We start from the raw sequence: 276322 nt of genomic DNA on the forward strand, positions 1-276322 counted from the left end.
CCACACACACAGCCCCCCCCCACACACACAGCCCCCCCCCACACACACAGCCCCCCCCCACACACACAGCCCCCCCCCCACACACACAGCCCCCCCCCCACACACACAGCCCCCCCCACACACACAGCCCCCCCCCCACACACACAGCCCCCCCCCACACACACACAGCCCCCCCCCACACACACACAGCCCCCCCCCACACACACACAGCCCCCCCCCACACACACACAGCCCCCCCCCACACACACACAGCCCCCCCCCACACACACACAGCCCCCCCCCACACACACACAGCCCCCCCCCACACACACACAGCCCCCCCCCCACACACACACAGCCCCCCCCCACACACACACAGCCCCCCCCCACACACACACAGCCCCCCCCCACACACACACAGCCCCCCCCCACACACACACAGCCCCCCCCCACACACACACAGCCCCCCACCCACACACACACAGCCCCCCACCCACACACACACAGCCCCACACACAGCCCCCCACACACACACACACAGCCTCACACACACACACACACACAGCCCCACACACACACACACACACACAGCCCCACACACACACACACACACACAGCCCCCCACACACACACACACACACAGCCCCACACACACACACACACACAGCCCCCCACACACACACACACACACAGCCCCCCCCACACACACACACACACAGCCCCCCCCACACACACACACACACACAGCCCCCCCCACACACACACACACACAGCCCCCCCCCACACACACACACACAGCCCCCCCACACACACACACACACAGCCCCCCCCCACACACACACACACACAGCCCCCCACACACACACACACACAGCCCCCCCCACACACACACACACACAGCCCCCCCCACACACACACACACACACAGCCCCACACACACACACACACAGCCACACACACAGCCCCACACACACAGCCCCACACACACAGCCCCACACACACAGCCCCACACACACAGCCCCACACACACAGCCCCACACACACAGCCCCACACACACAGCCCCACACACACAGCCCCACACACACACACACAGCCCCACACACACACACACAGCCCCACACACACACACACAGCCCCACACACACACACACAGCCCCACACACACACACACAGCCCCACACACACACACAGCCCCACACACACACACAGCCCCACACACACACACAGCCCCACACACACACACAGCCCCACACACACACACAGCCCCACACACACACACACAGCCCCACACACACACACACAGCCCCACACACACACACACACAGCCCCACACACACACACACAGCCCCACACACACACACACAGCCCCACACACACACACACAGCCCCACACACACACACACAGCCCCACACACACACACTCGGGCCCCCCCCCTGCGTCCCCACCCTCGGGGGCCCCCCCCCCTCGGCCCCACACACACACACACACAGCCCCACATGCGCAGCTCCCCACACACACACGCAGCCCCCCCCCCCCACACACACACACGCAGTACCGTCCCACACACGCAGCACCGTCCGCGCGGAGCCCCCCCCCCCCCCACCTTTTACTGCAACCTTTTGACAAGTTCCACATTTGCAACACCCCTGTATAGAACTCCAAGAAAAGTGTGGGGAGGGCGGGAGGTCAGTCATTTGGAGATGGTACCTGTTTAATCACTGTAAACAAAAGAAGTGTTCCCTGTTGGAAACACGTCTTTGATGTAATGTTTCTATCGGGACTTTGAGATCTCCTTCGGATAATCCGATTGTTGGATAATTGGTATTCGGATAATCAATGTTCCTCTGTACTCAGCAAATGGAATGAAAGTGACATTAACCATACTATTTTCTGAACTTCACAAAGATCCCTCAAATCGTGATCTCATTACAGTTTTGGTTCAAATACGGTCAGAAAAGCTCAATCTAGAAATGAGTTGACGAAGCCAACATAATTGGGAATCGAGGCAAAACTCTCGACTGATTGGAGTCATGCCTAGTTTAAAAGGAGATGGTTACGGGTATTTTTGAGGTCATCATTTAAACCCTGGGGTATCGGTGGAGAATCTTGTATCCAAGGCCCAATTCTGTTTGCCTTATATATTTGCTCAAAGATGTGGGTGTCACTGACTGGGGCAGCATCCATTGCCCCACTCCTAATTGTTCTGGAGAAGGTGTAATTGAGTGTCTGTCTGGTGTAGATACGTTCACAGTGCTGTTAGGGAGTGACTTCCAAAATATTATCCCAGTGACTGTGATAAATTAGCGATACAGTTCCAAGTCAGAATAGTGTGCATTTTGAATGGAACAAGGGCAGTGGTGCTCCCAGGTATCTGCTGCCCTTGTTTAGGGGGGGAAATAGTCTCCAGCATTACAGCTGGGATGTTGTCAGGTCCCAAGGCCCTTGATGTATCTGGTTTATTTGTGCATCTCTCAATTTATGATTTGATTTATTGTTGTTACATGTACCAGGATTCAGAGAAAAGTGGTGTTTTGCATGCCAGACAGGCAAATGGTGCCGTACAAAGTGCATCATGAGAAGAACAGAATGCAGTGTTAATACTGCAGAGAAGTTGGAGAGTGAGAGAGATTGACATTAACATCTGTTCAAAAGTCTGATGGCAGTGACAGAGAATCTGTTCGAACTTGTATTCAAACTTATGCCTGATGAAAGAGGATGGAAGAGAATATAACCGGGGTGAGAGGTATTTTTGATAATGGTTGCTTCCCTGAGGCAGCGGGTAGTGTAGATGGAGTCATTGGATGGAAGACCGGTTTGTGTGTTGAATTGTGATTGTTCACGGCTCTGTAGTTTCTTGTGGCCTTGGAAAGAGCAGTTGCCATACCACACTGTGATGCATCCAGATAGAGACACCACAGAAAGAATCCTATTAAAAATTGGTAAATGTCTTTTTATGGAAATGTTGAATTTCCTTAACCTCCTGAGGAAGTAGGGGCATTGTTTTTGCTTTATTAACAGTTGTTTTGATGAACGTGGACCAGGACAGACTGGTGATCATCACTCCCAGGAACTTTATGCTCTGGACCATCTCCACCTCAGCAGCATTAATACAGACAGGGGCATGCTCTCCACTCTACTTTCTGAAGTCATTGCCCAGCTGCTTCTTTGTTGGAGAGATTCTTGTCTTTACACCATGCTTCTAAGCACTCAAACTCTCTCCTACAACTCTATTTCATCATTGTTTGAGATCTGACCTACAGTGGTGTTGTCAGCAAACTGGTGAATGGAGTTGGGGTGGAATTTGGCCACAAGGTCACGGGTGTATAAGGAGTATAGTAGGGGACTGAGTCCGCAGTGTTTCGAGGCACTGGGTGTTGAGGATTATTGTCGCTTGTCCTTACTGACTGGTCTATGGGTCAGGAAGTCAAGGATCCACTTATACAGTGGAGGAGCCACGACCTAGATCTGAGTTTGGAATTATGGTGTTGAAGGCGGAGCTGTAGTCAATAAATTTAGGAGACTGCCACAGGTCTCCTTGTTATCCAGATGTTCCAGGGATGAATGTAGGGCCAAGGAGTTGGCATCTGCTGTGAACCTGTTGCACCGGTAGGCGAATTGCAAAGGATCCACGCAGTCTGATAGGCTAGAACTGATGTGAGCCATGACTATGCTCTCAAACACTTCATAATTATGGAGGACAGAGCCACTGGGTGGTAATCATTGAGGCATTTTGCATGATTTTTCTTTTGTACTGGGATGATGATGGTCATCTTGAAGCAAGTGGGGATTTCAGATCAAAGTAAGATGAAGTTAAAGATGTCCGTGAATACTCCCACTGCCTGGCCTGTACAGGATCTGAGTGTGCAGCCACGGACTCCATTCGGACCAGTCGCTTTCTGTGGGTTCACTCTTAAGAAGGCCAACGTACTGTCTGTGGTGGTGACTGTAGGCACAGGTGCTTCCAAGGCTGTTGGGACAAGTGACAATTTTACTGATCTTCTGTTCAAAGCGAACATAGAATACATGAGCTCATCGGGTAAGGATGTATTGTTGCCCACAGTTCTGTTTGACTTCACTTTGTAGCCTGTCATGTCATGTAAGCCTTGCCACAATTTGAGTGAAGTCCATTCACTCAGCACTACTGGCTGACCTCCCGTGTTTAGGGATGGAAATGTTCGTGAAGCTGTCTCCTCCCAATAATTGTCCAACACTCGACTAGACGATAAGACTGAGACAATTAATCTGATTTATTGATTGTGAGATAGACAGAAATATCAATCACGTTATGTCACTTTATTGGGATGGCATGTGTTTTTTAGGTATTTCTGGTGCTGCTCTTCCTGTACTCTTCATTGAACCACAGTAGAATGGGCAAAATGTTGAACCAAGAGGTTATTGATGTGCAATTCTGTTGGTGAGGCCTGCAGTAGCCCATGGATATCTAGCTTTTAACTGTTGGGATCATTGTAAATCTATTATTGTTTGACATGGTGGTAGTCCCACACAATATGTGGAGGTGCCCTCATTATGAAGATGTGACTTTGCCTGTGTGAAGTCACTGCTGCTAATACTATCGTGGGAGATTGGTGAGGATGAAATAGGTTTTTCCTCTTGCAATAACTGTTTTAGAATGGGTCTGTAGCCAACTTGGTCAGCTCTGATAGTGCCAAGCCATTCATGGTAATTGGACAATGAACAATCCCATCCAGAGTCTATTCTGTGTCCTTGTCTAAAAGTATTCATCCATTTGTGTTTAACACAGGACAGTGCTCGCTCATCAATTGAGAAGGGTGAGGGAGTGGTAGTCAGCAGGATCTGCTGGAACAGTCTGTGTTCTGGAGTCAAAGCTGAGGACTTCACTCCCTCTAGCTTTGTGGTACAGTAACCTGATTACATGTTGTCATTATTTGATTGTTACTGATTTAATCACCATAATATATTTTCAGTTTAGTTTTTAAACATGAACTGAATTATGAGTTTGTTTCAGTTGCCACTTTTAGCATGAGATTGAGAACTTATCTGAGAGCGAGGCAAGGTGGAGGGAAAGTATCTCTATTTGAACATTGCTAAAGAGAGACACAAAGTCATAAAGCTTATATCAGGACAGGTAAATAAACCAAAATTGAAAAGGAGGCAATATTTTCTAGGAAGAGAATGCTAATTAGTTGGCCCATAGACTATGTAGAAATGCAATAAAACTTGTCAACTGTCAATGTTTGCTGATTTACCCCCAATTAGACAGGTACACTCTGCTCAGGGTACTACCATGGCAAATACAAGTGGGGATTGGTCATCTTCATAAGTTTTTATTAAAAAGGTGTGATGTATGCATACGTTATTTTCTGTGCTGGTATAATGCTATATATCCCAAAGATTGGCAGGCCGTGACAACAGCTCGTGCTTTGACTGAATGGGCAGAATGCTTATTGTGCTCAGCTAACCCATACTTTCAGAGCTTAGTGCCTAGCACTGCTTATAGACTAAAAGTGTGTTTCACTTGCAAATGTTGCATATATTCGCCTAAAGTACCTGCTTTGTGTGGGTAATCAGATTGCTGTTCTCACGCTGTAAATTTGTTCCCTTTCTGTGTCCCAGTTCTGTTGAGTGCTAGATGACAACATGATTTTTTTGTCACCCTTTGGAATGTTGAAGTTTCTGTATTACTAAGAAATTATTCAATTTCAGTTATTAATTTATTAATTATTAATTTTGAGTAGTTTGGAGGCAAATAAGTTGAGATAACATTAGTGTTTTTCCCTCTCCAACTCTTTTAGTTCAGTTCCTCCCCTTTCTCTCCCCTCTCTGATAATTGCTACAGATTAATTGCTTCTGGCAGCTAATGCTTGATAATTGTTCTTTTTAAACTAGTAACATGTGTGATTTGGCGGTTTCAAAAAAATAAATCTGGAGGTTTATAATGGCATCTCTGAACAAAGCAGTGGGGTGGGCTGGAGGGTTTGCCTAGCATTCTAGTTGGTAAGCACAGTGAGTGAGCAATCACTGAGCACAGAATTAATCAAGAGATCCCAACTAGAAACTCCATGGCTTTCTGAATAATCTTTCAAGCTATCAAATTCCAATGTGTCAAAATTAACTTCCACAATCCCTAATTTTCTCTCTGCACCAGATCCCCATCCCCCCAAAAAAACTGTCCAACTAGAATCCTTATTGATTTCCCTAACATCAGGTACCTTCCTGCAGCATTATATACATTGAAAGTGAGGTAGTCTTCACTGTATTTCACTTTGAGTGAGTTATGTATAAAACATATCTTTACAATACAACCTGCTAGTTTACGTGCTTTGCTCTTTCACTGGACAAGGTCTTCAGCCACTGGTCAGTGGTGCCACTTCATTTACTTTACAACCTGTAGCAGAAACAGATTGCTTTCAGTCAGGTCTCATCTAACTTGTATGTTGTTTCTCTGATCCCCAGGGTTTGGTGTGGCTGAAAGACAGGGATGCTACTAGCTGTAAACTGTGTGAAAGGGAATTTTCCATCTCTACAAGGAAGGTAAATGACACATTGATAAAGTTCCGGTGGTGGAAGAGAGTGGAAGGAGTAGGCCCAACTTCAAAATTACATCAAATTACTGGATACTGGAAATCCAAAATAAAAACAAAATGTTTCATTGTACTTGTGCTGCTTCCTGTTCTTGCCCTGAACTGGAAGGTTTCATTAGGTAAAAACAATGACTGTAGATGCTGGAAACCAGATTCTGGATTAGTGGTGCTGGAAGAGCACAGCAGTTCAGGCAGCATCCAAGGAGCAGTAAAATCGACGTTTCGGGCAAAAGTCCTTCATCAGGAATCTTATTTCATACTTAAACCTCTGCTCCACATGTTCCATCTCTGACTCTTCCCTCCTCCTTTTCAATTTCTGGCAATTGCCTACCAACTCATTGACTCATTACCTTGATTTCATTTCCTAACCTTGTGAAGTTTTCAATTAATTCTGTCTTCCCTCACATCTATTCTGATGAGGAAACCTTTCATAACGACACTTTTAAGATGGTGTCTCTGTGCCTGAACTGAGGCGTTCCACTCCACCTCAATAAACGTACTCTGTTTTCCATTTCTGATTTGTGACCTTCCCAGAACCACGAGAGGATTCCCCTCACCCTCCTCTTCCCCACCCAGCCTCCTTATGCAACAGATAATCCTGTCATTTTCCTTGCCACCTTTAGTGCAATGTTACTGCCAAGTGTATCTTCCCATCAATGTTCTGAAGAGAATGCTCCTCTTGTGACACCCTTGTCCTGTCTATAAGCCCCTCTACACTCCCACCCCTCCCCATTGCTCCTTCCCATTTAAGTTTGCAATGTAATCTTTTGCCTCCTTCCTACTATATGAGACCCGTGTGAAATAATGTTATAAGTACACATTTTTCGTTTGTGTACTGTTCACTCTGGTCTCCATGGTGGAAGATCAAAGTGATGTGTAGGGCACTCCTGCTCAGTGGGAATCTGGGCTTCTGCTGACTTGTCATTTTAATCTCTGCTGTGCTCCCACTCTGATCTCCCTATCCTCCGCTTGCTCCAGTGTAGCAATAAAACTTGAAGGCATGCTAACCTTTGCCACTTAGAGCCTTCTGGACTGTGTTAAATTCAATTTTAGATTGTACTGTCCTGTCCTGTTTTCTGTTTCCCTTCTCTTTGCTTTTTTTAAAATCTCATTTCACTTTCAGACAGCAGCTATTCATTGTTATTTATACCATGTGTAGATATCTTTTGTTGCTTTACTCGTTGTATTACCACTCTTTTTGACCATGCTGCACTACCAGCTCTTCTGTAACATAATCTCTTCTGCCCTATCACACACTTCCTCCCGCATCCTTTTGTCACTGCTATTTCCAGCATTTTTGCGTCGGAGGCTGAGGGGTGACCTTATAGAGGTTTACAAAATTGAGGGGCATGTTTAGGGTAAATAGGCAAAGTCTTTCCCTGGGGTCAGGAAGTCCTAAACTAGAGGGCATAGGTTTAGGGTGAGAGGGGAAAGATATAAAAGAGACTTAAGGGCAACTTTTTCACGCAGAGTGGTATGTGTATGGAATGAGCTGCCAGAGGATTTGGTGGAGGCTGGTACAATTACAACATTTAAGAGGCATTTGGATGGGTATATGAATAGGAAGGGTTTGGAGGGATATGGGCCGGGTGCTGGCAGGTGAGACAAGATTGGGTTGGGATATCTGGTTGGCATGGATGGGTTGGACCGAAGGGTCTGTTTCCATGCTGTACATCTCTATGACTCTGAGAGCGAGGTCATTCATAAGTCATTTTCTGCTCAAAGCAGACACCTAGAATTTCCTATCCACTTTGTGACCACCAAAACATGCTGAGGCAGGAGCAATTGGACATTTCAAAACCAAACTTGATAATGTTTTGTGGGTGAAGGTATTCAGATTTAGCAAACCAAGGTGGGTTGTTGCAGTCACGATATAGTTCAGGAATGATCCAGTTTATATGCAGGCTTAGGAAATTGGATGGCTTCCTTCCTGGTCCTGTAAATAATTTCATCAAATAGTGTTGCTCTCACTTCAGACAGGATGAATTTTCAACTTTGGTCAAATGCAGTCGGGTTGATGAAACCTGTTGTGAACCAACTGCAGAAAAATACATCCCATTGAGTGAATGCACAGTGGAAATCTGTTCTTAACTTGGTACTTACCCCAAATTGAGTGTGTCCGGTGAGTGTTCAAAGGGGATTGCGTGAAAGAACCTTTGTTTTGTGTCTGATTCCATGCTGTACCTGCATTGCAAGTGTTTGTTGGGGGCAATGCAGTGTGAGTTTAGTTTCAGCTTAGAATAGAGAGCTTTACTTTGAGTTTAAAGTGGGGGGTGAGCTTTGCTCAGTTGCTGGTTGCAGGATGCCCAAAGAATGTTTGATGGGATGTGTAGTGGGAGCTTTAGTTTCAGTTTAAGAGTAGAGGAAGATTTACTTTCAAGAATAGAGAGAACTCTAACCCCATACTGTCGAGGTATGTGTTTGATGTGGAGGGAAGTTTACTCTGCATCTGGCCTTGTGCTATCGCAGTCCTGGGGGTGTTTGTTGGGAACAGTGTAGTTGTGGTTTTGCTTTACTGTAACTCATTATTGTCCCTGTCCTGGGAGTGTTTGATGGGGTCAGTGTAGAGAAAGCTTTACTTTATCCTAATCCTATACTGTACCTGTCCTGGAAGTACTTGATACAACAGTTTCCTGCATTAGCAAATTGTATTTGCTTTGAGAATAAGAAATGGCAAAAGTGCTTGTTGCCTTGTGAAGAATGCTTCCTAGATACTCAAGTCATACAATTTAAGATTAATTCGAAATTCTTGTTCAACTTTGTAGTTCAGGGACTTGTTTTAGAAATATTTGTCATGCTGCAGTTTATTCCCACTAGTGTTCCAACCTCCTTGTGTTGGCACTGCCTGAGGTTTGTGTTCTGACTTGGCACATTCCTCAGCACTTCCCTGTACCTTAAACTAAAGAAAATCAAAGAACTGTGGATGCTGCAAGTCCACTCCAAATGTAGACAGTTAGTTCCAGCAAAAGCTCGCAGCAGATTCCACTCCTGCTTTCAGTTTTCTAGCCTGAGGAATGTAACTGGAAGTTTAGGAAGTTCTACTCCAGCAATGTTGTCTCCCCATTCTCTCAAGTTCTGGAATCTGTATCGATCTTATCTGAGACTTTCTTTTGAATCCCTTCAATTGTTCCCCTCCCCACCTAAATTCTGAAACCGCCATTATCAATGTTATAAATCGATATAATTAGTAATCACTTCCCTTTCCACATGTCACATAAGAGACCCCAGCATTTCATCCATGATAGTATCTGTGATTTGTCTGACATTAGATTGGTTTTGTAAAAATATTCAACTAATTTTTGTCAAAACTGAAGTCACTTTATCTCTCGCTCCCATCATAAGCTCCACTCCCTACCAGTTGACTCCATGCAACTCTTGGAAATTGCCTGAGGTTGAATTAACATTGTCATATTTGATGCTGAGATGAACTTGCACTTTCATATGTTATAATCATCCAATACGACCACATTGCCAACTCTGTATTACATCAGCTGCTGTTGAACCCCTCATTAATGCTTTGAACTATTTCAATAGTGCCCTTCCAACTCCATCTTCTAAATTTCAGCTCAACCAAATTCTGCGATATCAGCCCTCTTCACCTAACATCTCTGATCTGGCTGACCTATTGCTCTAAAATGTAAAATTATCTTCATTTTACAATTTGAACACAGTCATATTTCCTTTTACCTCTACAATATGCTGCAGTCTTACACTAATTCTGCTTCCTTCAAATCCTGGCCTCTGATCCATTGCTAATTCCTGCCACAACCACTACTAAAAGCCCTAAATATATGAATTTCCTCCCTCAATCTCACCATCTCTGTAAATTTATATGGGTACAGCATTCAGAAAATAGAATCAGGAGTGGTCCAGTTGAACCTACCCCACCATTCTATACAGTATGGTTGATTGAACACAATCTATCCCTAAAATACTGTACCTAAACCACTGTTATCTGACCACACTTTTCGAACTGTTTGCTGCTTAATACATAAAATGTCATTTGGGATGTTTTTTCATGTTAAAGCCATCATTGAAATGTTGCTGATGAGGTGAAAGCTTTGATTTCTTAATGTATATTCAGTATGTAATTGTAACACTATTAATGTGATTTGTCTTTATCCTAACTTTAGCATCACTGCAGAAACTGTGGGGAAATCTTCTGCAACGCCTGCTCCGACAATGAGCTCCCTCTACCTTCTTCACCAAAACCTGTGCGTGTGTGTGACACCTGCCATGCATTGCTCTTACAACGATGTTCCTCCACCACGTGAACTTCCAGGCCCAACCTTGTGCTGCTAGACAGAATTTGCATTTTTAGATAACTTTTTTCCTACAAATGCCTGTCACTTCCCATCAGAAATGCTGTGCAACTAATAATAAGTAGGCAGAGCTGTTGTTTTTGTGTAAACTGTTGTAAACTGACCTGCTAAAAACAACCAAGCATTATTAATGGAACCTCTTTCACCTCTAGTGAAGTACAAACAAATACTGGATGTTCTCCTATCCATGAGAAAATTGAAATGGAGAATTATGTTGCTGTCAGTAAATAGCAACTCGTGCCAGGTCTCTCTCTTTCTCTCTCCCCCCCCCCCCCCCCCCCCGGTTGTTTCATTCAGTTTCTCACATAACCTGAGGATGGAGATGGTGGTCATATATGTTTTGAATTTTAAGGTGCTGGTGTGAGCAAGATGGAGTTGTTGGGGAACTGTACTGTATTCTCGTTTGCTCCTCTGGCTCTAATCTGTGACCTGGGGATGCTGCCTAGACACTGCAAGAGACCACCATGATGAGATGATATGTACATCTGACATATTTAATGTAATAGTTCTTCTTGGGCTTGCAATGATCAACATTCCTGTATTTGAGTTTGTTTTATAGATGGTTTAATAGTTTTATACCAGTATACTTCAAGTTATTGGGCAGTGCTGCACTCCTCCAAAACAGACTGACACTCAATTCCAAGCAGCAGTCTGCAATAATTTTCATTTAACAGAGTAATTACTGTATTTAAATCACTAATTCAGTGTTTGCTTGAGAAGTCAAACTGCCTTTCAGACTGCACTGAGGCACAGGTAATGGGGTAGAATATTTCTTAACTTCTGGATTCATTTGATTGTTTAACATCACGGTATAAGTGGAAAGTGATGTGTGTATTAATGTTGTGGCAAGTGATTTTATATTAAAATCTGCCTGTTCAAAAAAAGGGTCATGAAAAAAATACACAACACCACTAGTTTTCCAAGTACAGACTGAAGGCAAAGGTGAGTTTTTGCTGGTTGTGATCTGACCACATGACATATATAGCAAAAACCATTACTCCACTTGAACCAAGAAAGTTGAGATATGTTTGAGTAAACAGAGGCTGAGAACTTGGATTCTAATCCAATTTGTTTGCATTGACTTTGATTTTGGAATGTTAAATAATGGGCAAGAAAGAAAATGCACAGAACAGATTGTGAAGAAATCCACTAGAAAACCCTTTACAACTGTCAACTCTAAAAGCATATTAGCTAATTAACTACAATATTTGATCTGAAATCCAGCAGGAATACTGCTTTCACAACTAAACTGCTCTTCACAGGAATACGTATTAGAAATTCTCAAACCTGTGAGCAGGATAATTGATCAGTCTCCTTTAGGCTGATATCTGTGCAAGTCTCTAAAAGCAGCACTTGTTCTCCACAGCTGTGCAACTTTTTTTCTTAACTGACCCACTTTGCAATTAGAATCCATAATTGAATCATATGCTATACTGTAAAAGTATCTGGTTCTAATTACTTAGAACAGGCTTTAAAATTAAGGGGCAGTTGGGGAAAAAACCTATCATAACTAATCCTTCAATTGATATTTCATATTACCATTCAGCCTCAACCTCTAAGTTGTCATCTCTAGCCCTTCCACATTCAGATGAAATTCCTCACTCCCTGCAACCTTTCATCAATTCCTAAAATTTGTGCCAATTAAAGCTAAACCAGATTGTAAAGATTTATCATATATTCTTACTTTTCCCCCCTCTTTTTGCTAGCAGAATGGTGCAGTCAACTCAGTACGTTTGTGTTTCTTTGGTTAGGATAATGCATCATGATTCAGTGCTGGTGTGATAAAACATAGACCTTACATTCCAGTATCAAACAGCACATCACTGACTACATTTGCAAATTTTAGAACAATGTTCAACAGGGGGCATTTAAGCAATTCAGTGTGCCAAAAATTAAACTAGCAACCAATTTTAAAAAGCCAGGCTCACAACATCACTTTGTTATGCTTGCTGGCTAGATATTTAGTCCAGGAAATGTCTGTAAACAAGAGCAACATGTTCAAGTATTAGCTTTTTCGGAATTAAAGAAGATTGGTGAATTTGGCAGCAGCACACATCTTAGTTGGGTACAGTAGAAACTGCTATGCTCAAGTATTCTTGAGTTTACCTTATTAAGCAATAGGTAGGTTTTATTCTGACTAAATGTACCTTGATCAGCACCTACAAACTATAGAACCATGGCATGTGTTTTAAAACTTTTATTACACTTGAATATGAGAATTTTCTTCTTACCCTAAAAAGGAAATTGAAGTCAAAAATGAAATCTGAAGGAACATTATCACAAACAAACTATTGTGTACAGATCCCATTATAGCAACAGAGCAGGGGTATTGACTCAGAACAGTACGTCCTGCAGATTATTAAAACAAAAAGTCTACGTGGCCAGAGTTGCCTTAGGGCTGTGTACAACTACTGGTACATCCGCCAGGCTCCACTCCCACCCATGCTCCCCATTCCTCCCATGTTACTCCCCATTCCCATGCCTCCAGAGTTGCCGTAGTATCCTCCGGCACCGTTGCTGTTTCCACCGTGACGACCTAGAAAGAAGAATTAAATCATAAAGCCTTGTTTGCAATTAATCGTCTGTCAAATTATATAGAGCTGGAACAGTTGTAGAAATGAAAATTTACAACTAATATACAAAATATTAAAATTGAATATTGAGATATTGATTAACAATAGTGTGTAAGGTGACCTCTGCTTTTTAAGAATGGTTGTTGCCCATTCCAGTTGTTAAGCCAGTGGTGAATTGCCAAAGGTACACCTCCAGTTGCTGTTAGGGAGTTCTGGAATTTGACCAAACAACAGTGAAAAAGTGATCTTCAACAGTTTAATCAGCTAGTCTAGTCTAGTCTAATCTTTTGTACTGATGTGTAACTGACAATGGGAATATTTGTGGAGCCTTCTTCAGATGCTTACTGATGATTACCAATCACAACTACATGATGGGACTGCACAGCATTCTAAATCTGCCAACTTCTCTGCATTTTTATCTATTAATTCATACAATAAACCAGAAAAGGGAACACAATGGACAATCTTACAGCAGGGGATCCCCCACACACTGGGCTCACTAACAAAGAGGCAAAGGCAATTGTCTATTGGAGTCAGACTAGAACATGAATATCTACTCCCTCAATATGGATGACACTGAAATTGGTGGTACAGCAGCATTTGATTAACTGGGCAATGGGAGTAGTCGTTTCATTCAGATAAATATGAGGTGTTGCATTTTAGTAAAACAAACAAGGCCAGGACTTGCACAGTTAATGGAAGGACCCTTATCCTACCATATTATCAAAGAGAGACCTGCGGTGCAGCTATATGGCTTCTTGAAGGTGGCATCACAGTAGTCATGGTGGTGAAGATGGCATTTGGCAGGCTTGCCTTCACTGGTCAGAGCACTGAGTACAGGAGAGTTGGGATGTCATTACAGCTAAACAAGGCCACATTGAGTACTGTGTAAAATTATGGTTAAGAAACATGTTATTAAACTGGAAAGAGTGCAAAAAGATTTAAAAAGTATGTTAGAAGAGACAAAAGTTTGCGTTATAAAGGAGAGGCTGGAAAGGCTGGGACATTCCTTCCCCTTCTTCCTCCACTTCAAAAAAAAGACTGAGGGGTGACCTTACAGATATTTGTAAAATCATAAGGTGAACAGCCAGTCTTTTCCTCAGGGTAAGGAAGTCCAAAGCTAGGAGGGCATAGGTTTAAAATGAGGGAAAAAATTTAAAAGGGATCCAAGGGAGAAATTTTTCATGCAGAGAGTGGTGCATATACAGAATGAGCTGCCACAGGAAGTGGTCGAGCCGGGTACACAACATTTAAGAGACATTTGGGTAAGATAGATTTAGAGGGGATATGAGCCAAACACAGCAAGTGGGAATAGTCCAATTTAGGAAACCTGGTCAGCATTGATGGGTTGGGCCAATGGGCCTGTATCCGTGCTCTATAAGTAGAGTTTACAAAACCGGCTCGACCACTCATTTCAGCCATAGTTGGAGGATGAGAGAGAAAAACTTGTTTGCAGCATAAGAGTATCCAATGGCAGTTAATTACATTATGAACACATCAAGTTGAAATAATAGACTGCAACTTTCCTTACCATAAGAGCCCATATTGCTCTGACCACCGTAACCAGCATAACCGGACATTCCATGGTTCCCTGAGGTCCCATAGCCTCCCTGGTTCCCTGCAGAAGACAAGAGGCCTTTAGGTTTATGCATGGACATTTTCTTTCTAAAAAAAGTCAGACAGACCAGGCTTGAAATTCAACTCACCCATTGCATGGCCTCCATAGTTACTGCCATAACCACCAGATCCTCCTCCAGCAGTGGAGTTTAAAAACAGCTCAATGTATCGATGCTCTGAAACAGGATCAGCATCTTAAATTATAGCTTTGATCAGGAAGGTTCCCCTCAACAGTTTTCAGTAGGTAAAACATCCTGTAAGCTACCTAAACCACACAGCATTTTCCCATGTACTTTTTCAGGCATTTAAAATATCCATTAGACTTAATGTTAATTTTGAAGATACAGCAATGTAGTTAGTGGACCAGTAATCTAGAGATTAAATCCCATTCCTTAATTTTGAAAATTTAAATTAAACTGAATAAATATCTAGTATCAATGAAGAACACCGAAGTGTTGACTTAGAAATTCACCTGGTTTATAAAACCCTTTTAAAAGAAGAAAACCATATGAAGGGGACCTATATGCTGCTCCAGAGCTACCATAATGCAGTTTTTCTGAACAATCCTTTGGAATAACCTAGAAATGATTCATAGCTCCTAGAAATTTAGTACAGTTTCAAGTCCAGTGACCTTTCTCCAGAACCGTTCTGAAGCAGGTGAGGTGCGGGAAGACTGGAGGTTGGCTACCTGGAGCCAATATTTAAGAAAGGTGGTAAAGAGAAGCCAGGGAACTATAGACCAGTGAGCCTAATGTCAGTGGTGGGCAAGTTGTTGGAGGGAATCCTGAGGGACAGGATGCACATGTAATTGGAAAGGCAAGGACTGATTAGGGATAATCAACATGACTGTGCGTGGGAAATAGTGTGTCTCAAATTTGATTGAGTTTTTTGAAGTAACAAGAAAATTGATGAGAGTAGAGCAGTGGACATGATCTATATGGGCCTGACAAGGTTCCCCATGGGAGACTGGCAAGGTTAGATCTCATGGAATATAGGGAGAACTTGCCATTTGGATACAGAACTGGCTCAAAGGTAGAAGACAGAGGGTGGTGATGGAGGCTTGTTTTTCAGACTGGAGGCCTGTGACCAGTGGAGTGCCAGAAGGATCAGTTCTGGGCCCACTACTTTTTGTCATTTATATAAATGATTTGGATGTGAGCTTAAGAGGTATAGTTGGTAAGTTTGCAGATGACACCAGAATTGGACAGCGAAGGAGGTTACCTCAGATTGCAACAGGATCTTGATCAGATGGGCCAAATTGGCTGAGAAGTGGCAGATGGAGTTTAATTCAGATAAATGCAAGGTGCTATATTTTGGGAAGGTAAATCTTAATAGGACTTATACACTTAATGGTAAAGTCCTGGGGAGTGGTGCTGAACAAAGTGACCTTGGAGCACACATTCTTAGCTCCTTGAAAGTAGAATCACAGTAGATAAGATAGTGAAAATGGCATTTGGTAAGCTTTCCTTTATTGGTCAGAGTATCTAGACCCACCAGCCAGCATCAGGCCCATATTCGTTCAAACCCTTCTTATTCATATACCCATCCAAATGTCTTTTAAATGTTGCAATTGCACTAGCTTCCACCACTACCTCTGGCAGCTCATTCCATACACATACCACCCTCTGCATGAAAAAGTTGCCCTTTAGGTCTCTTTTACATCGTTCCCCCTCACCCTAAACCTTTCCCTCTAGTTCTGGACTCCCCCACCCGAGTCCTGGGTAGATAGGATAGTGAAGGTGGCATTTGGTATGCTTTCCTTTAATCAGAGTATTGAGTACAGGAGTTGGGAGGTCGTGTTGCAGCTGTACAGGACACTGCACACAATATTCCAACCGTGACCTAACCAATTCTGGTCTCCTTCCTGCCTGAAAGATGTTGTGAAACTAGAAAGGGTTCAGAAAAGATTTACAAGGATGTTGCCAGGATTGGAGGATTTGAGCTATAGGGAGAGGATGATTAGGCTAGAGCTGTTTTCCCTGGAGCGTCAGGAGGCTGAGGGGTGACCTTAGAGGTTTATAAAAACATGAGGGGCATGGATAGGATAAATAGACAAAAAGTCTTTTCCCTGGGGTCAGGGAGCCTAGAACTAGAGGGCATAGGTTTAGGGTGAGAGGGGAAGATATGAGAGACGTATGGGGCAACTTTTTCACACAGAGGGTGGTACATGTATACAGAGGAAGTGGTAGAGGCTAGTACAATTGCAACATTTAAAAGGCATCTTTATGTGTATATGAATAGAAAGGGTTTGGAGGTATATAGGCCCGGGTGCTGGCAGAGTTGGACCGAAGGGTCTGTTTCTATGCTGTATACCTCTGACCCTAAGTGCCATTGGTCATGAAACATTTACTCTGCTTTCTCTCCACAGGTGCTGCCAGACTTGCTGAGTTTCTCCAGCAGGTTTTATTTGTTTCACATCTTCAGGTCTTTACTATATAGATTAGAACACAAATTAATTTACAGTGGGAGCCAGAACATTTCATGATTTGGCACTGGATTCACTTCCAGATGCATGAGTTTGGTAGTGGTTATGAAATGCAAAAAAATCTTCAGTTTGATTAAACCATTTCAATTCCAGGCAACCTTCCTGCCTGAGTCTCCCCGGTTTCTAGCTAGCTGGTCATATTGTTATAATTGTTCTGGAAGAATTTCTCCTTCAAATCTTCAACAGGTACTTATTCTATAATACCTGGGAGGCCATTACTCTCACACAAGATCAGATATTATCATCAACAGCTATGCACACCTAGCACAAGAGCACCCACACTTGTCTATTGGATCCCAGATAGTACATATCCCTTGGCTACACCTGCAACTAAGAAATGGAAGACAATTCTGGATCCCTCGATGGAACAAAGAAAACCAAATTCAGCAGAAACAGTGAGAAAGCCTAGAAACTTCTTCCATGCAATTCAGCTACCCAAAATCTCAACGGTTGCAGATGACAGCATTAATGCTACAAACTTACGCATGTGAGCTTTATCCTTAGACATTGCTGCGACTGCATCCTCATGTGTTGCAAACTCAACATCGGCCTCCCCTGTAGCTCGACCATCACTTCCATATTCCAGGTGGATACGTAGAGGATTCAGGGGAGAAAAGAACTACAAGAGGAACAAGATGGCAAAATTACTCCACTGGTTTCAACTGAAGTAAAAGATATTTTAATAAGTGCAAAAGATAAGAAACACAGTCATGCAGTTTACAAATAGCTGTGATTTATCACTGAGAACTTACATGAGCAACATCATCTTCTCTTGCCCGGAATGGCAGACCCCGCATGTGTACAAAATGTCCACTCATATAGCCTGAGCTGGCATCTCCAGCTCCTCCATATCCATGGTTACTCATACCTTTCAAAACAACACAGATTTATAGACCTTTAAATCTATAAACAATAGATAAATACCTACACAGCAGCAAAACAAAGTAGGATAAACAGTCTATAGTCGAACAGTAGACAACTCAATGGGTAAATGGCCTAATTCTGCTCCTATATCTTACGGTCTTCTAGATACCAAAAGCCCAACCAAACAGGCAGGTGTTCAATGCACAACTCCAAGGAGTGGTCTCAGTAATAAGAGCTGATGCATGATAAAAAATAACTGACACAAAAGGACTGAGTAACAAAATCCAAAAATGGGCTGAGTTTTCCAAATATTTAATTGGAGGTAATTGCTGCTCATCCAAAACTTCCATTAGACAATTCTGTAAATTTAGCAGTGTAGGAGTCAAGAGATATGGTGACATACAGCCAGATATCAGCAAAGTACATGGGAATACTCAAGCTAAATTCCACTTCAAACATCCCTGAGACTACAGGGAGAGGGGACAGTTGCATTGAGAACACAGCCAGAGAGGCAGGAATAAGTTCAAACAAGAACAGGCATTGTTGGGAGAAACTCAGCAGGTCTGGCAGCATAAGAGTCACTGGTCTCAAAATGCTAACTCTGCTTTCTTTCCACAGATGCTGCCAGACTGGAGTTTCCCCAACAATTTGTTTTTGTTTCAGATTTCCAGCATCTGCAGTCTTTTTCTTTTAGTAACAGTAAGAAGCTGAAGATGGGACAATGGTTGCACAAATCTATGGTGGAGAGCCAAAGGCTAAATAGTAAGTGAACTGGCGACAGGTAGTTTCAGGGCTGAATACATTAGGATGAAATGTGATAGAGAGAAAAAAAAAAAATCAGTAGTCCACTGATGAGCCTTGCAAGCCTACATGAGATGACAAAGTCTAGAGGATTCTGTGAATATGGGTTCGAGCAAGGAATTTCATGAAAGCTAAGATTTATAGAGGATAAGCAGAAAATGAGCTTGAGTAAGCAAACATGATAAATTGAGATGGGGGTTGAAATCACCAAGGATGAGTTGCTGAGCTCAGAGGCTGAGGGAGGAAAACATAAGTTACGTCAGGGAGAAACATATGAAATATGCATGCAACTCTGCACCACATTTTATGCCAACACCACTAGAAAACCTGCCTCACATCACTACTACACTCATTATCTCCCCCCATTAGTTGAGTTTGCCCCTTCATCTCTAAAAATACTCACATACCTCTGCCACCTCTCATTGCCCCAGGACAATCGTAGTCATCACTGCCATAGCCGTAGTTATCATATCCATTGTAATCGTCATACCCACCATACCCTGCAAAGAAACCATTAAAACTAGTCATTCACACACTGCTCATAGAATTCAATTCTGTGATCAGTTAATTGAAAAACATCTCTAAATGGCAAATATAACAAATTCAAATATAAAAAGATATCTTTTGGGAGAAACTGGAAGTTCTTCATTGCCTTTGATGTATTTTGGAAAACTAATGTGGCCAGAAAAGGAAGCTGAACCAGCTGGTTCAGAAAGGAATTTGGAAGAGAAAAACTTACGGGAGAATAGCACAGCTGTAGGATGGATTGTATCCTTTACCACTGTTTTGAAAGAACAATGGGTTCCTTCTATGCTACATAATTCTACAATCTGTAGGTTGCATATGCCATAGTCCCACCATGATCCCAACTCACCTACATCACATAGCCTCAACTTTTACATTTGTTTTATGTGGTGGATACAGAAGTATTTAAATCTTTACTTCTTCCAATTATTAATGTAAAAGAAAACAGTTGCTTAAATCAATCATTCTCAAGTTGCAAAGAAGTTTAAAGAGGACTCTAGACTTTGCAGTGAAATCATCTGAATGAGAAAAACAAAGGTATATCCAAAAGGTAGGTTTAGTAGCTGTGAAATGAAATGTAGACATGAGGAGTAGACTGTATGATTCGAGCCCAGTCAGGTTTCAGCACCCCTCAACACCAAAACTTCAAGAATTTTAGTGGAAATCTCATTTATTCCATTTTAATGGAAATTCTTTTTGAATGTTGGCCTGAGAGACACAAAAATAAAATTCACAGGCCTTCCGAGTTACAATACTTCCAGTGCTGCCGAAAGAATTTTAATGTCAGAAACTTGACATTCAGAATAAATATAGCACGAATATATGATTGCCAGAATGGAAGTTTGTGTAATCGGATTGATTAATCTTGAAGAGGCATCTACTTAGCCATTTTCTTATCTCTGATTTCTGTATTCTCCAACTCAGTTCTGTTACTAGTGGTTAATTCTGATCCAGGGTGTGCCTTACTAATACACAAAGGGCCTCTAAGCAAGAATTTCATAACCATCGTTTTAGACAAAAGTAAATCAACTTTAAAGAGTTTCAACCAGCAGAGGTATATATGCACAAACATACAACAGATATCATAGATATTCCAATTACATTAAGCAGCACAAATGCCCATTTAACCAATACTTACCACCACCATATCCTCCAGCACTACGTCGCATTCGGTCATAAACACCCCCTCGCTGGGGACCAGCGCCGAAATAGCCACCTCGCCCCATTGGCCGGTCATAGGGACCTGGTCTCTGTCCCATCAGCCTCTTTGGTGGATCATAGTACGCTCTGACCTCACCTCTGCTGCTTTTAAAGATCTCAATATACCTACACCACAAATGAGGACTGATTAATATTCAGGACAAAAACTTGTTAAAAAAAGATTTGGACAGCAATTAAGAAACAATGTAAAATATTTAATATTAGATTACTTTACAACAATCTAGCAGTTTCTAGTGCACACCAACACTACACAATTTAACAATTATTCCTACATATGCTTTATTTTAATAATGGACTTCTTAATACAAGCATACTGTTTAAAATCAAACAATTACTATTTTGATAGATTAACATTTACACCATTCTTCTGTTAAGTAATTTCCTCAAAGCTTGGAGACCAACAATAGATTGGGTTCAAATGCACGAAAACATGGCTTAGCAAAACACAATCGCAACCGTTGTAGTTACAATAAAGCATTATGGATCATCTTGGGCATTCACTGATCTGCAGCTTGAAAAATAGAAGGGAGCTCCAGGTAATGCCTGGGAGTGAAACTGGAGAGGGACACACTCAGCAAAGTCAACCAAAGGTTGCAGTGACAGTAAAGGAAGGGACATTGTTAGGCAGCAAAACATACAGTACAGTAACAAGAAGGTGCTGAGCACAAAGTTACATAAGTGACCAAGCATCGTGCTGGCAATGATGGCAGGGCGTCAGGGGTGGGGGTGGTGAAATTTTTACTGCCAATGCACAATTTTTAAAAACAGCTCAACCACCTCAGCCATACAAGATTTACACAGCACTCCAAATATGACTTTTACTAGGATACAAAAATCACAAGCCACCTAGAATTTGAGGCAGCTGTGAGTCTTAAAAATAGGCAAAACATTTAATCATTTTGCTGAATGTTTTTTGATAAACCAATTTACTTGAATTTATTCATCACATATCACTACTTTAATTGGCACAACTCAAATCAAGCTACATGTGTAGCTTTTACCAAGGAAACTTAGGATAATAGAACAGCTCTATAAAGACCATCTTTCATTTGTGTATGAACATTGTTCTTAACTGAGTGCAAGATCAGTGTGTAGTCCCAGCCTCATTGTCATATACCAGCACCCAGCGTTTAAACTTGACTTTAAGATGAATAACCAACCCGTCCGTCCATCCCCACCTGTGCCCTATTCTTTCCTTGTGTTTCCCCAGTGCTTTTTCTGCTATCTCCTTTGAAGCAAACTGCACGAAGGCCTCCCCTGTGCTTCTCCCCTGGTAGTCCATCGGCAAAGTTATCCCATTTGGCACGATTTCCAACCCTTTAACCCAAGGACAAAATAACCCCATCAAGGGGAACAATATTAAATGATGCACAATTCCCAACAATATCTACAAATATATAAAAGATTAAAAGCCCAGTTACCAACAGATAAATGTAAAATGCTTATGATCTACATGTAAAACTTCAAGACAGTTTAAAACAACTTTATGTTAGTGACCCAACTTGCATACTGATTTCTCAGTGTTCAACTTCTACATAATTAAAGAATAAATTTCAGCTTTAAAATTCATTTGAATTACAACTCAAAACTGGACTGCTCTGGTACACGCAGTAAATGTTGGAAACAAACATTTTTGAAATCCAACTATATCAGCTGAATAAGTATTATATACAAGTCAGAATGGAGACATTCTGCTGTCTGAAGTTATATTAGGTACATATCACAAACATAAAGACAGTACTGTTGTTGCTTTAGACTTTTAACTAGAACCAATATTAACTCCAGTATAATTTGCAGTTTCCGTTAATGTTGCTAAGACTTTAAATTTACATTACAAACACACTTTAAAGTATCAGCAGTTAAACATTTCAGATGACAAGGTTGAAAGCATTTACCCACTAGAAATTTTAACAAAATAAAAGTTTATCTAATTAGATGAATGAATGAAAAATACCTGTGAAAAACTGAACAATTTCCTCTTTGCTGCAGCCAAATGGAAGCCCGCGAAGTCGTACTGTACCATCGTTGGAAGTATCAGTATGGGTGGTACCGCTATGTTTCAGAACCCAATCCATCTCACTGCCATTAGATTTGAAAACTATGGGGAAAACAGTACACTTCAGTGTTTCGCAAGGTTTATCCACAATGTGACCCCATTTCAAGCCCTGAAAACCATCAGGGATGACTCAAAAGATGGGAGAAGAGTAGGAGTTGACACTGGCTGTCTTGATGCTTATATCTCCACTTAGACTGGTTCACTGAGGAAGGGTACATTTGCTTTAGAAGGAACAAAGAAAAATGACTGGATCCCATCTGTTAAACAGCAATTAAAGATTGTACTACCTAACGCTTCAATGGATAAAGCAATGCTTCCCAAACTTTTTCCAACAGTTGGGGTTCCTGCTGCCTATTTTGGGAAGCGATGGGAGAAATGATGATTTGAGTCAAATATTCTTACAACAGATAGAATGTAGAACTGTACAGCACAAGAATGGTATGCTGAACACGACACCAAACTAAAATAATCCCTTCTGCCTGCTCTTGGTTCAGATCCTTCCACATTCTTCATGTGCTCGCTCTTAAACACCCCTGTTGTATCTGCCAATCACCAGCACCCCTGGCAGCACATTCCACACTCCCACCACTCTCCCCCCGAAATGCAAAACTCCCAGTTTCAGGCATTTCAACTCTTGGGGGGGGGGGGGGGGGGCGGAATTCTGACCATCAACGATGCATCTCAATTTTACTGATCATCAAGACTCCCCTCAGTCTCCACCACTCAAGAGAAAACCTAGATTTTCTAGACCTTCCTTATAGTTTATCCCTCTAATCCAGGCATTATCCTGGTTAACCAGTTCTGCACCCTCACCAAAATCTCCACATCCTTCTTTTAATGTGGTGACCAGAAATGAATGCAGTACACTTAAGTGCAACCTAACCAAAGTCTTCTAAAGCTATAATGTGACATCCTAACTCTTGTACTCAATTCCCCAACTAATGAAGGCAAGCATGCCATATGCCGCCTTCACCACCCTATCAACTTGCCTGGCCACTTTCAGGCAGCTATGAACATCAACATGGCTCCACCATAACCTCCTTGCTCTTTTATTCAATGCCTTGACTAATATGCAAGAATTCCACATATCTTATATACTGGTTACCTTCAAAAAACAATGGTGTCCACACCAAGGTCTCTGATAGGACCCTGGGAAGTGCGGACTACCATTCAAAGCAGCTTCCTTACCTATTAGTCCTCCCAAAATGTATCATCTCAAACTTTCAGCATTAAATTCCATTTCAGGTCATCTGAGCAGCCTGTCTATATCTTCCTGTAATAAAGTTATTCTCCCCACTATTTAACATGCCAATTTTCACTGGAAACACTGATCATATTTCCTGCACACCTCTCTATTTCAATATTGTTTACAGTTTTGGTCTCCTTACTGAGGAAGGGTGGTTTTGCTGTAGAGGAGTGAAGCAAATGTTTACTAGGCCGATTGCTGGGATAACGGGACTAACATACAAGAAGAGGTTGCATCTGGTAAGACTGTATTTGCTGGATTTGAGAATGAGGGAGATCTCATAGAAACAAAGTTCTGACAAGACTAGACAGGGTAGATGCAGAAAGGATGTTTCCAGTGGTGGAAGAGTCCAGAACCAGGAGTCACAGTCTGAGGATAAAGAGTTTAGCATGGAGCACTAACAGGAGTTAGAATAATAGACTGGATGGACTGGGACATTTTTCCGCAGGAGTGTAAGAGGTTGGTAAGTAACCTCAAAAGGTTTATAAAAGGTCATGAGGGGTATAGATTAAGGTGAATGGCAGATGTCTTTTCCTCTGAATTCAAAGCTAGGGGTACATTTTTAAGGGGAAGGAGAAAGATTTAAAAAAAAAACAGAACTTCTTTTATAAAGACTGTTTGGAACAAACTATCAGAAGAAGTGTGAATGCAGGTACAATTAGAAGTTTAAAGTAACATTTCAATAAATATATAAATAGGAAAGGTTTGGTGGAATATGGACCAAAAGAGTAATCTCAACTAGAAACATTGGCTTGCTTTCTTTTCATGGATGCTGCCTGACCTGCTATGACCTCCAGCACGTTTTGTTTCCAGCAGATCCTTACATTTGCAGTAATCTGCTCTCAGACTTGAGTAATACTGCGGTCAAAGTATCATTATTGCTGAGGCATAACAGACCGACTGATGAAAGTTAGCTTTAGCATGTTACTGCCTGTCTCATATTAATACCTGGACCAGAACTATCTAAATAGTCACCTCAATGAATTTTGGATGGCAACCTAGGGTTTACAATGCCAGGTTAGTCCCTAGCACAATCCCAAGGTGGTTTGCCTTGGAGAACCATCGCCAAAGCAATCTTGAAAGAAACATTAGGATTTTTTTGTAGCCATTTCCATTACTTTTCCATATAGTTTCAGGAAAGAAAAATGAATTGTAGCCCAAATATCCTAACAAAAAGACAAACCCTGACAAGAAAATATAATCACTGCAATTCTGATAGGCTCATTTAGAAACTGGAAAATAAATCTTTGACTCACCCAAAGCTATAAATAGACAAATATTTAGGGAGAAATGTATATTCAGAAAAATTCAGTTAAGAAATAAATCCCAAACAATTCAGAAGTGAGACTGGAGAACACCTTTGAGAAAAGAATACTCTCGTTTCCAACGTCAAGGATCACTCCAACCCTCCACAGACCTCCTGTTTATTTCTTTTGCTTTTCCCCACTGTTGCCAGATTTCCTGAATAAAACCTGTAGCAAATTCCAGTTCTGATGAAAGACTACAAACTTAAAACATTAACAGTATCCCTCTTTCTAGATGCTGCCTGACCAGCTGAACATTTCTAGTATGGTCTGCATTGGCAACAGCCTCAATAATGTATGCACAAGTGTCTGATCTGGAAGCAACAAACAATAGCTTTCAACTTATTGGCTCAATACCAGGTTTAGCAATCCATTTGTTAGGCTGCATATCTGGTTCTTCATTACCTTCCAATGACTAGTATCACGTCCTCATAACAGAATCTACTGCACATTTCCAAGTGAGATACAACTTTAAATGGTGCACAACATAACAAAACATTGTGTTTGGGATTAGTTGTTCAACCTAAGTAGGGGAGGCAGGGACAGATGTGATTACATAGCCAGCAAGATACATCTAAAAACTAGGTAAGCAGACACTTCTTGAAGATGGATTCCGAGAATGGCGATATTGCCTTCAGTGATGAGCGAGTCTTCTGTCCCTCCAACTTTAGCTGTTACCTGGTGTGCATTACTTCCGTTAGTAGCAACTTACTGGAATGTGCAGAAGCTCCAGCACAAGCAGCACACTGACCCATTATTCAGATACAAATTTGATCTTGTTGCACCGGAAAACTATTCAGTGTTGAGAGATAATTACTGACCTTCAATATATCTGTGGCCCATATACTTCCGATCTTTTGCCAAAGCCTTTTTGAAATCTTCAGCATTAGTCAGATGCACATATGCTTCACCACTTGGACGGCCCTCTTTGGAAGTGGTAAACTGCACTCCGTTCACACCATTTCGAATATCACACTCTACAACAAAAGAGCACAAAGCATGTAATAGTGCAAACGTGCAGTGCCTTCAGTAGCAACTGAAATCAGTCTCATCACTTGAGATGATTACCTGAAAAGAACCGCGTCACTTCTTCTGGTGTACATGACCACGGCAGGCCACGGACTCTGACAACGTAATCCTCTTCTTTTGTGGGAATCTCAGGCTCTTTCTCTGCAATTACAAACATTGAATAGCACATACCCGAAGGCTGAGATCAAACAATACAATTTATCACAAATTAAGTCAATACCTACCTTCAACTGCTGGCTCCAAGTTGGTAAAGATTTCTGCGAAATAAACATGTTTGATTAATTCTGATGAGATGTAAAACTTAACGAACAAATTATTTGAGCTCCAGATCTTTAACATTTTGTATCAGGCCTTAAATACCTTTATTAGGGGATCAGCAAATTATTTAATGAAGATACACTTTCAGTGTCTTAATCATTAAAGTTGCAATAAGATAGGTTACTGTCTCTGCACAACAAGCACACCCAGAGCACTCCAGCAAATCTGATCCTGGTTTCAAATGGCAAATGTGACTGATCTGAATTTCAAACAGAAAGAGCACTCTTCCAAGTATGCTCAGCTCAACTGTAGGCTTTAAATTCTCTGAAGACCTCAAATTGCACAGCAGGACAGTGAGCACATAGTCGAGTGTAGTGCTGGAAAAGCACAGCAGGTCAATCAGCATCCGATAAGAAAGAAATATCACATTTCAGGCATAAGCCTTTCATCAGGAATGAAGCTTACGGGCCGGGGTCTGAGGGATAAACGGGAGGAGTAGATGAAGGTATGGGTGAAAGTCATAGGTTGAAGAGGAGGGTGAAGTGGATAGGTGGGAAGCAAGCTGGACACGTAGGACAGGTCAAGGGGGCAGTGCCAAGTTGAAGGCTTGGGAATGGGATAAGATGGGTAGAGGTTTCCCAGAGATGCTCTCTGAAATGATCTGCAAGTTGGCATCCTGTCTCCCCAATGCAAAGACATCAGGTGCACCTGCACCAACCAACCCACCACCCCCTTGGCTGAACACTTCAACTCCCCCCTCCCATTCCACCAAGGATATGTAGATCCTGCACCTCCTCCCTGTCCAAATCCTAACCATACAACACCTGGAAGAACACCTCATCTTCTGCCTCAGGACTCTCCAACCACACAGAATCAAGGTGGATTTCACCAATTTCCTCATTTCCTCCACTATCCCTGTCCCAAGTCTCTGACTTGGCACCACCCTCTTGACCTGTCCATCTTGTTTCCAATCTAGCCACTCCACCCTTCCAGACCTATCACTTTCACCCCCACCTTCATCTACCTATCACATTCCGAACTACCCACGTGTCTCAACCCCACGACTCATTCCTGATGTCCGAAATGTCGATTCTCCTGCTCCTCGGATTATAATTCTGAGCGGGTTTATTAACTATCCATGTAGCAAAGACAAATTTCTACGAATAAGCTACATATTTGAATAAAATTCTCCTGCCCTTCGGATGCTGCCTGACCTGCTGTGCTTTTCCAGCACCACACTCTCGACTCTGATCTCCAGTCGTTACTTTCTCCTCGAGCATATATAATATTCCAGCGCAGTCCCAAGGCAGCGTTATCCTACCAAGAGATAGTTGGGGGGAGGGTCAGTGCCAGTGCGGATCAGCGATCCCGCAATTTTATTTCTCCTTCTGTGTAGTTCTCCGAAGTCCGCGGGCGCTCGGACCGGTTGAAGGTGCCGATACTTATTTTTCAAACCGCAAGTGATCCCGGGTTACAGATATCTCAGAGTAGGGGGAGGAAGAAACTAGTGCTGAGGACACGCATGCACACAGGCCTCGGCCTGGCTGAGGGCCCGCTCTCCCCTCCTCCCCATCCCCCACCCTACCACCAGCATCCCCGCTCTCCCTTCCCATCCCATCCCATCTCCTCTCCACCCCACCCCACCCCACCCCCAACACTCCTTCCCTCCCCCAAAACATCAAACACATCCCAAAGACTCGTTTGGCCGCGAACCCAGGACGCTCACAAACCGGAAGAAAAGCCCGGGGAACAAGGCCCGGAGCCGCACTCATCTCCAGCACTGAAAACATCTCGGTGCTGACTACCGTCCTCCTGTGCCATCGTATTGAATTGTTCCGACTTGAGTACTCAGAACACAAACAAAATACGTTGACACCACCAATATCCCTCCGACAACCACACCCAGCGACACAACAAAATGGCGCTAGCTCCTACCCGCCGACTACCGAGTTTCGCGAGAATTTACCTACAAAGCACTGCGGCCAGCCGTTTGTCACTCATTGGTCAAGAGTCTGCCAATTCCTTTAATGTCGCATGATCATTGGTTTACAGTTTGTCAATCATCCGCGGGTATACCTAGGACATTGGCTCAAAACCCGCTGGCCCCGAGCGCTTTGCTATCCTCATCGGGGATTGGTTAAAAGCTTGTCAATCAAGCTTGTCCTGCCCCCTGGTGAACTGGGGATGCTAAAGAAATTTCTAGAAATATTCGGCAGGCGTGGAAGTATCTGTGGAGAAAGTGAAACAGAATTTATGGTTTAGAGTGCCGATCTTTTGTTTTAGATGTAGTAGATTTTAAACAAGTTTGGACGCCAAAATAGGGGGAAAGGGAGAGGAGAACAAAATGGAAGATGAGAGAGTGAATTGGAGGAATGGGTGGTAGTTAAAGCTTACGCTGATGGTTATCTTTGAGCTAACTAATCTCAGTTTTCTTTTCTCCTCTTTTGAATAGTGGAGTTAATTTGGTAACTTTCCCAGATATATAAATAGAAACTGTGGTAAAAGGGTTGAGGTTAATGAAGAACTAAATGTACAAAGGTAGAGGGTATACCTGAGGAGGTACCTATCTTTACTGATGAAGATGTTGCCCAAATCATAGTGAAAGAGTTGAAATAGGCTAAAACGTGATAAAACACCAAGATTGGATGATATATGTGGTTCTGTGTTAGCACTGGTGCTTCACATCACCAGAAACCTGAGTTTGATATCATCCTTGGGTGACTGTCTATGTGGCTTTCCTCTGGGTGCACCAGTTTCCTCCTACAGTCTAGAGATGTGCAGTTAGGTGGAATGGCCATGCTTAATTGCCCACAGTGTTCAGGGATGTGCAGTTTAGGTTGATTAGTCATGGTAAATCTGGGTTACAGGGATATGGCAGAGGGGTGAGTCTGGGTGGGATGCTCTTTGAAGGGAGTCAAGAGTGTGGTGCTGGAAAAGCGCAGCATCTGAGGAGCTGGAAAATTGACATTTTGGGCAAAAGGCCTTTTGGCATGAGGCTGGGAGCCTAGGGGGTGGAGAGATTAATGGGATGGGGAGGGGAAAGATAGCTAAGAGTGCAATAGGTGTATGGAAGTGGGAGTAAAGGTGATAGGTCTGATGGGAGGGTGGGAGAGACAGGTGGGAAGGAAGGTGGATAGATGGGACAGGTCATGAGGATGGTGCTGAGCTGGAAGGTAAGATGGGGGGAGGGGAACTGAGGAAACTGGTGAAATCCACATTGCCATGGGGTTGGAGGGCCCTAAGGTGGAAGATGAGGTGTTCTTCCTTCAGGTATTGAATGGTAAGGGGAGGTGATGGAGGAGGCCCAGGACCTGCATGTCCTCAGCTCTTTGGAGGGGTTGCTGTGGGCTGAATGGCCTGCTTCCATCAAACATTGCTATCATCCAATCCATTATGACAGTGGACAGTGGGGACCCAGTAAGATCTAGTGTACTAGAGTTCCAAAAGGCATTCGACGAGGTGCTACATAAAAAAAGCTGCTGCATAAGATAAAGATGCAGAGTATAAGGGGCAATGTATTAGCATAAACAGAGAATTGCTTAACTAACAGAAAGCAAAGGGTGGGGATAAATGAGGGCTTTTCTACTTGGTAATCAATGACTACTGCAATTATTCACAATTTACATAGATGATTTTGAGTTGGGGACCATGTGTAGTGATTCAAAGTTTGCGGATGACACTAAGATGAGTGTCCAGAGGTCTATGAAACTTTGCAGAGGGAAATAGTTTAAGTGAGTGGGCAAAGGTCTGGCAAATGGAGTACAATGTTAATAAATGCAAAGTCATCCATTTTGGTAGGACTGTTACTTGAATGGTTTAAAAAGAAATTACAGCATGCTGCTGTGCAGAGGGACAGCATGAATCAGAAAAGGTTGGTCTGCAGTTGAAACAGTTAATTTAGAAGGCAAATGGGCAGGATCCAAAATGGCAGGGACCGGAGAGGACTGCTTTGCTGAGCTCTGCATCTCAGTTCAGGCAAAATAGCATTCTCACCTCTTCCCCTTAAACCATTTCTATGATAATTTGATCTTTTAAATCTATATATCCTATATAATTTCTTTTATAAAGTTGCTTTTATTAAAAAACAATGACTAAAGGTAAAGGCTGCAAGAAGTCCCAGCACTCGGGACACTAACCTGAGAAGTCAGATACCTCCATGGCCGCAGCTGTAGCTCCCTCCAGTAGTCCCTCAGAGTCGTTCTCTTACCAGTTTGCAAAGCAGTGAAAGATGATCAAGGCGTCGATCAAAGAGGAGTTCCGCACCAGACTGGATCCGGTCGTGACCAGTCTGCAGAAACAGGAGGAGCAGCTGGAAGGCCTAGGTGAAGAACAGAAGAAGTTGAAAGGAGGCCTGCGGCTTCGGTGACCAAGATTTAATTCTGTAAAAGAAAGAATTTGAATACTGAGGAAACAGGTACTTATAGAGCAGGTCGATGACCTCTAAACAGAGACAGGAGGAAGAACGTCCGTGTTGTTGGGCTGCCGGAGGGTGAAGAAAGTGACCAGCTAGCGAGCTTCTTCGAAAGCTGGCTGCCTTGATTCCTGGCCCTATTGGCTATGTCTGACCAGGTAAAAGTTGAAAGGGCCCATTGAGTTGGTATGCACAGACCCAGCTTGGAACAGCGCCCTCACTTAGTCCTAGTGCGGCTAGGAGATCCTAGTCCTAGAGATAAAATTATGGAAAGCTCCAGAATAAAGGGAAAAGATCCACAGGCCTTAATCAACCAAGATTCTAAGATTATATTCTTTCAGGACTTCTCTGCAGCTGTAATCCAGAAAAGGAAGACCTTTGATGAAGCCAAGAGAAGACTGAGGGACCTTGGCATCCAGTATTCCCTAAGGCACTGTCTGGTGCTTTGCTTTACGTTCTGCACATGGGTCTGCACGTTCTTTTGACTCCCCAGATAAAGTAAACTTTTTGGACACAATAAAATAGATTGGATAACTGAGAGGACGTGGTGAATACTGTATCTTTTTTTCCCCTAATCCTCACTTCATTGTTTGTTTGCAAGGGAGTTGCTGAACCTTATTTTTATATTAATTGATAATGTATTTTTGGGGATGGGTAGAGTGTTTACTTTAAATTTCCTTGTTAAGATAATTATCTCCTTTTTCCTGGCCTGAGTCTGGGATGCAGCTCAAGCTGGAAGGAAACATAACTTTAAATTAAGGGGGGGTAGGTATAGGACAGATGTTAGGGGTAGGTTCTTTACTCAGCGAGTCGTGAGTTCATGGAATGCCCTGCCAGTAGCAGTGGTGGACTCTCCCTCTTTATGGGCATTTAAGCGGGCATTGGATAGGCATATGGAGGATAGTGGGCTAGTGTAGGTTAGGTGGGCTTGGATCGGCGCAACATCGAGGGCCGAAGGGCCTGTACTGCGCTGTATTGTTCTATGTTCTATGAAGTACAAAGGTGTTTTTGAGATATGTAAGTATCCCTGTGGGCAGGGGGTGGAGCTCATTGTTAAGTGTTTTGTATTTGGTTTAAGTTGGCTTTTTGTAGATGTAGCTATTAGGATGTTAGACGTAGTGGTTTTAGTTTATGTATTTTTTAAGTTTTGTGAACTTTCTTTGGTCAGCAGCTGATAAGTCAGGTTTTTCCTTTTTGGAGATTGAATAATGTTACAAGGGACTATGGCTAATTCTGACCTTAAAATGGTGTATCTGGAATGTTAGAGGGATCCCTTTACCAATTAAAAGGAGAAAGGTATTTTCCAGTCTCCGAAAGGAGAGGGTGGACATTGCCTTTCTGCAGGAGACTTATCTCAATAATGAACATTTGAAATTGCAGCAGAATGGATTTGATCGGGGATATTTCTCTTCCTTTAATACTAGGAGCAGGAGAGTGGCCATACTCCTCAGGAAGAATCTTCCTTCTAAGTTGCTGGAACAGATTAAAGATGAGTATGGGCGATTTGTCATTCTTAAGATCTCAATACATGGAGAAGAGTATGGCATCCTGAATGTGTATTGTTCCCCCCGGCGCACCCTGTTAGATTTCTGATAGACACATTCTCTAACCTGATGGCTCTTACACTGCGGCAGCTTATTATAGGGGGAGACTTTAATTGCCTTATGGACCCCGTGGTGGTAAGAATGCCTCGAGGCCCCTCTACACATTCTCCACAGTCTAAACAGGTGATGGAGTTGATGTGCGGAATTCAGATTGATGGACATTTGGAGGCATCTCCACCCCACGGGTAGGGACTTTACGTTCTTTTCTAATCCACATAAATGTCGTACCAGGATTGATCTTTTTCTAACCCCTGCATTATCCTTGGATTTGGGAACATCCTGTGTAATTGGAAATATCACTATTTCGGATCATGTGGCGTCTATTTAGAGACTGAGGTTAAGGGCAGTGTGGTAGGCTGTCAACGTTGGCGAATGGATCCCTTTATTCTTATGGATAGTAAGTTCACTGAATATTTTGTTAACGAATTCAAGGTATTTTTATTCATTAATTTGGACATGGCTAGTAACCCGTCCATTCTTTGGGAGACTGCTAAGGCCTATGCCGGGGGATAATCATTTCTTACTCTGCTAGTCGGAAACAACAGAAGTGAGACCAACAACGCCTGCTTGAGGTGCAGTCAAAGACTGTTGAGAAGGTGTATTTTGATAAGTCACCATTGGTTAAGCTGCAGTGGGTCCACCTTGAACTCTGCTTACACAGACAGCAAGGAATGAACTCTCCTTTGCTAGATAGTGACTGTTTGAACATGGTGACAAGCTGGGCAGGTACGTAGCATATCTTCCTAGGAGCAGGAAGGCATCCCAATCCCACACCTCAATCAGGGATGGGAATGGGATAGTCACTTGTGACTCTAAAAATCACTGCAGCATTTTGGAAATTCTATTTTGAGCTGTACCAGTCTGGGCATTATGAGGATGGTTGGGCTAAGATGGAGTCTTTCTTTAAGAACTTGGATCTTCCAAGAATCACTCCTGAACAAGTATCCTTTTTTAACCCCCTTTAAAAGTACAGGAGGCTGTGAGACAGATGCACAATGGGAAGCATCTGGCCCTGATGGTCTCTCCAGTGAGTTCTATAAGAAATTTATAAGTACATTGTCAGGACCATTGTTGGACATGTATAATGACTTGTTCAGCCATGATTATGTCTCACCATCCCTGGGAGAGGCTAATATTTCTCTCATTCTTAAGAAGGGGAAGACTCCAGAGGAATGTGCCTCTTATAGGCCCATATCAGTTCTGAACTCTTGATTTCAAAATTCTGTCCAAGGCTTTCGCGTTAAGTTTGGAAACTGTGCTGTCTTCCATTGCTAATGATGTCAGGAACTTGCTGAATATGATTCAAGCTTGTCAGTAACATCAGGTTCAGGGATTAGTGGTCTCCTTAGACGCAGAAAAAGCATTTGATTTGGTCGAGTGGCCTTTTTACATCCTTGAACGAATTGGATTAGTGGAATTTTTAATTAAGTGGGTGAGGGTCCTTTATGCTGATACTCTGGCAGTGGCTCTCACCAATGATGTAATTTTGATATTTGTAGAGGCAGTTGGCAATGGCCCTTTTGCCATTCCTTTCCATATCAGTGATTGAGCCGCTAGCAGCAGCGATCCGTAGGGATCCTAATATAGTTGCCCAAAAGTAGGATCTAAGTTGCATAACATCTCGTTATATGCAGATGTTCCGGTTTTTCTGTCAAATCCAAAGATTTCTGTGTTCCATTTTATACAATGCATCAACTCATTTGGCTCCTTTTCGGGCTACAAGATTAATTTCTCAAAATTGGAGGCTATGCCTATGTGGAGTCTTAGGAGAATATCTGAAGTGGAGATTTAAAGGTTTAAAGGTCAGAGGAGGGTTTTTCTTATGTAGGCATCTTTATTACTCCTGTCTTTGACCGGTTGTTTAAGGCCAATTTTGCCCACTTGCTTGACAGGATTAAGCAAGGTTTTCAGCAATGGGAAGCACTTCCAATAAGAGCAAGTCAGGACTGCAGAAGTTGGTGATCAGAGTTGAGTGGGGTGCTGGAAAAGCACAGCAGGTCAGGGAGCAGGTGTATCGACGTTTTGGGCAAGTGCCCTTCATCAGGAAAGCTTAAATCAGCGCTTCCAATATCCTGACTAGGCCAGGTATCTCATCAAAATGAATGTTTTCCCCTGTTTGCTCTATTCTATATGAATACTCCCTTTGATTTTCCCAAGGCAAATATTCCAGAGACTTATTGGATGGTTTAGTTCTTTTACTTGGCGCTGTAGGCAACCTCTTATCATGTTGTCTAAACTACGGTTGTCTCATGGTTTGGAGAGGGGAGTGGATTTCCTGGATATTAGAAAATACCAATTAAAGTTTCTTCTATCGTTTATTAGGATTGGGCCTGTAAAGACCCGGCGTCGATGTGGAGGAATATTGAGGCCTCCCCAGCAAAATGTGCGCTCATCAGCATTTTATTCATAAATAAAATGAAGATAGTCATGGAATATTGCCATAATCCAATTGTTTTTAATACTGTTAAGGCAAGGAGGATCATGTGGCAGAGGGAGGGTAATATGTCCAAAACGTCATTTCTTAACCTGGCATGTTTGCTATAGTGCTTTGAACCGGGGTGATGGACCCTGGATTAAGTTCTTGGCAGCTGGGAATCTCTTGTTTGGGCAGTTTATTTCAAGGTGAAAAAATGATGTCCTTTGACCAAACTATTCGTAAATGTGGTCTAGTTAGCAAAAACCTTGCTGCTTTTTTCAGAAAGGGACCATGCTTTTGTCTAACCCCTGCAGATCTATGATGGAGAAGAGGGTACTTTATGCTAAAAGTACTCTCTCTATTGGTATGCTTTATCATATGCTGGGGGGAGATCCTTCAGAAGATGTTGAGCGGCTTTGCAGGTTTTGGGAGAGGAATTAGAGGTTGAGATTTCTGTGGAGGCATGGGAGACATTTTACAGGAATGGGAGGAATATTTCGATTTGTAATCAGACCCACTGCCATGCAGCTAAAGATTTTGCATAGGGTCCATCTGGCCCCAGACCAGCTCTCAAAGTTTAAGGTGGGAGCATCCCCCTTTTTGTCTTCAGTGTAAGATTAAACATTGGAACTCTCACTTATTGTTTATGGTCCTGCCACAGGCTGCATACATATTGGAGTTCTGTGGCAGGATTGAAGAGGGTCTTGAGGGCCAGCATTAAGATGGACCTTATCTCTCTGCTCATGGGGGGAAAAAAGACTTTGTAATATCCTTACTTTTTGCGCGAGGAAAAATATTTTAATGTGTTGTGTTTCTGAAGCCTACTCTTGCTCTTTGTTTTTAGGTTAATCCTTCTGGAAATAGGTGGTAATAGAGGATTGGAGAGTTTCAAATTTTCACCTTTGTTTCAAAATGGGTTTAAGGATTAAGCCCATTGACTACAGGTCAGTCAGCAGAGGTGAAAGCAATGGTTTTGGACAAAATTAATAGCGATGTTGACAAATAGGGTCTACCTAAGAAAACCCATCCTGTCCTGTCAAATGCTGTTTAACTAACTTGCTTGAGTTTTTTGATTAGTAACATGGTGTGTAGTGTGGATAACATTGTAAATGATGGACATCCAAGAGGCATTTGATATAGTTTAGATTAGATTAGATTACTTACAGTGTGGAAACAGGCCCTTCGGGCCAACAAGTCCACACCGCCCCGCTGAAGCGCAACCCACCCATACATTTACCCCTTACCTAACACTACGGGCAATTTAGCATGGCCAATTCACCTGACCTGCACATCTTTGGACTGTGGGAGGAAACCGGAGCACCCGGAGGAAACCCACGCAGACACGGGGAGAACGTGCAAACTCCACACAGTCAATCGCCTGAGGCGGGAATTGAACCCGGGTCTCTGGCGCTGTGAGGCAGCAGTGCTAGCCACCGTGCCGCCCACAGAGTGGGCCCACATAGTGCTATGTACTAAGCTTTTAGCCAAATTACAACTCATTTAATAAAAGAGCCAATAGCAGAATGGATACAAAACTGCTGCGTGACAAACAGCAGAATAGTTGTAAGCAATGTTTTGGATTAGGGAATGGTATGAATGGGATTTCCAGGTGGTTAGTGTTCAGACCTCTGCTTTTTTTTTGGTCTTGGGTGTACAAAATTTGCCGATAGCCGAAACTTGGAAATATTGTGAAATTTCAGGAGGAAAGTTCAAGCGATGGTACACAGTTTAGGATGGATGGGCAAGTAGCAGATGAAAATTAGTACAGGGTTGCTTTCAACAAAAATAACATGGTAATCAGTTATTGTGAGGTCACTAATTTACCCTGCTTATGGTTGGGAAAAGGATGCTATAGAGTCATAGAGATGTACAGCATGGAAGCAGACCCTTCGGTCCAAGCTGACCAGATATCCCAACCCAATCGAGTCCCACCTGCCAGGACCCGGCCCATATCCCTCCAAACCCTTCCTATTCATATACCCATCCAAATGCCTCTTAAATGTTGCAATTGTACCAGCCACCACCACATCCTCTGGCAGCTCATTCCATACACGTACCACCCTCTGCATGAAAAAGTTGCCCCTTAGGTCTCTTTTATATCTTTCCCCTCTCACCCTAAACCTCTATGCCCTCTAGTTCTGGACTCCCCCAACCCAGGGAAAAGACTTTGCCTATTTATCCTATCCATGCCCCTCATAATTTTGTAAACCTCTGTAAGGTCACCCCTCAGCCTCTGACGCTCCAGGGAAAACACACCCAGCTTGTTCAGCCTCTCCCTGTAGCTCAGATCCTTCAACCCTGGCATCATCCTTGTAAATCTTTTCTGAACCCTTTCAAGTTTCACAACATCTTTCTGATGGAAGAAGACGAGAATTGCATGCAATATTCCAACAGTGGCCTAACCAATGTCCTGTACAGCCGTAACATGACCTCCCAATTCCTGTACTCAATACTCTGACCAATAAAGGAAAGCATACCAAACGCCGCCTTCACTATCCTATCTACCTGCGACTCCACTTTCAAGGAGCTATGAACCTGCACTCCAAGGTGTCTTTGTTCAGCAACACTCCCTAGGACCTTACCATTAAGTGTATAAGTCCTGCTAAGATTTGCTTTCCCAAAATGCAGCACCTCGTATTTATCTGAATTAAACTCCATCTGCCACTTCTCAGCCCATTGGCCCATCTGGTCCAGATCCTGTTGTAATCTGAGGTAACCCTCTTCGCTGTCCACTACACCTCCAATTTTGGTGTAATCTGCATTCTTACTAACTGTACCTCTTATGCTCGCATCCAAATCATTTATGTAAATGACAAAACGTAGAGGACCCAGCACCGATCCTTGTGGCACTCCACTGGTCACAGGCCTCCAGTCTGAAAAACAACCCTCCACCACCACCCTCTGTCTTCTACCTTTGAGCCAGTTCTGTATCCAAATTGCTAGTTCTCCCTATATTCCATGAGATCTAACCTTGCTAATCAGTCTCCCATGGGGAACCTTGTCGAACGCCTTACTGAAGTCCATATAGATCACATCTACTGCTCTGCCCTCATCAATCTTCTTTGTTACTTCTTCAAAAAACTCAATCAAGTTTGTGAGACATGATTTCCCACGCACAAAGCCATGTTGACTATCCCCAATCAGTCCTTGCCTTTCCAAATACATGTACATCCTGTCCCTCAGGATTCCCTCCAACAACTTGCCCACCACTGAGGTCAGGCTCAATGGTTCCCTGGCTTGTCTTTACCACCCTTCTTAAACAGTGGCACCATGTTTGCCAACCTCCAGTCTTCCAGCACCTCACCTGTGACTATCGATGATACAAATATCTCAGCAAGAGGCCCAGCAATCACTTCTCCAGCTTCCCACAGACTTCTCGGGCACACCTGATCAGGTCCTGGGGATTTATCCACTTTTAACCGTTTCAAGACATCCAGCACTTCCTCCTCTGTAATATGGACATTTTGCAAGATGTCACCATCTATTTCCCTACAGTCTATATCTTCCATATCCTTTTCCACAGTAAATACTAATGCAAAATACTCATTTAGTATCTCCCCCATTTTCTGTGGCTCCACACAAAGGCTGCCTTGCTGATCTTTGAGGGGACCTATTCTCTCCCTCGTTACCCTTTTGTCCTTGATATATTTGTAAAAACCCTTTGGATTCTCCTTAATTCTATTTGCCAAAGCTGTCTCATGTCCCCTTTTTGCCCTCCTGATTTCCCTCTTAAGTATACTCCTACTTCCTTTATACTCTTCTAAGGATTCACTCGTTCTATCTTGTCTATACCTAACATTGCTTCCTTCTTTTTCCTAACCTAACTCTCAATTTCTTTAGTCATCTAGCATTCCCTATACCTACCAGCCTTTCCTTTCACCCTGACAAGAATATACTTTCTTTGGATTCTTGTTATCTCATTCCTGAAGGCTTCCTATTTTCCAGCCGTCCTTTTATCTGCGAACATCTGCCTCCAATCAGCTTTCGAAAGTTCTTGCCTAATACCGTCAAAATTGGCCTTGCTCCAATTTAGAACTTCAACTTTTAGATCTGGTCTATCTTTTCCATCACTATTTTAAAACGAATAGAATTATGGTCGCTGGCCCCAAAGTGCTCCCCCACTGACACCTCAGTTACCTGCCCTGCCTTATTTCCCAAGAATAGGTCAAATTTTGCACCTTCTCTAGTAGGTACATCCACGTACTGATTCAGAAAATTGTCTTGTACACACTTAGGAAATTCCTCTCCATCTGAACTCCGTGCTGAAGGGCGGCACGGTGGCACAAGGGCGGCACGGTGGCACAGTGGTTAGCACTGCTGCCTCACAGCGCCGGAGACCTGGGTTCAATTCCCGCCTCAGGTGACTGACTGTGTGGAGTTTGCACGTTCTCCCCGTGTCTGCGTGGGTTTCCTCCGGGTGCTCCGGTTTCCTCCCACAGACCAAAGATATGCAGGTCAGGTGAATTGGCCATGCTAAATTGCCCGTAGTGTTAGGTAAGGGGTAAATGTAGGGGTATGGGTGGGTTGCGCTTCGGCGGGTCGGTATGGACTTGTTGGGCCGAAGGGCCTGTTTCCACACTGTAGTCTAATCTAATCTAATCTAATCTGAACCTTTAACACTATGGCAGTCCCAGTCGATGTTTGGAAAGTTAAAATCCCTTACCATAACTACCCTATTATTCTTACAGATAGCTGTGATCTCCTTACAAGTTTGTTTCTCAATTTCCCTCTGACTATTAGGGAGTCTATAATACAATCCCAATAAGGTGATCATCCCTTTCTTATTTCTCAGTTCCACCCAAATAACTTCCCTGGATGTATTTCCAGGAATATTCTCCCTCAGCACAGCTGTAATGCTATCCCTTATCAAAAATGCCACTCCCCCTCCTCTCTTGCCTCCCTTTCTATCCTTCTGTAGCATTTGTATCCTGGAACATTAAGCTGCCAGTCCTGCCCATCCCTAGGCCATGTTTCTGTAATTGCTATGATATCCCAGTCCCATGTTCCTAACCATGCCCTGAGTTCATCTGCCTTCCCTGTTAGGCCCCTTGCATTGAAATAAATGCAGTTTAATTTATTAGTCCTACCTTGTCCCTGCCTGCCCTGACTGTTTGTCTCACTTCTGAAAACCTTTCCCCTTGCTCATCACCTCTTGGTTGACCACAGTATGATGTGCATTAAAAGTACAAATAACAGGAACAGGACTAGGCTGTTCAGTCCTCAAATCTGTTCCAACATTCACTGAGATAGAGATGTACAAAATAGGAGTAGGCCATTTGAGCCTATTCTGCTATTCAGTATGATCATGGTTGATCATCCCAACTCAGTACCTTGTTCCCACTTTCTCTCCATACCTTTTGATCCCTTTAGCCCTAAGAATGTTTTCAAGAGAATTAGAAACATTCAATATTTTGGCCTTAACTACTTTCCATAGCAGAGAATTCCACAGGCTCACTACTGTCTGGGTGAAGACATTTCTCCTCATTAAAGTCCCAAATGGTTTAATGTATACCTTTAGACCGATTGGAGGCTAAAGCATCCACTCTCAACACTATTTTCCTCCACTATCCAGATATCCTTTTAGGTGTGTAGAAATCTGTTAATCTCTGTCTTGAACATAGCCGACAACTGAGCCACGACAGCCCTCTGGAGTGGTGAATTCCAAAGATTTACCACTTGTGCATGAAAGAATTCCTGCTTATCTCTGTCGTAAATGGCTTACTTCTTATTCTGACACTGTCCCTGGTTCTAGATGCCTCAGTCAGGGGAAATATCTTTCCTGCTCTACCCTGTTGATACCTGGAAGAATCCTGTAAATTTGAATTAAATTCTTCAAAACTCTAGAGAATAAAGGTCCAGGCTCACAGCACCAGGACCCTGAGTTTGATACCACCCTCAGGCGACTGTCTATGTGGGTTTCCTCTGGGTTTTCTCCTACAGTCCAGAGATGTGCTAGTTAGGTGGATTAGCTGTGGTAAATGTGGGTTACAGGGGTATGGTAGGGAGGTGAGTCTGGGTAGGATGCTCTTTGGAGGGGTTGATGTGGACTTGATGGGCCGAATGGCCTGCTTTCACACAGGAGTTCTATGAAACTGAGGCTATTTAATTTTTCCTCCATTACCAGGAATTAGTTTGATTAACCTTTGTTTCACCCACTGTATGGCAAGCTTATCTTTCCTCTGATAAGAATACCAAAGTTGCACATAGTATCTTACATATAGTCTCACCAAGTTAATGTATTGCAGTAAGACATCTTTACTCAAATCCTCTTGTGATAAAGCCTACATACTGTTTACCTTAATTGTGTGTGAAACCAGCACATTTACTTTCAGTGACCAATGAAGAAGGACACTTTTTCAAGAATAGGTCGTCTTCAAGATTGATGTTTTCCAGTCTGTAAGAAAGTAATTTGTAATTAGGTTTTCCAAAGTGGATAATCAGGTCACATTTCTACACATAGATACTTCAAGGAGATTTCAAGAGACTATGCACCTCCCCACAACTCATTCGCATCCAGTTCCACGTCACCTGCAAACTTTGAAATATTACATTTAATCCCCACATCCAAAACATTGATCTAGGTTGTATATAGCCACAACCCAAGCACTGATCCTCGAAGCTTAATCGCAGCTTGTCAACCCAAAAATAACTCATATAATTCTACTGTCACTTTTCTGACCATTGCTCAGTTCTCAGTCTTTGCTAATGTATTTCCCTAAATCCAATATTTACTGACCTCTTGTGTGGGATCCTACTGAAAGTATTTAGAAAACATAAATGCATCACATTCACTAGTTGTTCCTTCTCTGTATGATAGTTATATTTTCAGAAAACTAATGGATTTGACAAGCAGGACATCCCTTCATAATTTCATGTTGATGCTTCCGTGTTTTGGGGGGTGTACTTACCAGAGGTAAGCCATAGGGTACAGGTCTCTGGCACAGACACTGTTCCTGTTGCTCAGAAGGGAAGTGGAGGGAGAGAAGCAGAACATTAGTGATTGGGGACTCTATAGTTAGGGGGACAGATATGTTCTGTGGGAACAAGAGAGGCTCAGTGTTGGTGTGGCCAGATGCCAGGGTTCATGATGATTTTGATCGTGTTTTCAGGATCCTTAAGTGGGAGGGGGAGCAGCCACCAGTCATGGTCCACATAGGTAACAATGACATAGGTAGGAAAAAGGAAGGGGATTTAAGGCAGACATTCATGGAGCTAGAGTGGAAGCTTAGAGCTAGAACAAAGAGTTGTTATCTCTGGTTTGTTCTGTGCCACATGCTAGCGAGGCGAGTAATAGGGAGAGAGAGGAGTTAAACATGTGGCGACAGGGATGATGCAAGAGAGAGAGATTTCGATATCTGGATAATTGGGGCTCATTCTGGGGTAGGTGGGACCTCTACAAACAGGATGGTCTGCACCTGAACCAGAGGGGTACCAGTGCAAACCCTAACCACCTTACCGTACATCAAAGAAGTTTCAGAAATGACAGCCAGACTACTAAGACCCCAGAATCCTAGTAGCACACAAACCCACCAACACTCAAACAAAAACTAACAAACTTAAAAGACCCAGTATAACCTATGGACAAAACCAGCATCATCTACAAAATTCCATACAAGGACTGTCACAAACACTATGTAGGACAAACAGGAAAGTTAGCCACCAGGATACACGAACACCAGCTAGCCACAAAAAGACACTACCCTCTCTCCCTCGTAGCCCTACACACAGATGAAAAAAAACCACCATTTCGAATGGGACAACACATCTATCCTGGGACAGGCGAAGCAAAGACATGCCAGAGAATTCCTAGAGGCCTGGCACTCCAACCACAATGCCATAAACAAACACATAGATCTAGATGCCATCTATCAACCCGTCAGAAAATGACATCACCAGGAACCCTATCCAGGAGAAAGATATAAATAGAAAGCAGGAGACAACAGCTTCGCTTCACTTGGAGGTCGCCACTGATGATGTTACCTAGCCAGGTAATGAAACGTCTGGATATCAAACCTACAGCTCAGCGAGCAAACCTACACCCTAAAGGGGTACCAACACCCTAAAGGGGATGGGGGGGTAGTTTACTAATGCTGTTCGGGAGGGTTTAAAATAATTCAGTAGGGGGGTGGGAACCTAAATTGTAGCTCTAGTGTCCAGGAGGTTGAGTGTAGTGAGGTCAGAAATAAGGTTTCAAGGTCGCAGGAGTGCTATAGCAAGCAGAAAGGTAGTTTGAAGTGTGTCTACTTCAGTGCCAGAGCATCCGAAATAGGGTGGGTGAACTTGCAGCGTGGGTTGGTAACTGAGTCTTTGATGTTGTGGCTATTTCGGAGACATTGGTAGAGCAGGGACAGGAATGGTTGTTGCAGATTCCGGGGTTTAGATGTTTCAGTAAGAACAGGGAAGGTGGTAAAAGAGGGGGAGGTGTGATATTGTTCTTCAAGGACAGTATTATGGTGGCACAAAGGACGTTTGAGTATACATCTGCTGAGGTAGTATGGATTGAGGTTAGAAACAGGAAAGGAGAGGTCACCTTGTTGGGAGTTTTCTGTAGGCTTCTGAATAGTTCCAGTGATGTGGCGGAAAGGATAGCAAAGATGATTCTGGATAGGAGTGATAGTAACAGAGTAGTTGTTATGAGAGACCTGAACTTTTCTAATGACTCTAAATATATTGTTCGAGTACTTTAGACTGGTCAATTTTTGTCCAAAATGTGCAGGATGGTTTCCTGACACAGTGTGTAGACAGGCCAACAAGGGCAAGGCTACATTGGATTTGGTACTGGGTAATGAACCAGGCCAGATTTGGAGGTAGGTGAGCACTTAGTGATAGTGACTACAATTCAGTTATGTTTACTTTAGCAATCAAAAGGGATAGGTATATACCGCAGGACAAGAGTTATAGCTGGGGGAAAAGCAATTATGATGTGATGAGGCAGGATTTAGGATGCATAGGATGAGGAAGGTAATGACGGGGTGGGCACGATTAAAATGTGGAGCTTATTCAAGGAACAGCTACTGCATGTACTTTACAAGTATGTACCTGTCAGGCATGGAATAAGTGGTCAAGCGAGGGAGACATGGTTTACTTAAAAGGTGAATCTCTTGTAAAGAGGAAGAAGAAGACATATGTAAGGATGAGAGGTGAAGGCTCAGTTAGGGTACTTGAGAGTTACAAGTTAGCCAGGAAGGAGACACACAAAAAAAAAACTCAGAAGAGCCAGGGGGGGACATGAGAAGTCATTGGCAGCTAGGATCAAGGAAAACCCTAAAGCTTTCTGTAGGTATATCAGGAATAAAAGCTTGACTAGAGTAAGATTCAGGCCAATCAAGGACAGTAGTGGGAAGATATGTGTGGAGTCCGAGGAGATAGGAGAAGAGCTAAATGAATATTTTTCGTTAGTACTCCCACTGGAAAAAGACATTTTTGTCGAGAATACTCAGGTACAGGCTACTAGACTTGACGGGATTGATGTTCACAAAGAGAAAAGTCCCCTGGGCCGGATGGGATTTATCCTAGGATTCTCTAGGAAGCCAGGGAGGAGATTGCAGAGCTTTTGGCTTTGATCTTTATGTCATCATTGTCTACAGGAATAGTGCCAGAATACTCGAGGATAGCAAATATTGCCCCCATGTCCAAGAAGAAGAGTAGAGACAGCCCTAGTAAGTACAGACGAGTGAACCTTCCTTCAGTTTTGGGTAAAGTGTTGGAAAAGGTTATAAGAGAGAGGATTTATAACCATTTAGAAATAAGTTGATTAGGGATAGTCAACACGGTTTTGTGAAGGATAGGTCATGTCTCACAAACCTTATTGAGTTCTTTTAGAAGGTGACCAAACGGATAAAACGAGGGTAAAACGATTGATGTGGTGTATGTGGATTTCAGGAAGTCATTTGATCAGATTCCCCATGGTAGGCTATTGCACAAAATACAGTGGCATGGGATTGAGGGTGATTTGGCAGTTTGGATTAGAAATTGGCTAGCTGAAAGAAGACAAGAGGGTGATGGATGAAGGGAAATGTTCATCCTGGCGTTCGGTTACTAATGGTCTGTTCCGCAAGGATCTGTTTTGGGGCCACTGCTGTTTGTCATTTTTATAAATGATCTGGATAAGGGTGTAAAAAGATGGGTTAATAAATTTGCGGATGACACTAAAGTCGGTAGAGTTGTGGATAGTGCGGAAGGATGTTGCAGGTTACAGGGGAATATAGATAAGCTGCAGAGCTGGGCTGAGAGGTGGCAAATGGAGTTTAATGCAGGAAAGTGTGAGATGATTCACTTTGGAAGGAGCAACAGGAATAAAGAGTACTGGGTAATGGTAAGATTCTTGGCAGTGTAGATGAGCAAAGAAATTTTGGTGTCCATGTGCATAGATCCCTGAAAGTTGCTACCCAGGTTGATAGGGTTGTTGAGAAGGCATACTGTATGCTGGCTTTTTTTGGTAGAGGTATTGAGATTTGGAGCCATGAGGTCATGTTATAGCTGTACAAAACTCTGGTGCAGCTGTACTTGGGGTACTGCATACTGTTCTGGTCACCACATTTTAAGAAGGATGTGGATGCTTTGGAAAGGGTTCGGAGGAGATTTAGTAGAATGTTGCCTGATATGGAGGGTAGGTCTGATGAGGAAAGGCTGAGGGACTTGAGGCTGTCTTTGTTAGAGAGAAGGTGGTTGAGAGGTGACTTAATTAAGACATATAAGATAATCAGAGGGTTAAATAGGACCCATGCTGCCAGGAGGACCAATTCTACCATAGAACATCCCAGATGGCCTCCTTCAAGGACCGTAAGTTCCCCTCTCACGTGGTCGACGAGGCCCTCCAGTGCATCTCTTCCATTTCCCGCACCTCTATCCTTTCTTTACTCAGAGTAGTAGGGGTGTCTAATGCTCTGCCAGCAACAGTAGTAGACTCACTAACTTTAAGGGCATTTACATGGTCATTGGATAAATGTATGGATGAAAATGGAATATTTTAGGTTGGATGGGCTTCAGATTGGTTCACAGCTTGGTGTAACATTGAGGGCTGAAGGGCCTTTGATGTGCTATAATATTCTGTTCTATTTACTGGATAGTGTGTGTTGAAGAGCTGTATTTTTGTTGTCATCTATATGTTAGCCATTACTTGTCTACTACCATACCTTTTAACTTTGTCAATTTTTGTCAGTTTATAGTAACTCTTTCGTAAAGGGTCCTTTACAAGAGAAATGTTAATTAGCTGAAAATGTGTTGCTGGAAAAGCGCAGCAGGTCAGGCAGCATAATGTTAATTAGCCTTTGATTGGCTAACTAATAGAAGATAGAGGTTACCATGTCAACTCTCTAACTAGTGGAATGCTGTAGAGATCAGTGCCGGCTCACAATCTTTTACAATATGTATTCATGACTTGGATGGCGAAAGTGACTGTAGTGATACCAAGTTTCAGGATGGTAAGTGGTGAGGATGAAACAAAGGGTCTACACAGGGGAATGGACAGGTTAAGCAAGTGAGCAAAAACTTGACAAACAGGATATGATGTGGTAACATTTGAAGTTATCCACTATGTAGGATGAAGTGAAGAGTTGAACATTATTAAAATGGAAAAAAACTGGAGAAAGCTATGGCATGGAGGGATTTTGGAATCCTTGACCATGAATCACAAGGTTAGTATACAAGTTGAGCAGATGATAGGGAATGCAAGTAGAAAGTTAGCCTTTAATTCAAAGGAATGGTGTATAAAAATAGTGTAGTCTTGCTAAAACTATAAAAGGCACTCGTCAGACCACAGCTAAAACAGTTTTTGACTCCTTAGCCAAGGAAAGGAGTGGTTAGCACTGCTGCCTCACAGCGCCGGAGACCCGGGTTCAATTCCCGCCTCAGGTGACTGACTGATTGTGTGGAGTTTGCACGTTCTCCCTGTGTCTGCGTGGGTTTCCTCCGGGTGCTCTGGTTTCCTCCCACAGTCCAAAGATGTGCAGGTCAGGTGAATTGGCCATACTAAATTGCCCGTAGTGTTAGGTAAGGGGTAAATGTAGGGGTATGGGTGGGTTGCGCTTCGTCGGGGCGGTGTGGACTTGTTGGGCCGAAGGGCCTGTTTCCACACTGTAAGTAATCTAATCTAATACTGGCATTGGAGGCTGTCCAGAGAAGATTCATTAGGTTGATACCAGATATTTGGGCGGCACGGTGGCACAGTGGTTAGCACTGCTGCCTTACAGCGCCAGAGACCCGGGTTCAATTCCCGCCTCAGGCAACTGACTGTGTGGAGTTTGCACATTCTCCCCGTGTCTGCGTGGGTTTCCTCCGGGTGCTCCGGTTTCCTCCCACAGTCCAAAGATGTGCAGGTTAGGTGAATTGGCCATGCTAAATTGCCCATAGTGTTAGGTAAGGGGTAAATGTAGGGGTGGGTGGTGGGTCGGTGTGGACTTGTTGGGCCAAAGGGCCTGTTTCCACACTGTAATGTAATCTAATCTAAATATGGAGGGACTGTCAGTTTAGATCATAGAATCCTTACAGTGTGTAAACAGGCCATTTGGCCCAACTAGTCCACACCAACCCTCCAAAGAGTAACCCACCCAGACCCATTCCCCTACCCAATTACTGTACATTTAGGAGAAAGTGAGGTCTGCAGATGCTGGAGATCAGAGATGGAAATGTGTTGCTGGAAAAGCGCAGCAGGTCAGGCAGCATCCAGGGAACAGGAGAATCGACGTTTCGGGCATAAGCCCTTCTTCCTGAAGAAGGGCTTATGCCCGAAACGTCGATTCTCCTGTTCCCTGGATGCTGCCTGACCTGTTACGCTTTTCCAGCAACACATTTCCTACACATCCCTGAGCACTATGGGCAATTGAGGCAGGGCCAAGTCACCTAACCTGTTAATCATTTTGGATTGTGGGAGGCAACCAGAGCACCCGGAGGAAACCCATGCAGACACTGTGAGAATGGGCAAACCCCACACTGACAGTCGCCCAAGGCTGGAGTAGAACCTGGGTCTCTGGCATTGTGAAGCAGAAATGAACTGATTGAAGGTACCAATGCTTAGGGAATTGACAGGGTAAATGCAGACAGATTGTTTCCCCTTGTGGGAGAATATAAGACCAGAGGGCATATTTCTCAAAATAAGAAGTCTCACATTTAAGACAGGTGAGGAGAAATTTCTTCTAAGAGTATTGAATCTGTGGAATTTATGACTGTGTAGACTGTCAAGGCTGGGTCATTAATTATATATCAGGACTGAGACAGACATTTTTTTTATCACTAGTTTTTAGTTTCATATTTAGTTACAATTGAGAAGGTGATGATGAGCTTGTTTGCTAACCATATGACGGGGCCCTATAATGTGCTGTTCAAATTTGCCAACTTCAGCTCTTGAACATGCAAATAACTAGTAAAAACAATTGAAGTGTACAAAACATTCTCAGTAAGACAAAAGTAGTGGCACAAATGGTGATAATGTTTCAGATCTAATCACCATTATGGGAGAATGTTTACAAGTTAAACAAGGTTGACAAAAGAACAATAGTAAGAAAGGATCTTGGCTCAGATCAGGACGTAGAATTGGTATGGTTGGAGATTAGGAATAGTACAGTTAGAAGACACTGGTAGGTCTGGTATTGGGTGCAGTTTATCACCCTGCTGTCGAAAATGAAAAAGGATTTTATAAAAAGGAGTTACAGCAGGTGACATCTTACAAGCTATATGTTGTAAGGCACATTTTAGCAAGCATGAACCTTGTTTCTACCTTCTATTAGTTAGCTAATTCTCTATTCATATAATTAATGGTTGTTATACTACCAATTAACATGCTATCTTCAACAACATGGGCTCTAATTTAGTAACTGTAATTCCTTCTCAAATGCCTTCTGAAAATGTATATTTATTACATCCATGCAACCTCTTTGTCATAGTAGATCAGGAAGAGTTGTATTTTTAGAAGACCGCTACTCAACAATGTGGGGCTTAGTTGGATGGTTTGTGATGCAGAATGATGCCAACAGCACCGGTTCAGTTCCTGTATAGCTGAAGTCACTGTGATTTTCCTACATTTTCACAGCCCCCCGCCCCCGCCCCGATACAGCTGAGGTTCATTAAACTAAATCATTCATGTGGCTTTCATCTGGACTCTTTCCAAGGTCGTCATGTCAAAAGACCAGATCTACAATAAGATTTTGGATACAATTTGATCAGCAACCTGTAAACTGTCAAAATGATGGTTGTTGATTCACGCTGAATGGTTTCATTAATTTAATCTTCAGTTACAATTTCTTCACCAAGTTTCTTGTTTCCTATAAATAAATATATATTTTATCAGTTAGGAGATGTGAGCCAGTATTTATAGTCCACGCATAGTTGCCTTTCATAAAGTGATAGTGAGCTGCTGCATTGAACTACTATGGTCCGTTTACTGTGGGCAGGATTTTGAGTCAACAATGTTGAAGCAGTGGCAATATATTTCTATTCAGGACAGTGATTGGCTTGGAGAGGAACTTGTGGTTGGTGGTGTTTATCTATCTTGTACGCTTGTCCTTCTAAATGGTACTGGTCTTGGATATTGAAGGTGTTGTCTGAGGAATGTCTGTGAACTTCTGCAGTGCATTTTGTAGATGATACATGCTGCTGTGATTGTCCGGCAGTAGCAGAGGGGATGGATGAGTAATATGGTGCCGCTCGAGCAAGCTGCTTTGTTCTCAATGAAGTTGAGCTTCTTGAGAGTTGTTGGAGCAGCACTCATCCAGACAAGTTAAGGGGTTTTCCATCACATTCATGACTTATAATCTGTTGATTGTGGAGAGGCTTTGGGGAACCAAGCAGTAAAGTATACAGGATTCCTAGCCTGTGCCATACTCTTATAGTCAGAGTATTTATATAACTAGTCCAATTCAATTTCTGGTTAATGGTAACCCCTAAGATTTGATCAGAGTGTGGGGAGAAAGTGGGAGCAGGGTACTGAGAACTGATCAATCACGATCATACTGAATGGCAGATCAAGCTCAAAGGCAGTGTTGAGCCTACTTGCGGAACGTTTCAGAGAACACCTCTGGGACACCCGGACCAACCAACCCAACCACCCCGTGGCTCAACACTTCAACTCCCCCTCCCACTCCATCAAGGACATGTAGGTCCTTGGACTCCTCCATCGCCAGACCATAGCAACATGACGGCTGGAGGAAGAGCGCATCATCTTCCGCCTAGGAACCCTCCAACCACAAGGGATAAACTCAGATTTCTCCAGTTTCCTCATTTCCCCTCTTTCCCCCCCCCCCCCCCCCCCCCCCCACCTTGTCTCAGTCCCAGCCCTTGAACTCAGCACCACCTTCCTAACCTGCAATCTTCTTCCTGACCTCTCCGCCCCCATCCCACCCCACTCCGGCCTATCACCCTCACCTTAACCTCCTTCCACCTATCGCATTTCCAACGCCCCTCCTTCCTACCTTTTATCTTAGCCTGCTTGGCTATTCCTGAAGAAGGGCTCATGCCCAAAACGTTGATTCTCCTGCTCCTTGGATGCTGCCTGACCTACTGCACTTTTCCAGCAACACATTTTCAGCTATGCCATTTAATGTCAAGGGAAGGTTCTCTCATCTTTGATAAGGTCATTGCCTGGCATTTGATGGCATGAATGTTTCTTGCTACTTGTTGGTCCAAGCCTGCATGCTGCATTTGAACATGGTTAAAAATCACACAACACCAGGTTATTGTCCAACAGGTTTAATTGGAAGCATTAGCTTTCGGAGCGCCACTCCTTCATCAGGTGGTTGTGGAGAACACAATTGTAAGACACAGAATTTATAGCAAACGTTTACAGTGTGATGTAACTGAAATTATACATTGGAAAATACCTTGATTGTTGAGTGCCTCACCTGTTAGAATGACCATGATAGTTTCACTTCTTTCATGTGTAAACTTTTTTAAAAAGTTACATTCTCAGGTTAACTGTAACAATTGTTAAGGAGAAAGTGAGGACTGCAGATGCTGGAGATCAGAGCTGAAAATGTGTTGCTGGAAAAGCGCAGCAGGTCAGGCAGCATCCAAGGAACAGGAGAATCGACGTTTCGGGCAAAGCCTTTTAACAGTTGTCAGCCCAGATAAAATATTAAGATGTTGAAGGTGTTTGCCCCCTGTGTTCTCTGTCTGTGCCATAATGTTTAGATTGTTAATTCAGTTTTTAGATTAGAATCAGAGTCTTACATAAATGCATGCAGTTTTTGAGCAAAGTACAACGTAACTCTGCAAGTAAAAATTCACCCCAAAAACGTGTGTGTGTGTGCGTGCGCGCGCATGTGGGTTTTTGTGTCTGTGTCTGGGGTGGGGGGGGTTGTGAGTGTCTGTGAGAGAGATGTGTGCATGTGTGATAGTGTAAAGGGGTCGAAGTCTGTGAGTGTGTGCGTGTGTGTGTCTCTGTCGGTCTGGGTTGAGGGGTTGTGAGCATTTGAACATGGACTGTTTCAGTATCCAGAATGTGAGGAGTCTGAATGATACTGAACATTATGCAAACATCAACAGACATCCCCAGTTCTGATCTTTTGATGAAGCAGTTGAATATTGTTGGGTCTAGAACACCACTCTCATGAATTCCTGCAGAACTAGAGAGGCAAAAGTCTAGTGGCATTATCACTGAACTGTGAATCCAGAGGCCAAGGTACTCTACTGGTGATGCGAGTTCAAATCAGAGCACTGCCGCTGGTGGAATTTGAATTCAATAAATATCATCTGGTTTTTGAGACCCTTCGGGAAAAGGAGAGGGCGGATCCTATCGAGCGGTTCCGTGAGCAGACTGTCAAAGCCATTTGGCAGAATTCCTCATCGCCAGAACTTTCCAACAAGCACCAAGACATGGTTTGGCTGGTGGTGAGAAGGGTTCTGTCTGTGAGATCCTTTATGCACGCCCAGACTCTCAGCCGCACCACACACTGCCCTCGAAGCGGCTGCGGGGGGGGGAGGAGACTGTCACACACCTCCTTCTGGAATGTGCCTACGCAGAAGTCTGGAGAGGAATGCAGTGATGTTTGTCGAGGTTCGTCCCGAGCAGCGCCGTGACGCGGGACTCCGTACAGTACGGCCTGTTCACCGGAACACACGCCGAGACAAACATCAACTGTGCCTGGAGGATCATCAACTCGGTGAAGGACGCTCTCTGGGCGGTCCGAAACCTGTTGATCTTCCAGCTGAAGGAGTTGACCCCGACCGAATGTTGCAGACTGGCACATTCCAAGGTTTTGAGGGACGCGCTGAAGCTTGGGGCAGCTGCCGCCAAGGCGCGGTGGGGAAAGACCACCGTGTAACATCTGCCTGCCTAAAGAAGAACAGGGGGCACATGCAGTCATTTGGGCTCTGCTGACGCCTCAGCTAAAAATGTAATCGTACCGACCTGTAAATAGGAATGATTACTCTGTTTCGGTATGCAAACAAATAGAATGTTTACATATGTATGGCATGTCCAACTGTACAGACCATTAAAATATTTTGTGAATAAAGTATATTTTTGAAATAAAAAATTAAAAAAAACATCTGTTTTTTAAAGAGACAATGATGACCATGAAGATGGAAAAACCCAGCGTGCGTAGACTTTGCGGTATCTACTGTCTTCTGCCATTTCTTGATATCATGTAGAGTGAATCTAATTGGATGAAGACTGGAGTCCGTGATGTTGGGGATCTCTGGAGGATGCTGAAATCATCCATTTCTGCAGTTGTGGCTGAAAATTGATCTATTGTCACGTGTACCAAAGTACAGTGAAGAGTTTTGGTTATGAGCAGTACAGGCAGGTAATCGTAATAGAGGACGTACAGATCAAAGGTTGTGAAAAGACTTAAAAGCATTCGGGTTACGTTGCGCTAGGTGTGCACTAGGTGAGATCAGTGTTAGCAAGATCAGCATTATTTGAGGCAAGAGAGTCCATTCATCAGTCTAATAACAACCAGGAAGAAACTGTTCCTGAACCTGCTGGTGGGTGTGTTCAGGCTTCTGTATCTTCTGCCTGACAGAAGCAATTGTAGGAGATCATTACCAGGGAGCAATGGGTCTTTGATGATGTTTTAGATTAGATTCCCTACAGTATGGAAACCAGCCCTTTGGCCCAACAAGTCCACACCGACCCTCTGAAGAGTGACCCACCCAGACCCATTTCCCTCTGATTAACACTATGGGCAATTTAGCATGTCCAATTCACCTGACCTGCACATCTTTGGACTGTGGAAGGAAACCGGAGAAAGCCCGTGCAGACACGGAGAGAATGTGCAAACTCCACACAGACAGTTCCTGACGCTGGGATCGAACCTGGGACACATAACAACACCTGGTTATAGTCCAACAGGTTTAATTGAAATCCCACAAACTTTCAGAGTGCACCTACTTCATCAGGTGCAGTGAGACAGCAGGGTACACAGACACAAGGTTAATAAGCAGAGAGATCAAAGATCATACTTGTGTGAGTGGAATGTCAGCTCGTACATCTCTGCAGGTGACCAAGACCGTGTGTGGCATAGTGGGTGGCACAGTGGTTAGCACTGCTGCTTCACAGCGCCTGAGACCTGGGTTCAATTCCCGCCTCAGGCGACTCTCTGTGTGGAGTTTGCACATTCTCCCCGTGTCTGCGTGGGTTTCCTCCGGGTGCTTCGGTTTCCTCCCACAGTCCAAAAATGTGCAGGTCAGGTGAATTGGCTATGCTAAATTGCCCGTAGTGTTAGGTGAATGGGTCTGGGTGGGTTACGCTTCGGCGGGTCGGTGTGGACTTGTTGGGCCAAAGGGCCTGTTTCCACACTGTAAGTAATCTAATCTAATCTAAAAGACTGTTAGATGGTATGTAAAGTGTTCATAAAATCCATATCAATGTTGTGCTGTCATGACAATCAGGCAGAGCAATAGGAATATACAAAAGGTGAGATTTCAGGTCAGGCACTGAATTGTAGGTGTGAGGCTTTGTTCAGAACCTGTCTGAGTTTTAACCTAGAATCAGGCTGGTTTTATTCTAAAAGCTGAAATTTCTAAGATGCCACATTGACTGGCTGTGACTATAAGTTGTGTGGTTTTTTAAAAACAAAATAGAATGGATCTACAAAAGGTATCTCCTTAAACTGAAGCTCCTCTGCTCAGATCTGGGTGTGGAATAATAAGAATGAACAAAATCAGGAACCAGAAAATCAGGGGGTCAGTTAAAATTGTGTGAATAGCAAATAAAGTAGCAGAGAAGAAAATGATCTGGTCACCTGTTGCAGAAGACAGCTGGGAAGGAGATGACAATGAAGGCTTAAGATTTGTTTTGATATATTGTAGTCACATGTACCTAAGGACACCGAAAAGTTCTGTTTTGGAGCAGTACAAACAGATCATAGCAAACAAGGACATACAGATAATAGGGTGTTTTGACAAAGCGTGGCATACAAGGTTAATGCTGCACACGAGGTGCACAAAATAAGATCAACATTTGAAGTTAGGTGGATTCAGCAGTCTAATACAAAAGGGAAGAAGCAGTTCTTCAATCTTTTGTGTGTGTTTCAGTATCTTCTGCCTGACTGAAGAGGTTGGAAGAGAGCATTACTGGGGTGGAAGGGATCTTTGATATTGGCAGCCTTCCCACAGCAACAAGAAGTGTAAATGTACCTGGAAGAATGTGATTATGAGAGACTTAAATACATTTCAATTAAGGAACTGAGGATTGTGACGATCCCAAATAAAACAGGAAAAGACAGAAGAACATTCAGTATAATCCAGAATGGGTATAGTGGAAACTGAGGAACATTTTAAAAATTCCATATCCATTTCAATCTCTGATACATTATTCATCTAATTAACCTCATTTCCACCAGTAATTTTGTTTCTCTTACATGCTGTGTGGTTAGGTGGCCATTCAGCCCATTGTGCATTTTTAATATGAATTATAATTATAATCTGAATTATAATTTTTAATGCATTTTTACTGCTTATACAGCAATCTATGACTATTGTACTGTTTTACAGAACATGGTGTTCCAATTGTTGCTCCATTCAGTCCACAGACCAAGGATTATAGCAACATTTTCAATAAATCATCAAAATCAATATGGAATTTTTAAAATGTTCCTCAATTCAAGGGTCAGTGCCCAGAAGTTCAAAAGTTAGTCAGTTTTAGAGTTAATTAGAGAGCAGACTACAGGAAAAGTGTCCTTTTGCACTATGCTGCTGAAAAGGTGGCTGGAGATCACTGATTTTCTGTTGTTAGGGTTCAGGCAGAATTCCCAAGATCTGCTTATAGTTCCATGCAGTTATAACACAGAAACATCCTGGAAGTCAGTAAGTGTAGCTAAATATAGGTGTTCAGACTCAGAAAAGGTCTTAGGAGCTGTTAGGGCAAAGAAGAAGTCTGCAAGCTCTAGAAATGTTGGTAGAGGGTGAGGAAAGGCCTTGAGCATTATTTGCTTGGTGCAGTTGAGAAACATTAGAGCTCAGAAATTCAGCAGTTGTATCAGCTTGATAAAGTTATTACTTTTTAATATAGCTACGGAAAAGTCTTCCATAACAGTTGAAGTTCTTAAGTGAAATAAGGGATTTTCAATGATATGATACACTGCAGGTAAAGGAATGACTGTCAAGTGGCAGGTTTTCAAAAGTATGATAACGAGTTTGAGGCATTATGTTCTTGTTAGAGTGAAAAGTAAGGCTGGTAAGATTAGTAATCAAGGGATAAAAATATTAAAGGTCTAGCCAAGAAGAAAAAAAGAATCATAGATATAGACAACTGGGATCAAATGAAGCTCTTGAAGTGTATAAAGAGTGTGAGGGCATTCTTAAGAGGGAAATCAGGATGGCAAAGAGGGGATATATGATAGCCTTATCAGATAAAGTTAAGAATAATCCAAAGAGATTCTGCAAGTACATTAAGAGCAACTAATGAGAGAATAAGGCACCTTAGAGATCAACAAGATTGTCATACAGCACGGAAACAGACCCTTCGGTCCAACCAGTTAATCCCAAACTAAATTAGTCCCATTTGCCTGTGCTGGCCCATATCCCTCCAAACTTTTCCTAAATAGACTTATCCAAATATCATCTTAAAGTTTGTAATTGTGCCCACACCTTCACTTTCTCTGAAAGTTCATTCCACATGCAAATTTTAAAAAAAGCCCCCAGTTCTTTTATAAAATCTCTCTCCTCTCACCTTAGATTAGATTAGATTAGATTACTTACAGTGTGGAAACAGGCCCTTCGGCCCAACAAGTCCACACCGACCCGCCGAAGCGTAACCCACCCATACCCCTACATTTACCCCTTACCTGACACTACGGGCAATTTAACATGGCCAATTCACCTGACCTGCACATCTTTGGACTGTGGGAGGAAACCGGAGCTCCCGGAGGAAACCCACGCAGACACGGGGAGAATGTGCAAACTCCACACAGTCAGTCGCCTGAGGCGGGAATTGAACCCGGGTCTCTGACGCTGCGAGGCAGCAGTGCTAACCACTGTACCACCGTGCCGCCCGTCACCACCGTGCCACCCGTACCACCGTGCCGCACGTAATGAGCCCCCAGTCTTGAAATCCCCCATCCTAGGGAAAAGACAACTACCATTAACTCTATTTATAGCCCTCATTATTTTATATACTTCAAGATGTCTCCTCTCAACCTTGTATGCTCCAATGAAAGAAAGTCCCAGCCTTTCTTTAAAACTCAAACCTGAACCTCAGAAGATGGGAGAGATATTAAATGAATATTTTGTGTCAGTTTTTAGTGTGAAGAAAGAAATGGAGACTGGAGAACTCAGGGAAATAAATAATGATGTTTTGAAAACAGTTCACAGTACAGAAGAGTAAGCACAGGAGACTTCTTAGAAAACCAAGGTGGGTAAATCTACGGGACCAGATCAAGTGCATCTAAGGATGTTGTGGGGCCTCGAGCTGAAATATTTGTTTCATCAATAACCACAGTTGAGGTGCTGGAGAGTGACTAATGTTGAGTCCACTTTTGTTCCTCATTTATATAAATGATTTGGATGAGAATATGTAAGACCAAAATTCTCCCCGTATCTGCGTGGTTTCCTCTGGGCGCTCCAGTTTCCTCCCACAATCCAAAAATGTGCAGGTTAGGTGAATTGGCCATGCTAAATTGCCGGTAGTGTTAGGTGAAGGGGTAAATGTAGGGGAATGGGTCTGGGTGGGTTGTGCTTCGGCGGGTCAGTGTGGACTTGTTGGGCCGAAGGGCCTGTTTCCACATTAAGTAATCTAATCTAATCCAAACTCTAGCCACCGGACACCTGAAAGACGAACGCCTCATCTTCCGCATTGGGACCCTCCAACCACAAGGGATCAATGTAGATTTCACCAGTTTCTTTATTTCCCCTCTCCCCACCTTATCCTCAGAGCCAACCTTCCAACTCGGCACCGTCCTCTTGAACTATCTTTGCAACTTCCTTCCCATCTATCTGCTTAGAATAAAGAAAGTTTACAACCAAAAGAGAAATGCTGGAAAATCTCAGCAGGTCTGGCAGCATCTGTAAGGAGAGAAAAGAGCTGACGTTGATTCTAACTGACCCTTTGTCAAAGTTAAAAAAAAGGGAAATGGGGAGGTGTTTATACTGGGCTGATATAAGATGAGTCATGGCTCCAGAAGCAAAAGTAGCAATAAAGAGGTGATAATGACAGTGCATAGAGAGATTATAGGGAGATTAGGAGCTGTGAATGACCAAGGCTGAAGCCAGTGCTATGTGACAAAATATGAGGAGGGGGGGGGGGGGGGGGGAGATTGATGAAGCAGAGGCAAAATGGAAAACAGGGGAGAAGGGTAACAAAGGGGGAAGAGGAGAGGAAAAAGGTGATGAGAGTGGGGGGGGGGGGCAAGAGAAAGAGACAATCAAGAAATAAGAGGTACAGAACAGTGAAAAAAAAATCAAAATAATGAAATTAATAAAATTAAATTACGGAGCAGAACGAAAACAGAGGGGTCGAGATGGGATAATCAACTGAAGTTGTTGAATTCAATGTTGAGACCAGCAGGCTGTAAGAAAATTTACAGCCCAGGAACAGGCCCTTTGGCCCTCTAAGCCTGAGCCGATCCAAATGTACTGGCACCCAATTCCTAAGTATCTGTGTCCCTCTGCTCCCTACCCACTCACGCATCTGTCCAGATGCATCTTAATTGAATCTACCATGCCTGCCTCTACCACCTCTACTGGCAAAGCGTTCCAGACACCCACCACTGTCTGTGTGAAGTACATGCCATGTGTATCCCCCCCCCTTAAACTTTTCACCTCTCACCTTGAAAGCGTGTTATTGAATCCTTTACCCTGAGAAAAAGCTTGTCTCCATCCACCCTGTCTATACTCTTCATGATTTTGTAACTCTCAATCAGGTTACTCCTCAATCTCCTTTTTTTCTAATGAAAAAAAACCTAACCTACTCAACCTTTCTTCAAAGCACCTTCCATACCAGGCAACATCCTCTGCACCCTCTCCAAAGTGTCCACATCCTTTTGGTAATGTGGCGACCAGAACTGTACAGAGTGTTCTAAATGCTGCCAAACCAATGTATTGTATAATGTTAACATGACTTGCCAGCTCTTGTATTCAATATCCCGTCCAGTGAAGGCAAAGTTTCCTCATTTCCCCTCCCCCCACCTTGTCTCAGTCAAATCCATCGAACTCAGCACCGCCTTCCTAACCTGCAATCTTCTTCCTGACCTCTCCGCCCCCACCCCAGTCTGACCTATCACCCTCACCTTGACCTCTTTCCACCTATCGCATTTCTGACGCCCCTCTCCCAAGTCCCTCCTCCCTACCTTTTATCTTAGCCTGCTGGACAAACTTTCCTCATTCCTGAAGAAGGGCTTATGCCCGAAACGTCGATTCTCCTGTTCCCTGGATGCTGCCTGACCTGCTGCGCTTTTCCAGCAACACATTTGCAGCAAGTATACTATACGCCTTCTTGACCACTCTATCCATCTGTGCAGCAACCTTCAGGGTACAATGGACCTGCACTCCCAGATCTCTCTGCCCATCAACTTTTCCCAAGGCTCTTCCGTTCATTGTGTAATTCGCTCTACAAATAGTCTTGCCTAAATGCATTACCACACATTTGTCTGGATTGAACTCTATCTGCCACTTTTCCGCCCAACTCTCCAGTCTATCCTCCTGTATTCTTTGACAGTCCCCTATGCTTTCTGCTACTCCACCAGTCTTAGTGTCATCAGCAAACTTGCTGATCATACCCACAGTGCCCTCTTCCAGATCATTTATGTATATTACAAACAACAGTGGGGGACACCTGCACCAATCAACCCCACCGCCCTGTCGCCCAACATTTCAACTCCCCCTCTGCCAAGGACATGCAGGTCCTAAGCCGCCTCCACCACCGCCCCCTCACCACCCGACGCCTGGAGGAAGAATGCCTCAACTTCCGCCTCAAAACACTTCAACCCCACGGCATCAATGTGGATTTCACCAGTTTTCTCATTTCCCTTTTCCCCACCTCAGCCCAGCTCCAACCTTCCAGCTCAGCATCACCTTCATGACCTATCCTACCTGCCTATCTTCCTTTCCACCTATCCACTCCACCCTCCTCTCTGATCTATCACCTTCATCCCCAACCCTATTCACCTATTGTGCTCTATGATACCTTCCCCCACCCTCCTCTCTGACCTATCACCTCCATTCACCTATTGTACTCTATGCTACTTTTTCCCCACCTCATTTATCTCTCCACTCTGCAGGCACCGAAACTTTTGCCCGAAACGTCGATTTTCCTGCTCCTTGGATGCTGCCTGACCTGCTGCGCTTTTCGAGCACCACTCTAATCTAGACTCTGGTTTCCAGCATCTGCAGTCCTTGTTTTTACCCTGTGTAACACCATTGGTCACCTTTCTCCATTTCAAGACACTCCCTTCAACTACTACTCTGTCTCCTGTTGCTCAACCAGTTCTTTATCCACCTAGCTACACACCATGTGACTTCACCTTCTCCATTAGTCTACCATAGGGAACCTTATCAAATGCCTTACTAAAGTCCATGTATATGACATCAACAGCCTTTCCTTCATCTAACAACTTGGTCACTTCCTCAAAGAACTCTATTAAGTTGGTAAGGCACGATCTCCCCTGCACAAAACCATGTTACCTATCACTGATAAACCCATTATTTTCCGAATATAGATAGATCCTATCCCTAAGTACCCTCTCCAGCAACTTTCCCACCACTAACGTCAGTCTCACTGGTCTGTAGTTACCCAGAATATCCCTACTCCCGTTCTTGTACAGGGGGACAACATTCGTAACCCTGCAGTCCTCTGGCACCTCACCTGTATTTAAAGATGCCACAAAGATATCTGTCAGGGCCCCAACTATTTCCTCTCTTGCCTCCCTCAGCAACCTGGGATAGATCCCATCCGGTCCTGGGGATTTGTCCACCTTAATATCCTTATGTCAACGTGATCCAAAGTAAACAAATCTCTATTTCTAATCTCAACATTCATCACCTCCCGTGCCTCAGTGAAAGCAAAGTAATCATTGAGAATCTCACCCATTTTCTCAGGTTCGACATAACCTTTCTTCCTTATCCTTTAGTGGACCAATCCTTTCTCTGGTTACCTTCTTGCTTCTTATATAAGAATAAAAGGCCTTGGGATTCTCATTAGTTCTGCTTGCTAAAGTTATTTCATGACCCCATTTCGCCTGCTTGATTCCTCCTTTAAGATTGGTTTCTACTCTCCCGCTATTCCTCCAAGGCCCGTTCTGTTCTTAGCTGCCTGGACCTTATGTATGTTTTACTTTTCCTCTTGGCTAGTCGCACGATTTCTCCTGTCATCCACAGTTCACAAATCTTGCCTTTCCTATCCCTTGTTTTCAAAAGCGACATGCCTATCCGGCGCTATCTTCAACCTATGTAGCTAAGTGTAGCTAAGTGTGAGGTGATTCACTTTGGTAAGAGTAACAAAAAGATGGGGTACTGGGCTAATGGTCGGATACTTGGTAGTGTGGATGAGCAGAGGGATCTTGGTGTCCATGTACACAGATCTCTGAAAGTTGCCACCCAGGTAAATAGTGCGGTGAAGAAGGCATATGGCGTACTGGCTTTTATTGGTAGAGGAATTGAGTTCCAGAGTCCTGAGATCATGTTGCAGTTGTATAAGACTCTGGTGCGGCCGCATCTGGAGTATTGTGTGCAGTTTTGGTCGCCATACTATAGGAAGGATGTGGTGGCACTGGAACGGGTGCAGAGGAGGTTTACCAGGATGTTGCCTGGTATGGTAGGAAGATCGTATGAGGAAAGGCTGAGGCACTTGGGGTTGTTTTCATTGGAGAAAAGAAGGTTTAGGGGTGACTTGATAGAGGTGTACAAGATGATTAGGGGTTTAGATAGGGTTGACTATGAGAACCTTTTTCCACGTATGGAGTCAGCTATTGCGAGGGGGCATAACTTTAAATTAAGGGGTGGTAGGTATAGGACAGATGTTAGGGGTAGATTCTTTACTCAGTGAGTCGTGAGTTCATGGAATGCCCTGCCAGTAGCAGTGGTGGACTCTCCCTCTTTATGGGCATTTAAGCGGGCATTGGATAGGCATATGGAGGATAGTGGGCTAGTGTAGGTTAGGTGGGCTTGGATCGGCGCAACATCGAGGTCCAAAGGGCCTGTACTGCGCTGTATTCTTCGATGTTCTATCTTTGAATGCTTCCCAGATATCAAGACTTTCCTTCAAAGTAGCTGCGTCCAATCCACATTTCCCAGCTCCTGCCTAATTTTGATATTATTGACTTTGACCCAGTTTAGTATTCGTCCCTTATGACCACTCTCATCCTTGTCTACGAGTATTCTAAAACTTACAGAATTATGGTCACTATTCCCAAAGAAATACCCCACTGCAACTTCTACCACGTGGCCTGGCTCATTCTCCAACACCAGGTCCAATATGGCCCTTTCCCTCGTAAGACTTTTGACATACTGCTCTAGAAAACTTTCTTGGACGCTCCTTACAAATTCTGCCCCATCCAGACCCCTGACACTAAGTATATCCCAGTTAATGTTGGGAAAATTAAAATCTCCCATCACTACCACCCTGTTGCCTCTACATCTTTCCATAATCTGGTTACCTATTTGTTCTTCTACTTCATGCTCACTGTTGGGAGGCCTATAATACAGGAGACAGTGAGGTCTGCAGATGCTGAAGATCAGAATTGGGAGTGTGTGTTGCTGGAAAAGCACAGCAGGTCAGGCAGCATCTGAGGAGGAGGAAAACTGATGTTTCAGGCCAGAGCTCTCCATCAGGAAAGGCTCTGGCCAGAAACGTCGACTTTCCTGCTCCTCAGACGCTGCCTGACCTGCTATGCTTTTCCACCAACACACTCAGGCCTGTAATACAGCCCCACCAATGTAACTGCACCCTTCTTATTTCTCAGCTCCACCCATAACGCCTCACTGCTCAAGCCCTCCATAGTGTCCTCCTTTAGCACAGCCATTATATCATACTTGACCAGCAACACAACTCATCCCCGCTTTTACTTCCTTCTGTCCTGTCTGAGGCATCTATATCCTGGAACATTTAGCTGCCAATCATTCCCTTCCTTCAATCAAGTCGCTCTGATCGCAGTAACGTGATACTGCCAGGCATCAATCCAAGCCCTAAGTTCATCTGCCTTACCCACTATACTCCTAGTATATGCACTTCAAGCCGTCAGTTCTTTTGCGTTCATTTGCTCTCTGCCTACTCTTCCCGTTGGGATCTAGCTTTGTGATCCTTAGTGTCCAGTTTCCATCTCACTGTCTAGTAATCTTCTCTTCTGGTTCCCAGCCCCCTGCCACATTAGTTTAAAACCTCCCCAACAGCAGTAGCAAAAACTCCCCCAAGGAAATTAGTTCCAGTCTGGTTCAGGTGTAGACTGTACAATTTGTAATAGTCCCACTTTTCCCAGACCAGTCCCAATATCTCTCAAATCTGAATCCCTCCCTCCTACATCATCCCTCAAGCCACACGTTCATCCTGCCTATTTTTTCATTTCTACCCTGGCTAGCACGTGGCACTGGTAGCAATCCTGAGATCACTACCTTTGAGGTCCTCCTCTAACTTCTCTCCTAACTCCCTGAATTCTGCTTTTAGGACTCGTTTTTTACTTTATATCGTTGGTGCCTATATCGAACATAGAAAAATACAGCGCAGTACAGGCCCTTTGGCCCTCGATGTTGCGCCGATCCAAGCCCACCTAACCTACACTAATCCACTATCCTTCATATGCCTATCCAATGCCCGCTTAAATGCCCATAAAGAGGGAGAGTCCACCACTGCTACTGGCAGGGCATTCCATGAACTCACGACTCGCTGAGTAAAGAATCTACCCCTAACATCTGTCCTATACCTACCACCCCTTAATTTAAAGCTATGCCCCCTCGTAATAGCTGACTCCATACGTGGAAAAAAGGTTCTCATGGTCAACCCTATCTAAACCCCTAATCATCTTGAACACCTCTATCAAGTCACCCCTAAACCTTCTTTTCTCCAATGAAAACAACCCCAAGTGCCTCAGCCTTTCCTCATACGATCTTCCTACCATACCATCCTGGTAAACCTCCTCTGCACCCGTTCCAATGCCTCCACATCCTTCCTATAGTATGGCGACCAAAACTGCACACAATACTCCAGATGCGGCCGCACCAGAGTCTTATACAACTGCAACATGACCTCAGGACTCCGGAACTCAATTCCTCTACCAATAAAAGCCAGTACGTCATATGCCTTCTTCACCGCACTATTTACCTGGGTGGCAACTTTCAGAGATCTGTGTACATGGACACCAAGATCCCTCTGCTCATCCACACTACCAAGTATCCGACCATTAGCCCAGTACCCCATCTTTTTGTTACTCTTACCAAAGTGAATCACTTCACACTTACCTACATTGAACTCCATTTGCCACCTTTCTGCCCAGCTCTGCAGCTTATCTATATCCCGCTGTAACCTGCCACATCCTTCCTCACTGTCAATAACTCAACCGACTATCGTATCATCCCCAAACTTGCTCACCCAACCTTCTAGCCCCTCCTCCTGGTCATTTATAAAATTGACAAACAGCAATGGTCCCAAAACAGATCCTTGCGGAACACCGCTTGTAACTGCACTCCAAGATGAACCTTTACCATCAACTACTACCCTCTGATCTTCTTCCAGCCAGCCAATTCCTAATCCAAACCTCCAACTCACCCTCAATGCCATATCTCTGTATTTTTTACAATAGCCTACCATGGGGAACCTTATCAAATGCCTTACTAAAATCCATATACACCACATCTACCGCTTTACCCTCGTCTACATCCTTAGTCACCTTCTCAAAGAATTCAATAAGGTTTGTGAGGCACGACCTGCCCTTCACAAAACCATGCTGACTATCCTTGATCACATTATTCCTATCCAGATGTTCATAAATCCTATCCCTTACAATTCTCTCTAAGACTTTGCCCACAACAGAAGTGAGACTCACCGGCCTTTAGTTACTAGGGTTATCCCTACTACCCTTCTTGAACAGGGGTACCACATTTGCTATCCTCCAGTCTTCTGGCACTATTCCTGTAGACAACGAGGACATAAAAATCAAGGCCAATGGCTCTGCAATCTCCTCCCTTGCTTCCCAGAGAATCCTAGGATAAATGCCATCAGGCCCAGGGGACTTATCTATTTTCACCCTTTCCAGAATTTCCAACACTTCTTCCCTACATACCTCAAAGCCGTTCATTCTAATTAATTATGACTCAGTATTCACATCGGCAACAATGTCCTGTTCCTGAGTGAATACTGATGAAAAGTATTCATTCAGTGTCTCCCCAATCTCTTCAGCCTCCACATGCAACTTCCTTCTACTATCCTTGACTGGACCTATTCTTACTCTCGTCATTCTTTTATTCCTGACATACCTATAGAAAGCCTTAGGATTTTCCCTAATCCTACCAACTAAGGAGTTTTCATGTCCCCTCCTTGCTGTTCTTAGCTCTCTCTTCAGATCCTTCCTGGCTACCTTATAACTCTCAATCATCCCAACTGAACCTTCACGCCTCATCTTTACATAGGCTGCCCTCTTCCCTATAACAAGGGATTCCAATTCCTTATTAAACCACAGCTCCCTCACACGACCCTTTCCTCCCTGCCTGACAGGTACATACTTATCAAGGACACTCAATAGTTGCTCCTTGAACAAGCTCCACATATCAATTGCGCCCTTCCCTTGAAGCCTACTTTTCCAAGCCATGCATCCTAAGTCGTGCCTCAACGCATCATAATTTCCCTGCCCCCAGCTATAACTCTTGCCCTGCAGTGCACACTTATCCCTCTCCATCACTAGAGTAAAAGTCACCGAATTGTGGTCACTGTCCCCACCTACCTCCAATTCTAACTGGCCTGGTTCGTTACCCAGAACCAAATCCAGTATGGCCTCACCTCTTGTTGGCCTGTCTACATATTGTGTCAGGAAACCCTCCTGCACACATTGGACAAACACTGACCCATCTAACAAACTTAAGCTATAGCTTTTCCAGTCAATATCTGGAAAGTTAAAGTCCCCCATAACAACCACCCTATTACTTTCACTCTTCTCCTGAATCATCCTCGCAATCCTTTCTTCTACGTCTCTAGGACTATTAGGAGGCCTGTAGAAAACTCCTAACAGGGTGACCTCACTTTTCCTATTCCTAACCTCAGCCCAAACTACCTCAGATGGCACCAAGACAACTGGCTGTTCACCCTCCTGATCCGTGACATCCCTGACCTGAGCACCTGGAAGGCTCGTTTTCAGCCTCAGAACCGCCTACCTACTCCCCTCACAATAGAACCCCTTATGACTATGGACTTACGAGTCTTTTTCCGCCCTTCTGAACAGCAGTGCCCACCACGGTGCCGTGATCCTGGCAACTACTGCCCTCCCCTGGTAAGCCATCTCCCCCAATAGTATCCAAAACGGTATACCTGTTTTGGAGGGAGATGACCACAGGGGATACTGCCTTCCTACTCTTTTTCTGTCTTTTGGTCACCCATTCACTGTCTCCCTCAGTAATTCTAACCTGCGGTGTGACCAGTTCACTAAACGTGGTTAGCATCGCGGATGCTTCACAGTGAGTCCATCCGCAGCTCCAGAGCCATCATGCGGTCAAACAACAAGCTGGACACACTTCTTGCAAGTGTAGGAGTCAGGAATGTCAGACACATTCCTAAGCTCCCACATCAAGCAAGAGGCACATGCCACGGGTCTGAGGTCCCCTGCCATTGTGAGCCTTAGCATTATATCAACTGAAACCAAGCAATGCACTTAAATATATGAAAGAAAAGACAGGAAATTTCCCTAGATTTCTCTAGATGTACTGTGAATGTTACTTAAGCACTTAAAGACTGCAGTGGTTGAACTTTTTAGCTTTATTTCTTGACTTAATATTAAAAGGACTTTATTATGTTTGGAGTTTACTGCATCTGGTACTCCTGATTTGGTCTTTTCTATATTGGTGAGACCAAACGTAAACTAAGGGAACATTTCGCTGAACATCTCAACTGGGCCTGTCAGAGCCAGCCTGATCTCCTGGTCACCAACCATTTCAATTCCCCTTCCCACCCCCTCTCAACATGTCCAGCCTTGGCCTCCTCCATTGTTACAATGAATCAGACCAGTTTGGAGGAACAACACCTTATCTTTCATCTGGGCAGCCTACAGCCCAGAGGACTCAATATTGAGTTCTCCAATTTCAAATAACCTTTCCACCCATTGTCTGACTCCCTTTCATTCCATTTATCAACCCTTTCAGCTATCAACCATATTTATTCCTCCCATCGACCAACCTGGTCATACCGGTGTTCTTCTATCACCTCACCATTCCGTCCCTCTCCCCACTCCCTCCATTTTAACTGCAGCTCCTCTATCCCCACCTCCATTCCTGAAGTAGGGTTATATCCAGAATGATGACTTCTCCACCTCATGATGCTGCCCGACAAGCCTCCTGCTTGTCTACTACAGTTAATTATGTAAAGCCAGTTTGAATTTGTATGGTATCATGCTTTACTAATTTACTTTAGTGTTTTGAAGAGGCAGCAGAAAAGTTTGCTGAAGGACTTTGATAAACTGCCATACAATAGTCTTGTCAGAAAGGCTAACAGTCGTGGATAAAAAACATTGCAGCTACATGGATAAAGAATCGGCTTACTGACAGAAAACAGTGTAACGATTATTTTTTGGATTAGAATGTCAAAATGGTTTTTGATGAAACCATTATACAAGTGGCAGATGAAATTTAATGCAAAGTGTGACTGATTCATTTTTGTAAGAAGAACACAGAGAGATGGTATAGTTCTAAAGGCAGTGTAGTAACAGAGTGACTTCTGTGTACAGCAAACCAGCACTTGACAAACTGGCAAAAATTGTATACATGAAATACTGGAGGTTTACTCTATTATTGTGATATCCGAATAAGTGGCTGAGGGTGCGAGTGTAATGCTTTTGGAAAACTTAATAGAATAATAGATTCAGTAACTATTACTAATTAACTGTTCCAATATAATAACAGCCATAAACAAAACCTTGAGAAAAGGCAAATTCAGAAAACAGATGGTCGCACAACTCCAGCCCAGGTGGAAAAACATCAAGAGTACTCCATGTAGCAAGGAGAGATATACAACAGTAACAGACCCAGCAACAACTGCTACCGAAAAACTAAGAAACTAAAGGTTCCCCTTTTCAGTCACAAAACAAAATCAGGGTGTTTCAATGTAAAAATGAAAATGTCAGTTTTGGTTAATTTTTATAAACTTTATTGAAATTGTGCAGCTACAATTATGTATTAAAATAGGTATACATCAGGTTCAGAAGCTGGGAATTCCACAAATCGTAATCAATTCTGAACTGATCTAGGAAATCTCAACAATCTTAAATGATATAAGCAGTAGCCCAAGGTATGAGAAATAGCATTCGATCAGACCAAAAGTGCTTTGGGTGTTTCAGTGTTACAATTCCGTTTGGGTAGTGGGATGCTTGTTGGTGCAACATTTTCAGCTTGTGTCCACTTAATTTTAAATTGCGTACCTGGTAGTGATTTCAGTTTTTACTATTCCAGTCAAGTTGAAGGAATTCAAATCTATTCACAACTAACTAAACAATGAGAGAATTTCTGATTAATTAGCTCATTTTTAGAGACAAGTAGATCCACCTGAATGACAGGCATAGGTCAGACTACAGTAGCAGTGCTTATCCAGGAGGTAGGTAGAGGTTCAGTTGAGATGCAAGTATATTCCTATCATAGATATGTAACACTAAACACAGGACTACCCATTCTGGTGTACCACAGAATCTTCTACACTGCAGTGAACATACAGCTCTCCATTCCTACTCCATCCCTGCACCCAACCCCATTATATGGTAAGGATCTAATTCACCTTGTATGCCCACTAGACACAGAGGCACTGTAATAAATGAGAAACAAGATGGTTAAGTTGTGCACATTAAAGCCACAAAAAGGTAAATAGATGTTCAGTTTGGATATATATTGACTAACCTACACTGACATATATCTACACTCACTTTATAATCTCCTTTAAGCTTTGGAGTTAACAACCAAGATCCCTCCTCATCTTGGCAGTAGCCAAAAGGATGTCAGAAACATTTCAGATCTTTCAGTGTTCTTATGGGACTGAAGGGCATGTTATTATGTATTATTGCATGGTTTAAGAAATGTTGCCATGTTCCAACAATATACAGATTGGGTATTACACAAATATGATGTGATGCAGTACATACATTAATACAATTTGGGTGTTTCAGTGTTACAATTCCGTTTGGGTAGTGGGATGCTTGTTGGTGCAACATTTTCAGCTTGTGTCCACTTAATTTTAAATTGCGTACCTGGTAGTGATTTCAGTTTTTACTATTCCAGTCAAGTTGAAGGAATTCAAATCTATTCACAACTAACTAAACAATGAGAGAATTTCTGATTAATTAGTTTTGGCTCATTTTTAGAGACAAGTAGATCCACCTGAATGACAGGCATAGGTCAGACTACAGTAGCAGTGCTTATCCAGGAGGTAGGTAGAGGTTCAGTTGAGATGCAAGTATATTCCTATCATAGATATGTAACACTAAACAGCAGTTCTCCCGACATTCATATTTTTCAGGAAGACAGATGCACACACTTTGAAACAATGACAGTATGTGCTGCAGCAGGTAGGTCAATGATGTGAAGCTAGTTAAGGAAAAGTTCTGTGTTGTACAGAGATTCAAGTAGACAGAATCACCTAGCTAGGAGATGAAATCAAAACCAGAAGTTGCTGGAAAACCTCAGCAGGCCAGGCAGCATTTGTGAAGAGAAATCAGAGTTAACGTTTTGGGTACGGGGGTGACCCTTCGCCAGAACTGTAGAAAAGCAGTTTCTTCACAGATGCTGCCAGCCCTGAGGTTTCCCAGCAACTTCTGTTTCTGATTTATAGCATCTGCAGTTCTGTTTTTAACGAGGTGAAATCAGTAACCAACAATGACTAAGGTTACTTGTGCATGAAGATAGTCAATAGCTGGAAGGGTGCCCAGGCTTGTCTGCACAATTTTATACACATGCATCAACAATCCATCAAGGAGGCACTATCAGTCCAGAGCATTGTCAGTAAGATGGAGGTTTGGGGTTGTAATTTATGTCAGGAATTTCTTATTGAACGAAAACGTGGGAACTCTGCAAAAAGTAACCTCAGTCAACATTTCACATTAAGAACTACCATACTCAGACTTGTTTGGGGAAGGGGAAAGGCTGTTACTCTCAAACCCATGCACAGCACAGCCCAATACTTACGCCCATCCCTGGGACAGATCAATGTCTAGTCTCATCTGTCCCAGACAATGCAGGCATGTGGCAACTCCAATATAACACAGGTGAGGACTGGTACATTCGGAAAGGAAAAACAAAGTATAGGAAGATGCAGAAAATATTGGAGAAACAAAGTGTAAGTTATGGGTCCAGTTACACAACTCCATGAAAATGAAAATGAGCTCCTAAAAGCCACCAACATTTTATAATGTATGAATGGGACAAAGAACAAAAGGTCTGTACAAGTCAATGGTTTGACCAGTTCGAGGACAGTACAGTTTTAAATGCTGTAACACAGAAAATGTACTAAAATGATACACAATGTAGTGCAGATTCACCAGGACAACAGCAAAGATTAAAGGATAGCTAGATAGAGAGAAACAGGAGTTGTTTCCACTGGAGCAGAGAAAGACACAAACAGATATCTAGGAGATATCTGCACCTCCCATGAACAGACATAGCATTTTATTTCACGTACCAATAAATTGTATTATTTTAATAAAGCACTGTGGATACTAAGGATCTGAAACAAAAACAAATACAAATTGAAGAAACTCAGCAGGTCTGGCAGCATCTGTGGTCAGAAAACAAAGTTAACATTTCACGTCCAGTCTTTTGACTATGCCTAACATGCTAAGTTTCTCCAGAAATTTGTTTTATTTTCTATTTCTTATCTGGTTGAAATTGCTGATTAATGTTTAAGGACCCCATGAGCTAGGGAATTAAACTGCACACGGGATTACACAGACATTCTTACTGTCAGAAATAGGTGATTCCATCTCATTAGCATGAGTTATACCTCAGTTCAGTTCCTACTGCTTCATCTGTGACTTTATATACCCTTTATTCGATAAATGTATTACCACTTGTAAAGGATATCATTTGTTCAGTCTTCAAGTCATCAAGTAATTTTTGAAAAGGAGCATATTGGCACAGTGTCGATATACAGCCCACCATTATCAATTTGTGCTTGGGGCGAGTCAGTGCTACATTGAGTCTTCGCCAGTCCTTCAGTAACTCTCCAAGCTGTCAAAAGAAAATCCAGTGCAGTTATTATCATGTTTTGATGTAGCGATACCACAGAGATGCTCGCAAGTCAAGCAATTTCAGGGTTTGTGTTTCATTCCCAACTATATATTTGAATTATCAGACTAATATCTTGTTCAAATTTGTAAAGAAATCCAAAGCCACATACATTCCACTCTTCTGCTGATCATGCATCACCTTCTGTTGGGTTATATGCCCTGAGCACTTTCAAATTCTAGCCCTGGTTGCAAAAATGAAATGTTACATCAGTTTGATAGGGCAATGAAAATGAGTTTTTTTTTTTAAGTGCAACCCTTAATTCCATCCAGCAGCTAACACTGCTCAGTTTTGAATAGAGAACCAAATATGTCTTGTTGCAAATGTACAGGGCCTTGGTGAGACCACTCCTGGAATATTCTCTTTTAAAACATAGAATCTCTACAGTGTGGAAGCAGGCCATTTGGCCCATCAAGTCCACACTGACCGTCTGAACAGCATCCCAACCAGAACCACCCTACCCACTGTGCACCCTTAGCATGGCCAACCCACCTAAACTGCACATCTGTGGGAAGAAACCAGAGCACCCAGAGGAAACCCACGCAGACATGGGGAGAATGTGTGTGGAGTTTGCACAGTCGCCCAAGGGTGGAATCAAACCTGGGTCCCTGAGAAACTGAGAAACAGCAGTGCTAATAACTGAGCCACCATGCTGTTATTGGAGGATGGATGTTCTGATTAGAACATAGATCATAACAGTGCAGTACAGGTTCTTCGGCCCTTGATGTTGCGCTGCCCTGTGAAACCAATCTGAAGCCCATCTAACCTACACTATTCCATTCTTGTCCATATGCCTATCCACTGACCATTTAAATACCTGTGAAATTGGCGCGTTTACAACTGTTGCAGGAAGTGCGATCCACGCCCCTACTACTCTGTGTAAGGAAACTACCCTGACATCTGTCCTATATCTATCAGCCCTCAGTTTGAAACTGTGCCCCCTCATGGCTATCCATCATCATCCTCGGAAAAAGACTCACTGTCCACCCAATTTAACCCTCCAATCCTCTATGTCTCAATTAAGTCAACTCTCAACCTTCTAACAAAAACAGCCTCAAGTCACTGAGCCTTTCCTCATAAGACCTTCCCTCCTCACCAGGCAACATCCTAGTAAATCTCCTCTGAACCTTTTCCAAAGCTTCCACCTTCTTCCGATAATGCAGTGACCAGAACTGCACATAATACTCCAAGTGTGGCCGCACCAGAGTTTTGTACAGCTGCAACATGACCTCATGATTCCAAAACTCAATTTCACTACTAATAAAAGCTAACATACTGTTTTTGTCTTCTAAACAACCCTATCAACATTTTGCCGAGCGATACGAGGGAGGAGCAAAGGACTGCTGGGAAGTTTTTAAGTGGGTGAGCTCTAAACCCAAGTCCCTACACTGTAGGGCCAACCGCCCACCCACCTCCTCTAACCTTACTAAGAGTCTGTAAACTAGGTAAGTTTTCAGGTTTTTTTTCTTTCCCTTCCTTTGTTTAGTCCTGTGCGGGCTTTCAGCGTAGCGGGATATGGATGTTAGGGCAGTTGCATGTTCCTCCTGCAGAATGTGGCAGATGAGAGACACTTCACATGTCTCTGCCGACTACATCAGTGCGAAATACACCCAACTCCAGCTCCTCGAAAACCAAGTTAGGGAACTGGAGCTGGATGAACTACGGATCATCCAGGAGGCTGAGGGGGAAATTGAGAGGCTGTACAGGGAGGTGGTCACTCCCCAGACACAGGATAAGGACAGCTGGGTTACTGTCAGGGGGAAGAAAGGGAACAGACTGTCAGAGCAGGGATCCCCTGTGGCCGTTCCCCTCAGCAATAAGTATACCATTTTGGATACTGCTGGTGGGACAGCCTACCAGGGGAAAGCCACAGTTGTCAGGTCTCTAGCACTGAGGTTCAGAAGGGAAGGGGGGAAAATAGAAAAGCACTAGTGGTAGGGGATTCAATAGTTAGATGGATTGACAGGAGATTGTGTGGTCAGAAATGGGACTCCTGGAAGGTATGTTGCCTCCCCGGTGCCAGGGTCTGGGATGTCACTGATCAGGTTTACAAGATTCTGAAGGGGGAGGGTGAGCAGCCAGAAATCGTGGTACATATTGGCACCAATGATATAGCGAGGAAAGGTATTGAGGATCTGAAAAGTGACTACAGAGAGTTAGGTTGGAAGCTGAAGAGCAGGACATGTAGAGTAGTGATCTCAGGTTTGCTACCAGTGCCATGAGATAGTGAGATGAGGAACAGGCAGTGAGTGCAGCTTCACACGTGGCTGCGAGGCTGGTATGGGAGGGAGGGCTTCAGATACCCTGGACCATTGGGATACCTTCTGGGGAAGGTGGGATCTGTACATGAAGGACGGGTTGCACCTGAACTGTAGGGGTACAAACATCCCGGGTGGGAGATTTGCTCGTGTGAGTCGGGAGGGTTTAGGCTTGTTTGGCAGGGGGGTGGGAATCAGAACCACATGTCTGAGACGGGGACAGTTGCAGATGGGGCAGTGACAGGATGTACTGAATCTATCAGGAAGGTTTCTCACGCGTTGAAACAAAGGGATCGGTTAAAGTGTGTCTGCTTTAATGCAAGGAATGTCCAAAATAAGAGTGACAAACTTAGAGCATGGATCAGTACTTGGTGCTATGATGTTGTGGCCATAACCGAGACGTGGGTCTCAGTCTTGATGTTCCAGGGTTTAGAACGTTTAAAAAGAACAGGGAGGGTGGAAAAAGAGGAGGGGGTACAGCATTGCTAATCAGAGAGTGCATCACAGCTACAGAAATGAAGGTTGTTGAGGAAGGTTTGTATGGGTGGAAGTTAGGAACAGCAAGGGAACAGCCACAGCATTGGGGGTTTACTATAGACCACCTAATAGCAGGAGAGAGATTGAAGAACTCATAGGCGGGCAGATTCTGGAAAAAATGCAGAAGTAGCAGGGTTGTTGTTATGGGTGATTTCAACTTTCCCAAAATCGACTGGAACCTCTGAAGTGCAGATGGTTTGGATGGAGCCATTGTCAGGTGTGTTCAGGAGGGTTTCCTTACTCAGTATGTAGACAGGCCGAAGAGGGGAGAGGCCATTTTGGATTTGGTGCTCGGCAACAAGCCAGGACAGGTCACAACTGCCTCACATTTAGCATAGCCTTGGAGAGTGAAAGGAGCAGTTACCAAGGGAAGATATTTAATTGGGGAAAAGGAAATTATGATGCTATCAGACAGGAGTTGGGAAGCACACTGGGAGCAATTGTTTCACAGAAAGGGCACAGTAGACATGTGGAGACTATTTAAGCAGTTGTTGCGAGTGATGCACAAATTTGTTCCTCTGAGGCAGGTAAAAAGGATAAGATTAAAGAAACTTCGATGACGAGAACAGAGGAGCTTCTCGTCAAAAGGAAGAAGGCAGCTTAAGGAAGGTGGAGAAAGCAAGGATCTAGCACAGCTTTAGAAGATAACAGGCTTGCTAGAAAGGAGCTCAGAAATGGACTGAAGGGGCACAAAAAAGGCTTGGCAAAAAGGATTAGGGAGAACCCAAAGGCATTTTACTCATACATGAGGAATAAGAGAATGATCATGGAGAAGGTAGGGCCGATCAGGGATAGCGGAGGGAACTTGTGCATGGAGTCTGAGCAGATAGGAGAAGCCCTAAATGAGTTTTTTGCTTTGGTTTTTACCAAGGAAAGGGACCTTGTTGTGAATGAAAACTTTGAGGAGCTGGGATACAGTCCTGACCAGATCAAGATTGATGAATTTGATGTGCTGAAAACTTTGAAAAACATTAAGGTTGATAAGTCCCCAAGGCCAGACCAGATTTATCCTAGGCTGCTGCGGGAAGCAAGAAAGGAGGTTGCTAAGCCACTGGCAAGGATATTTCCCTCCTCACTCTCTACGGTAGTTGTACCGGAGGATTGGAAAGAGGTGAATGTTGTTCCTCCTTTCAAGAGGGGTAATAGGAAAATCCCTGGTAATTACAGACCAGTCAGTCTTACATCTGTGGTCAGCAAAGTTTTGGAAAGAATTCTGAGGGATAGGATTTATGAATATTTGGCAAAGCATAGTATGATTAAAGGCAGTCAGCATGGCTTTGAGAGGGGTAGGTCATGCTTCACAAATCTTTGAGGTGGTGTCAAGACAGGTCGACGAAGGTCGAGCACTGGATGTGGTGTATATGGACTTCAAGGAGAAAGTGAGGACTGCAGATGCTGGAGATCAGAGCTGAAAATGTGTTGCTGGAAAAGCGCAGCAGGTCAGGCAGCATCGAAGGAACAGGAGAATCGACGTTTCGGGCATAAGCCCTTCTTCAGGAATGAAGAGGGTGTGCCAAGCAGGCTAAGATAAAAGGTAGGGAGGAGGGACTTGGGGGAGGGGCGTTGGAAATGCGATAGGTGGAGGAAGGTCAAGGTGAGGGTGATAGGCCGGAGTGGGGTGGGGGCGGAGAGGTCAGGAAGAAGATTGCAGGTTAGGAAGGCGGTGCTGAGTTCGAGGGATTTGACTGAGACAAGGTGGGGGGAGGGGAAATGAGGAAACTGAAGAAATCTGAGTTCATCCCTTGTGGTTGGAGGGTTCCTAGGCGGAAGGTGAGGCGCTCTTCCTCCAACCATCGTGTTGCTATGGTCTGGCGATGGAGGAGTCCAAGGACCTGCATGTCCTTGGTGGAGTTGAAGTGTTGAGCCACGGGGTGGTTGGGTTGGTTGGTCCGGGTGTCCCAGAGGTGTTCTCTGAACCGTTCCGCAAGTAGGCGGCCTGTCTCCCCAATATAGAGGAGGCCACATCGGGTGCAGCGGATGCAATTGATGATGTGTGTGGAGGTGCAGGTGAATTTGTGGCGGATATGGAAGTATCCCTTGGGGCCTTGGAGGGAAGTAAGGGGGGAGGTGTGGGCGCAAGTCTTGCATTTCTTGCGGTTGCAGGGGAAGGTGCCGGGAGTGGAGGTTGGGTTGGTGGGGGCTGTGGACCTGACGAGGGAGTCACGGAGGGAGTGGTCTTTTCGGAACGCTGATAGGGGAGGGGAGGGAAATATATCCAGCCTATCACCCTCACCTTGACCTCCTTCCACCTATCGCATTTCCAACGCCCCTCCCCCAAGTCCCTCCTCCCTACCTTTTATCCTGCTGGGCACACTTTCCTCATTCCTGAAGAAGGGCTTATGCCCGAAACGTCGATTCTCCTGTTCCTTGGATGCTGCCTGGCCTGCTGCGCTTTTCCAGCAACACATTTTCAGCTCTGTATATGGACTTCAGCAAGGCATTTGATAAGGTTCCCTGTGGTAGGCTCATTCATAAAGTCAGGAAGTATGGGATACAAGGAGATTTGGCTATCTGGATTCAGAATTAGCTGGCTGACAGAAGGCAGAGAGTGGTTGTAGTTGGAAAGTATTCTGCCTGGAAGTCAGTATTGAGTGGTGTCCCACAGGGCTCTGTTCTTGGGCCTCCAATCTTTGCAGTTTTTATAACTGACTTGGATGAGGAGGTTGAGGGGTGTGTTAGTAAATTTGCAGATGACACAAAGGTTGAAGGTGTCGCTGATAGTATCGAGGGCTACTGCAGGCTGCAGCACGACAGACAGGATGCAGAGCTGGGCTGAGAAATGGCAGATGGAGGCCAACCTGGATAAATGCGAAGTGATGCATTTTGGAAGGTCGAACTTGAATGCTGAATATAGGATTAAAGACAGGATTCTTGGCAGTGTGGAGGAACAGAGGGATCTGGGTGTTCAAGTACATAGATCCCTCAAACATGCCACCCAAATGGATAGGGTTGTTAAGAAAGCATATGGTACTTTGGCTTTCATTAACAGGGGATTCGAGTTTAAGAGCCGCGAGGTTTTGCTACAGCTCTACAAGTCCCTGGTGAGACCACATTTGGAATATGGTGTCCAGTTCTCATTGCCCTACTGTAAGAAAGATACAGAGGCTTTGGAGAGGGTGCAAAGAAGGTTTACCAGGATGCTGCCTGGTCTGGAGGGCATGCCTTATGAAGAAAGGTTGACTAAGCTGGGACTTTTCTCTTTGGAGAGAAAGAGGAAGAGAGGAGGCCTGATCGAGGTGTACAAAATAATGAATGGAATAGATAGAGTCAATAGCCAGAGACGTTTCCCCAGGGCAGGATTGACTGGTACGAGGAGTCATAGTTTGAAGATACTAGGAGGAAGGTATAAAGGAGACGTCAGAGGTAGGTTCTTTACGCAGACAGTTGTGAATGCATGGAATGCATTGCCAGCTGTGGTGGTGGAAGCAGAGTCATTGGGGACATTTAAGCGACTGCTGGACATGCATATGGATAGCAGTGAGTTGAGGGGTGTGTAGGTTTAGTTATTATATTTTACATTAGGATTAAACCTTGGCACACCATCATGGGCCAAAGGGCCTGTTCTGTGCTGTACTTTTCTATGTTTTATGTTCTAACCTGGGTGGCAGCTTTGATGGATTTCTGTTATAGAGTCATAGTGATGTACAGCATGGAAACAGACCCTTCGGTCCAACCCATCCATGCCGACCAGATATCCCAATCCAATCTAGTTCCACCTGCCAGCACACGGCCCATATCCCTCCAAACCCTTCCGATTCATATACCCATCCAAATGCCTCTTAAATGTTGCAATTGTACCAGCCTCCACCACTTCCTTTGGCAGCTCATTCCATACCCGTACCACCCTCTGTGAAAAAGTTGCCCTACTTAGGTCTCTTTTATATCTTTCCCCTCTCACCTAAACCTATGCCCTTTAGTTCTGGACTCCCCAATCCTAGGGAAAAGACTTTGCCTATTTACCCTATCCATGGACACAGATCTCTCTACACTGCCAAGAATCTTACCATTAGTCCAGTACTCTGCATTCCTGTTGCTCCTTCCAAAGTGAATCACTTCACACTGTTCTGCATTAAATTGTATTTGCTACCTCTCAGCCCACCTCTGCAGCTTATATATGTCCCTCTGTAATCTACAACATCCTTCAGCACTATCCACAAGTACACTGACCTTAGCGTCGTCCACAAATTTACTAACCCATCCTTCTACGCCCTCATCTAGGTCGTTCATAAAAGTGACAAACAGATCCTTGCGGTACACCATCAGTAACTGAACTCCAGGATGAACATTTCCCATCAACACTGTCTCCTTTCAGCAGGCCAATTTCTGATCCAAACCACTAAATCGCCCTCAATCCCATGACTCCTTATTTTGTATAGTCGCCTACCATGGCGAACCTTATCAAACACTTTACTGAAATCCATATACACCACATTAATGGCTTTTCCCTCATCCACCTGTTTATACACCTTCGCAAAGAACTCAATAAGGTTTGTGAGCAACGAGCTACCCTTCGCAAAACAATGTTGACTATCCCTAATCAACTTATTCCCCTCTCGACGATTATAAATCCTCTGTCTTATAACCTTTTCCAACACTGCCCACAACCGAAGTAAGGCTCACTGGACTATAATTACCAGGGTGTCTCTTTTCCCCTTCTTGAACAAGGGAACAACATTTGCTTTTCTCCAGTCTTTTGGTACTATTCCTGTACACAATGATGACATAAAGATCAAAGCCAAAGGCTCTGCAATCTCCTCCCTGGCTTCCCGGAGAATCCTAGGATAAATCCCATCCAGACCAGTGGATTTATCTATTTTACACTTTCCAGAATTTCTAACACATCCTCTTTGTGAACCTCAATCCAATCTAGTCTAGTAGCTTTTTTCTCAGTACTCTCTTTTACAGCATTGCCTTTTTCCAGGGTTATAATGACGAAAAATATTCAATTAGCGCTTTCCCTATCTCCTCTGACTCCACCCACATCTTCCCATTACTTTCCTTGATTGGCCCTAATCTTACTTTAGCCATTAGCCTTACTATAGTTCAAGTACTTCAGGTGGGTCAGTTTTTGTTCAATGTGTGCAGAAGTGTTTTCTGACACAGTATTTAGACAGGCCAACAAGGGGCGATGCCATATTGGATTTGGTATCGGGGAATGAACCCAGCCAGGTGTTAGGTTTGGAAGTAGGTGAGCACTTGGCGATAGTGACCATATGTTTACAATAGCAATGAGCAGGGATAGGTATATACCGCAGGGAAAGAGGTATAACTGGGGGGAAAGGCAATTATGATGCGATTAAGCAAGGCTTAGGATGCATAGGATGGGGAAGAAAACTGCAGGGGATGGACACACTTAATGTGGAGCTCATTCAAGGAACAGCTTCTGCGTGTCCTTGATAAGTATATACCCATCAGGCAGGGAGGTAGTCGTCAAGAGAGGGAGCCATGGTTTACTAAAGAAGTTGAAGCTCTTGTCAAGAGGAAGAGGGCAGCTTATATAAGGATGAGGTGTGGAGGCTCAGATACGGGCTGGAGAGTTATAAGTTAGCCAGAAAAGATCTAAAGAGAGGGCTAAGAGGAGCCAGGAGGGGGCACGAGACGTTGCTGGTGGATAGGATCAAGGAAAATCCTAGATATATCAGAAATAAAAGAATGGCTAGAGTAAGATTAGGGCCAATCAAAGATAGTAGTAGAAAGTAGTGTGTGGAATCTGAGGACATAGGGGAAGTGCTTAAATGAATACTTCTCGTCAATATTCGCATTGGAAAAGGGCAATGTTAGTGAGAATATGGAGATACAGGTTACAAGATTCTTTGGGATTGAGGTTGACAAGGAGGTGGTTTTAGCAATTTTGGAAGATCTGAAAATAGATAAGACCCCTGGGCCGGATGGGACTTATCATCAGATTCTCTGGGAAGCAAGGGAGGAGATTGCAGAGTCTTTGGCTTTGATGTTTATGTTATCATTATCAACAAGGAGTAGTGCCAGAAGACCGGAGGATAGCAAATATTGTTCCCTTGTTTAAGAATGGGAGTCAGGACAGCTCTGGTATAGGCCAGTGAGCCTTACTTCGGTTGTGGGTAAGGTGGTAGAAAAGGTTGAGAGAGACAGGATTTATCATCATCTGGAAACAAATAATTTGATTAGGGATAGTCAACACGGTTTTGTGAAGAGTAGGTCGTGCCTCGCAAATCGTATTGAGTACTTCGAGAAGATGACAAAACAGGTGGTTGAAAGTAAAGTGGCTGATGTGACGCATATGGACTTCAGTAAGGCATTTGATAAGCTTCCACACAGTAGGCTATTACACAAAATACGGAGTTTCCGGATTGAAGATGATTTGCCATTTGGATCGGAAATTGGCTAGCTAAAAGAAGATAGAGGGTGGTGGTTGATGGGAAATGTTCATCTTGGAGCTCACTTACCAGTGGTGTGCCACAAGGATCTGTTTTGGGGCCCACTGCTTGCTGATGTCCTCTTGTGACCTTGAAACCTTACTGACCTCACTACTCTCAACCTCCTCTATACTCTAACTACAGTTTAGTTTCCCATCCCCTGCTGAAATATTTTTAACCCACCCGAAGAGCATCAGGTACCCCTCTGGTTCCCGTGTTCAACTTCTCTCTCTCTCTCTCTCTCCCCTATTCCTTGTCTCGCTAGCACGTGGCACGGGCAATAAACTAGAGATAATAACTCTGATAACGGAGGAAGCGCAGCCCAGTTTTACCAGGCTGATTCCCAGGATGTCAAGGCTGATCTATTGAGAGAGATTGGGTCGGTTCAGACTATTCACTGAAGTTTAGAAGAATGAATAGGGAGATCTCACAGAAACCTATAAAATCATAAGAGGACTATACAGGGTAAACACAGGAAGAATGTTCCCAATGACCAGGGAGTCCAGAACCAGGGGGTCATGGTCTAAGGATACAGTGTAGGCCATTTAGGAGGGACAAGAGGAGAAAGCGGTGAGCCTGCGCAATTTTCTCTCACAGGATACAATCAAGGCCAAAACACAATGTTTTCAAGAGGGCTAAAGAGATCAAAAGGTATGGGGTAAAAGTAAGAACAGAGTACTGAGCAGGATGATCAGAATAGTGGAGCAGGTTTGAATGGTCTATTGCTGTTCCTATTTCTCTGTCACTGTTTACATCTCCACAAATCTACTGACATTTTTTGTCATTGTCTTTTCAAAATTAACTCCCAATTACTGAGGTTTGTTTTCTTCTTCTATGTCTCCTTTCACAAAATATTAATTTACTAGCTACTGCTGCTCAAAGTCATAATGGTTTCAATGGCATTTGTTGAAGAAGATAAGCAAAAGCCATTGATAGCCAGTATCTTCTCCAACCTACCATATCTTCCTTAACTGATGGACAGGTGGGAAGGCAAGTGTCGAGGACGGCAGAGTCTGCAGAAGGACACAAGAAAGTGGGCAAAAACTAGGCAGATGGAATATAATGTGGGAGGTCATGCACTTTGGCAAAAAGATTAGAGGGACTAAATATTACTTAAATGCAGAAAGACTATAGAAAGCTAGAACAGCAGGGTTTAGTCCTGAATCAGACCATACTGTGGACAGTTTTGGATCTCTTATCCAGAGAAAGATATGAAGGCATTGGACGCAATCTGGAGAAGGTTCACTAGGCTGATACTGGTTTAGGGAGGGACCGTCTTACAAGGAGATGGTGAGTAGGTTGAGCCCATTGGAATTTGGAAGACTGGGAGTTGACCTTAACAAAATACACAGGACTCTTAAAAGGACTTGAATGGGTAGACAGGTTGTTTCTCCGTGTTGGAGAATCTAGAACAAGAGGTCATATTCCTAGAAGAAAAAAAGGGTTGGACACTTAAAGCAAAGGTGAGGCAGAACTTCTTCTCTCAAAACATGATGAACCTGTGGAATTCTTTAGTGCAGAGGGTTACCAAGCCTAGGCCATTAGGTATATTCAAAGTGGAGTCCGATTTTTAATCTGAGAGAGTCAGAGTAATACTGCATGGAAACAGGTCCAAATTGGTCCATGCTGACCATGGGCCCACTCAGCTAGTTCCAATTGCCCGCATTTGGTCCATATCCCACTAAACCCTTCCCATGCATTTACCTATCCAAATGTTTTTGGAATGTTGCTATGTACCTGCCTCAACCACTTTCTCTGGCAGCCCATTCCATATGCACACCACTCTCTGCGTGAAGAAGTTGCCCCTCAGGTCCTTCTTAAACCTTTCACCTCTCACCTTAAACCTATGCCCTGTAGTTTTCAATTCCCCAACCCTGGGAAGACGACTCCATCCTATCTATGCCCCTTATGATTTTATACACCTCAATAAGGTCACTCCTCATTCTCCTACATTTCAAGGAGTAAAGTCCTATTCCGGCTAACCTCTCCCTATAACTCAGACCTATTAGTCCTGGTAACATCCTCATAAATCTTCTTTGCACTCTTTCTAGTTTAACTCGGTATTTCCTATAACAGGGTGACCAAAACTGTACACAATAGAACCAAGGGTTACGGGAAAAAGGCAGAAAAGTGGAGTTGAAGATTATCATCAGCTTTTCTCATACTGAATAGCAGAGTATACTTGATGGGTTGGATGGCTAATTTCTGCACCTTAAATCATTACATTTTTGATTTCTTTCTCAACAATCCTGTGTTTAATCTCTCTGAACATTCTACTGTTCTCATGATGTCCAGCAGTCTCTTATGTCCCAAATATTCTTAATGGGCAAAGCAAGGACCTCAACTGTCTCATATTTCTTTGCAACTCGACATCCTGAATTACTATTTCTTAATTCACTTCATTTTCTGTTTCTCTTGTTCTGTGGGTCCTGACCATACACCTAGACTTAAAAACAGTTTTCCATAGCTGTAAGCACCTTTGTTATGATTCATCTCATCGCAGAACATCCTTTAAGATCTGGGGACAATTTCCATTCCAATATAATCAGCCTATTCAAAGTTTGGGAGAAGATTTGTAGCTCGGGTGCTCGTTGTTGTAGTTCTGTTCGCCGAGCTGGGAATTTGTGTTGCAAACGTTTCGTCCCCTGTCTAGGTGACATCCTCAGTGCTTGGGAGCCTCCTGTGAAGCGCTTCTGTGATGTTTCCTCCGGCATTTATAGTGGCCTGTCTCTGCCGCTTCCGGTTGTCAGTTCCAGCTGCCCAACCACTAGGACTCATAACAGCACACAAACCAACAGCCACTCTCAGACAACTCACCAGAACGAAGGACCCGATACCGAGCATGAGCAAAACCAATGTAGTGTACAAAAAGCCATGCAAGGACTGCACAAAACACTACATAGGACAAACAGGAAGACAGCTAACGATCCGCATCCATGAACACCAACTAGCCACGAAACGACACGACCAGCTATCCTTAGTAGCCACACACGCAGACGACAAGCAACATGAATTCGACTGGGACAACACTACCATTATAGGGCAAGCCAAACAGAGAACAGCCAGGAAATTCCTAGAAGCTTGGCACTCATCCACAAACTCCATCAACAAACACATCGACCTGGACCCAATATACCGGCCACTACAGCGGACAGCTGGAACTGACAACCGGAAGCGGCAGAGACAGGCCACTATAAATGCCGGAGGAAACATCACAGAAGCGCTTCACAGGAGGCTCCCAAGCATTGAGGATGTCACCTAGACAGGGGACGAAACGTTTGCAACAAAAATTCCCAGCTCGGCGAACAGAACCACAACAACATAATCAGCCTAATTGGAAATTGAGAGGTCACCAATCTAACCCACAATACATGGTTCAGCTCACATTCTATAATTATAATTACAAATGATTTTCATGTAGGCCTTGATTTAAGACTAGTTGGATATTAGAAATAGATTTTGCTCTCCTGGGTTACCATCCTAATGAATTATACAGTAGGCTTACAGCATTGTTTTCAATATACATTAACATATTATTTCACTTACTTTTCCCTCGCTGTTACTTCTAACAAAGGATACAATAATCACACTTTTGTCTCTCCCCTGGTACTTGTCCACCGTGTTGACTTCAACAGCACTGAAGGCCTTGTCCCGCATCAAAACAGCCGAGATAGCTTTAAGCTGTTGTCTATAAGGTGCAATAATCCCAATGTTACAGGGCTTGCAGCCAACCTATGCACAAAACAAAAGTTCAAGAGTTTGGGCCAGCCACAGAGACATGATCCATAGCTTCTTTACTGGCCATTTTACCAAACTAACAATGGCAATGAAGTTACAGAGCAATTTAGAGCATTGGGTTATTTATATAGCATGAAAACATGTAAAACGTTTTGATATCTAAACACAGGATGTTGTCGCTAGATGGGCCAGCATTTATTGCCCATCCACAAATGCCCTGGAGAAGGTGAACCACCTTCTTTAACCACAGTCCATGTAATGCAGAGATACCCATATTGCTGTTAGGGAGGGAGTTGCAGGATTTTGACCAGGTGACAGAAACAACAATCTAACTCCATAATAGGATGGTGTGAGACTTGGATGGGTACTTGCAGGTGTTGGTATTCCCTGCATCTGCTTCCTTGTCCTTCAAGATTGTCGAGTCAGGGGTTTAAAAGATGATGTTGAAGGAGCCTTGAATTACACAGTGCATCTTATAGGTGGTACACTGCCATATAAGTGGTGGAAAGACAGAACAATTGACATGGAGGATAGGATGTCAATCAAGCAGGTTGTGATGTCCTAGATGGTACTCGGCTTGAGTGAGTGTTATTGGAACTGCAATCATCATATTCGTGACTTGTGCCTTGTAGTTGGTGGACAAAAGTTTGGAGACAGAGAATGTGCTGCAGAATTCACTTTATCTGAACTGCTCTTCCAGCAAAATTATTTATACGATCAAACCAGTTCAGTTCCTGGTTAATGGACACACCAGGATATTGATGGTAAGGAATTCAGCTATAGAAATACCATTACAAATCAAGGCTCTAGTTAGATTCTCTCCTGTTGGGGGACTGTCAGTGCCTGGCACGTGTGCAGTACGATTACTTGCCCAAGCCTGGATTATCATCAGCCCAAGCCTGGATGGCTGCTCCACACGGACACAGTATCTGAGTTAAAGAGCTGAACAGCATGGAAACAGACCCTTTGGTCCAACTCATCCATGCCAACCAGATACCCTCAATTAATCTAGTCCCATTTACCAGCATTTGGCCTATATCCCTTTGCACCCTTAATATTCATATACCCACCCAGATGCCTTTTAAATGTTGCAATTGTACAAGCTTCCATCACTTCAGCTGTGAATTTCACTGCTTATTTTTCTTAGAATGCATCATTGTGAATGTTCATGAATATTGCACAATTAGCAGTGAGCATCCTCACTTCAGATGTTATGATGAAGGGAACTTGAAGATAACTAGACCCAGGGCAGTCACTACCACCTCACCTCTGGAATTCAGCTCCTTTGTCCATGTTTGAACTAAAGCTATAATAAGATGAGGAGCTGAGTAGCCCAACTGAACCTAAACAGAGTTTTGGTTACTTGGTTTCCCAAATTTTCTGGAATCTTCCAAAACCTTTGCTTTGAAGGCAGGTACTAAGTCATCATTTAAGTTCTCTGCCATTTCCTTATCCTGTAATTATTTATTTTGTCTTTGCGGATGAAGGAAGGCAAAGGCAATGTCTTTCTTTTCACATACTTATAAAAATCCTCAAAAGATTTCAACTTCCGTATTTTCTCCATGGATTTCTTGGTCATGACTTCATTTTACACCATCATCATGAAGGGCTTTTGCCCGAAACGTCGATTTCGCTGCTCGTTGGATGCTGCCTGAATTGCTGTGCTCTTTCAGCACCACTGATCCAGAATCTGGTTTCCAGCATCTGCAGTTATTGTTTTTACCCCGTTGAATTAAATAGAGGCAGGACAAACACCTCACTCAGTCATTTGATTGTTTGTTTTCTAATCGGGTTTTTTAACTATTATTTAATGTAAGGTTATGAAATATGTGAACACATTGACTGTCACTTTTGCCAAAAGTTGGTTTCAAAATTTCACATTGGCATTGATCAGTGTGAAGCATACAATTCCCTCTGAGTGAGGGACACATACCTGTAGCAGCACTTTTGTCAGACAGTACACCAGCTCAGCTTCAATCAGGTTGCTCAGTCCACATTGTTCATTTCTCTCCGGAGCTGGTACCTTGGTACAAGGCAAATATATCAGATCTCAAATTAAATAACCTGTCTTGACAACTAGTAAAAGGAAAAAGTTACCACTAACAGAGAATGTGCGTAACTGATATTCAGTGACTTTAACTTCACCGGAGCATCAAAGTCTGACACTGAGCCATATAAGCTGATGTTAGGGCAGATCAATAAAATCATGGTAAAAGCTTTTGAGGCATACAGGCAGTTCTCCTGTAACAGCTGTAGTTGTGTTCCAGCAAAACCTTATTAATACAAATAACTGGGCCTATGGAAGAAGTGGCGTTCAGGGTATAGATTAGAGTGGTGCTGGAAAAGCACAGCAGGTTAGGCAGCATCCAAGGAGCAGGAACATCGACGTTTTGGGCAAATGCCTTTCATCAGGAATAGAGGCAGGAAGCCTCAAGGGTGCAGAAATAAATGGGGAGGGTGGGGGGTGGGGGGGGTGGCTGGGGAGAAGATAGCAAAGAGTACAATAGGTGAATGGGGGTGGGGATGGAGGTGATAGGTCAGAGGGGAGGGTGGACAGGATAGGTGGGAAGGGAGATTGGCAGGTAGGACAGGTCATGAGGATGGTACTGAGCTGGAAAGTTGGAACTGAGGTAAGGTGGACGGAGGGGAATTGAGGAAACTGGTGAAGTCCACATTGATGCCCTAGGGTTGAAGTGTTCCGAGGCGGAAGATGAGGCGTTCTTCATCCAGGCGTCAAGTGGTGAGGGAGCGGCGGTGGAGGAGGCCCAGGACCTGCATGTCCCTCTGCAGAATGGGAGGGGGAGTTGAAATGTTGGGCCACGGGGCAGTTGGGTTGATTGGTGCGAGTGTCCCAGAGATGTTCCCTGAAGCGTGTTCTGTGGTGGAACTGGTCCTCCTGGGAGCAAATATGGCAGAGGCGGAGGAATTGGGAATACAGGATGGCATTTTTGCAGGAGGTGGGGTGGGAAGAGGTGTAATCCAGGTAGCTGTGGGAGCCGGTGGGTTTGTAAAAAATGTCAGTGGGAGACAGTTTGAGGCGGTTAATGTCTCAGCAGCAGTTGGAAATGAAGAGGTTGAGGGCAGATAATAGGCCAGCACGGGGTGTCCAGGAGGACCAGTCCCACCACAAAACACACCAGATGGCCTTCTTCTTTAGAGATCGCAATTTCCCTTCTCACGTGGTTGAAGACGCCCTCCAATGCATCTCATCCACATCCTGCACTTCCACCCTCAAACCCCACCCCTCCAACTGTAACAAGGACAGAACCCCCCAGTCCTCACTTTCACCCTACCAACCTTCGCAATAACCATATCATCTGCCGACATTTCCGCCACCTTCAAACAGACCCCACCACCAGGGATATATTTCCCTCCCCACCCCTTTCCGCAAAGACCATTCCCTATGACTCCCTGGTCAGGTCCACACCCTCCAACAAACCACCCTCCTGTCCTGGCACCCTCCCCTGCCACCGCAGGAATTGCAAAGCCTGCATCCACACCTCCTCCCTCACCACCATCCAAGGCCCCAAAGGAGCCAAAGTTTCACCTGCACATCCACCAATGTCATTTATTGTATCTGTTGCTCCCGATGCGGCTTCCTCTACATTGAGGAGACTGGATCCCTCCTCGCAGAGCGCTTCAGGGAACATCTCTGGGACACCCACACCAATCAACCCCACCGCTCCGTGGCCCAACATTTCAACTCCCCTTCCCACTCTGCCAAGGACATGCAGGCCTTGGGCCTCCTCCACCGCCACTCCCTCACCACTAGACGCCTGGAGGAAGAACGCCTCATCTCCTGCCTCGGAACACTTCAACCTCAGGGCATCAATGTGGACTTGACCAGTTTCCTCATTTCCCCTCCGTCCACCTTACCCCAGTTCCAATGTTCCAGCTCAGCACCATCCTCATGACCTGTCCTACCTGCCAATCTCCCTTCCCACCTATCCGCTCCACCCTCCCCTCTGACGTATCACCTCCATCCCCACCCCCATTCACCTATTGTACTCTTTACTACCTTCTCTTCTCCCCTCCCCAGCCCCACTCCCCCCCTTTATCTCTCCACCCTTGAGGCTTCCTGCCTCTATCGATGATGAAGGGCTTTTGCCCGAAACATCGATTTTCCTGCTCCTTGGATGCTGCCTGACCTGTTGTGCTTTTCCAGCACCACTCTGATCTAAACTCTGGTTTCCTGCATCTGCGGTCCTCACTTTTGCCTGGTATTCAGGGTAGACCAGCAAAACATCAATCACGATTGCTCAAAAGTCACCCAAAGATCTAACACAAAGTATAGCACAACCTGCATGAAGGTTTAAATCACATTTATCAGCAAAACAAAAGTAAATTTAAAAACATTGTTAATGTAGGGACAAAGAGTCATCATGGCACGTATGGTAGATTCTCTCATTCCTGTTAAGCAAGCAATATCACATATTCTCTCCTTACACTCAAAACACTTTATAATATCTAGCTTCTCTTCCAGTATTGTAGCCTTTGTTTTGCATTCATCACCCACAATTTTATCACCAAGATGCTGCTTGCCGCTATGCCCCTCCACATCTTTTCAAAACAAAAGGGATAATCTACCAGTAGTACATTTTACAGGAAGCTTCTCAATGTATCTCTCAGAAAGCTGCTCTTTGTACAGTACCTCTCACAGAAAGCCTCTCTGTCGGCAGCTGACATTGCCTCATGCACAGAACAGCACAAAGACTGGCACTGACATCGGTGCATAGACAGAACAAAGTGCGCGAAATGATCGCCGCTGGAATCACACTATTGCAAACAGACATAAGCATTCTCGAAAGTAACGTTCCTGAATTTCACAGTGACGTTATAAGCAAATTGCGCTGCCGGAATGAGAGTTATCCGAGAACTACCTGAACCTTAAAGGAAAATAGAGAGGTGGAAAAGGGAATGTTTAGGGCATAGATAACTAAAAACAAGGTGACAAATACCGGAGAATTAAAATTTTATTGATTAAAAGGTCAAAATGAGATAAAACAGATATTGGAGTTATGAGTTGAATAAGTTTAGGGGACTCCTCGAGGGGAGTCTGAAACGTGGAGATTAGATTAGATTACATTACAGTGTGGAAACAGGCCCTTCGGCCCAACAAGTCCACACCGACCCGCCGAAGCGCAACCCACCCATATCCCTACATGTACCCCTTACCTAACACTACGGGCAATTTAGCATGGCCAATTCACCTGACCTGCACATCTTTGGACTGTGGGAGGAAACCGGAGCACCCGGAGGAAACCCACGCAGACACGGGGAGAACGTGCAAACTCCACACAGTCAGTCGCCTGAGGCGGGAATTGAACCCTGGTCTCTGGCGCTGTGAGGCAGCAGTGCTAACCACTGTGCCATCGTGCCGCCCACGGTGAATGTGAAAATCTCGGCTTTCAACCGGAAGTCAATGTAGCTCAGTGAGCACAGGGTGATAAGAGGAACATTCTCCAAGTCAGACATGGGCAGAGTGTTTTGGGGAGCAGACCTATTCAGGGGGAGAATTAGAGTGTAGTACACCAGCCAGTCGAGTTTAGAAGTAAGACAGACGTGATTATGTGTTTCAGCTCACCTTTTCAGTGTCAAGGAAACAAACAGGTTTTAATGGATCCAGAGCATCTTGTAACCAAGTATCTTTCAGGCCGAGTACATGCAGCTCATGCCATTTCGGCAGCTGTAATGTTGCAGATGCTAGTTGTTCTGATCCACATACCAGCTTTCCTTCATATATTAACTTGTTGCTGAGTGACATAATCGTGCTGTAGGGATTTTAAAAATTGTTATACAACAACGAAATTCATTTTTAGCAAATCAAGCATTTTATTTCAAGCAACTACCTGTTCATTCTGTACTGAACATTCAGCTGAACGACTGCATCAAAATTCTGCTCCAGACGCTTAAACAAACTCTCATCCATTCCCAGAGTTCTGTCAACAGAAATACACAAAATTAGCACTGGTGCATGTGCATGAGCAAAGAGAGAGGAGAGTCCAGGTGGGGAGGTGCACCAGAGCACACAGCATGGGAGTCTTGTGACCCAAGAATGGTGATGCCGGGGAGTGAGAGGGGAGATGACGTTTCAGGATTGTAACCATTGTTGCAGAAAAGAATTAAGTTACACAATTGGCTATATTCGAAATAACACAAAATTCTCACTATAACCACATAAACAACATCCCCTATTTTTTGCGGTATTTAATATTAGAACCAGAACTCGTTGCTGGGCCTCACATTATAGTTTAAGATGACCATTTCTATAAAGTATGAGATTGGTACAAAATCTGAACATGATTGCCCAGAAGCAAATATAATTAAGTCAATACTCCTGCTAAGCTACATCTTCAATAAATAATGTGCAAGAAATGGAAAGGGACAGCAAGCACATCAAAAAATAATGACCATATGAAACAGCTACGGTTTAAAGGGAGCATTGGTTGTTGGTAGTAACCAGCATGAATGAGGAAGCAGTAACTGGCAGAAACCACATGGCTTGTTTAATTTTTTTTAAATCACAAAGTTATAATCCTGGTGACCAAGACATGCAAATTACTGAAAACATTTAAATTATTTCTTCATTGGTGAAAAAAATGGAAAATATTTATTTCACACCTTGGTTTTGGCCTGCGTCTCCTCAAGGTCACCTTTTTCTCTGTATCAGCCACAGACTTCTTTTGCACCCTTTCACTATTTGTATGTTTGTAAAGACGTCATAGAATCATAGAATCCCTATAGTGTGGAAACAGGCCATTTGGCCCAACAAGTCCACCAACCCTCTGAACAGTAACATCTCTGAACACTATGGACAATTTAGCATGGCTAATTCACCTAACCTGCACATCTTTGGATTGTGGGAGGAAACTTGAGCACCCGGAGGAAACCCACGCAGACACGTGGAGAACGTGCAAACTCTACACAGTCGCGAGGCTGGAAGTGCACCTTTTTACGCCACTTGTTAATCTTTACTCTTTGCCTCTCTTGTTCCGGATTTCAGCTGTCCTCTCAACTTAGCTTTGATACTTTGCTGCTTGAATTTTCTCCCTATTGTATTATAAATTTGAAATCAAAAGGGCCCATTTTGCCTCGTTTAAATCTCACAGGTTTAATCTTCAAGGAAGCTTCAAACTTGGATGCATTTCCTTTTGCACCCCCCTCACAGGAACCTGTCGCCTCTGTAAATCAACTATTTCCTCTTTGACAGCCTCTGAAAATCTCATTTACTGTTTTACCTAGTAATCTTTGTGCCTAACTCACTTGCATCAAATCCTCTTTCAACTTTTTGAAATTACCCCGAAACACTTAAATATCCTCACATTTTGAGTATACATGTTTAGTATTAGTACATGTACATGTAATATTATAATGATCTCTGTTCTCCTAATGCCTTCTGAATGAAACATGCTCCATTTGTCCCACTTCATTCACCAGAACTAGATCCAACATCATTTTTATCCTCACTGGGCTGGAAACTGAATAATTAACGAAAGCTCTGAGGAAGTGTCACTGGACCCAAAACTTTAACTCTGATTTCTCCCCACATTGCTAATTAGAAATGGTATAACGGCTGCAGAAAGGAAGTTTGAGGGGGATCTGCCTCTGGAGGTAGTATGGGCTGAAGTCAGAAATAGGAAAGGTGCAGTCACCTTGTTGGGTGTTTACTATAGGCCCCCCAATAGCAGCAGAGATGTGGAGAAACAGATTGGGAAACAGATTTTGGAAAGGTGCAGAAGCCACAGGGTCGTAGTCATGGGCGACTTCAACTTCCCAAATATTGATTGGAAGCTCTTTAGATCAAGTAGATTGGATGGGGCGGTGTTTGTGCAGTGTGTCCAGGAAGCTTTTCTAACGCAGTATGTAGATTGTCCAACCAGAGGGGAGGCCATATTGGATTTGGTACTCGGTAATGAACCGGGACAAGTGGTGGGCTTGTTAGTGGGTGAACATTTTGGTGATGGTGACCACAATTCTGTGACTTTCACCTTGGTTATGGAGAGAGATAGGTGCGCACAACAAGGTAGATTTTATAATTGGGGGAAGGGAAATTACGATGCTGTAAGGCAGGATTTGAGGAGCATACGTTGGGAGCATAGGCTGTCAGGGAAGGATGTGGTGGAAATGTGGAACTTTTTCAAAGAGCAGATACGACGTGTCCATGATATGTATGTACCTATCAGGCAGGAAAGAAATGGTCGTGTGAGGGAGCCTTGGTTGACGAGAGAGGTTGAATGTCTGGTAAAGAGGAAGAAGGAGGCTTACATAAGGTTGAGGAAACAGGATTCAGACAGAGCAGTGGAGGGATACAGGATAGCCAGAAGGGACCTGAAGAAAGGGATTAGGAGAGCTAAGAGAGGGCATGAAAAATCGTTGGCAGATAGGATCAAGGATAACCCCAAGGCATTTTATGCGTATGTGAGAAACCTGAGAATGACGAGAACGAGGGTAGGTCCGATCAAGGACAGTAGTGGGAGACTGTGTATTGAGTCGGAAGAGATAGGAGAGGTCTTGAACAAGTACTTCTCTTCAGTATTTACGAACGAGAGGGACCGTATTGTAGAAGAGGAGAGTGTGAAATGGACTGGTAAGCTAGAAGAGATACCTGTTAGGAAGGAAGATGTGTTGGACATTTTGAACAACTTGAGGATAGACAAGTCCCCCGGGCCTGACGGGATATATCCTAGGATTATGTGGGAAGCAAGAGAGGAAATTGCAGTACCGTTGGCAATGATCTTCTCGTCTTCACTGGCAACGGGGGTGGTACCAGGGGACTGGAGAGTAGCGAATGTTGTGCCCCTGTTCAAAAAAGGGAATAGGGGTAACCCCGGGAATTACAGGCCTGTTAGTCTTACTTCTGTGGTAGGCAAAGTAATGGAAAGGGTACTGAGGGATAGGATTTATGAGTATCTGGAAAGACACTGCTTGATTAGGGACAGCCAGCACGGATTTGTGAAGGGTAGGTCTTGCCTTACAAGTCTTATTGAATTCTTCGAGGAGGTGACCAAGCATGTGGATGAGGGAAGAGCAGTGGATGTAGTGTACATGGATTTTAGTAAGGCATTTGATAAGGTTCCCCATGGTAGGCTTATGCGGAAAGTCAGGAGGCATGGGATAGAGGGAAATTTGGCCAATTGGATAGAAAACTGGCTAACCGGTCGAAGGCAGAGAGTGGTGGTAGATGGTAAATATTCAGCCTGGAGCCCAGTTACAAGTGGAGTTCCGCAGGGATCAGTTCTGGGTCCTCTGCTGTTTGTAATTTTTATTAATGACTTAGATGAGGGAGTCGAAGGGTGGGTCAGTAAATTTGCAGATGATACGAAGATAGGTGGAGTTGTGGACAGTGAGGAGGGCTGTTGTCGGCTGCAGAGGGACTTAGATATGATGCAGAGCTGGGCTGAGGAGTGGCAGATGGAGTTCAACCCTGCCAAGTGTGAGGTTGTCCATTTTGGAAGAACAAATAAGAATGCGGAATACAGGGTTAATGGTAGGGTTCTTAGTCAGGTGGAGGAACAGAGGGATCTTGGGGTCTATGTACATAGATCTTTGAAGGTTGCCACTCAGGTGGATAGAGTTTGTAAGAAGGCCTATGGAGTATTATCGTTCATTAGCAGAGGGATTGAATTCAAGAGTCGTGAAGTGATGTTGCAGCTGTACAGGACTTTGGTTAGGCCACAGTTGGAGTACTGTGTGCAGTTCTGGTCGCCTCACTTTAGGAAAGATGTGGAAGCTTTGGAGAGGGTGCAGAGAAGATTTACCAGGATGTTGCCTGGAATGGAGAGGAAGTCGTACGAGGATAGGTTGAGAGTTCTCAGCCTTTTCTCGTTGGAACGGCGAAGGATGAGGGGTGACTTGATAGAGGTTTATAAGATGATCAGAGGAATAGATAGAGTAGACAGTCAGAAACTTTTTCCCCGGGTACAACAGAGTGTTACAAGGGGACATAAATTTAAGGTGAAGGGTGGAAGGTATAGGGGAGATGTCAGGGGTGGGTTCTTTACCCAGAGAGTGGTGGGGGCATGGAATGCGCTGCCCGTGGGAGTGGTAGAGTCGGAATCATTGGCGACCTTTAAGCGGCATTTGGATAGGTACATGGATGGGTACTTAATCTAGGTTAGAAGTTCGGCACAACATCGTGGGCCGAAGGGCCTGTTCTGTGCTGTATTGTTCTATGTTCTATGTTCTAGATGTTGCCGGACCTGCTGAGCTTTTTCCAGCAGTTGTTTTTGTTGTTGTGTTGATGAAATTTTTAATTGTGCAATTTCATGAGTTGTTTTGCCTCCTTTTGTGGTGTTTGCTCTCGTCAATGTTGCAATAATTAAGTTCCCAATTATGACCAGAATACATTTTTCTAAAATTTGCTCCTTCACCAAGACGTAGCCTATAGTTTACAAGCAATCACAAAACAGGTATTAAATATTAACCAAAGTCTGCATTAGAATAATCAAGATCATTTTTCCCAGGATTCTAAATACGAGTACCTCTCATCTTTCTTCACTGAAGTCCAATACTGCAATCTTTAATTTCTTCCTGAATTCTGTCGGCACAATTTGCAAGTTTTCCATTCCTGCTCATTTTATTATCACATCATCAACATGCCCTCTGGCAGGTATGATTAGCTCACCAACCTTATTTCCCATGTTCCTTGCATTCATTATAAACACTTCAAGTCTGCTTTGCATTTCTTACAGAAAAACTCTCTATAGTCATACTGTTGGTCTTCCTAGTCCTTGGCAAATCTACTCCAACTTTCTAGTTCCTCTCAGCACAAATTAGCATAACTCTCCCCCACAGTATTGGTTAACCTCTCCATGACAACACTAGCTTTAGCCTATTTCAGGTGCAAAACCAGAAAATGCTGGAAAATCTCAGCAGGTCAGGCAGCACCTGTGAAGAGAAAATAGAGTTAACATTTTGGGTCCAGTGACCCTTGCTCAGAACTGATTGTAGCTAGGAAAAGGTTGGTATCTATGCTGTAGATGGGATAAGAATAAATGATAGATAGCGATGGAACCCAGAGAGAAAAAGCAACAGTTGGGCAAACAATGGAATGGGTAAAGGTCAGCCTGGAAGAATCAAGAGTTGCCAATAGGGACCATTACTAGTTGACAACCATTGTTGACATGGCTATTCCGAACTTCAGCCCTAACCCTTTCTTCTCCATTCCATCAGAGTGATTTGGAGCCCCTGGTCCTCACTTACCACACCACCAGCAACCACTTCCCAATGATCGTCAGCCACCATTTCTGCTATTTCCAATAAAATGCTATGATCAGACATGTATTCCCTTCCCCTGCCTTGTCAGCCTTCCCGCAGGGACCATTCCCTTTAGGATACCCTGGTCAATGCCTCTCCACACCCCATGGCATTTACCCATGCAATCACAGAAGGTATAACACCTGCTATTAATCGCCTCCCTCTTCACCATCCAAGGCCCCAGACATCTGCCAGGTGAAGCAGCAATCTACTGCATTTCACTCAATCTAGTCTACAATATTACTGCGCACAATGTGGTCTGCTCTATTTTGGGGATACAATAGGTATACTGAGTGACCGCTTTGCACAACACATGAAGGTTGCGTCTGCAAAAATGACCCTGAGCTCCCTGTTGCTTGTCACTTCAACACAGCAGAGTGTTTTTTTTGCCAACATCTGCGTCATGCTTGCTGCGGTGCTCCAATGAAGCACAGTGTAAGCTGAAGAACTGCATCTCATTTTCTGCATGGGGATCCTGCAGTCTTTAGGACTCAATAGAGTTCAATAATTTTAGAGCCTGAACACTTTCTTCCATGTCCTTAACCCAACTCCCACACACTTTGTCATCATATGGGATGCTACCACAACCTATCTATTGTCAGCTACCAATGATCCCCATTAGCAGCACTTGATTCTCCTAGGCTGACCTTTACCCATTTCAGTGTGCCCACCTTTTGTTCGTTCTCTCTCTGAGCTCATTTTCCACCCATCTTTTACTCCCCATCTCCATCGTCAACATATATACCAACATCTTCCTAGCTACAATCAGTTCTGAAGGAAGATTTGCTGGATCCAAAATGTTAACTCTGCTTTCTCTCCACAGATGTTGCCAGACTTGCTGCATTTTCCCAGCAATTTTACTTATTTCAAGCATCCATAGATAGTCCTTTATTTTTCAGTTCAGATGCAAGAAATCTATTTTATACAGCTTCCTTCCATGAGAGGATGGTTTCTCTGCTGAATCAATTCATTGCAGACAAGTTGGCTTTTAAATGTAGCTCAGATTGCAACAAAGTTGAAGTTCATACCTGGCATCTGAGCTCTGAACAATGGGCGGCAGCTGTTGATGATCTCCAACCAATACAAACCGATCAGCAGCAAATAAAGGGCCCAGGCAGATCAGCTGGTTGATCTGGGATGCCTCATCCACAATACAGAAATCAAATCTCCTTTGACTGAATATTGGGTGTTTCATTCCCATACATGTTGTTGCAATCACCAGCTGTAACACAATGACATACCATTAAAACCAGCTCACCTCTGTATCATGAATCAGTGAGAAAAGACTTATAGGAGTCATACAGTACGGAAACAGACCCTTCTGTCTAACGTTTCCAACCAGACAGCCCAGCTGACCCAGTCCCATTTTCCAGCATTTGACCCATATCCCACTAAATTCTTCCTATTCACATACCCATCCAGATGGCGTTTAAAATGTTGTAATTGTACACACCTCCACCACTTCCTCTGGCAGCTCATTCCATACATGCACCACCCTCTACGTTAAAAAGCTACCCCTCTGATCCTTTCTAAATCTTTTCCGCTCACCTTAAACCTATGTTCTCTAGTTTTGGACTCTCCCAGCTACAAAAAAGACCTTGGCTATTCACCCTATCCATGCTTCTCATGATTTTATAAAACTTTATAAAGGTCACCCTGAAGCCTATTTAGACTCACCCTATAACTCAAACTCTTCAGTCCTGGCAACACTTGTAAATCTTTTTTGCACCCTTTCATATTTACTAACATCCTTCCTATAAAAGAGCAACAGAATTGTAAGCAACATTCAAAAAATGGCCTCACCAGTGACCTATACAGCTACAACATGATATTCCAATGCTACACTCAATACTCTGACCAATGAAGGAAAGTGTGCTAAACACCTTCTTCACCACTCTATCTACCTGCAACTCCACCTTCAAGGAATTATGCACTTGCGCTTCTAGGTCTCTTTACTCGACAACACTCCCCAGGCCTGAGCATTAACTGTATAACTTCTGCTCTGGTTTGCCTTACCAAAATGCAACACCTCACATTTATCTAAATTAAACTCTGTGGCCTACTGGCCCTTCTGATCAATGTCCTATTGTATTCAGAGATAATCTTCTTCACTGTCCACTATACTATCTATTTTAATGTCATCTGCAAACTTACTAACCATACCTCCTATACTCACATTCAAATCATTTATGTTAAGGATAAAAAACAGTGGACCCAACACCAATCCTTGTTGCACACTGCTGGTCACAGGCCTCCAGTCCAAAAAGCAACCTTCCACCACTTCTGCCACCATCTTTCAAACCAATTTTGTATCCAATTGGCTAGCCAATTCCAATTCCACAGATAGACGGCCACGTTGATCTTTAAGGAGCCCTTTTCTCTCCTAGTTTTTTTTGCCCTTAATGTACTCATACCATCTCTTTGGATTTTCTTTCACTCTTTTTTGTCAAAGATAACTGTGTTTCCTTTTTGCCCTCCTGGTTTCTCTCTTAAGTATACACCTACTGATCTTCTACTCTTCGAGGAATTTACTTAAACCGAGCTGTCTATACCTGATGTACGCCTCCTTCTTTTTCTTGACCAGAGCCTCAATTTCTCTAGTCATCCAGCATTCCTTATACCTACCAGCCTTGCTTTTCACACTAACAGGAACACACTGTCTTTGAACTCTTGTCATTTCATTTTTAAGGGCCTCCCACTTCCCATCTGTCCCTTTACCTGCGAATAACCTTTCCCTATCAACTTTTGAAAGTTCCTGTCTAGTTCTGTCTAAATTAGCCTTACTCCAATTTAGAACTTTAACTTTTGATCAGTTCTATCGTTTTCAATAACTATTTTAAAACTAATAGAACTATGATCACTTGCTCCAAAGTGCTCCTCCACTAACATGGGTCTGGGTGGGTTACTCTTCGGAGGGTCGGTGTGGACTTGTTGGGCTGAAGGGCCTGTTTCCACACTGTAGGGAATCTAATCTAATCTAAGACCTATATCATTTGCCCTGCCATATTTCCCAACAGAAGGTCAAGTATTTGCTCCATCTCTAGTACGTACACCCACATATTGAATAAGAAACTTTTATTTTACACACTTAAATTCTTCCCCGGCCAAGCCCCCAACACTATAACAGTCCCAGTCTATGTTTGGAAAGTTAAAATCCCCTACCATTACAAGCGTATTATTCTTACAGATATGAGATCTCTTTATATATTTGCTTCTCAATTTCCTACTAACTATTGGGCCCACAATACAATCCCAATTAAGTGATAATCCTTATCTTATTTCTCAGTTCCACCCATATAACTTCACTGGATGATCTCCTCCCTAAGTACAACTGTAACGTTATCCCTAACCAAAAATGCCACTAACCCTCCTGTACAATTTATACCCTGGGACATTAAGCTGCCAGTCTGTATATTGCTGAGCCACATTTCTGTTACAGCTTTGATATCCCAGTCCCCTGTTCCCAACTATGTCCTAAATTCATCTGCCTTCCCTATCAGGCTCCTTCCATTGAATTAAATGCTGTTTAATTTATCAGTCTTACCTCGTTCTCTGTCAAGCTCTTATCTACCTTGATTACTGACTAGCTCCCCTTATCAACTGTACCAGCCTCAGCCTTTTCTCTTTTCTCACTATTGCTTTTGTTCTCAACTCTCAAAACTAGTTTAAAGCCTCCTGAGTATCACCAGCAAATCTCCCCACAAGGATATTGGTCCCCTTCCAATTTAGTTGTAACTACCCTTCTTATACAGCTGAAATCCCAATGGTCCAAAAATATGAATCATTTCCCTTTGCACCAGCTCCTCAGCCACGTATTTATCTGCTCAACCCTCCTATTCTTACTCTCATTAGCACATGGCACTGGTTTTGTTTAACCGCATGGATTGATTGGTGCAGCAGTTACAGGCAATGAGGAGTTTACAAGAGCAAGGGAATGTGATGAATGGCAATTTCAGGAAAGTAGAAAAACCACAGATGCACACAGTCAGGTCGATGGTTTACCACTAGGAATGGTAGGAGAGGTAGCCAATTAGTGCAGGATATCTCCATCTCAAACAGGGTTATGTCATTTTGGATGCTGTAGTGCGGGTGACCTCTTAGAAACATGGCTGTCAGCGCTGTACTGTCCTAAGTGTGTAACTGGCTGTACTGTAATGAGGGGTATGGTCAGGTTCTAAGCGATCAATTGTAATAGGGGACTCTCTAGTCTGGGGCACAAACAGATATTTCTGTGAGACATCAGAATGCTTACAATGTCACAAACACTTATCGCACATCAAATCAAGTGGTTTGGGAGTGGCCTCAGATGCATTAGCAAATTCTCAGGGATAAAACGAAGAATTGTACTTAAATGAATGTGATAAAACTGATTTGCTAAGAGATTGCAGACAGAAGTTCAAAAGAATGAATATTTTTGCATCAGTAGTTAGTGGATAGCGATGCATTGTAGATATCTGTGTTGAGACTTTTGTACAAAACCGTACATGTGCACATTGGCATCAAATCAGGGAGAATATAAAACAGGAGGGATGTCTCAGATTACAGGACGCACATTAGGTTAGTGGAAAAAGGTGGAGGGTGGGGAAAGAAAGGATATCAGCATAATAGAGAATGCAGATAGGTACAAAATTTAAAATATGATGAAACAAAGAACCGCCGATGCCAAAAATCTGAAACAAAAACAAAGTGCTGGAGAAACTAAGCGGGTCTGGCAGCATCTATGGACAGGACAGAAAAGAAGTCAACACTGAGTCCAGTCAGGAGAAGGATCACAGAGAGAAAATTAAGTTCAAAGACAAGAAATTAGAAGGATGAGGTAAGCCAGATGTGAAATCAGAAAGCAACTTTTTGTCACACAATCGAAGAGCTGGTAACTTACTTCCTCGTGGAAATTAAAATGTTTGATCATCAGTTACAATTAAGATGCAAAATAGATATAGAATACCTACAGTGTGGAAACAGGCCCTTCGGCCTAACAAGTCCACACCGGCCCTCCAAAGAGTAACCCACTCAGACCCATTCCCCTAATTTACCCCAGACTAATGCACCTAACCTACACATTCCTAAACACTATGGACAATTTAGCATGGATTGTGGGAGGAAACCCACGCAGACAGGGAGAATATGCAAACTCCACACAGACAGACAATCACCTGAGGCAGGAATCGAACCTGGGTCCCTGGCATTGTGAGACAACAATGCCACTGAGCCATGTGCCGCCCCAATTAAGTAACAATATCAAGGCAGGTAAATGGACTAGAAGCAAAGATGGGCAATGAATTAACCAAATGGTGTCGTGACTCAGAACTGACTGGCTTTTCCGTGTTTCAAACAAACAGAGAAAGCACCAGCCTTGGTGTGATTAATCTGTCCAAGCAGACATGGCACTGGTAGCCACCAAAATAAATACATTTATGGATACTTTCAAACTTCAAACATCATTTGGATCTCATCTAACCAAACCTTGGTCACCATCCTCTCACGTTGCCTTTATGGTTACCTCCCCATATGTCCAATTCATATTCTGAATCTCTCCCCAACTCTTCTCTGCCACAGTTCCCACGATGATTTTCTAGCTCCAGCTTGAGACTGCCCTCACTCAACAATGACCATGTTCAGCTTATAGCTTTGATATGCTGCTCAGCAACTTCAGACAGCTACAGCCTTGCTGTTACTTTAAACTCAGTGATTATCATTTGTCAGACTAGGTTAGTGTCAGATATATAACAGGAGAAAGTGAGGACTGCAGATGCTGGAGATCAGAGCTGAAAATGTGTTGCTGGCAAAGCGCAGCAGGTCAGGCAGCATCCAAGGAGCAGGAGAATCGACGTTTCGGGCATGAGCCCTTCTTCAGGAAATCCTGAAGAAGGGCTCATGCCCGAAATGTCGATTCTCCTGCTCCTTGGATGCTGCCTGACCTGCTGCACTTTTCCAGCAACACATTTTCAGCTCAGATATATAACAGAAAAGGTTCAATTCATGGCATTGGCATATCCAGAAAGAGGAGAACCTTTTTATACTGAATCCAGAGGATTAAAAAAATTAGAATAGATATATTAGGAAAATTTAAACCGGGTTTCCAGAGAGAAAATCTGAGAGAAATTAAGAGGCATGGAGCTTAGTCTCAATTGGCAACAATACAGATGTGAGTAAAATTTTAGCCGACCAGATGAAGATTGAATTTTACTACTATTACTAGGTCATGAAAATATTAGTGTGACAATATGTGCTTTTAAGAGGGATTTGTCTGGTTCTCTTGAAGAGAGGTATTATAAATTTGGTTCTGAGGTGCCAGCTTCATGGAAAACTTTGGGGTTTTTTTTGGAAGTAGACAAAAGAAACATGAGGTGAGTCAGGCTCACACAGCCCAGGGTTTGGGTTTTGCCTTTCAGTTGGTAAAGCTGGGTTTTGGGGTGAAGCTGCTAAATACAGTTCCTCTCTTTCAGCTGCTAGATTCATTCTGTTGATGTTATTCCTCTGGAACTGGTGAAGATCTTTGAGGAGAAAGTGAGGTCTGCAGATGCTGGAGATCAGAGCTGAAAATGTGTTGCTGGAAAAGCGCAGCAGGTCAGGCAGCATCCAAGGAACAGGAGAATCAACGTTTCGGGCATAAGCCCTGAAGAAGTACTGGTGAAGATACCAAGTGAGGGAAATCTGTTTTGCTGAATTTTCATTTGCCAAGAATATATTTTATGGAATGCTGCTATATTGAATAGTTGATGAGTAGTAGTTAAAATATTTATTATGGGGAGGATCCAAGATGGCAGCAACCCAGCAAGTCTGAGTCTATAGTGCTCTTCCCAAGGTAAAGTGGGTCACCTACCCCCATCACACTCACCAAATCATTCATAATAGCTGTTTAATTTAATTAGTTGCTTAGTATTACATTTAAACAGTCTAATATTTAGTAAAAATGACCAAAGGGAAGTGAGCCCGCAGCTCTCAGCAAGCAGGAACCCCTCCCCCACCCTCTCCAGCTGCAGCAGAGGCGTCCACAGCCGCCCCGGGGGACTTACCTACAGTGACAAGCCTTGTGGAGATGATCTCCAAGCTGGACGCGAAGATCAACGCTTTTATCGAGGGGTCCCGAAGTCGATGGGACTCACTCTCGGCCGCGCTGCAGAAGCATGACCGAGACATTAAGGAGATTGATCGCCGAGTCGGAGGAGCGGAGCTAAAGGCCGCAACCTCCGAAACTACAGCGCAATCGGCCGTGGATCGGGTCCGGACTCTCGAACAGCGAGTCTGGACCTTAGAGAATTACATTGACGACCTCGATAATCGAGGTCGCCGAAAAATATTCATTTGCTGGGCCTTTCCGAACGGGAAGAGGAAGGCCAGCTTACAGCATTCCTCCAGCAGTGGCTGCCACAGCTTTTAAATCTGGAAGCTGGATCAGGCCAGGTAAGGGTAGAATGGGCCTACCGGGTCACAATACGCGGGCCCGGCTCGAATCAGCGCCCACGCCCGGTCGTGTTCCGGCTGCAGAGCTACAAGGAGAGGCAGATACTCCTAGAAGCCTCTAGAAATCTTGGAAAAGACCCCCAAGCTATGATCTATAAAGGATCCAAGATCATGTTATTCCAGGACTTTTCCCCAGCTCTGGTCCGAAAGAGGAAGGCATTCGACGAGGCAAAGAAGCGTTTAAGGGACTTAAATATTCAGTACTCTTTACGCTACCCAGCAACGCTACGCTTTAACCATGAAGGATCCGTGTATAACTTCGGATCGCCAGAAAAGGCTAAGGAATTCTTGGACTCTCTTAGATAAACTGTAAGACACAATGGATGTTGGTTTGCCTTTCCCCCCGCTTTGGTTTATATCCCCCCCTTTTTTTTCCTGACTTTACTGATTAATATTATCATGGGGGGTGGGGAGAGGGATTTGATTTTCTCCCCCCCCCCCTTGGGGTTGTTTTCTTTTATTATTTTATGTATATAAGAGGGATGTATGTATATATGTGTGTGTGTATATATATGTATATATATGTGTATATAAGCTGGGGGGTTTGGTTAATGTTGGTGGGGGGAGGTGGTTACCTTATTCAATTTTACCTCTGTCTTTAGGAGCGGGGTTGTTTCTCCCTTGTTATTTTGTATTAGTATATTTAATTATTATTTGTTGAGGTTGTAATTTTATAGTTAAAATGTTTATATATGGTATTAACATTACCAAATATATCCAGGTGTTGGTATGGGTGGGGGTAGGGTGCTCACTGTTAACTCGAGCTTTGTATTATATCTGAATTCTCCTCATTTTATTGAGGAGTGCCTGGGTCAAGGGTGGGGCATTGGTTGGGAGAGGATATGATGGACTTTTGGAGAGGAAGTGACACCCCCTGGGAACAAGGGGGAAAATCTCCACTTAGATACGTTTTATATTTTTTTAATTTAGAAATAGTTTTTCTATTGTATTGGTGTGAATGTATTAGAGAGGCTTTATTTTTGTAAATGTTATATGCTCTATGCTCGGGATATTCTGGATAGGGATTCCCCTCCCGAGGGGTCTCGGACTGGCCCAGATGATTATGGTTGATCAGTCGGTTAAGTGGTGCACCTGGAATGTGAAGGGGAGTAATTCGCCAGTCAAAAGGAAGAAAATATTATCAAATCTTAAGAAGGAAAGAGTTGATATAGCTCTCCTACAGGAGACATACCTGTAGGATAAAGAACACTTGAAATTACGACAGGGTGGATTTGATCAGGCCTTTTTTTCTTCTTTTAGCTCAAAAAGCAGGGGAGTTGTTATTCTTGTTCGGAAGAATTTCCTTTTCAAAATCCGAAAGCAGATAAAAGACGAATCTGGACGATATATTTTGATTAAAGCCCTCATAAATGGAGAGGAATATGGGATTTTAAATTTGTACTGCCCCCCGGCACACCCCTTTAAATTTATAACGGAAGCCTTTTCAAAATTGATGGCTTTTGGTGCCTGTCATACAATTATAGGGGGAGACTTTAATTGTATTATGGATCCGGAAATAGATAGGATTCCCAAGAGTACTGCAGGAGTATCTCCCAGATCTAGACAATTGATGGATCTGAACAAAGAATTAGGATTAGTAGATGTATGGAGATGTCTTCATCCACAGGGCAGAGATTTTTCTTTCTACTCCAATCCACATAAATGTCATACTAGTTTTTTGCCCCCTCGATTTTTTAAAATTCTATATCATCCTGTAAAATAGGTAGTATAGCAATTTCCAACCACGCTGCTGTATATATGGAAACTAAGGCAAGGAACAATGGGACATCCCCTCGGCATTGGCGTATGGACCCCTTCCTAATGAAAGATAATAAATTTGTAAAGTACTTCTCTCAAGAATTTAAAACTTTTTTAGAAAAAAATTCAGGTACAGCTAGCAACCCGTCAATGATGTGGGAGACCATCAAAGCTTACACACGAGGTTTGATCATCTCCTACTCAGTGACCCAGAAGAAACTGAAGGGAGAACAACAGCGTCTGCTTGAAGCCCGCTTAAAAGCAGCTGAAACAGCATACACTGATAGACCTTCTATTATTAAATTGCAAAGGATTACGGCTTTTAGGACAGCTCTAAACACTACGCTTACACAAACGGCTAAGAGAGAAATATTATTTGCAAAGCAAAGGTTATATGAATATGGCGACAAACCGGGTAGATACTTAGCATTTCTTGCAAAGAAAAAAAAAGGCCCCTCAGATTATTACATCTATCAAGGAAAGTACGGGTATTTTGACTAGGATCATAAAAAGATTAATGCGATCTTTAGAGAATTTTATTCTCAGTTATATAAATCGCAGGATTGTGAAGATAGGACGAGGAGGATGCAGTCATTTTTTAAAAATTTGACCTTTCCAGGCCTAACTCCGGAACAGGTATCGGTCCTAAATGCTCCTCTAACAGTCCAAGAAATACTTGATGCAATTAGGCAACTTCAGAGTGGTAAGGCACTGGGCCCAGATGGTTTTCAAGCTGAATTCTATAAAGAATTTACAGAAATATTGGCTGGTCCACTTATGGACATGTATAACTATGCATATAGTCAGGGCTGTCTCCCGCCTTCGCTGAAAGCGGCAAATATCTCTCTTATCCTTAAAAAAGGAAAGGATCCAGAAGATTGTACATCATATAGACCAATATTCCTGCAAAATGTAGATTTTAAAATCCTTTCTAAAACGTTAGCACTGAGACTAGAAAGGGTACTGCCACATATTATAAAGGAGGATCAGACGTATTAAGGGCCGTAGATCATCCAATAATATTAGAAGGGTTTTGAATATGATTCAAGCCTGCCATCAGGGAAAGATACCAGGAGTAGTAGTTTCATTAGACGCGGAAAAGGCATTTGATAGGGTTGAATGGTCATATTTGTTTTACACATTGGAAAGGTTTGGCGTTGGACAGGTGTTTACCAAATGGGTCTCAACATTGTATAGTGATCCCAAAGCAGTTGTGGTTACCAATGGATTAGGTTCGAATAGCTTCAGTGTGGGTAGGGGCTGCCGTCAGGGATGTCCCCTCTCGCCATTGTTATTTATGCTAATAATTGAACCACTAGCAGAAGCTATATGAGCTGATCCTAATAAAGCAGCCCTGAGGATTGGTACAGGTAAACATAAAATTACCCTTTATGCAGATGATGTTCTTCTATTCCTCAGTAATCCTCTGATGTCCGTACCTCGCCTAATCCAAGTTATTAATACATTTAGCGCATTCTCAGGCTATAAAATTAATTTTTCAAAATCGGAGGCTATGCCAATGGGTGGCCTTGCTATGACACCCCACTTAGTGGACGGATCCCTTTTTCCCTTTCGCTGGTCCCTGGAGGGCTTCTTATATTTAGGCATTTTTATTATTCCAGTATTTGGTCAGTTGCATAAGGCTAATTTTGTGCATTTACTGGAAAGGATAAGGCAGGACCTCCAGCGATGGGGAGACCTTCCAATTTCCTGGTTGGGTAGAATAGCACTAATCAAAATGAATGTCCTGCCCCGTCTCCTATATCCTATGAGAATGCTTCCGGTGATGCTTCCGAGGATGGCTATATGGCTGGCTGGGTTCCTTTATCTGGCATCATAGACGGCCCCTCATTAAGCTGAAGAAGCTACAGCTTCCACAGACAAGGGGAGGATTGGACATCCTAGACTTTAGGAAATATCAGTTAAGTTCCCTATTAAGTTACATAGCTGATTGGGTCTTGTCTGATCCACAATCAATCTGGTTGGACATCGAGGCCTCTCAAGTAAAATACCCACTTATTAACCTTTTATTCTCAGACAAGAGGAAAATCATTACAGATCACTGTAAAAACCCTATAATACTAAACACAATTAAGGCTTGGAATATAATGCGGCAAAATGAGGGCAATTCACATAAAACATCCCCCTATGCACCGATAGTGGGAGCATGGGGATTCCAACCGGGGTTAACAGATGCCACTTTTAAACTCTGGAGATCCAGGGGTATCTCATGTCTAGGGAACCTATTTAAGGATGGGGTCCTGATGTCTTTTGAACAGTTGCGTCAGAAATTCGGATTACCTAATGGAGACCTCTTTCGATACTTCCAAATTAGAGATTATATACAGAAGACGACTACGTTATTAGATAGTCTTTATAAATCCAATAGAGAATGTAGTGTCCTACGACCAGTGGGGGTATCTTCCGTCAGTACTATTTATCATTTACTACATGATGAAGCATCGGGAGATATGGATAATCTGCTTAAAACATGGGATCAGGATTTGGGACTAGAAATCTCTATAGAAACGTGGAATGATATTTGGGAAAACGCTAGAAGAATTACTATTTGTAACAGAACCCAGGCTATCCAGCTGAAGATACTTCATAGGGCCCATATAGCACCGGTTCGACTGGCAAAATTTAAGGCACGGTGGCACAGTGGTTAGCACTGCTGCCTCACAGCGCCAGAGACCCGAGTTCAATTCCCGACTCAGGCAACTGACTGTGTGGAGTTTGCACATTCTCCCCGTGTCTGCGTGGTTTTCCTCCGGGTGCTCCGGTTTCCTCCCACAGTCCAAAGATGTGCAGGTCAGGTGAATTGACCATGCTAAATTGCCCGTAGTGTTAGGTAAAAAGGGGTATGGATGGGTTGCGCTTCGCCGGGTCGGTGTGGACTTGTTGGGCCGAAGGGCCTGTTTCCACATTAAGTAATCTAATCTCCAATGTGTCCCAAATGCAAAATAGAGGTGGCACTCTTGTACATTGCCTATGGACCTGTCATAAGATCCGTAGATATTGGACTAAAGTAGCAAGTACCCTGACAGAAATTTTAGGAATGGAAATTAAAGTGGACCCTGTATCTCTCCTTTTGGGCTTTTCAAACTTTCCCCCCCTGGACATGTACGGGAAGAGACTATTTTCTATTCTTTCTTTCTGTGCAAGGAAAAATATTTTGGTGAACTGGGTGGCTGAGGGCCCCCCTGGACTTTCAAATTGGCACAGATTAATTATGGAATGTATTCCCCTTGACGTCCTTACAAATATGGTGCACCGAAAGACCGAATTATTTTATAAAATATGGAAGCCCTTTTTGAATTACATAAATACAGATATTTCGGCTATCCTAACAAGGGCTTTTATTTAATTGAGATTACAAACCTGGCTGGTCCGGGGCCCCTTAGGAGAGGAATCCCGCACGAATACGGGTTTTATTACATCTGATGTTAACACATTCCGAGCATGTAAGAGACTTAAATATACACTCTGGTTAGTTATAGGTTAGATTAGTAGATAGTTGAGTTTTGTTTTTTTTCTTTTTCGGTATTTTTTTTTCTTTCTTTTGTTAAATTTTGGCTATTGTATATTTGATTTAATTGTATATCAATGTTTATATTTGAGAGTTTTGTTTATTTTTGTAAACTTGTAAAAATGTTAAATTTCTAAAAAATATCTATAAAAATTTTTTATTATTTTGCTAAATATTTCAAAAGAATTAAAGTTATGCCAAATCGTTTTTTTTGTTTTGGATTTTAATTGTGGTTTAAGAATATAGTGTGTTTTACTTAAAGCTTAGTAGCTTGACTAATTGAATCACATTGAAACTCAGTGCCTTACACTTGCCTTTAAATAAAAGTTAGGGTTTAGGCTATCGCCTTAATAAGTTTTGAGGGAGTTTGGTCTCGTTGGAACAATTAATTTATAGCATTTACGATATATACAACAGCATTCAGATTTAACCAATTGCTCTGGTAACTCCAACCATTTGATTTCCAGGAAAATGCATCAAGCGCGGAAGTGTTTATTAGACAAGTTGAGACAATGAGAGAAACCAGAAGGTGGAATAGTTCTAAGTTGTATTGGTATATACGATTGCAGGAATTAAGGTAGGTAACCGGAATCAGAGAAGATGATGGGTGATCGAGAGGGGTGGAGTGATAGAACTTGACTGTGGGTACTGGGTGCAAGGCAAATGACAAAGAGCAGTATGGAGAATATGGATGACCATAGGATATGGGGGCATAAGTGACTACAGGTCAGGAGGGATGGGGGAGAAAGAGAAGGTGACTACAGGTCACGAGGAAGGGGCTGAGCCCAGTGACCACATGAGATGGGGAAGTGATTTAATTACTTCCAATACAAGTACAATAAATCCCTCTGTGTGCAAGATGGCCAGATCTGTACATAATACTCCAGAGGGGGTAAGGTCTCAGCATTGCCCTGCACAGTAGTAAACTCCATCCTGTTGCAATAAATAACATTTCAGTTCGGAGGAAAGGCCACTCGACCCGAACATTAATTCTGATTTCTTTCCACAGATGCTGCCAGAACTGCTGAGCTTTTCCAGCAATTTCTATTATTGTTTTCATTTGACTTCCTAATTGCTGTTCCTACATCTTCATTTGTGTACAAAGACACCCAGATCCTTCTGTATTGCAGCATTCTTTAATCTGCTTTCATTTAAATATTCTGCATTTCCGTTCTTCCTGCCAAAGTAGAACCCTCGATCACCACCAATACCATGAGCTGTTGTGGTTCTGTTCACCAAGCTGGGAATTTGTGTTGCAGACGTTTCGACCCCTGTCTAGGTGACATCCTCAGTGCTTGGGAGCCTCCTGTGAAGCGCTTCTGTGATGTCCCAGTCGAATTCATGTTGCTTGTCATCTGCGTGTGTGACAACACTACTATTATAGGACAAGCCAAACACAGAACAGCCAGGGAATTCCTAGAGGCATGGCACTCATCCACAGATTCAATCAATAAGCACATCGACCTGGACCCAATATACCAACCACTGCAACGGACAGCTGGAACTGACAACCGGAAGTGGCAGATTCAAACCACTATAAATGCCAGAGGAAATATCACAGAAGCGCTTCACAGGAGGCTCCCAAGCACTGAGGATGTCACCTAGACAGGGGACGAAACATCTGCAACACAAATTCCCAGCTCGGCGAACAGAACCACAACAATGATCACCCGAGCTACAAATCTTCTCACAATCTTTAAATACCATGAGCTCTTGCAGAGTGATCTTCTTTGGAAATCCAAATAATCTACATTGACTGGTTCCCTTTATCCACCATTTGTTACATCCTCAAAAGGATCCTTAACAATCTCATCAGGAAAGTGAATAACTTTGAATAAAGCAATTCAATCAGGAGTTTGCCACAGCGATATATTTTAAGGATGGTGTATAAGTGGAAGCACATTTTAGAGAAAAGGCAACAGGTCATATCCTAAGTGTTACAGGTCATAGGTTTGGATGGTGCTGTCAAAGGAGCCTTGGTAAGTTGCTGCAGTGCACACTGTAGATGTACACACTGTTGCATCTGTCTGTTAGTAGTGATGGGAGTCAATGCTGAAACTGGTGGATGGGTTATCAACCAAGAGTGTCAAACTTCTCAGATGTTGCTCGAGTTATATTCATTCTGACAAGTGGAGAGTATTCCATGACATTCCTGGCATGTGCCTTCTAGATGGTAGGCAAGCTTTGGACATATTAGAATGTGAATTCCCAGCATCTGACATGCTCTTAGACCACTCATTTATAAGGGTGGTCTAATTAAATTTCAAGTCAATGGGAGCTGAGGGCCTATTATTGTAGCATGATGCAGAGTCAGACTAAACCATAGCCTTACTTACTTCACTTTTATACAGCTCTTCCAGCTCAGTTAGGGTTTGGATGGATTTCCTTCTGCAAATATCCTCATCTGTGAATTTTCGAATGTCAGGATGGACCTTCTGGTAACGTCCCAAACGCAGGAAGCCCACCTTGAAACGAGCCAGTTTCAACAAAATGTTATCAACAGCTGAGTGAGTGTAACTAGTCAGGAGGACACTGAAACCACAGGCATGAAGGATTCTCACCTAAAAGAACAATAAAGTAACCTAAATATATCTTAAAACCAACAAAATGAACTTTACATGTTAACAGTAACAGGATACTGAACTGCAAATAATAAAATGCAAGTCTAAAGTCTCCAGAAGCTTGAATTACCCAAGGGTTCCTTTCTTTGCCTGATCAGAAGCAGACACCAGTGAATGGGCCCTGCCCTACAGACAGCTAACCCCTTAATCTAGGCAGACAGCATTGGCAATTTTCCTATAACACGATGTGCTACAATGCTGGGTACTTTCCCTTACCAGAGTACAAACAGTGGTAGTTTTGCCTGTTCCAGGCATGCCCATGATTAGCGTGTAGTCCTTGGAAAGTAGTACCCGCTTCATTGCTTGTTTCTGAGGTTTGTTCAGGCCTTTGAATGGAAGAAAATGTTAGTTTCAGTGGCTGAAGTAAAGAGTGTGGGAGCCTATTGGGGAAGGGTGAGACAAAACAAAATAGTTGGGGGTTCAGAAGGAGTGCAAGGGGGAATGTGTAAGCACATGAGGGAAGTGGATGGGATGGGAAGGGATGAGAGAGAAAGGAAGGGGAAGCATGGGGAGAGGAAAAGTAGGTGCAGGAAGGAGTGATGGGTATGATGGGGAAGGAAAAGCACGGGATTGGGAGAGGGAGCATGTATGAAGCCATAAACAAAGGTGGTGATGCAGAGGTGCAGCCACATTTATTCCAGTCTGTTAAACATGATTTATTAATCTGAATTGAAAGGCACCAGAAAAAGGTACAGTAAATACCTTGCAAAATTTTGGCCACTGTGTCCTTTGCTTCCCCTGGGAGTACAGTGCTCAGGAAGGGAATGAACCGTGGAGGCCTGAGGTCAATGATCAATTCCCGTAGTTTATCACTAAGAAAATACAGAAATGCTCATTATTTTGATAGCATATTCATTCAAGTAAATGTGTAAAGTATTAATTGGGATTTTATTACAAGATGTTCACAAGGTGTTGCTAAGCTTTATATTGAATACAAGACTTGTCCTTTTCCTGTGTTTGATGGAATCTTTGTTCTTTACGCTGTGTACATCTGACTTGGGAGTATTCGATAGGACAGAATAGAGCAGAGTTTTTGAACATTTTACATGGTGGGGAGGCAACATGTTAAGTTTACTCTCAGTGGGAACCTGTTGGAATATTTCAGAAGCTAAGATCTGGTACAATAGTAAACATGAATTTCACGAGAAAAAAAAATTCCAAAGTAATAGATCAATGATATAAATGAACAACAAACAAAAACTGCCAATAAAAAGTGCCAAGCAGCTGCATAAACGAATAAACCTTTTAGTTTTTTGCCTTTTTGGTTAGGAAGCAGAACTGGAGTGTAATACAGGGCTTGAGTCCTGATCACTCAGAATGAGTTGGGACCAAGACCAAGACCAAGCTGAGGAGTTAGGTTTAACCAATAATGACCCTGGTTCACCTCTGATGACATACCCTTCAAGCAAGCTTTGGTGGAATTCATATTTAAGTGGGTTCAGAATCCCTACTTTTAGCCAGGGATTTCCTCCTCTCCCAGCCTTTTTGTTTTGGAATGGGAGGAGAAAGGAAAGGGTGCAAGCCTGTCCCAGTCTCAAGAATTCACACATTTCCCTCCTCCCAACACATGTTCTCCAACCCATCCGCCTACACAGATGCTCTCACTCCCACACCCTCCCTCTCCCATCCACACACAATCTATTTGAAAATACTAACAGCCTTTTATGTAGTACTTTCAAACACTTCAACATCCACCACATTCCCTTCAACAACCTATTCTATCACTTCATCAAAAAACTGAATTTGTCAATCACAATTATTCACAAGTTTGTGCTGGATTTCTTAATTAATTCAAATGTCTTTGATTGCTGCCTGTTAATTGTCATTCCCCGATTGTTATTTCTGAAATAATATTTGTCACAGACTTTAAACTGACCAGCCAGTTATTACCTGGAGTGTAAGTATTTCCTTTTTTTAAGAAAACAAAAAGAATACACTATAGATATTGTTGGCTTATAACTAATCCTCCCAGTTTATCTGCCACTATCTCCCAGTTACACTGATTCTAATTCCTGCTCATCATTGTCCTCATTATCCTACTATTCAGTAGCAGCACAACTAATGTGCACCACAAAAAGGGTGCTGCCATCAAGTGAAAAAAATGTTCTGCTGATCATACAATGTGGTATATAAATTTCAATGTCAGATAGATGTCAAGTGTATAGGCCTTAGATCTCAAAGACCGGCGGACAGTTCAAACAGCACAGTTCTTCAGCTAGTCATGACAAGGTATCCAAAGAACCATACTCGCAAAACTCTCAAACTTCCAAATTTAGATATAATTCAACATTTGCTCAGTGTGTAAAGTCAACAAATTTAGGATTATCCATTCAGCTCACAATGTGGTGCAACTGTACTGGAAACTACATAGATTAATATGGAGGGCCCTATTCCTGCAGACAGGAAGAATATGTACACGCTCTGTGCCTGCTTCAACTCAACAAAATAGACAATACTATTCACTGGTTACTTAGTTAGGTAACACCTTAACTGGAGACACCTTGTCTAGTTTAAAATTTAAACAAGGCCTAGCAGTTAATTGTCAACTATCAACTGGTGCATTCTCCATGGCATTGCCCCCACCAATCAGTGTCCCCTTGCCAATCAACCAGCTCTCTCCTTTCAGGGTGAGAATGTAGATTTTTCCCTTAATCTAGTATTCTTGTGAATTCTGAGAGCAAGACAAAAAACTTTGAGAAAATGTGAATGTTTTCAGCAATACTCAAGTTTTGTAGAACTAATATGTCAGCCTTCATTATCAGGGCTAAGCCACACCACTCAAAGTCTTCTCCATTTGCCCATCTTTAAAAAAACGCCAAGTACTTGGAAACATGACTTGCAAAGACTTATGCTTCATTAATAAAGCAAAGGAACTCAACAGATGTTTATTTTTAAAAACGGCAGCCTTTGTAACTGTTTTCGGTCATATTAAAAGACTGCTTAACATACATGCCAGATCTTGCACACCTTTCAAAGTGAAAGCGTTTTGGTCATATTGCCTCTCATCATTCTTCTAGCTCACTTATGATATCCTGACAATTACCACAATCTACATTTGAGTTTCATAAAGTCTGCAAACCTTTGACGTTATAACCTACATACCCAAGTCCAGATCACATAGTTCAAAAAGAAAATGAATATTATGTTGTCTAATGCCTGCCATTTCAGTGTTTGATGATCAGATGAGAATATGTTCCATAACCTAGGGAACTGATATTGCCCTACCTGGCTGATGATGAGAATTAAAAAAATACAAAACATTCAGTTTAACATCCTCCACACCGTTACCTGACTGCAGATTGTTCCATCAGCTTTGAAAGATTCCCTAAATGAATGTGCATATTTCCAACTCCCTCATCATGATCGAGTCTGAAGATAGTTTCTAGAGGCAGCCTGGAGAGGTTCCTGCAGGGCAATGAAGAGTTCTAGTCAATGTGATATTATCAATGCAGTAATACATTCTGACTCTGGTACATTTTAAAGCACATAGTGGCAACAGTCTGGAAGTTCTCCATTTATAGAACTCTAACAAAATGATTGAAGTGTGCAAGTCATTATCTATAAAGCTATTTCATCAGATGTGATCATCACTGGCAAGATCAGCATTTACTGCCCATTTCAAGCCAATTTTCAAAAGATGGCAGGATAGTGTAGAATTTATTGCGTTCTTGGAGCTAGATTCAACCATGCAGGTGGAAAGTATTCCTTATTAGTGCCTTGTAGATCAGGGCTTCCCCAACTGTGGATCACTCCAGTGAGTCATCCTGAGCAGCAACCATCTTCCACTGTGTAAGGTATCAGTCCAAATAGGAGAGAGCTTTCCCATTAATTCCTATTGACTTGCCAGGGATCCTTGATGCCAAGGCCAGTCTCTCGCATCTCCTACAATTCCGTTGGTTCATTCATTGGCCAGAATCTCAACTGGACTTACCATTTAAATTCAGAAGCCACGACAGCAGATTATAGGCTAGGAATATGGCAACAAGTAATTCATATCTTAGCACCCCAAAGCATGCCCACAATCCACAGAGGAACCTTGATTATCCGAATGAGTCGGGCAGGCAGTATTTCACTCAGATATGATTATTCAGATAATCAATTTGACCTTAAACAAGGGAAGCCACACTGATCTAACACTGTCCTCAACCAGAGAGTTTGTTTAAATCTATAATTTTGATGAGTCTGCTGTCTAAACAAACTGATCTTTGCATTCTGCAAATTACAGGTTAAACTGAGAAGAACTAAATCCTTACCATCACATAAATATATGAAATTCCAGCATTAAACAAGGTCCCAAACAGCTTCTACAATCACAAGTGCATTTGTCAGTTGCCGCTGAACTCAGCGGCACCATAGAAAGACAGAAGCATCGCCTCGCACACCTGTTTACTTTCTCTGCCATGTTTTTCATGAATGGCCCAGCAAAGTGATGGGAATAAAGTACTTACTTTTGCAAAGGGTTGTGTAACTAACCCTTACGTTTAAAAAAATTTCAGTCGCTGTTGCTTGAGGTGCTTGTGGTTTTTGTTTTTGCCAGCGTTTTCACATGTTCTTTAGTACAGGTAATCCAAATTCACTTACTTCTTTGACGTAATGTTTTTATGGGACCTTGAGATCTTATTCAGATAATCAGATATTCGGATAATTGAGGTTCCTCTTTATAAGGCACAAGCCTCTGTTCAAGAAAGGAAATGGGGATAATCCAGGAAACCAGACTATTGAATCTCAGATCAGTGGTTGGGAAGCTAATGGAAAGTATTCATAAGGATAGCATTTATGTGAATTTGGAAAAGCATGGGTCTAATTACAGACAGTCAGCATGGTTTTGTGCAGAGCAGGTCATGCCTTACTATCTTGAATTTTTCAAGGTAGTAACAGGTGATTGATGAAGGTAGAGCAATGGATGTTGTCTACATGGATTTTGTTAAGGTTTTCGACTTGGTATTTCATGTAGGCTCATCTAGAAGATTAAGATGCACAGACTCAGAAGGCAGAGGGTAGTGGTGAAAGTGTGCTTTTCAGGCTGGAGGTCTGTGACTATTGGCGTGCAGTGGAGTTGTGGATTATGTAAAAGGGTGTCAAAGGACACAGCAGGATTTAGATCAGTTGCAGAAATGGTAGATGGAGTTTAATTAGGAAAAGTATAAAGTTAATGGCAGGACCCTGAACAGCTCTGATGTACAGAGGGATCTTGGGGTCCAAGTCTATTGTTTCCCTGAAAGGGGCCACAAAAGTACTTAGGGTGGTAAAGAAGGCATACAACATGCTTGCTTTTATTGGTCAGGGAATGGAGTTCAAGAGTCATGATGTCACGTTGTAGCTTTGAAAAACTTTGGTTAGGGAGTGTTGTGTTCAATTCTGGTCACCACATTACAGGAAGGATATGGAGGCTTTGAGAGGGTACAGAAAAGCCTTAATACCTGGATTAGAGGGTATGAGCTATGAGGAGAGGCTAAAAAACCTCAGCTTGCTTTCTCTGGAGCAGCAGAGGCTGAGGAGACCTTTGATAGATGTTTATAAACTTATGAGATGCATAGATAGGGTTAATAGTCAGAATCGCTCTCCCCCAAGATTTGAATACTAGGGCATGCATTTAAGGTGAGACGAGAAAAACCTCAAAGGAGGTGTGAGGGACAATTTTTTTAAACAAAGTAATAGGAGTCTGAAATGCTCTGAGAGGAGTGGTAGAAGCAGATACGATAGAGGTGCTTTAGGGACTTTTAGATACGCACACAAATATGTCGGCAATGGAAGAACACGGACTGAGGGCAAACAGAAGGAATCAAACTTGGTATCAAGTTTCACACAGCATAGTGGGCTGAAGGGCCCATTCCTGAGCTGTATTGTTCCATGTTCCATGCAAATCAGGAGTACGATGGAATACTCACCACTTACCTGGATAAGTGTAGCTCCAACAACACAAAAAACTTGCCACCATCATGAACAAAACAGCCTGCTTGACTGGCACCACTTCCACAAACATCCAATTGCTCCACAACCCATAAGAGCCTTACTATCTTGAATTTTTCAAGGTACCATTTACAATAAATTTGCCAAAGATCCTTCGGCAACATCTTTCACACCCAAAAGGACAAGGGCAGCACCACCACTGACAAGTTCCCCTCCAAAGCACTCTCATCCTGTCTTGGAAATACAATGGCATTCCTTCTGTGTTGTTGGGTTAAAATCGTGAAACTCCCTTGATAACAGCAACGTAGGGTACCTACAGCAACATGTATTGCATTGATTCAAGAAGGCAACTCACTAAAACCTTCTCAAGAGTAACTAGGGATGGACAACTAATGTTGGCCAGCCCGTGATACACACATCCCATGAGTGAACAAAAAGCCAGTACTGAGATCTGGAGCTCTGTCGTGTAGGGAAATTCTAAGCGAGCACATCATTATAGTGTAAAGGGCAGATGGGGAGCAACAGTTCCTAGACTGTTTTCTGAAGAATTTCCTACACCAGTATGTTGCTAACCCAATGAAAAGGAGTCACTGTCAGATCTGGTTCTTGGGAATGAAATGAGTCAGGCATCAAGACATGAACATTTAGCAGATAGCGATCTGCTTATGGAACAAAGAATGAATAAAGGTATTGAGATTCTAGTCAAGAATAAAAAAAAAATTCTATATAGACAACTGGGATCAAACAAATTTCTTGAAGAGTAGAGAGAGTTTGGAGGCATTCTTAAGACGGAAATCAGGAAGGCAAAGAGGGTACATTCTTGGCAGATAAGGTTAAAGGAGATTCTACAAACATATGAAGAGCGAGAGAGAGAGAGAGAGAGAGAGAGAGAGTAGTGTCCCTTAAAGATCAATGAGGTCATCTTTGTGTTGAACCTCAGGAAAAGGGAGAGAAAATTAAACGAATACTTCATGTCAGATTATAATTTGAAGAAAGAAATGGAGGCTGGAGACCTCCGTGAAAACAATTCACATTACAGAAGAGTAAGTGCTGGAGGTCTTAGAAAACAAAGTTAGATAAATTTCCAAAATCTGATCAAGTGTGTCCCAGAACATTGTGTGAAGTTAGGGAGGAAATTTGAGGTCCCCTATTAGAAATATCTTTTCTGTATCATCTGTAACCACAGGTGAGGTGCTGGAGGACTGGATGATGGCTAGTGCTGAGTCTTTATTTTAAAAAGGGTGTAAGTAAAAGCCTGGGAGCTACAGACCGGAGAGTCTAAAAACAGTGGTGGGTAAGTCATTGGCAGTGATTCTTAAAGATAGGATTTACATGCATTTGGAGAGACAAGGAATGATTAGGGACAGTCAGCATGGTTTTCTATGAGGAAAATAGTGTCTCACAAATGTGATTCAATTTTTTGTGGAAGTAACCAAAAGGATTGATGAGGGCAGAGCAGTAGGCTTTGTTAACTTGGAATTTAGTAAAGCCTTTGATAAGGTTCAGCATGGTTGACTAATTAGCAAAGTTAGATCACATGGGATTCAGGGTGAACTTGCCAATTGGATGCAAAATTGGTTTTACAGTAGGAGACAGAGGGTGGGGGTGGACGGTCGTTTTTCAAACTGAAGGCCTGTGACTGGCGGTGTTCCACAGGGATCAGTTGCTGGGTCCATTTTTGTTTGTCATTTATACAAATGATTTGGATGAGAATACAGCAGGCATAGTTAATAAGTTTACAGATGACACCAAAATTGGTGGTATAGTGGGTCGTGAAGGTTGCTGAGTGTAAGTTAGCGCGCTGAGCTTGAAGGTTTGTTTTCAGATGTTTCATCACCATACTACATAACATCATCAATGAGTGTCTCCGGTGAAGCGCTGCTGGTACATCCCGCCTTTCTATTCATAGGTCTTGGTTTCTTAAGGTGGGTGATGTCATTTCCGTTTCTTTTTTTTTACAAGGGAAGGTAAATAGGATCTAAATCAATGTGTTTATTGATGGAGTTCTGGTTAGAATGCCTTGCCACTAAGAATTTTCGTGTGTGTTTATTTTGCCTGTCCTAGGATGGTGTTGTCCCAGTCAAAGTGGTCTCCTCCTTTGTCTGTATGTACAGAAACTACTGATGGTTGGTCGTGTCTTTTGGTGGCCAATTGGTGTTCATATATCCTGGGGGCTAGTTTCCTGCTAATTTGTCCAGATGTAGTGGGTTTTTTTTTTAAACAGTTCTTGCATGGTATCTAACAAACGGAGCTGTATCAAGACATTATTTTAACAAGCTACATCGCAGTGCAGCATCCACGAACCACAAAAAGCAGAAGAAAAATACCTGTGCAATATTTTCAAGAAAAACGGGTACCCAATAAATACAATCCGCCGATTCCTCAGAAACAAACCCAAACAAACAGACACAATGCAACCAAAAACTACAGCCACATTATCTTACATCAAAGACATATCAGAAATGACTTCCAAACAACTCAGACTCCTTGGCATCCTGATAGCCCACAAACACTTAAATAGCGACTAATGAACCGAAAGGATCCATTAGATACCACCAGCAAAACTAACAAAAAAAAACAGAAATGACATCACCCACCTTAATACACCGAGACCTATAATGAGAGAGGCGGGACATACCACCAATACTTCACCGGATACTCTCACTAATGATGTTACCTAGTATGGTGACAAAACGTTTGAAAACAAATCTTCAAGTTCAGCTAGCTAACTTACATACTTATCATCAACCTGAGCTACAAATGTTCCCAAACATCGCTAGTGAAGAATACTATCTAAGATTACAAAGAGATCTAGCTCAATTGGCTAAAAAGTGGCAGATGGAGTTCAATTTGGATAAATTCATTAGTATCGCATTTTGGTAAAACAAACAAGGGCAGGTCTTATACAATTAACGGTCGGATCCTGGATAGTGTTGTGGAAAAGAGAGACCCAGGGTACATAATTCTTTAAAACTTGTGTCACAGGTAGGCAGCTTGGTTAAGGCAGCATTTAGCACACTTGCCATCACTGCTCAGACCTTTGGGTATAGTAACTGGAATGTCAATTTGAGGTTGTACAGAACATTGGTGAGGTCCCTTTTGGAGTACTGTATGCAGTTCTGGTCACCCTATTATAGCAAGGATATTATTAAACTGGAGAGAGTTCAGAAAAGATTTCCAAAGATGTTGCTGGGAATGGAGGGTTTGAGTTTTAAAAAATAGACTAGGAGGCTGGGACTTTTTTTGCTGAAGTGTAGGAGGTTGAGGGGTGACCTTATAGAGATTTATAAAATTATGATGGGCATAGATAAGCTGAATACAAAAATCATTCCCTAAGGTGGGGGTGTTCAAAACTAGGGGGCATACTTTTAAGGTGAGATGCAAAAGATTTAAAAGGGGCATGAAGGGCAACTTTTTCTTTAAAACACAGTAGTGGGTGGATTGAACTGACAGAGAAAGTGCAGGCACACTTACGATGGTTAAGACATTGCATAACTACATGAATCGGAAAGGTTTGGAGGGAGAGGGACTAAACACAGGCAAGGTGAGGCTCGATCAGTTTGGGAACACGGTCAGCGTGGACTAGTTGGACTAAAGGGTCTGTTTCTATGCTGTGTCACCCTCTGACTCTATCCCTTTCATCCCTCTCTCTTGGTTCTGTCTCCATCCATAGCAGGCGGCACAGTGACTCAGTGGTTAGCACTAGGGCCCAGGTTCGATTCCAGCCTCGGGCAACTGTCTGCGTGGAGTTTGTACATTCTCCCCATGTCTGCGTGGGTTTCCTGCGGGTGCTCCAGTTTCCTCTCAGTCCAAAGATGTGCAGGTCAGGTGAATTTGGCCACGTTAAATTAACGATAGTGTTACGTGCATTAGTAAGAGGGAAATGGGTCTGGGTGGGTTACTCTTCGGAGGGTCAGTGTGGACTTGTTGGGAATCTAATCTAATCTATCCAATCCATTCACCTCACCCCCACCATCCCCAATCTCATCTTCAGCATAAATACCTGGCTTTTCCTAGCTGTTATCAGTTCTCATGAGGAGTTACAGAACTAGAAACATTAACTGCTTTCTCCTCACAGATCCTGTCAGACCTGCTGCGTGTCACCAGAAATTTCTGTTTTGCTTCACATAGAGTCATACAGCATGGGAACAGATCTTTTGGTTCAACCCGTCCATGCCGACCAGATATCCCAACCCAATCTAGTCCCACCTGCCAGCACCCGGCTCATATCCCTCCAAACCCTTCCTATTCATATACCCATCCAAACGATTCTTAAATGTTGCAATTGTACCAGCCTCCACCACATCCTCTGGCAGCTCATTCCATACACGTACCACCCTCTGGGTGAAAAAGTTGCCCCTTAGGTCTCTTTTATAGCTTTCCCATCTCACCCTAAACCTCTAGTTCTGGACTCCCCGACCCCAAGGAAAAGACTTTGCCTACTTACCCTATCCATGCCCCTCCATTTTGTAAATGCCTATAAGTCACCCCTCAGCCTCCGAAGCTCCAGGGAAAACAGCCCCAGCCTGTTCAGTCTCTCCTATAGCTTAAATCCTCCAACCTTGGCAACATCCTTGTAAATCTTTTCTGAACCCTTTCAAGTTTCACAACATCTTTCCAATAGGAAGGAGATCAGAACTGCACGCAATATTCCAACAGTGGCCTAACCAATGTCCTGTACAGCCGCAACATGACCTCCGAACTCCGATACTCCGTACTCTGACCAATAAAGGAAAGCATACCAAACGCCTTCTTTACTATCCTATCTCTCTGCGACTCCACTTTCAAGCAGCTATGAACTTGCACTCCAAGGTCTCTTTGTTCAGCAACACTCCCTAGGACCTTACCATTAAGTGTATAAGTCCTGCTAAGATTTGCTTTCCCAAAATGCAGCACCTCTGAATTTATCTGAATTAAACTCCATCTGCCACTTCTCAGCCCATTGGCCCATCTGATCAAGATCCTGTTGGATTCTGAGGTAACCCTCTTTGCTGTCCACTACACCTCCAATTTTGGTATCATCTGCAAACTTACTAACTGTACCTCTTATGCTCGTATCCAAATCATTTATGTAAATGACGAAAAGTAGAGGAGCCAGCACCGATCCTTGTGGCACTCCACTGGTCACAGGTCTCCAGTCTGAAAAACAACCCTCCACCACCACCCTCTGTCTTCTACCTTTGAGCTAGTTCTGTACCCAAATGGCTAGTTCTCCCCGTATTCCATGAGATCAAACCTTGCCAATCAGTCTCCCATGGGGAACCTTGTCGAACCCCTTACTGAAGTCCATATAGATCACATCTACTGCTCTACTTCTTCAAAAAACCCAATCAAGTTTGTGAGACATGATTTCCCTCACACAAAGCCATGCTGACTATCCCAAATCAGTCCTTGCCTTTCCAAATACATGTACATCCTGTCCCTCAGGATTCCCTCCAACAACTTGCCCACCACAGAGGAGAGGCTCACCGGTCTATAGTTCCCTGGCTTGTCCTTACCACCCTTCTTAAACAATGGCACCACGTTAACCAACCTCCAGTCTTCCGGCACCTCACCTGTGACTATTGATGATACAAATATCTCAGCAAGAGGCCCAGCAATCACTTCTCTAGCTTCCCACAGAGTTCTCGGGTACACCTGATCAGGTCCAGGGGATTTAGCCACATTTACCCGTTTCAAGACATTCAGACTCTGTAATCTGGACATTTTGCAAGATGTCACCATCTATTTCCCTACGGTCTATATCTTCCATATCTTTTTCCACAATAAATACTGATGCAAATCTGCACTGGTTTGCTTTATTATATAAATATAGAGGGCCAGGAGCTCAACTTGAAGAAATGTTATGAAGTCAAAGGCATTTACTGTACCTTTAAGAAACATAGAATGCTGTTCTGAACTGAGAGCTGACAAGCACCAGTGTATGGCTGGATGAGAGTCCCACAATATACTAGAAAATTGAAAATATGTAACATTTGGCTATGAAGTGGAAATCTGAGTTTTCGTTGCTGTTTTGACAACAATTCAAACTTAACCACTTTAAATGATGCCCCAGGATGCTAAAACCTAATCGAATTTAAATGCATTGTTTTGTCAACATCAAACCAATGAGACGATCCAATGTTGGCGGGGGGGTATACAAATGCAGGCATTTTGAGAATTGGTCACCAAGCAACTGCTGTAAGGAGAGAAAAACTCCTGGAGAACTAAATGCCCATCTTGCTCTTAGAGAAATTAGGAAACACTCTATCAAAGGTACCTTTTCACATGAAACATACTCACAGTAAGAAGAAAGACGACAATCCAGGGAAATCAGCAGCCAGAAGAGTGAAGACACAGAAGACAACAGAAACTGTGTGGTCTTGAAATTAAGTTGATGTAATTTTAATAAGTGTCTTATTAGAACAGTATATTGTTAGAATTGGATGCAGATAGAAAGCAGTTAAGAGGCTTAGATTTGTGAATAGTTTTTGTTTAATCTTCACTTTTAGAGTTAGAAAATACATTTACTTTAAATAGTGGAATCTGGGAGTTCTCAGTCAGATTTTAATAGACTACGAGGCGAGGTGAGCTTTTCTGGATGTTTGGTTTAATTAACAGATAGGTTCACCTCCGTGTCATAACAAAAGCTAATATAAAAAAGTAAGAGGAAATATGAAAAGACAGTGGCAGTTAACATATATGCAAACCCATACAGACGGTCAGAATGGACACATAGGTGTCAATGAAATGTGAAGCATTTCACTTCTTACGAAGGACACGGAAAGGCAAATCAAAATGGGTCCATTTCTAAAACAGGAAGTGGGGCTTGGGTATATATATATATATACACACACAACAATCATTGAAAATGGCAGCGTAGGTTGAGAGACAGCAGTTAATAAAACACAAGGAATTCTTGGATTTATCAATAAGAATAATAACGTGCTTCTTTTCATGCTTATGTCAAATATCTTTTAAATGCTGATTCAGCCTCAACTGGAATAGTAGATTCAGTTCTGGAAACAACACTTCAGACAGGATGAGACTTCAAGAGGATCCTGAAACAATTCATAAGAATTGTTCCATGATGAGCTGGCAGTGCATGAAGATTGGAGAAATTGTGACTCTTCTCTTAGAGGTTGGAAGGAGATATAATAGGAGTATTTAATTTCATTATGGCTTGGACAGGGTTGATAGAAGGAACTGATCAAGAAGCAAAGTGTTCAGATTTGAGATAATTGCCAAAAATAAAAATAGTGATCTGAAGTAACCTTTTCCCCTCAATGGTTATGATCTGGAGTGAAGTATCTGAAAATGTGATGGAGACAGATTTAATTGTAGTTGCCAAAAGGAAACTGGATCATTATCTGACAAGGACAAATTTTCAGGCCTGCAGAGAAAAGGCAAGGTAGTGACAATGGGTGATTAGCTCCTTTGGAGGACCAATAGATGCAGTGGACCAAATGGCTGCCTCCTTCACTGTAACAATTCTCAGATTCTATAATGAAGTGGTAATTGACCAGGGTGAAGCTGCTTTTTGTGCACAAGATATACCTGGACAACTTTCCATAATGTAGCTGTTGCAACCGCAAGTCACTGGACAATTCCAGAGGCCAAATCTGGGCACATGGGCTCAAACTTAACCAATCCAAATAATTAAATCTGGAATTAAAAGCGTGTCTCCCTAACAGTGACACAACAAATATCATCAATAGTTGCAAAACAAAAATCTGATTCACTTTTAGGGAAGAAAACCTGTCACTTTTAGATGGCATGTTGCAGTGAGGACATAAGGAATCTGCAAGATGATATAGATAGGTTGAGTGAGTCATCTTAAATTTAGCAGATGGAGTTCAATGGAGGAAAGTGTGAACTTCTGCACTTTAGAAGAATCATAAATCAGACCATTATTTACATGGATAGAGACTCCCAAAAAGTGCATCACAGGAGTTTGTGAGCATTCTTGTACGTGTAACACAAAACATTAGCATGTAGGTGCAGCAAGTAATTAAGGCAGCAAATGGAATTTTGGGTTTTATTGTTGAAGGGGTTGAAGTAGATAAGTTTGTTACAAATGCACAGGTGAGGACTGGAGTTGTGTACTGTTCTGGTCCTCATAATTAAAAAGAAAAAAAAACTGGCATTAGAAGCAGTTCAAAACAGATTCACCAGATTGCTCCTGGGATGAAAGGAGGAGAAGAACAGGCAACATTTTAAATCATGTCCAGACAGGCTTGAGAGTTTGAATAGACCACTCCTGCATCCATTTCTTGTGTTATGTTCTTAACTGGTCTGGTCTGGTCTACATGTAAAATTAGATCCACAGCATTGCAATTGACAACAAACGGTCACCTGAAATAATCTCGCAAGGCAATCAGTTGCTGTCTCGAGTAGTGTTGTATTGTAGTTATATGAAGCACTATATTTTTACATTTGCTTTTCTAGTTGGTTTCTACAGACTGATTCCCTACACAAAACGACATACCATAAAATCCCAGAAGTGATAAATCCCAGTCAAAGTTCTCCTATTGGACTTCAGGTTTAGTACTTCTAACAGAATCCTGACATGAATGGATCCCTTACCGATCTAATATACATGTGATCTGGAATGAGCAGACATCAGTGACATATCCAGAAGAGACAGCAAGCAGCATTTTCTTCTGACCACTGACAACCACTCTGTCTCCAACCATTAGCGTAGTTTTCGATATTGACCCAGCTCTCCGTGTGAATTTGTGCTCATACTGTCCATCAGCAATGGTCTGGATGCAATCACTGCGCACAAGGTTAGCAACACAGCATCCCTGCAGTTCCCTATTGAAATAAAATAATCCAAGCACAAACATTAAACAATGTCAAGACAGTATACTGTTCTTCTCATACTTGGAAAATTCTCTCATAAAAAAAGACCATAAAACCATAAGACATAGGAGTGGAAGTAAGGCCATTCAGCCGATAGCGTCCGCTCCGCCATTCAATCATGGCTGATGGGCATTTCAACTCCACTTACCCACACTCTCCCCGTATCCCTTAATTCCTTGTGATTTCAAGAATTTATCAATCTCTGCTTTGTAGACATTTAATGCCCCGACCTCCACTGCTCTCCATGGCAATGGATTCCACAGGCCCACCACTCTCTGGCTGAAGAAATGTCGCCTCATTTCCATTCTAAATTGACCCCCTCGAAGGCTGTGTCCACAGGTCCTAGTCTCCCCACCTAATGGAAACAAATTCCCAGTGTCCACCCTTTCTAAGCCATGCATTATCTTGCAAGTTTCTATTAGATCTCCCCTCAACCTTCTAAACTCTAATGAATACAATCCCAGTATCCTCAGCCGTTCATCGTATGTTAGGCCTACAATTCCAGGGATCATCCGTGTGAATCTCCGCTGGACGCGCTCCAGAACTAGTATGTCCTTCCTGTGGTGTGGGGCCCAAAACTGGACACAGTATTCTAAATGGGGCCTAACCAGAGCTTTATAAAGTCTCAGTAGCATACTACTGCTTTTACATTCCAACCCTCGAAATAAATGACATTACATTTGTTTTCTTAACCACAGACTCAACCTGCAAGTCAACCTTTAGAAAATCTTGCACCAGCACTCCCAAGATCCCTTTGTAATTTGGCTTTATGAATTTTCTCACCGATTAGAAAATAGTCCACGCCTGTGTTCTTTATTCCAAAGTGCAAGACCTCCCATTTGCTCACGTTGAATTTCATCAGCCATTTCTTGGACCACTCTGCTAAACTGTCTAAATCTTTCTGCAGTTTCCCCACCTCCTCAGAACTACCTGCCTGTCCGCCTAACTTCATATCATCGGCAAACTTTGCCAGAATGCCCCCCACTCCCTTCATCCAGATCATTAATATATACAGTGAACAGCTGCGGCCCCAACACCAAACTCTGCGGGACACCACTGTTCATTAGCTGCCATTCCGAAAAAGAACCTTTTATCCCAACTCTCTGCCTTCTGTCAGACAACCAATCCTCAATCCATACCAGTAGCTCACCTCAAACACGATGGGCCCTCAACTTACTCAGCAGCCTCCCGTGAGGCACTTTATCAAAGGCCTTTTGGAAGTCTAAGTAGATAACATCCACTGGGTTTCCCTGGTCTAACCTACTTGTTACATCTTCAAAGAATTCTAACAGGTTTGGCAGGCACGACCTTCCCTTACTAAATCCATGCTGACTTGTTCTAATCTGATCCACTTCCAAGAATTTAGAAATCTCATCCTTAACAATGGATTCTAGAATTTTACTTAACTGAGGTTAGGCTAATCGGCCTATAATTTTCCATCTTTTGTCTTGATCCTTTCTTGAACAAGGAGGTTACAACAGATTTTCCAATCATCTGGGACTTCCCCTGACTCCAGTCATTTTTGAAAGATTACAACCAACGTCTCCGCTATTTCCTCAGCCACCTCCCTCAGAACTCTAGGATGTGGCCCATCCAGGCCAAGAGATTTATCAATTTTTAGACCTTTTAGCTTTTCCAGCACTGTCTCTTTTGTAATGGCTACCATACTCAACTCTGCTCCTGGACTCTCCTTAATTGATGGGATATTACTCATGTCTTCCACTGTGAAGACTGATACAAAGTATTTATTAAGTTCTTCAGCCATTTCCTTATCTCCCATCACTAGCCTTCCTGCATCAATTTGGAGTGGCCCAATTTCTACTTTTGCCTCTCATTTGTTTCTTACGTATTGAAAGGAACTTTTACTATCATTTCTAATATTACTGGCTAGCTTACCTTCATATTTGACCCTCCCCTTCCTTATTTCTCTCTTTGTCATCCTCTGTTTGTTTTTATAGTCTTCCCAATGCTCTTGGCCACTTTATAGGCTCTCTCTTTTTCTATGATACATTTCCTGACTTCATTTTGTCAGCCATGGCTGTCTAATTCCACCACCCCCCTGTCCCGGATAACCTTTCTTTTCTTTGGGATGAACCTCTGTACTGCTATTACAAAACAAATGGAGAATCTCACCCAAAGCCTTCTCAATACTGACACTCAAAACTCAAAGTTCTCATTTTCAACAATGCAACAGTTTTCTCTGGTGAGAAGAAAAATTGACCAGGGATCCTGATCAACAGCCAAATCGAATACCAGGTTCAGGGATGCTTGAATTTGGCACATTGTTCAACTGACGAATAACCATTTGGACAATACATACATCAGAGATCAATATTGAAAACATCTCCAGCAAGACGTGGTGTTTCAGTCCTGGGGACTTGACATCACTTATCTAGACACAGTACTCAGCAGTTTAAGGTGTAATCTGGATCACTGGAGTGGAGATCCACTTACTGGAACAAAGCAAACATCTGAAAGAATATGACACCTACCAAGATTCAGATAAAAAGCTAATCATTTTGAAGCGAAATGCAGTAGCTTAAACATTAAATCTTGAACATTATGATCAGGTGTAGAATATATAAAATAAAGAATATAATCAGCAACATTCTAGATCTTCAGTAAATAAATTGAGACCTAAAGATTCTCAGAAGTGGTGACCGGCAAGTCATTGAAAATTCACCATTTCTAATTATAAATAAATCAAAGAACTGCAGATGCAGGAAATCGAAACAAAACAAAATTGCTGGAAACACTCATCAGGTTTGGCAGAATCTGTGAAGAGACAGCAGAGTTAACATTTTGGGTTCAGTGATCGTTCTTCACAAGTTGAATTGAGTTCAGAACTTGAAACTGCTGAGTTTTTCTAGCAATTTCTGTTTTGGTTTCTGTTTGCAACACTGACTCTATACCAGATATGCAGTCCTAAATCAAACACAAACCACAGGAAAACCCTAATTGTTCCAAACTTTGGAATTCTGGATAAACTGAAATCTGATTTCCATAAATCCCCTCCTGCATCAGCCTGTGAAGGTCATCCACCAAGCTCCACCTCACACACCAAACACTAAAGCCATCACATCTGGCCACTAAGTTCTACACCCACCAGCAGCCCACACAAAGACACTTCACATCACAAGGTTCTTGGATATTGTGGATTCTTTCTCACCTTTCCTCTGCAGAGCGCAGCCAAATGTTTCTTAGTACTCCCTTCTTATCGACCGCTTGTGTCTCCAGAACACACAGCAAGTACCAGAGCCGGAAGTATTGCAAGTGTACAAGTTTCAAGTGCTCAGTATCTTGCTGCAGAATTGGTTTCACATCTGCAGGTACAGAATTGTCCTCCAAATCCTGCTCCACTGCCCTGTAGAAAACAGAACAGCTTAATCCATCAGAGTACAATATCCAATTTACAATCTCATCATATTCACAGAGGAATTTCTTCTCTCAGAAGTAATAAATCTGGGGAATTCTTTACCAAAGAGGGATGTGGAAGCTGGGTTAAGTACTGTATATCCAAGGCTGAGAGACAGATCTTTAAACCAGCAAGGAAATCACAGGGTAAAGGAAAACAAGGGTGGGGTTGAAGATTATCAGATCAGCCATGATCGAATTGAATGGTGGAGAGGTTCTAAAGGCCAAATGACATACTTGTGCTTCTATATTTTCTGGTCATTTCACCTTTCTGCCCTTCAGTATGCAGTTCACCTACTACATTTGAAATTTCATAGCTTTACAACATAAATTTGATTCCTTGGTGATGTGGAATCAGACATGAGCACTTCTGCTTGGGAATAAGGATACAGGAGTCAGCCTGGTTCATACCACCATAAAATTTGAATACCTAAGTCATAGATAATCAAATTAGGGAAGTGACTTTGTCGTTGAAGAACTAGCATAGGAAAGAGGGCTTCCATTTCATGGAACACTGGCACCAGGCTGGAACGATGTTTCTTTGTTACAAGAATAAGTAGGGCAATCACAGCGAATTAAAGTTAGTAAGTTTGTTGTAAGGCTAAAGCAAAAAAGGTAGTGTAAGCAACAGTTGAAGATTGAACTGAAGTGTACAGTAACAATCAGAAGTTGTGCTTTAGGCCCCACTATTACAGGAGAGAGAAATTCATTTTAAGTATTCATCTAGATGCTCCTTAAAATGTTGCAAGCATACCTGCCTCCACCTTCAGGCAGCACATTCCGCATTTCCACTAAACTTGGGGTGAAAAACGTTCACTCAGATCCCCACTAAACCACTTAGTCCAAATATTCAACTTATTCCCTCTGGTCTTAGACTCTTCTGCCATGGAGAAAAGACTCTCACAGTCTACTCTATGCTTCTCATAATTAGGTATACAGTCTGTTCTGATATTACTCTAAAAATCACAATGTCAGGTTATAGTCCAACAGGTTTATTTGGAAGTACAAGCTTTCGAAGCGTGCTCCTTCATCAGATAGCTCGTGGAGCAGGATCATAGGACACACCACTTATGACCCTGCCCCACTAGCTACCTGACGAAGGAGCAGCGCTCCAAAACCTTGTACTTCCAAATAAACCTGTTGGAATATAACCTGGAGTTGAGAGATTTTTGACTTTGTCCACCCCAGTACCTCCGCATCATGGCTGATGGTTCCGTTCTCGTGCAATCTCACGTTATAAGAAAATTGTGCAATAGCCACATCATTTAAAGGGTGTAGGTTTGCTCACTGAGCTGTAGTTTTGATATCCAGACGTTTCATTACCTGGCTCGGTAACATCATCAGTGGCGACCTCCAAGTGAAGCGAAGCTGTTGTCTCCTGCTTTCTATTTATATCTTTCTCCTGGATGGGTTTCCTGGGGTTTGTGGTGATGTCATTTCCTGTTCGTTTTCTGAGGGGTTGAAAAACTAACAGGAAATGACATCACCACAAACCCCAGGAACCCCATTCAGGAGAAAGATATAAATAGAAAGCAGGAGACAACAGCTTCGCTTCACTTGGAGTTCACCACCGATGATGTTACCGAGCCAGGTAATGAAACGTCTGGATATCAAACCTACAGCTCAGCGAGCAAACCTACACCCTAAACCTCAACCTGAGCTACAAACCTTGCGAACATCATTTAAACTAATGGGGCCAGAATCACAATTTAATCAATACAGATAAGGAAAGTTTGCATTCTACAAATAACAGTCTAAATTCCTCAATCGCATTAAAGCCAATTCGTGTTGAAGAAACACACACGATACACTAGAACCAACTGTACCTCAATCAGATTCCACTCAGCCTCCTCTGCTCCAGGAAAAACAAACCAAGCCACTATCCAGTCTCTCCTCCTAACAGACATTCCATACCAGGCAGCATCTCAGTGAATCGCCTCCGCACCCTTTCCAATCCAATCACATCCTTTCAATAGTGTGATGACCAGAAATGCACAGAATATGGCCTAACCAATGCTCTATAAAGTTGCAACAAGTCCTCCCTGCTCCTACATTATATAAGTGGTTAAGGAAGGCAAGCATCCCGTATGCCTTCACCACCCTGTCTTCATCTGTACTGACACTTTCAGGAATCTATGTACTTGACACCAAGGTCAAAGAACAAAATAGAAGAATAAAGAAAATTTACAGCCCAGGAACAGACCCTTCAGCTCTCCAAGTCTGTGCCTATCCAAATCCACTGTCTAAACCTATCGCCCATTTCCTAAGCATCTGTATCCCTCTGCTCCCCACCTACTCATGCATCTGTCCAGACGCACCTTAAATGAATCTACCGTGCCTGCCTGTACTATCTCTGCTGGCAACGCATTCCAGGCACCTGCCACCCTCTGTGTAAAGTACTTTCCATGTGTACTCCCTTCAACTTTTCTCCTCTTACCTTGAACACGTGACCTCTTGTTATTGAATCCCTCACCCTGGGAAAAAGCTTATATCTATCCACCCTGTCTATACCCTTCATGATTTTGTAAACCTCAATTAGCTCCCACACCTCCCCTCACTGTCTCCTTTTTTCTAATGTAAACAATCCTAACCTACTCAACCTCCCTTCATAGCTAGCACCTTCCATACATCCTTGTAAACCTTCTCTGCACCCTCTCCAAAGCGTCCACATCAATTTGGTAATGTGGCGACCAGAACTGTACATGCTATTCTAAATGCGCCCGAACCAAAGTCTTGTAACAATCTTAACAGGACCTGTCAGTTCTTATACTCAATACCCTGTCCGATGAAGACAAGCATACTATATGCCTTCTCGACCACTCTATCCACCTGTGCAACTACCTTCAGGGTACAATGGACCTGAACTCCCAGATCTCTCTGCCCATCAACTTTTTCCAAGGCTCTTCCATTTACTGTATAGTTCACTCTAGAATTAGACCTTCCAAAATGCATCACCTCACATTTGCCCGGGTTGAACTCCATCTGCCACTTCTCCTCCCAACTCTCCAGTCTATCTATATTCTCTTGTATTCTTCGACAGTCCCCATGCTTTCTGCTACTCCACCAGTCTTCATGTCATCTGCAAACTTGATCAGTCCACCAATGCCCTCTTCCAGATCATTTATGCATATCCCAAACAACACAGTGGCCCCAGCACTGATCCCTGTGGAACACCACTGGTCACTCTCTCCATTTCGAGAAACTCCCTTCAACTACTACTCTCTGTCTCCGGTTGCTCAACCAGTTCTTTATCCACCTAGCTAGAACACCCTGCACACTATGTGACTTCACTTTCTCCATTAACTTACCATGGGGAACACTATCAAACGCCTTACTAAAGTCCATGTATATGACATCAACAGCTCTTCCTTCATCTATCAATTTGGTCACTTCCTCAAAGAACTCTATTAAATTTGGTAAGGCACGATCTCCCCCGCACAAAACCATGTTGCCTATCACTGATAAGCCCATTATTTTCTAAATATAAATAGATCCTATCCCTCAGTACCCTCTCTAGCAACCTTCCCATCACTGACATCAGCCTCACTGGTCTGTAATTACCCGGAATATCCCTACTCCCCTTCTAGTACAGGGGACAACATTCGCAAACCTGCAGTCCTCTGGCACCTCACCTGTATTTAAGGATGCCACAAAGATATCTGCCAGGACTCCAGCTATCTCTTCTCTCGACTCCCTCAACAACCTGAGATAGATCCCATCCTGACCTGAGGATTTGTCCACCTTAATATCCGTTAGCCTACCCAACACATCTTCCCTCCTTATATCAGCGTGATCCAGAGTAAACAAACTTCTATCTCTAATCTCAACATTCATCATGTCCCTCTCCTCAGTGAACAATGATGCAAAGTACTCATTCAAAATCTCAACCATTTTCTCAGGTTCGACACACAATCTTCCTACCTTATCCATTAGTGGACCGACCCTTTCTCTAGTTACCCTCTTCCCTCTTATGTGTGAATAAAAGGTCTTGGAATTCTCCTTAATTCTACTCACTAAAGTTATTTCATGACCCCTTTTAGCCTGCTTGATTCCTCGTTTAAGAATGGTCCTACTCTCCCGATATTCCTCCAAAGCCTGTTCTGTTCTTAGCTGCCTGAACTTTATGTACACTTCCCTTTTCCTCTTGGCTAGTCTCACGATTTTTCCTGTCATCCACTGATAACGAATCTTGCCTTTCTTATCTCTTTGTTTTCAAAGGGATGTGCCTATCCTGCACTATTTTTGCACTACAAACTTACTAATTATACCTTCTTTCACATCCAAGATATTAATGTACATAACAAACAGCAAGGATCCCAGCATCAAATGTGGACTTCCCTTCAAAGTCCCTTTATTCCTCCGTACCTCTTTGGGACCTACCATTCATACAGTAAACCCTTCCCGTATTAGACCTCTCAAAATGCATCACTTCACACTTATCAGGAATAAATCCCCACCTGTCATTGCTCTGTCCAATTTATCAGCTGATCAATATCAGACTTCCACCACAGCCACGTTTTTGCACCATCTACAAACTTACTAATTATACCTTCTTTCACATCCAAGATATTAATGTACATAACAAACAGCAAGGATCCCAGCATCAATCCCTGTGGCACACTGCTGGTCACAGGCTTCCAATTAAAAAAAACCTCCACCAACAACTTGTGCCTCTCATTTGTCAGCTAATTATGGATCCAGTTTGTCAACTTGCCTCAGATCCCAAGGGCTCTGACCTTGTAGACAGCCTTCCATGTGGGACCTTGTCAAGAGCCTTACTGAAGTCCAACTAAACCACATCAACTGCACTACCCTTAACATTTTCAGTCACCCTTTCAAAAAAACTCAACTTAGTCTCACAGAATCCCCCTCCAACAAACCACTGCTGACTATCCCTGATAAATCCCTTCCCTTCCAAGTGTTGATTAATCATGCCCCTCAGAATATTTTTCCAACAATTCCCCTACCACTGATGTCTGACTAACTGGTCTGTAAACCTATTCTGCTGCCTTTCTTGAACAAAGGAACTTCCAGTCATCTGGCACTTCACCAGTGCCAAGCAAAGTATCAAATTTCTCCTCTCAGACCCCAGCAATCTCCTTTGCCTCTCATAGCAGCCTGGAAAATATTTCATCAAGCCCCAAGGATATATGTACCTTTATGTCCGTTAAAACATCCATCACCTCCTGCTACTTATTAATTTGAACATGCTTTAGAACCTTACCATCCCAAATGAAATCTCCAGCTACATTGTGATGATTAAGAATGAAATCTCAATAGTGATAAGACCATAAGACATAGGAGCGGAAGTAAGGCCATTCGGCCCATCGAGTCCACTCCGCCATTCAATCATGGCTGATGGGCATTTCAACTCCACTTACCCGCATTCTCCACGCAGCCCTTAATTCCTTGTGACATCAAGAATTTATCAATTTCTGCCCTGAAGACATTTAGCGTCCCAGCCTCCACTGCACTCTGTGGCAATGAATTCCACAGGCCCACCACTCTCTGGCTGAAGAAATGTCTCCGCATTTCTGTTCTGAATTTACCCCCTTTAATTCCTAGTCCTAGTCTCCTCACCTAACGGAAACAATTTCCTAGCGTCCACCCTCTCCAAGCCATGTATTATTATCTTGTAAGTTTCTATTAGATCTCCCCTTAATTTTCTAAACTCCAATGAATACAATCCCAGGATCCTCAGCTGTTCCTCATATGTTAGACCTACCATTCCAGGGATCATCCGTGTGAATCTCCGCTGGACACGCTCCAGTGCCAGTATGTCCTTCCTGAGGTGTGGGGACCAAAACTGGACACAGTACTCCAAATGGGGCCTATCCAGAGCTTTATAAAGTCTCAGTAGCACAACAGTGCTTTTATATTCCAACCCTCTTGAGATAACTGACAACATTGCATTCGCTTTCTTAATCACGGACTCAACCTGCATGTTTACCTTTAGAGAATCCTCAACTAGCACTCCCAGATCCCTCTGTACTTCGGCTTTACGAATTTTCTCACCGTTTAGAAAGTAATCCATGCTTCTATTCTTTTTTCCAAAGTGCAAGACCTCGCATTTGCTCACATTGAATTCCATCAGCCATTTCCTGGACCACTCCTCCAAACTGTCTAGATCCTTCTGCAGCCTCCCCGCTTCCTCAGTACTACCTGCCTGTCCACCTAACTTTGTATCATCGGCAAACTTCGCTGGAATGCCCCCAGTCCCTTCATCCAGATCATTAATATATAATGTGAACAGCTGCGGCCCCAACACTGAACCCTGCGGGACACCGCTTGTCACCGGCTGCCGTTCCGAAAAAGAACCTTTTATCCCAACTCTCTGCCTTCTGTCAGACAGCCAATCCTCAATCCATACCAGTAGCTCACCTCAAACACCATGGGCCCTCACCTTTCTCAGCAGCCTCCCGTGTGGCAGCTTATCAAAGGCCTTTTGGAAGTCTAGGTAGACCACATCCACTGGGTTTCCCCGGTCTAACCTACTTGTCACTTCTTCAAAGAACTCCAACAGGTTTGTCAGGCACGACCTCCCCTTACTAAATCCATGTTGACTTGTTCTAATCCGACCCTGCTCTTCCAAGAATTTAGAAACCTCATCCTTAATGATGGATTCTAGAATTTTACCAACAACCGAGGTTAGGCTAATTGGCCTATAATTTTCCATCTTTTGCCTTGATCCCTTCTTGAACAAGGAGGTTACAACAGCGATCTTCCAATCATCTGGGACTTTCCCTGACTCCAGTGACTTTTGAAAGATCTCAACCAACGCCTCCGCTATTTCCTCAGCCACCTCCCTCAGAACTCTGATGGATATAATATGCTCCGTTGTGAATACAGATGAGAAATATTCATTCAAAACCTCAACAACATCCTTTGGCTCCATGCACAGATAACTCCTTTGATCTCTAATACATGCATCTCTTTGCCTGGTAGTCTTCTTGCTCTTAACATACTTATAAAATGACTTGAGGTTTTCCATTAATCCTATCTGGCCATTTTTGCTCTCCTAATTGCATTTTGAAACACTTCCCTACTTACACTATATTCCTGAAGGGCCTCCCATTTTTGTCATGCTCTGTACCTAACATATGCTTGCTTCTTTTTCTTATTCAAACTCTCGATATCCATTGACATCCAGGGTTCCTTGGACATGCCGTACTTTCCGTGCACTTAGTGGTAAAAATGAATTCTCATTAATAAGGGGATATAATAATGATTAGGCATCCTGGTAACAGATGTGAAGTGGTAGCTTGTAGAATGCAGTGAATAAACATATACATAGCAAACACGGTGGTTTTAATAGGAGGATTCATACTTTCTTATAAATTTGGACAAGTAAAACATGTCAGTAAACCTGTGAATTTCTTGGCCAAATTTAAGTTCTTCTGCAACACGTCTGAGAATCAAGAGGAGGATATACCATAGTAGCTATAGTAATGATCTAGATTTAGTTCACATCATGTGAATATCTGTCATACAGTGATCTTAATACAATTAAGTTCAACAGTGTGTTTGGCGAAGACAGTTGCTGATAAGACAGACCATCTACAGTAAACTGGGCAAATGGATAAAACAGAAGCTAAGACGATAAAAAGTAGAAATTTAAGTAGGTCATTTGAATCATCAAGTTTACTCCATCATTCAATGAGATCATGGCTAATTAGATAATTCTCATCTCCCACTTTCCTACCTTATCCCCATAACCCTCAATTTCCTCACTAATAATTTAAAAATAAAATCGGACCTGACTGCTCTCGGCAGTAAAGAATCACAGATTCACTAACCTCTGAAGAAATTTCTCCTTATCTCAGTCTTAAATGGGCATTCCCTTATAATGAAATTATGTCTTAGTCTCTCCCACAATGGGAAACATGCCTCTCGGCATCCAACTTATCAAGGCGCCTAAGAATCTTGTATGATTCAGTAAGGTCATTTTGTCTGTTGAATACCTTTTTTGCATATGAAAAGCTTTCCATTCCCATAATTAAAAGGAGTAAACCTCCTATGAACTGCTTCCAAATCCAGTGTATCTATCTTACTTTGGACAAGGGGGCCAAAATGGTTCTCTGGATTCCAGGTGTGGTCCATCTGGTGCCTTGTATAGTTTTAGAAAGATTTATCCATTTTATTCAATTCTCTTTGGAATAAAGGCCAACATTCCATCTGCCTTCTCTATTACCTGCTGAACTGTATACTAATTTGTGATTTATGCATGAGGACTTCCAATCCCTCTGTCTTGCAGCTTTCTCCATTAAAAATTATTTACCTCCTTCTATTCTTCCTGCCACAGTGCATAATCATATTACCAATATTATATTTCATCTGCCAAGTTTTTGGCCGCTCACTTAAGCTATCTATTTCTCTGCTGACTCTGTCACCCTCACTGTTGCCTTCCCACTCATCCCAGTCACTGTGGCCCCAACAGTGATCAATGTGGCACTCCTCTAGTTACAGGTTGCCATCCTGGAAATCCCAATTTTGTCTTCTACTTGTTAACCAATCCATGCATGCTAATACACTACCCCTAACATCACAACATCTTATTGTTTTACGTAGTTTAATGTGCAGTGCCTGATCAAATGCCTTTTGGAAATCCAAACATGTTACTTCTAATCGTTCTTTTTTATCTATTCTGCTTTCTGCAACCTCAAAGAATTATAAAACTCTCCAATAATTTTCTCTCTGTGAAACCATGCTGACTTTGCCTATTATATTATGCATGTCTAAATGCTCCATTGACATCCTTTATAAATAGACTAACATTTTCCCAATTACAGATGTTAATTGTCCTAAAGTTATGTGTTTATTGTCTCATTTTTTCTGAACAGGGCTATTACATTGGCAGCTTTTCAATCCTCTGGGACTTCTATAGAATCTAAGGAATACTACCAGTGCATCCAATATCTGTATTTATTTCCTCCTCACCTTTTGCACTTTGAATTTTGGAATACAATTAAAGTCTTGAATCAACTCCTCTATCATTTCCCCAGCCTTCTTCTCTAAGGGATATACAAATGCGCATGCATGCACGCACACACACACACACACACACACACACACACACACACACACACACACACACACACACACACACACACACACAATATATATGCTCTTACTATCTACTTTTATCTTATTTCATAGTTTATCCTCATTTTTAAAAATAAACATTCATACTGGTTAGGCCAACATTTATTGCCCATCTCAAATTGCTAAGAGGGCAATTAACAGTCAACCACATTGTTGTAGGTCTGGAGGCACATGTAGGCAAGACCAGGTAAGGACGGCAGATTTCCTTCCATAGATTTAGTAAATCAGAAGGATTTTTATGACATTTTTATTGACTGTAAAACTTGCTCAAATCTTTGGTTACCACCAATAATTGCCACATTTTTATCCCTCTTTCAATTTGATATCATCCTTAAGTCTTTTGTTACCCACAGTTGGTTTATCCCCTTCCCAGAGTTCTTCATTGGGATATATCATTTCCAGGAGTCATTAACTATTTCTTAAACGTTTGCCATTATTCATTAATGGGATATTTTCCAAAAATTGCAAGGAATACAATCATGGAAAGGCTGAACAGGCTGGGGCTGTTTTCCCTGGAGCGTCGGAGACTGAAGAGTGACCTTCTTGAGGTTTACAAAATTATGAGGGACATGGATAGGGTAAATAGACAAAGTCTTTGCCCTGGGGGGGGGGGGGGGGGGGGGGAAGAGTCCAGAACTAGACAGCATAGGTTTAGGGTGAGAGGGGAAAGATATAAAGAGATCTAAGGGGCAACATTTTCACACAGAGGGTGGCATGGGTATGGAATGAGCTGCCAATGGAATGAGGCTGGTACAATTGCAACTTTACAAGGCATTTGGATGGGTATATGAATAGGAAGGGTTTGGTGAGGTATGGGCCGGGTGCTGGAGGTGGGACTAGATTGGGTTGGGATATCTGGTCAGCATGGACGGGTTGGACCGAAGGGTCTGTTTCCATGCTGTACATTTCTATGACTCTAAAAGAGCGAGGTGACAACATAAAACTAACAGGATAGTGAAAGTAGAGAAAAAGGTAAGACAGTAGCTAACGTGAATATTCATCATGAGAGAACGAGACTGAGGAGTTACTAATAGGGAAACACAAAAACGGCAGAAACACTATCAATATTTTGCCTCAGTTTTCATGGTGGAGGACACAAACTCCCCCAATAACAGCAATTCATGCAGAGGCTATAGAAAAGGAGGAACTTAAAACAATCACCGTCATTAGGAAAAACATTCTAAGCAAACCATTTGGATTAAAGTTCCCAGGGTCTGACGGCCTAGAGAGAGAGCAGAGAGTGGTTGCATTAATTATAAGAAACCAAATTGCCCTGTTATTTTGGAAAGATTCTAGTGAATTGGAAAAGAAATGTGACACTCAATCAAAAAGTAGGGGAGGCAGCAAGTATCGAACTATAGACTAATTAATTCAATGTCTGTCATTCGAATCCATTATTAAAGCCATAAGAGTCAGCACATTTTTAAGAAGGGCAAATCATGTTCGACTAATTGTCAAGAGTACTTTGAAGCTGAAACAGAAGATTACCTCAGAGCACAATGGGATCTTGATCAGGTGGGCCAGTGGCCTGAGGAATGGCAGATGGGAGTTTAATTTAGATAAATGTGAGGTGCTGCATTTTGGAAAAAACAAATCAGTGTAGGACTTATACACTTAATTAGAAAAGATTTGATTCCGTACAATATGGAAACAGGCCCTTGGGCCCAACAAGTCCACACCGACCCACCGAAGAGTAACCCACCCAAACCCATTCCCCCAACCTATATTTACCCTTGACTAATGCACCTAACACTATGGGCAATTGAGCATGGCCAATTCACCTAACCTGCACATCTTCGGACTGTGGGAGGAAACTGGAGCACCCGGAGGAAACCCATGTAGACACAGGGAGAATGTACAAACTCCACACAGACAGTCGCCCCAAGTGGGAATCGAACCCAGGTCCCTGGCGCTGAGAGGCAGCAGTGCTAACTACTGAGCCAACGTGCCACCCCTGATGGTAAGGACGCAGGGAGTGTTGCTGAAAATAAGAGACCTTGCAGTGCAGGTTCATAGTTCCTTGAAAGCAGAGTTGCAGGTAGATAGGATAGTGAAGGCAGCATTTGGTATGCTTTCCTTTATTGGTCAGAGCATTGAGTATAGTATGTTGGGGCTCTACAGGACATTGGTTAGGCCAATGTTGGAACATTGCGTGCAATTCTGGTCTCCTTACGATCAGAAGGATGTTGTGAAACTTGAAAGGGTTCAGAAAAGATTTGCAAGGATGTTGCCAGGATTGGAGGATTGGAGCTATAGGGAGAGTCCCAGAATTAGAGGGCATAGGTTTTGGGTGAGGGGGGAAAGACATAAAAGGGACCTATGGGGCAACTTTTTCACACAAAGGGTGGGGAGTGTATGGAATGAGCTGCCAGAGGAAGTAGTGGAGGCTGCTACAATTACAGCATTTAAAAGGTGTCTGGATGGGTAAATGAATAGGAAGGTTTCAGAGGGATATGGGTTAAACAGTGTGAAATGGGACTACATTACTTTAGGATATCTGGCTGCATAGATGAGTTGGACTGAAGGGTCTATTTCTGTGTTGTACGTCTCTATGACTGTGGAAAATGGAAGTAGATGTAGTATATTTGGATGCCCTAAAAGGTATTTGATAAGATGCAATGCAAAAGAGAAATACACAATTCAAGATCAAATGGAATTAGGGGTGATATTTTAGCTTGGATAGAGAATTGGCTAACCAACAGGAAGCGCACAGTCGGGATAAATGGGTCTTTTCCTGGATGTCAGGCTGTAACCAGTGGGGTGCAAAGGGCTTAAGTCCTTGGGGCTCCAACAATTTAAACCAAGATTAATGACTTGGACACAGGGATAGAATATACTTCGGCCAAATCTGCAGATAACATTAAATTAGGTGACCAATTAAGAAGTAATAAAGAAATTAATTAGATTTGAGGCAGTTCAGAGAATGTTCACTAATTCCAGAAATGAAAGGCTTGTCTTATGCAAAGAGACTGAGCAGTTTAGGCTGAGGTATATGAGTTGCTAAAGGAGATTGACAAAGTCGATGCACAGCAGATGTTTCCCTTTGTTAAGCAATCTAGAAAACAACTCAGGATTTTAGGTTAAGAAGTGGCAGACTTAAAACAAATGAGCAGGAATTCTCTCAAAGGGGCATTAATTTGTGGAACTCATTATCCCAGAATGCGGTGGATGACAGGACACTGAATCAATTTGAGGTGGTAGGCACATTTTTAATTATTAATGGGTTAAAAGGTTATAGAGACTGGGCACAAAAGTGGAGTTGGAGCTGAGATGAGACTGGCAGTAGTCATTTAATGGCAGAACAGGCTGAATGGACTGAATTGTATACTGCTGCTCCTAGTTCTCACATTAAAATGCATATACAAATTCCAAAGATATCATAGATCCTAATAGTCCTAGAAACGTAGAAGAAAGGATTGCGAGGATGATTCAAGAGAAGAGTGAAAGTAATAGGGTGGTTGTTATGGGGGACTTTAACTTTCCTGATTTTGATTGGGAAAGCTATAGCTTCAAGTTCGTTAGATGGGTCAGTGTTTGTCCAATGTGTGCAGGAGGGTTTCCTGACACAATATGTAGATAGGCCGACAAGAGGTGAGGCCATACTGGATTTGGTTCTGGGTAATGAACCAGGCCAGGTGTTAGAATTAGAGGTAGGTGAGCACTTTGGGGACAGTGACCACAATTCAGTGACTTTTACTCTAGTGATGGAGAGGGATAAGTGTGCACTACAGGGCAAGAGTTATAGCTGGGGGCAGGGAAATTATGATGCGGTGAGGTATGACTTAGGATGTGTGGCTTGGAAAAGTAAGCTTCAAGGCAAGGGCGTAGTTGATATGTGGAGCTTGTTCAAGGAGCAACTATTGAGTGTCCTTGATAAGTATGTACCTGTCAGGCAGGGAGGAAAGGGTCGTGTGAGGGAGCCGTGGTTTAATAAGGAATTGGAATCCCTTGTTAAATGGAAGATGAGGCGTGAAGGTTCAATTGGGGCGATTGAGAGTTATAAGGTAGCCAGGAAGGACCTGAAGAGAGAGCTAAGAGCAGCAAGGAGGGGACATGAAAGGTCCTTAGTTGGTAGGATTAGGGAAAACCCTAAGGCTTTCTATAGGTATGTCAGGAATAAAAGAATGACTAGGATAGGAATAAGTCCAGTCAAGGATAGTTGTGGGAAGTTGCGTGTGGAGGCTGAAGAGATTGGGGAGACACTGAATGAATACTTTTCGTCAGTATTCAATCAGGAACAGGACATTGTTGTCAATGTGAATACTGAGTCACAATTAAGTAGAATGGATGGCTTTGAGGTATGTAGAGAAGAGGTGTTGGAAATTCTGGAAAGGGTGAAAATAGATAAGTCCCCTGGGCCTGATGGCATTTATCCTAGGATTCTCTGGGAAGCAAGGGAGGAGATTGCAGAGCCATTGGCCTTGATTTTTATGTACTCGTTGTCTACAGGAATAGTGCCAGTAGACTGGAGGCTAGCAAATGTGGTTCCCTTGTTCAAGAAGGGGAGTAGGGATAACCCTAGTAACTATAGGCCGGTGAGTCTCCCTTCTGTTGTGGGCAAAGTCTTAGAGAGAATTGTAAGGGATAGGATTTATGAACATCTGGATAGGAATAATGTGATCAAGGATAGTCAGCATGGTTTTGTGAAGGGCAGGTCGTGCCTCACAAACCTTATTGAATTCTTTGAGAAGGTGACTAAGGAGGTGGACGAGGGGAAAGCGGTAGATGTGGTGTATATGGATTTTAGTAAGGCGTTCGATAAGGTTCCCCATGGTAGACTACTGCAAAAAATACGGAGGTATGGCATTGAGGGTGAGTTGGAGGTTTGGATTAGGAGTTGGCTGGCTGGAAGAAGACAGAGGGTAGTAGTTGATGGCAAAGGTTCATCTTGGAGTGCCGTCACTAGCGGTGTTCCGCAAGGATCTGTTTTGGGACCATTGCTGTTTGTCATTTTTATAAATCACCTGGAGGAGGGGTTAGAAGGTTGGGTGAGCAAGTTTGGGGATGATACGAAAGTCGGTTGAGTTATTGACAGTGAGGAAGGATGTGGCAGGTTACAGCGGGATATAGATAAGCTGCAGAACTGGGCAGAAAGGTGGCAAATGGAGTTCAACGTAGCTAAGTGTGAGGTGATTCACTTTGGTAGGAGTAACAGAAAGATGGGGTACTGGGCTAATGGTTGGATACTTAGTAGTGTGGATGAGCAGAGGGATCTTGGTGTCCATGTACACAGATCTTTGAAAGTTGCCACCCAGGTAAATAGTGCAGTGAAGAAGGCATATGGCGTACTGGCTTTTATTGGTAGAGGAATTGAGTTCCGGAGCCCTGAGGTCATGTTGCAGTTGTATAAGACTCTGGTGCGGCCGCATCTAGTGTGCAGTTTTGGTCACCATACTATAGGAAGGATGTGGAGGCACTGGAACGGGTGCAGAGGAGGTTTACCAGGATGTTGCCTGGTATGGTAGAAAGATCGTATGAGGAAAGGCGGAGGCACTTGGGGTTGTTTTCATTGAAGAAAAGAAGGTTTAGGGGTGACTTGATAGAGGTGTACAAGATGATTAGGGGTTTAGATAGGGTCGACAGTGAGAATCTTTTTCCACGTATGGAGTCAGCTATTACAAGGGGGCATAGCTTTAAATTAAGGGGGGGTAGGTATAGGACAGATGTTAGGGGTAGGTTCTTTACTCAGCGAGTCGTGAGTTCATGGAATGCCCTGCCAGTAGCAGTGGTGGACTCTCCCTCATTTTGGGCATTTAAGCGGGCATTGGATAGGCATATGGAGGATAGTGGGCTAGTGTAGGTTAGGTGGGCTTGCATCGGCGCAACATCGAGGGCCGAAGGGCCTGTACTGCGCTGTATTCTTCTATGTTCTATGTTCTATGAATGGGAGAAATACAGAAAACAGCACGGGATGAGAAAACAGGCAGCTGAACATGAATGCAAATAAAAATTGCAAGGGCTACCAAAAGCAAACCAATTTTTTAAAATTTTATTAGGAAAATATAGAGCAGTCAGAAGCAATGTGTACCTATTGAAAACTGTTAAAGGCAATATTATCAATGAAAATAAGGAAATGTTGAATAATTACTTTCTATTAGTATTTACAGGAGAGGTCAGTTTGTTGAACATCCCAAGAAAATTAAATTATTAATAAAAGAAAAGTGACATCACTTCACGAGCAAGACTATGGCCTAGTAGCATTATACTGGACTGTTAATCCAGGAAGTAAAGTAAAGTTCTGGGGACTCTGATTTGAATCCTGCCACAGCAGATGGTGGCATGTGAAACTGATAAAAATCTGGAATTAAATCTTCCGAGTGATGGCCATGAATTATCAAGTGTCAGAAAATTCCATTTGGTTCAATCATGTCCTTTTGAGAAGGAAACTATCATCCTTACCTGGCCTAGCCTACATGTGACTCCAGATCTACAGCAATGTGGTTGACTCACTGGGCAATTAGGGATGGGTAATAAATGCTGGCCTAGCCAGCAATAGCCACATCCCATGAATGAATAAACAAAAGTCAATGAAAGAGAAAGTAACCAATACCCAGGAGCTAAAGGTTTTCCACCCCAGGATTTAAAGGAAGCAGATAAGAACAATAAAGATGGTTGAACTATTAGTTTTCCCAAGTTCTCCAAACTCTCTAATTGATTTTTCTAGATTTGAAAGCTGCATGCCATTCTACATTTTCAGGAAGAGAAACCAGGTCATTAAAGACCAGTCAGCGTAAAAGGTGTTGGCAGGAAGTCACTAGACAGGAACGAATCTTATTTAAATTTCTGAAGAGATGACTAAAGTAGAGATTTGAGAAATGGCTAAGGATATTATTCACATGCACACTCAGTTTACATTTAATAAAGTGCCTCATGACAGATTACTCACTATTATTGACCCAGTTAAGAAATTGGCTGAGGAGACAGAGGAGGGATAATTGTCAGACCCTCTAACTGACAGGTTCCCTCCATTCCAGGTAACATCCTAGTAAATCTCCTCTGAACGCTTCCCAAAGTTTCCACATTCTTCCTATAATGCGGCGACTAGAACTGTACACAATACTCCAAGTATGGTCGCACCAGAGTTTCGCACAGCTGCACCATGACCTCATGGTTCCGAAACTCAATCCCTCTACCAATAAAAGCTAACACACTGCATGACTTCTTAACAACCTATCAACCTGGGTGGCAACTTTCAGGGATCTTTTCACCTGGACACCAAGATCTCTCTGCTCATTTCACTACCAAGAATCTTACCATTAGCCCAGTACTCTGCATTACTGATACTCCTTCCAAAACGAATCACCTCACACTTTTCCACATTAAACTCCATTTGCCACCTCTCAGTCCAGCTCTGCAGCTTATCTATGTCTCTGTGACCTACAACATCCTTCGTCATTATCCACAACTCTACCAATCTTCATGTCATCTGCAAATTTACTAATCCATCCTTCTATGCCCTCATCCAGGTCATTTACGAAAATGACAAAACAGCAGTGGCCCAAAACAGATCCTTGCTGTAAACCACTAGTAACTTAATTCCAGGATGAACATTTCCCATCAACCACCAACATCATCTTTCAGCTAGCCAATTTCTGATCCAAACCGCTAAAGCACCCTCAATCCCATGCCTCCACATTTTGTGCAATAGCCTACAATGGGGAACCTTATCAATCGCCTTACTGAAATCCATATACACCACATCAACCGCTTTATCCTCATCCACCTGTTTGGTCTCTGTTATTGGACTGTATCGGGTAATAGGTTGGAACTTTGCATCCTAGTCATGTAGCTCGGCGTGTTTGTTTCCTTTCTTTTTATGTTCTGATGTTAAAGAGCATCTGCAGCCTAATGGGAGTATGCCTTAGTAACCAAACACAACATTAACTAACTGCACAACATTAAACATACAATCAATCATGCAGGTTTCATTCTGGGATGTGACTTGTACCATAACAGACAAATTCCAAATAAATGCCAACTACAAGTTTGCTGATGACACCACCATGGCCGGATGGATAACAAACAATGATGAGTCAGAATATAGGAAGGATATACAGGGCTTGGTATCGTGATGCAATGATAACTTCTCTCTCAATGTCAGAAAAACAAAAGAACTGATCACTGACTTCAGACAGAAAGGAGGAGAACACGCTCCCCTCCCCCCCCCCCATAAGGACCCTCACCAACATCTACAGATGCACCATAGAGAGCATACTGTCCAGGTGCGTAACGGCCTGGTATGGAAACTGTTCTACGCAGGACTATAAGCACAGCCATCACAGAAGCCAACCTTCCATCCATGGAATCCACTTACACTTCTCATTGCTGCAGAAAGACTACCAACATTATTAAAGACCTATCTTATCCCGGTAATGCACTCCCATAAGCTCTTCCATAAGGCAGAAGATACAGAAGCTTGAATCATACTCGAACAGATTCAAGAACAGCTTCTTCCCTGTCGTTATTCGACTGATGAATAAACCCTGTCTAAGCACCTGTTGAACTATATGTCCTTGCTTACTATACCATACTTCTTGCAAAAAAAAAGCTTTTCACTGTACTTAAGTACACGTGACTACAATAAATCAAATCAAATAACACAGCATTACCTGTCCCAGTGACTTGACAGTCACTCAGTTTCCAGTCCTAGTGGCCAGACACTCCCTCACCGTTACCCAACCCCATGGCCAGATGCTCCCTCACCGATATCTACTTCAATGATTGGACATTCTCACCTGCTGTACAAAGCACAGTTGCGTCGCTGAGAGCAGAACCTGCAAGTCTGTTGGTCATTGATGATAGGAGGGAGTGGTGCAACCTTGGTGTCAGTATTCTTTGATTCTGGCCAAACAATGCCATTGGTTAAATAAAAGACCAGCTGGTTCCTTAACTTTAGCAGTTCTGTAATAAAATCAAAACAAAAACTGTTTTAGCAAAACAGCTGCATCCCTGACTGATTATTTCAGCCTACTGCTCTGCTCTTGGAAAGTAAAGTTCTCTCAATACTGTCCCCGTCAAACATTCTTTGGACAGAGACAGCACAGGGTTAATACAAAGTATAGCTGCCCCTTTTCAAGAGCTAGGCCATGTTCAGCATGGGATTAGACATTGATCAAACACTGACAGAACAATTATAACATAGAGTTAGATCCAGAGTAAATTTTACTCTACTTTTTAAAACTAAACATTAACGTCCTCTATACTGGCCCCATCAAACTCTCTTGGGACAGAAACAACATGGGGTTAAATACAGAGCAAAGCTCCTTCCACTCTCTAAACTAAGCAAACTGAAAATAAAGTTTCATCAACACTGTCCCCATCAAACATTCCCAGGACAGGGACAGCATGGGGTTCAACAAGACTACCATATATACTCAAGTAACGTCAATCTCATGTAAGCGTCAACCCCCATTTGTTGACCAAATAACCTGGAATTTTTCACATATCTTGTGTAAAGGTTGACCGAGTTCTTCAGAGATAACAAATCAATGTTTAAGAGTCAGTCAGCCGGCCATCATGTCCTACTCCAGCTTTCCAGTCTGCCGGTTGTTCTGCTCGGCTCCTGGTTTTTCAGTCTGCTCACTGTTGCGTTCCACCCGAGGTTTTAAGAATTACCATAATTCACATTTTTCTTTATTTGTTTACACATCAGTTGGGCTTCTGCTAATGATACGGTGTGAATTTTGACGGACATGAATTTCTGCCCCTCAAAAGTAGTATCCATGTAATAGTCAACTCCCATAAATTTAACCTTAAAAAGTAGTCAAATAAATTTGACTATTACTTGAGTATATACAGTATTCCCTCAACTCTGCTTTGACAACAGGAAGTTGAAAATAATAATAATGAAACAGTCCCTGGCTGAGGCACTGTATCAACATCAATCACAAACTAACAATTGAACAAAGGTTATAGAATGAAACAGAAACTTACAAAATTAAAATAATGTGTGTAGGGTGATGATGCACCCTAGAACCTGTAGTGCCAATGGTCTCTAAAGACTTTTACTGTGCTGCTGAGCATCGCTTGCTCCCTGTCCAGTGACACCTGAGCGCCGATGTAACTGTGAAAGAGTGGGGACAGAATCAGGAACAATGAGCCCCTCTGCAGCCTACTGCCTCGACCTGCTAATGGCCATTTTGGCTTAGCCCAGAAGCAGGGCCACAAGAAAGCCCTTCAACCTGTCCACTCCTCCTTGCACTGGGTGTCCATGCGTCAAGGAGGGTAGCACTGAAGTGCAACCAAAATTTAAGGAGGAACCCCTTTAAAATGCAAAAAGAACAGCAAACAGAAACGTTCGACATAGATGTGAAACACTTTTATCCTCCAAGCCACAAACACATGTGGTCTGACACCCGGTGAATTTACTGAACCAATGATTATATTGGTTTGCTACACATGGAACCCAGATACCTATCAGAAAGGGGGAAGACCCCTTTGTAGAGGGCCCTCCACTTGGAATCTCTGCTGTTGTAGGACAAAACATCACGTTGAGGCATAACTGAGCAGTAGCGAAGGAGAGGAAGGGGTGAGTGTGCAGCAGCAGCCAGCACAGGAAACACTTCCCTGCCATTTGAGCCCACTACTTGACAGTCTGCAGGTATTGATCTGTTCTGAGTCTGGGACGAATGTCCCACAGTCAGTAGCATAATGAAGCTGCCAGGATGAGCGCCCTGCAGTCAGCAGCACAGTGAAGATGCTAGGACGGGTGCAGTGCACAGTGAAGTGCAACGATGCTGTCAGGATTATTGTCCTGGAGCCAGCAGCACTGAAGCTGCCAGGATGACTGTCCTATAGCCAGCAGTGGGACCAACCAATCCTTTCTTACATCCTTCCCCTACTAGATTACGCAAAATGCATTGATTGGGATTAAATACCATCTGTCGATTTACCAGCTAATCAACTAATAGACAACCTAAGACCATCCTTCTCAGTATTAATGATATCAATTTTTGTGACATCTGCAAACTTTCTAAATTAAACCATCTGCATTCACATCCAATCTTTAATGTAAATAACAAACAGTAAGGATCCTAGCACAGATCCCTAGAAGAAAGCGAGAGCTGCAGATGCTGGAGATCAGAGTCGAGAATGTGGTGCTGGAAAAGCACAGCCGGTCAGGCAGCATCCGAAGAGCAGGAAAATTGACATTTTGGGCATAAGCCCATCATTCCTGATGAACAGCTTATGCCCGAAACGTCAATTCTCCTGCTCCTCGGATGCTACTTGACTGGCTGTGCTTTTCCAGTACCACACTCGCGACCCCAGCACTGATGCCTGCAGTATACCACAGGTCACAGGCTTTCAATTATGGAAACAACCCTCCGCCAACACCTGTTGCCTCCTATTTGAAATTTTGGACACAGTTTGCCAAATTACCCTGGATCCCACAGGTTTTTACATTTTGGATAAGCCTTTCATGTGGGATCTTTCAAAGGCCTTACTGAAGTCCACATCAACTGCACTACCCTCACAATACATTTAGTCACTTTTTCAAAAAACTCAAATAAACTAGTCAGACAGGATCTCTCTCTAACAAATCCATGCTGACTATCCATGACCAATCCCTACTTTTCTCAAGTGTTGATTAATGCTGTGGCTCAGAATTTCTTTTTCCAAAGATATCCCTACCACTGTGGTCTGACGAATTGGTCTTTAATTACCTGGCCTATCCCTGCTGCCCTTCTTGAACAAAGGAACTAAGTTAGCACATTAGGTACCCTCCAGTCTTCTGGCATTTCATGTGTGACTAGTGAAATATTAAGTACTGGAATCTTACCATCCCAATTCGAATTCCTGACTACAAACATGTTTTTGCTCTGTGAAAGGCATTTTACACTTATGTGAGGAATAAGAGAATGGTCAAAGAAAAAGTAAGGCCGATCAGGGATAGCATAGGGAACTTGTGTGTGGAGTCTGAGGTGGTAGGGGAAGCCCTAAATGAGTTTTTTGCTTCTGTATTTAGGAAAGAAACGAACTTTGTAATGAATGAAACCTTTGAAGAGCAGGTGTTAATGCTGGAATGGATAGAGATAGAGGAAGCTGATGTGCTGAAAATTTTGTCAAATATTAAGACTGACAAGTCACCAGACCCGGACCAGATTTGTCCTCGGCTGCTTTGGGAAACGGGAAATGCATTTGCTTCACCACTTGCGAAGATCTTTGCATCCTCGCTCTCCACTGGAGTCGTACCTGAGGACTGGAGAGAGGCAAATGTAATTCCTCTCTTCAAGAAAGGAAATAGGGAAATCCCCAGCAATTACAGACCAGTAAGTCTCACATCTGTCGCCTACAAGGTGTTAGAGAAGATTCTGAGGGATAGGATTTATGACCATCTGGAAGAGCATGGTTTGATTAAATGCAGTCAACATGGCTTTGAGAGGGTCTGGTCATGCCTCACAAACCTTATTGAGTCCTTTGAGGATATGACTAGAAAAGCTGATGAGGGTCAAGCTGTGGATGTGGTGTATATGGACTTCAGCAAGGCATTTCATAAGGTTCCCCATGGTAGGCTCATTCAGAAGGTCAGGAGGAATGGGATACAGGGGAACTTAACTGTCTGGATACAGAATTGGCTGGCCAACAGAAGACAGCGAGTGGTAGTAGAAGGAAAATATTCTGCCTGGAGGTCAGTGGTGAGTGGTGTTCCACAGGGCTCTGTTCTTGGGCTGTTTGCAATTACTGTTACAAACTGTTTGTAATTTTTATTAATGACTTAGATGAGGGGATTGAAGGATGGGTCAGCAAGTTTGCAGACGACACAAAGGTTAGAGGTGTCGTTGACAGTATAGAGGGCTGTTGTAGGCTGCAGCGGGACATTGACAGGATGCAGAGAAGGGTTGAGAGGTGGCAGATGGAGTTCAACCTGGATAAATGCGAGGTGATGCATTTTGGAAGGTCGAATTTGAAAGCTGAGTACAGGATTAAGGATAGGATTCTTGGCAGTGTGGAAGAACAGAGGGATCTTGGTGCGCAGGTAAATAGATCCCTTAAAAATGGCCACCCAAGTGGACAGGGTTGTGAAGAAAGCATATGGTGTTTTGGCTTTCATTAACAGGGGGATTGAGTTTAAGAGTCGTGAGATCTTGTTGCAGCTCTATAAAACTTTGGTTAGACCGCACTTGGAATACTGTGTCCAGTTCTGGTCACCCTATTATAGGAAAGATGTAGATGCTTTGGAGAGGGTTCAGAGGAGGTTTACCAGGATGTTGCCTGGACTGGAGGGCTTATCTTATGAAGAGAGGTTGACTGAACTCTGACATCTTTCATTAGAGAAAAGGAGGAGGAGGAGAGAGGACCTAATTGAGGTATACAAGATCATGAGAGGCATAGATAGAGTCGAGAGCCAGAGACTATTGCTCACAGCAGAAATGGCTAACACGAGGACTCATGGTTTTAAGCTGGTTAGAGGAGATGTCAGAGGGGGTTCTTTACACAGAGAGTTGAGAGAGCATGGAATGCGTTGCCAGCAGCAGTTGTGGAAGCAAGGTCACTGGGGACATTTAAGAGACTGCTGGACATGCATATGGTCACAGAAATTTGAGAGTGCATACATGAGGATCAATGGTCGGCACAAAATCGTGGATTGAAGGGCCTGTTCTATGTTCTAATACAGATGAGAAATATTCATTTAAGACTGCACCCATGTTCACTGGCTCCATGCACAGGTTGCCCCTTTGGTCTCTAATAGGTCCCACACTTTCCCTGGTAATCCTCTTATTCTTAATATAGTATACCAACTAAAAGCTTTAAGGTTTTTCTTGATCCCATCTCTGCCAAAGATATCGCAGGTCGGTATGGACTTGTTGGGCCGAAGGGCCTGTTTCCACACTGTAATGTAATGTAATGTAATCTAATCTAATTTCCTTTTTTTAAAGCAGCCTTCCACACTTTAGAAAGGCCTCCCCTGTTTTAATCCACTGCATATGACATATGCTTCCTTTGCAAAACCTCTCAATATCCCTTCACCTCCAAGGTTCCCTGGATCTGCTGCCCTTGTCGTTCACTCTTAGAGGAACATGCTGGCCCTGAATTCTTGTTATACTACTTTTAAAAGGCTCCCACTAGCAAGTAGCTGCTTCCATCTAATGTTTGCCAGATCCTGTTTAATGATATCGAAATTGGAGTTCCCCAATTTATGCCCTTAACGTCTGCATGAACCTATCCTGTAATGAAACTAACAGTTATGGTTACTATCTCCAAAATGCTTACTCACTGAAGTTTCAAACACTTGACCACTTAAATGACCACCAGAGGACAAGGTGTCATCTGCAAATTTACTATCTATATTTCCTATGTTTACATCCAAATCATTTACATATATGGCGAAAAGCAGTGGACCTAGCACCGATCCTTGTGTCATGCGACTAGTCACAGACCTCCAGTCTAAAAGGCAACTCTCCACCGCCACCCTCTGTCTTCTACTTTTGAGCCAGTTCGGAAACCAAATGGCTTGTTCTCCCTGTATTCTGTGATTTAACCTTGCTAACCAGCCTTTTGTGTATGGAATGAGCTGCCAGAGGAAGTGGTGGAGGCTATTACAGCTGCAACATTTAAAAGGCATATGGATGGGTATATGAATAGGAAGGGTTTAGAGGGATATGGGCCAAGTGCTGGCAAATGGGACTAGATTTATTTTGGATATCTGGTGGTCATGGATGGGTTGGACCAAAGGCTGTACATCTCTATGACTCTGTGACAAGCTCGAGCACTGCCCCTTCTCTAGTAGGACTAACTAAATACTGGAAAAACAACTCTCCTGGTTGCACTTCAAATATTCCACTTTGTCTGATCCTTTCACACTCAGGTAATCCCAGTGCACGCTGACAAAGTTGAAATCCCCTACAATTACAAAGCTGTTTCTCCCTCACTTTTCTCTAATTTGCTTACGTATCTGTTCCTCCATTTCTGTGACTGTTGGGAGGCCTGTAGTATAATCCCAGCGAGGTAATCAGCCATTTTTTATTTCTAAGCTCTACCGCAGATGGAGTCATTTGAAGACCCTTCTACATTATCCTCACCCGTTCCTGAAGTGATGGTTTCCTTTTACAAAATACTTCTCTTATGAACCCCCTACCTGCCTGAAACATCTTGGGGTGGCACGGTGGCTCAGTGGTTCGCACTGCTGCCTCACAGCGCCAGGGACCCAGGTTCGGTTCCCACGTTGTGCAACTGTCTATGCGACGTTTACACATTCTCCTCATATCTGCGTGGGTTTCCTCCCACAATCCAAAGATGTGCAAGTCAGGTGAATTTGCCATGCTAAATTGCCCATAGTGTTAGGTGCATTAGTCAGGGGTAAATATAGGGTGGGTTACTCTTCGGAGGGTCGGTATGGACTTGTTGAGCTGAAGGGCCTGTTTCCAAACTGTAGAGAATCTAATCTAATCTAAAATGTATCAGTAAAACCTTATAAGCCAATAAGTAGAAGAGAGGGATTAGTCTTGCTCTTGGACTTCAATAAGATCAGACATGATCGGGCCAGAGTGGACTGGGAGCCGATACTTTTAGGTAAGAGCAGTGGGACACGTTCAAGCAAACAGGGAGAGTACAGAATCAAGTATATAAGTACAGAGAGGATTAAATAAAATGAAAAGGCGAGACTTATGGCAGATACCAAGAACTCAAAATAGAAGCCATAGGGTAGTCTAGATTGTGCAAATGGAAACTTAAGGTAATTATGAAAGCAAAAATGGGCATGAAATGATAAGGGCATGTAAAATGAAGAAATTTTATAATTTATTTTCTTTTACAAGTATATTAAGGGTAAAAGGATGACCAGGGAAAGAGTAGGGCCCATTAAGGCCTACAATAATTCATGTGTGGAGTAGAAGATATAAATGAATATTGTGCATCACCGTTCACTAGTGCAAGGGGTGATCTGAGTATAGAGATCAGAGAGAAGGGCTGTGATATAATTAAAGAAATTAGCACAGATCAATAGGAGACTGAGTGGTCTGGCAAGCTTAAAATTAGATAAATACCCAGGGCTGGATGAAATGTGTCATAAACTGTTGAGTGAGACAGAGGAGGAAATAGATGGGAAGCTGACAATATTTTCAATTGCTCTCTGGCCAGTTGCTAGAGGACTGGAGGACATCCAAGGTGGTACTGCCATTCAAGAAGAGCACAAGGGAGAAACCAAGAGACAACGAGCCAGTCAGACTAACCTGAGTGATGGGGGTAACTATTGGAAGCAATTCCGAGGGACAAAATTAATCTACACTGGGAGAGGCAGGGATCAAGAACTTTTGGCATGGATTTGTTGAGGCTATTAGAGAGGTGATGAAGGGCTTTTGCCTGAAATGTTGATTTTCCTGCTCCTCGGATGCTGCCTGACCTGCTGTGCTTTTCCAGCACCACTCTAATCTTGACTCTGATCTCCAGCATCTGCAGTCCTCACTTTCGCCTTTGTTGAAGTGATGTCAACTTGGTTGAATTTTTTGAAAAGGTGACCAGGTGTTTAGATGAGGGCAGTGCATTTGATTTCTTGGACTTCAACAGGCTTTTGCTAAGGTCACACATGGGAAGCTTATAGCGAAGATAAGAGTTTGTGGGATCCAAGGAAAGTTGGCAAATTAGGTCGAGAATTGGCTGAGCTGCAGAAAGCAGATAATGGTTGATTAGTGTTTTTTGTGCCTGAATCCTGTGACCAATGAGATTTTGCAAGGACCAGTACTGGGGCCCTGCTATTTACAGTTTATATAAATTAATGTCGGAGGGTTCATCAATAGGTTGAGGGTGGTAAATGACTTAGGGAGATGGTGAGGAAAGAGATCTATCTGAGACTGGTACAGTTGAGAACAGAAGCGAGTCAAACATTCAGGGCAGGTAGGGACAAGGAAGGACTAATAAATTAAACTATATTTATTTCAATGCAAGGGGTCTAACAGGGAAGGCAGATGAACTCATGGCATGGTTTGGAACATGGGACTGGGATATCATAGCAATTACAGAAACATGGCTCAGGGATGGACAGGACTGGCAGCTTAATGTTCCAGCATACAAATGCTACAGGAAGGATAGAAAGGGAGACGAGAGAAGGGGGAGTGGAGTTTTTGATAAGGGATAGCATTACAGCTATACTGAGGGAGAATATTCCTGGAAATACATCCAGGGAAGTTGTTTGGGAGGAACTGAGAAATAAGAAAGGGATGATCACCAAGGTGCAAAACTTGACTTACTCTTGGGAAATAAGGGAGGGCAGGTGACTGAGGTGTCATTAGGGAAGCACTTTGGGGCCAGCGACTATAGTTCTACTGGTTTTAAAATAGTGCTGGAAAAGGATAGACCAGATCTAAAAGTTGAAGCTCTAAATTGGAGAAAAGCCAATTTTGACAGTATTAAGCAAGAACTTTCAAAAACTGATTGAGAGCAGATTTTCGCAGGTAAAGGGACGGCTGGAAAATGGGAAGCCTTCAGAAATGAGATAACGAGACTCTAGAGAAAATATATTCCTGTTAGGGTGAAAGGAAAGGCTGGTAGATATAGGGAATGCTGGATGGCTAAAGAAAATGAGGGTTAGGTTAATAAAAAGAAGGAAGCATATGTCACGTATAGACAGTGAATCCTTAGAAGATTATAAAGGAAGTAGGAGTATACTTAAGAGGGAAATCAGGAGGCAAAAAGGGGACATGAGATAGCTTTGGCAAATAGAATTAAGGAGAATCCAAAGGGTTTTTACAAATACATTAAGAACAAAAGAGTAACTAGGGAGAGAACAGAGCCCCTCAAAGCTAATTGGGAGCAGATATTTGCAGTTAAAGGGACAGCTGAAAAATGGGAAGCCTTCAGAAATGAGATAACGAGAGTCCAGAAGAAGTATATTCCTGCACCTCAAAGATCAGCAAGGCGGCTTTTGTGTGGAGCCGCAGAAAATGGGCGAGATACTAAATGAGTATTTCGCATCAGTATTTACTATGGAAAAGGATGTGGTAGATAAAGAATGCAGGAAAATAGATGGTGATATCTTGAAAAATGTCCATATTACAGAGGTGGTGGTGCTGGATATCTTTGTGGGATATAGGTGAATTAATGTTATTTCTGCAATTATAAGTTCTGATACAGAGTAAATGAATTCACATTAGTTTGGGATTGTTTCGGCTGAGAGCTGAATTAGCAAGAATGAGGAAATATATAATCCATTAAAAATGATATGTCAGCAGGAGACGTGATTACAAAACAATGGTAGAAATACAGGCACTAGATAAAATGCTGTGAAGAGAGGCCTGTATAAACAGTAGGTTTCCCACTTCTACAGAGACACAGGAACAAACCCTAATTAAAAGGGCTTAGTGATAAGATGCTGTGAGGGGCAGCGCAGATGGAGGGAGTAGATAATGGTAAGCAAAGGATGGGATGACGTCAAACAACCTTATGGGGGCCAGAGATAGGCATTTGTCATGGACAAGGCCGGATAAACAGAAGTCTTAAGGAAATGAGTGACGTAAGCAGAGGAGGGGGCAAACAATGAAATAAGAAAAAATATATGGGGACTCAAATTGTATAAATTTCAAGGGTTTGTTGAATTTGATGTGTATTTGTCATTGCCTTACCTGGCATTAGACATTGCAACCACTTGCAAGTGTACAAATAAACGACACTACTGTTTCAGATTTTTGGTCTCGGACTGAAATTATTGAAGTGAGTGAGCTTTTGTTTCTCACATCTTGAAACGCATAACGGTGCATAAATCCCCAGGACCTGATCAGGTGTACCCGAGAACTCTGTGGGAAGCTTGCGAAGTGATTGCTGGGCCTCTTGCCGAGATATTTGTATCACCGATAGTCACAGGTAAGGTGCTGGAAGATCAGAGGTTGCCTAACGTGGTGCCATTATTTAAGAAGGGTGGTAAGGACAAGCCAGGGAACTATAGACCAGTGAACCTGACGTCGGTGTTGGGCAAGTTGTTGGAGGGAATCCTGAGGGACAGGACATGCATGTATTTGAAAGGCGAGGACTGATTAGGGATAGTCAACATGGCTTTGTGCATGGGAAGTCATGTCTCACAAACTTGATTTGAGTTTTTTGAGGTAACGACAAAGAGGATTGATGAGGGCAGATAGGTAGATGTGATCTATATGGACTTCAGTAAGGCGTTCGTCAAGGTTCCCCATGGGAGACTGGTTAGCAAGGATAGATCCCAAGGAATACAGGGAGAACTAGCCATTTGGATACAGAACTGGCTCAAAGGTTGAATACAGAGGGCGGTGGTGGAGAGTTGTTTATCAGACTGGAGGCCTGTGACCAGCGGAGTGCCACAAGGATCGGTGCTGTGTCTACTACTTTTCATCATTTATATAAATGATTTGGATGTGAGCATAAGAGCTATAGCTAGTAAGTTTGCAGATGACACCAAAATTGAAGGTGTAGTGGACAGCGAATGAGGTTACCTCAGATTACAAAGGGATCTTGATCAGATGGGCCAATTGACTGAGAAGTGGCACTTGGAGTTTAATTTAGATAAATACGAGGTGCTGCATTTTGGGAAAGCAAATCTTAGCAGCACTTATACACTTAATGATAAGGTCCAAGGGAGTGTTGCTGAACAAAGAGACCTTGGAGTGTAGGTTCATAGATACGTGAAAGTGGAGTCGCAGGTAGATAGGATAGTGAAGGCGGCACTTGGTATGCTTTCCTTTATTGGTCAGAGTATTGAATACAGGAGTTGGGAGGTCATGTTGCAGCTGTGCAGGTCATTGGGTAGGCCACTGTTGGAATATTGCGTGCAATTCTGGTTTCCTTCCTATCGGAAAGATGTTGTGAAACTTGAAAGGATTCAGAAAAGATTTACAAGCATATTGCCAGAGTTGGAGGAGTTGAGCTATTGGGAGAGGCTGGGACTATTTTCCCTGGAGTGTCAGAGACTGGGGGGTGACCTTATAGAGGTTTACAAAATTATGAGGGGCATGGATAGGATGGGGTGGGGGAGTCCAGAACTAGAGGGCATAGGTTTAGGGTGAGAGGGCAAAGATATAAAAGTGACCTGAGGGGCAACTTTTTCACACAGAGGGTGGTACGTGAATGGAATGAGCTACTACTGGAGTAGTGGAGACTGGTACAATTGCAACAATTAAAAGCATTTGGATGGGTATATGAATAGGGAGGGTTTGGCAGGATCCTGGCCTAGTACTGTTCTATTCCAGCCTCGGGCGAACTGTCTGTGTGGAGTTTGCCATTCTCCCAGTGTCCATGCGGGTTTCCTCCCTCAGTCCAAAGATGTGCAGGGTAGGTGAATTGGCTATGCTAAGTTTCCCATAAGCACTCAGGGATGTGTAAGTTAGGTGCATCAGTCATGGGAAATGTAGGTATAGGGTAAAGGGATGGGTTTGTGTCAGATACTCTTTGGAGGGTTGTTGTGGACTTTTTGGGCCAAGTAGCCTGTTTCAACACAGTATGTATTTTATCTATAAGTGTGAGATGACACACAAGGACAGGACAAACAAGGCACGGGAATACATGACGACTGATAGGATCCTGGAAAACACCAGGAATCAGAGGGACTTTGGTGTGATTGTACACTGGTCCCTTAAGGTATTGGGGCAGATGGATAAAGTGGTTAGGAAGGCATACACTAGCATTTAAGAGCAGGGCTGTTACACTGCAGCTGTCTAAATATTGGTTGGACCACACCTCGATTGTATACAGTTCTGGAATCCACATTGTAGGAGGGATGTGATTGCACCGGAAATTTATTCGGGGAAGAGCTTTAGTTAAGAGAGAATGAAGCAGAGGACACTGAAGGGGCGTCAGGGCAGGGGGAGAGCATGATTGTAGATGTTTAAAATTCTAAGGGGCATGCATAGGAGAGACAGGAAGTAACATGCCCCCTTGGTGTAGAGATCAAATATCAAAGGCATAGATTTCTGGTAAGCAGATCAGAGGATGGTGAGATTCTGGAACACTGCCTATAACAGTGGCAGAGACAGAAACCCTCATAACGTTTTAGTAGTATTTTGATGCGCATTTGCAATGCCAAGGCATACAAGGCTGGAAGATCAGATTCAAGTAGTTAGGTGCTTGTTTTTGACTGACTCAGACTCAATGAGCTGAAGGGCATTTTTTGGTGCAGGAGACCTCTATGATTATATTACTCAATGTAAGGTGATAAAAGTACTGCAAAGGAACTAAAGTTAAGCCTTAAAAGGTTTCCAAAGACCTGGTAAGGATTTTGCATTGCAGCAGTAGTATCTGGAGGGTTATAAGGTCTACAGCATTAATTATTCTTTAAAGGAATAACTGACAAGCATAATCTAAGAAGGATTCACAGCAGTGCGGCTTACAACTGTGATATGATCCACTTGTACAATGTGGGAAGTCCAGTGTCCTCAGCAACCACATAGTTAATAGCATTTTGGAGCTCGATGAGCTGGTGAACTCGCTGTGCAGCATCCGCAATATTGCCGTGATGTGGAGTTACCAGTGTTAGACTGGGATGGATAAAGTCAGCAGTCACATGCCATCAGGTTATAACCTAACAGATCCATTCGAAATCACTGCTCCTTCATTCACCTGACTTTTAAAGATTGTTGTGCACAACTTGTTCAGTAGGATGGTCACATCACAGGTAAAGACTGAACCAGGCAGAAAAGAGACCAAGCAAAGTAGAAAAAGGCAGGTCATACAGCAGTGCCCTATGCCTGTCCCCTTCTCTGATATGTTCAGAGTTGCGGAGGGGGCAGACTTCTCAGTGGATAACTGCAGAAGTTAGGTCCGTGGTACCATGGTTGGCTCTGATGAAAGAAGAGAAAGAAGAAAGACCATGTTTTGGTAATTGGAGATCCAATAAGGGCAACTGAGACATTTCTGCTGCAAGAGAGAGACTCCAGAATGGTAGGTTGTCTCCCTGTTGCAATGGTCAAGGATGCACTGGAATGGCAGCATATTCTGAAGGGACAAGGTAAAGAACCAATGTCCGTGTACATATCCAGATATGAGGGATTTGTCCTGTGAAGAAAGATTAAGCAGTTTAGACTTATTTTTCCTGGAGTTTATATACTTTAATTAAATATCATTGTTATAAGATACTAAAGGGAATAAAGTAGACGTAGAAAAGTTGTTTCCTCACGTGGTGCATTCTAAAAGAAGGTGGTCAGAATTTTAGGATAAGGGGTAGCAGATTTAAAAGAGTTGAAGAGAAATTACTTCTTTCAAAGGGCCATGAATCTGTGGAATTCACACCCTAAGAGTGCAATGGATGCTGGATCATGGAGAAGACAGTTAAAGGGGTATGTAGAGTGGACAAGAAAGCTGAGTTGAGGTTGATAGGAGAATGGCCATGATCATATCAAATTGTGGAGCAGGGTCGATCGAGTGGCTGAATTGTTTATTCTTGTTCCTGGTTCTAATGTTTTTATATTGGTATCAATAACATTTGTTATTAAAAAGGATGAGATTCTAAAGCAGAATATAGGGAGTCAGGATATATATTAAAAAGTAAGATCTCCACGGTAATCCTGAGATTACTGTCATGAATGACACTAGCAGCATATACCATATTAATATGTGGCTGAAGAAATGGAGTAAGTGCAAGGAATTCACATTCCTGGGACATTGTGACTAGTTCTAGAGAAGGAGGGACCTGTACAAGTGGTATGGGTTATTTCTGGACTTAAACTAGAATAGCAGAGGGATAGGAATCTCAGCAAGGATACAGAAAAAGAGAGAGAAACAAAGATAGAAACCAAAGAAAAAGGCTAGAAACAAGAGGAAGGCAAAAAAAAAAATCAAGGGAGTCATTGTGCAAAAGCAGATGGAGTTCAATCTGGATAAATAAGAGGTATTACATTTTGGCACACAAAACAAGAGTAGGGCTTATTTAATTAATGGTAGGGCCTTGGATAATGTTTAAAAATGTGTTGCTGGAAAAGTGCAGCAGGTCAGGCAGCATCAAAAGAGAAGGAGAACCGATGTTTCTGGATTTCAAGAGTAGGGAGCACATTTTTAAGGTGAGATGAGAGAGATTTTAAAAAGACATGAGGAGCAAATTTCTTTTTTTACAGAGGGTGGTTCGTGCGTGGAATGAACTTCCTGAGAAAGTGGTGGATGTAGGTACGTTTAAAAGATATTTGGATAGATACATGAAAAGAAAAGGTTTGGAGGGATATGGGCCAGGAGTAGGCAGGTGGGACTAGTTTAGTTTGGGATTATGTTCAGCATGTTCGGGCGGCATGGTGATTCAGTGGGGAGCTAGCACTGCTGCCTCACAGTGCCAGGTAGCTGGTTCGCCTCCAGCCTCGAGAATTTGCACATTCTCCCCATATCTGCGTGGGTTTCCTCCCACAGTCCAAAGATGTGCTGGTTAGGTGGACTGGCCATGCTAAATTGCCCATAGTGTTCAGGGATGTGTAGGGAAATGCATTAGTCAGGGAAAATATAGAGTAATAGGGGAGGGGAATGAGTCTGAGTGGCTTACTCTTCGGAGACCTCTTGGGCCAAATGGCCCGTTTCCACACTGTAGGGATTCTATGATTCTATGGACTAGTTAGACCAAAAGGTCTGTTTCAATGTTGTATGGCTCTATGACTAACAAAGTTAAACAGACAAGTTAAAGGCTTGTGTCATTACATGCAGAGCATTCAGAATAAGGTAAATGAATCAGCACTGCAACTGGATATAAATCGTCATGATGTACTTGCAATTATGGAGACATGGCTGCAGGGTGATCAATGATGGGAACTGAACGTCCAGGGGTACTATTTTGGAAAAAACAGATAAAAAGGGAAAGGAGATGGAGTAACATTGAAAAAGGCAAATGCAATAGCTAGAAAGGATATTGGCTTGAAAAATCATGATGTGCAATCTGTGTTAAGTGGAAATAAAAAACTTCACAGGGCAGAAAGTATTGTTGGCGCTGTCTGTAAGCCCCCAAACAATAGTGGAGATGCAAGAGAAGAGTTTAAGCATAGATGAAGGGTACAACTGCAATGATGGATGACTAATTTGCATATAGACTGGACAAACCAAATTTCCAACGTAACGTGCAAGGAGATTTCCTGGATTGTATACTTTATGACTGTTTAGATCAATACATTGAGGAACCAACCAGAGAACAAGCTGTTCTGGACTGGGTACTGCGCAATGAGAAAGGATCGACTAACAACCATGTTGTGTAAAGTTCTTTGGGGAAGAGCAACCCTATGATAGAATTCTTCATTAAGATGGACAGCGAAGTAGTCAAGTCTGAAACTCGGGTCCTGAGACTAGATAAACGGAACTATGAGTCACGAATTACCAAAGGATGGATTGGAAAAACCATGCTAAAGAGACTGATGGTGGTTTGGCAATGGCTAATACTTAAAGAACATGTGTATGAATTACAACAATTATTCATTCCTGTCTGGTACAAAAATACAAGAAAATGTGGTTCAATCATGGCTTTCAAACAAATTAGGGATAGAATTAAATTCAAAGAGGAAACTTACAAAATTGCCACAAATGCATCAAGGTTGAGAGTATTTCAGAATTCAGCAGATGATAAAACATTTAAGAGACCAGTGGACAAAATTAAAGCACATGGGACAAGAGGTAACATACTGGCTGGGTTGACAATTGTTTTACAGACAGAAAACAGTGAGAACAAAATGGGTGTTTTTGAGAGTGGCAGATAATAACTTGTGTGTATTGCAAAGATCAATACTTGGGTGTCATCTATTTATGATATACATAGATGAGGGAACCAAATGCAACATTTCCAAGTTTGCTGATGACAACTTTAGAACTCTGTACTTCCAACCCTGGCATATTATTATGCATCCCTCTCCCTATCTCTGTATTTCCAACCCTGGCCTATTATTATGCATCCCTATAAATGGTTGTGAATTCAGCCATTTATTCTCTTGGTCTGGAACTTCCCGCCCAAGCTCTTCTTTTTTTTAAATCTTCGCATAAGCTTTGGTCATCACTTCCACATCAATCCCTAATTTCCCATGTTATATCTCAATGTCCAATTTTGTTTCATAATACTTCTGCACAGACTTGTGAGAAAGATGGCGGCATGGTGGCTCAGTGGTTAGCACTGCTACCTCACAGAACCAGGGTCCCAGGTTCAATTCCAGCATTGGGCAACTGTGTGTGTGGAGTTTGCACATTCTCCCTGTGTCTGCGTGGTTTTCCTCTGGGTGCCCCAGTTTCCTGCCACAGCCTAAAGACGTGCAGGTCAGGTGAATTGGCCATGCTAAATTGCCTATAGTGTTAGGTGCATTAGTCAGAGGGAAATGGGTCTGGGTGGGTTACTCTTTGGAGGGTCAGTGTGGACTGGTTGGGCTGAAGGGCCTGTTTCCACACTGTAGCAAATCTAAATAAAAATGATGCTAGGGAGGCTTCAAGGTGATTTTAAACAAGTTGAATGAGTGGGCAAACATGGCAGAAGTAATGCACTTTGATGTGGAAAACAGAAACGAAGATTATTATTTAAACGGTGATATGTTGAGAAGTATGGATGTATGAAGGGATCTAGGTGGTGCTTATGCATCAGTAAATGCAAGTAGACAAGCAGAACCAGCAAGTAATTAAAAAGGTAAATGCTATATTGGGCCTTGATTGCAAGATAATTTAAGTTCCGACATAGGGATATCTTAATGCAGTTATACAGCACCTTGGGGAGACTACATCTGGAGTATCACTTGCAATTTTGCCTTCCTATCTAAGAAAGGATATACTTGCCATTGTGGACTGCAGTGGAGGTTCAACAGACTGATGTCAGAGTTGGTGGGACTGTCCTATGGATTGGCTCAACTTGACCTATGTTCATGAAAGTTAAGAAGAATGAGAGGAGATCAGATTGAAATGGTTATAATCCTAACAGTCCTGGAAAGGGCCTGTTACCCAGCATGATTTTCCAGGTTTAGAAGTCTAGAACTGTTATACAGGGGAGATTATTGAGATTCTAAGTGAGAAAACATTTCTTCAAGGAGTAATGTGGTATTCACTACCACAGAAGACTGGAGGTCAAGTCAATGAATATAATCAGGAAGGAGATGGATTCTTTCTGGATTTCAAAAGCGTCACGGGGTTACGAGGAGAATGCAGAAATATAGCATTGAGACACATGATCGGGCACAATCATATCGAATGGTGAAGCATGCTTGAAAGGGCTGAATAACCTACAGCTGATTCTAATATCTATGTGCGCAGCACATCATATAGCTTTATATTTCCTTGTATAGTCAATGATCACTTAACAAGAAAGAAGCCCCCAGCTTTTGGCTCCTCAAGATTCTGTCCTCTGTGATATTTATTTAAAATCTACCTTATACTTTGATAACTTGATATGGAAATCAACTTTTCAAAATTGATACCATAACAGAAACAATAAAACAACAGTAAATCACATATCAAGAAAAGCAAACTATTAGACAGTTAAACAACAAATCAAAACTTAACACTTGTCAACATGAACTAAGAGATGAGATAATTTACGACTTTTTCAATCAGTTTGAATTATAGAGAAATTAATAATACATTTTCAATACTGAATAATTTAGCAATTTAGTCAAAACGTAATAAATGTACAAAGCCAGAAAAAAAATCAACAAAATTAGTTCTCATTTGAGCAGGATCAATTGTAAGGGATAAATTTAGAGGCTTCAATTTTTTATTTTGGAGTAGAACACATAGGCTTGCTCACTGAAAGCTGTGGCCTATTCCTGCTCAAACTTCACATGTAATTTATCAAATATTAAATAAGAGAAATCATGAGAGAGCAAAGAACATTGTAAATTAAAACAAGCACAACAAAGTTAGAATCACTTAGAATAATCTACCAGGCAGGACTGGAAACTGATTCTTCATAATACAGAAGGCTGTTTTGATGGAGGAGTTTGATGGGGAGATGAACCATAAAGTTTAGATTACATTACAGTGTGGAAACAGGCCCTTCGGCCCAACAAGTCCACACCGACCCGCCGAAGCGAAACCCACCCATACATTTACCCCTTGCCTAACACTACGGGCAATTTAGCATGGCCAATTCACCTGACCCTGCACATCTTTGGACTGTGGGAGGAAACCGGAGCACCCGGAGGAAACCCACGCAGACACGGGGAGAACGTGCAAACTCCACACAGTCAGTCGCCTGAGGCGGGAATTGAACCCGGGTCTCAGGCGCTGTGAGGCAGCAGTGCTAACTTGTGGGCGGCACTGTGCCACCGTGCCGCCCACAAGTTCATGAATAAAAATGTGCAGACCTTTATGACTGTGGATTTATTTCCTGAAAACATGTTTTTATGTAACCTGGTAGGATGAGTAGAGGAGATGAATATTATTTAAACATAGAAAGACAACAAAGTTGCTGCATGCAGGGATTTGGGACTCGTGTATAAATCAAGAAAGACTTGCACACAAGTTCACAGAACCATAGAATCACACAGTAAAGAGATCCTTCAGCCCATCAAATCTGTACCACCAAAAACATTCTACTTACCTACACTAGCCCCACTTTGCCAAATTGGGAAAGTTCAGCGGGCAATAGGGAAGGAAAATGGAATAGGGGCCTTTATATCAAAAGGGAATGAAGTACAATAATAGGGAAGTCTTGTTAAAACCATACAAGGCATAAGTTAGACTATACCTAGAATACTGAACAGTTTGGGCCCGTTACAGATGAGAAATGGCATCATTTTGATTGGAACAACACATCCATCCTAGGACAAGCCAAACAAAGACACGTACGAGAATTCTTAGAAGCATGGCATTCTAGAAAATATTCACTGGAATTGGTGGTAGTCTAAAGATAGTCCAATCATTCAGTTGATCCCAAGTATGACAGAAATGTTGAGGAGATTGAGCACATACTCATTGGAATTTAGGAGAATGAGGGGTGACTTTATTGAAACGTACAAAATTTCTAGGGAGCTTGATGGAGTAGATGCAGATGGTTGTTAGCAGGTTTTGAGAAGATTTGTAGCTCAGGTTGAGGTTCTGGATGTAAGTTTCCTCACTGAGCTGGAAGGTTCGTTTTCAGACATTTCGTTCCCATACTAGGTAACATCAGTGAGCCTCTGGTGAAGCACTAGTGTTAGTGACCCACTTTCTACTTGTGTGTTTAGGTTTCCTTGGGTTGGTGATGTCATTTCCTGCAGTAATGTTATTTCCTGTTCTTTTTCTCAGAGGGTGGTAAATAGGGTCCAAGTTAATGCATTTGTTGATAGCATTCCAGTTGGAATGCCATGTTTCTAGGAATTCTCGGGCATGTCTCTGTATGGCTTGTCCTAGGATGGATGTGTTGTCCCAGTCAAAGTGGTGTCCTTCCTCATCCATGTGTGAGGATACCAGTGAGTGAGTCATGTATTTTAGTGGCTAGTTGATGTTAATGTATCTTGGTGGCTAGCTTTCTGCCCGTTTGTCCAATGTAGTGTTTGTCACAGTTCTTGCAAGGTATTTTGTAAATGACATTAGTTTTACTTGTTGTCTGTACAGGGTCTTTCAAGTTCATTAGCTACTGTTTTAGTGTGTTGGTGGGCTACCATGGTGCCAAGAAATCTGAGTAGTCTGGCAGTCATTTCCGAGATACCTTTGACGTAGGGGAGTGTGGCTAGGGTTTCGGACAGGTTTTGTCTGCTTTTTGGGTTTGTTGCTGAGAAATCGGCTGACTGTGTTCATTGAGTGTCCATTCTTTTTGAATACGCTCAAACTGCTCTGCCAAACATCGAACCCAAGCTTTGGGTCCACTATGTGGATGACACCTCTGTCATCACTAAACGAAACAAATTAGAGGAAACCTTCAAGACCATCAATAATATCCTTACTGGCAAAAATTCACTGAAGAGGAGGAAAACAACAAACTGCCATTCTTAGGTGTCACAGGAGAGCAAACAGCCAATGAGGAACCTCAAACCAGTGTCCACAGGAAAACACATATGGACCAAGTACTGAACTACAGAAGCAACCATCCCAAAACCTACAAACTAAGCTGCATTAGAACATTATTTCAACAAGTTACCACACACTGCAGCACAGAGGAACTACGAAGAGCAGAGGAAAATCACCTATACGGCGTACTCAAAACGAACGGGTACCCAATGGACACAGTCTGTCGATTTCTCAGCAATAAACCAAAACAAGCAGATAAAACCCGTCCGAAAATCCTAGCCATTCTCCCCTACGTCAAAGACATCTCGGAAATGACTGCCAGACTACTCAGATCTCTTGGAACCATGGTAGCTCACAAACCCCACAAACACACTAAAACAGCAGTTAATGAACTTGAAAGACCCTATACAAATAACAAGCAAAACTAATGTCATTTACAAAATACCGTACAAGAAATTTAACAAACACTACATTGGACAAACGGGCAGAAAACTAGCCACCAGGATACATTAACATCAACTAGCCACAAAAATACATAACCCACTCTTAATAGTATCCTTACACACAGGTGAGCAAGGACACCACTTCGACTGGGACAACACATTCATCCTAAGACAAGCCAAACAGACACGCATGAGAATTCCTAGAAGCATGGCATTCCAACCGGAACTCTAACACATTGACTTAGACCCCATTTACCACCCTCTGAGAAAAAGAATAAGAAATGACATCACCAACCCAAGGAAACCTACATACATAAATAGAAAACAGGTTACTAACACCAGTGCTTCACCGGAGCCTCACTGATGATGTTACCTAGTATGGTGACGCAACATCCGAAAACTAACCTTCCAGCTCAACGAGCAAATTTACATCCAGCATAGGGTTATTTCCCATGAGAGTGTAAGACCAGAGGCATAAGGAGTCAAATATTTAAGATAGAGATGAGAAGGAATTTTTCTCCCAAGAGGGTACTAAATCTTAGGATTTCTTTCTTGTAGAGGCTGGGTTAAGTATAATCAAGGCAAAGACACACTGATTTCTAATCTGAGAATTTTATTTTACTTTTAATAAGGGAATCAACAGCTATCAGAAAAAGGCAGGAAGGTAGAGTTCAGGATGATCAGATCAGCCACGATCTCACTAAATGATGGAACAGATGCAATGGGATAAATGGCCTACTTATTTTCCTATGTTTTCTGGTGTTATATTATGGGGCTAGTTTTTTTTAAACCAGTCACTTCTAATTAGCTTTGAAGGTGGGACTCTAATGGGTAAAGAGCTTATACTCTGACTGCTGTGCTTTTCCAGCACACTTTTTGACTCTAATGGGTGTTGGGTTCCCTGGCTCAACTCTAATTATCCCTATCTGATTAGATAAGTGAAGCATGTGCATCTGTCACTACAGGGACATTGTAGCCCCATGTCAGCAAGAGACTTGCTCCCTGTGGGTTTCTCAGCACTAAATCTACATTGCATCTGTGTTTGTGCCATGATACCTAAAGACTTTTCCCTGTTAGTTTTAACTCTGCTCCAGTTGTGAGCAGAAATCTGGTATCTCACCAAGTTTAAATGAACAGAATGAATGTTTCTGGACCAAACATCCATAATTAATCACAGGAGAGCAGAACCCTCTCATCACAACCCACAATCCTGATCTCTTCCCAGCAACAGGATACTCTGTCAGTGTTTCGACACACTTTGCATCGTATCATTAATCTCTGATACTGAGGCCAAGTACACTATGCAACCATTACTCCAGAAGTCAGCAACTTTAGCAGAGATAAAATTGGGCTATTCCAGTCATTGGACACAATGCTACACCACACATCCACCCTCAGTTCTTTTCAAGTCCTTAACTATTTACACTTAATGCTTCCATTTATGACAGGCTACTATTACCTCTCATCCTCGTTTGCTGATTTTATTTATCTCCTGTCAAGGATAGTAGCTTACTTCTTCTAATTTCATGGACAGCTTGGTCAAGCAGCCAGTGGTCAGCTGGAAAAGCCATCATGGTTAAGTCCACAATGTCCCTGATCTCTACGGTTGCCTATCAAGAGCCAGGCTACTAGATGGTGATTTGAATCCCCAACTGCTCAGACCAATTCTTCCCATACAGTGAGCCTACCACAACTGAAGAATTTCCAACGGACGTAAATAATCTAGATGCTTAAAGCCCACACCAACTGGATGCCTGAGCTCTGAATGCTAGCTCCAATTACATTTGAAATAGCACACATTTAACACCTCTCAAATGCTACGGGCCCAGTTATGTTTTAGTTGAAATTCCACAATACCTCTTCTGTCCATATAATTGCCTGGTACTAGATGCATGGCACCAGTTTTGAGATACAGGAGAAATCCAGCTTCAGGATCTTCCCTGCGTTCCTGGCTCAGCAAGGTGTACAGAATTACCTGAAAGAAAGAAGTGAAAATTTACCTCTGTTTATTGATTTTCATAGTTGACAAAGCATTTTTTAAAATTCAGTCATTGGATGTGAATGTCACTGGCTGGCCTTGAGAAGGTGGTCATAAGCTGTGTGTTTCTGAACTGCTATATTCCATGTGCTGTAGGTTGACCCAACAAAGCCCAAGGGTTTGATCCAGTAACAGTGATGGAATGGCAATATATTTCCAGGTAAGGATGGTGAGTGGCTTGGAAGAAACTTACAGGTGGTGGAGTTCCCATGTATCTGCTGCCCTTGTCCTCATAGATGGAAGTGGTCATAGGTCTGAAAGATGCTGCCAAATAATCTTCAGAGAATTTCTGCAGTGCATTTTGTAGATAGCACACACTGTTGCTACTGAATGTTGGTGGTGGAGGTAATGGATGGTTGCGAATGTGGTGCCAATCATGCAGGCTGCTTTGCCCTGGATGGCATCAAGCGACTTGAAAGTTGTCACAGCTGAACCCATCCAGGCAACTGGGGAGTATGCCATCACACTCTTGACTTGTGCCTTACAGACGATGGACAAGCTTTGAAAAGACAGGTGGCGAGTTGCTCGTCACACTATTCCTGGTCTCTGACCTGCTCTTGTAAACACCATGTTTATGTGAGTTGTGTTAGTTCAGTTCTTGGTCAATGGTAACCCCCAAGGATGTTGATAGTGGAGGATTCAGAAATGTTAAGGGATGGTGGTTAGATTGTCTTTTATTGCAGATTGTCATTGTCTTGCATTCTTGCGATGCAAATGCTACTTGCCATTTTTCAGCTCAAGCCTGGATAGTATTCAGATAGTGCTAAATAAGCTTTAAATTCTCATAGTACAAATGCTTATATTTACTTCATAAACATTAAATTTCAGAAGTTTAAAGGGTGATTTTTTAAGATAAGAAGATGAACAGATAAAGCAAGAAGTAGGTTAAGAACTAGAGAGTACAGTCTAAAAGAGACATACACTTTTCAGGACCGAAAGTGGGAATTTTTTTTATTCATTCATAGGATGTTGGTGACCAGCATTTACTGCTCATCCCTAATTGCCCAGAGGGAATCGAAGAGTCAATTACATTGCTGTGAGTCTGGAGTCATGTCTAGGCCAGACCAGGTAAGGACAGCAGATCTTTTTTCCCAAAGGACATAGTGAGCCAGTTGGGTTTTCTAACAATCAGCAATGGTTTAATGACATCATTAGATTCTTAAATCCAGATTATTATTGAACTTAAATTCCATCATCTGCAGTGACAGTATTCAAACAGAGGTCCCCAGAACATTACCTGGGTCTCTGAGTTGAGCAAATATTACCACTAAGTCATCTTCTACCCTAATTTCACACAAAAGCCAGAAGAGGTTTTAAAGTTTGGCAACTGATAATCAATTAGTTGTTGATTTTAAAACTGAGATTGGTAACTCTTACCAAAAAGTATGAAGGAATACAGACAAAAGAAAGCAAGGTTAAGGGGGTATTCAATGAACAGACAAGAAAGAAGGAAAGAGAGATACAACAGCCTGTGAAGTGGCAATTCGAGTAAGATATTGGAATAATAAAGTTTAAGCATCTGCAGGGAACCATTCAGTTAACTGGACAGTTTCAGTGCTGGAAATGCTACAGTTCTAAAGTCAAAGTGACCCAAATCTCATCAGAATCCCACAGATCTCTCTGAAGTAAGATCTTGAGATAGCAATTAGTAACAAGAACCACAGTTTAGTTTTGTTCATACCTTACTAGTGGGGAACCTAATATCTCCTTTTATTTGAGGCCAGAGTGTCCAAGACAATGCCAGCAAGCTCCTGTTTCTGGGCCCATACATTATATTCTATTGCCAGTCTCCATAAACGTCTCTTTGTAGTTGCTTCCAATTAAACCTGTTGGACTATAACCTGGTGTTGTGTGATTGTTAATGGTGAATCCAAAATAATTCTTTAAGTATATTAAAGAAAAAAGAATAACTAAAGAGAGAATAGGACCTCTCAAGGTCCAAAGTGGACATGTTTGTGTCGAACCGCAGGAGATAGGAGAGGTCCTCAATGAATATTTCTCCACTGTGTCTACCATGGAAAAACACAAGATGGCATGGAGACATTCGGGGTGATATCTTGGGGTCAGTCCATATCACAGTGGAGGTGATGTTGGACATAGAATGTATGAAGGTGGATAAATCTCCTGGTCCTGACCAGTTATATCCAAGAATACTGAAAAAGGTTACAGAAGAAATTACTGATTTTATTTGCATCATCAGTAGCCACAGGTGAGGTCCCAGAAAACTGGAGGGTAGCAAATGTTGGGCCCTTATGCAAGAAGGGCTACAAATAAGAAACCTGGGATCTATAGACCAGTAAGTCTAACACTGGTTTCTCAAGTTACTTGAGAAGATTGTGAGAAAGAAAATATACATGCATTTGGAAAGACAAGGTTTGATTAGGAGTAGTCAGCATGGCCTGGTCAGCGTAGGAGATCAAACCGCACAAATTTGAGAGAGTTCTTTGATGAAGTGACCAGAAATGACTATGGCATCACGGTAGATGTAGTCTATAAGGATTTCAGCAAGGCCTTTGAATCACAGATGTACAACACAGAAACAGATCCTTCAGTCCAACTCATCCATGCTGACTAGATATTCTGAACTAATTCAGTCCCGTTTGTCAGCACTTGGCCCAAATCTCTATAAACCCTTCCTATTCATTTACCCATCCAGATGCCTTTCAAATGCTGTAATTGTACCAGCCTCCACTACTTCATCTGGCAGCCCATTCCATTCATGCACCACTCTGAGGCAAACTTGGCCCTTTGACCCTTTTTAAATTCTTCCCCCCTCACCTTAAACCTATGCCCTCTAGTTCTCAATTGCCCTACCCGAGGGAAAAAACCTTATTTATTTATCCTATCCATGCCCCACATGAACCTCCATGGTGTAATCCTTCAGCATGCAACACTCCAGGGAAAACAGCCTCAGCCAATTCAGCCTCTCCTTATGGCTCAAATCATCCAAGTCTAGCAACATCCTTGTAAATCTTTTCTGAACCCTTTCAAGTTTCACAACATCCTTCCAACAGGACGGAGACTAGAATTGCACACAGTATTCCAAAAGTGACCTAACCAATGTCATGTACAGCTGCAACAGGACCTCCCAACTCCTATACTCAATGCTCAGACCAATAAAGGAAAGCATACCAATGCCTTCTTCACTATCCTATCTACCTGCGACTCCACTTTCAAGGGGCTGTCAACATGCACTCCAAGGTCTCTTTGTTCAGCAACAGTCCCCAGGACCTTACCATTAAGTGTACAAGTCCTGCCCTGATTTGCCTTTCCAAAATGCAGCATTCACATTTATCAAAATTAAACTCCATCTGGCACCCCTCATCCCACTGGCCTATCTGGTCGAGTCAAAAAGTGTGGCACTGGAAAAATGCAGCTTGTCAGGCAGCATCCGAGGAGCAAGAGAGTTGACATTTCGAGCATAAGCTCTTCATCAGTCTTCACTTTCTCCCATTTGATCAAGATCACGTTGTACTCTGAAATAACCCTCTTCGCTGTCCATCCTACCTCCAATTTTGGTGCTATCTGCAAACTTACTAACTGTCCCTCCTAAAGAACATAGAATGTTACAGCACAATACAGGCCCTTCGGCCTTCAATGTAGCGCCGACTGCAGAACCAATCTGAAGCCTATTTATCCTACACTATTCCATTTTCATTTACATGTTTATCCAATAACCATTTAATTGCCCTTAAAGTTGGCATGTCTACTACTGTTGCAGACAGGCCATTCCACACCTCTACTACTCTAAGTAAAGAAACTACCTCTGAGATCTGTCCTATATCTATTACCCCTCAATTTAAAGCTGTGCCCTCTTGTGCGAGCCATCACCATCTGAGGAAAAAGGGTGCACAGTTTGGGCCATTCTAACCCTCTGATTATTCCTCTATGTCTCAATTAAGTCACTTCTCAACCTTCTCTCAAATGAAAACCGCCTCAAATCTCTCAGCCTTTCCTCATAAGGCCTTTCCTCCATACCATACAACATCCTAGTAAATCTCCTCTGAACCATTTCCAAAGCTTCCACGTCCTTCATATAATGCGGTGACCAGAACTATATTCAATATTCCAAGTGCAGCCACACCAGAGTTTTGAACAGCTGCAACATGACCTTGTGGTTCTGAAACTCAATCCCTCTACCAATAAAAGCTAACACACCATATACCTTCTTAACAACCCTATGAACCAGGGTGGCAACTTTCAGGGATCTATGTACAGAGGAACCTCGATTATCCGAACGAGATGAGCGGGCACTATTTTGTTCAAATAATTGATTATTCTGTTCATTGATTTCCTCTGGGCCTCAGTTTTCTGTGAAGTCTGCTCCCCTTTCAGGAGACAAAGCAGCAGCACAATGTGCGCGAGTCCCCGCCTCAACCCCATCCACTCCCACCCCCAATCCAGCCCGCTCCTTCCCCACACCCCCCTCCCCCGGCTCCCTCCCCAAACCCCAACCCAGTCTGCTCCCTCCCCACCCCTGGCTCGCTCTCGCCAAAGGACCGGTCTCCATGCTGTTGGACTCAATGGTAAGGTCATGGGGAGTCATTAAGTGCATAAATCCTGCTCCGATTTGACTTTCCAAAATGCAGCTCACATTTATCTAAATTAAACTCCACCTGCCACTCCTTGGCCTATTGGCCCAGCTGAGATCAAGATCCTGTTGTACTCTGAAATAACTCCCTTCGCTGTCCACCACTCCTCCAATTTCGGTGTCATCCATACACTTATTAAGCAGACGTCTAATGTTCACATCCAAATAATTTATATAAATGACAAAAAGCATTGCATCCAGCACCAATCCACTGGTCACAGGCTGCCAGTATGAAAAATAACACTCCTGCCAGTTCTGTACCCAAATGGCTAGACTTCCCTATATCCCATGTGATCTAACCTTGCTAACCAGTCAACACGAGGAACCTTATCGAGCACCTTACTGAAGTCCATATAGATCACATCCACTGCTCTGCCCTCATCAATACTCTTCGTTACTTCTTTAAAAATATCAATTAAGTTAGGAAGACATGATTTTCTCTGCACAAAGACATATTAACTGCTCCTAATCAGTTTTTGCCTTTCCAAATACATGCCAATCCTGTCCCTCAGGAATCCCTCCAACAACTTACAGATCACCGATGTCAGGCTCACCGGTCTATAGTTCCCTGGCAAGGGGCCCAGCAATCACTTCTCTAGCTTCCCAGAGTTCAAGGATAATCCTGATCAGGTCCCACGGATTTATCCACCTTTTTGTTTTAAGCCATCCAGCACTTCCTCCTCTGTACTCTGGAGACTTTTTTTATATGATGTTGCTATTTATTTCCCCAATTTCTAAATCTTCCACGTCCTTCTCCACACTAAACACGGATGCAAAATATTTGTGTAATACCGCCCTCATCTCCTGTGGTTTCACACAAAGGCTGTTGATCTTTGAGGGGCCTTATTCTCTCCCTAATTACCCTCTTGTCCCTTAATATATTTGTACAATCCCTTTGGATTCTCCTTAACCCTATTTGCCAAAGCTGTCTCATGTCCCCTTTTTGCCCTCTTGATTTCCCTCTTAAGTAATACTCCTGCTACCTTTATATTCCTCAAGGGATTCACTCGATCTTTGCTGTCTATACTTGACATATGCTTCCTACTTTTTCTTGACTTTAATTTCAATTTCTCTAGTCATCCAGAATTCCCTACACCTATCAGCCTTGCCCTTCATCCTAACAGGAACATAGTGCCTCCGGATTCTCGTTACCTCGTTTTTGAAGGCTTCCCATTTTCCAGCCATCTCTTTACCTGCAAACATCTGCGTTCCCCCCAAACCCCCACTCAACTTTTGAAAATTCTTACCTTCAAAATTGGCCTTCCTCCAATTTAGAACTTCAACTTTTAGATCCAGTATATCCTCTTTCATCACCATTTTAAAATTAATAGAATTGTTGGCCCCAAAGTGCTCTCCACTAACACCTCAATCACCTGCCCCGATTTATTTCCCAAGAGTGGGTCAGGTTTTGTACCTTCCCTCATAGGTACATTCACATACTAAATCAGGCAAGTTTCTTCTCCATATTTAACAAATTCCTTTCCATCCAATAATCGACTTAAAACTGAATGTATAGTTGCCAAATTTGCTCATGATTCAAGCTTGGATGGGAAGCTAAGTTATGAAGAGGACAGAAGAACATCACAAAAAGATTAAATGTGTTGGAAGCAATTCAAAGATGATTTACCAGACTAACAGCTGGTATGGATACGCAGGCTTAGGAAGAAAGATTGGACAGGCTGTGTTTATAAGAATAAGAGGCAACATGATTGAAACACACAAGATGTTAAGGGGTCTTGACAGGTTGGATGTTTCTCCTATAGGATAATCTAGAACTGGAGCTCAAAGTTTACAAATTAGGGGTCATTTATTTAAATGAAATATGAAGTTCACATTTTTGGGTCTTTGGAATTCACTTTGTGTATAGCAGAATTCTTGAATATTTTTAAGGCAGAAGTGGTGAAAGATTATTGACAGTCGGTGGGAATGTGGACTTCAGGTTACAATTAGATTTGCCATGATCTTACTGAATAATGCAGAATGGCCTGCTCATCGCTTGTATGATCATATGGAGAAACGCTCATGGGAACACAAAAGGAAATTGAAAAATAAATCATAAATATAAAGTACAAAACACAAAGTTCAATACAAAGCAAGTTAGAGCTGCAGAATAATAATATCTTTGTGCAAATGATAAATGAAGTGTGCAGAGACTAAAGGACATGCAGAACTTTTTCAAAAAAGAAAACTTTTGAGATAAGGTGTCATGCAAGAGCTTTTCAACCAAATGAAGACACACACTATACGAGGGAGCATGGCAGCATTTTGGCAAGCTGCTTAAACATGCAGAAAAGTGTGAAGTGAGAAGGCGTTCTCTCTTTCTTCCCCTCACAGAGTGACCACCTTCAGGAACCGTTCCACCAACAAGAGCAGCACCTTCAGGAACTGCATCCCACCGAGAATCAGCACCTTCAGCAGCCATTCCTCAGTGAGGGTCAGCGCTTTCAGGACCCCTTCCCTAGCAAGAGTCAGCACCTTCAGGAGCTGTTCCCCCATTGAGAATCAGCACTTTCAGCAACTATCCCCCTCCATGATACTAAGCCACATACCTGACTTCTGTGCTCCACCGAATTAGATTCTTTCCCCGTTTTAAGCTCCAAAGGCATGACTTTAGTATGTGTCCTGGATTGGCGGTGAATTTTTACAGAAGCTGTTACATCAATCTTGCCTTTTAATCCAAACCTCGGAGACCAAATATTCTCCTCAATGTCTTCAATATCAAGCACTGTGATGCCACAGATTGAAGCCAGTCTGGATGGATTTCTATCACTGGGTCTAGGAAAAATATTCAAGTAAATCACATCATGTTTTGGATTACCATCGTTCATTGGAAATCAATGAGGGTGAATCCATGAAGGAGCAGGTGTACAAAAGTTTACGCACCCAAACATGGGACAGGCATATAACACCAGCAAAGCGAGATGGTTAGGCGGTGAGGGACAAGTGGCTAAATTATTAGTAGATAGAAGAAACATGGAGAAAAACAAATTTATTTTCTAAGAAGAAAGGCATGTCAATTTTAGCTCTGTCAGTTCAAGAAAAAAGTATAAATCCCAAATTTCAAATGATTAAGGAGATGAGGGTGTTGACCTGATGAAAAGTCAACTCTGACTGACCAAGAAATTATCATCCAAAATTTGCCATTCTTGTATTTGTCCCGATTAGTGTGAGGTAAAACTCTGCAGCAACAATTCTCCATTTTAAGCAATATTTAAGTGACAATGCGAGGGTTCTGGTCACTATGGAACCGTCACAGCCAATACAGGGAATCCAGCCAGAGATAAACCAGCTAAATAGCATCTTCATCCAGCAAAATCATGGAGCTCAGTGGATCTACAGAACTGGAACCCAATCATAATTAGAAGCAATGAAATTCAAGCATTAAAAAAAAATTAAGAGCAAGTCAATAAACAGTTAAACAGACAAGATCCTGAGCAACAGGGTGAGAGTATGAATACCAAAGACCGCTTGTACGGTACGATTCTGTCTAATTTAATTTCAATTGTGCTTGCTTAATATACCAACCCCTACACACTAAGTTTAATACATGTGGAACATTACGTACAGTTTCAGTTGCATTTGCTGTATCCCGGACTGAGCAGAATTATCCATGAAATCTTGAGCCCAGGTCTCTAACGATGGGAAGTAATCACGTAATGCTTGCATCATATCTGCTTGACTCAGATTCAAACTGTACCTGCATTTCAAAAAGAGCTCAAGATCACATCAGACTAAAGATATCCCTCATGGGTCAGTGAAGGAGTTGCATGAGTAGCCCCAAGGATGAAAGAGATGCATTAATTTGTTTTTAGTTTTCTAATTGCCCTGACCCAGGGGAGGCTACTCCCACACTACTCTGACAGACAATATTAAAGCTTCACTCATTATCAAAATAAAGCCAGAATCTGCAGTGAGTGTTCAACTGCAAACAGATCATAAAGCAGTAATCATTGGACCACCAATTGCTTCAATAACAACTATGTCTGGCGATGCACGATGCTCACCAAAGCATTTGAATTACCAGATAAAACACATGTAAAGCCACTAAAACTTTCAGAAATCTGTACAGCACAAAAATCGATTATTCGGCCATTGTTTCTGTGCTTTGTTTATGCTCAAGTAGTCTAATATTCACCTGAATATCAGAAAATATTTAGAAAATATTTCTCAACCTGTCTCGATCAAATTAGAGTCCTTCAATTTGAAGCAATTAGCAAGACTAGATAGTCCAGGAAACGAACATGGACAAGAAAAAATGATAAATCAGGAAACAAGATATCTCTAACTGCAAGCACAACTATTCAAATGCGTTCCTAATCATATTCATAATTTCTGTATTGTTCAGTTTATTCAAAACTCTGCTTTGCATATCTTATCCACTGGCACCCATGTTCACTGATCTGCACAAATCTTTCTAAACCCATAATGGCTTTGATAATCACATTATGCTAACCAAAAATGTCCCCCAGAATACTCTCCTTTTTAACTCTACTTTTTCTTACATCTGCCTGTCCCCCTTCCAGTTCCTACCTAGCATTATTTCAAATACCCTACCAAAAAACTGCCATTCTAAGCATTATTCTTATACTTAATCAAAACAGTTCAAGCTATTTATTTTCTATTAGTGTCACTCATGCTTTAGTCAGCCTCTTGGGTTTTAATAGAGTTGTAGCAGTTAAAACCTGGCCTATTCTGCCGGGTTTTAAAGTCGAGCAACATGCTATGAAGATACGTTTCGATTAGTTTTGTAAACATTACATACTTAAGCAATTTTCCATATTCTTATGTAGATGCCAGTTTTGTTGCTGTACTAGTGTATCTTAGCTAGGGATCATTTAGTTCTGCTGCGTAAGTCTTCAGGACTGTTGCTGCAACATTGCATCCTGTGCCTTCAGTCATTTCTTGATCTCGTGTGGAGTCGATCATAATTGACTGAAAAACTGGCATGTGACATTTGGCGGGCAGCTCAGGAAGAGACCAAAATGGATCACCACTCTGCACTTCTGGCTGAAGATGGAAGCAATGCTTCAGCCCTCTTTTACATTTATGTCTGAGCTCTTTCATCATCAAATATCAGTGGATATTTATAAAGGGTACTCCTCCGGTTAGTTTTTAATTATCTACCACCATTCACAACTCGATGTGGGAAGACTGCAAAGCTTGAATCTGAGCTTACCTCTGTCTATCGCATGACAAAAGAAGGAGAAGGGAAACTAAGTGAAAGGTTCTTTTAACTGGAAGGGTGCGCAGAATTCAGCTTGTTCTGATATCCAGGGCTTCCTAACAATTAGGAAGGAACTGAGGTCATTTTCTTTTTCCCTCACCAAAGGGTTGACAACACTTGTAACAATTTACCTAAGGCCATAGTTGAGAATAGTTCAATACACTCGAATCCAAACTGACCTCTTGATGCATGAGCTGAAGTAGTATCCTCACCTGCTTAGCCAAGAATGGAAGCTAAGCTTCACATTTCGAGGCCCCAGATAGAGAAACTGTATCTAAGCTTACCAGTTCAAAACATTTCCACCAATATCAAAAGAAATTAGACAAACACTGCTTACATCTCTCCCAAGTACTTTTGGGAATATACTGTTTGAGAGGCGACTTCTTCCAATGCATTATGAGTAAATCTGTTGCTCATTGCCGCTTTTTGAAAGATCTCATGAACCAAAGTGCCAACCAACATCTGTTGCGTTCCCTTTTCACAGGCCTTCAAAATAAAAGCAAGGATCAAAAAATGCAGAAAGATCCGTTAATCAGAACACCACACTAGCTGGTCTGACAACACAATGAAACATTTCCTGGTTCAAACTGTGTAACTTGGAATTTGGGGATATATGGTTCCATCAATGACCTTAAAACTGATCATCAATTCCACTTTAAATTACAACAATCTGGATTGAGTTATGCTAACCATGGCAATCAAAATCACAAGACACAATGCAAGGAGAAAACAAATCTCAGAACATAGTGGAAAATTTATTGAAATAGGAATGATATCTAATGTTAAATGCCAATCATCCATTTACCAAATCAGCAAGGAGTCTGCCTTCCACTGTTTATTTGCATTTATAGTTCAGCACAAACTCCAGTCGCTGTTTTCCCTCCCTGGGGAAAACTTGCCTTTAGATATTTGCTCCAATAAACATCAGCTGATCTCTATTCTCTCCAGGGCATGTCCTGCTTCATTATTAATGATTATAATTCCTAACATGAGGGCTGGATGAATCTGAAATTAATACAAACTTGGGATAGTGGCAGAGGATTGTCAGATAGAAATTCATATTGTGATAGAAACTGTGGGACTTAAGCGTATAATTTTATTATATTTGGGATGAGTGTGGGTATTTTTGAGTAACAAATGGGATTTTCTGCATGTCTGAAGTTGATGGTGAACTTGTAATTATTTCTGTAACCATGGTAATTTATTTTGAAAACAGCTCTTACAGCCTAGTTGTAAGTAAATGGATTTGAGCACTAATGGACTTTTGTTTATTTAGATTGTTTGTGACTTAGCATGTTAAATAATGGGGCTTCAAAAAGTTTATTAGCATCTGGAATCTGTTCTTTTTAAGCTAAAGAAGAATGCCCACAACTAAGCGACTTTTAGTTTCACTTTTAATTTTGGATCATGTTTTTCAGTCCTCCTTGGAACAGGATGGCTGAATACACCAGAATTCCTGTGAAGGAAATGATAGATTTAGTGAATTCGATTACCATGGAGAGAAAGGTTGATGAGAGCACCAAGAATAAGCAATCAGCAGTTCCACTTTAAAAGTTAAAGTCACAAGACACTTAAAACTTATTGAGGTACAAGATACAGGGATACTGACGAGTAATGGGCAGCACGGTGGCACAGTGGTTAGCACTACTGCCTCACAGTGCCAGAGACCCGGGTTCAATTCCAGCAACAGGCGACTGACTGTGTGGAGTTTGCACATTCGCCCTGTGTCTGCGTGGGTTTCCTCTGGGTGCTCCGGTTTCCTCCCACAGTCCAAAAATGTGCAGGTCAGGTGAATTGGCCATGCTCAATTGCCCATAGTGTTAGGTGAAAGGGTAAATGTAGGGGAATGGGTCTGGGTGGGTTGCGCTTCGGCGGGTCAGTGTGGACTTGTTGGGCCGAAGAGCCTGTTTCCACACTGAAAGTAATCTAATCATACTTTAGGAATGGTGATTCAGAAACTATACCAAAAGTAGTTATGAGAATTGCTTTTGTTGTTAAATAGCTGATCTTATTTTCGATATATGAAGGAGGGCTGTGGGATTAATATAAAGAATAAAGAAAATTACGGCGCGGGAGGGGGGGGCGCGGGAGGGGGCGGGGGCGGGCGGGGGGGCGGAGGGCGAGGGGGGGGCAGGGCGAGGGGGGGGGCAGGGCGAGGGGGGGGGCAGGGCGAGGGGGGGGGCAGGGCGAGGGGGGGGGCAGGGCGAGGGGGGGGGCAGGGCGAGGGGGGGGGCAGGGCGAGGGGGGGGCAGGGCGAGGGGGGGGCAGGGCGAGGGGGGGGGCAGGGCGAGGGGGGGGGCAGGGCGAGGGGGGGGGCAGGGCGAGGGGGGGGCAGGGCGAGGGGGGGGCAGGGCGAGGGGGGGGCAGGGCGAGGGGGGGGCAGGGCGAGGGGGGGGCAGGGCGAGGGGGGGGCAGGGCGAGGGGGGGGCAGGGCGAGGGGGGGCAGGGCGAGGGGGGGGCAGGGCGAGGGGGGGGCAGGGCGAGGGGGGGGCAGGGCGAGGGGGGGGCAGGGCGAGGGGGGGGCAGGGCGAGGGGGGGGCAGGGCGAGGGGGGGGAGCAGGGCGAGGGGGGGCAGGGCGAGGGGGGGCAGGGCGAGGGGGGGCAGGGCGAGGGGGGGCAGGGCGAGGGGGGGCAGGGCGAGGGGGGGCAGGGCGAGGGGGGGCAGGGCGAGGGGGGGCAGGGCGAGGGGGGGCAGGGCGAGGGGGGGCAGGGCGAGGGGGGGCAGGGCGAGGGGGGGCAGGGCGAGGGGGGGCAGGGCGAGGGGGGGCAGGGCGAGGGGGGGCAGGGCGAGGGGGGGCAGGGCGAGGGGGGGCAGGGCGAGGGGGGGCAGGGCGAGGGGGGGCAGGGCGAGGGGGGGCAGGGCGAGGGGGGGCAGGGCGAGGGGGGGCAGGGCGAGGGGGGGCAGGGCGAGGGGGGGCAGGGCGAGGGGGGGGAGGGCGAGGGGGGGGAGGGCGAGGGGGGGGAGGGCGAGGGGGGGGAGGGCGAGGGGGGGGAGGGCGAGGGGGGGAGGGCGAGAGGGGGAGGGCGAGAGGGGGAGGGCGAGAGGGGGAGGGCGAGAGGGGGAGGGCGAGAGGGGGAGGGCGAGAGGGGGAGGGCGAGAGGGGGAGGGCGAGAGGGGGAGGGCGAGAGGGGGAGGGCGAGAGGGGGAGGGCGAGAGGGGGAGGGCGAGAGGGGGAGGGCGAGAGGGGGAGGGCGAGAGGGGGAGGGCGAGAGGGGGAGGGCGAGAGGGGGAGGGCGGCACAGAGAGGGCGGCACAGAGAGGGCGGCACAGAGTGGGAGGCACAGAGTGGGAGGCACAGAGTGGGAGGCACAGAGTGGGAGGCACAGAGTGGGAGGCACAGAGTGGGAGGCACAGAGTGGGAGGCACAGAGTGGGAGGCACAGAGTGGGAGGCACAGAGTGGGAGGCACAGAGTGGGAGGCACAGAGTGGGAGGCACAGAGTGGGAGGCACAGAGTGGGAGGCACAGAGTGGGAGGCACAGTGAACAGAGAGAGGCACAGAGTGGGAGAGATAGAGAGAGGGAGAGATAGAGAGAGGGAGAGATAGAGAGAGGGAGTGATACAGAGAGGGAGTGATACAGAGAGGGAGTGATACAGAGAGGGAGTGATACAGAGAGGGAGTGATACAGAGAGGGAGTGATACAGAGAGGGAGTGATACAGAGAGGGAGATAGATACAGATACAGAGAGACAGATACAGAGAGAGACAGATACAGAGAGAGACAAATACAGAGAGAGACAGATACAGAGAGAGACAGATACAGAGAGAGACAGATACAGAGAGAGACAGATACAGAGAGAGAGACAGATACAGAGAGAGAGACAGATACAGAGAGAGAGACAGATACAGAGAGAGAGACAGATACAGAGAGAGACAGATACAGAGAGAGAGACAGATACAGAGAGAGAGACAGATACAGAGAGAGAGACAGACAGACAGAGAGACAGACAGACAGAGAGACAGACAGACAGAGAGACAGACAGACAGAGAGACAGACAGACAGAGAGAGAGGCAGACAGAGAGGCAGACAGAGAGGCAGACAGAGAGGCAGACAGAGAGGCAGACAGAGAGGCAGACAGAGAGGCAGACAGAGAGGCAGACAGAGAGGCAGACAGAGAGGCAGACAGAGAGGCAGACAGAGAGGCAGACAGAGAGGCAGACAGAGAGGCAGACAGAGGCAGACAGAGGCAGACAGAGGCAGACAGAGGCAGAGAGAGGCAGAGAGAGAGAGAGAGACAGAGAGAGAGAGAGGCAGAGAGAGAGAGAGGCAGAGAGAGAGAGAGGCAGAGAGAGAGAGAGAGGCAGAGAGAGAGAGAGGCAGAGAGAGAGAGAGATGCAGAGAGAGAGAGAGATGCAGAGAGAGAGAGAGATGCAGAGAGAGAGAGAGAGATGCAGAGAGAGAGAGATGCAGAGAGAGAGAGATGCAGAGAGAGAGAGATGCAGAGAGAGAGAGATGCAGAGAGAGAGAGATGCAGAGAGAGAGAGATGCAGAGAGAGAGAGATGCAGAGAGAGAGAGAGATGCAGAGAGAGAGAGATGCAGAGAGAGAGAGATGCAGAGAGAGAGAGATGCAGAGAGAGAGAGATGCAGAGAGAGAGATGCAGAGAGAGAGAGATGCAGAGAGAGAGAGATGCAGAGAGAGAGAGATGCAGAGAGAGAGAGATGCAGAGAGAGAGAGATGCAGAGAGAGAGAGAGAGAGATGCAGAGAGAGAGAGAGATGCAGAGAGAGAGAGAGATGCAGAGAGAGAGAGAGATGCAGAGAGAGAGAGAGATGCAGAGAGATAGAGAGATGCAGAGAGATAGAGAGATGCAGAGAGATAGAGAGATGCAGAGAGATAGAGAGATGCAGAGAGATAGAGAGATGCAGAGAGATAGAGAGATGCAGAGAGATAGAGAGATGCAGAGAGATAGAGAGATGCAGAGAGATAGAGAGATGCAGAGAGATAGAGAGATGCAGAGAGATAGAGAGATGCAGAGAGATAGAGAGATGCAGAGAGATAGAGAGATGCAGAGAGATAGAGAGATGCAGAGAGATAGAGAGATGCAGAGAGATAGAGAGATGCAGAGAGATAGAGAGATGCAGAGAGATAGAGAGATGCAGAGAGATAGAGAGATGCAGAGAGATAGAGAGATGCAGAGAGATAGAGAGATGCAGAGAGATAGAGAGATGCAGAGAGATAGATACATGCAGAGAGATAGATACATGCAGAGAGATAGATACATGCAGAGAGATAGATACATGCAGAGAGATAGATACATAGAGAGAGAAACCCACATTGCTAACTGATAGAGCAGTGAACCTGCACAGTTACTGCCTTTGGTGTTGAATTAATGTATAGCTGGACATCTGGGAAAATTAACAAACAGTGAAATTCACAACTGATCTTGGAGGAGGTTATCTGGGAAACATCACAGCATAGAAACAGATAAGTCGATATTTCAAGCGTGGTCTTACAATAATTCTACAGTAGTGAATAGAGTGTTCTTTCTTGATTACATGTTTTATTGAGATATGTCTCTTAATTCAACTTAAAATATAAGCCATAAGTATTACTTTAACCTGGAGCAGTGTTTTGCAGTGGAATAACACAGTGCTATTTTCTGGGTCTGCAGATCGAAAGAAGCAAAAATTGCCTTTGGAAGAGTCAAATGCTCTTCTTGTCAGATGTGGGAGTTTAGGGAGAGTTTACGGGTTACTGAGGATTATATCTGTAATAAATGCCATTGGTTGTAAATCCTATCAGATCGAATGGATTAGTTGGAGAGACAGTTAGAGGCAATGAGGAATTTACAACAGCAACTGGATGTGGTGGAAGGCAGTTATAGAAGGGTTAACTCCAGGAAAGGTAAAAGAGGTATGCTGTTTTGAAAAATGTAGGGGGTTACGGATTCTCAGGAAAAATGTTGCAAGAACAGCCAAGTTTCTGGCATTGAGATTGGCTCTAATGCAATGAGGGGTACGCCAGGTTCCAAGAGATCAACTGTGTTAGGGGACTCTCTAGTCCGAGGTACAGTCTGTGGCCAGCAGCGAAAAATCAGAATGGTGTGTTGCTTCCCTGGTGCCAGGATCAAGGATGTCTCAGAGGATGCAGAATGTTCTCAAGGGAGAGAGGGGCCAGCAGGAGGCTATTGTCCACATTGGAACCAATGACATAGGAAGGGAAAAGGTAAAGATTCTGAAAGGGAGATTACAGGGAGTCAGGTAGGAATTTAAAAAGGAGGTCCTCAAGAGTAGTGATACCTGGTGCTTTGAGCTAGTGAGGGCAGGAAAAGGAGGATAGAGCAGATGAATGCCTGGCTGAGAAGCTGGTGTATGGGAAAGGATTCACATTTTTGAATCATTGGAAGCTGTTTTGGGGTAGAAGTGACCTGGACAAGAAGAACGGATTGCACCTAAATTGGAAAGGGACTAATATACTGGCAGGGAGATTTGCTAGAGCTGCTTGGGAGGATTTAAACTATTGAGTGGGGGTGGGTTGGACACAGGGAGATGGTAAGGAAAGAGACTGGTACAGTTGAGAACAAAGGGGAGTCAAACAGTCATGGCAGGCAGAGACAAAGCAGAGAACAAAGTAGGACTGATAAATTAAACTGGATTAATTTCAATGCAAGAGGCCTAACAGGGAAGGCAGATGAACTCAGGGCACACTTAGGAACATGGGACTGGGACAGCATAGCAATTACAGACACATGGCTCAGGGATGGACAGGAATGGCAGCTTAATGTTCCAGGATACAAATGCTACAGGAAGGACAGAAAGGGAGGCAAGAGAGGAGGTGGAGTGGTGTTTTGGATAAGGGATAGCATTACAGCTGTACTGAAGGAGGATATTCCCAGAACTAGAGCCAGGGAAGTTATTTGGGTGGAACTGAGAAATAAGAAAGGGATGATCACCTTATTGGGATTGTATTACAGACCTCCTAATAGTCAGAGGGAAATGGAAAAACAAATTTATAAGGAGATCTCAATTATCTGGAAGAATAATAGGTAGGGAATTTTAATTTTCCAACCATAGACTGGGACTGTCATATAGTGTTAAGGGTTTAGATGGAGAGGAATTTGTTAAGTGTGTATAAGAAAATTTCCTGATTCAGTATGTGTATGTACCTACTAGAGAAGGTGCAAAACTTGACCTACTCTTGGGAAATAAGGCAGGGCAAGTGACTGAGATGTCAGTGGGGGAGCACTTTGAGGCTCGTGACTATAATTCTATTAGGATTTAAAATAGTGATGGAAAAGGATAGACCAGATCTAAAAATTGAAGTTCTAAATTGGAGAAATTTTGACGGTATTAGGCAAGAACTTTCAAAAGCTGATTGGGGGCAGATGTTCGCAGGTAAAGGGACAGCTGGAAAATAGGAAGACTTCACAAATGAGATAACGAGAATCCAGAGAAACTATATTCCTGTTAGGGTGAAAGGAAAGGCTGGTAGGTATAGGGAATGCTGGATGACTAAAGAAATTGAGGGTTTGGTTAAGAAAAAGAAGGAAGCATATGTCAGTTGTGGATAGATTGAGTGAATCCTTAGAAGAGCATAAAGGCAGTAGGAGTATACTCAAGAGGGAAATCAGGAGGGCAAAAAGGGGACATGAGATAGCTTTGGCAAATAGAATTAAGGAGAATCAAAATATATTGAGGACAAAAGGGTAACTATGGAGTGAATAGCGCCTCTCAAACATCAGCAAGGCAGCCTATGTGTAGAGCCGCAGGAGATGGGGCAGATACTAAACAAGTACTTTGCATCAGTGTTTACTGTGGAGAAGGATATGGAAGATATAGAATGTAGAAAATACATGGTGACATCTTGAAAAATATCCATATTACAGAGGAGGTGATGCTGAATGTCTTTAAACATATAAAAGCGGATAAATACCCAGGACCTGATCAGGTGTACTATAAAACTCTGTGGGAAGCTAGAGAAGTGATTGCTGGGCCCCTTGCTGAGATATTTGTATCATCAATAGTCACAGGTGAGGTGCCGGAAGACTGGAGGTTGGCAAACGTGGTGCCACTGTTTAAGAAAGTTGGTAAGGACAAGCCAGGGAACTATAGACCAGTGAGCCTGATGTCGGTGGTGGACAAGTTGTTGGAGGGAATCCTGAGGGACAGGATGCACACGTATTTGGAAAGGCAAAGACTGATGAGGGATAGTCAACATGGATTCGCGCGTGGGAAATCATGAGTTTTTTGAAGAAGTAACAAAGAGGATTGATGAGTGCAGAGCGGTAGATGTGATCGATATGGACTTCAGTAAGGCGTTCGACAGCGTTCCTTATGGGAGACTGGTTAGAATGGTTAGATCTCACGGAATACAGGGAGAACTAGACATTTGGATACAGAACTGGCTCAAAGGTGGTAGTGGAGGGTTGTTTTTCAGACTGGAGGCCTGTGACCAGTGAAGTGCCACAAGGATTGGTGATGGGTGCACTACTTTCATATAAATGATTTGGATGTGAGCTATAAGAGCTTTGGTTAGTAAGATGACTCCAAAATTGGAGGTGTAGTGGACAGTGAAGAAGGTCTCTTTGTTCAGCAACACTCCCCAGGGGTGGTGCTGGGACCTTTGTTATTTACATAAATGATCTGGGCATGATTAGTAAGTTTGCTGGTGATACAAAATTAAAAGGTATCGTGGACAGCAAAGAAGATTATCAAAAATTCCAGAGGGATCTTGATCAGATGGGGAAGTGTAAGGTGTTGCACTTTGGAAAGTCAAATCATGGTAGGACTTATACAGTAAATGGTCAGATTCTGAGGGGTGTTGTGGAACAGAAGGACCTAGGAGTACAAGTACTTAGTTCTTTGAAAGCAGTGTCTTAGGTGGTAAAGGCAGCATTTAGCATTCTGGTCTTCATCAGTCAAGGCACTGAGTATAGGAGTTGGGACATTATGTTGCAGTTGTATTGCATTGGTGGGGCCACACTTAGAGTATTGTGTACAGTTTTGGTCACCCTGTCATAGGGAAGACATAGTTAAACTGGAAAGAGAGCAAAGAAGATTTACGAGAATGTTGCCAGATTTAATAGGCCTGAGTTATTGAACATAGAACAGCGCAGTACAGGCCCTTCGGCCCTCGAGGTTGCGCCGACCTGTCATACCAATCTGAAGCCCATCTAACCTACACTATTCCATGTACGTCCATATGCTTGTCCAATGACGACTTAAACGTACTTAAAGTTGGCAAATCTACTACCGTTGCAGGCAAAACATCTTTCTGAGTAAGTTTCCTCCCACAGTCCAAAGATGTGCAGGTCAGGTGAATTGGCCATGCTAAATTGCCCGTAGTGTTAGGTGAAGGGGTATGGGTGGGTTGTGGGTCGGTGTGGACTTGTTAGGCCGAAGGGCCTGTTTCCACACTGTAGGTAATCTAATCTAAAATAAAAATAAAGAAACTACCTCTGACATCTGTCCTATTATCTATCACCCCTCAATTTAAAGCTATGCCCTCTAGTGCTCACCGTCACCATTCTTGGAAAAAGGCACTCCCTGTCCACCCTATCTAACCCTCTGATTATCTTATATGTCTCTATTAAGTCACCTCTCAACCTTCTTTTCTCTAACAAAAATAACCTCATGTCCCTCAGCCTTTCCTCTTAAGACCTTCCCTCCATACCAGGCAACATCCTAGTAAATCTCCTCTGCACCCTTTCCAAAGCTTCCACATCCTTCTTATAAATGCGGTGACCAGAACTGTACACAATACTCCAAGTGCAGCCGCACCAGAGTTTTGTACAGCTGTAGCATAACCTCATGGTGCCAGAACTCGATCCCTCTTAATAAAAGCTAAAACACTATATGCCTTCTTAACAACCCTGTCAACCTGGGTGGCAACTTTCAAGGATCTGTGTACCTAGACACCGAGAATAGTACTATTCTCTGCTCATCTACACTACCAAGAATAGTACTATTAGCCCAGTACTTTGAATTCCGGTTACTCCGACCAAAGTGAATCACCTCACACTTGTCTGCATTAAACTCCATTTGCCACCTCTCAGCCCAGCTCTGCAGCTTATCTATGTCTCTCTGTAACCTACTACATCCTTCATCACTATCCACAACTTCACCGACCTTAGAGTCGTCTGCAAATTTACTAACCCACCCTTCTACGCCCTCATCCAGGTCGTTTATAAAAGTGACGAACTTCAGTGGACCTAACACTGACCCCTGCGGTACACCACTAGTAACTGGACTGCAGGATGAACATTTCCCATCAACCACCATCCTCTGTCTTCTTTCAGCAAGCCAACTACTGATCCAAACTGCTATATCTCCCACAATCCCATTCTTCCACATTTTGTACAATAGCTTACTGTGGGGAACCTTATCAAACGCCTTGCTGAAATCCATATACACCACATCAACCGGTTTACTCTCATCTACCTGTTTGGACACCTTCTCAAAGAACTCAATAAGGTTGTGAGGCACGGCCTACCCTTCACAAAACCATGCTGACTATCCCTAATCAAATTATTCTTTTCTAGATGATTATAAATCCTTTCTCTTATAACCTTTTCCAACAACTGAAGTGAGGCTCAGTGGTCTATAATTACCAGGATTTCTCATCCCTGGGCACTACTGGACAATCCAGCATGGCCAATCCACCCCAACCCGCACACTACGGGACAACCTAGTATGGCCAATCCACCCCAACCTGCACATCGTTCGGCGCCACGGGGCAATCCAGCACGGCCAATCCACCCCAACCTGCACATCCCCGGGGCATCACGGGACAACCCAGCATGGCCAATCCACACCAACCTGCACATTCCTGGACCGCGGGAGGAAACCCACGCAGGGAGAAAGCACAAAATCCACCCAGCAGTAATAGAGTCATAGAGATGCCCAGCATGGAAACAGACCCTTCAGTCCAACTCGTCCATATCCTAACCTAATCTGGTCTCATTTAGAGTCATAGAGATGTACATCACGGAAACAGACCCTTCAGTCCAACTCATTCATGCTGACCAGATATCCTAACCTAATCTAATCCATTTTGTCAGCATTTGGCCCATATCCCTCTAAACCCTTCCTATTCATGTCCCCATCCAGATGCCTTTTAAATGTTGTCATTGCATCAGCCTCCACCACTTCCTCTGGCAGCTCATTCCATACACGTACCACCCTCTGCGTGAAAAAGTTGCCCCTTAGGTCCCTTTTAAATCTTTCCCTGCTCACCCTAAACCTATGCCGCTCTAGTTCTGGACTCCCCCACCCAAGGGAAAAGACTTTGTCTATTCATCCTATCCATGCCCTAATGATTTTGTAAACCTCTAGGTCACCCCTCAGCCTCCGACGGTCCAGGGAAAACAGCCCCAGCCTGTTCAACCTCTCCTTATCGCTCAAATCCTTCAACCCTGGCAACATCCTTGTAACTCTTTTCTGAACCCTTTCAAGTTTCACAATATCTTTCCGATAGGAGGGAGACCAGAACTGCACACAATATTCCAAAAGTGGTCTAACCAACGTCCTGTACAGCCGCAACATGACCTCCCAACTCCTATACTCAATACTCTGACCAATAAAAGAAAGCATACCAAATGTCTTTTCACTATCCTATCTACCTGCGACTCCACTTTCAAGGAGCAATGAACCTGCACTCCAAGGTCTTTGTTCAGCAACACTCCCTAGGACCCTACCATTAAGTGTATAAGTCCTGCTAAGATTTGCTTTCCCAAAATGCAGCACCTCGCATTTATCTGAATTAAATTCCATCTACCACTCCTCAGTCCATTGGATCATCTGACCAAGATCCTATTGTAATCAAAGGTAACCTTCTTTGCTGTCCGTTACACCTCCAATTTTGGTGTCATCTGCAAACTTACTAACCATACCTCCTATGTTCACATCAAATCATTTATATAAATGATGAAAAGCAATGGACCCAACTCCGATCCTTGTGGCACTCCACTGGTCACAGGCCTCCAGTCTGAAAAACAACCTTCCACCACCACCCTGTGTCTTCTACCTTTGAGCCAGTTCTGTATCCAAATGGCTAGTTTTCCCTGTATTCCACGAGATCTAACCTTGCTAATCAGTCTCCCATGGGGAACCTTGTTGAACACCTTACTGAAGTCCATATAGATCACATCTACTGCTCTGCCCTCATCAATTCTCCTTGTTACTTCTTCATAAAACTCAATCAAGTTTGTGAGACATGATTTAGGGAGAGGCTGACCAGGATAGGACTTGGAACACAGGAGAATGAGGGGTGACATTATTGAGGTGTATAAAATGATGAAGGGCACAGATAGGATGTAGTCTTTTTCCCACGGATGGGGAACTGAAAACTAGAGGGTGTAGGTTTAAGATGAGAGGGGAAAGATTTAAGGAGGACCCGAGGAGCAACTTCTTCACGCAGAGAGTGGTGCATATATGGAATGGGCTGCCAGAAAAAGTTGTTGAAGCAGGTACAACAGCAACATTTGGAAATGTACATGGATGCAAAGGGTTTAAAAGGATAAGGAAATGCGGGCACCATGGTCAGCATGGACTAGTTTGGGGTGAAGGACCTGTTTCCATGCTATATTACTCTATGACTCCAAGAGGAAATACGTTCTCAACATCTACTCTGTCAATTCCACCACGCTGTGCATGTGCACACAGCTACTCCAAAGGTCCAATCACCACTTCCAGCAATGACATCCGATTCCAGAGGTCACTACCGCACACAGACCCCAGAGGTCCACGCAGAAGGGCAAAAAATTTGTCGGAATGCTGCTCCTCAGAAAGTTGCATGTTTCCATCAAGTCATCTCTTACTAAATTCTAGTGGATAAAAGCCAAACTTGTCCAACCTAATACCTAGAAATGAGCAGGTTGTCTTAAGTCAGATGAAATTTCCCTGAACTGCTTTGAATGTATTTATATCCGTCCATAAATTAAAAGACCAGTACTACACACAGTGATCGCACCAATGCCCTGTTTAACTGGGCTCAAAGTTCATTATATATTCCCTTAAAAGAAAATGATTTGTAACTCTCACCTTAAATCTTTCATTCAGCACAGCCTTACGCATGCACCGGATGCTGTTTGCAACACTCGTTCCAGAAATAAGATGGTCTGGGCTCACAATCAGGTACCCAGCTTCCCCGTTTATTACAAACGTATCAGAATACTTCTCTCCTTCAACATAGACTGTATCCCCAACTTTGACCTCAACAGTGTCCCTGAAAAGGGTAAGAGTTTGTCAAAACACATTGAAATTCACTCAAGAACATATTTATATGGACATTTTAATATAATATATCATGACAAAGTACTTTATATAAAACAACGCTACCAGACTTAACATTAGGGAAACTGGGTTGGTTTACAGGTTAGGTTTTAAGGAGCACCTTAAAGGAAAAGAGTCAGGTAAAAGGCCGAGAGGTTAATGGAGGAAATTCAGAGCTTAAGGACCAGGGCACAGTCAAAAAATGAACAGTAAAACTCAACAATGCTCAATAACCCTTGATAAGATGAGTGCTGTTATGCGAAGGAGATTAGAGCGTTAAGATGGAACATAGGCGTGGAACCACTGTGCATGGATACAGAAAATCTACAGGAGATAGTAGAAAAGCCATAGTTCCTTACCAGTCATCCTTCAGAACACATTGCTGCGTATTGCTGCAGCCATCAGTGCCTGTTTGGCTTGCTGTAATTGTCAAGTGTTTTTCTCGATCACCACTAGGACTGAGGACTTCATTCACCATTACCACTTGGTACAGACCTTTGCACACACTTACAGCAGCATTTAAATACTTCTTACTGAAGATGGAAATAAACAGAACAATCACATACAATTATAAGTGAAAAGCCTCACCCAAATTAATGTTCTAAATAGGTAATCATAAAACTGCTTTTCCAATGACCTGCTGGGTAAATACATAATACAGTGAACAGAGACATAAAAAAAGACAAGGGCCCAAGTTTCAGCTCTGAAATGTAACACTACACAAGTTACTCCAACAACCCTGCACTAGGACTTGCATGTTACCATTCCAAATCAGTATCCAGTGACTTGTGATACATCACACATACTATATCCAGTTAAAAATCACACAACACCAGGTTATAGTCCAACAGGTTTAGTCGGAAGCACATTAGCTTTCTGAGCAACGCTCCTTCGTCAGGTGGTAGTGGAGGGCTCATTGAGCCCTCCACTACCACCTGATGAAGAAGCGTCGCTCCAAAAGCTAGTGTGCTTCCAATTAAACCTGTTGGACTATAACCTGGTGTTGTGTGATTTTTAACTTTGTACACCACAGTCCAACACCAGCATCTCCAAATCATGAATACCATATCCAGGTTATGACAACTTACTCATGTCTCAGCAGCAGCCTAAAGATTAATGTCTTCAGAAGCAAAGGGGGAAGAATACACTAAATAGATAAGCAGCTTCATGGAAATCCACAAGACCCAAGCAAACACACCTCCATCAAGCAACAGCAACATTGTTTCATTGAACAAATTATGGCTTGGGTGGTCTGATGGCTCAGTGGCTGCTGCCTCACAGCTCCAGGGTCCCAAGTTCAATGCCACCCTCGGACGAGTGTGTGGAGTTTGCACATCCTCCCAGTGTCTGTGTGGGTTTCCTCCGAGTACTCCAGTTTCCTCCCACAGTTCAAAGATAAGAAGGTTAGGTGGATTGGCCATGCTAAATTGCCCATAGCGTTCAGGGACATGTAGACTAGATGGGCTAGCCATGGGAATTGCATGGCTACAGGGATCGGGTAGGGAGATGGGTCCAGGCAAGATGCTCTTCAGAGTCAGTGTGAACTTGATGGGCCAAATGGCCTGCCTCCACGGAATAGGAATTATGATACCACTGCACTTTCCATTACTATGTCAATGATTGAGAACAGAATAATTGAATGGTAACTTGCTAATTAAGCAGCCCAGAAATCGTCTACTCAGTCTGCATGTTACTTTAGGAGAAAGTGAGGACTGCAGATGCTAGAGATCAGAATTGAAGAGTGTGGTGCTGGAAAAGCACAGCCACTCAGGCAGCATCCGAGGAGCAGGAGAATCAATGTTTCAGACATATGCCCTTCATCATGAAAGGGCTTATGCCTGAAACATGGAGCAGGAGAATCGATATTTCAGGCATAAGCCCTTTCATGATGAAGGGCATATGCCTGAAACATTGATTCTCCTGCTCCTCGGATGCTGCCTGAGCAGCTAGGCTTTCCCAGCACCACACTCTTCAATTCTGTATTTTACTTTATTTATCTTTCTCTGCTCTTTTTTAAAAATTGTTTCAATTTATTAGCTTTCCTTTCTTAACTTCTTTGGCAGAAGGCAAGTGCTCCCAGCCTGGGCCCAGTCTTAGTGTGGCATGGCCACCTTGGCCTGGTGCAGTGGTCTCCCATGTGGCAGTGTCCATGTTTGCCAGTCTTGCAAAGGAAATTCACCTATAGACTGGAAAAACTTTGCCCCCCTCATTCCCCATCCAGAGAGGATGCTACTGATAAAATGGACATTATCCTGGATACGAAAGGATGAGAGTTAACCTTGGAAAGTGTACCATGTAGATTTCAGGAGTGAGGACTGCCACAGGTCGAAAATATGAACAATACATAAAAAAGTTGCATCATCTGGTTCAAAATAATGACACTGGATTGTAGCAAACTTAGATGTGTACCAAGAAAACAAACTATCACTTCTGGATTTGCTACAGATGATTTGCCAAGCTCCAAAATGGATTTGGAGCAATGGCAGAAGTGGGAAGCAAATCGTAATCTACACAGGAGAAATTTTGTCTAATAACGGTTTCAGCCAATATAACAATGGCAGGAACTGAATTTTATACCTTTCAGTTTTTACACCTCACAGTTGTGTGTATGGCTTTAGGGTAGAAATATAAATACAATAAAAGCTGTCAAGGACAATCGGCCTCGGATCTTCAGATAATCATCCTCCAAGGTGGAACTCGGGATATGCAACAACATAGAGTTGCTGAACAGAGGCCAATAACCAAGTTCAGTATCCATGAAGACGGCTTCAACAGAGATCGTGGGTTCATGTCACACTACAGGTGACCCCATCACACTATACACTTTCATTCACACACACAAGCACAAATATTCACACACGATCACACTCACACAGACCCTCTGTCATATACAGAGGAACCTCGATTATCCGATGGAGATGGGTGGGCACTATTTCGTTCAGATAATTGCTTATTCGGTTAATTGATTCAATGCATTTCTTCTTGGGCTCAGAGTTTTCTGTAAAGTCTACTCCCTGTTCAAAAAATAAGGCAGCATGACAGCGAGCCCCCACACAAGCTCCAACCCCAACCCACTGCCCACCCCCCAAACCCTGTCCAACACCGCCCACCCCCAACACTATCCTCCCAGACCGCCCTCTCTCCGGAGCAATCAGACTGGATACCAACAAGACTGCCGATGCTGCTCTCTGCCTTTTTTGGGTGGGGGGGTGGGGGTGTATGTCTCCAAATAGCGCACATGACTCCAGGGAAGTGTGGAGACAGAGACAGAGATCATTCATTTAGAGACAGTGCCTGTGCTCCCATCAGTCCAGGACTGTTCTCGGCAGCACTTTTATTCAGTGTAAACAAAAGATGCAATCAGTTTTGGACACACATTTTTGATGTAATTTTCCTGTCGGGACCTCGAGATCTCCTTCAGATAATCCGATTTTCGGATAATTGATATTCATATAATCGAAGTTCCTCTGTATATGTGCGCACACACAAGTCTATAAGGTATAAGTGGCATTTGCAGGTACATTCCATTTTGTTCAAAAAACACAATCTGTGGGCAGTCAATGTGACATTTTATAAATTCCAAATTTGGAAACAGAACTAGTCTGACTAAAGGTTGAGATACAGACAGACTCTAACCTCACACCTTTAATGCATTATCTGAGCTGAGATGTCTTTTTTTTTAAAATGAATAATACCTTAAGTTGTCTCGGGACTGTGACTTGAAAGTAGTTCTGGGATTTACATATTAATCAATTAAAACCTGCATCCCCATTCTAAGTGATTAAAGAATCAACAGCAATCTAGGTTTGTTCAATACATCGCAGTTGTAAGACCCTTAGATCTTTTACTATAAATTCTGAGTCTTAAGATCCTGCCCCACTACCGCCTGACAAAGGAGCAGCACTGCAAAAGCTTTTACTCTCAAATAAACCCGTTACTATAATCTGGTGTGTGATTTTCAACTTTGCCCACCCTAGTCCAATACCAGCACCTCCACATCTTATCCAATCAATTTCTGGAACCCATAGATGTTATTATCATTGCAGAATGATGCCTCAAGGCAATATTCCATACCTATACATCACAGAGCTAAAGGTCAGCAATTCCCCAAACTGGAAGCTCAGCCAAACATATTCCAAAATGTTAATGAATACAAAGAGGTTTCCAATTTTCGTGACTAAGTTTTTAGAGAGAATCACAAGTGCAGACTTACTTTAATGACATTATTTCAACTAAAATTGATGATTACACAAGTAACTTGAATCGTTGCAATATACTCTCAGAAAATCATTTTTCATTTATAAAAACTATAGGGAAAAGGAAGGAGTCAGAGGAAGTCAGGATGATTGAGGTACAGGGTATAAAACATGGGCAAGAAGCAGCCAACTATTGCAAAAAGGCATACAGACTTGAGAAAATTACAGATTAATTCAGCAACAATGTATTCAAGTTTCAAACAAGGCCTTGAAATGACAAGTAAATCTGCACCACAAGCTAAAGACCAGCTGTACCTCAAATAATTTGGCTTCTCTGCTGCAATCCTGAAACCCTGTGAGCAGCTCCCACTCTTTGATTCGCATAGCTCATCTGGTTGTTTTGCAATATGAGAGAGGTGGGGTTTGTTCGACACACTCAAATATAGCTCAGCCTGAGATGACTTTGTCTTTAAATCTGTTGAAACACTTCCTTTATCATGTTCACATTTGACACATTGCTCTTCACATTCTGAATCAACACAATGCTGTATATTTCTCCCACTATGATGCCCCAAAATTGTACCAGGATTTTTCAGAGCTTCCACTTCTCTTGTCTCTATCCAAGTTTTATCTTTTGACACTGTGGACTGAAAGTGTTTCAAGTGTCCATCCTCTTTACTACAGTTACTGTATTTAGTTCTCGCTATTTGAACAAATACTGAATCACTACTTCCATTCTGTGAATTTGTGCAGAGTGTATCTATTCGCTTGAAGGGATTTCTTAACAGAGCAGTGGATGTGGACAACTGCAGGCTCCCCACCTTATTCCACACAGTCACAGGGGGCTTTGCATCTTTAGATAAACAGTTTGGAGAAGAGAGTGGCTTCAAAACGTAATTCTCACATTGTTTCATTTGCTCATTTTGCAATTTTTTATTTGGCAGCTTTTCATTCACAGTTTTCTTCACAACGTTGCACAGCTGTGGCTGAGGCAAGGGCTGGTTAATAGCCTCAAGACACTCTCGCAGGAGATGATCAGAAGAGTCCTGTTTATCCTGCACCTTGTCACTAACTACTTCCCTCACTGGAGCTGATTTCCACTTTTTCAATCTGGGCACCTCATCAGGATGAGCAGATCTCTTCCCAAATAGAGAAACTGGAGAAAAGTTTTCACGATCTCTCAACAAATCCTGTCTCTTAGTCTTGCTCATGACACTGTGTCGAGCACTTGGTTTCACAACTTTAGTATTTTCACTATTTGAAAAGAGCTTAACTTTAACTCTAGTACATTTCTTTGATGAATTCAACTTGGGGTGATAGGTGTGGAAAGTTGGTGTCATCACACTGGATATTTGCAACTTGGGCTGTACCGCAATTTCACTGGCTGGCGTTTCAGGAACAAAAGTGTCTGCTATAGCCACCGGAGATTCAGGAACTACTTCACTTGATTCAGGTAACTTCACAACTGTTTCCATCCAATCCTCTTCACCTTCACTGCTTTCCAACAAACTAACAGTCACTGGAATGGTCCTGCGACTCCATTTTGTTTCAGTGGCTTTCTGCCCATGTCTAACTTCTGCCAAAGGTTTCTTCTCCATCAGCGGCGAAGACTATAGCCAGAGGGAGATAAAGTAATTTTCCATATATTCAATCATAACAAAATAACACAAGCATTAAGTGACAGGACATAATCAAATGCACCATTTCACATTTGGTGTTATCTTAAAAACACTATGATCATATCTGTTCTACTAAACAACTACTCATTGAAAGCGTGACTGGACTGATATGGCCACTTAAGTGACTTGGGAAGAAGAATGGGACTTTTATATATGTTGTTCTGCCATACAATGAAGAGGAGAGGAGTGAAGAGGGAGCAAGGAGGAATGGGTGCGGGGTAACAAGGAAGAAAGGGATAGGAAGCAAGCAATGAGAAAGGAGCTGGGAGAACCTGTTAAGGACAGATAAAGAAGGGAGCGGAATGAATGCACAGCTCAGAGCTCCGCGGGTTTATTCCAAATGGTTTACAGCTCCATAACTCACCCGGCAGAACCTCTCCCCGCTCCGCGACATGGCAGCAACAGACAACCCGACCGCGCGCTCACAGGCCACGCCCACAAGATGCAAATTCGCGCCAGTCCCTCCCGTCATCCCCGCGTGACGGGAACTGCGTGCGCAAGGGGGCGGGGCTTCACTCGGGCTCACGTCATTCTGAGGTTTGAACCCCCAGGTTGTGCAGTGGGAGACCTTCACGGTGGAAGTTATTGTGTATCTTTTTTTCCTTTCACCTTGTCTGGCTGGGTGGGGATAGTGGATGCTGATGGAGAAAAGATGTTGATAGTTCAAAGTTAAAAATCACACAACCCCAGGTTATAGTCCATCAGGTTTATTTGGAAGCACTAGCTTTCGGAGTGCTGCTCCTTCATCAGGTGCTGACATGGCTTGCCTCTTCTGTGACCATGGTTTCCCACCCACAGTGGTTGACAGGATCCTTAACTGCATCTGACTTAACACCGTACTTCCACCCTTGTCCTTTCCCATCACTCGCAACAGCGTGATCAGGTTCCCCCCCCCCCTCCCCCGTCTTCACTTTTCATCCCACCAGCCTCTGACGTGAGGAAGGAGCTGTGCTCCAAAAGCCAGTGCTTCCAAACAAAGCTGCTGGACTATAACCTGGTCTTGTGTGATTTTTAACTTTGTCCACCCCACTCCAACCGCGGCTCCTCCATATTGTTGATATTTCAGATTAAGTGGTCACAATGTGAGAATGGCAAGAAAATGGTATGTCTCCTGCCAGACTTGAAAGGACAGTAAGTGGAGTGGGGGGAGGGAAGGACATGATGACAAACTAAAAGAAAGGGAAGAAGTGGGAGTTAGTTCACAGTTCATAAGCATGAAATTTCAAGTGCCTAGTCTGAAGATGAGATGTTGTTCCTTCACTTTGTGCTGTTAAACACTGGAACACGGCAGCATGCAGAGGACAGATGCGGGCTTGCGAGCAGGACGCTTTGTTAAAATCACCAACTATGGAAAGGTTAGGGTCCTGCTTGTGCACAGACTGGAGGTGTTCAGCAAAATGGCCACCCAGTCTGCATTTGACTTCTTCAATGTACAGAAGGCCACTTTGGATGCAGCGAACACAATACACAAGATTGGAGGAGGTACAGGTGAAATGCTATTTCACCTGGAAAGACTGTTTAGGCCCTTGGATGGTGAGCAGGGAGGACGTGAAAGGTTGTGGGGTTCCACCTTCTGTGGTTACATGGAAAAGTGTGATGGAGAGGGGGAATGACTAAGGTGTCCCAGATGGAAAGATCTCTGCTAAAATGCAGATGGAACGTGAAGCAAGAATGTTTTTGGTTATGGTGTTCTGCTGGAATTGTCTGAAATGACAGAGAATGATCCTTTGAATGCGGAGGCTGGTGGGATGAAAAATGACGACTTGGCGAATCTGATCACGCTGTTGTGAGTGATGAGAAGGGACAAAGGTGGAAGTCTGGTGTTAGGTCAGATGCAGTTGAGGGCCCTATCTATCACTGTGGATGGGAAACCAAGATCACAGACGAAGCAAGCTACATCAGCAACGCTGTTTTGGAAGGTAGCATTGTCCAATCAGATGCGATGTAGGCAAAGGAACTGGGGGAGTGGGATGGAGTCCTTGCAGGATGTGGTTGTGAAAAGTTGTGGTGAAGGTAACGATGGGAGTCAGTGCCTTTGTACAGGATGGCTGTGAACGTTTATTCCCTGAAATGGAGACAGAAAGGTCCAGGAAAGAAAGTGTCAGAAATGGATGATGTGAAAGTTATAGAAGGATCAAAAATGGAGGCAAATGAATGAAGTTTTCAAGGTCCTGGTGGGAGCATTAAGTGGCACTGAAGCAGTTGTCAATGTATCAAGAAAAGGGTTTTGGGAAGGGTCAGTGTAAGACTGGAACAAGGATTATTCCACATGTCCCATAAAGAGGCAGGCATAACTGGGACCCATTTGGATGCCCATAGCCACTCCTTTGACTTGGCAGAAGTGAGATGAATTACAGGAGAAATTGTTCAATGAGAGAATAAGTTCAGCCAGGCAGGGAGAGTGGTAGTGGATGGCAATTGTTCAGGCTTCTGGTTGAGGAAGAAGTCGAGAGCTCTCAGATCAATCTTAGAGCCTGAGCACCTTCTCCCATATCCTTACCACAACCCCCATACACCAGGCTTTGTCATCATACAGAGCGAAAGTGAGGACTGCAGATGCTCGAGATTAGTGTCAAGATTAGAGTGGTGCTGGAAAAGCACAGCAGGTCAGGCAGCATTCAAGGAGCAGGAAAATTGACGTTTCGGGCAGGAACTCTTCATCACACAGGCTTATACGACAACCAACCATTGTGGTCCCCATTAGCAGTCATCAAATCCCCCAGGTTGACCTTTACCTAATCCTTTTTCCAATTAGTTTTCTGTCTCCCTGGCCTTCATCTCCACTTATTGTTTACTCCTCCACCCTGCCCCAACCTCATCTTCACCTTATATACTAACCTTTTTCAAACTACAGTCAGTTCTGAAGAAGGATCACTGGACTCGAAATGTTACTTTTGCTTTGTCTCCACAGGTGTTGCCAGACCTACTGAGATTTTCTTGCAATTTCTGTTTTTGTTGTGTCTCCCCCATAGAGGGGCACGATTCAGGATTCAAGCTCCATTTCAGAACTTGAGGACCATCTGGCTTGACCCAACAACATGGTTGTGAAGGAATTCTGTAGTGTTATTAATTTAACCTGGGGCAGTATTTTGTAGAAGAATAAGACAGCGTTATTTTCTGGGTCTGTAGATTGTGAAAGAGCAAAGATGGCCTTTAATAGAGTGATACACGGTTCTTGTCAGATGTGGGAGTTTAAAGAGAGTTTAAGTGTTACTGCGGATTATATCTGCAATAAATGCCGTTGGTTGCGAATCTTATCAGATCGAATGGATCAGTTGGAGAGACAGTTAGAAGCAATGAGGAATTTGCAACAGCAGCAGTATTTGATGGATGGCAGTTATAGGAAGGGGGGAAAGTCTCAGATACAGTCACATACAGTTAACTCCAGGAAAGGTAAGAGAGGTAGGCAGCTAGTGCAGGAGACTTCTGTGGATATACCCATTTCAAACAAGTATGCTGTTTTGGAAAATGTAGGGGGTGATGGATTCTCAGAGGAAAGTAGCATGAATAGCCAAGTTTCTGGTATTGGGACTGGCTTTAATGCAATGAGGGGTACGTCGGGTTCTAAGAAATCAATTGTGTTAGGGAACTCTCTAGTCCGAGGTACAGACAGATGTTTCTGTGGCCAGCAGCGAAAAATCAGAATGGTATGTTGCTTCCCTGGTGCCAGGATCAAGAATGTCTCAGAGAGGGTGCAGAATGTTCTCAGGGAGAAGAGGGACCAGGAAGAGGTCAATGTCCACATTGGAACCAACGACATAGGAAGGGAAAAGATTGAGATTCTGAAGGGAGGTTAAAGAGAGTTAGGCAGGAATTTAAAAATGAGGTCCTCGAGAGTAGTGATATCTGGATTACTCCCGGTGGTCCGAGCTCGTGAGGGCAGGAAAAGGAGGATAGAGCAGATGGCTGAGAAGCTGCTGTATGGGAGAAGGATTCACATTTTTGGATCATTGGAAGCTGTTTTGGGGCAGAAGTGACCTGTACAAGAAGGATGGATTGCACCTAAATTGGAAGGGGACTAATATACTGGCAGGGAGATTTGCTAGAGCTGCCCAGGAGGATTTAAACTAGTAAGATGGCGGGGGGGGGGCGGAATGGGACTTAGGGAGATAGTGAGGAAAGAGATCAACCTGAGACTGGTACAGTTGAGAACAAAGGCGAGTCAAACAGGCAGGGACAAGGTAGGACTAATAAATTAAACTTCATTTATTTGAATGCAAGAGGCCTAACAGGGAAGGCAGATGAACTCAGGGCATGGTTAGGAACATGGGACTGGGATATCATACCAATACAGAAACGTGGCTCAAGGATGGGCAGGACTGGCAGCTTAATTTTCCAGGATACAAATGCTATAGGAAGGATAGAAAGAGAGGCAAGAGAGGAGGGGGAGTGGCATTCTTGATAAGGGATAGCATTACAGCTGTGCTGAGGGAGGATATTCCTGGAAATACATCCAGGGAAGTTATTTGGATGGAACTGAGAAATAAGAAAGGGATGATCACCTAATAGGGATTGTATTATAGATCCCCTAATTGTCAGAGGGAAATTGAGAAACAAACTTGTAAGGAGATCTTAGCAATCTGTAAGAATAATAGGGTGGTTATGGTAGGGGATTTTAACTTTCCGAACATAGACTGGGACTGCCATAGTGTTAAGGGTTTAGATGGAGAGGAATTTGTTAAGTGTGTACAAGACAATTTTCTGAATCAGTATGTGGATGTACCTGCTAGAGAAGGTGCAAAACTTGACCTACTCTTGGGAAATAAGGCATGGCAGGTGACTGAGATGTCAATGGGGGAGCATTTTGGGGCCAGCGACCATAATTCTATTAGATTTAAAATAGTGATGGAAAAGGATAGACCAGATCTAAAAGTTGAAGTTCTAAATTGGAGAAAGGCCAATTTTGACGGTATTAGGCAAGAACTTTCAAAAGCTGATTCGGGGTAGATTTTCATAGGCAAAGGGACGGCTGGAAAATGGGAGGCCTTCAGACATGAGATAACGAGAGCCCAGAGAAAGTATATTTCTGTTAGGGTGAAAAGAAAGGCTTGTAGGCATAGGGAGTGCTGGACGACTAAAGAAATTGAGGGTTTGGTTAAGAAAAAGGAGGAAGCAAATGTCAGGTATAGATAGGATAGATCGAATGAATCCTTAGAAGAGTAATAAGGCAGTAGGAGTGTACTTAAGAGGGAAATCAGGAGGGCAAAAAGGGGACATGAAATAGATTTGGCAAATACAGTTAAGCAGAATCCAAAGGATTTTTACAAATACATTAAGGACAAAAGGGTAACTAGGGAGAGAATAACGCCCCTCAAACATCAGCAAGGCGGTGTTTGTGTGGACCCGCAGAAGATGGGGGAGATACTAAACGAGTATTTTACATCAGTATTTACTGTGGAAAAGGACATGGAAGATATAGAAAGTAGGGAAATAGATGGTGACACCTTGCAAAATGTCCATATTACAGAGGAGGAAGTGCTGGATGTCTTGAAACGCATAAAGTTGGATAAGTCCCCAGGACCTGATCTGGTGTACCCTAGAACTCTGTGGGAAGCTAGAGAAGTGATTGCTGGGCCCTTTGCTGAGATATTTGTATCATCGATAGTCACAGGTGAGGTGCCGGAAGACTCGAGGTTGGCTAACATGGTGCCACTGTTTAAGAAAGGTAGTAAGGACAAGCCAGGGAACTATAGACCGATGAGCCTGACGCCAGTGGTGGGCAAGTTGTTGGAGGGAATTCTGAGGGACAGGATGTACATGTATTTGGAAAGGCAAGGACTAATTAGGGATAGTCAACATGGCTTTGTGCATGGGAAATCATGTCTCACAAACTTGATTGAGTTTTTTGAAGTAACAAAGAGGATTGATGAGGGCAGAGCAGTAGATATGATCTATATGGACTTCAATAAGGCATTCAACAAGGTTCCCCATGGGATACTGGTTAGCAAGGATAGTTCTCATGAAATAAAGGGAGAACTAGCCATTTGGATACAGAACTGGCTCAAAGGTAGAAGACAGAGGGTGGTGCTAGTGGAGTGCCACAAGGATCGGTGCTGGGTCCTCTTTTTGTCATTTACATAAATGATTTGGATGCGAGCATAAGAGGTACAGTTAGAAGTTTGCAGGTGACACCAAAATTGGAGGTGTCCTGGACAGTGAAGAAGGTTACCTCAGATTACAACAGGATGTGGACCAGATGGGCCAGTGGGCTGAGAAGTGGCAGATGGAGTTTAATTCAGATAAATGCAAGGTGCTGCATTTTAGAAAAGCAAATCTTAGCAGGACTTATACACTTAATGGTAAGGTCCTAGGGAGTGTTGCAAAGAGACCTTGGAGTGCAGGTTCCTTGAAAGTGGATAGGATAGTGAAGAAGACGTTTGGTATGCTTTCTTTTATTGGCCAGTGTATTGAGTACAGGAGTTGGGAATTCATGTTGCGGTTGTACAGGACATTGGTTAGGTCACTGTTGAAATATTGCGTGCAATTCTGGTCTTCCTATCGGAAAGATGTTGTGGAACTTGAAAGGGTTCAGAAAAGATTTACAAGAATGTTGCCAGAGTTGGAGGATTTGAGCTATGGGGAGAGGCTGAACAGGCTGGGGCTGTTTTCCCTGGAGCATTGGAGGCTGAGGGGTGACCTTATAGAGGTTTACAAAATTATGAGGGGCATGGATAGGATAAATAGACAAAGTCTTTTCCCTGGGGTCGGGGAGTCCAGAGCTGGAGGGCATAGGTTTAGCATGAGAGAGGAAATATATTAAAGAGAACTACGGGGCAACTTTTTCACGCAGAGGATGGTACATATATGGAATGAGCTGCCAGAGGAAGTGGTGGAGGCTGGTACAATTGCAACATTTAAGAGGCATTTGGCTGGGTATATGAATAGGAAGGGTTTGGAGGGATATGAGCCGGGTGCTGGCAGGTGGGACTAGATTGGGTTGGGATATCTGGTCGACATGGACGAGTTGGACTGAAGGGTCCGTTTCCATGCTGTACATCTCTATGACTCTAAGTCACTTGTTAGGTCTCAACTGGAATATTGTGCATAGTTCTGGGTGCCACACTATAGGAAATATGTGAACACAATGGAGGTTGCAGAAGAGATTTACAAGAATGGTTCTAGGGATGAGAAATATCGATTATGAGGATAAATTTAGTTGCTAGATCTATCCCCTTTAATGCATTAAGAATGCCACACAAAACAATGTAAGGTACAATAAAATAAAGACCTGCAGATGCTAGAAATCTGAAACAAAAATAAAAATTGATAGAGAAAATCAATGGGTTTGGCAGCATCTGTGGAGATAAAGCAGAATTAACACTAAGTTCAGTACTGCACTCAAAGTGTCAACTCTACTTTCTCTTCACAGATGCTGCTACATCTACAATGTATGGTATTCCCAATGTGAACATGGTCTTTGTCTCCTTGACGTCTGTGTGGTGGTCATTCTTACTGATATTGTCATGGACAGATTCATCTGAACAAGTAGATTAATGAGTATGAGGCCAAGCGCATTGTGCTCTTGACACCCTCAGTGTTTCTTCAAGTAGTATTCAAAATGAAATACTGATTCATCAGCTGGTAGCAGGCAGTCAGATTTCTTTACCTGCGTGTGAGCTAATACCATGAACATCCATGGGGTCCATTTCAATTTTGAGCAGTCCCCAGGCAGCTCCCTCTTGACTGTATTGCACAGTCCTGTGCAACCTTTGCTGTTTCTGTCTTGCTGGTGGCACAGGACATATCTAGAGTCAGCGTTGGTAGTGTCTGGGTGTTGTCTGTAAGATGTGATTGTCTGAATACAACTGTGTCACAATGTTGCTTGACCAGTCTGTGATACAGAGCTGAAAATGTGTTGCTGGAAAAGCACAGCAGGTCAGGCAGCATCCAAGGAACAGGAGAATCGACGTTTCGGGCATGAGCCCTTCTTCAGGAATCTTCCTGAAGAAGGGCTCATGCCCGAAACGTCGATTCTCCTGTTCCTTGGATGCTGCCTGACCTGCTGTGTTTTTCCAGCAACACATTTTCAGCTCTGATCTCCAGCATCTGGAGTCCTCACTTTTTCCAGTCTGTGATACAGCTCACCAAATTTTGCCGTAAGCTCTCAAATGCCAATAAAACTCATTCCTGTATTTTATACAGAAGGTTGAGAGTAGTAAGGACATGAATAAGATTGCAAGGTCTCAGAAGTGTACCAGCAGGCAGGGTGGTGGTTGAAGTGTGTCAATTTCAATGCCAGGAGCATCTGGAATAAGGTGGGTGAACTTGCAGCATGGGTTCATACCTGGGACTTCGATGTTGTGGCCATTCCAGAGACATGGATAGAGCAGGGAAAGGACAGGTTGTAGCAGGTTTCGGGGTTTAGATGTTTCAGTAAGAACAGGGAAAGTGGTAAATGAGGGAGAGGTGTGGTATTGTTAGTCAAGGATAGTATTATGGTGGCAGAAAGGACATTTGATGAGGACTCATCTACTGATGTATTATGGGCTGAGGTTAGAAACAGGAAAGGAGAGGTCACTCTTTTAGGAGTTTTGAAAAAGTTCCAGGGATATAGAGGAAAGGACTGCAAAGATGATTCCGATTAGGAGTGAAAGTAATGGGTAGATGTTATGGGGGTCTTTAACTCTCCTAATATTGACTGGAAACACTATTTTTCGAGTACCTTCGATGGATCAATTTTTCCAATGTGAGCAGAAGGGTTTCCAGACACAGTATGTAGATAGGCCAACAAGAGGCGAGGCCACATTGGATTTGGCACTGGGTAATGAACCAGGCTAAATGTTAGATTTGGAGTAGGTGAGCACTTTGGTGAGAGAGGGGCCACAATTGAGTTATGTTTACTTTAGCAATGGAAAGGATAGGTATGTACTGCAGGGCAAGAGTTATAGCTAGGGGAAAGGCAATTATGATGCGATTAGGCAAGATTTAGGATGCATAGGATGGGAAAGCAAACACCAAGGAATGGTACAATTGAAATGTGGAGCTTGTTCAAGGAACAGCTACTGCGTGTCCTTGATAAGTATGGGATTAGCAAAGATTTTGGCATTCATGTACATAGATCCCTGAAAGTTGCCACCCAGGTTGTTAAGGCGGCGCACAGTGTGTTAGCTTTTATTGATGACGGGATTGAGTTTTGGAGCCAAGGTCATGTTGCAGCTGTACCAAACTCTGGTGCTGCCGCACTTGTAGGCGTACAGTTCTGGACGCCGCTTTATAGGAAGGATGTGGAAGCATTGGAAAGGGTGCAGCGGAGATTTACCAGGATGTTGCACAGTATGGAGGGAAGATCTCATGAAGAAATGCTGAGGAACTTGAGGCTGTTTTCATTAGAGAGAAGATTAAGAGGTGACTTAATGGATGCATACAAGATTATGAGAGGATTAGATAGGGTAGACAGTGAAAACCTTTTTTTCCGGATGGTGATGGCTAACATAAAGGGACATAGCTTTAAATTGAGGGGTGATAAGACACAGGACGGATGTCAGAGGTAGGTTCTTTACTCAGAGAATAGTAAGGGCATGGAATGCTCTGTCTGCAACAGGAGTAGACTCACCAACTTTAAGTGCATTTAAATTGATAAATACATGGATAATAATGGAATAGTGTAGGTTAAGTGGGCTTCAGATGTGTTTCACAGGTCAGCGCAACATCGAGGGCCAAAAGGCCTGTACTGTACTGTATTGTCCTATGTTCTATAAAGAAAATTTGCAGTATCAACATTGGATTTCCCGTTCTTTTTTCCACTACCTAGGTTGATGCCACATTGTTTGTTTGCTTCTCTTAAGACCTTATAGTGGCTTGATGTAAAAGCAATGGTTTGCTAGGCTGTTCAACAATATTGCTGTGGATCTGGAGCAATGTTACAACAATCAACTGAGGCAGAAACAACACAAAAGCTTTGGTAAAAACAATGACTGCAGATCTGGAAACCAGATTCTGGATTAGTGGTGCTGGAAGAGCACAGCAGTTCAGGCAGCATCCAAGGAGCTTCGAAATCGACGTTTCGGGCAAAAGCCCTTCATCAGGAATAAAGGCAGAGAGCCTGAAACATGGAGAGATAAGCTAGAGGAGGGTGGGGGTGGGGAGAAAGTAGCATAGAGTACAATAGGTGAGTGGGGGAGGGGATGGAGGTGATAGGTCAGGGAGGAGAGGGTGGAGTCGATAGGTGGAAAAGGAGATAGGCAGGTAGGACAAGTGCGGACAAGTTATGGGGACAGTGCTGAGCTGGAAGTTTGGAACTAGGGTGAGGAGGGGGAAGGGGAAATGATTTGAAAATGTGTTGCTGGAAAAGCGCAGCAGGTCAGGCAGCATCCAAGGAACAGGAGAATCGACGTTTCGGGCACAAGCACTTCTTCAGGCTTGTGCCCGAAACATCGATTCTCCTGTTCCTTGGATGCTGCCTGACCTGCTGCGCTTTTCCAGCAACATATTTTCAGCTCTGATCTCCAGCATCTGCAGTCCTTATTTTCTCCTCCAAGGGGAAATGAGGAAACTGTTGAAGTCCACATTGATGCCCTGGGGTTGAAGTGTTCTGAGGCGGAAGATGAGGCATTCTTCCTCCAGGCATCCGGTGGTGAGGGAGCAGCAGTGAAGGTGGCCCAGGACCTCCATGTCCTCGGCAGAGTGGGAAGGGGAGTTGAAATGTTGGGCCACGGGACAGTGTGGTTGATTGGTGCGGGTGTCCCGGAGATGTTTTACCTGCACATCCACGAAGATCATTTATTGTATCTGTTGCTCCCAATGCGGTCTCCTCTACATTGGGGAGACTGGGCGCCTCCTAGCAGAGCGCTTTAGGGAACATCTCCGGGACACCCGCACCAATCAACCACACCGCCCCGTGGCCCAACATTTCAACTCCCCCTCCCACTCTGCCAAGGACATGGAGATCCTGGGCCTCCTTCACCGCCGCTCCCTCACCACCAGACGCCTGGAGGAAGAATGCCTCATCTTCCACCTCGGAACACTTCAACCCCAGGGCATCAATGTGGACTTCAACAGTTTCCTCATTTCCCCTTTCCCCACCTCACCCTAGTTCCAAACTTCCAGCTCAGCACTGTCCCCATGACTTGTCCTACCTGCCTATCTCCTTTTCCATCTATCCACTCCACCCTCTCCTCCCTGACCTATCACATTCATTCCCTCCCCCATTCACCTATTGTACTCTATGCTACTTTCTCCCCACCCCCACCCTCCTCTAGCTTATCTCTCCACGCTTCAGGCTCTCTGCCTTTATTCCTGATGAAGGGCTTTTGCCCGAAACGTCGATTTCACTGCTCCTGGATGCTGCCTGAACTACTGTACCTATCCAGCACCACTAATCCAAAAGCTTTGGTGTCAGCGTGAGAGGCATATCACATTGATATCATTTGTTGTTAGAGATTAAACAAATTCTTCAGGGCTTTCATGGTGCAGTGCTAATGTCTCTAACTCAGAGCTAAGAATCCTATCAGCTCCAAAAATGTTCTAACATACTTGAAAAGGTTGATTAAAAATATTTTTTTTTATCGTGGTCACCATTAGACTTGTTAATTCTAGATTTATTAATTGAATTCAAATTACACCATCTGCTGTGTTGTGATTCAAACCCATGTCCTTCAAGAATTTGCATCTGGATTACTGATGAGGTGACATTCTCACTAAATCATCTGCCTGGGAGGGAGGCAAAGGTCATTTGGGCCTTTCAGGGGCAATGTCAGAAAACACTTCACAGAGGGGAATAGAAATTTGGAACATCAAATTGTTGAAGCTGGGGTGAACTGAAAAGCAGATCGATAAAGTTTTATTTAACAAGACAGGTGGAAACCCATGTGTTCTCCCTGCCTGATTACTAACATGATATGTTCCCTTATCCACTCTATCCTCCTTTCTCCTTCATTCACTTTCATTGGACATTTCAGATTTTGACCCCTCCTCTCCAACGCTAATATCCATTTAACTGGATTTATCAGCCTTCAGTCTGCCATATCGTTTGAATTTCTGTCCAATTTCTAGTCATCATTTGGCTTATGTCATTTCTTTTCAGTCCATAAAAAAGTCAATGGTTACTATCTGAAAGGGTTGAGCTTCAAAAAGAACTAATTCACGTAGATGTCACCCAAGAGCTTACAAATATCCTTTTTCAGTTATTTCTTGTCAAATAGAGTTTGACACCAGCATATTGTTGTTGGCCTCTAGAACACCTTTCTGAGCCTAGGAAAGTATACATAAAACATCTAGCTTCATAGAGACTCAATGAATATAGTTGTCTCAATGAATATAGGAAGCTATGGACTTCTACTAGGGAAGAGCATAGCCAAATCTCATTTTGTAATGGAAAGTTAATGTGACATCTTTGATTATATTCTATACATGACTGCAGATTGTCTGCACCATGACCAGCTTTTTTCCTGTTACCGCACCAGTTGTCAATGTGAAGCTTTTGCATTGCGCCAAGGCGGCTGGCTGAGTTCTGGGAATAATATGATTAAATGCCCTATACAATGTATCTCCAGGTCTCTTCAAAGTGACCATGCAGCCTTATAAAGTCACATCAAAAACAGCGAATGTCAACAACTTCAGAAAAATGTCTTAATTCTCAATTACCCATTTTCAATATCGGATACCCATCCCCCATTCAAGCCCAAATGGTGCAAAGTGTTCTTTAAGCAGCCAAAGTTATTTTTTTTTTCAAAATGTACCATGTGATTATTTGGTAGAATTGCTTTTCATTTGTTCCCAGAATCTTCATCTCTGAAGTTGTCCTCTTGAAATAAGTTGGCAGTGTTTACACGGACTGATAGTATAGTGGGGTCACAGCCCTGCGTCTGCACCATCAGCAATTTAGAACTGAGACATGAATATGCAAGTTTTAGCTCAGAATCAGACCGTGTTCACATTTATTCTTCATATGACTAAATAATTCTTATTACGTTACTGTATTCTGTTCTCATGAGTCAACCTAATCTTCATTTGTAGACAATTACTACGATAGAGATGATTACTATAACAATCACTGACTCTGGATATCGGTTCCCAGCCCTTTAACTCAAATCATAGGATTTATTTATTAAGACTGACCTAATTAATTCCAAATTAAAAGCAAAGTACCAGGGATGCTGGAAATCTGAAACAAACGCAGAATGCTCAATAAACTCAGCAGATCTGGCAGTATTTGTGGAGAACGCAAGTTAACTTTTTGAATTCCACTGGAGTCAAAGTTTCAATTAATTTCAATATAGCAGACATTCAAGAGCAGTTAAATCTTTATTCCAGTTCATTGTCTCCCAAGGATTTGTGAGATAGATGCTACCAGACCTGCTGAGCTTTTCCAGCAATTTGTTTTTGTTTCAGAATTTAACTCTTATTCCTACCAAAGTGAGAGCACAGCAGGATGACACGTATGCATAAAGTGCTCTGCTTCCCTCTGTTTGTACCAACAGTTAGCGTGTTTTCACACATTTGGACAGTGACTGCTAATTAATGAGACAAATGTGGGAACTTCAAGCTGAACTGGTATCTCCTTCCAGGTCGCATCATTGCATAATCACTTCCACAGGATCTCTGGGGAGAGATGCTTATTCTACCCAGATTAGCTCTATATCATGCTGGTTGAAGAGTCTATAAATTACTATGATTTTAAACTAACGAGGGGAAAGACAATTTCCATCTCCAAAGGTATATTACATCAAATATTATCAGTGTTGCTTCGGATCTGCATACAGATGGAATACATAATGACCATCACAAAATAATTCACAAATTGTTCCAATATTAGCATTTATTACCAAGTTCTGGAATTCATACAATGCACAATGAGAAAATACTGGTGAGAGGGTGTTAAAAGCATCAGCTTTCCTGCTCATTAGGCAATATCCCTAATTTCTAATCTTTATTTCATCTGCTGTGAAACGACTTTCAAATCCAATCAATGAATCTCGAATAAGGAAAGCTGTTCAACATCCTATTAAAATCTTTGAATTAAATTCACAGCAATGCTTTTAACTGTTAAATACTTTAAGAAAATAATATTTTCTATGGAATAGTTCCACATGCGAACAAGTTCACCTCAAAATGCAAGTGATCAAAATCAACACAGGGCTGCAGATCAAACATTAGCAGGAATGTTTCTGGGCACTCAAGTTATCAGAGCTTAAAGAAATGCAGGATATAAGGAAAAGCAGCAATAAATTCCAAGTCACTCAAAGTGGCAGCTAAGAGAGATGGCTAGACTGTTTTTAACTATTGACATTTAGAATTGGCCCCCACATTTTACAACCATTAATTTAAGTTTTAAAATTCTTCCCCAACTTCACATGTTATGAAATAGTGATTAAAAAAACTATTTCACCTTTCTCCCCTGGTGTCTGCTCTGTTTATGATGGGCTCTAAATAATTTAACACTGCCACAGAAATACAAACTAGATTTATAAACATTAGATTCCTGGAATGGGAGGAAAAGAATCATGGAATCATAACATGGGCATTAGCATTGGCTCCCATGCTGAATTAATATTCACACTTAGGGAGAGATGGTAAGCTCTCACTTTCGGAGAACTCCCATACATATTGAGCTCATACAGGTTGGAAAGACTGAAGTACAAGCAAATTCCCATGTATGAAACAGCATGATTGATGTGACTGGCAAATTCTGCCTGCTCCCAAAGCTGCTTCATTATGGATGCTTGAAACAAGGAAAGCCTGTAGTTTGCAAATAGTGCAGATTTTAATAATTAGTCTACTGCTAATTTGTGCCTTGCACACTGCTCTTACCATTACCAACTAACATTCAGGACAGTTATCAGCATGCTGTGTCTGGATGGCCAAATCTCAGGGAAAATATTCATTGTCTTTTGCTATTATGAAATAGTGATGTGTACACAAACTACTGTCTGCTTTTGTTTAGCTAATAATTGGTTAGAAATGGCCAAAAATGAAAATGCGTAGTCTGTTTGTCAGCTAGTGTTAAATTTGAGCCTGACAAAATCAAAAAAATTCTATTGACCCAATGGGTAAGGCTCCCTCCATCGACCTTTCATTTGCCAATAGAAACCGATTCTCGTTAGCTGCAAGGACCTCTCAGAACCTGGCTTGTTCAGTTCCTGCTTGCTGCAAGTTTCTGTGTGTTGATAGATCCAATGTTTTAGTTACTTTTACCCATGTTACCAGATGATTTTCAGTTTGTTTGCTGCATTTGGGACATTCGCTAAACTGAAAACAGATTCTTTGTTGTGGATCCACTTTTGCTAGATGTGTCATCATGTGACTGGTAACCAATAAGAGCTTTCAAAGACAGTCCTAAACGTTCTTTGTACAATTGCCTGTAAAATACAAGAAGTATTTTTATATATAACATGAAGTATGAACATCAACACAAAAGCTGAAGGTACAACTGACAATAAATGTGCAGTGCGTGCCAGGCATCCCATGGGTTTAGTCAACAATGTATTGGAGAAAAGTTTAAAAAAAAGCCTCAGAACTAGCATCTTGGGCCTGTCGCCCCCTCCCAAAATGTTACGCTGTCTTTTCAAAGATCAGTTGTTGATCTGCTTCTGCCAACTCATTTCAGTACTCCTGCAGTGGCACTGGAGAGGTTCGACAACCAGCATGTTACCCAGGAGTCAATCAGCCCTTTTGCTGAAGATGCTGGCTGAAATTGTGAGCAGTACAGCTCCCATTTAAAACTCTTTTGTTGAAGGCAGTTAACTGGTGATTAGCTACACTGAATAGGAAGTGCAGGCTGCAGCGCTGCTTTCTGCTCATTTTGAGGCAGGTCAACAATTAGAGCCATGAACCTGGCATGAGGACGCTTGATTGAGGGAAAGGAGGAAGTGGGAGCTCTGTTCCTGTTCATTATTCAATGAGATCCACTGGTGACCAAATTAGGACAAGTAAAGGCACTTGAAACTTGTGGAACAGGTAGCCCCCATCAGGACAGGATGTCAGACATAATATTAATCCAATATTAATTGGCTACCTCAAATTCTGGGCAATGATCTGCATGCAACCTCCCATACAAAAAATAACATGCCTTCTAAAGGAAGGAGTGAGGTACAGAGATATCCTGAATACTGGGAAGAAATGGAGCTCACATCGAACTCTTTTGTGCACAACAGCAAAACTGAACTACTTCAGGACATGGTAAATTATTACAAAGAGAAAGTACAACATGGGAACAAGCCGAAACAACAGAAATAACTGGAAAAACGTAGCAGGCCTGGCAGTATTTATGGAGAGAAAACAGTCGATGTTTTGGGTGTAGTGATTCTTCATCAGAACTGATTGTAGCTATACAAGATTGGTATATATGCTGAAGATTGTTGAAGTGGTGAGGGTGGGGAAGGGACACTGGGAAAGAGTAAATGATGAGTGGATATGGAGCTCAGAGAGAGAACAGCAGTTGGGCAGACAAAGGAATGGATAATGATCAGCTTGGGAGAAAGAAAAGCTGTTAGTGAGAACCATTGGTGGGTGAAAATGGGTTGGTTGTGGTAGCGGTCCATGTGATGACAAGGCCTGGTGTGTACAGGTGGGGAAAGGACCTGAGTGAAAATGTTCAGGCCTTAAAATGATTGAACTTGACACTGAATCTTGACAGCTGCAGGGTCACCAAGAGGAAAAGGTAATGCTGTTCTTCCAGCTTGCACTGAGCTTCGCTGGAGCCTGAGACAGAGCTGTTGGCCAGGAAACATGGCAATGTGTTGAAGTGGCAGACAACCAGAAGTTCAGGGTCATTTTTGTGGACAAAAGCCAGTCTGTTTTGTCTCCCATGTGTAGAGGAAACCGCATTGAGAGTGGTGAAAACCGTAGATACAATACAGTCTCGCACACCACTTCAACACACCACTGTGCGCCCTACCAAACACATCTGCCTTGGGCTTGATGCAGTGCTCAGCGCAAGCTGAAGAATAGCACTGCATTTCTGCTCAGGGACCCTGCAGCCTTCAGGACTCAATATTGAGTTCAATAATTTTGCAGCTTGAGCACCTTCTCCCATGTCCTTCCCCCCCAAACACCACGCTTTGTCAACAAATTAAAAAAACAAAATAACTGTGGATGCTGGAAATCAGAAACAAAAACAAAAATTGCTGGAAAATCTCACGTCTGGCAGCATCTGTGGAGAAAAATTAGAGTTAAATTTCAGATCCAGTGACCGTTCTTTAGAACTGGCTTCATCAACAAATAGGCTGGCCCCACAACCACAACATTTTCACCCACTAATGGCCCCGATTAGCAGCTTTCCTTTCTCCCAGGCTTAACATTATCCATTCATTTGTCTGCCCAACTGCTGTTCTCTCCATCTCTCTGGGGTCCATCTCCATCTATTGTTTACTCCTCCCTCTCTCTCCACCTTCAGCATATATACCTCTCATTTACCCATCCGGTTTCCATGTCCCCTTGCTGTCATCCATCCAATCATATTCCAAAATATTTTTTCTTCAATCATTAATCTTAGATATAAATTCCACAGCTTCATTGTTCTGAAAAGTTACCTGCTTTCTGCTTGAAATCACTTCAGTTAATCTTGCTTCGACAGAAACTCATGCTAGACACTTCAACTGGGTCAGTCTAATTTTATCTACTCTGGCCCACACTTCAATAACTTTAAACACTTGCATCTTATTTAACAATAATGTGTGATGATGTAATGGATAAAGTCCCAATTTTACAAGTCTCTTCATGTATTAGTGCTCCCTACATAAAGGGCACACATCCTGAGAAGAAACAAAACTCGGTAAATCAGAAGACACAGCTTGGTACAGATCAAATCCCCATCATTCATTCTTTAATACTGAGGATTGTAATGTTAGCACTTACCCTATTGAAACAACTGCATCTCTGTTTTGGCAGTTCCCTGTCCAGATTGCTATTTTGTCACCTTTTGGCCTGACATTCACAACAGCTCCACACACCTCATCACTAAACTCATCAAAGGCCTCCCCGATCAGACACAAAAGCTAGTACATGGGATAGGAACAGGCAAAAAAAAAGTTATACATTGCAATGAATCACCTTCATGAATTAAGGTTGTTATACAAAAATTCCAACATCTAAAATGTACTGTAGATAGCAAGGTTATGAGCAACAAAGTCTTAGAATGTTTTGCCACGGTTGTTTAAAAAATTATTTCATAGGATGTTAATGTTATTGGCAAAGACAATATTTGTTGTCCTATCTAACTGCTGTCATAAAAGCGGAGGTGAACTAACAGCACAAAGCTGCATTTGCATTCCCAGGTCACGTACAGAATAAAGCTTCCCTCTAGTGTCTAGCAGGGTTGTGCAATGAGATTACATAATTTGCAAAGGCAGCTAACCTGTCTTTAAAATGGACACAGAATCTTAAAAACGACTCTTAGAGGTCATATGAGTGATCTTGTTGATTCATTGCAGCCAAAACGGAGACACTGATATGTTAACTTAAAAGTCAATCATAAATATTAACTAATTCAAGAAATTCCAGGACTGTCCATTAAATACAGTGTGAAGACTTAAAGGTAGTGCTGCAGAGGAGATTGAAATTCCCTGCAGTGTGCTTTCAGCAGAATTGCATTTGGTTTCTGGAATAATGATTCAATGTTATTTGTAACCATCTTGTTTGATTGTGATTAAACCTTGGCTGAAAGAGCCATTGGGTGTGCAGGGATTAAGAAACTGGATGAAAGACAGCTTCAGCTGAACTATGAGAGTGCAGAGAGATTTGGAATTTCACTCCAACATTGGCAGCTGCAGAGAAAGATGCCCAGAGAAAGCCCCTTTGTGCTGAAAAGGATGCCATGCCGTTTAAGTATAATGCCAGCAGAACTAATAAACAACAGGAACATTTCCTTCCTTCCTGAAGCTTCTCTATCTGCTGAACCCACCTACAAAAGTAAACTCCTCAATTATAGAAGCTACTGCAGCTCACGATTAATACGTCAAGGTTGAACCCCTTCACTTGGGATTGAGAATCTTGTGCAAATAACAGGCCTGCAATTATACTACAGATTAATTTCATGTTTAATTTCATATGTATCTATTGTTAATTAAACTGGTTATACTTTGAGTTTAGTTAATAATTTGATCACTATTTTATTGAAATAAAATTTCAGCAATTGTTGTGTAAACTAACTTTTGTCTTGTTAAAGCTTTACTGCTGATTATTTATGAACTGAAACATTTTGAAACTAGAATGGGGCTAAGCAACTATACAAATTTGCAGTTTACAGACTCTTCGGTGGACCGGGGTAAGCCGTGGAGTACAGGTCTCTGGCATAGAGTCTGTCTCTGTTGCTCAGAATGGAAGGGGGATCAAGGAGCGAAGCATTAGTCATTGGGGACTCCATAGTTAGGGGGACAGATAGGAGGTTCTGTGGGAACGAGAGAGAGTCACGTTTGGTGTGTTGCTTTCCAGGTGCCAGGGTTCACGATGTCTTTCGGGATTGGGGGAGGGGGGCAGACAGGAAAAGAGGAGGGCGAGCAGCCCCAAATTGTGGTCCATGTAGGTACTAATGACATACAATTAGATTAGATTACTTACAGTGTGGAAACAGGCCCTTCAGCCCAACAAGTCCACACTGACCCTCCGAAGAGCAACCCACCCAGATCCATTCCCCTACATTTACCCCTTCACCTAACACTACGGGCAATTGAGCATGGCCAATTCACCTAATCTGCACATCTTTGGACTGTGGGAGGAAACCGGAGCACCTGGAGGAAACCCACGCAGACACAGGGAGAATGTGCAAACACACAGACAGATGCCCGAGGCAGGAATTGAACCCAAGTCTCTGGCATTGTGAGGCAGCAGTGCTAACCACTGTGCCGCCTATACATACGTAGGAAAAGGGATGGGAATTTATGGCAGAAATTCAGGGAGTTAGAACAAGGTTGTTATCTCTGGTTTGTTGCCCGTGGCACATGCTGGGGAGGCGAGGAATAGAGAAATGAAGGAGTTGGAACACATGGCTACAGGGATGGTGGATTTCAGATACCTGGATAATTGGGACTCATTTTGGGGTAGGTGGGACCTCTACAAACAGGATGGTCTATATCAGTTTTTGTCCAAATGTGTACAGGAGGGTTCCCCGTGTCTGCGTGGGTTTCCTTCGGGTGCTCCGGTTTCCTCCCACAGTCCAAAGATGTGCAGGTCAGGTGAATTGGCCATGCTAAATTGCCCGTAGTGTTAAGTAAGGGGTAAATGTAGGGGTATGGGTGGTTTGCGCTTCGGCGGGTCGGTGTGGACTTGTTGGGCCGAAGGGCCTGTTTCCACACTGTAAGTAATCTAATCTAATCTAACACAGTATGTAGACAGATCAACAAAGGATGAGGCCACATTGGATTTGGTACTGGATAATGAACCCGGCCAGGTGTTAAATTTGGAGGTAGGTGAGGACTTTGGTGATAGTGACCACAATTCAGTTATGTTTACGTCAGCGATGGAAAGGGATAAGTATGTACTGCAGGGCAAGAGTTATAGTTGGGGAAAAGGCAACTATGGTGTGATTAGGCAAGATTTAGGATGCATAGGATGGGTCAGGATACTGCAGGGAATGGGCACAATTGAAATGTGGAGTTTATTCAAGGAACAGCTACTGTGTGGTCTTGATAAGTATGTTCCGGCAGGCAGGGAGGAAATGGTCAAGCAAGGGAGCAGTGGTTTACTCAGGAAGCTGAGTCTTGTCAAGAGGAAGGCGGCGGATGTTAGGATGAGACGTGAAACTCAGTTACGGCGCTACAGTGTTACAAGCTAGCCTGGAAAGACGTAAAGAGAGAACTAAGAGGAGGCAGAAGGGGACATGAGAAGTAATTCGCAGATAGGATCAAGGAAAACCCTAAAACTTTCTGTAGGTATATCCCAGGAATAAAAAGAACTAAAGATTAGGGCCAATAAAGGACAGTAGTGGGAAGTAGTGGGAAGTTGTGCATGGAGTCCGAGGAGGTAGGAAAAGCGCTAATTGAATATTTTTCATTGGTTTTCACATTGGAAAAAGAACGTTGTTAAAGAGAATACTGAGATATAGGCTACTAGACTAGACGGGATTAACGTTCGCAAGGAGGTGGCGTTGGCAATTCTATAACGTGCGAATATAAATAAGTCCCCTGGACTGGATGGGATTTATCCTAGGATTCTCTGGGAAGCCAGGGAGGAGATTGCAGGGTCTTTGGCTTTGATCTTTATTTCGTCATTGTTTACAGGAATAGTGCAAGACTGATGGATAGCAAGTGTTGTCCCCTTGCTCAAGGAGAGTAAAGACAACCCTGGTAATTATAGACTAGTGAGCTGTACTTCGGTTGAGAGTCAGGTGTTGGAAAAGGTTAAGAGATAGGATTTATAATCATCTGGAAAGAAATAAGTTGATTCAGGATAGTCAACATGGTTTTGTGAAGGGTAAGTCATTCTTTGAGAAGGTGACCACAAAGGTGGATGAGGGTAAAGTGGTTGATGTGGATTTCAGTAAGACGTTTGATAAGGTTCCCCATGGTAGGCTAAAGCACAAAATATGGAGGCATGGGACCGAGGTTGATTTTGCTGTTTGCATCAGAAATTGGCTAGCTGAAAGACGACAGAGGGCGGCAGTTAATGGGAAATGGTCATCCTAGAGTTCAGTTACTAGTGGTGTACCACACTGATCTGTTTTGGGTCCACTGCTGTTTGTCATTTTTATAAATGACCTGGATGAAGGCATAGAAGGATGGGTTAGTAAATTTGCGGATGACACGAAGGTCAGTGGAGTTGTGGATACTGCTGAAGGATATTGCAGGTTACAGAGGGACTTAGGTAAGCTGCAGAGCTGGGCTGATGGCAAATGGAGTTTAATGCAGTAAAGTGTGAGGCGATTCACTCTGGAAGGAGCAACATAAATACAGAGTACTGGGCCAATAGTAAGATTCTTGGCAATGCAGATGAGCAGAGAGATGTTGGTGTCCATGTACATAGATCCCTGAAAGTTGCCACCCAGTTTAATAGGTTGTTAAGAAGGTGTGTTAGCTTTTATTAGTAGAGGTATTGAGTTTTGGAGCCATGAGGTCATGCTGCAGCTGTACAAAACTCCGGTGCAGCCACACTAAGAGTATTGTGTACAGTTCTGGTCACCGCATTCTTGGAAGGATGTAGAAGCTTTGGAAGGGTTCAGAGGCGATTTACTAGGATGTTGCCTGGGATGGAGGGAAGGTCTTCTGAAGAAAGGCTGAGGTACTTGAGGCTGTTTTTGTTAAAGAGGAGGTTGAGAGGTGACTTAATTGAGACATATAAGATAATCAGAGGGTTAGATAGATTGGACAGTGAGAGCCTTTTTCCTCAGATGGCGATGGCTGGCACGAGGGGACATCGCTTTAAATTAAAGGGTGATAGATACAGGACAGATGTCAGAGATAGATTCTTTACTCACTGGTAGGGGCATGGAACGCCCTGCCAGCAACTATAGAAGACTTGCCAATTTTAAGGGCATTTAAATGGTCATTTGATAAACAAATGGATGAATATGGAATAGTGCAGGTTAAGACAAGCTTCAGGTTGGTTCCACAGGTCACGCAACTTCAAGGTCTGAAGAGCCTGTACTGTGCTGTAATGTTCTATGTTCTATGACACTGCCTCACGTAGCATTCAACTATGGGTGAATGTAGTTAGCAATCTGCCTCTCAGCACATGCCCCTGGGTTCAATCCCAGCCTTGGGTGATTGTCTGTATGGAGTTTGCATGTTGTCCTTCTGCTGTTCCTCCCATAGTCTAAAGATGTGAATTGATCATGCTAAATGACAACGCAGTGTCCAGGGATGTGCAGGCTGCATACATTAGTCATGGTAAATGTGAGCCTACTTGGGGCAGTATACTCTTCAGAGGATCAGTCTTAACTCAAATGGGCCAAATAGCCTCTTTCTGCACTGTGGGGATTCGAATGGGAGTGCTAATCCTCTTCACAATGATCATTCATGAGCTCAGAGATTACTTAGTTGCTGTCAAATTATAGAGTAATTATATACACACACATACACACAAGTAACAAAACAAGGTTCACAGCTGTGGCCATCCAAACCAATCACTCCTGGTTCTTTTGGCCAGAGAAGAAGCCTTAGATTTAATTTGTCCTGTAAGATGATCATGGCAACTGCTCCCATTTTGAACTTCATACAGACAGCCTCATTACTGCATGAAAGACTCAAACACTCAGTGGAATCAACCCATCTTCAATCATTCATTTCAAACATTTAATAATCTAACAATGAATAATTAACTTTATTCCTATAGATAAAATAGACAGGATGTGTATACACCACAGACTGGTTGTATGAATAGCCAATTTGTCCTGAAAACATCAGTGGCATTAATAAACTGTAACTGGCCTGTTTATTTTATTGCCACACCAAAATAGGTGGATTAAATCCCAGAGTAAAATCTAATTATAACCTAGATTAAAATTCAGGACTCAAGGATTGCCAAGAGCATGGCCAATAAAGAAGGTGCTTATTTTCCCGGAGAGCAATTACCGTTTCCAGCCAGTATCGGTCCAAGTCATTGTGCCTCTGTTGCTTGTTAAGTGTCATTAGCCACCTTCCTCCTCTTTTATTTTTATCATCTTCCCACATCGGTTTAATACCATCCTGTTAAAATACACGTTGATGAGCTGCTTGCATGATTTCAGTAATAATCCTCAGTAATGTCAGGAAACCAACAAAAAAAAAGAGCTCCCCTCACGTTTCCCAAGACCCGTTACATAGTCTCAAAGCTCCCGCTAACACCCACAAAAATGTTTAATAACCAACTTTACAGACCCTATGGTTTCACTAACTAGATCATTGAAACTAAAGTTTAACTGACCAAATTTATCGCCACAATCACATTTTTTAATTCCGAAATTAATCTTGACTTTTTAATGTTTAATGATTGCGGAAACCAGAATGAGATGAAGACTTTACTATTTTAAACTTAAAATTATTCCTTAATCGAATGCCATCCCTGAGTAACATACTTATTAGTAGCTGTCCCTATCCAGCAAAAACTACAATTCAAACAGAAAATGAAATCTCCTATACCATCCTGAGAAGGTGGAGGGAGGGAAATCTGAATATAAGGAAAAAAGATGATGATCAGTCACCATTAAAAAAGCCAAGTGGTTCACTGATGTCATTAGGAAAGGAAATCTTGATTCTTTTCATAAAAAGATCCCAGTTGTACACCACGATGATTGACAAGTGAAAAATTGATGAAAATAACCAGCTTCCATTTCACAAGTCAAGCGTCGCACAGTCAATTCCTTCTGGGGTGAGATAGGATGGACCCTGGGTCTTAATCTTACTGCCACATGCTGACACCTCATTGGCCTGAGCCTGCAGTGCTCTGCAAAATGAGCTAAAGAAAATTTCCCACAGCAACAAGCAATTCCAGGAGCTACTTCCATTCCTTCACCCACTGAGACATACCGAGTATAAGGGTTTTGGTTTGGTCACTGGCATGTGCTGAGCAAGACAGAAGCTGCTGTTCCAAATGCTGAGCTTCAACTAACTACGTGCGCAAGTTATGATAGTTAGTGTCTATATTCTAAGCAATTTTGTTTTAATATGGTCAATAAATTGGATTCCTTTTGATTTGCCTCCCTTTAGACTCCAGGAAATCAACAATCCAGAAAACAGTAAAATTAATCAAATTGTTAATGCCAGATAAGCATTGTTTATTGATGTCAAACTTCATAAAAACAGCTTACCTTAAACAAACAGTAATCACACCCAAACAAAAGCTTACTAGGTTGCTGTATGTGATTATATAACCTACAGAAAGGAAACAGAGGCACATTTAGACATTCAAATATGAATAGCCAAGAACTGTATCCAGTGTCCAGTGTTAACATGGCTGTCAAAGACACTGATTTAAGGTTCCAGTCCAATGTGAGGTGTGGGCTTGTATCCTACCACAGCCAAATCGTAAAAAATGGGATATTGTCCATTTTGGCAGCAAAAAGGTCAGCTTGCCTTCAAGCATTCAGTAAGTGAATGCCTGCTGAATGCCAGGCAGCGGGGAAGTCCATATACATCTTCTTGGCTAAATTCAGCCCAGATTCGCCATCTCTCTCTTCCATTGGGAGGAACTTCAGAGTTCCTTAATGACATTTGTTCTGCTTTTGGCACATTGGTCTCCCTCTCTCTCGAGCCATCTACACATGTGCAGTCAACATGTTACTATGTATGTAACGTAGTGACACCAGCCAAATGCAAATTCATGCTGGCTCAAGGATGTCATTTGCTAGCAACCGTGCCCATTTGCACACAAAGATAGCATTTTGACAGCCATTGTGCAAACTACTCTAAGTGGTGAGCAATTGTAGATGTCTGAGATGCAGAGGGACCTGGGTGTCCTAGTGCACAAATCTCAGAAGGTCAATACGCAGGTGCAACAAATAATTATGATAGCTAATAAGATCGCACAGGAAATTGAATATACAAATTGAGACATGATACTTTAGGTAAAAACACTGGTGAGACCACATTTGGAGTACTGTGTACAATATTGATCTCCTTATTTAAGGAAAGGTGTAATGCTTTGAAAGCAGTTCAAAATACAAGACTAATATATGACTTTCTGGGTTGGTCCTATGAGGAAAGGTTGAACAGTCTAGGCTTGTGCCTCTGGAATTTAAAAGGTTAAGAGATTACTCAATTGAAACATCCAAGATCCTGAGGGGTTTTGGCAAGGTGTATAGGATGCTTCCTCTTACAGGAGCACATAGAATTACGGGTCACTGTTTAAAAGTTGGAGGGGGGGTGGTGGTCACCTATTTAAAACAGATAAGGGTTTTTTTCTCTCAAAGTGGCTCATTAGTCTTTGGAGCTGTCTCCCTTAAAAGGTGGTGGAATAGGTCAAATATTTTTAAGGCAGAGTTAGGTAGATTTTTGCTCAGCAGGTGTTTGGGGTGGAGGTAAGGTGGGTTGAATAAGGGGTAGGTAGGAATGTGAATTTGAGATTACAAATCAGATCAACCACCTGATTGCCAGAGCAGGGTCAAAGGGCTGAATAGCCTAGTCCTACTCACTGTTCATAGTACTGTATGCAGTGGGCATGGTGGAGAAGCAATACCAATACTCATAGCTGTATCCAATGCTTTGCACAAATGTGTCACCTTCTGCTCTGGCCGTCTTACCTCATAGCACAGCATCCGATGTTAGCTTTCCTCTCCTGCACTAGTGGTTTTCACAAGTCAAACATTATTCTCATCCATGCACTGTCCTTTCAGTTATCATTTACTTAAAATCCTTGACTTTCACCTCTCACATCTCATCACCACTTTAAACACAATTTGTAACTCATCACTCCAAAGTTCAACTAACCCAATTTCATTATCTCCTTCCATAACCCAATTCCCTTCTCTTGGTTTCAACATCCCAAATACAATGCCCACTTATGCTTTAAGCAGGACATCAGGTCGGAAGATGTTGTAATTCTCTGCTTTGTAGTTTTATCCCTAGGACCAAATCCCTTATTTAGAATTAGCACGTATCCAGTTACCCATAAGGTCTAAATTTTGCTTCTAACTCTACCAGGTGTTCTCAGAAGAAATCGATGTGAAGTTTGTTCCTGGACTGCTTTCACCTTCTTCACCCACTAGTAGCCAGCAATACAACCACAGGAGGGAGGTCAATTCAATGGATGGACCACATCGAGTGAGCTGCTTAACCAGAGTCTGATAGTTAAGGCTTGGTCTAGGCAGGCCTGAACATACCTAGCCTACAGAAAGGGCTCAGCCAGCTTCTCATTACTGTTCAGTAATCCTCTCCGGAAAAGCACTTAGTGAGAATGTAGCTTATCTATATCCTCACGCCATCAACACATCACAGTGCATAACACCTCATACCCCATGGCCTATTTTCCATTGGCAATTTGCCCCATATCTTAGCAGCTTTTTGAGGGAGGAAGTTCCAGGTTTGCACTATCCTGTGTGTGAAAAAGTTTCCTTATAGCACCTCTGAATAGCCTAGCCTCTGATTACAGCTTACAAGTTACAGCTCCTTGTTCTGGAGCTTTCCAAAGCACATACATCTCCTTTATCTATAGCTGAAATGTCTGAAACACCTCAATGAGATCAAATGGTAAGCAGGGGATCATGTGCCATTAAATTGCAAACACTTCAAAAAAATGCAAAAAGGACAACCTTTACAATCAAATTGCTAGTTGAAAGCCTGCCACTATCATCAAATCCAGAACACAAGGTGGCAGTTCATGTGATTTACACCCTGGGAAGATTCAAAACTTGTCAGGCAAATGAATCTCCAATCATGGTGTAAGGATGCATATGCAAAGAACGCCAAATGAAATACAATGCAACATTGAAAGTCGAGAAGATTAAGGAATAATCTAATTGACATTAGCTGCTCATGTTTGAGAGACTTCTCTCTTTTCTCTTCACATTCAATATTATGACACCAGTGCCAGGGTATAATCCACAGGATCTGAGCACTGTGGATTGATCTGACTTACTTTCTGAAGAGGTAAAATTGAGTCACCTGCACCTTTCAGTCAGGATCATTACAGTACAGAAAGCCATTCAGCTCAAATTCATGCCATCTATTCAATGTACATCATGCAAATCATACTTACGCCCAAAAGTCTTCAACCGTATCAAATTTAGCAATAAGTCTCAAATTCTCTGTCCAACTTTTGGTCTTGTCATTTTTAAAATACCATAAAGCCCATCTGTAACAAAGCAGAAGCATTGAGATTTCATAACTGTGGCCCTCCATTTCTGGTAAGATTCCAGTGAATCAACAGCAAACATTTCCACAGATTTTTTAGATCATTCTTTTCTGACAGTCAACTTAACTGAGTTCTTCATCTCTAGAACTATTCTCATGGATCATTCCTTCACTTGATCCAAGCCTTCAAGTCCTCGCTAAACTTCAGTGGCCAGACCTGGATGTAGTGCTACAGTTGAGGCTGAACTCATGTCTCATACTAGTTCAGCTGTAGCTGCATGCTCTTGCACTCTAAGCCTCTATTACTATGTCCCAAGGGAAACCACGCAAAAGGACAACAAATAAAGTGGAAGGACAGAGTGTCAGCGAGAAAGCAAGGCAGAGTGCAACTCACTGAGTCAGAGCATAAACAGTCAAGAAAGAAATTCAGAAGTGGAGTCATTGTCACAGAGCATTGGTAGATATGTATCAGAGGAATGGCACGGTAGCACAGTGGTCAGCACTGCTGCCTCACAGCGCCAGAGCCCTGGGTTCATTGCCTGCCTCAGGTGACTGACTGTGCAAACTCCACACATTCTCCCCGTGTCTGCATAGGTTTCCTCGAGGGGCTCTGGTTTCCTCCCACAGTCCAAAAATGTGCAGGTTAGGTGAATTGGCCATGCTAAATTGCCCGTAGTATTAGGTGAAGGGGTAAATGTAGGGGAATGGGTCTGGGTGGGTTGTGCTTCGGCGGGTCGGTGTGGACCTGTTGGGCTGAAGGGCCTGTTTCCACACTGTAAGTAATCTTTTTTTACTTGTATAGCTTATTTGGTCACTATTGTTGTTTACTCACTCGAAGGCAGTATGCATCACATTTCAAACTGATAGATACCAATTCTTGTGCCTTTAGTTTTTTTCTTAAATGTTTTCTTAACTCAGTTTCACACGTCAGTTTCTGAGAGCTCAGTCTCAGTTTCGTAGGTCAGTGTCAACTGTTTTAGTGATCATGAAGTGATCGAGAGGTGACTGGGTCAACATGTTGCGCACATCCTTTTCTCTGTGGGAAGACCTGACACTCCTTTAATTCTAGAAAATCATTCATGCAGAAAGTGCTGCCAGTTGTTTCAGATCATGCCCTAGATTTTCAAGTGACTTAAATCATGGTAGTGCATCTAGAAATAGCAAAATTGCCCATCACAAACTTTAAAGGAGTGGTTACCAACTTTCAAGATAAGAAACTACATGCCACTTAGCTTAACACTGGCTGTGGGAGAAGCATTCAGGGATAAATTAAACTTTCATTCGGAAAGGCAGAGATTAATTGAGCCCGGATTTGTTAAAGACCAATTATGTTGACTAACGTAACAAAATTATTTCGATCAGGTATCAAAAAAAACTGATCGATGCAGTCATGAAATTGTTGTATATATTGATTTTCAGAAGGCATTGGACAAGAGTGACAGAAAGGAGACTTAAATGAAATCTCATGGAATTAAGGAGAAATGCAATATGGGCGTGGAATCGACAGCGACAAAGCGAAAGATGCTTTGCAGTCCTGTTCCAACTGTCAATTTTCAGGTCCAGGTCAATATAGAACAAAGTCATTTATAGTGAGGAGCATTATATAATTCGCAGATGATGTGAAACTTGGCAATGTAGAAGTGAATGAGAATAACTGCAGATTTCAGAATGACAGACAATATACTGAAATGCACAGGAGCATGGAGTAAATAAAGTTGAGAACTATAAATCAAGTATAGAATAAATAGGACACTTTAAAAAGGTAAACAGGCAAGGAGACGTTGAGGTCCATACACACAAATCCTTAAAGATGGCAAGCCAAGTTGAAAATTAAATGAAGATTATGTAGCTTACTTGGGTTATACACAGATTAAAGCAATGAAACTGTACTCAAACTTCATAAATCACTAGCCAAGCCTTAGCTGAAATACTGAGATCAATTCCAGGCAGCGCACTGCCAGAAAGATGGAAGATCTTAGAAACTAGAGTAGAAATGAGACTTACAAGCAATGAGGAATTTATCTCTGAGGAAAGGTAGAAAAAAAGAAACTTGGGAATGCCAAGAGATAGTCTAACAGAGGTTTCCAAGACAAGCAGACATTTTGATATGATAGAGAATATCCCCTGGACAGACAGGCATAGGTATAACATCAACGGCAAAATATCTTGGACACAAATGATCTGACAAGTTGTCTGGATCTGGAGCACTCTTGCGGAAAGGTCATGGATATCAATTCCATTGGGAATTGCAAAGGAAGTTGGATAGTTACTTGAAAATGGAATAACTTACAGGGTTAGGGACAGAAAGCTGGTTGTATGGGACTAAGCACCACTGCTCTTTCAAAGACTCAGACTCATGACGGGTTTAATGGCTGCTTTCTGTGCTGCAAATTTCTGAAATTCCCATAAAAGGCTTCCAAACTGTACATAAAGCTGTTACTGCACCCCCAACTCAGATCTCGTACATATTTAACACTTCACTTTATATTCTAACACCAGATACAAAATACTAAGTTAGGTGCAGCTCTTGAACCCATCTACCATGTCCCCAAATTGCTGTGAAAGCACTTGACCATCCCTGGTGCACAGATTCAAACTGACCTGTTTTGTAGAGGATGTTTTAGGTATTGATCCTGGCTTACAGTTTCAGGACACACTTCTGGTGCTGCTGCTGAATCAGCTTCCAGGACCTCAGGTACTTCTTGCTGGAAAATAAATTGTGATAGTTAGAGCACACTGAGAGAAGTACAAACATCACCTTTACAAAGTTTGTAAGTTAACCATGTTGGTATAAAGACAAAAATCTGAGAGTTTCACAAAGTCATGCATAAAGATATTGCAGCCTCCAGTGCCCCTTTACCTGATCACCACAGCATATTGATACCCAATCCACAAAGCTGGCTCTGCATTGCATCATTACAGCTGACCAATTGGCCACTGCATAATTTGACAAAAGAACAATATGTTATGAATCTTTACAATACTTGTTATTTGAGAACATGGCTTGCAAAGTGGAGGAAATACAATCATTAAAGAAGTGGTACTGCACAAACCAATAGAACTGCAGGTTGATGAGTCCTCAGAAATTGAATTAGAATTAGGTTTTATGGTCACCTGTACTCAAGTACAGGGATACAGGAATACAACGAAAAGTGTACAAAGTCACCATCCCTGACGCAATCTTCGGTCCAAAGTCTTACGGATAAAAAGTAGAAAAATAAAGAAATAAGTTAGAAGTTCAGCATTAGTCTTTTAGCTGTGGATCTGCAGATGCTCTATGCTGGGCTTTTCCCACAAGGGCTCAATCTCTCCTCCATGCTGCGGTCTTGCCACTGACCAGAGTGTCATCCAGCCTCACCAGCCACCTTGCCACCAACTGTTCTGGTTCTGCCCAGTTATAGAGTCATAGCAATGTAGACCAGATATTCCAACCTAAGCTAGTCTCAATTGCCAGCACCCGGCCCATATCTATCTAAGCCCTTCCTATTTATATACCTATCCATGTGCCTTTTAAATGTTGCAATTGTACCAACCGCCACCACTTCCTCTGGCAGCTCATTCCATACATGCACCACCCTGTGTGAAAAGGTTGCCCCTTAGGTCTCTTTCCCCTCTCATCCTAGAACTATGTATTCTAGTTCTGGACTCCCCGACCCCAGGGAAAAGACCTTGGCTATTTATCCTATCCATGTCCCATATGATTTATAAACCTCTATAAGGTCACCCCTCAGCCTCCGATGCTCCAGAGAAAAAAAACCCAACCAGTTCAGCCTCTCCTTATATAGCTCCTCCATCTCTGGCAACATCCTTGTAAATCTTTTCCGAACCCTTTTAAGTTTCACAACATTCTTCTGGAAGGACACCAGTATTGCACACAATATTCCAAAGTGGCCTAACCAATGTCCTATACAGCAGCAACATGACCTCCCAATTCCTATGCCCAATGCTCTAACCAATAAAGGAAAGCATACCAAACACCTTTTCACTATCCTGTCTACCTGAGATTCTACTTTCAAGGAACTATGAACCTGCACTCCAAGGTCTCTTTTTTCAGCAACATTCCCCAGGACCTTACCATTAAGTGTCTCAGTCCTGCTCTGATTTGCTTTTCTAAATGCAGAACCTCACATTTATCTAAAAAAAAAACCTCCCATCTGCCACTCCTCAACCGTTTAGACTATCTGATCAAGATCCCGTTGTACTCCGAGGTAACCTTCTTTGCTGTCCCCTACACCTCCAATTTTGGTATCATCTGCAAACTTACTAACTATACCTCCTATCTTCACATCCAAATCATTTATAGAAATGACAAAAAGCAGTGGACCCAGCACCGATCCTTGTGGCACATCTTTGCTCACAGGCCTGCAGTCTGAAAAACAACCCTCCACCACCATTGTCTGTCTTCTACCCTTGAGCCAGTTCTGTATCAAAATGGCTAGCTCACCCTGTATTCCATGTGACCTAACCTTGCTAACCAGTCACCCATGAGTTCACCAGAGCCAAAGTCTTGCTTTGGGCCCCAGCCACTGGCAGGCTCTGGACCCCGATGCTGTCATCTCCATGAACAAGCTTTCTCCAGAAGATAAGTGACTTTCATCTCCGGATTTTAAGAGAGGATGCTAACGTTGGAAATACTTTTCCAAAGTTTACTAGATTCTGGGAAGGTTCCATCAAACTGCAATGTAGTGAAAATAACCTCTCTATTCATGAAGGGTGAGGGTGCTGAAAACAGGAAGCTCCAGGCTGGTTAGTTTGACTTTTGCCATGGAGAAAGTGTACAATCATTAAGGAAGTTAGAACGGAGCAATTTGAAAAAGCTTCAATGTAATTTTGAAGAGTCAGCATGGGGTTTACTGAAAGAGAAATGATATTTAACCAATTTATTAGAGGTTGTTGAGGAAGTAACTTGCACTGTGGATAAAAGGGAGCCTGCAGACTTGGATTTCCAGATGGAAATTTGACAAGATGCCATGTGAAACATTATGGCGTAATAAAAGAGCTCATGCTTTTTAAATTCATTCACAGGATGCAGACACCACTGGCTAGGACAGCATATATTGCCCCTTCCTAATTGTTAAGAGTCAATTACATTGCTATGGCTCTGAAATCTTGCAAGGGTCTGTGAAGGGGCCTCAGCTTTACACAAGTTACATCTACGACTTAAATGAGGGGAGCAGGAGGGGCTATCTTGTGGCACAGTAGTCAGGTTCCTGCCCAAGATCGGAATGTCCAGGTTCAAGTCCCACCTGCTCCAGAAGTGTGTAATTATACCTCTGAACAGTGATGAGAAGAATAGGTTTAATTAAAAAAAAATGAGGGGAGCAAAGGCAAAGCAGTTAAACTTACAAATCACACAAAGGTAGGTCAGGAAGTATGTTGTGAAGATGACACCAGGAAGATGCAGATAGATGTAGACAGGTTGAGCGAGTGGGACTAAGTACAGTAAATTGAGTATAATGTGGAAAAATCTGGACTTTGGCAGAAAAAGTAATGCCTTGAACACAGTCAACCTGCTTCATTTACCTTTAAACTGAAGTTAACTGCCAGTCATCAATAATGCATGCATTCTCCAAATCTCCAGAGACAACTTGTCAAGCAACCAGTACTCTGTTCATATTGATCAAAATTTAATTCCCGTTACATTGGTATTCTTATGAATTGCCCTGACGAGTACAAGATGAAACACCAATGAAGTATGTTATTTTTAAGCAATACTCAAGGCTACATGTACGAGATTGTACCTTTTACTGTCACAAACAAAATATTGAGGACGAATGAAAGTAAGCTTCAGCCTCAAATAAATTTCAGATGACATTAAACTGAAATTTCACCTGCCTGTTTAAGTCAATGCAAAGAAAAACCCATGACACTATTCAAAGGTAGTTCAGCCAATTGTTATGACACAGATGAACCTAACTAAAATTAACACCCCAGAAAAGCTCACCTCAAATCTGTTAAAAGTGAGAGTGAGTGAAAGAAAACTCCTGATGATTTCCACTATTTAAAGAAAAAATTTCCTAACTCTAACAGTGAACACTAAACAAAAACTATTAACAAATCCAAGCCCCCTTTCCTTAACTAATCACTATCTGACCCTAACTCTATAAAAATGATGTTCCTAGAAGAATTATTAAATATTACATTTAATCTCAAAGCCCATACAGTTTATTGTGTGCTGCCTTTCTTCCGAATCTGCTGTTTCCTTCTGTCCTTTGAATCTGTTGTCTTCTTCCTGGGCCAAACTCTATGATTTTTTTTAAACTGAGAGTGTCTTTATATATAATTCCTTGGTACCTTTAATAGATGGAGCCTTCTGAGATTTCTTTGACAGCATTGAGACCCCTTTCAGATGACATGTGCTCTCATGTTCAATGGGCAGTTAGCTCTGAATACCTTTTTTTTAAAATCTCCCCAAGATTCGCACTCATTGTACTGACAATATTGTGCCAATCAAATTCAATTTGTGTTTTGGTATCCTAAGCATAATTTAAATTAATTAGTTAAATTAAAGTTCAATTGCCTTAACATCAAAACACAACCCAAGCCAATGGTTACATATTATCAATTCTCAGCTAGTCACAGGCATGGACTGTCACAATCTCTAAACCCAGAAAAGCACTCTGTCTTTAAGTGACCTTATACTCTTCTGACTTCATAATGTCTAAACCAATAACATGTTCACTTTGTAGGAAGCTAGGGAACTGATTGCTGTGTCCCTTGCTCAGGTGTTTATATCAATAGCAACAACTGAGGTGCTGGAAGACTGGAAAGCAGAAATGTAGTGCCACTATTTAAGGTGGTAAGGAAAAGTCAGGGTTCTACAGACTGGTGAGCCTGACATCACTGGTGGGTAGACTGTTGGAGGGAATTCTGAGGGGCACGATTTACATGTATTTGAAAAGGCAAGGAATGATTAAGAGTAGCCAACATGACTGTGCGTGGGAAATCATGCCTCACTAACTTGATCGAGTTTTTTGAAGAAGTGACAAAGAAGATTGATGAAGCAGAGCAGCGGACATTGAATATCTTGCTGAAGTCCATAGACAACAAGGTACCTCATAGTAGACTGGGTAGCAAGGTTAGATCACATGGAATACAGGGAGTGCTAGCCATTTGAATACAAAACTGGCTTGAAGGCAGGAGACCGAAGGTGGTGGAGGAGGGCTGTTTTACAGACTGGAGCTGTGACCAGCAGTGTGCCACAAGGATCAGTGCTGGGTCCACTGCTTCTTGTCACTTATATAAATGATTTGGATGTGAATATAGGAGATATGGTTAGTAATTTTGCAGATGACACCAAAATTGATGCTATAGTGGATAGTGAAGGTTATCAACACAACCTTGATCTCATGGGCCAAGGAGTGGTAGATGAACTTTAATTTAGATAAATGTGAGCTGTTGCATTTTGATAAGGCAGATCAGGGCAGGACTTATACACTTAATGGTACAATCCTGAGGTGTGTTGTTGAACAAAGAGACCTGGAGTGGAGGCTCATAGTTCCCTGAGGATGGAGTCACAGGTAGGCAGGGTAGTGAAGGCGTTTGATACGCTTGCTTTTATTGGCCAGTACATTGAGTATAGGAGTTGGGATGACATATTGCGGCTGTACCCGACATTGGTTAGGCCACTATTGAAATATTGCATTCAGTTCTGGTCTCCCTGCTGTAGGAAAGATAGTGAAATTTGAAAGGGTTCAGAAAAGATTTTACAAGGATGTTGCCAGGATTGGAGGGTTTGAGCTATATAGAGAGGCTGAATAGACTGGGGCTATTTTCCCTGGAACATTACAGACTGATGGGTGATCTTATAAAGGTTTATAAAATCATGAGGGGCAAGCATAGGATGATTGGCAAAGGTCTTTTCTTCAGGGTTGGCGCGTTCAAAACTAGAGGGCATAGGTTTAAGGTAGAGGGGAAAGATTTAAAAGAGACTTCAGGGGCAATTTTTTTGAAAAACAGAGGTGGTGTATGTAAAGAATGGGCTGCCAGAGGAAGTGGCAGAGACTAGTACAATTACAACATTTAGATTAGATTAGATTCCCTACAGTGTGGAAACAGGCCCTTCGGCCCAACAAGTCCACACCCGAACCTCCGAAGGTTAACCCACCCAGTCCCATTTCCCTCTGCACCGAATACTATGGGCAATTTAGCATGGCCAATTCACCTGATCTGCACATCTTTGGACCTGTGGGAGGAAACCGAGCACCTAGAGGAAACCCACACAGACACTGGGATCTGGATGGATAGTTGAATAGGAAGGGTTGAGGAATGTGAACCAAATGCTGGCAAAGGGCACCAGATTAATTTTCAATACCTGTTAAAAAGTGCAGCCAGTCAGGCAGCATCTCAGGAGCAGGAGAGTTAATGTTGAGCGTAAACCAATGAACAGCTTATGCTCGAAATATCAACTCTCCTGCTCCTCGGATGCTGCCTGACTAGCTGTGCTTTTCTAGCACCACACTTTTTGACTCTGATCTCCAGCATCTGCAGTGCTCACTTTCTCCTAACATTATGTTAAGTAGATAGTTGAAAACTGCAAAGGGATATTGATAGATTAACTAGTGTGTGGAGTTCATTAAGTTGTGAAAATACAAAGTCTTCAACCTTGGCTGAAGAAAGCTTTGAGGAGAAAGTGAGGTCTGCAGATGCTGGAGATCAGAGCTGGAAATGTGTTGCTGGAAAAGCGCAGCAGGTCAGGCAGCATCCAAGGAGCAGGAGAATCGACGTTTCGGGCAAAAGCTTTTCTTCAGGAATGAGGAAGGTGTGCCCAGCAGGCTAAGATAAAAGGTAGGGAGGAGGGACTTGGGGGAGGGGCGTCGGAAATGTGATAGGTGGAAAGAGGTCAAGGTGAGGGTGATAGGTCAGACTGGGGTGGGGGCGGAGAGGTCGGGAAGAAGATCTCAGGTTAGGAAGGCGGTGCTGAATTTGATGGATTTGACTGAGACAGGGTGGGGGGAGGGGAAATGAGGAAACTGGTGAAATCCGAGTTCATCCCTAGTGGTTGGAGGGTTCCTAGCCGGAAGATGAGGCGTTCTTCCTACAACCGTCGTTTTGTTGTGGTCTGACGATGGAGGAGTCCAAAGACCTGCATATCCTTGGTGGAGTGGGAGGGGGAATTGAAATGTTGAGCTACAGGGTGGTTGGGTTGGTTGGTCCGGGTGTCCCAGAGGTGTTCTCTGAAACGCTCCGCAAGAAGCCGGCCTGTCTCCCCAATATAGAGGAGGTCACATCGGGTGCAGAGGATGCAATAGATGATATGTGTGGAGGTGCAGGTGAATCTGTGGCGGATATGGAAGTTTCCTTTGGGGCCTTGGAGGGAGGTGAGGGGGGAGGTGTGGGCGCAAGTCTTGCACCTCCTGCGGTTGCAGGGGAAGGTGCCGGGAGTGGAGGTTGGGTTGGTGGGGGGTGTGGATCTGACGAGGGAGTCACGGAGGGAGTGGTCTTTACGGAATGCTGATACGGGAGGGGAGGGAAATATATCCTTGGTGGTGGGGTCCGTTTGGAGGTAGCGGAAATGACGGCGGATGATGCGCTGTACATGGAGATTGGTGGGGTGGTAGGTGAGGACCAGTGGGGTTCTGTCCTGGTGGCGGTTGGAGGGGCGGGGTTCAAGGGCGGAGGAGCGGGAAGTGGAAGAGATGCGGTGGTGGGCATCGTCGACCACGTCGGGGGGGAAATTGCGGTCCTTGAAGAAGGAGGCCATCTGGGTTGTGCGTTTTTGGAACTGGTCCTCCTGGGAGCAGATGCGGCGGAGTCGAAGGAATTGGGAGAATGGGATGGCGTTTTTACAGGGGGCAGGATGGGAGGAGGTGTAGTCCAGGTAGCTGTGGGAGTCGGTCGGTTTGTAGTAGAAGAAAGCTTTGCCAATGCTGAGAAGCTGGGAACTGGAGGAGCGACAATTAAGGGCTACTATAGAAGTATTTTTAGTTGGTGCAGGCTCAAGGAGAAAAGAGCCTCTGGACAGGTACAAAAGAAAGTGAAAGTGGCAAATGGCATGTTGGCCTTTGTCCTGAGGGAGCTGAAATATAAACATCTGGAAATTTGGCTATTAAAACAAAGTGCTGGAGAATCTCAACAGGTCTGGCAGTATCCATGGAGAGCGAAACAGAACATTTTGATTTTATTTGGAAGTATTGCTATAGTTAAGTTACACCCCATCTACATCATAATGCAGCTTTAGACACTGCATTTTAAAGAGAAGACATTTTGAAGGGAGTGAACATTTATCAAGTTGATAGCAGGATTAAAATAAGCTAATTTCATGAGAATAACAAGTGTGGCACTGGAAAGGCATAGCTGATCAGGCAGCATCCGAGGAGCTGGAGAGTCGACGTTTCAAGCATAAGCTTTCACCAGGAACATAGGGGGACCCTAAGGAGACTGTGATAAATGGGAGATGGGTGGACAAAGGGTAGGCAGAGGAGACAACCTGGGGGGGGGGGGGAATGGCGTGCAAAGAGAGAGAGACTCTCCTCCTTGTGGAGGGATGAGGAAAACTTCAAGATGGGCTTCGCAGTAATGTCATAATCGACTAGGAGAAAGTGAAGATTGCAGATGCTGGAGATTAGAGTCAAAAGGTGGCTGTGCTTTTCTAGCACTCCAGTCAGGCAGCATCCGAGGAGCAGGAGATTACACATTTCAAAATAAGCTCATCATCAATGATGAGCTTGTCTCAATATTTTTGGATTGCATGATTGATTTGCTTAAACACACAAGCTCTTTAAATTATTTTGTACCATCAGCACTGTGTGCTGAGTATCGGAACAGTGCCTGATTGAGCACAGGAATTTTCAGGTTACTGTGCAATTGCACAGCACAGGGAATACCTTTGCCCCATTTAGTGTTACGATTAAGGGGTGATCTAATTAAGGTGTCTAAAGGCTCTGATGGGTTCAGCGGAGGGGATAGGGAAAGAATGCAAATTTCAAAACCGAGATTGACAGTTCCTTTAAGGGAAAGAGAAGATTGTTAGAGTAGAGTTAAGATGCCGATCAGCCACTATTACACTGAATGATAGAACAGCCTCAAGAAATTAAGTGTTCTGCTTCTGTATGTATGTTGTACAAAGCGTCACTCCTTATGACAGCAGCTTACAATAGATATCACAGGGTGTTCCTGTCCAAGACTATTCCTTCAATTTAGAATTTACGATTGCAGCAGTGTGGACTGTGAGGATTTAAAAGCACCTAAGACAAAAATATTGGGTGTTGTTTGCTGTGACTGCTCAGACAACCTGAACTTCGATTTATTAGTGTTTATTCCTTTGACAAGTGACAAATTGGTGTGAATAGGCAAATAGCCTAATCCTTGCCAATTCATAATTTTTTCACTCTAGTCAAGTGACCAAAATGTAAACTCTGGCCCACAGACATTCTATAATTGATAACTGTCACTTTTTGCACCAAATTATTTCACATGCTACCTAACTCATAGCAAGATCCCTGTCCTCAACTCAGTCCTGAACAGAATCATTTCAGTCAAGAGGGAAGGCACCAGCTGCTGAAACATGCTAGATGCATTTTTCATTCTGAAATATTTGATCCAAGAACTCTTGCGCAATGCACCTGAACCCGGAGAGTCACCATCCTTCAGTCGGATCTTATTAAATAACTGTTGCCCAGATTATGTAGCATTGGTTGTTGAAATTATAATTACCGTCAGACAACTATACATTCTTGCAACAGAATTCTCACTCACAGGTACCAGTTCTACTGTATTTCTTCCTTACAACAGAAGACTCCACGAACAAATCATCCTCCTGGGCATGAAGGCCCACATTTGGTTATGCAAGTTCATAAAACCCAAAAGTAATTTTTTGTCATGCACTGTGAAGAAACACATTAGAGTCATCCTATAAACTGATGGACAAGCTTTATTCTCTCTCTGGGTCAGCTTTGATATATCATGAGTATTTCCTCATCCTTGCAGGCATTAACTTTTTTTTTAGTTGCCCTGGCAACAATTGGATATACAAATCCATGCACCTACCCAGAGGGAACTTGTACAACAGCCTTTCGCCTCTTACATTTCACAGATGCAGACCAATTACCTAGCAATGCTCATATAGCGTACATTTAAAATCCATAAACTCAGCCAACCTGCCTGACTCAGTTCAAACTACCCCAATAACAGCCCCTGAATTGCTAAATTCCAAAAATTTTAAAATGATGAATAGTTTCAGCATGAGTTCTGGGAACAAAAATTACTCCCCAGTCTTCATAACTCACCTTAAACATACATTGGTTTCTGCTTCTCTGTACTTGGCTCTGACTCCACATGCTTCGTGACCTAAATAGAGTTAGCTCTGCAATTACTTATCACTGGTCTTTTGATACACTCACTACATTACACAGTACATCAGTGCAACTCAATAGGTAGCACTCTTGCCTCAAAGTAAAAAGACTGCTCAAATCTCACTCCAGAAGGTTATCCACAAAAATCTAGGTAAACACTCTAGCGCATTACTGAAGGATACGATGTTAAGATGGATAAGATGTTAAAACAACACATCAGGGCGGCACAGTGGCTAGCACTGCTGCCTCACAGCGCCAGAGACCCGGGTTCAATTCCCGACTCAGGCGACTGTGTGGAGTTTGCACGTTCTCCCCGTGTCTGCGTGGGTTTCCTCCGGGTGCTCCGGTTTCCTCCCACAGTCCAAAGATGTGCAGGTCAGGTGAATTGGCTGTATTAAATTGTCCGTAGTGTTAGGTAAAAAGGGGTACATGTAGGGGTATGGGTGGGTTGCGCTTCGGCGTGGACTTTTTGGGCCGAAGGGCCTGTTTCCACATTGTAAGTAATCTAATCTAATCAGTATTGAGGCAAATGCAAAAGACTCCACGACGACTTTGAGGCCATTACAACATTTATTTGATTAAATGACTTAATTGTTTATGCAAATTAGCTGCCACATTTCCTATGCTTCCAAGTAGTTATTAAGCAGCTATGCTTTGGGATATTCTGAATTTGAAATAAATATATCTTTTTTTCTACTTAACTCCTCTACTCTGATGTACTCAAAGAATTCAATGAGCTTGAATTCAATGAAATAACCTTTCATTTTTTTTCAATTTTTGCTTAATTACACAAGTGAAGAGTCTAGGGAATAGGGAAAGTCTATATTCATTAGACTTGCTCCATTTCAGCCCCACTTCTGATAAATATAATTATTAGGTAAATTGATCTAAAAATCTGTTTCCTCTTCCCATCTTAACTTGCATGAAGTTAATGTATTTATATGGAATTTATAGTGGCCTCTTTCATAAATGAATTCATATTTTAATTAAATCAATTTCCAATGTTACCTTTACAGCGACTGAAGTAAAGTTATTTAATATTTGCTATATTGTGATGACCACATAAGATCCATTTTCGATTATCACTGAATTCCTTTGGTCATCCTGCCCATCAGCCCAATCCTTTGCCCAATACCACTGGCACAGTTATCAAACCACCTCCCTCCAGCTAAAGGCCCACGGGCAATTCTGGAACAGTAGCACCCACCCAGCGACCCTATAACTTAAGATCAGTGTGCCCTCCACCCTCCAATTCAACAGTCTTTATCCCGCCCTAGACTGTCTTCTTACAATACACTGCGAGTCGGGGCCCTCCACTCCAGGGCCCGGCTACTCCACACTCCATTCCCGCCTAGCCGCTGCACCCATTACCAGCGTCAAGTCTCCGCTCTAAACCCCACCTTCCCATCCTAGCCAATCTAACTGCTACCGGCCCACCTCAGCTCACGCAAACAGATAACCTAACCCCATTATTCCGCTCTCTCCACCCGATCTCACCGGTTCCACTACTGCCGCCGGCTCCGCAGTCGCCATCTTGCTATGCTCGGAGCCCCTCCCCCAAGTTCGCACACATCCGCCAATCACTGGATCGGCACCAATCAGCCAATGGCAGGCCAAACTACCGTCAACCAATCGCAGTGCCCCCCCCATCCACCAATCAGCAGACACGCATTAATCCGCCAATGAACATACACATTATGGTGGCGTGCCATGAATGAGTCGTAATCTGATTGGCCATCTGACCGTCCAATAAGGAATGGGTTGTTGTACCGTTGGCGGTCGATTCATCAGGATTCCGGAGATTGAGAGCAGTTGGCTCATATACTTCTCAGCTCCAGGCGGTTAAGGCCCAGCTTGAAGGCGGGGGTGGGTTGTAGTGCATTCCAGTCTTAGATTGGCTGATTACGATGATACAAGTGGCATTTCGACTCTAGGGAGGCGTGTGTATTTCGCTGTCATCTGTTCTGAGTGGATTATAGCTCTTGGTCTTTCGTTTGGGCGAGGAATTTAGAATGTTTTCTTATTCTTGTTCAAGTAAGAGATGCTTTTGGTTTGGATAGAGTCATAGAGATGTACAGCATGGAAACAGAACCTTCGGTTCAACGCGTCCATGTCGACCAAATATCTTGTTTCTTTTATATTTTATTGTACAGAACCGAATTGCGTTTGTGACTATGTATGTACCTTTTATGAATAAAGTATATTTTTGAAATTTTAAGAAATGCTGTATAGTATATGGGTGTTACTGGCTGGATCAACATTTATTGCCCATTCATCTGAGTGCCAGCTCTGATACCTCCTCCTACCTTCCCCTGCACCATAACCCCACCGTGGCACATCAGGCCATTGTATCAACTGTAGTCACTGTCCTCATTTCATCTGGTGAGTTCTTTGCCTCCAAAGTGATAGTCCTCAAACCCAACATAGCTTGTTTCTGCCTCCATCCAAAAATCCACAAACAGGACTCCCTCATTCCTGATGAATGACAAAGAAGATTGATGAGGGCAGAGCAGTAGATGTGATCTATATGGACTCCAGTAAGGTGTTCGACAAGGTTCCCCATGGGAGATGGTTAGCAAGGTTAGATCTCATGGAATACAGGGAAAACAAGCCATTTGGATACAGAACTAGCTCAAATGTAGAAGACAGAGGGTGGTGGTGGAGGGCTGTTTTTCAGACTGGAAGCCTGCGACCAGTGGAGTGCACAAGGATCGGTGCTGGGCCCTCTACTTTTTGTCATTTACATAAATGATTTGGACGTGAGTATAAGAGGTGTAGTGGACAGTAATCTGGTTACCTCAGATTACAACAGGATCTGGACCAGATGGGCCAATGGGCCAAAAGATTTACAAGGATGTTGCCAGGGTTGGAGGATCTGAGCTACAGGGAGAGGCTGAACAGGCTGGGGCTGTTTTCCCTGGAGTGTCGGAGACTGAGGGGTGATCTTATTGAGGTTTAGAAAATTATGAGGGGCATAATTTATATAAATGATTTGGATGTGAACATAGTTGGTAAGTTTGCAAATGACACCAAAATTGGAGGCGTAGTGGATACCGAAGAAGGCTACCTCAGAGTACAAAGGGATCTTGATCAGATAGGCCAATGGGGCCAAGGAGTGGCAGATGGAGTTTAATAGCAGAGAGATACATGTGAGATGCAGCATTTTGGAAAGGCAAATCAGGGTAGGACTTGTGGGCGGCACGGTGGTTAGCACTGCTGCCTCACCGTGCTGGAGACCCGGGTTCAATTCCCGCCTCAGGCGACTGACTGTGTGGAGTTTGCACGTTCTCCCCGTGTCTGCGTCGGTTTCCTCCCACAGTCCAAAGATGTGCAGGTCAGGTGAATTGCCCATGCTAAATTGCCCAAAGAGTTAGGTAAGGGGTAAATGTAGCGGTATGGGTGGGTTGCGCTTCGGCGGGTTGGTGTGGACTTGTTGGGCCGAAGGGCCTGTTTCCACACTGTAATCTAATCTAATCTTGTACACTTAATGGTAAGGTCCTGGCTAGTGTTTCTGAAAAAAAAAAGAGACCTTGGCATGCAGGTTCATAGTTCCTGGAAACTGGAGTCTCAGGTAGATAGGATAGTGAAGAAGGTGTTTGATATGCTTTCCTTTACTGGTCAGAGCATTGTGTATAGGAGTTGAGAGGTCATGTTGCAGCCGTACAGGACATTGGTTAGGTTACAATATTGCAAGCAATTCTGGTGAAATTTGAAAGGGTTCAGAAAAGATTTACAAGGATGTTGCTGGGGTTGGAGGGTTTGAGCTGTAGGGAGAGGCTGAATAGGCTGGGGCTGTTTTCCCTGGAGTATTGGAGGCTGAGGGGTGACCTTTATAGAGAATTATAAAATCAAGAGGGGCATGGATAGGTTAAATTGACAAGGTGGAAATCAACTAGGTGGAAGTGAGGTCTGCAGATGCTGGAGATCAGAGTCGAGAGTGTGTTGCTGGAAAAGCACAGTAGATAAGCCAGCAACCGAGGAGCAGGAGAATGGACGTTTCAGCCCGGAGCCCTTAATAGAGTCATAGAGATGTACTGAAGAAGGGCTAATGCCCGAAACGTCGATTCTCCTGTTCCCTAGATGCTGCCTGACCTGCTGCGCTTTTCCAGCAACACATTTCCATCATAGAGATGTACAGCATGGAAACAGACGCTTTGGTCCAACCCGTCCATGCCGACCAGATATCCCAACCCAATCTAGTCCCACCTGCCAGCACCAGGCCCATATCCCTCCAAACCCTTCCTATTCATATACCCATCCAAATGCCTCTTAAATGTTGCAATTGTACCAGCCTCCACCACATCCTCTGGCAGCTCATTCCATACACGTACCACCCTCTGCACGAAAAGGTTGCCCCTTAGGTTTTGGTGTCATTTGCAAACTTACCAACTATGTTCACATCCAAATCATTTATATAAATTACGAAAGATAGTGGACTCAGCACCGATCCTTGTGGCATACCACTGGTCACAGGCCTCCAGTCTGAAAAGCACCACTCCACCACCACCCTCTGTCTTTTACCTTAGAGCCAGTTCTGTATCCAAATGGCTAGTTCTCCCTGTATTCCGTGTGATCTAACCTCGCTAACCAGTTTACCATGAGGAACCTTGTTGAATGCCTTACTGAAGTTTATATAGCTCACGTCCACACCTCTTCCCTCATCAACCCTCATCGTTACTTCAAAAAACGTAATCAAATTAGTAAGCCATGATTTCCCACACACAAAGCCATGTTGACTATCTCTAATCAGTCCTTATTTTTCCAAATAGATGTAAAATCTTGTCCCTCAGGATTACCTCCAACAATTTGCCCACCATCGATATCCCTCTATAGTTCTCTGGCTTTTCCTTACCACCTTTCTTAAATTGTGGCAACAACACGTTAGCCAACTTCCAGTCTTCCAGCACCTCACCTGTGACTAACAGTGATACAATATCTCAGCAAGGGCCCGACAACCACTTGGAGAAAGTGAGGACTGCAGATGCTGGAGATCAGAGCTGAAAATGTGTTGCTGGAAAAGTGCAGCAGGTCAGGCAGCATCCAAGGAACAGGAGAATCGACGTTTCGGGCATAAGCCCTTCTTCAGGAATGAGGAAAGTGTGTCCAGCAGGCTAAGATAAAAGGTAGGGAGGAGGGACTGGTCCTCCTGGGAGCAGATGCGGCGGAGACGAAGGAATTGGGAATATGGGATGGTGTTTTTACAGGGGGCAGGGTGGGAGGAGGTGGACCAGGAGTACCAGTTCCAAAACCATACAACCCAGATGGCCTCCTTCTTCAAACACCGCAATTTCCCGCCAGACGTAGTCGACGATGCCCTCCACCGCATCTCTTCCATTTCCCGCTCCTCCGCCCTTGAGCCCCGCCCCTCCAACTGTCACCAGGACAGAACCCCACTGGTCCTCCATGTACAACCTACCACCCCACCAACCTCCATGTACAACATATCATCCGCTGTCATTTCCGCCACCTCCAAACGGACCCCACCACCAGGGATATATTTCCCTCCCCTCCCCTATCAGCGTTCCAAAAAGACCACTCCCTCCGTGACTCCCTCGTCAGGTCCACACCCCCCACCAACCCAACCTCCACTCCCGGCACCTTCCCCTGCAACCGCAAGAAATGCAAAACTTGCGCCCACACCTCCCCCCTTACTTCCCTCCAAGGCCCCAAGGGACACTTCCATATCTGCCACAAATTCATCTGCACCTCCACACACATCATCTATTGCATTCACTGCACCGGATGTGGCCTCCTTTATATTGGGGAGACAGGCCGCCTACTTGCGGAACGTTTCAGAGAACACCTCTGGGACACCCGCACCAACCAACCCAACCACCCCGTAGCCCAATACTTTAACTCCCCCTCCCATTCCACCAAGGACATGCAGGACCTTGGACTCCTCCATCGCCAGACCATGGCAACACGACGGTTGGAGGAAGAGCGCCTCATCTTCTGCCTGGGAACCCTCCAACCACAACGGATGAACTCAGATTTCTCCAGTTTCCTCATTTCCCCTCCCCCCACCTTGTCTCAGTCAAATCCCTCGAACTCAGCACCGCCTTCCTAACCTGCAATCTTCTTCCTGACCTCTCCCCCCCCCCACTCCACTCCGGCCTATCACCCTCACCTTGACCACCCTCCACCTATCGCAATTCCAACGCCCCTCCCCCAAGTCCCTCCTCCCTACCTTTTATCTTAGCCTGCTGGACACACTTTCCTCATTCCTGAAGAAGGGCTTATGCCCGAAACGTCGATTCTCCTGTTCCTTGGATGCTGCCTGACCTGCTGTGCTTTTCCAGCAACACATTTTCAGCCCCGACAATCACTTCCCTAGTTTCCACTGAGTTCTGGGGTACACCTGATTAGGTCCTCAGGATTTATCCAACTTTATGCATTTTAAGACATCCAGCACTTCTCTTTTGTAATATAGTCAGTGTGGATCTGTTGGGCTGAATGGCCTGTTTTCACACTGTGGTGATTCTATGAAGATGGAAAGTGACACAATTCAATTTGAAACTAGGGTCCTGAATTTAAAGAAAGCTAACGTTGATGGTATGAAGCATGCATTGGCAAGGATAAGCTGGCCAAGGATACTGAAGTGGTGGTGGATAGGCAATGCCAGATAATGAGAGAAGACAGGAATGAACTTCAACAATTGTACATCCCTATCTGGCGTAAGAGTAAAACATGGAAGTGGCTAACAAGGGAAATTAGGGATAGTATTAAAGCCAAAGAAGAGGCATATAAATTGGCCAGAAAAAGCAGCAAACCTGAGGACTGGGAGAAATTTAAAATTCAGCACAGGAGGACAAAGGATTTGGAATTGGAAAATAGAATATTAAAGTAAGCTTGCAGGAAGCATAAAAACTGACGGCAAAAACCTTTATAGTTATGTGAAGAGAAAAAAAAGAGTTGTGAGGACAAATGTAGGTCCCTTGCAAATAGATTCATGTCAATTCATAATGGACAACAAAGAGATGGCAGACCAGTTGAACAAATATTTTGGATCTGTCTTCACTAAGGAGGACATAAATAACCTTCAGGAAATGCTAAGGGACAGAGGGTCAAGTTTGAAGGAGGAACTGAAGGAAATCCTTATTAGTACAGAAATGGTATTGGGAGATTGATGGGTTTAAAACCCAATAATGCCAGAATTGTCCCAGAGTACTTAATGAAGTGGAACTAGGAATAGTGATTGCATTGGTGATAATTTTCCAGCATTCTGTGCATTCCGGAAGAATTCCAGTGGACTGGAGGGTAGACAATGTTACTGCACTCTTTAAAACAGGAGAGACAGAGAAAATGGGGAATTATAGGCTAGTTAGCCTGACATTGGTGGTGGGGAAAATGCTGGAATCAATCATTAAGGATATAATAACTCAGCATTTGGACAGTGGTGACAGAATCTGTCCTGGTCAACATGGATTCACTAAAGGGAAGTCATGCTTGACAAATTTTCTGGAATGTTTTGAGAATGTGACCAGTAGAATCGACAAGGGTGAATCAGTAGATGTTGTGTATCTGGACTTTCAAAAGGCTTTTGACAAATCCACACAGGAGATTAGTAAGGAAAATCAAAAAGGTTATGGTAATGTTTTGACATGGATACAGAACTGGTTGACTGACAGTAAGAAGGGAGTTAGAATAAGCACATCCTTTACAGTGCGGCAGGCAGTGACGAGTGAGGTGCTGCAGAGTTCAGTGCTGGGACCACAGCTATTCACAATATACATTAAGGATTTGGATGAAGGAGTTGAATGCAGTATCTCCAAATTTGTAGATGACACTAAGCTAGGTGGCAGTGTGTGTTGTGGGGATGATGCTTAGAGGCTGTAGGGTGACTTGGCTGAATGGGCAAATACTTGGCAAATGCCATATAATGTGGAGAAATGTGAGGTTATTAACATTGATTGCAAAAACAGGAAGGCAGATAATTATCTGATAGGTGGCTATTTCATCAGTTTAGGAAAAGACGAGGTGATGACACCAGGGTGTCATTGTGGAAAGTGGCTGAAGGTTGGCATGCAAGTGCAGCAGGTGGTGAGGAAAGCTAATAGCATGCTCTCCTTCATAGCAAGAGGATTTGAGAATTGGAGTAAGGATGTCTTGCTGCAATTACACAGGCCCTTAGTGAGGCCACATCTTGAGTATTGTGTGCAGTTTTGGTCTCCTCATCTAAGGAAGGACATTCTTGTTATTGAGGGAGTCCAGTGAAGATTCACCAGAATAATTCCCGGGATGGCAAGAGGAAAGACTGACTTGTACTCGCTGGAATTTAGAAGAATGAGAGGGATCTCACAGAAAGTCCTGATGGGTCTGGACAGGCTAGATGTGGGAAGAATATTCCTAATGTTGGGGAAGTCCAGAACAAGGGGTCACAGTCTAAGATGAAGGGGTAAACCATTCAGGACTGAGGTGAGGAAGGATGACTTCACTCAGAGTTGTGAACCTGTGGAATTCGCTCTCACAGGAAGCTGCTGGGGCCAGTTCATTAGATATATAATCAAGAAAGAGCTGGACGTGACCCTCGTGGCTAAAAGGATCAAAGGGTATGGAGAGAAAGTGAGAATGGGATGCTGAAATTACATGATCATATTGAATATTGGTGCAGACTTGAAGGGCTGATTGGCCTATTTCTGGACCTATTTTCTATGTATTAACGTACCTTTATTGTTTGGGCCACTAATTTTCTACTTAATGTCTTTAACCAGCAAGGCTACCTCACTTTCCTTTTCTTTTTGCTTATGCTTCCTAAATATGGAATACCCTTGGATATTCAGTTCCCATCTTTGGTTGAACAAACTTAGATTGTTTTTGTTAGAGTGTCAGAGGCTGAGGGATGCATGGTAAGGCTTGTTGGTTGGAGTCTTCTTCCCAGAGTGGAAATGTCAAATACTAGGGGCATAGGTTTAAAGTGAGAGGGATAAAGTTTAAAGGAGATGTATAAGGCAAGTCTTCTACAGATGGTGGTAGATGCCTGGAGGCATTTAGACGGACACATGAACAGGCAGGAAATAGAAAGATATGGACTATGTGCAGACAGCTAGGACTAGTTTAGAATGGCATCATGGTCTGCACAGACATGGTGGGCTGAAGGGCCTGTTCCTGTGTTGTACTGTTCTATTTAATATCTAATCACCCTACAGCCATGTCTCTGTAATTTCAATTGTATCATGTGTAATGTTTTATATATACTTGCACTAGATTAGGTGGGATTGAGGTTCACAAGGAGGAGGTGTTAGAAACTCTGGAAAGTGTGAAAATAGATAAATCCCCTGGGCTGGATGGGATTTATCCTAGGGTCTCTGAGAAGCCAGGGAGGAGATTGCCGAGCCTTTGGCTTTGATCTTTATGTTGCCACTGTCTACAGGAATAGTTCCAGAAGACTGGAGGATAACAAATATTGTCCCCTTGTTCAAGAAGGAGAGTATGGACAACCCTGGTAATTATCGACCGGTTGTGGGTATAGTGTTGGAAAAGGTAATAAGTGATAGGATTTATCATCATCTCATAGGAATAAGTTGATTAGGGACAGTTAACATGGTTTCATGAATGGTAGGTTGTGCCTCAGAACCTCATTGAGTTCTTTGAGATGGTGACCAAACAGGTGGATGAGGGTAAAGCTATTGGTGTGGTGTATATGGATTTCAGTGAGGTGTTTGAGAAGGTTCCCCATGGTAGGCTACTGCACAAAATACAGAGGCATGGGATTGAGGGTGATTTAGCGGTTTGGATCATAAACTAGCTAGCTGAAAGAAGACAGAAGGTGGTGGTTGATGGGAAATGTTCATCCTGGAGTTCAGTTACTGGTGCTGTACTGCAAGGATCAGTTTTGGGTCCAGTGTTATTTGTTATTTTTATAAATGACCTGGATGAGGGCATAGAAGGATGGGTTAGTAAATTTGCGGACGACACAAAGGTCGGTACAGTTGTGGATAGTGCCAAAGGATGTTGTAGATAAGCTGCAGAGCTGGGCTGAGAGGTGGCAAATGAGTTTAATGTGTAGAAGTGTGAGGTGTTTCACTTTGGAAGGAGTAACAGGAATGCAGAGTACTGGGCTAATGGTAAGACGCTCGGTAGTGTACATGAACAGAGATCACTCAAAGTTGCCACCCAGGTTGATAGGGTTGTTAAGAAGGTACATGGTGTGTTAGCTTTTATTAGTAGAGGGATCATGTTTCAGAACCATGAGGTCTAGGTGCAGCTGTACAAAACTCTGGTGCAGCCATACTTGGAGTATTGTGTACGGTTCTGTTCACTGCATTATATAGAGGATGTGGAAGCTTTGGAGATTTACAGTTGCAATGAGGAGATTTACTAGGATGTTGCCTGGTATGGAGGGAAAGTCTTACGAGGACAGGTTGAAGGGCTTGAGGCTGTTTTCATTAGAGAGAAGAAGGTTGAGAGGAGACTTAATTGAGACATAAGATAATCAGAGGGTTAGATTGAATGGACAGTGAGAGCCTTTTTCCTTGGATGGTGATGGATAGCATGAGGAGGCAGAACTTCAAATTGAAGGTGATAGATTTAGAACAGATGTCAGAGGTAGCTTCTTTACTCAGAGTAGTAGGGGCGTGGAACACTCTGCCTGCAACAGTTGTAGACTCGCCAACTTTACGGATATTTAAATGGTCAGTGGATAGGCATTTGGACGAGAATGGAATAGTCTAGGTTAGATGGGCTTCAGATTGGTTTCACAGGGTGGTGCAACATTAAGGGCTGAAGGGCCTATACTGCGCTGTAATGTTCTATGTTCTATGCACAACTAATTCATCTACTTTACCGTGAATGCTCCATGCATTAAGACACAAAGCTTTTATGCTTGTCTTTTTCACGTTTTTATTTGTATTTATTTTACATTGTGCCCCTGTTTGATTCTTGTCCATGAATTCTCTGCCTACTATATTTCTGATTTTCCAAACTGTCCTTTGTTTTTTGCCCTTGTTACCCTCTCTTTTGTCTCACTACACAGGTTCCCATTTCCCTATCATTTTAGTTTAAACCATCCTCATCTGCCCTAGTAAATACTCTCTAGGACATCAGTCCCCATCCTGTCCAGGTGTAACCCATGCAGTTTGTATTGGTTTCCCCTCTTCCAGAACCAGTACCAGTGTTCCATGAATCTGAATCCCTCCCCATTACACATTTGTCCAGCCATGTATTCATCCTATTTTATCCTATTTCTATTCTGATGGGCACATGGCAATGGTAGCAGTTCTGAGATCACTTCATTGAGGTATGAATTTTAGCTTGCTTCCTATACTCTGATTTCATGGACATCATCATTTTTTAACCCATGTTGTTGGTACCACTGTGTACCACAACCACTGGCTGTTCATCCCCCCTCTTCATGATGTCCTGTTGCTGCTTCGAGATATCCTTGAGCCCAGTTCCCACAAAGCAACATGCCATCTGGAGTCTCATATGCAGCCATAGAAACATTTATCTCTGCCCCGTAAAGATGTATTTCCTGTTCTTATAGCCTTCCCACACTTATTCCTCCGTCTCACTCAGCAGAGGCAGCTATGGTGTAATTAATTTGGCTGTTGCCATTTTCCTCTGGGAGGCCATTCCATCCAACAGAATCAAAAATGGCCTGCTTTGTAGGGTAATGGCCACAGGGGAATCCTGTACAGCCTGTCTAGTTCACTTTCACTGCCTGGTGCCACCCATTCCCTCCCTGCCTGTGGAGCCTTACTCTGGTAAGTGACCACCTCTCTGTATGTGCTATCCACAATACTCTAAGTCTCATGGGTGCTTCACAGTGTGGAGGTCAACCCTCAGTGTCTGCAGGGGAAAGTGAGGTCTGCAGATGCTGGAGATCAGAGCTGAAAATGTGTTGCTGGAAAAGCGCAGCAGGTCAGGCAGCATCCAGGGAACAGGAGAATTGACGTTTCGGGCATAAGCCCTTCTTCAGGATTCCTGAAGAAGGGCTTATGCCCGAAACATCGATTCTCCTGTTCCCTGGATGCTGCCTGACCTGCTGCGCTTTTCCAGCAATGCATTTTCACCTCAGTGTCTGTACTCCTGTAAGATAATCACCCCCTCTGTTTCAGATATCAATGTAAATTTTCTCAGAACTGCCTTCTAACAGATTTATAGAACTTTTAAAAATAAGTAGACTGAAACTGTACACAATATTCGAGAAGTGGTCTCATCAACACTCAACATAACTGTGACAAAATATCCCTACTTTTATATTTAAATGTCCTTGTAATGAAACTGACATTCCATTTGCCTTCTTCATCACTTGCTGTACTTTCTTAATAGCATTTTATAATTCTGTACCAGAACACCCAGATCCCTCTGTACCACTGAGTTCTGCAGACTCTCTCCTTTGAAATAATATCCTGCTGTTCTCTCCTTCCTGCCAAAGTGGGTAAGTTCACATTTTCCCACATTATGCTCAGTCTGCCAATTCTTTGCTCACTCACGTGGTGTGCCAATGCGTTGAGTATGTGGACAGAGAAGTCAAAAGCAAATGCATGAAAATTAAAGTCAACAACATTTATGTAAGGGATTCAAATAACAAGATAGCCTCTTCAGCTGTGCCACCAAAGTGGCCTTAAATATGTTTCATCTTTCTCTTCCACTCACTACGTATAAGTGCACTCCCTGGTTCCATAGCTGGTCTAGAGAGAGCCTGCTCTGATGTAATTGCTCTTGGGGCTCAAGATTTGGCAGGGGGGTCCCCAAGATCAGATATGTATATAGGTCAGACATGCCAGGGTTCTTCTTGCCAGAGGCAATTTAACCCTCCTCAGCTTGAATTCTAAAGGTTGGAGAGGGACAAGCAGAGTAGAGGTAGTGGCCCATTCACTTCCATGGTGAAAACAGCCAAGCTGTCTCCTGGCACTGCCTTGTCTCCTTGTGAGGATGGGTCACCTGAACTGGGGTTAAGGTTCCCTTCCCCAGTGTTGCTATGCCTTCAACCTGAAGGACCAATGAGGGGGTGAGGGACAATGAAGTCTAGGTGTATGCGTCTCTCCAGCAGATCCTAGGGGTTCTGGACTTGGCTTTCCATGGCAGTGACCAACATGGCAACAGAGACAGCCTGATGATCACATGATTCACAGCAATGCTTCAGCTTCTGGGTAGGGAGGGCCAATGCATTTCACATTCCTTGTGGTCACTCCTAGAGTCGTAGTCATCTACGGTGCAGAACAAGGCCATTTGGCCCATCACATTTGCATTGGTGAAAAACAACCATTTTCCAGCATTTGGCCCATAGCCTTGTTTGCCTTGGCATTGCAAGTACACATTTATATACTCATTAAATATTGAGGGTTTTTGCCTCTTACCAGCCTTACTTGCAATGTGTTCCAGACTTCCACCATGCTCTGGGTGAAAAGATTTTTCCTCACATCTCCTCTAAACCTTCTACATCATACCTCAAAAATATGGTTAGTGATCTCTCTACCAAGGAAAAATGTATCTTCCTTTTCTGTACATGCACCTCACAATTTTAAACATCCTCTCTCAAACTCCTCTGCTCTAAGGAAAACAACCCTTTCTACGTAACTGAAACTCTCTAGCCCAGACAGCATCCTGGTAAAATCTCCTCTGCATCTTCTCTGATGCGATTACATCCCTCCTATTACGGTAATTCCAGAACTGCATGCAATATCCTAGCTGTGTCCTAACCGACATTTATACAGTTCCAGCCTAACCTTCCTACTGTTAAAATCTATGCCTCTGCTAATATAGGCAAGTTTACCATATGTCTTTGTAACCACTTTATCCACCTGTCCTGATACCTTAAGGGTCCAGTGTACGCGCACATGAAGGTCCCTTTGATCTTCAATGCTTCCCAGGGACCGACTGAACATCATGTATTGTCTGGCTTTATTTGCACTAACTTCCTTGTTCATGTGGATGAAGCCCCTGACTGCTGACACTAAGGAATCTTCTCCTGCCCAGACTGAGAAGGTACTCAGTCTCAGGCTATTCTCCAAATGCCTGGACATTTCTTCCTCAGCCAGCTACAGAGCCATTGCAATGAAGTGCTCCCCGATTGTGCTCCTACACTCTCTATGGCTTTGGTTCCCACTGAAGTTCCAGTATCTGAGTTGGTGCAAATGAAGGAGGAAGCCTTGCCAATGCTTCTTCTGAGTGCTCTTGTCCTCTGAGGTCAAAGTTAAGGTGAAGCTGGGCATTTCACCACAGAGGTCAAAGGGAGACTTGTGAAAAATGAAAGACAAAAAGAAAGAGAAGGTGCTGTGCCTAGGGGTTAGAAATAGTGTGCAATGTTTGAGAGTGACAGTTGGGCTCAGAGCTATACAGCACTGAACAGGCCATTCGACCCACTGAGTTTGCACTGACCTACACTAATCCCACTTTCCAGCATTTGGCTCACGGCCTTAAATGCATGTGAATCACAGTGGAATAAAGAGTGTTACTTATTTATTTGGCAGGACATGAATGTTTCCATTTCCCTGCAGGAGTGGTCCTTCCCTTCTCCTGTGAAGGCCAGGATCCTCTCTTTATAGGTAATGAAGAAGCTTAGTAGAGAAAGTAGAGAAATGAGTGAGACTGCAGTGGGTGGCATGACTGTGGGTGCTGGTGCAGTTAGGGGACAAAGTGGTGAGGTGTTCCAAGATAGAGAGGAGGCAGCACATGGTTAGCGGTGTGGGAAGCAGAGGGGACAGGGTGTGCAAGTGATGGAAAATGTTGTCAGCAATAGAGTAGTACAGCAAAAGTCTTGGTGGGAAGTGAGATGCAGTGACAGAGATAGCGTGCTTATGAAGTGGCAGAGAGAAGAATGTGGCACTTAATTTGGCAGAGTAGAGAAGGTCATTTCATTCCTCTGCGTCCTAGAGATGGCACTGATCTAGGAAGCAATCTCAGATGACATTGCCATGATCTAATGGTGAGGCCACCTCTACCCATCCTCTGAGAAAAGGATGGCTAATCTCTATATTTCTATCCACCAGGTCCTGTCAAAAAAATTGTAGTGCCATCTTCTCTTTATCCAACATTTACTGGCTCTGTCTGTGACTGACCAAGGCAGCTTTGGAACCCCAGTGCTCAGCTGCATGCACTGTGTTGTTTTAAAGACAGCACAGGCACATGAATATTGGTGTTTTGTGCAGATATTCACAGAGTTGTGAGTTGTTCTGGGAAGATTGGGGTTGAAAATTGGACATGAGGGACATTATGGAGGCATAGTAGGTAACTTATGATACAGTGAGAGAGCCCTTAAAGAAATTTGACACAACTCAGACTTAGCTAAAAATAACTAAGATTCAGCTAGGGATAAAACTGACCAGGGCTGGAACCTGAATATTGAAGGATATTTGACTTTTCAGAAAGACTAGAAAAAGATGGTGGAGACACTCTATAAATTATGTAGGAGAAAGTGAGGACTGCAGATGCTGGAGATCAGAGCTGAAAAATGTGTTGCTGGAAAAGCGCAGCAGGTCAGACAGCATCTAAGGAGCAGGAGAATCGACGTTTTGGGCATAAGCCCTTCTTCAGGAATGAGGAGGGTGTGCCAAGCAGGCTAGGATAAAAGGTAGGGAGGTGGGACTTGGGTGAGGGGCATTGGGAATGCGATAGGTGGAAGGAGGTTAAAGTGAGGGTGATAGGCCGGAGAGGGGGTGGGGGGCGGAGAGGTCAGGAAGAAGATTGCAGGTCAAGGCGGTGGTGCTGAGTTCGAGGGTTGGGACTGAGATAAGGTGGGGGGAGGGGAAATGAGAAAGCTGGAGAAATCTGCATTCATCCCTTGTGGTTGGAGGGTTCCTAGGCTCTTCCTCCAGGCGTCGTGTTGCCATGGTCTGGCGATGGAGGAGGCCAAGGACCTGCATGTCCTTGGCGGAGTGGGAGGGGGAGTTAAAGTGTTCAGCCATGGGGCGGTTGGGTTGGTTGGTGCGGGTGACTGCGTCACCAAATACCAGACTAGTGCCATTTACAAGTTTGCTGATGATACCACCATAGTCAGTCGAGTCTCAGATGGCGACGAAACAGACTACAGACGGGAGGGGGAAGAGCTGGAAAAATGGTGCACTGAGAACAACCTAGCTCTCAATGCCAGCAAAACCAAGGAACTCATTATTGACTTTCGGTAGGATGTTACTCATCACACACACCAGCACAGAGGTGGAACGAGTGGGGAGTGTCAGGCTCCCGGGAGTGGTCATCCACAACAAGCTTTCTTGGACTCTTCATGTGGACGCACTGGTTGAGGGCAGCACGGTGGCTCAGTGGTTAGCACTACTGCCTCACAGCGCCAGAGACCCGGGTTCAATTCCTGCCTCAGGCGACTGACTGTGTGGAGTTTGCACGTTCTCCCCGTGTCTGTGTGGGTTTCCTCTGGGCGCTCCGGTTTCCTCCCACAGTCCAAAGATGTGCTGGTCAGGTGAATTGGCCATGCTAAATTGCCCGTAGTGTTAGGTAAGGGGTAAATGTAGGGGTATGGGGGAGTTACGCTTCGGCGGGTCGGTGTGGACTTGTTGGGCCGAAGGGCCTGTTTCCACAATGTAATGTAATGTAATCTAATCTAATCTTACAAAGGCCCAACAGCATCTCTTCTTCCTCAGGCAGCTGAGGAAATTTGGCGTGATGGCAAATACCCTTGCCAACTTTTATAGGAGCACCATTGAGAGCATTCTGTCTGGATGTATTACCACCTGGTTTGGCAACTATACCATTCAAGATCAGAGATGGTTACAGAGAGTGGTGAACTCAACCCAGACAAACACAAAGGCCAACCTCCCATCTATAGAATCCATCTACCAGGCCCACTGTCAAGGAAAGGCTGCCAGCATTCTCAAAGATCCATTCCACTCTGACAATGTTTTTCTACAACCTCCACCATCAGGGAGAAGGTACAGAAGCCTGAACACACGCACCAGCCAGTTTCAGAACAGTTTCTACCCTACTGTTGTAAGAATACTGAATGGACTCACAAACTCTTAATATTTGCCTGTACCTGTGTTTTTGTTTTTGCTGCTGTTTACCTATTATTTACTTATCTATGCTATTTAACTCTGTGATCTGCCCGTATTGCTCACAAGACAAAGCCTTTCACTGTACCTTGGCACACGTGACAATAAATTCAATTCAATTCGATTCAAACATTCCAAACCAACATCCACTCCTATTTGGAAGGACAAGGGCAGCAAATACTTGGGAACACAACTACTTGCAAGTTTCCCTCCAAGCCTCTTACCAACCTGATGTGAGAATATATTATTGCTCCTTCAACATCACTGGGTCAAAATGCCAGAATATCCTCCATTATGGCATTATGCATCAATACACAGCAGGTGGACTGCAGCGCATCAAGAAGGCAGCTCACCATCATCTTCTCAAGGACAACCAAGAATGGGCCATAAATGCTGGCAAAACAGCGAAGGTCACAACCCACAAATGAACAAAATAATCTTATTCAAGGTTGGAGAGAGGTGGAAAGCAGGAAACAAAAGGCCAGTGCGCCAAATACATGTCTTAGAGAAATTGCTAGAATCCATTGTTAAGCAGATCAAAACAGGATACTTACTAGAGTCAAATTTTTTCTTTGTGAAAGGAAAATACTGTTTAATTAGTTTATTAGAGCTTTCTTTATTCATTTACAGGATCTGAGCATCACTAGCTGGGCCATAATTTGTTAGGTAAAAACAATGACTGCAGATGCTGGAAACCAGATTTTGGATTAGTGGTGCTGGAAGAGCACAGCAGTTCAGGCAGTTGCCTGTTCTAACTGCCTTCTAGAACTGCTGCAGTCCATGTGCTGCAGCTGCAGCTATAGTGCCATTTGGGAGGGAGTGAAGAAATTCCAGAATTTTGACCCAGTGCCAGTGGAGAAATGGTGATATAGTTCCAGGTCAAAATTGCGTGTAGCTTGGAGAGGAATTTGCAGGCGATGGTGCTCCCACAAATCTGCTGGTCTTGTCCTTTGAGATAGAAGGAACTCTGAGGTTTGATGGTGCTGTCGAAGGAGTCTTGTTGGGTTGTTACCATGTGCACAATCTACATCTTGTAGCTTGTACATATGACTGCCACTGTGTCTTAGTGGTGAAGCGAGTGAACGTTTGCAGATTTGATTCCAAATGAGTGGGCTGCTTTGTACTGGATGGTATCAAGCTTCTTTAAAGTTGTATTCCACACATTCCTGAATTGTGCCTTGTAGATGGTGGACAGAATTTGCAGGGACAGGAGGTTAGTTACTTGCTGCAATATTCCTAACCTCTGACCTTCTTATTTATATGGACAGTTGAGTTTAGTTCCTGGTCAATGGAAGCCCTCAAAAAGTTGACAGTGGGAGATTCAGCAATGGCAATGCCATTGAATGTGAAAACGGTTAGATGCTCTCTCATGGGGGATGGTCATTGCCTCGATGTTACTTGTTAGTTACCAGCCCAAGCCTGAATGAAGTCCAGACCTTGCTGTATTTGGACAAGGATTGCTTCAGTTTTCTGAAGAAGTTGCAAATTGTGCTGACCATTATGCAGTCATCAGGGAACACACTCACTTCTTATTTTATGATGGAGGGAAGATTATTGATAAAGGAGCTTAAGATGGTTTGCACATTCTCCCTGTGCTCCGGTTTTCTCCCACAATTAGGTGAATTGGCCATGCTAAATTGCCTGTAGTGTTAGGTGAAGGGGTAAACGTAGGGGAATGGGTCTGAGTGAGTTGCACTTCGGTGGGTCTGTGTGGACTTGTTGGGCCGAAGGGCCTGTTTCCACACTAAGTAATCTAATCTAAAAAAATTCAAAGATGTGCAGATTAGGTGAATTGGCCATGCTAAATTGCCCATAGTGTTCAGGGATGTGATGTGTAAGTTAGGTGCATTAGTCAGGGGTAAATATAGGATTATAGAGTAGGGGAATGGGTCTGGGTGAGTTACTCTTTGGAGGGTTGGTGTGGACTTTTGGGCCAACGGCCTGTTTCCACACTGTAGGGATTTTACAATTCTATGGTTGGACCTAGAATCTACCCATGGAACATTGGAAGAAATGTCCTGAAGCTGAGATGGCTGACCTTTAATATCCACAACCATCTTTCTATGCGCTATATATGACTCCAGCCAGCAAAGATTTCCATTGATTCTGGTTTTGCTTAGCTCCTTGATGTCAAAGGCAGTCACTCCCCTCTGGAGTTCAGCTCTTTTACCCATGTTTGGACGAGTGTGGAAATGAGTTCAGGAGTTAAGTGGCAATAATAGAACCTAAACTGCTAATCAGTGAGCAGCTTACAGTTGAAAAAGAGCAACTTGATAGCATTGTTCCAAAGAACAGCTGTTGGGCTTGAAAGGTTAACTCTCTCTCTCTCTACCATTGCTACCAGACCTGTGAGGTAGAAATAGATCTGGAGGAATCACCTAGCTCAATGCTCATGGGAGAATCCCCAAGAAACACCTCACTTCAGAAGATAACTAGATTAAAAAAACAGAGTAAATCTTGAGGTTCAGAGACATGCTAGTTTGGAACCAGGAAATTTAAGTGAATAATGTGCTTGTTTGAAATTAAATGTAGAATGAAGAATTTTGATGCTTATGAGATTTGTTAATAGTATTGATTTGTTTTCTTTCATTGGAAATGTAATCACCCTTTACAACTTTAAATCTTGTGTGACCTTTTGAGTCAATAACTGGGAATAAAAACTGTTTTTCAAAGTTACCAGTCTCCACTGAGATCATAATATAAACTGTTCAACATTTGACAGCACTGCCATTATTGAAAGATTATCTATAAGCTTCAGGATAAACTCCAGCAAGCAATTAAGAAAGGCAGTGTTCTTAATGAATAGAAGTATTGAACGTAACGTTAAGGATCTTATGCTTCACAGGAGGTTTATTAAATTGATACCTGGAATGAGTAGTTGTCTCATGAGAATAGATAAGAGAGCCTGGACGTGTTTTGACTGGTGTTTTGAAGAGTGAGTGGGGACTTGATTGAAGTGCATAAGATCCTGAATGGTCTTTTGACAAGGTGGATGTGGAGAGGGTGGTTGTTTTTTGTGGGTCAGTCCAGAAGTAGTGGACACTGGTTTAAAAATAGAGGTTACTTTTTTAGGACAGAGATGGGGAGAATTATTTTTCTCTCAGAAAGTTTTGTGACATCAGTACTCTGCCTCAGAAAGTGTTAGAGGTGTGTCATTAAATATTTTTAAGGTGGAGATATATAGTGTCCTGTTCAGCAGGGATTCAAAGATTATTGGGGGTATTAGAAAGTGGAAGTCGAAACACAAATACATCAGTCATGTTTTTACTGAATGGCAGAGTCGGCTCAGGGACGAATAGCCTACTCCTGGTCTAAATTTAAATGTACATATTTTGTGTATATTTTATCATGTATTGGTTATCTCCAGAATATTTTGTACATGTAATCAAAGTATGCATAAACTCTAGTATGTTTCATATTTATGCCATTAAGAATAGATTACATATAATCCCTCATAAGGTTCACATATACCTGCATATCCATATGGATAAATGGAAGATATTTGTAAGATATCTGTTATTTTATATATCTGTCAACACGTATAGAATTGTATAATAAACTTTTCTACATTTCCTTCTGCATCATTTTGCTTAGATTCTAATATACTTGAAGGAAGTAAATTTGAAGGATTTTTGGGATTGATCGGGGTTGTGAGATTTACTACATGGTGAGCCAGCATGGACTCAATGTGCATGAATGACTTTCTGACTCTATGATTTTTATATTCCATATATAGATAATTTCATGAATAGATAATCTATAAATGTTAGTAAATTTCATAAATAATAGCTTCATATAGAACATACAGTGCAGTACAGGCCCTTCAGCCCTTGATGTTGCGCCGACCTGTCATACCAACCTGAAGCCCATCTACAATATTCCATGTATGTCCATATGCTTGTCCAATGACGACTTAAATGTACTTAAAGTTAGCGAATCTACTACCGTTGCAGGCAAAGCATTCCATACCCTTACTATGAGTAAAGAAACTACCTCTGACATCTGTCCTATTATCTATCACCCCTCAATTTAAAGCTATGCCCTCTCGTGTTCGCCGTCACCATACTTGGATAAAGGCTCTCCCTGTCCACCCTATCTAACCCTCTGATTATCTTATATGTCTCGATTAAGTCACCTCTAAAACCTTCTCTCAAACGAAAATAGCCTCAAGTCCCTCAGCCTTTCCTCGTAAGACCTTCCCTCCATACCATTCCCTCCATATCTATAAACTATAAATAAAAATTCAGTTATTTCTTATATAGCTCAATTATGTTAAATTTCATACACAATCCAACTTGTTTCTAATCTTCTACGATGGATATGTGGTATATAGCGTCTATTTCACTTATGATTCATTACGGATAGATAAATTGTCATGTTTTTCGGATGTACAACGTTAAAAAACAAGGATCAGTAAAATATAGATACCTAAATTCTCTAATAGTTCCCTCGGTTGTAGTCTCTCTTGGCCGGCAGGCTGCACTAGAGGGGGCGATGGATTTCTCCGGGAACTCCTGTCATGTCCTCCTCCCGCACTGGCGGCGGCGCTGTGGAGCCACTGACCCGGATGAACTGGCACCGAGGAGAGAGGCCGCGGAGGCGGCAGGTGAGTGTGACAGTGAGACGGGTAGTAGGTGAGGGCACAGACTAACAGTGAGAAGGACGGAGGGAGTGAGATTGGGTGAGAGAAATAAGGGAGGGCTAATGAGAGTAAGACAAAAATAAATTGCTGGAGAAGCTTTGCAGGTCCGGCAGTATTTTTGAAGAGATCTCATGAAGAAGGGGGTGGGGGGGGCGAGCTGGAGGGAGGCAGGGAGTGACGGACGGAGAGAGGGACAGTGAAGGGGGACGAGGATGGAGAGGGGGGAACGGGAGGAGGATGATGGGGGAGAGACGGGGGGGGGGGAGAGAGACGGGGGGGGGGGGGGAGAGAGAGAGACGGGGGGAGGGGGAGATGGTGGGACGAGATCGGGAAGAAGGAAGGACGGGGAGGGGGAGAGAGAGGGGTGAGAGGGGGAGGACGGGGAGGGGGAGAGAGAGGGGGAGGACGGGGAGAGGGGGAGGACGGGGAGGGGGAGGGAGAGGGGGAGGACGGGGAGAGGGGGGAGGACGGGGAGGGGGAGGACGGGGAGAGGGGGAGAGAGGGGGAGGACGGGGAGAGGGGGAGAGAGGGGGAGGACGGGGACGGGGAGGGGGGGAGAGAGGGGGAGGACGGGGACGGGGACGGGGAGAGAGAGGGGGAGGACGGGGACGGGGAGGGGGAGAGAGAGGGGGAGGACGGGGAGGGGGAGAGAGGGGGAGGAGGGGGAGAGAGAGGGGGAGAGAGAGGGGGAGGACGGGGAGGGGGAGAGAGAGGGGGAGGACGGGGAGAGGGGGAGGACGGGGAGAGGGGGAGGACGGGGAGGGGGAGAGAGGGGGAGGACGGGGAGAGGGGGAGGACGGGGAGAGGGGGGAGGACGGGGAGAGGGGGATGATGGGGGAGAGACGGGGGGGGGAGAGAGACGGGGGGGGGGGGAGAGAGACGGGGGGAGGGGGAGATGGGGGGACGAGATCGGGAAGAAGGAAGGACGGGGAGGGGGAGAGAGGGGTGAGAGGGGGAGGACGGGGAGGGGGTGAGAGGGGGAGGACAGGGAGGGGGAGAGAGGGGTGAGAGGGGGAGGACGGGGAGGGGGAGAGAGGGGTGAGAGGGGGAGGACGGGGAGGGGGAGAGAGGGGTGAGAGGGGGAGGACGGGGAGGGGGAGAGAGGGGTGAGAGGGGGAGGACGGGGAGGGGGAGAGAGGGGTGAGAGGGGGAGGACGGGGAGGGGGAGAGAGGGGTGAGAGGGGGAGGACGGGGAGGGGGAGAGAGGGGTGAGAGGGGGAGGACGGGGAGGGGGAGAGAGGGGTGAGAGGGGGAGGACGGGGAGGGGGAGAGAGGTGTGAGAGGGGGAGGACGGGGAGGGGGAGAGAGGGGTGAGAGGGGGCGGACGGGGAGGGGGAGAGAGGGGTGAGAGGGGGAGGACGGGGAGGGGGAGAGAGGGGGAGGACGGGGAGAGAGAGGGGGAGGACGGGGAGAGAGAGGGGGAGGACGGGGAGAGGGGGAGGACGGGGAGGGGGAGAGAGGGGTGAGAGGGGGAGGACGGGGAGGGGGTGAGAGGGGGAGGACGGGGAGGGGGAGAGAGGGGTGAGAGGGGGAGGACGGGGAGGGGGTGAGAGGGGGAGGACGGGGAGGGGGTGAGAGGGGGAGGACGGGGAGGGGGTGAGAGGGGGAGGACGGGGAGGGGGTGAGAGGGGGAGGACGGGGAGGGGGTGAGAGGGGGAGGACAGGGAGGGGGTGAGAGGGGGAGGACGGGGAGGGGTGAGAGGGGGAGGACGGGGAGTGGGGGAGAGAGAGGGGGAGGACGGGGAGAGGGGGAGGACGGGGAGGGGGAGAGAGAGGGGGAGGACGGGGAGAGGGGGAGGACGGGGAGGAGGAGAGAGAGGGGGAGGACGGGGAGAGGGGGAGGACGGGGAGGGGGAGAGAGAGGGGGAGGACGGGGAGAGGGGGAGGACGGGGAGGGGGAGAGAGAGGGGGAGGACGGGGAGGGGGAGGACGGGGAGAGGGGGAGGACGGGGAGAGGGGGAGGACGGGGACGGGGAGGGGGAGAGAGAGGGGAGGACGGGGAGAGGGGGAGGACGGGGAGAGGGGGAGGACGGGGAGAGGGGGAGGACGGGGACGGGGAGGGGGAGAGAGAGGGGAGGACGGGGAGAGGGGGAGGACGGGGAGAGGGGGAGGACGGGGAGAGGGGGAGGACGGGGAGGGGGAGAGGGGGAGGACGGGGAGAGGGGGAGGACGGGGAGGGGGAGAGAGAGGGGGAGGACGGGGAGAGGGGGGAGGACGGGGAGGGGGGGAGAGGGGGAGGACGGGGAGGGGGGAGCGAGAGGGGGAGGACGGGGAGGGGGAGAGAGAGGGGGAGGACGGGGAGGGGGAGAGAGAGGGGGAGGACGGGGAGGGGGAGAGAGAGGGGGAGGACGGGGAGGGGGAGAGAGAGGGGGAGGACGGGGAGGGGGAGAGAGAGGGGGAGGACGGGGAGGGGGAGAGAGAGGGGGAGGACGGGGAGGGGGAGAGAGAGGGGGAGGACGGGGAGGGGGAGAGAGGGGGAGGACGGGGAGGGGGAGGGGGTGAGAGGGGGAGGACGGGGAGGGGGAGAGAGAGGGGGAGGACGGGGAGAGGGGGAGGACGGGGAGAGGGGGAGGACGGGGAGGGGGAGAGAGAGGGGGAGGACGGGGAGAGGGGGAGGACGGGGAGAGGGGGAGGACGGGGAGGGGGAGAGAGGGGTGAGAGGGGGAGGACGGGGAGGGGGTGAGAGGGGGAGGACGGGGAGGGGGGTGAGAGGGGGAGGACGGGGAGAGGGGGAGAGAGAGGGGGGAGGACGGGGAGAGGGGGAGAGAGAGGGGGAGGACGGGGAGAGGGGGAGAGAGAGGGGGAGGACGGGGAGAGGGGGAGAGAGAGGGGGAGAGGGGGAGGACGGGGAGAGGGGGAGGACGGGGAGGGGGAGGGAGAGGGGGAGGACGGGGAGAGGGGGAGGACGGGGAGGGGGAGGACGGGGAGAGGGGGAGAGAGGGGGAGGACGGGGAGAGGGGGAGAGAGGGGGAGGACGGGGACGGGGAGGGGGAGAGAGAGGGGGAGGACGGGGACGGGGAGAGAGAGGGGGAGGACGGGGAGGGGGAGAGAGGGGGAGGAGGGGGAGAGAGAGGGGGAGGACGGGGAGGGGGAGAGAGAGGGGGAGAGAGGGGGAGGACGGGGAGAGGGGGAGAGAGGGGGAGGACGGGGACGGGGAGGGGGGGAGAGAGGGGGAGGACGGGGACGGGGACGGGGAGAGAGAGGGGGAGGACGGGGACGGGGAGGGGGAGAGAGAGGGGGAGGACGGGGAGGGGGAGAGAGGGGGAGGAGGGGGAGAGAGAGGGGGAGAGAGAGGGGGAGGACGGGGAGGGGGAGAGAGAGGGGGAGGACGGGGAGAGGGGGAGGACGGGGAGAGGGGGAGGACGGGGAGGGGGAGAGAGGGGGAGGACGGGGAGAGGGGGAGGACGGGGAGAGGGGGAGGACGGGGAGAGGGGGAGGACGGGGAGAGGGGGATGATGGGGGAGAGACGGGGGGGGGAGAGAGACGGGGGGGGGGGGGAGAGAGACGGGGGGAGGGGGAGATGGGGGGACGAGATCGGGAAGAAGGAAGGACGGGGAGGGGGAGAGAGGGGTGAGAGGGGGAGGACGGGGAGGGGGTGAGAGGGGGAGGACAGGGAGGGGGAGAGAGGGGTGAGAGGGGGAGGACGGGGAGGGGGAGAGAGGGGTGAGAGGGGGAGGACGGGGAGGGGGAGAGAGGGGTGAGAGGGGGAGGACGGGGAGGGGGAGAGAGGGGTGAGAGGGGGAGGACGGGGAGGGGGAGAGAGGGGTGAGAGGGGGAGGACGGGGAGGGGGAGAGAGGGGTGAGAGGGGGAGGACGGGGAGGGGGAGAGAGGGGTGAGAGGGGGAGGACGGGGAGGGGGAGAGAGGGGTGAGAGGGGGAGGACGGGGAGGGGGAGAGAGGTGTGAGAGGGGGAGGACGGGGAGGGGGAGAGAGGGGTGAGAGGGGGCGGACGGGGAGGGGGAGAGAGGGGTGAGAGGGGGAGGACGGGGAGGGGGAGAGAGGGGGAGGACGGGGAGAGAGAGGGGGAGGACGGGGAGAGAGAGGGGGAGGACGGGGAGAGGGGGAGGACGGGGAGGGGGAGAGAGGGGTGAGAGGGGGAGGACGGGGAGGGGGTGAGAGGGGGAGGACGGGGAGGGGGAGAGAGGGGTGAGAGGGGGAGGACGGGGAGGGGGTGAGAGGGGGAGGACGGGGAGGGGGTGAGAGGGGGAGGACGGGGAGGGGGTGAGAGGGGGAGGACGGGGAGGGGGTGAGAGGGGGAGGACGGGGAGGGGGTGAGAGGGGGAGGACAGGGAGGGGGTGAGAGGGGGAGGACGGGGAGGGGGTGAGAGGGGGAGGACGGGGAGTGGGGGAGAGAGAGGGGGAGGACGGGGAGAGGGGGAGGACGGGGAGGGGGAGAGAGAGGGGGAGGACGGGGAGAGGGGGAGGACGGGGAGGAGGAGAGAGAGGGGGAGGACGGGGAGAGGGGGAGGACGGGGAGGGGGAGAGAGAGGGGGAGGACGGGGAGAGGGGGAGGACGGGGAGGGGGAGAGAGAGGGGGAGGACGGGGAGGGGGAGGACGGGGAGAGGGGGAGGACGGGGAGAGGGGGAGGACGGGGACGGGGAGGGGGAGAGAGAGGGGAGGACGGGGAGAGGGGGAGGACGGGGAGAGGGGGAGGACGGGGACGGGGAGGGGGAGAGAGAGGGGAGGACGGGGAGAGGGGGAGGACGGGGAGAGGGGGAGGACGGGGAGAGGGGGAGGACGGGGAGGGGGAGAGGGGGAGGACGGGGAGAGGGGGAGGACGGGGAGGGGGAGAGAGAGGGGGAGGACGGGGAGAGGGGGAGGACGGGGAGGGGGGGAGAGGGGGAGGACGGGGAGGGGGAGCGAGAGGGGGAGGACGGGGAGGGGGAGAGAGAGGGGGAGGACGGGGAGGGGGAGAGAGAGGGGGAGGACGGGGAGGGGGAGAGAGAGGGGGAGGACGGGGAGGGGGAGAGAGAGGGGGAGGACGGGGAGGGGGAGAGAGAGGGGGAGGACGGGGAGGGGGAGAGAGAGGGGGAGGACGGGGAGGGGGAGAGAGAGGGGGAGGACGGGGAGGGGGAGAGAGGGGGAGGACGGGGAGGGGGAGGGGGTGAGAGGGGGAGGACGGGGAGGGGGAGAGAGAGGGGGAGGACGGGGAGAGGGGGAGGACGGGGAGAGGGGGAGGACGGGGAGGGGGAGAGAGAGGGGGAGGACGGGGAGAGGGGGAGGACGGGGAGAGGGGGAGGACGGGGAGGGGGAGAGAGGGGTGAGAGGGGGAGGACGGGGAGGGGGTGAGAGGGGGAGGACGGGGAGGGGGGTGAGAGGGGGAGGACGGGGAGAGGGGGAGAGAGAGGGGGAGGACGGGGAGAGGGGGAGAGAGAGGGGGAGGACGGGGAGAGGGGGAGAGAGAGGGGGAGGACGGGGAGAGGGGGAGAGAGAGGGGGAGAGGGGGAGGACGGGGAGAGGGGGAGGACGGGGAGGGGGAGGGAGAGGGGGAGGACGGGGAGAGGGGGAGGACGGGGAGGGGGAGGACGGGGAGAGGGGGAGAGAGGGGGAGGACGGGGAGAGGGGGAGAGAGGGGGAGGACGGGGACGGGGAGGGGGAGAGAGAGGGGGAGGACGGGGACGGGGAGAGAGAGGGGGAGGACGGGGAGGGGGAGAGAGGGGGAGGAGGGGGAGAGAGAGGGGGAGGACGGGGAGGGGGAGAGAGAGGGGGAGAGAGGGGGAGGACGGGGAGAGGGGGAGGACGGGGAGAGGGGGAGGACGGGGAGGGGGAGAGAGGGGGAGGACGGGGAGAGGGGGAGGACGGGGAGAGGGGGAGGACGGGGAGAGGGGGAGGACGGGGAGGGGGAGAGAGGGGGAGGACGGGGAGGGGGAGAGAGGGGGAGGACGGGGAGAGGGGGAGGACGGGGAGGGGGAGAGAGGGGGAGAGGGGGAGGACGGGGAGGGGGAGAGAGGGGGAGAGGGGGAGGACGGGGAGGGGGAGAGAGGGGGAGGACGGGGACGGGGAGGGGGAGAGAGAGGGGGAGGACGGGGAGGGGGAGAGAGGGGGAGGACGGGGACGGGGAGGGGGAGAGAGAGGGGGAGGACGGGGAGGGGGAGAGAGAGGGGGAGGACGGGGAGGGGGAGAGAGGGGGAGGACGGGGACGGGGAGGGGGAGAGAGAGGGGGAGGACGGGGAGAGGGGGAGGACGGGGAGAGGGGGAGGACGGGGAGAGGGGGAGGACGGGGAGAGGGGGAGGACGGGGAGAGGGGGAGGACGGGGAGAGGGGGAGGACGGAGAGAGGGGGAGGACGGGGAGGGGGAGAGAGGGGGAGGACGGGGAGGGGGAGAGAGGGGGAGGACGGGGAGGGGGAGAGAGGGGGAGGACGGGGAGGGGGAGAGAGGGGGAGGACGGGGAGGGGGAGAGAGGGGGAGGACGGGGAGGGGGAGAGAGGGGGAGGACGGGGAGGGGGAGAGAGGGGGAGGACGGGGAGGGGGAGAGAGGGGGAGGACGGGGAGGGGGAGAGAGGGGGAGGACGGGGAGGGGGAGAGAGGGGGAGGACGGGGAGGGGGAGAGAGGGGGAGGACGGGGAGGGGGAGAGAGGGGGAGGACGGGGAGGGGGAGAGAGGGGGAGGACGGGGAGGGGGAGAGAGGGGGAGGACGGGGAGGGGGAGAGAGGGGGAGGACGGGGAGGGGGAGAGAGCGGGAGAGAGGGGGAGGGGGAGAGAGCGGGAGAGAGGGGGAGGGGGAGAGAGCGGGAGAGAGGGGGAGGGGGAGAGAGCGGGAGAGAGGGGGAGGGGGAGAGAGCGGGAGAGAGGGGGAGGGGGAGAGAGGGGGAGGACGGGGGAGGGGGAGAGAGGGGGAGGACGGGGAGGGGGAGAGAGGGGGAGGGGGAGGACGGGGGAGGGGGAGAGAGGGGGAGGACGGGGAGGGGGAGAGAGGGGGAGGACGGGGAGGGGGAGAGAGGGGGAGGACGGGGAGGGGGAGAGAGGGGGAGGACGGGGAGGGGGAGAGAGGGGGGGAGGGGGAGAGAGGGGGAGGACGGGGAGGGGGAGAGAGGGGGGGAGGGGGAGAGAGGGGGGGGCGGGGAGGGGGAGAGAGGGGGGCGGGGAGGGGGAGAGAGGGGGGGCGGGGAGGGGGAGAGAGGGGGAGGAGGGGAGGAGGGGGAGGGTGAGGGGGGGGGCGGGGAGGGGGAGAGAGGGGGAGGAGGGGGAGGAGGTGGAGGAGGAGAGAGGGGGGGGCGGGGAGGGGCAGAGGGGGGGGGCGGGGAGGGGGAGAGGGGGGGGCGGGGAGGGGGCGGGGAGGGGGAGAGAGGGGGAGGAGGGGAGGAGGGGGAGGGTGAGGGGGGGGGCGGGGAGGGGGAGAGAGGGGGAGGAGGGGGAGGAGGTGGAGGGGGAGAGAGGGGGTGGCGGGGAGGGGGAGAGAGGGGGAGGGGGAGAGAGGGGGGGCGGGGAGGGGGAGAGGGGGGGGGCGGGGAGGGGGAGGGGGAGAGAGGGGGGGCGGGGAGGGGGAGAGAGGGGGGGCGGGGAGGGGGAGAGAGGGGGGGGCGGGGAGGGGGAGGAGGGGGAGGGGGAGAGAGGGGGGGCGGGGAGGGGGAGAGAGGGGGGGGCGGGGAGGGGGAGAGAGGGGGGGGCGGGGAGGGGGAGAGAGGGGGAGGGGGAGGAGGGGGAGGGGGAGAGAGGGGGGGGCGGGGAGGGGGAGAGAGGGGGAGGGGGAGGAGGGGGAGGGGGGAGAGAGGGGGGGGCGGGGAGGGGGAGAGAGGGGGAGGGGGAGGAGGGGGAGGGGGAGAGAGGGGGGGGCGGGGAGGGGGAGAGAGGGGGAGGGGGAGGAGGGGGAGGGGGAGAGAGGGGGGGGCGGGGAGGGGGAGAGAGGGGGAGGGGGAGGAGGGGGAGGGGGAGAGAGGGGGGGGCGGGGAGGGGGAGAGAGGGGGAGGGGAGGAGGGGGAGGGGGAGAGAGGGGGGTGCGGGGAGGGGGAGAGAGGGGGAGGAGGGGGAGGGGGAGAGAGGGGGGGCGGGGAGGGGGAGAGAGGGGGAGGAGGTGGAGGGGGAGAGAGGGGGGGGCGGGGAGGGGGAGAGAGGGGGGGCGGGGAGGGGGAGAGAGGGGGGGGCGGGGAGGGGGAGAGAGGGGGGGGCGGGGGGGGGAGAGAGGGGGGGGCGGGGGGGGGAGAGAGGGGGAGGAGGGGGAGGGGGAGAGAGGGGGGGTGGGGAGGGGGAGAGAGGGGGAGGGGGAGGGGGAGAGGGAGGGGGAGGGGGAGAGAGGGGGGGGCGGGGAGGGGGAGAGGGGGGGGCGGGGAGGGGGAGAGAGGGGGAGGAGGGGGAGGGGGAGAGAGGGGGTGGCGGGGGGGGAGGGGGAGGGGGAGAGAGGGGGGGCGGGGAGGGGGAGAGGGAGGGGGAGGGGGAGAGAGGGGGGGGCGGGGAGGGGGAGAGGGGGGGGCGGGGAGGGGGAGAGAGGGGGAGGAGGGGGAGGGGGAGAGAGGGGGTGGCGGGGGGGGAGAGGGAGGGGGAGGGGGAGGGGGGGAGGGGGAGAGAGGGGGAGAGAGGGGGGGAGGGGGAGAGAGGGGGAGAGAGGGGGAGGGGGAGAGAGGGGGAGGGGGAGGAGGGGGAGGGGGAGAGAGGGGGGGGCGGGGAGGGGGAGAGAGGGGGAGGGGAGGAGGGGGAGGGGGAGAGAGGGGGGTGCGGGGAGGGGGAGAGAGGGGGAGGAGGGGGAGGGGGAGAGAGGGGGGGCGGGGAGGGGGAGAGAGGGGGAGGAGGTGGAGGGGGAGAGAGGGGGGGGCGGGGAGGGGGAGAGAGGGGGGGCGGGGAGGGGGAGAGAGGGGGGGGCGGGGAGGGGGAGAGAGGGGGGGGCGGGGGGGGGAGAGAGGGGGGGGCGGGGGGGGGAGAGAGGGGGAGGAGGGGGAGGGGGAGAGAGGGGGGGTGGGGAGGGGGAGAGAGGGGGAGGGGGAGGGGGAGAGGGAGGGGGAGGGGGAGAGAGGGGGGGGCGGGGAGGGGGAGAGGGGGGGGCGGGGAGGGGGAGAGAGGGGGAGGAGGGGGAGGGGGAGAGAGGGGGTGGCGGGGGGGGAGGGGGAGGGGGAGAGAGAGGGGGGGCGGGGAGGGGGAGAGGGAGGGGGAGGGGGAGAGAGGGGGGGGCGGGGAGGGGGAGAGGGGGGGGCGGGGAGGGGGAGAGAGGGGGAGGAGGGGGAGGGGGAGAGAGGGGGGTGGCGGGGGGGGAGAGGGAGGGGGAGGGGGAGGGGGGGGAGGGGGAGAGAGGGGGAGAGAGGGGGGGAGGGGGAGAGAGGGGGAGAGAGGGGGAGGGGGAGAGAGGGGGAGAGGGAGAGGGGGGGAGAGAGGGGGAGAGGGAGAGAGGGGGAGAGGGAGAGAGAGGGGGAGAGAGGGGGGAGAGAGGGAGAGAGGGGGAGGGGGAGAGCGGGGGAGAGAGGGGGAGAGAGGGGGAGGAGGGGGAGGGGGCGGAGGGGGAGGGGGAGAGAGGGGGAGGAGGGGGAGGGGGAGAGAGGGGGAGGACGGGGAGGGGGAGAGAGGGGGAGGACGGGGAGGGGGAGGGAGGGGGAGGACGGGGAGGGGGAGGGAGGGGGAGGACGGGGAGGGGGAGAGAGGGGGAGGACGGGGAGGGGGAGGGGGAGAGAGGGGGAGGACGGGGAGGGGGAGAGAGGGGGAGGACGGGGAGGGGGAGGGGGAGAGAGGGGGAGGACGGGGAGGGGGAGGGGGAGAGAGGGGGAGGACGGGGAGGGGGAGGGGGAGAGAGGGGGAGGACGGGGAGGACGGGGAGGGGGAGGACGGAGAGGACGGGGAGGGGGAGAGAGGGGGAGGACGGGGAGGGGGAGGACGGGGAGGGGGAGGACGGGGAGGGGGAGAGAGGGGGAGGACGGGGAGGGGGAGGACGGGGAGGGGGAGAGAGGGGGAGGACGGGCATGGGGAGAGAGGGGGAGGACGGGGAGGGGGAGAGAGGGGGAAGACGGGGAGGGGGAGAGAGGGGGAGGACGGGGAGGGGGAGAGAGGGGGAGGACGGGGAGGGGGAGAGAGAGGGGGAGAGAGGGGGAGGACGGGGAGAGGGGGAGGACGGGGAGAGGGGGAGGACGGGGAGAGGGGGAGGACGGGGAGAGGGGGAGGACGGGGAGAGGGGGAGGACGGGGAGAGGGGGAGGACGGGGAGGGGGAGAGAGGGGGAGGACGGGGAGAGGGGGAGGACGGGGAGAGGGGGAGGACGGGGAGAGGGGGAGGACGGGGAGAGGGGGAGGACGGGGAGGGGGAGAGAGGGGGAGGACGGGGAGGGGGAGAGAGGGGGAGGACGGGGAGGGGGAGAGAGGGGGAGGACGGGGAGAGGGGGAGGACGGGGAGGGGGAGAGAGGGGGAGAGGGGGAGGACGGGGAGGGGGAGAGAGGGGGAGGACGGGGACGGGGAGGGGGAGAGAGAGGGGGAGGACGGGGAGGGGGAGAGAGGGGGAGGACGGGGACGGGGAGGGGGAGAGAGAGGGGGAGGACGGGGAGGGGGAGAGAGAGGGGGAGGACGGGGAGGGGGAGAGAGGGGGAGGACGGGGACGGGGAGGGGGAGAGAGAGGGGGAGGACGGGGAGAGGGGGAGGACGGGGAGAGGGGGAGGACGGGGAGGGGGAGAGAGGGGGAGGACGGGGAGGGGGAGAGAGGGGGAGGACGGGGAGGGGGAGAGAGGGGGAGGACGGGGAGGGGGAGAGAGGGGGAGGACGGGGAGGGGGAGAGAGGGGGAGGACGGGGAGGGGGAGAGAGGGGGAGGACGGGGAGGGGGAGAGAGGGGGAGGACGGGGAGGGGGAGAGAGGGGGAGGACGGGGAGGGGGAGAGAGGGGGAGGACGGGGAGGGGGAGAGAGGGGGAGGACGGGGAGGGGGAGAGAGGGGGAGGACGGGGAGGGGGAGAGAGGGGGAGGACGGGGAGGGGGAGAGAGGGGGAGGACGGGGAGGGGGAGAGAGGGGGAGGACGGGGAGGGGGTGAGAGGGGGAGGACGGGGAGGGGGTGAGAGGGGGAGGACGGGGAGGGGGAGAGAGGGGGAGGACGGGGAGGGGGAGAGAGTGGGAGGACGGGGAGGGGGAGAGAGTGGGAGGACGGGGAGGGGGAGAGAGGGGGAGGACGGGGAGGGGGAGAGAGGGGGAGGACGGGGAGGGGGAGAGAGGGGGAGGACGGGGAGGGGGAGAGAGCGGGAGGACGGGGAGGGGGAGAGAGCGGGAGGACGGGGAGGGGGAGAGAGCGGGAGGACGGGGAGGGGGAGAGAGCGGGAGAGAGGGGGAGGGGGAGAGAGCGGGAGAGAGGGGGAGGACGGGGGAGGGGGAGAGAGGGGGAGGACGGGGAGGGGGAGAGAGGGGGAGGGGGAGGACGGGGGAGGGGGAGAGAGGGGGAGGACGGGGAGGGGGAGAGAGGGGGAGGACGGGGAGGGGGAGAGAGGGGGAGGACGGGGAGGGGGAGAGAGGGGGAGGACGGGGAGGGGGAGAGAGGGGGAGGACGGGGAGGGGGAGAGAGGGGGGGAGGGGGAGAGAGGGGGGGGCGGGGAGGGGGAGAGAGGGGGGGGCGGGGAGGGGGAGAGAGGGGGAGGAGGGGAGGAGGGGGAGGGTGAGGGGGGGGGCGGGGAGGGGGAGAGAGGGGGAGGAGGGGGAGGAGGTGGAGGAGGAGAGAGGGGGGGGCGGGGAGGGGCAGAGGGGGGGGCGGGGAGGGGGAGGGGGGGGGCGGGGAGGGGGCGGGGAGGGGGAGAGAGGGGGAGGAGGGGAGGAGGGGGAGGGTGAGGGGGGGGGCGGGGAGGGGGAGAGAGGGGGAGGAGGGGGAGGAGGTGGAGGGGGAGAGAGGGGGGGGCGGGGAGGGGGAGAGAGGGGGAGGGGGAGAGAGGGGGGGCGGGGAGGGGGAGGAGGGGGAGGGGGAGAGAGGGGGGGCGGGGAGGGGGAGAGAGGGGGGGGCGGGGAGGGGGAGAGAGGGGGAGGGGGAGGAGGGGGAGGGGGAGAGAGGGGGGGCGGGGAGGGGGAGAGAGGGGGAGGGGGAGGAGGGGGAGGGGGAGAGAGGGGGGGGCGGGGAGGGGGAGAGAGGGGGAGGGGGAGGAGGGGGAGGGGGAGAGAGGGGGGGGCGGGGAGGGGGAGAGAGGGGGAGGGGGAGGAGGGGGAGGGGGAGAGAGGGGGGGGCGGGGAGGGGGAGAGAGGGGGAGGGGGAGGAGGGGGAGGGGGAGAGTGGGGGGGGGCGGGGAGGGGGAGAGAGGGGGAGGGGAGGAGGGGGAGGGGGAGAGAGGGGGGTGCGGGGAGGGGGAGAGAGGGGGAGGAGGGGGAGGGGGAGAGAGGGGGGGCGGGGAGGGGGAGAGAGGGGGAGGAGGTGTATGGGGAGAGAGGGGGGTGGCGGGGAGGGGGAGAGAGGGGGAGGAGGTGGAGGGGGAGAGAGGGGGAGGAGGTGGAGGGGGAGAGAGGGGGAGGAGGTGGAGGGGGAGAGAGGGGGAGGAGGTGGAGGGGGAGAGAGGGGGGGGCGGGGAGGGGGAGAGAGGGGGGGGCGGGGAGGGGGAGAGAGGGGGGGGCGGGGGGGGGAGAGAGGGGGAGGAGGGGGAGGGGGAGAGAGGGGGGGTGGGGAGGGCGAGAGAGGGGGAGGGGGAGAGAGGGGGGGCGGGGAGGGGGAGAGGGAGGGGGAGAGGGGGGGGCGGGGAGGGGGAGAGAGGGGGAGGAGGGGGAGGGGGAGAGAGGGGGTGGCGGGGAGGGGGGAGGGGGAGAGAGGGGGGAGAGAGGGGGGGAGAGGGAGGGAGAGAGGGAGAGAGAGGGGGAGAGAGGGGGGAGAGAGGGGGAGGAGGAGAGCGGGGGAGAGCGGGGGAGAGAGGAGGGGGAGGGGGAGAGAGGGGGAGGACGGGGAGGGGGAGAGAGGGGGAGGACGGGGAGGGGGAGGGAGGGGGAGGACGGGGAGGGGGAGAGAGGGGGAGGACGGGGAGGGGGAGAGAGGGGGAGGACGGGGAGGGGGAGAGAGGGGGAGGACGGGGAGGGGGAGAGAGGGGGAGGACGGGGAGGGGGAGGGGGAGAGAGGGGGAGGACGGGGAGGGGGAGGGGGAGAGAGGGGGAGGACGGGGAGGACGGGGAGGGGGAGGACGGAGAGGACGGGGAGGGGGAGGAGGGGGAGGACGGGGAGGGGGAGGACGGGCAGGGGGAGAGAGGGGGAGGACGGGCAGGGGGAGAGAGGGGGAGGACGGGGAGGGGGAGAGAGGGGGAAGACGGGGAGGGGGAGAGAGGGGGAGGACGGGGAGGGGGAGAGAGGGGGAGGACGGGGAGGAGGGGAGAGAGGGCGAAGACGGGGAGGGGGAGAGAGGGGGAGGACGGGGAGGGGGAGAGAGGGGGAGGACGGGGAGGGGGAGAGAGGGGGAGGACGGGGAGGGGGAGAGAGGGGGAGAGAGGGGGATGACGGGGAGGGTGAGGGAGGGGGAGAGAGGGGGAGGGTGAGGGAGGGGGAGAGAGGGGGAGGACGGGGAGGGGGAGAGAGGGGGAGGACGGGGAGGGGGAGAGAGGGGGAGGACGGGGAGGGGGAAGACGGGGAGGGGGAGAGAGGAGGAGGACGGGGAGGGGGAGAGAGGGGGAGGACGGGGAGGGGGAGAGAGGGGGAGGACGGGGAGGGGGAGAGAGGGGGAGGACGGGGACGGGGAGGGGGAGAGAGAGGGGGAGGACGGGGAGAGGGGGAGGACGGGGAGAGGGGGAGGACGGGGAGGGGGAGAGAGGGGGAGGACGGGGAGGGGGAGAGAGGGGGAGGACGGGGAGGGGGAGAGAGGGGGAGGACGGGGAGGGGGAGAGAGGGGGAGGACGGGGAGGGGGAGAGAGGGGGAGGACGGGGAGGGGGAGAGAGGGGGAGGACGGGGAGGGGGAGAGAGGGGGAGGACGGGGAGGGGGAGAGAGGGGGAGGACGGGGAGGGGGAGAGAGGGGGAGGACGGGGAGGGGGAGAGAGGGGGAGGACGGGGAGGGGGAGAGAGGGGGAGGACGGGGAGGGGGAGAGAGGGGGAGGACGGGGAGGGGGAGAGAGGGGGAGGACGGGGAGGGGGAGAGAGGGGGAGGACGGGGAGGGGGAGAGAGGGGGAGGACGGGGAGGGGGAGAGAGGGGGAGGACGGGGAGGGGGAGAGAGGGGGAGGACGGGGAGGGGGTGAGAGGGGGAGGACGGGGAGGGGGTGAGAGGGGGAGGACGGGGAGGGGGAGAGAGGGGGAGGACGGGGAGGGGGAGAGAGTGGGAGGACGGGGAGGGGGAGAGAGTGGGAGGACGGGGAGGGGGAGAGAGGGGGAGGACGGGGAGGGGGAGAGAGGGGGAGGACGGGGAGGGGGAGAGAGCGGGAGGACGGGGAGGGGGAGAGAGCGGGAGGACGGGGAGGGGGAGAGAGCGGGAGGACGGGGAGGGGGAGAGAGCGGGAGAGAGGGGGAGGGGGAGAGAGCGGGAGAGAGGGGGAGGACGGGGGAGGGGGAGAGAGGGGGAGGACGGGGAGGGGGAGAGAGGGGGAGGGGGAGGACGGGGGAGGGGGAGAGAGGGGGAGGACGGGGAGGGGGAGAGAGGGGGAGGACGGGGAGGGGGAGAGAGGGGGAGGACGGGGAGGGGGAGAGAGGGGGAGGACGGGGAGGGGGAGAGAGGGGGAGGACGGGGAGGGGGAGAGAGGGGGGGAGGGGGAGAGAGGGGGGGGCGGGGAGGGGGAGAGAGGGGGGGGCGGGGAGGGGGAGAGAGGGGGAGGAGGGGAGGAGGGGGAGGGTGAGGGGGGGGGCGGGGAGGGGGAGAGAGGGGGAGGAGGGGGAGGAGGTGGAGGAGGAGAGAGGGGGGGGCGGGGAGGGGCAGAGGGGGGGGCGGGGAGGGGGAGAGGGGGGGGCGGGGAGGGGGCGGGGAGGGGGAGAGAGGGGGAGGAGGGGAGGAGGGGGAGGGTGAGGGGGGGGGCGGGGAGGGGGAGAGAGGGGGAGGAGGGGGAGGAGGTGGAGGGGGAGAGAGGGGGGGGCGGGGAGGGGGAGAGAGGGGGAGGGGGAGAGAGGGGGGGCGGGGAGGGGGAGGAGGGGGAGGGGGAGAGAGGGGGGGCGGGGAGGGGGAGAGAGGGGGGGCGGGGAGGGGGAGAGAGGGGGAGGGGGAGGAGGGGGAGGGGGAGAGAGGGGGGGCGGGGAGGGGGAGAGAGGGGGAGGGGGAGGAGGGGGAGGGGGAGAGAGGGGGGGGCGGGGAGGGGGAGAGAGGGGGAGGGGGAGGAGGGGGAGGGGGAGAGAGGGGGGGGCGGGGAGGGGGAGAGAGGGGGAGGGGGAGGAGGGGGAGGGGGAGAGAGGGGGGGGCGGGGAGGGGGAGAGAGGGGGAGGGGGAGGAGGGGGAGGGGGAGAGTGGGGGGGGGCGGGGAGGGGGAGAGAGGGGGAGGGGAGGAGGGGGAGGGGGAGAGAGGGGGGTGCGGGGAGGGGGAGAGAGGGGGAGGAGGGGGAGGGGGAGAGAGGGGGGGGCGGGGAGGGGGAGAGAGGGGGAGGAGGTGTATGGGGAGAGAGGGGGGTGGCGGGGAGGGGGAGAGAGGGGGAGGAGGTGGAGGGGGAGAGAGGGGGAGGAGGTGGAGGGGGAGAGAGGGGGAGGAGGTGGAGGGGGAGAGAGGGGGAGGAGGTGGAGGGGGAGAGAGGGGGGGGCGGGGAGGGGGAGAGAGGGGGGGGCGGGGAGGGGGAGAGAGGGGGGGGCGGGGGGGGGAGAGAGGGGGAGGAGGGGGAGGGGGAGAGAGGGGGGGTGGGGAGGGGGAGAGAGGGGGAGGGGGAGAGAGGGGGGGCGGGGAGGGGGAGAGGGAGGGGGAGAGGGGGGGGCGGGGAGGGGGGAGAGAGGGGGAGGAGGGGGAGGGGGAGAGAGGGGGTGGCGGGGGGGGAGGGGGAGAGAGGGGGGAGAGAGGGGGGGGGAGAGGGGGGAGAGAGGGAGAGAGAGGGGGAGAGAGGGGGGAGAGGAGGGGGAGGAGGAGAGCGGGGGAGAGCGGGGGAGAGAGGAGGGGGGAGGGGGAGGAGAGGGGGGAGGGACGGGGAGGGGGAGAGAGGGGGAGGACGGGGAGGGGGAGGGAGGGGGAGGACGGGGAGGGGGAGAGAGGGGGAGGACGGGGAGGGGGAGAGAGGGGGAGGACGGGGAGGGGGAGAGAGGGGGAGGACGGGGAGGGGGAGAGAGGGGGAGGACGGGGAGGGGGAGGGGGAGAGAGGGGGAGGACGGGGAGGGGGAGGGGGAGAGAGGGGAGGACGGGGAGGACGGGGAGGGGGAGGACGGAGAGGGACGGGGAGGGGGAGGAGGGAGAGGGGGAGGACGGGGAGGGGGAGGACGGGCAGGGGGAGAGAGGGGGAGGACGGGCAGGGGGAGAGAGGGGGAGGACGGGGAGGGGGAGAGAGGGGGAAGACGGGGAGGGGGAGAGAGGGGCGAGGACGGGGAGGGGGAGAGAGGGGGAGGACGGGGAGGAGGGGAGAGAGGGCGAAGACGGGGAGGGGGAGAGAGGGGGAGGACGGGGAGGGGGAGAGAGGGGAGGACGGGGAGGGGGAGAGAGGGGGAGACGGGGAGGGGAGAGAGGGGGAGAGAGGGGGATGACGGGGAGGGTGAGGGAGGGGGAGAGAGGGGGAGGGGTGAGGGAGGGGGAGAGAGGGGGAGGACGGGGAGGGGGAGAGAGGGGGAGGACGGGGAGGGGGGAGAGAGGGGGAGGACGGGGAGGGGGGAAGACGGGGAGGGGGAGAGAGGGAGGAGGACGGGGGAGGGGGGAGAGAGGGGGAGGACGGGGAGGGGGGAGAGAGGGGGGGAGGACG

At 45.2% G+C, this 276322-nt stretch overlaps 5 protein-coding genes across 12 annotated transcripts in view; 2 read left to right on the top strand and 3 right to left on the bottom strand.

Moving 5' to 3' along the window:
• rufy2 (RUN and FYVE domain containing 2) overlaps window positions 1-12912 on the top strand; it is a 93308-nt gene extending 80396 nt beyond the window's left edge. For 2 of the 3 annotated variants that reach the window (XM_043712253.2, XM_043712251.2), the window contains 2 exons: window positions 6417-6494; window positions 10678-12912. In XM_043712253.2, coding sequence (XP_043568188.2) covers window positions 6417-6494; window positions 10678-10818 — 219 coding nt within the window. In that variant the 3' untranslated portion in view covers window positions 10819-12912. The remainder of the gene's footprint in view (window positions 1-6416; window positions 6495-10677) is intronic. The other variant, XM_043712252.2, reaches the window with a different exon arrangement.
• Window positions 12913-13048: 136 nt separating this feature from the next.
• hnrnph3 (heterogeneous nuclear ribonucleoprotein H3 (2H9)) lies at window positions 13049-28773 on the bottom strand. Of its 4 annotated transcripts, XR_015760971.1 has the most exons (14): window positions 28576-28772; window positions 26812-26844; window positions 26627-26728; window positions 26380-26535; window positions 22907-23050; window positions 22131-22269; window positions 20870-21057; window positions 19614-19706; window positions 18294-18409; window positions 18025-18160; window positions 15146-15232; window positions 14971-15057; window positions 14156-14269; window positions 13265-13402 (listed from the first exon to the last, which is right to left on the bottom strand). XR_015760971.1 is itself a non-coding variant. In XM_087999144.1 (13 exons), exons 1-13 carry the CDS (start codon window positions 28664-28666, stop codon window positions 13259-13261), a joined length of 1521 nt encoding a protein of 506 aa, XP_087855270.1. In that variant the 5' UTR covers window positions 28667-28773; the 3' UTR covers window positions 13049-13258. The 4 variants fall into 4 exon arrangements, 3 of the variants coding, with proteins under 3 accessions (XP_087855270.1, XP_043568194.1, XP_043568196.1); XM_087999144.1 differs by lacking the exon at window positions 14156-14269 and having other exon boundaries at window positions 13049-13401; window positions 14965-15057; window positions 28576-28773; XM_043712259.2 differs by lacking the exon at window positions 14156-14269 and having other exon boundaries at window positions 13049-13402.
• A 39196-nt stretch (window positions 28774-67969) lies between these two features.
• dna2 (DNA replication helicase/nuclease 2) lies at window positions 67970-198521 on the bottom strand. 2 transcript variants are annotated; one of them, XM_043712247.2, is made up of 22 exons: window positions 198482-198521; window positions 196754-198048; window positions 192602-192775; window positions 192012-192195; window positions 179368-179516; window positions 177372-177503; window positions 176356-176581; window positions 169035-169152; window positions 146661-146826; window positions 128579-128773; window positions 125131-125361; window positions 113944-114060; window positions 111358-111467; window positions 110872-110981; window positions 110371-110595; window positions 96312-96505; window positions 89877-89966; window positions 89612-89798; window positions 85961-86050; window positions 83836-84021; window positions 70896-71042; window positions 67970-69398 (listed from the first exon to the last, which is right to left on the bottom strand). In XM_043712247.2, the coding sequence occupies exons 1-22, from the start codon at window positions 198509-198511 to the stop codon at window positions 69333-69335; spliced, it is 4422 nt and encodes a 1473-aa protein (XP_043568182.2). In that variant the 5' UTR covers window positions 198512-198521; the 3' UTR covers window positions 67970-69332. The 2 variants fall into 2 exon arrangements, with proteins under 2 accessions (XP_043568182.2, XP_087855272.1); XM_087999146.1 differs by lacking the exon at window positions 67970-69398 and having other exon boundaries at window positions 70620-71042.
• A 13334-nt stretch (window positions 198522-211855) lies between these two features.
• On the bottom strand, window positions 211856-239615 carry eif4e1c (eukaryotic translation initiation factor 4E family member 1c). Of its 2 annotated transcripts, none has more exons than XM_043712246.2 (7): window positions 239543-239615; window positions 228354-228457; window positions 225658-225753; window positions 222773-222836; window positions 221559-221672; window positions 215911-216050; window positions 211856-213413 (listed from the first exon to the last, which is right to left on the bottom strand). In XM_043712246.2, the coding sequence occupies exons 1-7, from the start codon at window positions 239576-239578 to the stop codon at window positions 213299-213301; spliced, it is 669 nt and encodes a 222-aa protein (XP_043568181.1). In that variant the 5' UTR covers window positions 239579-239615; the 3' UTR covers window positions 211856-213298. The 2 variants fall into 2 exon arrangements, with proteins under 2 accessions (XP_043568181.1, XP_043568180.2); XM_043712245.2 differs by lacking the exon at window positions 239543-239615 and adding an exon at window positions 237980-238040.
• A 19902-nt stretch (window positions 239616-259517) lies between these two features.
• The window catches only part of slc25a16 (solute carrier family 25 member 16), an 80755-nt gene continuing 63950 nt past the window's right edge, over window positions 259518-276322 (top strand). The window contains exon 1 of the mRNA XM_043712243.2: window positions 259518-259597. Coding sequence (XP_043568178.2) covers window positions 259559-259597 — 39 coding nt within the window. The 5' untranslated portion in view covers window positions 259518-259558. The remainder of the gene's footprint in view (window positions 259598-276322) is intronic.

This window comes from Chiloscyllium plagiosum, unplaced genomic scaffold, assembly GCF_037043375.1.
Source record: "Chiloscyllium plagiosum isolate Xiang-an unplaced genomic scaffold, Cpla_swu_hap1 HiC_scaffold_22, whole genome shotgun sequence".
Classification (NCBI taxonomy): domain Eukaryota; kingdom Metazoa; phylum Chordata; class Chondrichthyes; order Orectolobiformes; family Hemiscylliidae; genus Chiloscyllium; species Chiloscyllium plagiosum.

Excerpts from the sequence above, each read along its gene's own strand:
- eif4e1c (XM_043712245.2), bottom strand. The coding sequence starts at position 238,030 with ATGTGGAGTCAGAGCCAAGTACAGAGAAGCAGAAACCAATGTATGTTT. Across the intron at positions 228,458-237,979 it reads GAAACCAATGTATGTTTAAG|CAAGAAGTACCTGAGGTCCT; the intron begins GTGAGTTATGAA and ends TTTATTTTCCAG. Across the intron at positions 221,673-222,772 it reads GTGATTACTGTTTGTTTAAG|GATGGTATTAAACCGATGTG; the intron begins GTAAGCTGTTTT and ends GTATTTTAACAG.
- hnrnph3 (XM_087999144.1), bottom strand. The coding sequence starts at position 28,666 with ATGGCACAGGAGGACGGTAGTCAGCACCGAGATGTTTTCAGTGCTGGA. Across the intron at positions 19,707-20,869 it reads TGCTGGAGGATATGGTGGTG|GGTATGGTGGGTATGACGAT; the intron begins GTAAGTATTGGT and ends GTTTCTTTGCAG. Across the intron at positions 18,410-19,613 it reads GGCAATGAGAGGTGGCAGAG|GTATGAGTAACCATGGATAT; the intron begins GTATGTGAGTAT and ends TTGTTTTGAAAG.
- dna2 (XM_043712247.2), bottom strand. The coding sequence starts at position 198,511 with ATGTCGCGGAGCGGGGAGAGGTTCTGCCGG. Across the intron at positions 177,504-179,367 it reads CAAAAGTACTTGGGAGAGAT|GTACAGTTTGAATCTGAGTC; the intron begins GTAAGCAGTGTT and ends TTTGAAATGCAG. Across the intron at positions 96,506-110,370 it reads AAGAGCTGTATAAAAGTGAA|CTGGTGATTGCAACAACATG; the intron begins GTAAGTAAGGCT and ends ATTGTGTTACAG.